This window comes from Acomys russatus, chromosome X, assembly GCF_903995435.1.
Source record: "Acomys russatus chromosome X, mAcoRus1.1, whole genome shotgun sequence".
Classification (NCBI taxonomy): Eukaryota; Metazoa; Chordata; class Mammalia; order Rodentia; family Muridae; genus Acomys; species Acomys russatus.
Window position 1 is genome coordinate 29,427,981 of NC_067169.1, and position 288,358 is coordinate 29,716,338.

The following is a 288,358-nucleotide window of genomic DNA, read 5'->3' on the forward strand; positions in this document are numbered from 1 at the left end:
GACTCTCACTCGTGGCCTGTTTCTCAAGCTGGGCCAGGCATTGCTTGACAATTCCCTCACTTTCTGCTCCCTCATTATCCCCAGTCCTCTTATAGGCAGAAAAATTTATGGATCAAAGGTTTTGGTTACAGGACAAGAAAGTTTCATGTTCCATATACTCCTATTTCTAGAGTCTTAGCTAAGGTCACCCTCATAGATCTCTGAGAGTTTCCATTGTCCTAGATTTCTAACTTGTCTCAGAGACAACTCCCCACACTGATTCCAGTTCTTTCTCTTGCCATCATCCCACACTTGATCCCTCCTGTTCCTCTTCTCACCTCATCTCCTACCGAGTTTCCTCCATCCATTCACCCCAGATGTCTATTTTATTTCCCCTTCTCAGTGAGAGAGTCTCTTGGACCATACTTGTTACTTAACTTCTTTGGGTCTGTTGATTATAGCATGGCTATTCTGTATTTTATGGCTAATATCCACTTCTAAGTGAGTACATTCCATGTGAGTCTTTCTGGGTCTGGGTTACCTCACTTAGGAGGATATTTTTTTTAGCTCCATTCACTTGCCTTCAAATTTGATGATTCCACTGTTTTTAATAGCTGAGTAATATTCCATTCTGTAAACATATCATATAGTTTTTATCCGGTCTTCAGTTGAGAGACATCTAGGTTGTTTCCAGTTTCTGACTATTACGAATAAAACTGCTATGAATATACCTGAGTTTGAGAGATGGCTCAGCCATTAAAGGCTAAGCTCACAAACATAGACATGGTATTGTTTTTAAAAGTAATTTTCTGGCTGTTTTTTTAACAGGGTTTCTCTGTGTAGCTCTGACTGTCCTAGAACTTGTTCTGGGGACCAAGCTGGCCTCTAACTCAGAGGTGCACTTGCCTCTGCCTCCTTAGTGCTTGGATTAAAGGCATGCACCATCACCACCTGACTGATGTCAAGGGTTTTAATGCAACAATATTTCATTGTTCCTGAATCTCACTGAAATCCCTAATTATGATGATTCAAAATTTTCATCACTTCTGAAAAAATTTTCATCATTATGTATTTAGAAATTACCTCTTCTGAATTCTCTTATTTTTATTTATTTTTATTTTTTATGACTTTTTATTGAAAAATAAAATCATTCATATTACATCTCAATTGCTATCCCATCCCGTCATGCTCCCATTCTGCCCTCCCTCCCACTTTCACCCCATTCCCCTTCCCTATGACTGATGGGGACCTCTTCCTTTCTTATTTTTTAAACTCTTATCTAATGTGTGTGAGATAGCCAGTACCACTCTATCTTTGATTTAGCTACATGCATCTTTCATATCTTCAAATGCTTTGTCTTTGTGTCATGTTTTCTTGGTGAGATTTTGTCCATTCCAGTTCAATAACTGTCTCATTTGTCATATCTAATATGACATTCAAATGGCTCACTAGCTTCAAAAAGTTAATTATTACACTTTCACTTATAGATATTATATTTGGTTGTGTTCTGGATCAATTATTTCTTACTAATCATGTCTTTTTGTAATTTCTAAGCAGATTTAATTCATTTCTGACAATTCTAATACCTGATATATTTTAATCTCTTACTCATTGCTTCTTTAGCCCATACTCATGAGTTTCCTGCTATGTGTCCTGTGATTTGTATTGGCAGATCATCTCCACAATAACTTCAGTTAAAAGAAAACCTTTAAATATGTTGAAGATTGTTTTCCCTAAGTAAATTATCATTCCTTATATAAAGATAATTGAGCTTGCCAAATTGGAGGAATTTTAAATAAATTTGTGACTTGGAGTATTTTGATTATGGATTTACTATTAATTAATATCATAAATATTTATGATACTTTCATACTACTACAAATTTTCTAATTTTGTGCTATGTTTAATGTCGTTTTAGCTAACCTTGTTTTCTAGCTATCTGTATGTTTTACCACATTGCATGGCTCATTCATTTTTCTTGGGTTCCAGGCTGCCTCTCTCATTCTCCAATCTCCCTAAAGTGCCACTAAAACTTTAGTCACAGGTCTCTGTAATCAAAAGATACTCCAAGACACTGTGCTTTTAGCACTTGAGTTTTACTATGAATTTGTGCTTTTGTGTTTTAGGGCTCTGAGAATTTCCCCTAGCCCATGGACATTTTATCTTTTCTTTAAAATAAAACATTCATATATTTTATCCATATATTTGGGACATTTTTTAGTGAAAGTCTTTGCAGTCCATCTTATCTTTATTATTCAACTAAAAATCTGGCACACTTATCAAAGACTACTGCCCATTGAATTATGCTTTCTTCTATTTTAATGATGCTCCCGTGTATAATGAAACTTGGTGAGATACACTGAAGTTGTAGAATTCAGAAAAGTGGAGACTGTATGACTCCCAGGGCTAGTTTAGAAGAATTCTTACATCTGCAGTTCTTACTGTGGGGAGACATTGTCTCAAAACTCAACCATAATGGTGTAGGAACCTAAGCTTCAGGGGAAGAACATGCATGTGTTTCCTAGCTAACTGTCCCAGCTGAGCTCCTGCTCAGTACCCTATGACTAGTGTAATATTGCAATCATGTAAGCAAACCATTTTGGAAGTGTAGCTCATTGAACCTTCAGATGACTCAAGCCTTAGCTGGTCCTACTTGTCATACAATTCTGCTCTACCACTCCTGAGTATATACTGAAAGGAATCAAAGTCAGAATATCAGACTATAAAATCAGCACTATCCATACCAGCCAAATTATGCCGTCAGTCTAAATGTCTGTTAGCAAATGAATGCATAAAGAAAATGTGTTATATTCATAGTAGAATAGAATCAACCACAAAGAGGAAAGAAATTGCATTATTTACATACAATGCATCAAATCAAGGATCAACATGTTAAACACAATAATACAGCTACTCTTAAAGACAAGTATCATATGTTTTGTTTCATTTTTGTGATCTTAATAAAGCAGAGAGGAGAGAGAGACCGAGCATTGGGGAAAGGTGAGAACAAGGGATACTAACTGGAGATATGAGCAAAATGTATCATATGCGTTGTAACAATGAAACCAACTACTTTGTAAAATTTATATAGGATTTAGTATACACACACACACACACACACACACACACACACACACACACACAAATAGGTATTCATGAATTCAAGATGAGGTAGTTTGGGAAACAGGAATATTTGGAGGGTGTAAATGATTCAAATGCAGTATATTCATATATACAATCCTCAAATAATACAAAAAATTGTCTTATACTAGTATGTTTAAAGACAGTTTATTATATAGCAATACATTACTAGAACAAATATATACTATATGTCTTTTTAATTAATTTGCTTCTATATATTATAATATGCTGTCCTAATATTATAGATCACCTTGATTTTTCCAACTCTCAGAAGAGGATAACATAAATTTTCTATTTATACACATTTTCACACACATCTGTCTGCCACTATGTGTGTATGGTGGAAACTTTAGATATTAATCCAAATATTAATATCTAAGGAACATTGAGAGAAAATACAGAGACAGGTGATAGAAAATACAGGACATGTAATATTTGAATCATGTGCCTTTATTACCATAAAGTGACAAAAAGAAACCATTGATATATCTCTATTACAAGATTTAAAACAGTTAACTTAGAAAAGATTCATTAAACTTAATAACATTTGATACATAACAATTATTTTCTTAAAATTAAAATATTAAAAATACGTGATATAAAGAAAAAACACCACCAATTAAAAGAAGATATATAAGATAACTGGTGGCCACTATGAAATAACTTGGACATATAAGTCGGTAAAAGAAATAAACAAATTGAAAAGGTTATTTAATCAATACATAGGTATTTGGTAGGCAAAATCCAATCTGTAAATATATTACATTGACATTCAACTACATTAGTAATCAGACAAATGCAAACTAAAATCAGTATGTGATGGTATTTAACAGTCTCCAGGTTGGCAAGAATTAAAAAGTCTGAAAATGCCAAGTATTTGGTAAGGATAAAAGTAATTACACATTTTCTGCATTACGGGAAGACTATACATTGTTATTACATATTAAGATACAATTTGGTAGCATCTGACAAAGCTTGGCTGGTGAATACCCTGAGATTGAGGAATTCTTCCTCCAAATATGTACCCTTGAGAAGCATTGCACATGTACAACAGAAGAAATGCTCAAGAACATTATGCAGCATTATTTATTGTAGCAAAAAAAAAAAAAAAAAAAAAATCCAACTAGAAGCAACCCCAAATCTCACCAGCAGTGGAACAGATAAATAAATTGTGGAATGCTCATTGAATGAAGCAGCAGAGCACAAAAATGAATGAACTCTTGCTAAGTAAAACAACATGACATTGGCTAAATAAAGCAAAACACAGAACACAACTTAGGAACACTATACATTATAAGTAACTCTATAAGATTTCTGTATGTACTAAAATAACAAAGTAGAGAAAGATACTAGAAGATATTTAATATAGAAATCAACACAAAAGAGAGAACAATGGATTAGTACTTGGGTTTACAGAAGTATTGTCAGTTTTCTTTGTCTTATAGATTTTCCTTTTTTGGTGTGTGTGTGTGTGTGTGTGTGTGTGTGTGTGTGTGTGTGTGTGTGTGTGTGTGTACCACAGTGCATGTGTGGATGTTAGAGGACTACTTTGGGAAACTTTTTTACTCTTTGCACCATAAATTCCTGGGATAAAACTCATATAGTCAGGCTTGCATGCAAATACTTTCAGTGGCTGAGTCATTTTGTCAAAGTTGATTATCTTTGTCCTAGTTTATCTGTAGTTACAGAAATATTTGTTTTATCATCCTTGTATACAAGTTACCTATGCTTCAAACATATTTTTAAAGTGTACAATATTCCATAATGTATCATTTTCAAAATGCAGTGAACATACCAGTTAGCAACGGAGTTGACAAGGCATAGAACACAGAAAGAAGTCTGACAGTAAAGCAGGCTCCCATGCAACGAATGAGTCATGGGCACAAACGGCTTAAATATTCACTATTATGAAGCTGGAGATGGGCTGACTCCATAAGTTCATTTGATTTGTGCTTACTCAGTGTTTTCACATTTTAATCATAAAGTCATTGTCATTTTTCTAATGTACTGTTTATCATTAAGCACTTCTGTATACAACCAGGAAGCTTGTATGTTGGATTACCTGATGTATTTTCATTCCAGATGATATGTCATGCTCTGTGGTATTACAGAGCCACTATGTCATTTCCTAATTAGTAACATATTTGGAGGACTAACAAGATTGCTTTTGTGAATTTGTCAAGGTAAGCAAGCACCAGAATTTAGGCTGAAGAATACATAAAAGAATGTTCACTTGTGGTATTTTTTAGATACCAGTAAGTTGCTCTCCCTATGTAACACACTAAAATTCTACTTCCATCACATTATTTTCATCTTTGCATACATAAGTCCTTAAACACCACAAGCAATACTCTGCCTCATTATTTTCAAAACATATATAGCACTTTATTTATTGTAAATACTTAGTCTCTTTTTGTTGGTTGGCTACAAACGGATTAATTAGTTATACAAATATCATCTCTGATTCTACCACCTCTTCAGCTACCATTGATTTCTAATACAAAACAATTGCTATTATTTCCGTTTGAATCATCTACTTGATCTAAGAAAACAGTCCAAAGAATCAACAAAACCAAAAGCTGGTTCTTTGAGAAAATCAACAAGATAGACAGACCATTAGCCAAACTAACTAAAAGGCAGAGAAACAGTATTGAAATCAACAAAATCAGAAATGAAAAGGGAGACATAACAACAGACACTGAAGAAATTCAAAGAATCATAAGATCCTACTTTGAAGGCATATATGCCACAAAATTTGAAAATCTAAGGGAAATGGACGATTTTCTTGATCAATTTCACTTGCCAAAGTTGAATGAAGAACAGATAAACAAGCTAAATAGTCCCATTTCCCCTACAGAAATAGAAGCAATCATCGATGGTCTCCCAACCAAAAAAAGCCCAGGGCCAGATGGTTTCAGTGAAGAATTCTACCAGACCTTCAAGGGCGAGCTAATACCGATACTCTTCAAGCTACTCCAAAAGATAGAAATGGATGGAAAATTACCAAATTCATTCTATGAGGCCATAGTCTCATTGATACCTAAACCTCACAAAGATTCAACAAAGAAAGAGAATTTCACACCAATTTCTCTTATGAACATACATGCAAAAATACTAAATAAAATACTTGCAAAACGAATACAGGAACACATCAAAGATATCATTCACCATGACCAAGTAGGCTTCATTCCAGGCATGCAGGGATGGTTTAATATACGGAAATCCATCAATGTAATCCACCATATAAACAAACTGAAAATAAAAAAACCACATGATCATCTCCTTGGATGCAGAGAAAGCATTTGATAAAATTCAACACCCATTCATGTTTAAAGTTTTAGAGAGATCGGGGATACAAGGCACTTTCCTCAACATAATAAAGGCTATATACAGCAAGCCAATAGCCAAAATCAAAGTAAATGGTGAGATACTCAAGGAAATTCCTCTAAAATCAGGAACAAGGCAAGGCTGCCCACTCTCTCCATATCTCTTCAATATAGTACTCAAAGTTCTAGCCAGAGCAATAAGACAACAAAAGGAGATCAAGGGTATCCAAATGGGAAAGGAGGAAGTCAAATTATCCCTATTTGCAGATGATATGATAGTGTACATAAGTGACCCTCAAAACTCCACCAGAGAACTCCTAAAGCTGATAAACACCTTCAGCAAATTGGCTGGATACAAAATTAACTCAAAAAAGTCTGTAGCCTTCCTATACACAAATGACAAGCTTGCAGAGGAAGAAATTAGGAAAACCACACCCTTCACATTAGCCACAAGCAATATAAAATATCTAGGAGTTACCCTAACTAAGCAAGTGAAGGACTTGTATGAAAAAAATTTCAAAACTCTGAAGAAAGAGATTGAAGATGACCTGAGAAGATGGCATGATCTTCCTTGCTCATGGATCGGGAGAATTAACATAGTAAAAATGGCCATCCTACCAAAAGCAATCTACAGATTTAATGCAATCCCTATCAAAATACCTACACAATTTTTTAAAGACATTGAAAGTTCAATTCTGAACTTCATATGGAAAAACATCTACTTGATCTGAAATCACATTTTTAGAATTTTGTGAATCCAAGCCAAGTCCAGAGTAGACATTTTAGAAAATGAATGTAGATATTAGAGACATCAGCTGTAAGAATGTAAACTCTGAGAAGTCTCCAAAAATTTTTTTCAGTAAGACATTTTAAAGATGAAGGTAACATTAATAGCAGTTTCAAATCAGATCTAGGGCAATATAAGCATGTGACCTTGCAACAACCATTTCTTGTTATTATTTATTTTAATATTTACAATATAGCAGTGGAGGAACATTTCTAACATGGTTAAATGTCATTGCTTTGAATTTATCCTCTAATTTATTTTTTGCCTTTTTATTTGATTTCTCACTTTGGCCAATAGAACAGTAATCACATGCCATGAAACATAGTTGGAAATAGAAATTATTTCAATTTGGGCACATTTGTGGCCTGTGAATACTGAACACTAATAAGTTGATGAGGTTCAGTTCTGAAATGACTTCCAAGTAATTTAATCGAGAAATACTCTGGACGGACATCTAGCAGTCTGCTTGGGAGCCTGGGAGAGCAGTAATTTCACATTTAGGCTTTCTAGCCTTGAAGCTCACAGTTCTGCAAGCTGAGTATCTCTGTGCATTCCACAAAACACAGGGGACAGCTGCAAACTGTATTTATTTCTTTTTTTTTTTTTTTTTTACTAGTGGATTTATTAATTTATTTGGATTTTTATTTTTTATTTTTATTTTTTTATTATTAATTTATTCTTGTTACATCTCAATGGTTATCCCATCCCTTGTATCCTCCCATTCTTCCCTCCATCCCATTTTCCCCTTATTCCCCTCCCCTATGACTGTTCCTGAGGGGGATTACTTCCCCCTGTATATGCTCATAGGGTATCAAGTCTCTTCTTGGTAGTCTGCTGTCCTTCCTCTGAGTGCCACCAGGTCTCCCCCTCCAGGGGACATGGTCAAATATGAGGCACCAGAGTACGTGAGAAAGTCATATCCCACTCTCCACTACTGTATTTCTTAAAAGAAGAGAACCTGGGAGTAGAGTCACAGCAGTTCTTGGCATTTTTCCCAGTGGCAATGCTGACCATTGAAAATTGTCTTAAGTTTGTTAATTTTACTGTTTGCAGTAACCAGTACAAATGAACATGTAGAGGCTATGCTTCCTACTTCAGCATCTTTCCATTCTTATCTTCACAGCAGCTTATCTAATATTAAAGAATAGGGGCTTCAGAATGCCTTTCATTTCCAATATAACTATGTAAAGAAATACAGGACATGTGTGTCAGTTAGCTACCTCATGAGTCATGAGCTGTCATGAACTCTGCATGGGGTATCTGTCTGAGAGACAGACCTACTGATCAATAACACATTTGAGGTGGTTAATTCTTTGTGTCAACTTGACTGACAAGAAACTCATAGGAACTGGTAAAACATTATTTTTGGTGTGTTGTGAGTGTATGTCTGGAGGAGACTGGTGTTATTCAGTGCTATGAGTAGGGGAAATCTCCCCTGGATGTAAGAGAACAGTGTCTACTCTGGTGGATACTGCCATGCTTCAAGATATCAGAACTCCAGAGTCTCAAGTCCTGAACTCCATCAACTTATATTAATGATTGTTGCTCTGGGTTTTCAAACCTTTGGTCTTGAACTAAATGTTAAACCACTGACTTTTCTGGTTCTGCAGCTCTCTTACTTTGACTTACTCACAATACTGGTATCTCAGGACCTCCAACTTTAGATGACCTGTTACCTATTACAAGTCTTTTAGCTGCTGTCATTCTATTAACCAATCTCACTAATAAACCACCTACCTAGCTATCTACATACAAGATTATATATAGTTAAATAAGGGCAATTTCTCATACTTATTTAATGAACTATGTGATTAAAAAAATCATAACAATTCCCTAATCTGATGCCAGATTTTTTTTCCTCTTAAAACCTATTCTAGTTTTGAGCCATGGGATAAAATGAAACTATGTTAAGGCATATGAATCTTTCCCACAATTCAAGAGGATCATTTTATTAACTGAAGTTAGATTTATTATTATTTCTGAAGAAGCAATTCCCATCGATTAAAGATTTTATAAAAACAACTGGGTGATTTATTAGTTCAAAATTTCTACTAATATTCCCTGTGCATCAATTGTAAGTTAATACATGCTTTTATAACCTCAATTTAAACTTTTAAAATGGAAGGAGCAATGCTCATTTTTTAGAAGAGTTTGCTTCGTGACTTGATGAAGGATATTTATGTACAACACATGTCTTTGGCCCTTCTTTCAAGAATTTGTCTCTGAGACTTTTAATGTTAATTTTTTATTAATAATATTTGTGTGTATCAGTGTGCATATGTTAATATAATGGTGATCAAACTGCCACCAAGAAAAGACATTTACTGTAACAACACCAGAATGTGGTTATTAAAAACAATTATAGGCATATAGCGTTTATCCAGTGACTTAAAGAATAGTGTCAGTCACACATGTTGAGAAATGATTCTGTTCATTTTGTTAATTAGCATAGAAAGTATTCCTTTGTCAGTTGATCATAAATACTCTGAAAAAATAATGAAATTACATGAATGTTACACTCTTCTTTGGACAAATGGGGGTATTAATTAGTTTTCTGCCTCAGAATTTATTTTTGAAAACTTTGAAGCATTATTTACCTGCTAGGTGTTTGGGGGGATTCAAGACAGGGTTTCTCTGTATATCCCTGATTGTCCTGGACTCGCTTTGTAGACCAGGCTGGCCTCAAACTCAGAGATTTGCCTGCCTCTGCTTCCTGAGTAATGGGTTTACAGACATGCTCCACCATGCCTGACATTAACTTTTTTTATATATTTCTTAAGACAGTTATTAGTAAAGGATACTGACATTAATCTAAAATGTTTCCTTCATGTATCTATTTAAATGTTTTAGTTATATAAAGATATAAAGATCAATCATTGTATGTTCATTTTATAGCATTATATTGCGGATAAATATTCTCACTTTTCTAACAAGATAAGTACAGATTGAGGGTACTGTAAGCTGCAACCAGTTGTAATTTGGTAAGTTAGACGTGGAGGAGGATTAGACTTTAGGATGTTCATTGCTTCACAAATAAGACTTTTTCAAAGTTCCCGAATCTTACTGTCTTTGAAAGTAGAATTGTCCAAGAAACAAAGTCAAAACATAAATTTGAGCAACCAGTGGATGCCAGGAACTGAAAATAAGAACCTGAAATACCTGCTTAGCTATGATGTCCTGTGACATTCAAGAGTATTCTATTTTGTAATATTTAAAGTGATAATATTATCTACATTTTAGACAATATGAGAATGAGGTTCAGAGGGATTAAATGACTTGTACATGGTAACATCACCAATGAGTTTTATAAATAGAACTTAATTAAGTTATATTCACAACCCTCTACTTTGATATTTATTTCATGTTACAATATTCGGATCCACAGAAGTTGATTTCCTTTCAAATAATCATAATCTTAAATCTTTGATTCATAATAAGTAAATTTGTAGAACCATTTGTGGTCTTATATAATTATTTATATTGCTTCATTTAATCAGCATTTCTGTGTATACATTTAAATTGTACCTTAGGTGCCATCAGTATTATTATTATTATTATTATTATTATTATTATTATTAGTAGTAGTAGTAGTAGTAGTAGTAGTAGTAGTAGTAGTAGTAGTAGTATTGTCATTAGCACTAAATGTATGAGAATGCAATACCAGACTGAATCTGTTATCTCCGTTCATTGTAAAGCTTATCTAAGTCACAGTGAAAAAAATTCCTGAGAGGGTCAACTCAAAAGAAGAAAAGGATATTTTTGCTTCATTGTTTCAGAACCTCCAGCCAGTGGTTGCTTGACTATATCTCTGTGGGGCTTTATTGATGCAAAACATCATGGTGTAGATTATGTGATACAATAAATGTTCTTTTTATGTGATACATCATGGTAGCCTCAACAAAAGCAAACAAAGAACAGGATACAAGATATAGACTTCAAGAACACATTCCCAGTGGAGAAGAATTTGAAGGTATATAGAGATATGAAACAGAAATTATCAAAGATGCAAATGGATGACTAGTGTGTGTGTGTGTGTGTGTGTGTGTGTGTGTGTGTGTGTGTGTGTGATTTACAGAGAAAGATCATGGAAGCTATAAAATCATAATATTTCCTAATAGAGATTCTGTATTTCTAACAAGTTCTTATTACCTAAGGGTGATGTTTCAGGCCCATGATCACACATTGGATAGCAAGGCTTTGAATGACCTTTTGCCAGAATTGTATGCCACTCAGACGGTGACACTTTCTGAGATGCTTCTGAGATAAAACACAATAGTGCCATGCATTCTGTTTACATTAAAAATCAATTGCATACATTTGTTTTCATAGTTCTTAAATCTAGAAAAAAGTGCCTCATTTTAAACAACAGCAAAAGCTATATGGTGTAGTGTCAGACATCCCTGTAATCCAGCTTCAAATCTGTTCCAAATTCATCCACATAGAAACTCGAACCCTGATTGTATCCCTGCTGGCCTGATACTCCAGCCAAATTAAATTCAATCCCAGAAGTGTATCTCTTCAGTCAATTATACATAGAAAAAAATCATATGGGATATGTGTGTGTGCATGCTTAAGAATATGTCCAAAATAAAATAGAGATAACAGTAGAAGAAAATGATTTGTCCCAAAAAATAATACTGTAATGATGCTCAATGTGAAACAATTATTTCACAGCTTCCTTCAAAACATAGAGCTAAAAACCAGGAGGAGCTAAATCAGCCAGAAGAAACTCTATGAGAAGGATGCCCCATTTCATTTAGGGGGGTCTGGTAGGTTTTTGGTTGCTTTCTTGGGCTATAGAGGGTTATTTTCATTGAGAGTTGCTTATAAGTTATTATTGGTCTTATTTAGAGAGAAAACAAGGTTGGAATCAGAGATGTCTTTCTTTTAATTTATCTCCCATTCTTAGGTTTGGAGATAGGGGTTGAAAAAGAAAGAAAGGGGAATATAGAAATATATAGGGAATATAGAACAAAAAAGAAAATAGTGAATCTACTCCTCAACTTAGCCTCAATTGTCACTCACAAGGTTATTTTTAATCTACCTGTATAGAATTTTGTCTATAGATTCATAGTAAGTTGTATTTTAGATACAGTGGTATAGAACTCAAATGTAAGATTATTCATCACACTCATTACATATATACATATATATGTATATATGTATTTCTACTCTAATATGAGATATTGTACCCATATAACTCAATTATAATACAAAATTTACTTCCAATACTTCAAAAGTGCTATTGGTGGCTGTTTAGGATAAATATAAGTTATGCAAGTTTATTGTTAGTTGATCAAATCATGGTCATATAAATTACTAGTCTATTTTTATTACAAGGATATACATCTTAAGTTCAACAGATAGATATGATTCTATATAAAGATAATATAAAATAGATAAGGTCTTCAAAAACCTCAGAGACATACAATATACATCATTTTAAAATGTTTTTATTATTTTAAAGACTCACTGATAATGAGACAGATTAACCCTGGTAACACCCAGCCTCCCTTGAACAGGATGATGAGCAGCAAAGAACCTCCTTATGGAGATGGCTTCAAATGTGGCAAAGAAGTCACTGGGCAAAATGTTCTCATTTCTATCATAGACAGAATTCTGCCTGAAAAAGGACAAACTTGAATACCAGCAGAGTCGACAGCCAAACTCTGCCAAGACAGGGTAGCAAGTCCTCAATAGTTCTGGCTTCACAAATAAATCTGTCAGATATATTGGGCCAGAAGGCTGAAGATGATGCTCCCATGTTATAGAGAGTTTTGGGTGACTATTTAGGTAGCAACCTATCAGTCATCTTCTCTTTTGGAAAGCTACTAACCTGCACTCCCAGTATACCCAGGTAATAAAATTTATTCCTTCTCATGTCTCTGATGGGGTTGAAGACCAGATAGTTTAGTTTTACTATTAAGCTTAGTTGTTTAGGGGTTAAGATGTTTTTAGGCCTAGATAGATGTTTTAAGTTGATAATGATGAGATATGATAGATATAGATTTACATTCAGAATTTTAGATGCACCAAGATAGGAAAGATGTTTTCTTCTAGGCTGTCAAATACAAATAGCCAAAACACTAAGAATGTAACATTTATATAAAAATATAATGAGTTGTATAATACTAGCACAAAGTTGTGACACTATATTATTTTACATCTGGAAGATAATTTATAGAGGATCTAATTAAATCTCTTCATTTTATTTCTCAGTTTTCCTCAATTTGGATTCAACATCCTTTAAGTCACAGAAAGAACTCACGTTCAGTTTGCCAATGAATTTCTTGCAACTGAGGCCAAGAAATATTTATTTATTTTTATCTTACTTGACATTTTTATGGTATGTAATGTCACTGGTCTCTTTTCTCAGAGTTTTTCCCTTTGTGACAGAGTAAACTCCCAATTTTCCTCCTGTTCCATCTTCTTGTCAGGCACACCTTCTTATACATGGCTTACAGACATTTGATTTCCTAAAGGTTGTATTCTAAGACCTCATTTCTTCTCAGGCCTGTAGTATCAGAATTTGTATTTCAGTAGGATCTTCCTGTATTTAAAAAAAAAAACAAGTGAAAAGAAACTTAGATTTTTTTCTCAGAATTTACCATTAAAAAGGTATTAAAAAGTATAGATTTATTTTTTTAATTTGTGCTGATATTTAAGCCAATCCGAGGTTAAGTTTTTCATTTCTGGAATAAATTAAACAATAGTAGTGCATTATCAAATCAAGCCCTGTGGTAGAATGCCAAGATAGCCAAGGTGTTACATTTCATAGACAAATGCAAATTCTTCACCCATTTCATGGTATCACATTTCCAAGGGCTACCAGTTGCTAGTGTTCAATTAGTTTTCCTTTCTCTTTTTATTAATTGTACTGTTAAATTCAATTGGAGATATCAGGTTGCCTGATACGCTTTTGTACTGGACTTAGAAACTTTCATTATTTTCAGTCCCTTTAGCCAACATAGGTGAAGAAAAGCAGCACTTAATTATTCAACCCTTCCTGGAGATTAACACCTGTGCTGGGTAGGTAAAACTAAGCCCCCAGTCTCACGTTTTGCTCCATTTCTATCAGGGAGCCCCGGTCAACCCTTAACCAGGGCAGAAAAAGATTGCTACTGCCCCCTGCTGGCTCACTGTCTTTTCCTTTCTGTAGTTTATGACTCGAGGATGCCCAAAGATTTTGAGCCACTGAACAGTAGAACGAACTTTCTCAAGTAGGGAGAGAGATCCGTTGAGAACAAGAGGTTAAAATCAAAACAAAACACTCAAGAGACGAGAAAGGCAGAATGATGTTCTAAATTAAGTTGCTAGTCTCCGCGAATCGTTTTTTCTTTTTTCTTTCTTCTTTTTTGTACACGAAAGCTTCTCTAAGCTGAGAAAATACACCTTCCACTTCAGTACAGGACTTATCTTTTCCACTGGTTTCCACTGACTAGATGTTGACTTCCCATACCCCTATTGTAATTTAAGTACTGTGGAATTTGATCGGTGTTTTCTTAGTTTACTTTTCTAATGCCTAAACCTCATTCCGGGCTCTTTTGCCTCAAACTCCTGTCCCGCCTACCCACAGGCATTTCTAGGAGCTCAGACCCCAGCCTCTCTCTCCTTTTTCTCTCTATCAGGACCCTTAGCATCGCACCTCTTTCCGTAGCTAGTCACTCTTTGCATTTCAACTGCTAGCGCACCTCCTCTTGAATGCCTCTCTCCGACCCCCGCCCCAAGCTACTGAAAAAGGAAACATGCGCACTTCAGAGCTAGGAGCTGTCCGAGTGCTGAAATTTATAGGCTGGGTAAGATCACGTCTCCGTCTCTTTCTGTAGCCCTCATTCCAGCACAGGATCTCAGCATTTTCCCCCTTTCCTCCAAACACTCCAACGCACAGAATCTTTTCTTCTCCCTCATTTACAACTTATTTTAAAAAGAGAACATTTTCTAAAGAAAGGGGCTGTGCTGAATAGAAAAGATATAAAACAAAAGCCACAGCAGCCCGACTTACAGCATGGCATTGTCACCAGCCCCCTTTGCATGGTAATGCGATTAAGGTAGCAGCATTTTTATTATTCAGGAAAAGCAGCTAGGGGATTCATCAGTTCTGAGGCTTTGTCTCTCCTGGGCTAACTGATGGTCCTGAGCCTCGGTTTGACCTGACCATGATGCCCAAGACTGGCACTTTTTGTTTTTTCTCAGCAAACTGTTCAACCCCAGATCTCTTTTTGATTTTCAAGGAAACTAGATTCCTGCCAGATTTTGAATCTAGACAGTAAATAGATACTTTGTTCTAGTCTTCTTTCTGGAATCATTTTGGGATATTTTCCACAAGCATCACAGAAACAGGAATGAACCGGCAGCTAGTGAACATTTTGACAGCCTTGTTTGCATTTTTCTTAGGGACAAACCACTTCAGGTAGGTGAAATGATTTTGCATGCTGATATTTTCCACATGAAAACTGTTTAAAAGAGAAAGTATGCAATGATCTATTTGTTTGTTCCCTGAATCATACTATTTAATGTTGTAGAGGAGAGTTTGGTCTCTTTTGTTCATTAAAAAGCTTAATTATGGTGGGAGGGAGGTAAATGTTCACAAAAGCAAGTTTTATGTTGTATAGCTGTACTCTATGCATTTCAACAGACATTTTCACAGTCAATGTGATATTAAGATTAAACTAGTGAGTTGTGTACTCTTTACATTTCAGTATAAAGGTGATATCTTTTGCTTTCAAATTCTTCTGGAAGTCATTTAAAGGAATTATTGGGTGTAATGTTCTTTTTTCATATGGTGGAAGTGACTAGATTAATTTCCCAAGAGCATTCTCATTTTATGCAAAATAAATAAGAACCCTGATTCTCAGCCAACTTAGGACTTCTGTTATATTTCACCAACTATAATCATACTATGAAGTTTATGATTTGGGAATTTTTTCAAGTAGTAAATATCTTTATACAACTCCATTCTACTGCTTGGTCTATTTGAGAAATGATTGCATATCAAATTTTACTTTAAATGACATCTTTGTATTTATGCTCATATAAGAAATGGTGTGTGTATAATTAAAACAAGTGAGAAGTCATTATTTGAATGCTTGCATTTTCTACATAATTTACTAATTGTGAAATCAATTGATACTTCAAAATATCAATTTTATTGCCAGTGAGTGAAATAGCCAGTTAATGACATAAAGTCTAAGACAGGCTAGACATTAAAACTGAAATTAATAGAAAATATAGGACATTTAATGTTTTACAAGATTTTATGCTATTTTTTCACAGAACCAAGAGAAATTGAACACATAGAAATAATGCTATGGGTACTGGGAAAACCCACTCTGTTCCTTTCAGTTTTACACCTCTTACTATCATTAAGAAAGATTGTAGGCTGGGTTTTTATTAGAGTCATCACCATCATCATCATCATTACCACCATCATCCTCAGCCTCACTGCAACCACCATCATAATAAAATAATGTTTGATTAATCAGATGAATCTGCATATGGGAATGTGAGTATTTCTGGATGACTATATCAATTTTAACTCTTACCAAATGTTCATATTATCTTTGCACTTAATGCCTCTTATTTGAAAAACTGGTATGAATGTTGTTTTATCTTAATGGCAAAATTAACACATTTTTCAAACACATCCATATATTTGCGTGTGTGTGTGTGTGTGTGTGTGTGTGTGTGTGTGTGTGTGTGTGCATACAAACACTTTAGTGGCATTCAGTCAGCTATTAATGTACTGTGAAAGATTTTTTTGTTACAAAACAAATATGCAATTTTATATGTTCTTTATGTCTTCTAATATGAACATAAAAATCTGAGAAAATTTTCAGTCATACTTTACAAGTTTTGATAATGTAAAAGGTCAAATGATTCAGAAATTATATTCCATTAATGCTTTATTGGAGACTCAGCAATTCATATGTTCATATATGAATAAGAACTAATAAAACAATTGAACTAACATACTCATTATTGATCCATTTTAAAATGGTGGAAAATTTCCAAGTGAATGATCTTCTTTTAGGTAACACTTTGCAAAAGGCTAATGTATGATAGCTGCAATAGAATGGTAGCAAGTGAGAAAATATGTATGTGATAATTACTTGAAGTATTCACCCCATATTATTATATATTTATCACAAAAGATGATAGACTTAAAGATGAAATGTTATAACAATATGAGGAAATGATTTTACATTATCACATGAATTTAAGAAGCTGTTTTGTGTTCTCTGATAATTCTAAAGACAAAAGTCCTTTGTATATCCATAAAATCTAGAATCTGAACCTATACACATTATCCTACTGGAAACAAAACATCATTAAAACTTGGAAACTTGGGAGAATTTGCTCAGGATTTATTCTTCAAGTCAGTTGAAGCTAACTTTAAAGAATGTGCAAGTTAAGAACTTGATCAAGGCTTCAAATTTTTCTATTTTTCTTCTTGCTAGTATATTAAACGTCTTTGCCAGAATGTGGTTCAAATGTTTTGCATTAGTTCTCAGAAGATGAAAGTGTAATTCTTACTAAAAGAGTTAATAAATGTGTTCAGGGAAGCTTTCTGCAAAGACCATGACTCCAGGTCTGGAAAACATCCCTCGCAGACCCTATCTCCTTCAGATTTTTTGGACAAATTAATGGGAAGGACGTCAGGATATGATGCAAGAATCAGACCAAATTTTAAAGGTAGGTTCCAGTGAAAACTAATGTACAGCCTTGTGAAATGTCTCAGGTGTAGGAATATTTTCCACTAAGGAACATTTTTAGGCTTATTGTTAAAGAGAATTGTCAACTATGTCATTTGTTTTATTTTGCCACTCTTTTAAATTATTTCTAGATTTAAACATCTTAAATTTTACCTAGCACTTGTCATGTTCAAAAATATCCCTTTATTAAAGATGGACATGAAGGAAAAAAACTCTCCTTTATTTTACTCTAATCAACAAGTAACCCTAGTGGCAGAGATTGTTGTCATAATTCCTACTTTTTCTTAAGCAAGACTGTGGCAGAAAATGAGTACAAGAGCAAATGAGTTTTGCTTGCATGAACACCTATGAGAACACACATCAAGTCCAATGGTTACACCAAAATATTCAGTTGTTTTAAATATCTATATCAATGTAAAGTTTACATTTTAATATGATTCATGCTATTTTCATTATTTCAGGCTTCTTTAACTTTTAGACTCTATTGGAAAAGACTTTAATTTAGTAGTTGTTAGTCTGTAGAAGTGATTAATTTATCCATTTGTTTCTTTTTACTCTAAATCAGAGAAAGAAACTTATTAAAGAAAAATAACTGTTTCTAGAACTGAATTGTTCTGATGCTTTTGTTTTTAATACATATTTTAAAAGGCAAATATCCTTTCTAAATATTGAGTATAACATAATGCACTGTGAAGTGTTTATGATATTTTATAAAGGGGAGACTTTGAATCTATTACATAGCAATTCATACATCTCTTTGATTTTGCTCATCAATAATTTAATTATATTACTTTCCTTGAGTTTTGATTTTTATTATTGGTAAATATGAACATGAAAACTAAATTCTAAGTTTATTCCTTCTTTAAAAGCAATGCCTCTGAATATACTTTCTTTTGAGCATTTTCCATAAGTTGTATATCATAGTTCAGACAAAACAAATACTCTTTTAATTGAAAATGTTGCTAAACAGACAGCTAAGTTCAGTTTTCCTGAAGAAAATCTTTAAATTCATTTGATTTTCTACAAATTTGAGGCTACTACTCAGGAACTAGATATTTGAAATGAAGTTATATGACTAGCAAGCCTAGAATCAACTTTCAATAGGATTGCTCACTCACATATTTAGAATCTAAAGCATATTTGCAATACTAAATGCTGTGTGCTTTGGAAAACAAAAATGAAACAGGTGTATGGCAAAAAAAACATTCAATGAGGGAAAGAAGTTGTTATATTAATAAGTATAGTAGTTGAAATAAATTAAGTACCATGAGAGAGTATGGATAAAATAATAGAAGGTCCCTCAAAGTTGAGAGATAATTTCCTACTAAGCCATTCATAGAAAGCCTTCTTTCATCTAGATAGTAAAACTGCTCAAGTTCATAAGTATTTTTGCCTGATAAGAGCAATTGCTTATTGCCATAAAATGGTAGTAAAACAAGCATTTGTGTGACCACTTACTATTTGAATGTGCACATGAAATGAACTATGATTTTCACAAGTTCTTTTTCCTCTACTATTTTTCTCTCTGGATGTCTCTTAGAACTTATGGTTCTAAAAGATAAATGAATAAAGAAGTTGAGGTTGTCCGTGCAAAGTCACCTCTTTGTGATCTAGTCAAGGCAAAGGAAAAAGTACTGGATTTTTAAAGGACTTATAAAAGATAAATGAAAAGAATATCCCTTTCAATTCCAAAAGGCATGAATGTCACTGGGTTTGTCTTCTCCCTTTAACTCTTCATTACAACAAACACTATTATTCCTTCACAACCTTATTTAGATAGCCCATTTATATTTGACCATGCCAATTACTTGACATCTTTCCAAGGTACTCTTTACTTTAGGGAGTTTGTTATTTCAATGTACATGACTTTCTAGTATTTTAAAGTGAAATAATTCCTCATCCTTGGTACTCTAATAAAACATTATATGTCTAATAAGATGAGTACGCATATTTATGTTTTATTAATCTACCCTACAGTGTGCTTAACAGGGCAAGATAGCATCCTATTTAACATATAAACACCTGAGTGTTTAGCAGTATAAGGCAAAGAATTCCTCCTTTTTAATATAATGAGAAAATAAGAAGTGAAAGAAAGAAATGCAGATTAAATTGTGAAAATTATTGCTTCTAATTAACTTAGTAGATGTTGAGAATGGAACTTTGGACAGCAGTAGACACAGTGGCAGATAAAATTTATCTTAAATTAACAGTGAGAAAGAAACTAAAATAGAGGAGACTGACTTTCACACGAACTCTGGTACCCCATCTTTGACCACATCCCCTGGATGGGGAGGCCTGGTGGCACTCAGAGGAAGGATAGCAGGCTACCAAGAAGACACTTGATACCCTATGAGCATATACAGGGGGAGAAGGTCCCCCTCAGTCACAGTCATAGGGGAGGGGAGTAAGGGGAAAGCAGGAGGGAGGGAGGAATGGGAGGATACAAGGGATGGGATAACCATTGAGATGTAACAAGAATAAATTAATAAAATATATTTTAAAAAGAAATTAAAATAGAGAAATAATTAGGAATTTGAAGCATCAAGAACCTAGGAAGAAAGCTACATACTTATTTGATAATGTACAAGTGAGAAATTTTATATAATGTGCAGAAATGAGGAGCAATTAAGAGATGTAATTGCATCTAGAATAGGGAGAGACTCCTAAAGCAAATTGGTCATGATAATAATAAACATGATGACGATGCTGACACTGATAACAACAGTGATTAGAAAAAAGAGAGAAAAACAAATATTTACCACAAAAAGAAAAGTCTAAGCCAAATATTGGCTACTAAAGTAAAGAGGATGGCTACTCTATGAGCCATAGGATATCTTAGGAGTTTTCTCTATTTTCCTTGCTTGTCTGTTTTGGAAAGAGAAAAATCAAATACAAATGTATAACTTTTTCCTACTGGAAAGGTTTTTTTGCAGTGTACTTTCAAGTCAGTAAAATATTGCTTGTCTATTCCCTGTTCCTGATGGACTTTGAAAGATGTCATAATAGTCCTACATATGTGAAGGGAGATAGATGCACACTATGAAAAGAAACCAGAAATGCTCCAGTCTTAGCCTCTGTAATTGAGAGACAGTCTTAGAAACTGTAGGGAAAAACAGCTTTCTGATGTGCTAAGGCACAAGTGTATAAACAAAATCATGAGTCAGAGTTGCCAATTGAATTCTATCTGTAATATTCATAGAGACGTGAATCAGATCCCATCAAAACTTGAATGTTCAAATTTCCCTGTACAGGTAAAAATACAGATATGCCCATTCACAATTACCTTGTCCAAGACCATGGCAAATGTTGATTCTGTATCAATAGAGTTGCCTCTTTCCTTCACTTGGGTTGTTTGTGTCATTTTAGTTGATTTATCATGGTGTTGTTCCATCATCCTATCACATTTGCCTTTGTCACTATTATTGTACCTTGAAAATGTAACTTTCAATACTAAGCTTTTAATGAAATGGTCAAATGTGGATAAAATGCATTAGTTCTGTTTCTCTCATTTTGAAACAAAACCTTTATCTATTTTAATACAATTTTCTTTGAAAATAAAATTAACCTCAATTTAAATCCTGAATCTCATCTCACCATGAACAAACATATTCCACTGTAACAATCTTGGGGACAGGATTTGTAATAGATAATATTAGGGTATAATATTATTCCACATCTTTGTGCTTACCATGTAAGATATTTTTTTTCTCATGTCTAGAGATCTGTGTTTGAAAATGGGATCTGTGACATGAAAACCAATATTTGCATTCAATATAGCCTTCTTAAATTGCCAAAGACTTAGGAGATAAAAGAATGTTTCATATGTAGTTAGAGCTAGATTGGTCCTCTTCATGAAAACAAAGACCTTCAGACTTTGTCTTTTGGAGACTCTGTAGATCAATGCAGTTGAAGTACAGATATGAATATCAATTCCTGTCCAGCTGGCACACAGTTGTAAATGATACCTCTCTCAGTTAGGGATAATGTAGCCAACCATGACCATATCTTGATCACATGGACATTGGATATTACTGTTGACTCTAAGAAAAGGGGATATGATGCTTCTAAGTATGAGGTATGAGTCTGCAGAAAGTAGGAAAAGGCCTCAAGCACCCTATAGGGCACCAAAAACCTTGGTTATTTTGAGATCTTCATTTATTAGAAATTGCAAAAATCATTGGCTCAGCTACCTTGATAGAAATTATGGAATCATATGAGTTATCCATTGAATAAGTACTTTCTTCACAGAATTCCTATTCTGTTTTATCTTGGGATTTCCAAAATTAGTCAACAGGCTTGAGATAAATCCAGGTTTTAAATTCCTGGGATGGGAAAAAAGCCCAATGGAATAATGCCAATGTTGAAACATATCCAAGTAATTCTTAGAAAATAAAAATGCTTGCTTTAGCCTTATTCATAATAGCCAGAACATGGAAACAACCTAAATGTCCCTCAGTAGAAGAGTGGATAAAGAAACTGTGGTACATATACACTATGGAATACTACTCAGCTATTAAAAACAAGGAATTCCCGAAATTTGTGGTTAAATAGATTGAGCTAGAAATGATCATAATGAGTGAGTTAACCCAGAAGCAGAAAGACTCAAATGGTATATATTCACTTATATCTGCATACTAGCCCAAGGGGCATGTCCCACGAAAGCCTTCACTTACCAGGAAACTGGGACAGAAGGGAAGGCATCCTATTGGGACTCTAAATGAGAGACGCATGGGAGAACAGCAAAATAAAAGGATACAGAGGGTCCTAGAAATCTACAAGTAGAACAATATGATAGGCAGATTTGGGCCCAGGGGTCCCGCTCAAACTAAGGCACCAGCCAAGGACAATACAGGAGGTAAACTTTAAACCCCTTCCCAGATCTAGCCAATGGTCAGAATATTCTCCACAGTTGAGTGGAGAGTGTGATAGGACTTTCTCACATATTCTGGTGCCTCACATTTGACCATGTCCCCTGGAGGGGGAGACCTGGTGGCACTCAGAGGAAGGACAGCAAGTAGCCAAGAAGAGACTTGATACCCTATGAGAATATATAGGGGGACGTAATCCCCCTCAGGAACAGTCATAGGGGAGGGGAATAATGGGAAAATGGGGGGGGGGGAGGAATGGGAGGATACATGGGATGGGATAAACATTGAGATGTAAGAAAAATAAATTAATAAAAAAATGCTTGCTTTTCAGATATCAATAACTTTAAGTGTAAAAATATAAAGTATATAAATATAGCATATAAATTTGAGATGTCATTTTTTTTTAAATTATGGCAATAGCACTCAGTTCAAGTGGACTAGAACTAAGTCTAACTACAAGAAGATATCATTCCTATTAAGATAAAATGTTTGTCCTTGACTATATACTGAAAATGGAACTAAGGGGGGGAAAAGAAAGAAAGAAAATTAGATTACTCAAAACAATAATGCTGTAATTTTAGGACAAAGTATAAAACCAAGTCACAAAGTGTTTTCAGTATTTTAAACATCCCCTTCCAATGTACATAAAACATTGATTATAGATCTGTATATATGTCAGGTTTTTATATGCATTAAAGGATTTGAAAGATGCACAGGAAAACAGTAGTTACCTATTTGAAGTGGGACTAGTTACCAGGGTACTTAGGACAGAAAGAATTTTCCTTTTTTCAACATGTCTTCTGAATTGGTCATTACACACATGTCTATTTCTAAAGGAAAACTAATTAGTAAATATTTATTGAAAGGTAGAATTCAAGGATTAGTCTCTCTCAAATTTCTCAGGTGTTGATTACAGATTAAACTAGTGCCTCTTTAGATAGAGTAACAGAAATGTGGCCTCATTTCAATAATATTCAAAACTGCCTGAAATTCCTTGACTAATGTATTTCTTAAGTTACCTTGTTACTATGATGGCTCAAATTATATTACTGATGCTTCTTGTTTTGCATTAATTGTTCAACTCAATAAAGCACATGATGGATCTAACAGTAAGGCTTATTAGTTACTTTCTCTGAAACTTATTTGAGAGTATTTTTTCTAGTCTGGAAAATGTAGACCATAGATTTGGAGGTTTGTTTTAATTATTTCAATTTTTTTCTTTGATGCTTTTATCCATGCATAAAAAGCATTCTTATTACTCTCATCTCTCGCTCTGTCAAGCTCTCAAGCTGCTGAAAAATTCATTTCCCACATTTATGTCTTATTTTGTTTTGTTTTGTGACCCACTGAGTGAGGTTTTGTTTTGTTCTCCTTTGGTTGGCTGGTTGCTTGGCTTTTGGAACAGGGTTTCTCTGTGTAACAGAGACCTGGCTGTCCTGGAACTCCATTTGTAGACCAGGCTGGTCTCTAACTCACAGCGATCCACCTGTCTCTGCCTCAGGATTCTTGGGATTAATGGCATGCACCAGAACACCCAGCTCACTAAGGGAGTTTTTAAATAACAAGACAATTGCAGGTAAACACATGGGTCACCATGTCCCCTGGAGGGGAAGACCTGGTGGCACTCAGAGGAAGGACAGCAGGTTACCAAGAAGAGACTTGACACCCTATGAGCATATACAGGGGGAGGTAATCCCCCACAGGAACAGTCATAGGGGAGGGGAATAATGGGAAAATGGGGGGGGAGGAATGGGAGGATACAAGGGATGGGATAAACATTGAGATGTAACAAGAATAAATTAATTTAAAAAAAATAAGTAGAAAAAAAACACATGGGTCACAAAATTTGCATGTAGCTGTTTTGTTCGAGAATGGCGTTAATGAAGATTTGAACATCTGAAGTCCACTGATTATATTACAATTTACTTTAGCTTTTGTGTGATGTATGAACATTAATTGGTATATCTATATATACACCAGCCCCCAGTATTTGCCCACAGTATACTTCTCAGAAATTTTAGTTAGTATCAAAATGAAAGCACACATGCTATCATAATGATTCAGGACAAAGCACAAGCCAAAAAGTTTAGCAGCATATCATCTCCCATTGCATAAAGACAGAAAGCATTATAGAAAGAGTCCTGGACTTGATTCTAGACAATTCACTTTTATGTTGTGGTTCTGCCACTCTTTAGAAAAGATATCTTCACACTAATATATGTCTTGAATATTCTTGTGTCTTTAACTGCCTCTTCTGGGTTAGTCTGAGAGTCAAATGAGCCAAATAGAGTCATACGTTTTAATTGTTTTCATCTGTTAAAATTTTTGCAAGTAAGTAGTTGTAATTACTTGCAAAGGCTTATGCAAGATTGGGACTTAAAACATTCCATCACATGGTCAATAAGAGCCTCCCAAAACAATGGTAAGAATATAACAAACTTCCAAAAGTGATTCTTTGATCTCCACAGATGTATTGTGCCATGTACATGCTCAGAAATCCACATCATAACGAGAGACATGCACATATACATACACATTGATAATAAAAAATAAGTTCAGTAATGGCGGAATGAGGGCTTTTTGAGACCATGAGCTCCTTACTCCACCTCACCCCACACTTATTGGTAAATAATGGATGGTGGGCCAGAAAGAAACATTTTCTTCAATGGCATAGCCAATGTTAAGGTGCCCATGTCCTATAAATGATCTCTTACATGATATAAATCAGCAAAAACCACAAAAATAGGCATGCAATTAGAAGGGAGACTAGTTGTGAAAAAGAAATGGATCAGCACCTATGAGAGGGTAAAGAGAGGTGCATGGGATCAAAATACATTATATACATGTATGGAAATGTCATAATAAAACTTGTTATATTATATCATTAATATATGCTAATAAAAGTAATAAATCCAAGTTGAACTTGTTTTAAAATGAGTATTATCAATAATGTTAGTTATTATTATGATTTTTGCATTATTTTAAACAACATTTACTGTGAATGTCAGGGCTTGTCCTTTATGGTTATATCCTCACAGATGTATGATTTGTTTTAATTGCAAGAAACCATTTAGACATATTCTAGCAATTAGATCTACTGATAGTGATTGTAAAGTAGATGGTATATATGTATCACCTAGTTTTCCTTTTATTAGTTTAGAGGGTGCATTTTTTAAGGCAAAAGGGTTCTTTGAACTACTTAAATATAAAGCCAAGAGGGATCTATTTGTATGAAGGCATTAATTTTTTCCTTTAAAATATCACACAGGAATATTATGTTGGATTTATCTAAAAGAATAAAACAAGTAAAAACTGCAGAATAAATTTTACCCAGTCCATGAAAGGGAGATCCCGAATTTAACTGGAGTTGCTATGAGTTTTATTTTTGATATATCCTTATACCTGGTTACTATCATTGCAAGGTTCATTACACAAACACATAAAATTGGTTTCTAATTTTACAGTAAGTATTTTAAAGAGAGCATTTGATCTCTACAACAGGGGGCTTTAAGAGAGGCTTATCATTTACTCTTGAGAAAGTATTGCATAACTCCATATATATTTTCTTTACTGAAAAAGCATGAACATCTTGTGCTGAGTTCAAGAGAGCTTTCTGTCCCTTCCTATATTTAGGGACAAGTTTATTCATTTTGTTAACAAATAGTAATTTAATTTTAAGAAAAAAAGGCAAAAATAATGACATAAATATTAAGGTGTATGATCAGTTGATAATTGTGGAGTATAATACGTCTAGCTGGAGTTATTGGGTTTAGAGTAAGAAAAGCCATCAGTTTATTCTTAATAATGCTATAATAGATATTTTGTGGTGTTGGATTAGACAATTATTTGAATGAGGCATTAGAAAGGGAAACATATTTATTTATCAAGCCTCTTAACATGACTTTGGAAGTATTATTTATTATATACTTTCATTCACTGAAAACATCTTTTCATATAATATATTCTTATCAAAGATACTTAAGCACCATGACATTCAGTATTTGTTCACTGACTTCTCTCTTGAGAGTATTGTTCTGGATATTTATGATTGATTATAGATTCTTGTAACATGTAAAAGCTACTCAAGGATTGATATGAAGAAAAGATTTATGTATCTGAGTGTTATTCAGAAGTGTGGATGTCATTTAAGAATAAAGTTAATAGTTTGTGCAGATGGAACCTAATCTGGATCAGCAACTCAGACAACAACTAGGCAAATTCAAGTGGGAATATGAGGTCTCTTTAAATATTGTCCTGAGGTGTACACCCATCTTTCCATTATGAACACAAATGTATCAAACTGTGGTTCTGTTTTATGTGCACTTCCATACAGGAGGCTAAAACAACATCATGCAGTGTGGAATTTATGTGTCCAGCAAATGTAGGTTTGTGTTATATGTGAGAGAGATAAAAAAGGCTGAAACACGGAGAGATAGAATGACCAAGTGAGATGTGGGATTGAAAGAGAAAGGTGTTCTTATTGGTAATAGAATAGTTTCCTTTCTGTTGGATTTAGTAAGCCTGCTAATATTAGTAAGACTGCCCTGTGGCAATTCCATGACGAAATGCACTGTGAGCTTACATTTGGATACAAGATGTGATGCCAAATCTATGTGGGGCAGTATTTCCAAGACACAATCTTCTGTCCATACTCTTCACTTCTACATATATCTGATGCATAATTAAAAGGAAAGAATAGTTGGGTGAGGGATTCAAAGAACATAGAGTAAGGAGTATGCATCTCCAGGAAATGATGAGAGCTGGAAAGTATTGTTTGTTTACTATTCCCTGTCTGATCTGGAGCTATTTAGTGTTACAGTTCTGCCTCTCTAGGAAACTTCATCTACTTTAGTACAGAAATTTTCTTCCATTTTTAAAACTCAAGTGTATGGGGGATTTAATATAATCTCTGATCTTCTAATTTGCTTCTATTTAAATATCTCAGTGTTGATTCCTAGGAACCACTTCATGTCCAACAAGAGAGTCAAAAATATTTTTGTCTTCAATCTCACAAATGTGCTGAGAAGCAGAAACTTATTTATTTAGCTTGGAGCCTCAAAGTCCCTGTAAAGTAAGAGCCTCAAGTATTTGGCAAACTTCATTGTGGCCACTCAAATTAGATAATATGATCCAGGTGTACTTATAGCTGTCCCATATTATAGTCACAATGGTTTCTTGTACTCAACTTTTTCTGTTTAGCTGACTAATTTTACTACAGGGGCTTTATATGCAGTATTCTGGATAAGCAAATTTAGGATTTAATATTAAAACAAATTCACAACAGAACAGATGTTTCAAATACAAAGAAATGATCAAAATTCAAGGAAACAGGTTTGTTTACCCTGATTTGAACATTATACAGTGTATCCACACACTGAAATGCCACATGAAATTTTACAAATGTGTACAATTTTAATGTGTAAGGTAAAGGTTGAAACACATATTTTGTGCCATACTTCTCAAGCTTTGCTTCTGCTGAATCTTTGGATGGAGAGATCTGAAATATTCAACAGATCTACTAGTTTCTGAAGTTTAACAACTGTAGGGCTAGAATATTTAAAGCATGATGTTTTCTTTATGGTGCTTTGCCTAAGATATTGTATGCCCATAAGACCTTTACCAAACCAAGAGCTGAAACACCACAAAGAAAAAACATAACTTAAACTGACTCTCATATGTCATACTACAGTTCTGACAGCTGTGGCCAGTCCTCTGATTCACTGGTATCATTTATAAATAGTTTCCTTCCAATATTTGTAGTACCTGGTCTTGATAGGCTAAGTTAATAGATTTCAGTGTGCTCTTTTGTGAATTATTGATTCATCCACAGAAGATCTTTAGGTATATCCAATCTTGATAGAGAATTGGTCTCTTCTCTGGGAAATAATTAATTCTGTCCAGAAATTTTGTAGTAGTCCATATTTCATTTCATCATTCAATACTGTTAAGAGAATTATTTTTCCCTAGGAGCACCTGGAAATGTACAGTTGAGTTACTGAACAAATAAGCCAAGTCATGCCTTGGTTTTGGCTTAGGAGTCATAAATTCATGTATAAGACAATATCTGGAAAAATAGCTAGTACATATATGCTTACATTTTTTATTTTTGAGAATTTCATACAGGTATGTAATGAAATATGATTGTATCTATCCCACTTTTCCCCTCCAATTCTCTTCTTTTCTACACAATATGCCCTGCCAACATTATGACACTTTTATAACTCACTGAGTCTAGTTAGTATTGCGACTGTTTACATCGTTGTGGGGCCATGCACTGGAACATGGGAAACCTACTAGTGGCCACACCCTCAAAAAGAAGAGTTCTCTTACTCTAGCAACTCCCTACTACCAAAAAGCTTCTTGGTAATGGGGAAGACCTGAAGATTACTGGCTGTTTTGATCTTGTGTAGCTAACCAGAGTTGAAGTGAGCTCATGATTCCATTAGTCATGTCATATACAGAAGACAGAATTTTAGAATACTCTTCTCCATCCTTTGGTTCTTTCATTCTTTCTGCCTCTTCTACTGCAATGTTCCATGAACATTAGGGGTGGTGGGTCCCTTTTAGAAATCGGAAGGTAAAATTGAGGACTAAGTAAAAGAAGTGGGACATAAAAAGCCATATGGAATTCTATGATTTCTATTGCTGTGATAAGGACCATGACCAAAATCAATTTGAAGATGAATGAGTTTATTTCATCTTACTGCTTGTAGTTCACCATCTTGGGAGTCAGAACAGGAACTCAAGGCAGGAACCTGGAGGAAGGAACTGGTATAGAGGCCATGTAGGAATGTTATTTACTGTCTTGCTCCTCGTGGTGTGCTCAGCCTGCATTCTTATATACCCTCAGGGCTATCATACCAGAGGTGACATCACTTACAGTGAGTAGTGTCCTCCCATATAAGTCATTAATTAAGAAAATTTAAATACAAATAAATGTATTCTAAGTTTGTTTGCTTAAAATTATCATGATTTGACCTAGGGAGACACCTTAGTCATTAAGGTGCTTGCCATGTAAACATGTGCACCTGAGTTCAGTTCTAAGAACCCATGTTTTAAAAAGCCAGACATGGTGGTGTATGCTTGTACTCTCCACCCTGGGGAACAGTAAGTATGTGGATACTAAGGCTTGCTGTCCGGATAGCCCATCTGACTTGGAAGGACCAGACCAAAAAGAAAGCATGTGTCAAGTTAAAGGTTGATAGCATATGTGGAATGGCATCAAAGGCTGACCTTTGGCTTCTATACACATGCATATACATGTACATACATACCCACACATATATGGCACTGATATGAGTACTTATCTTTTGTCCATATATATTACACATATAAAATAATCTTTCATATATTTAGATAATTCATAAAAATTATAGAAAATGTTTTCAATGAGATGGATGCAGGAGAAATGCCTTGGAAATGTCACTAAATATCTTGGGAATGGACATCAAACATGCATATATAGTATAATTCTTTAGTATTCCATAAATTAAGCAGATTGTGTTATCAAATATAATAGGATTTTATATTTTTCTTTAAAATTTTTTTATTATTTAATTAATTTATTCAGATTACATCTCAATTGTTTTCCCCTCACTTGTATACACCCGTTCCTCCCTCCCACCCTCTTTCACCCTATTCACCTTCCCTATGTCAATGAATGAGGTGGACCTCCTTTCCCACTATATGATCATAAGCTATCTTCTGAAATTATCTGCTAAGTAAAGAAACATGAGGTTTTTTTTTTCTTTCCTCAGCCTCTTAGAATTATATAGGGAGTGGAAAGATAATGAAGCCACCTCAATTTAATCAATGACTCTCGATCTGTGCCATTTATTTCATACAGTAGATAAAGGCCCGTTGGTGATGAAGCTTCTGCACATTTTGAAGGAAAATAACCATTTATTTAAAGCATTGCCTCAAAATGTCCACGGTGACATCATTAACATTGCTATTTTTATGGTGTACAATTAACATTAATTTTTTTGGTGATTGTGGATTGGAAGTGAATGAGGATTGGTCATGTATTTTTAAATTATTTTTATTTGTTTATTATTACAATTTATTCATATTATATATCCCTGCTCTTGATATCTTCCCATTCATACACTCCCTTCCTCTTCTGCCCTATTCCCTTCCTCTAGACCTCTGACAGGGGGAGGGTCCTCCTCTCCCACCATCTGAACACAGCCTATCATGTCTCATCAGGATAGCCTGCATCCCCTTTCTCTGTGGGCCCACAAGGTCACCCAGCCAAGGGGAAGTGATCAAATCACAGGCACCAACAGTCCCTGCTCCCCATCTCCCAGGTAGAGAATGAGTTATCCATTGGCTACATCTGAACAGGGGTCTAGGTTCTCTGCATGCATTTTCCTTGGTTGGTGTGTCAATTTGTGCAAGACCCAGGGGTCCAGATCTATAGGCCTTGATGGTCTCCCTGTAGAATTCCTGACCCTTCCAGGTTCTTCCATCCCTCCAGTCTTCTATACAATTTTGAGTGCTCTGCAGAGTTCAGAAGCCCTTACTGGGTGGAGTCTCTCAGAGGACATCTTTGTTGGGCTAATATCCACTTATAAAACAGTATGTACCATGCCTGTCTGGGTTACCTCACTCAGGATGATCATTTCTAGTTTCATTCGTTTGCCTGCAAATATAAAGATTTCCTTGTTTTTAATAGCTGAGTAGTATTCCATTATGTAAATGTACTACCGTTTCTTTATCCATTGTTCTGTTGAGAGACTAGCACATCATTTTTTTAAAACCCTGTCTTCAGCTTTTGTTTTGATTAGCCTGGGTATCTGACTCAGACTCCTTGTTATCACTTCCTTCCAATATCAAAGCTGCATGCCCATTTCTAATGGGGCATTGGATACTGGGTGGTTTGGTAAATCCTTAGTTTTAGTTATCATGGATATATTTTTCTTTCCAACTGAAGCAAACAAAGTCTTTTCAAAATACTTCTAAAAGAAGATGCTGTGCATGCCGGTGCTATACCTAGTGATGGAGCAGCCCTGCGACCACAGTTGTAATTTTCTTTTTCAGATTTAGTGGTTAAATGCTTTTCTAAAGGTTGAGGTCACAGCTTATCGTTGCCATGGTTGCTATGATATTCCATATTCTCCCCTCAGAAATATCTTCATTCTTTTCCTTGATACCAGTGTTCACTCTGATAAGTTACACAGATACAATCGATCTGATTCTTAGCAAACTAATCCCACACTATAATAAGATATATTCTCTATAGCTCTCCAAATATAGGAAGAATGTTTCATTGTCTCGGACACCTATCCCTTTTCTTTCCCCTAGAATCTACATTTCTAAGATTTAGGTTTATTTCTCATGCACATCTGCCTCATTTATTCACAACTTCATTCACTTTTTCATCAGTAAATATTCCCATTGAAAACACAGCAGTGACTTTTGTTCCATAGTTCTCCTGAATGACAATGGAGTTTACAACATACAGGGCTCACAGAAATCTATGAATCTGACACTTTGGACAAATATTCTGAAGCTTATTAAATAAAAATTTCCTAAACAAGAGAATATATTTACCCAAGAGAGAAAATTCTAAACTTCTGTCTACTGCATTTTTAAGTAGCATGAATATACACATGATTTGTTTCCTCTGTCCTTTTGGATCTGGGCTTACAAAGGCCTTCCAGGTAAACAGTATTACACACCACCACGTCCTTCCATTGAATTCGTTTAAGAGATAGCAATGTTTAGTTAAAAGCACTGTAGCATGGGTGAAGAAATATCAGTGGTGCTTTATGGAAGTATATTGGTATGTTGAGGCTTCCATGATTAAATTTTTCCTTTACCGTGAGGCCTTTCTTCTTTCCCCAAATGTTCAAAAATATAGTTATTATGTAGAAATTTGGCGCCATGTGCTAACAATATGTGCCAAAATAAATAGTGCATACATAAAATCTCAAGTGAGCAGGTACACTGTCAGTGTCCAACTTTTCATATAAATGCCAGAGGAAATTATCTGCTTCAGTGATAAGGCAGAATACTTGAGGGTATTAACTAAAAGTGTCCAACAGTGACATTATGTAATATGCCATATAAATTGCAGAATGACACCTTTGGAAAGAGTTATTGACTCCTGAGGGGTGATGTGGCAGGTGCAAGACGACATAGAAATATAGAATGGATAATAAATAGCTCCTACAGGAAAGCTAAGATCAGAAATAGCTCCTGCACTCTTTTTAGAAATCCATAGTGCAGCTGCTCTGGAGGGACTGATTGGCTGTATCTTTATCTGAATGCATGAGAAAGGAAACAGAACTGTCAGCCAGGGATGCACAGAGCTTCAAAATCTTAGGCTCCTTGCAGTTCTTGGGCCTCTAATAAGTCTTGAAATTCTTCTAGGACTTCTGCCCACATTCTGATCAACTTGATACATGTGCACATGGGCTTACAATGGCCTTCATAGTTAGGTTCATGACTCTACTGCCTAAGCCTGGCTTTCCCCAAAGTAGAGATTATATGCAAATAACTTTATTATGGAATAAGAGCCAGGAACAATGGGTAAGAGAGTAAAAACCGGACAAGAATGAAAACTAAGAAGGTGAATCATCTCAGACAAGGTCCAACAGACAATAGCCTCTGCTAGACCCTTTAAAAATCTAGAATGGGAGATACACCCCATAGTTGTCCTGGTTGGAAACAAAAAGTGAACACTTATATTTACTTGTAAACGTTATTAATTAAATACTAATCTCAGCTGCACATAAATGCATAAATGGAATATATCATTATAAGCCTTTTTCTTCCCATGTGGTCCAAATGAGTTCTAGAAGCCTCCAGTTTTTCCATGCCCTCAAATGTTTGTTTCACTCTCTTTCAATCATAAACTAGCTATAGAAGGGTAGGATTGGACTTATTTCATTCTCCATACTACCTCTAACATTAGCAGCCAGCAAGCAGCCAGTAAACACTCATTAAATAAATAAATAGGTAGATAATAATATTCTTTAATCCCTAAATCTAGAATGATCAAACCTGGATATGAGCTACTCAACTAACATATTCAATTCACCAATATTTGTTTCATTTAAAATTCATGAAGTCCATTCTTATGTGCTAGTTCATTTGGCTCTTTATAGCATTTCCTTGAACAGAAAACAGGCAGAATTTCATTTGCCATTCTTGTTGTTTAGATGGAGAAAGAGGTTATTTTTATGGGTCATAAACTGACATTATCTTTCCATATTTATAAACCCTAGGATGGAGAGGAATATGTGTCATTAAAAACAATGACAGAGTCATTTAGTCTCTATCTGAAGCACTGTATTGAATATATTTCTAAAATAGTTGTTCATCTTTCAATTAGAGGTTTAATCTAATTTGTCTTTGAAGCCCCAGTTTCTGTCTATTTCCTGCCTTTTGAGGAACTAAAGAAATAACTGTGTTGAATGAGTGAATTCTTGTATATGTGGACAATTATTAAGTATACACCACACATTTGAGACTATGCTGTCATTATAGTGTATATGGTATTATATAATTATAGTGTATGTGGCATTACAGCCTGAGACCTTGCTTTCCCTCCTGTGTTTGAAGATAAACAGGTTTTATTTCCTGCACACAATGCTGTGTAAGCATGTACTACATTGATATGGCATTTTACTTAACCAACTACAATTTACACATTCTGCCAACTCCTTTCCTAAGCATCCTAAGTATTAAGTAAATAAAGCCAATGGTGCCTGAATAATAGTAACTGTTAACATTTAATATGTCTGAACTGTCAAGAAGTCATGCTGAAGATATATCGTCTACCTATTGGTGACTGCCCTTACCTTCTTCTAACCAGTGAGCTTATAAGGCTGAATATAGAATGGGGAGATTTAAAGTAACAGCACAAAATAGAGAACAGCCAATAGAAAAGGAGTCTCAAAGGACCCAAAAAACTGAATCTTAGAGTCCTTCTTGTACTGGGGAGGAAAGAAGCTTTCTTTACTCTGATAATGGTTGGGAGTAGAGGGGAAGGTATTCAGTAAACTTAATGTCCAGTGGCTTCTATATCCTTTGTGAAGTTGTACCCTGCCATTTGCCACAGAGACATCATTTTTACTAGCACAAGCTTCTCTTTGATGCAGACATTGTGCAGTCAACAAAGCATATGAGACCTTTCATGTGTTGATATTTGTCTGCCTATTTTCAGAAAGTGTTTAAAAGTTCAGATACACCATAAGTGGTTTCTAATACTACATTACACCCAGGTTGTCATGCTGACCAGGAAGATAATTTATATATTTTTAATGGGTTAAGTATGAATACCACGAAAATGCAGCCTAAAAGTATAATGCAAAAGTCTCAAACAAAAAAGGAAGAGACAAGAAGGGACTCAGTATTCAAGCTATTCATTAACTGGATTTTTTTAAAAGATTTGTTTATTTATTATGTATACAGTGCATATCAGATCACATTATAGATGGTTGTGAGCCACCATGTGGTTGCTGGGAATCGAACTCTTGAACTCAGGACCTCTGGAAGAGTAGTCAGTGATCTTAACCTCTGAGCCATCTCTCTAGCCCATTAACTGGATTTTTTTTATCTTTCTCATTTCACATCATTCTCATTGAAGAGTCTAAAATATTTAATAAGAACATCTTTAGCTTATAGTAACTGGGTTGTTACTATGTGTTAGGTTTATACTGCATTGCATATTAATTCATTTAGTTCTCCCAACAACCTTGTAGAAAGTTCATGCATGTTATAATTATCGATGCAGGTTAAGAACCAGAATGTAAAGCTCATAGGGTAGCTCATTGTGTTAGTTGTTTTTTCTCATTGCCATGAAAACATACCTAACAAAAGCATCTTAAGAAAGAAACTGTTTAATTTGGCTTGAAGGGTCGGGGATGCAATATGGTCCATTATGGCAGCTGTGATAGTTTTTAAAATGGCTTTGAGGTGTAAAAGCCCATATCATGCCAGTTGGCTCTCTACTTCGCGGTTGTTGTTGCTAATCTGTGAGCTCTCAGCTACTGTTCCAGTGTCATTCCTACCTATATGCTACCATGTTTCTGAAACTATAAGCAGTCTGCAAACAAACTCTTTATTCTATAAGTTGTGCTGGTCTCAGCAATAGAAAAGACATCAGGAAAGGTATGGCAGCTAGAGAGAGGTAACTGGTCACATTCCATCTCTGGTCAAAAAGCAAAGAAACATGAAGGCTGGTGTGCAGCTTATTTTCTAACTTTGTATTCAGTCTAGAACCCCATCCCATGTCATGGTTTTCTTATATTTAGGTTGGGTCTTCCCATCTCACTTAACCTTGTCTGGACAATCATTCCCAACCACACACAGAGTGATTATAAAACTAGAAAGCTGGCAATGGAGATTAACTGCCAGACTCATTGACACAGAGTAAATAAGAGGAAAACAGAGTAAAGGAATGGCTTTTGATTTCAAGCCATCACCTTCATTACCATTAGTGGATTTGTGGTGCTGTACATTGACTTTATGAGTGAGCCTTGTATTTATTACTTAATTACACAGCCATGTTAGGGGCCTGTGAGCCTGCAGGCCTGAAAAGGACTTTGGAGTGTCTTGCCTCAGGATCTGTTTATTCTTCAACATTATATCCTGAGATTTGAGCATATTATTAATTCTTTGTAAATATTTGATGAATAATTAAATGAACAAGCAACACTGATTTATCTCCAAATACCCAACAGCTTTTTACATGGGAGGTATTGAAACTAGTTTGTATGTTGAGAGGTAGCTACAGCATGGAGCAGTATATGGTTGAGGAAAGGAGACTGAGCACAGATGCTGCTGCTTTCCTCCAGTACATATAAATAATGTATATATATATACCGTGTACATATATACAGCAAAAATTCTGAGAATGGCATTTGTAATCTTTTTTTCCAGAGCAAATTATGTTTGGACATTCCAGGAAAATTCTGGCAATGCATGAAGCATGCTTTCAAATCTGGCATTATTATCCACTCGCATAGTTTATGTCACAGTAGAATTAATTATATGGGCCATGGGAATATTTTTACATTTATTTATTTACTTAATCACTTTACAGCCTGATTATAGAGCCCTCCCTCCTTTCCTCTCAGTCCAGCCCTTACCTCATCCAGACATTCCTCCCTCTACTTCTTCTCAGAGAAAGGGAGCCCCACCCCTAGGACCAACCCATCCTGGCACATCAAGCCACAGAAGGGCTAAGCGCATCCTTTCCCACTGAGGCCAGACAAGGCAGGCAAGCTAGTAGAAATGAATCCAAAAGCAGACAACAAGCCTTGCTCCCATTGTTAGGGGAGCACATGATGACCAATCTGCACATCTGCTACATATGTGTAGGGGGCCTAGGTCTAGCTCATGCTTTTTTTGTTGTTTTGGTTGGTAGCTCAGTCTCTGTGAGCCCCTGTGTGCCCAGGTTAGTTGACTTTATAGATGTGGTGTCCTTGATCCCACCTGTTTACTCATTCCTTCTTCCTGCTCTTTCACAAAACTCCCCAAGCTTGGACTACAGTTTGGCTGTGGGTTTCTGCATCTGTTTCCATTGGTTGCTGGATGAAGCCTCTCAGAGGACAGTTATGCTAGGCTCCTGTCTGAAAACATAGCAAAGTATCATTGATAACGAAAAGGGTTGGCTCTCTCCCATGGGGTAGGTCCCAAGTTTGACCAGGCATTGGTTTGCCATTCCCACAGTCTCTGCTTCATTTTTATCTCTTCACTTCTTGTAGGCAAGACAAATTTGAGGTTGAAGGTTTTATAGGTGGGGTGGTATCCCTCTCCCTCCACTGGGAGTTCTGCCTGGCTAAAGGGGATGGCCACTTCAGTCTTTATATCCTCCTAAGCCAGAAGTCAGAGCTGGAGTCACCCCTATAGACTCTTAGGAGGCTCCCCTGTCCCAGAGATGGCCCCTCCACCAATACCTCCAAAGATTGATTTCCAAAGTGGTTGGTACAAATTTGCACTTGAGTTTCTTAAGTTCTTTATATATTTTGGATATTAGCCCTTTGTCAGATGTAGGATTAGTGAAGATCCTTTCACTAATTGAGAGTGTCCTTTGTCTTACAGAAGCTTTTCAGTTTCAAGAGGTCACACTTACTAATTGTTGGTCTTAGTCTCTGAACTGTTGGTATTCTATTCAGGAAGTTGTCTCCTGTGCCAATGAGTTCAAGGCTATTCCCCACTTTCTCTTCTGTTACATTAGTGTATCTGGTTTTATGTTGAGGTATTTGATCCACTTGGACTTGAGTTTTGTTCAGGGTGATAGATATAGATCTATTTGAATTCTTCTATATGCAGACATCCAGTTAAACAAGCACCATTTGTTGAAGACGCTTTATTTATTTCCATTGTATGGTTTTGGTTTCTTTGTCAAAAATCAAGTGTCTGTACCTATGTGGGGTTTTTTCCTGCATCTTTGATTCAATTCCATTGATCAACCTGCCTGTTTTGGTGCCAATACCGTGAAGTCTTTATTACTATTGCTCTGTAGAACAGTTTGAAATAAGGGATGGTGATACTTCCAGAAGTTCACTTGGTCTTCTGTTAAGCAGAGGGATATTTTCCTGCTTGTATAAAATGTTAAGTAAACCTTGTAGCAAGGTGCACATTGACTACAAAATTTTTAGGAGAGACATTGAAATGATTGAAAATTTCTAGAAGTAGTGACAGAAACGCTGGGTCCTTATAGAAATGTATAGCTTTCCCTAGCCTTCCTGTGACAACAAAGGAACAGATATAAAGCAACTCTGAGCAAAAAGCCCTTGTCTATAGACTTGTGCGACTACTTATCAAATTATATCATGAATATTAGGCATTCTGAGTAAGTGGAAATGGCACTGAGTGAAGAATAAGTAATAGGTAGAACATTATTTGGCTATGAGTAAAGTTACAGATGCCAGACATGATAGCTCTTGTCTTAGTTACTTTTCTATTCCTGTGATAAAAAAATACCTTGAACAAAAACAACTTGAGGCAAGAAAGGTTTACTTTGTCCCACAATTCAAGATGGTAGTCCACCCTGGTAGGGAAGCCACACCAGTGGCAGCTTGAGAGAGCTGGTCATGTTGTATCTAAAAATCAAGAAACCCATGCTCAGCTTGCTTTCTCTTTACTCAACTCAGAATCCTGCATTAAGAAATGATGCTATCCACCATGCATGTGTTTTCCCACATCAATATCCTAACCAAACTAATACCTCAAAGGCATGCCTAGAGCACCACCTCACAGGACATTCTAAATCTCATCAAGTTGACAATTGAGTTAACAAACTCAGCTGCATTCCCTGTGTACTTGCATTTATTCTTGGTAAATTTGGTAAGTTCAGTTAGTAAGCCCTGCTTTCTAGGTCCAGAAATTAATATTAAATATTTTTAGGACTAGCACATTAGAGCATCTAGTGGACCCCAGACAGTCTGATGCTGGAAACCCCATATTCAGCCATTATACATTTCTTTAGGGTGGCCTAGAAAAGCAAATAATGAATGGTATTTGCAAGTACATGAGCACATATGACTAAAGATGAATAGCTGATGACATGTGTTCCAGCCCAGGCTCATCTGCCAGGAGAAGACTCTATTAGGAGATTTCTTTCCTTAGGACATGGTGGCCATCCCACCCTTATCACTTGAGTGGCTGGGGAATTGGCCATGTATTATCAAAGGACATTAACATATTTTTTCTATTAGTATTTTTTCTTTTTAATTTATTCACTTTATATCATGATTGTTGTGCCCTCCCTCATTCCTTCCATCCTCACCCTCATCCCCTCTCCCTTCCCCTAGTCCTCAGAAAGAGAGAGCCCTGCTCCCCTAAGATCTGACCTCAGTCTATCAAGTCTCATCTGGACTGTCTGTATCATCTTCCTCTGTGGCCTGGCAAGGCTGACCCACCACAGGAAAGTGATCAACAAGTGGGCACAAGAGTCCATGTCAGAAGTAGACCCCAACTTCCCATATTGTGGGACCCACAAGGAGACTGTGCTGCCTATCTACTACATCTGAGTGGAGGGTCTTGATCCTTACCAGGCCATGGTCCTTGGTTGGTGCATCAGTCTCTGTACCCGAACTGTTCCATAAGACTACTTGTGCTTGACCCTGAAGTTTGGCTGTGTGTCTCAACATCTGCTTGTATCCCACACTGGGTGGAGTCTCTCAAAGGATCTCTATGGTAGGCCTACCTCCGATTCCTTCTCTCTTCAACCACTTCCAGTGTCTATTCTATTTGCCATTCTGAATGAGAACTAAACATTCTACTTAGGTTCCTCCTTGTTATTTAGCTGCCTTATATCTGTGCATTGTAGTGTAATTAACTGGTATTATGTAGCTAATATCGGCTTTCTGGGTCTGGGTTACCTCACTCGGGATGATTCTTTCTACTTTCATCCACTTGTCTGCAAGTTAAAAGATTTCTTTGTTTTAAATAGCTGAGTAGTATTTCATCTTGTAAATGTACCACAGTTTTTTTTAAATCCATTCTTTGGTTGAAGGGCACCTAGATTGTTTCCAGATTATGGATATTACAAATAAAGCTGCTATGAGCATAGTTGAGCAAATGCCCTTGTTGTATGGTCGAGTATCTTTTGTGGGTATAACCAGGTATGGTATAGCTGGGTCTTGATGGAGGGCTATTCCCAATTTTCTGAGAAAACTCCAGATTGATTTCCAAAGTGGTTGTACAAGTTTGCACTCCCACCAGCAATGAGAGAGTGTTCCCCTTTCTTCATCCTTGACAGCATGTGCTGTCACTTAAGTTTTTTATCTTAGCTATTCTGTTGAGTGTAAGGTCAAATTTCAGAGTCGTCTTGAGTTGCATTTCACTGATAACTAAGGGCATTGAGCATTTCTTTAACTGTTTCTCAGCCATTCAATATTCCTCTGTTGAGAATTCTGTTTAGTTCTGTACCCCATTTTTAATTGGGTTATTTGGTTTGGTGGTGTTTAATTTCTTGAGTTCTTTATATATTTTGGATATTAGCTCTTTGTCAGATGTAGGATTGGTGAAGATCTTTTCCCTGTCTGTAGGCTGTCGCTTTGTTCTGCTGACCATGTCCTTTGCCTTATAGAACCTTTTCAGTTTCATGAGGTCCCATTTAATAATTGCTGACCTTAGAGACTGAGCTGTTGATGTTCTGTTTAGGAAGTTATCTGTTGAGATTTGCTTTGTGACCAAGTATATGGTCAATTTTGGAGAAGGTTCCATGAGGTGCTGAGAAGAAGGCATATTCTTTTGTGTTTGGGTAAAAATGCTCTGTAGATATCTGTTAGGTCAATTTTATTCATAATGTCTATTAGTTTTAATATTTCATCATTTAGTCTTTGTCTTCATGATCTGTTTATTGTGGAGAGTGGTGTGTTGAAGTCTCCCACTATTAATATGTGAGGTTTGATCTGTGATTTAAGCTTTAGTAATGTTTCTTTTATGGATGTATGTGCTCCTGCATTTGGGGCATATATGTTCAAGATTGAGAAGTCATCTTTCTGTATTTTTCCTTTGGATTAGTATGAAGTGGCCTTCCCTATTTCTTTTGATTAGTTTTGGTTGAAAGTTTATTTTACTTGATACTAGAATGGCTACTTCAGCTTGCTTCTTGGTTCTGTTTGCTTGGAATACCTTTTTCCAGCCCCAAGGTCATGTCTACCTTTATTGCTGAGGTATGTTTCTTGCATTCATCAGAATGATGAGTCCTGTTTTCACATCCATCTTGTTAGTTTGTGTCTTTTTGTTGCAGAGTTGAAGCCATTGATGTTGAGAGATAGTAATTACCAGTTGTTGTTAGTTCCTGTTTTTTGTTTTTTGTTTTTTGTTTTTTTTTTGATGTTGGTGGTGGTAGAGTATGTGTGAATGTTTCCTTTTGTTTGGTTTTGTGGATGTGGGGTTATTTTTTCCTGTGTTTTCTTTGGGGTAGTTAGCCTCATTGGGTTGGAGTTTTCCTTCTAGCATCTTCTATAGGGCTGGATTTGTGGCTAGGTACTGTTTAAACTTGGTTTTGCCAAGTTTATCTTGTTTTCTCTATCTATGTTGATTGTAAGTTTTGCTTGGTATAGTAGTCTGTGTTGGTGTCTGTGGTCTCTTAGTGTCTGCATGATAGCTGTCCAGCTCCTTTTGGCTTTCATAGTCTCTGCTGATAAGTCAGGGTAATTCTGTGTGCCTTTATATGTGACTTGGCCTTTTTTCTCTTGCAACTTTTAGTATTCTTTCTTTGTTCTGTACATTTAGTGTTTTGATTATTATGTGGCAGGAAGATTTTCTTTTCTGATCCAATCCATTTGGAACTCTATAGGCTCCTTGTATATTTATGGGCATTTCTTTCTTTAGGTAGGGGAGTTTTATTCTATGATTTTATTGAAAATGTTTTCTGGGCTGTGGAGCTTGGAATATTCTCCTTTGTCTATTCCTATTATTCTTAGGTATGGTCTTTTTTTGTGTCCCAGATGTCATGGATGTTTTGTGTCAGGAGCTTTTTGGTTTTAATATTTTTTGACTGATGTAGCAATAAGTTCACCTGTAACTTCAACACTTGAGATTCTCTCTTTTATCTCCTGTCTTGTTGGTGTTGCTTGTGTCTGCAATTCCTGTTTTCTTCCCTAGGTTTTCCAACTCCAGAATTGCCTCAGATTGTGTTTTCTTTGTTGCTTCTAATTCTCATTTTAGGTCTTGAATAGTTTTATTCATTCTATTCTTCCTTTGGATTACATTTTCCTGTAAATTTTATAGGTTTTATTCAATTCCTTCATCTATTTACATGTATTTTCATGTATTTGTTTCAGAGATTTATTTTCCTCCTCCATGGAATCTATCATTTTCATCACCTCATATTTAAAATCTTCTTGTGCTTCAGAGGTGTTAGTATCCCCAAGGATTGCTGTGGTAGTATCACTGATTTCTCGTGATGCTATATGGCTCTCAGTTTTGTTGCTTGTGTCCTTTTGCTGGCCTCTAGCCATCTGGTTGTCTCTGGTGTTAGCAGGCCTGGAGGTTCCTCTTATGGGGTCACTGTCTGTGGCCCAGGTGGGCCAGACAAGTCAAGAGCAGGCAAAGAGAGTTCCTAGCCAAAGGCTGATTGCTAGGGCTCCCCAGAGACCTCTTCAGGATGGCAGCAATAGGTGTTATAGCAGGCACCCAGCTCAGCACTGCTAGGTTCACTGTCTGTGTTCCAGTTGGGTCAGGCAGGAGAGGAGCAGGCATGGAGAGCTCCAAGCCAAAGGCTTTTTGCATGCCCCTCAGGCCTCCTTAATATGGTGGTCAATGTGTTTTGTGGCCAGTGCCCAAGTCACTTCTGTGGTTTCACTCTCTGTGTCCCAGATGGGCCAGGCCTGAGAGGACTTGGTGGAGAGAGATTCAAGCCCCAAATTTCTCTTGTACCTCAAGAGCCTCCTCTGCTCCTTTGCTGGCTATGTCCTAGATGGTCCCAGCCAGGTGGGGAGCAGGGAGAGAGAGAGAGAGAGAGAGAGAGAGAGAGAGAGAGAGAGAGAGAGAGAGAGAGATCCAACCCCAAAATTGCTTGGATGTACCAAGGGCCTCTTCTGCTATTTCCCTGGCTGTGTCACTATTGGGCCTAACCAGTGGGGAGTGGGTGGAGATTGATCCAATTCCAAAACTGCTGGAGTGTCCCACAGTCCTTCTTAGGATAGCAGCTAATGTGGACTGTGGTGAAGGAGAGATAAACCTGTTTTTTAAGATTGCAAGTGTGGGATTGGAACGGTCTTGTGAGAGAACAGGTGAGGTTAATTCAATAGAAGATCAACCACCTCATGCAGGAGCTTAATTGTTGCCAGCTGAAAAGATCCCGTGAACAGACTCTGGGAGGAGATATATCAGAACAGTCTCCACACTTGCGTGGAGAGTGGTATATGACTTTCTCACGTACTCTGGTGCCTCACATTTGACCATGTCTCCTGGAGGGGGAGACCTGGTGGCACTCAGAGGAAGGACAGCAAGTTACTGAGAAGAGACTTGATACCCTATGAGCATATACAGGGGGAGGTAATCCCCCTCAGGAACAGTCATAGGGGAGGGGAATAAGGGGAAAAGGGGAGGGAGGGAAGAATGGGAGGACACAAGGGATGGAATAACCATTGAGATGTAACAAGAATAAATTAATAATAAATTTTTTTTTAAATGAGCCCAGATTGGAGGCAGGGCTATTTGGAGACTTGGATAGTTTTGGCTGTTCATTGCTGCACTTCGAAACACTACTAGAGAGAACTGCTTGTGGGAAGGCTTCAGGGCTCCGGCTCCTGCTGAGGTTCTGGGTTCTGGTTACTCTAGGTTCCAGCAGAAGAATCCTGCTGATTGTGCCAGGAGAATCACTCCTTGGAACTGATATCCTTACGGTTTTGTTATTGTGCCCATTAGTCTTCATTTCCTATTGTTTCGGTTAGTCTGCTTATAAGTGACATATGCTTGGTGACTAAGTTGTTAATAAAATACATTGGTTAAGAAAATTGAGCCTAGACTGTGGTCGGTGCCCAACTCCCCTCTGCTGGTTTGCTCTTTGTGTCCCAAATGGGCAGACATTCATTTCTTTACAATGAAGTTTTATATCATCTGATACAATATGCAAAATAGAGTCTTTTGGTTTCAACAAATTTGGTCTTTATTATGAAAGAATTATATATATATATATATATATATATATATATATATATATATATATATATTCCAAATTGTTCATTTGGCAAAATATCCAAGCTTTCATGCTTTCTAACTATAGACTTCTTCTTGACTTCAAAGATGATGTCTCTAGTTATTATCATGAGCCCACAATAGTAATATGTCTAGTGAGAGAATAACTTCCTGCACTTCAAGTGTAAATCATATCTGGTGAATGAGAAGTAACTTGGCTTCTTTACATTTGATGGGAAAGTTCTTTTTGGCTTAATGCCAAAGAACACATCATATTGTGTTGGAGGTACAAGTATATCATATCAGGACTTAGATTCTTTGTCACTTTAAATATCTCTAATTATGCAAATTTGGGATGTTTCAAATTTGACAGAGAATATGAGATAGAGAAAAATAATGCAGATCCAGACTTCAATTAATGGTTATACAATTATATCTTTTTCCTTTTCCCCTACATATAAAGAGCTATGCTAATCTCCTGGAAGGAATATATCCTCTCCTTTCCCTTTTTCACTACAAATTCACTGATTCCTTTCATCTATTCCATTCAAAGAACATTCTTATTATCATATTACATTTTAGTCTGATTCATGCCGTTATATGACAAATTATGAGTTAACTAAATGCAGGTGTTGTGTCTATTTTGGTATTCTCAGAGCCTTATAGGATACAGTTTTAATATTTTATTCACGCCTTCAAGCTCTTACTACATTAGTGTATAACGTGACTTCTGAAAGGTAGTGGCTACATTCCCAACTTCCCTAGTTCTACAACCCTTTAATACAGTTCCTCATGTTGTGGTGTCCCTTAACCATAGAATTCCTTTCACTCCTTTCATAACTGTAATTCTGCTGCTGTTATGCATCTTAATGTAAATATTTTGAGAGATAACAGTTTGCCAAATGGGTTGTGACTCACTGATTGAGAACCACTTTTATAAGGCTTTCTCTTACATGAACCATATTGTCCATCCTTGTATTACACAAGAAGTGAAAATGAATTTAATGACTTTGGAGAGACCTTTTATTTACATCAATGAGAATCAATGTAAAATAGCCAAACTCTCTTTTCCTTGGGAAGAATAGTTCAGCGATATGTCTATAATGGTTTCTATGGTTGCTCACAAAAAATGGCTTCATTTTTTATCAGATAAAAATTAACACATTAACCCATCTTTTTTTATCTGCCTGCCTTCTGTACTTAGTCTTGAATATTCATTTCCTATCCATGTTATTATTTACATTAATAATAAAGTATTTTCACCTCAGTCTTTGGCATAAGGAAAAATAAACATCCTTTACATATGACTCCATTAAATACCCTTTTAATTAAACCAAATTACAGAGAAACATAGTGTAACATGAGCTAAGACCTAAAAGTGCTATGCTCCCTAAGTGCTAGTGACCCATTAGTCAAATGTGAGCACTTGTAAAAATGAAGAACACTGTTGTGATTCCAAGGCAGAAGCCCTAGTTGTTAGGAGAGAAGAGTACATATCAGAAACTCTGGCTTCTATTTTTAGATCCCCACTGACACAGAAAACCTGTTTCCCAACAGTTCAGCGGTGACCTTCTCACAGTCAGAGAAATGGTGCATGATGCCTAAGGAGAAAACAGGTTTCCATTTGTAGAAGCCACAGAGGAATAGATGAAGGAAATCAGAGCTTAGATCCTGTTCCTTGGCAGACATGGTGCATTATGATTTCTTTTGACAGCTAAATAGAAAGTGGTGTATTGCGTCGCAGTGCAATGGTCATGCAGAGTATTTAGGTCTTCAAACTTGCCATGCCATGCTCTAAGCTTCAGCCCCACAGAGTGCTGATCTCTGTTTTGAAATCTTCACATTAAAAGACAAATTTCCAGTCTTATTGTAACTTGTTATGTCATGTTCATTTTATATCCTTAGGAGGCCTCCTCTTTTCTAAAGGGAAACAAAGGAAGACTGGATCTTGGGGAGAGGGAAGGTCAAGTGAGGAATAACTGGGAGGAGTGGAAGGAAGGGAAACTGAAGTCGGGATGTAATGTATGAGAAAAAAATTTAAAAATGTAAAAGTATGACTCTCCTACAGATATAAAATCAATACATGTTAAAAATTATTTAAATTCCAATCAATCAGGAAAACAAAGAGATGGCACAGTCAGTTCAAAACAAATGCCAAAAAAACATACATAGAGTGAGAATAGTAAAATCACTGTGGAAAAGAATGTAAGACTTACCTCTTTCACAGTAGGAGAAAGAAGTTGTTTGAGATTTTACAGAACAGAATTTGCATGTCCGAAAGATAGTTTACCTTACCGCCAGTTATATAATTACACAGTTGTACAGTAGCTCCTATACAATCAAATAATAACAAAGGATATATTGTACAGAAAATGCATAGGTGTTCATGGAAGGGAATTTTTTCCTTAGATTGAGTAATATAAAACCCACAAAGAGTAATCAGTTATTTTCTCTGTGCAATAGCCCTGGCTATCCTGAAATTCTCTTTGTAGACTAGGCTGGCCCCGAACTCAGAGATCTGCCTGCCTCTGCCTCCCGAGTGCTGAGATTAAAGGTTTGTGCCACCACGCCTAGCCTACTTCGTACTCTTTTAAACTCCAGGTTTTTCCCTGAGTAGAGGTGAGGGAGATAAAAATGCAGAATAGAGAAAACAACTGATTCTCAAAGGGAAAGACTCATCCTAGATCAGGCACATTGAGGGTGGTATGACTACTTCAAGAGAAAAATCTGGAAGTTTATAAAGAAGATCTTTCTCTGATAGGAAAAGGGGAAAGAACAGAAATAGCTACCATTTCTTGCACAGGATCTTTTTTATAAGGTAGTGTGTGGGTGGATGAAGACAAGGTTTCTCTGTATAGTTCTGGTTATCCTGCTCTCTAAACCAGGCTAGCCTTGAATTCAAAGATGCGCCTGCCTCTGCCTTTCAGGTGCTGGGATTAAAAGCCTGCACCACCACCACCAAGCTCAGGCACATGGTCATCTCTCCCAGCAAAACTGAGAATTCAGTAAACAATTTCATCTTTTAAAAATGAGGAAACTGGAACCTAGAGAATGAAGTAGCCTCCAATTAAGTAGTCAAACAAATAGTGTATAGCAGAGTCAGAGTATTAAAACCAGATTTTATGACTGCAATGGTTTTTTAATGCTATTTCATGGTGTACTGGTGGAGAGGACAAGAGTCATGAAGCTCAATAAACCCCACCTCAAACAGAAGCTCAACAGAGGCTTCAAAGGAGCACATATCCATGTTTCCCATTGGTAATTCTCATGCTTTGCCATAATTCCTTCATTCTATTGAGTGCTTTGGAGAGACAACATAGAGTTCCCCTGTGACCTCCTAGGCTAAAATAACAGACTTGATTTAAGTGAATTATTTGTGTGGAGAAAGACTAGACACTGGACTTAAGAAACTTCACATATGCACTCACTACACCACTAAGCTACTGGGATTTTATTTCCAGTGTATTACTCTTTGAATGTGAAGAGACAAATACAGCTCCTATTTTGTCATACAAAGGCTCATATTTTGGTCAATAATATACATTATTGAGTGCCTACTATATGACCAAAACTATACTGAATACTCAGTGAATCAGACACAAGCCATGGCCTGTACACAGCATACTACAAAAACCTAGACAAATATTTTAAAATATGAGAATAATACAGCATGGGAAAGAGTATAGGATTTGGGAAATGCCAAGAAAGATGCCTTTCAGATTGAATAATTAAAAAAAAAAAAACACTAGTAAAATGTCATTGGATTGGAAAGAATAAGAGCAGCAAAGATGGAAGTGAATGTGTATGTGTGCATGAACCATATCCATGAATTATTATGATAACCCAAAGGATGGCATAATTTTTTCGTTACAAATAATTAATACCAAACATCTATTTTTAATTTGTTAAGAACTGACAAGTTGATGAACTTGATATTCATTTTGAAAGTAATAGAGGATTCAATTAACAAGAGAAAGTCATGTTTAATTCTATTTGTGCAACTTCCTAAAATGAAAGGAAATGCCATTTGTGTTCATGAGACATTCTCAGGTCCCCTTATTTTTACACTAATTTCAAATGGCATTTAAATTTTTCTTCTTCTAAGGGCAAATGTATCCTTATTTATTATCTAAAGCAATCCCAAGACAGAAGGAACCTTATGTTTTTTCAGCACTTCTCTGTCAGCTGGCATTTTATTATGACATAAATAGAAATATATGTAGATCTACAAATTACTTTAAGCCTAAAGGTTCCATTTTTCTTCAAACATCTTAAAAAAAAAGAGATGGATCTCATACAACAATGTACCCTAAATCTCCACTAACATTAAAACCCACGTTATGCTCACTATGATTATGCAATAAACAAAAAGGCAAGAGTTTACTTGTATGAGAAACATCCCTTGGAGCTGCTTGTTTTAGAGCATGGCTTTTTGTTTCAGCTGACATTTCTTAGGGAATGATTCAAGATATTTTCTGCAAATTGTTTTTGAGTCATCATTAATGCTTGGATTGCTCATATTTAGCACTACAATTCACCAACTGATTATAAATGAGAACTAGATGATCAAATGTGATGACATATAATGGGCATTCAGTAACTACTTGATGTTATGAGGGACTAGAGGTGTCTAAAAACAAAATACATCAATCTCAAAAAATGTCTGCCAATTTAATTTACAATTTGCTTTCATAATGAACAAACACAAGGTGTGAGGTTTATATCACTGCCTTGTTTAAGTATTTATTTATTTATTCATTCATTTATTTATTATTCTCTTTACATCTTGGCCATAGCCCCATACCTCTTCACCTTCTGGTCCCACCCTCCTTCCCCTCTTCCTTTCTCCCTCCCCTATGCCCCTGCTGGCAGTTTCTCTTTTCTCTACAGGCCTTTTGTCCTACTGCACTCCTCTCTCCCCAGGTCTGATCTCCACCCTCATATCTCTCTGTACTTCCTCTCCTACTTTGTTCCCTCTCTTCAACCACTAACTCTGTCTATTCTTTTTACCCTTCTGAGTAAGGTTTAAGTATCCTCTCTTGGATCCTGCTTGTTACTCATTTTCTTTGGGTCTATGCAATGAAGTATGTTTATCCTGTACTTTTTTACTAAAATCTACTTATAAGTGAGTATATACCATGTGTGTCTTCCTGGGTCTGGGTTAACTCACCCAGGATGTTCTTTCTTAGTTACATCCATTTCTATGCAAATTTCATGTTTTCCTTGCTTTTAATAGCTGAATATGTACCACGGTTTATTTATCCATTCTTCGGTTGAGGGGCATCTAGGTTGTTTCTAGATTCTGGCTACTAAGAATAAAGCTGCTATGAACATAGTTGGGCAAATGTCCTTGTACAGTGAGAATCTTCCAGGTACATGCCCAGGAGTGGCATAGCTAGGTCTTGAGGGAGGGTTATTTCCAATTTTCTGAAAAAGTGCCAGATTGATTTCCAAAGTGGTTGTGCAAGTTTGCACCCACCACCCCTTTCTCCGCATTCTCACCAGCATGTACTGTCACTTGAACTTTTGATCTTAGCCATTCTGACAGGTGTAAGATGGACTCTCAGCATCAATTTGATTTGCATTTTCCTGATGACTAAGGTCATCGAGCATTTCTTTAAGTGCTTTTTGGCCATTTGAGATGTCTCTGTAGATAATTCTGTTTAGCTCTGTACCCCATTTTTTAATTGGGTTATTTTGTTTGTTGGTGTTTAATTTCTTAAGTTCTTTATATGTTTTGGATATTAGCCCTTTTTTGGATGTAGGATTGGTAAAGATCTTTTCCCAGTCTGTAGGATGTTGTTTTGTTCTATTGACAGTGTCCTTTGCCTTACAGAAGCTTTCCATTTCATGAGGTCCTATTTATTAATTGTTGTTCTTAGAGCCTGAGCTGTTGGCATTCTGTTCAGGAAGTAGTCTCCTGTGCCAATAAGTTCAAGGCTCTTCCCCACTTTCTTTTCTAATAGATGTAGTGTATCTGCTCTTATGTTGAGGTCTTTGATTCACTTGGATTTGAGTTTTGTAAAAGGTGATAAATATGGATCTATTTGCATTTTTCTACATGTAGACATCCATTTAGACTAGCATCATCTGTTGAAGATGTTGCCTCTTTCCATTGTATGGTTTTAGTTCCTTGGTTAAAAATCAGGTGTGCATAGTTGTGTAGGTTTACTTCTGGGTCTTCAGTATGATTCCATTGATCAACCAGTCTATTTGTATACCAGTATCATGCAGTTATTAAATTAATGTTGCTCTATAATATAGCTTGAAGTTAGGCATGGAGATACCTCCAGAAGTTCTTTTATTGTACGAGATTGTTTTGGCAATTCAGTTTTTTTTTCCATATGAAGTTTAGAATTGTTCTTTCAAAGTCTGTAAAGAATTGTGTTGGTGTTTTGATGGGGATTTCATGGAATCTGTAGATTGCCTCTTGTACGATGGCAATTTTTACTATGTTAATCCTATCAATCCAAGAGCATGAGACATCTTTCTACCTTCTGAAATCTTCGATTTCTTCCTTTAGAGACTTGAAGTTTTTGTCATATAAGTCTTTGACTTGATTGGGTAGAGTTACCAAGACACTTTATATTATTTTCGGCTATTGAGAAGAGTGTAGTTCCCCTAATATCTTCCTCAGCCTGTTTGTCATTTGTATACAGGAGGGCTACTGTTCACTGCCTTGTTTTTTCAATAGTTCCTTTTATTGAAAATAGTTTTTCTCATACAGTATATTTGGATCATCTTTCCACATTCTTCCGAGATCCTATGCACTTCCGCATCCACCCAATTCACCCATTTCCCCTTCTCCTTGTCTCTGTCTATCTGTCTGACTGTCTGTCTGTCTGTCTGTCTGTCTGTCTCTCTCTCTCTCTCTGTCACACACACACACACACACACACACACACACGCAAAGAAATACTAAAAAAGAAAAGCCACAAAACACACATGCATGCATGCACGTACATATACCATAAAAATACAAGACCAGAAACTGTAATATACAAGCAAATGACTATCAAGACAAAAATTGTGCAAAAAAGCAAATAAGTCAAAAATTTGCAAAAATTACCATTGAGTTCATTTTGATTTGGCCATCTATGCTAGACATGGAGCTTGTCTTTTCCTTGACAAGTAGATATCAATTGAAGATAGCTTCTTGGTTAGGCATTAGAATTTGTGTCTACTTTCCTCTTTCAGCACAAGGACCCTGTCTGGCTTGATGGTCTCTGTGAGTTCATGTGCATGTCAGTCATGTTGTGTCTGGAAGATGTTGTTTTCTTGGTGTCATTTTGCTCTTACAATATTTCTATTTCCTTTTCTCCATAGCTCCCTGAGCCCCAAGGAGTACTATGCTAACTTTTTTTTTTAACCACGTATCAATAGGCATTCTCTAATTCACAAATTTTGCTAAAGTAGGTTAAACATTGTCATGAGAAAGTAATATGGCTGAGAAATGTTTTAATTATAGCAATAGCATATGGTGAAGTAGAAGAATATTCTATAGCTCATTTTATTACCATATAGCACATGATCCTTGAATACACCTTTCTCTCAGCTTGCTACATTAAACGTATTTTTTTTTATAATTTAGTTTTCCTCAACTAGGAGAGAATTTGTTCAGGGAGAACATTTGTAAATTCTGGGGTTTATTTCTACAAGGAACAAGGAGCTTCTTTTGCCTAGTTGTTAGGGACTAGGGATGCTGCTAGACATTTTATAATGATCCAGAAAACTCCCCACAAGGATCTGCACCCACATGCCAATATCACCAATGTTGACACATACTATTTAAAAATATATCAGTAGCAATCCTTTCAAAACCATGTTGACTACATGAGTTCTCCAGGCACAATGTTGTGACACAATTCTAGGAGCAAGAAAGTTATAGAGAGTGGTACATAATTTTTTTTATTAATTTATTCTTGTTACATCTCAATGGTTATCCCATCCCTTGTATCCTCCCATTCTTCCCTCCCCCTCCCATTTTCCCATTATTCCCCTCCCCTATGACTGTTCCTGAGGGGGATTACCTCCCCCTGTATATGCTCATAGGGTATCAAGTCTCTTCTTGGTAACCTGCTGTCCTTCCTCTGAGTGCCACCAGGTCTCCCCCTCCAGGGAACATGGTCAAATGTGAGGCACCAGAGTGCGTGGGAAAGTCATATCCCACTCTCCACTCAACTGTGGAGAATGCACTAACCATTGGCTAGATCTGGGTAGGGGCTCAAAGTTTACCGCCTGTATTGTCCTTGGCTGGTGCCTTAGTTTGAACGGGACCCCTGGGCCCAAATGTGCCTATCCTAATGTTCTACTTGTAGGTTTCTAGGACCCTCTGGATCCTTCTACTTTGCTATTCTCCCATGCTTCTCTCATTTAGAGTCCCAATAGGATGTCCTCCCCTCTGTCCCAGTTTCCTGGTAAGTGAAGGCCTTTGTGGGACATGCCCTTGGGCTAGTACACAGATATAAGTGAGTATGTACCATTTGATTCTTTCTGCTTCTGGGTTAACTCACTCATTATGACAACGAAAGCCTTCACTTACCAGGAAACTGGGACAAGGGGAAGGCATCCTATTGGGACTCTAAATGAGAGACGCATGGGAGAATAGCAAAATAAAAGGATACAGAGGGTCCTAGAAATCTACAAGTAGAACAATATGATTGGCAGATATGACCATTTCTAGCTCAATCCATTTGCCCACAAATTTTGGGAATTCCTTGTTTTTAATAGCTGAGTAGTATTCCATAGTGTATATGTAGCACGGTTTCTTCATCCATTCTTCTACTGAGGGATACATAGGCTGTTTCCAGGTTCTGGCTATTATGAATAAGGCTGCTATGAACATGGTTGAGTAAATTTTCTTGTTGTGTGCTGGAGTATCTTCTGGGTATATTCCAAGGAGTGGAATAGCTGGGTCTTGAGGAAGCCCTATTCCCAGTTTTCTGAGAAAGCACCAGATAGATTTCCAAATTGGCTGTACTACTTTGCATTCCCACCAGCAATGAAGAAGTGTTCCTCTCTCTCCACATCCTCGCCAGCATGTGGTGTCGCTTGAATTTTTTATCTTAGCCATTCTGATGGGTGTAAGATGGAATCTCAGAGTTGTTTTGATTGCATTTCCCTGATGACTAAGGAGGTTGAGCATTTCTTTAAGTGTTTCTCAGCAATTTGATATTTCTCTGTTGAGAATTCTGTTTCATTCCAAGCCCCATTTCTCAATTGGGTTATTTGATTTGGTGGTGTTTAATTTCTTGAGTTCTTTATATATTTTGGATATTAGACCTTTGTCAGATGTAGGGTTCGTGAAGATCTTTTCCCAGTTTGTAGGCTGTCGCTTTGTTCTCTTGACAGTGTCTCCTGCCTTACAGAAACTTCTCAGCCTCATGAGGTCCCATTTCTTAATGGTTGACATTAAGGCCTGGGCCATTGGTGTTCTGTTCAGGAAGTTGTCTCCTGTGCCAATATGTTCCAGGCTCTTCCACACTTTTTCCTCTAAATGACTTAGTGTCTCTGGATTTATGTTGAGGTCTTTAATCCACTTGGATTTGAACTTTGTGCAAGGTGACAAATATGGATCCAGTTGCATTTTTTTACACATAGACCTCCAGTTAGACCAGCACCATTTTTTGAAGATGCTATCCTTTTTCCATTGAATGGATTCAGCTTCTTTGTCAAAAATCAAGTGACCATATGTGTGTGAATTCATATCTGGGTCTTCGATTCGATTCCACTGATCAACCAGCCTGTTGCTGTGCCAGTACCATGCTGTTTTAATTACTATTGCTTTATAGCACAGTTTGAGATCAGGTATGGAGATTCCTCCGGAGCACCTTTTATTGTACAAGATTGTTTTAGCTATTCTGGGTTTTTTGTTTTTCCATATGAAGTTCAGAATTGAACTTTCAATGTCTTTAAAAAATTGTGTAGGTGTTTTGATAGGGATTGCATTGAATCTGTAGATTGCTTTTGGTAGGATGGCCATTTTTACTATGTTAATTCTCCCGATCCATGAGCAAGGAAGATCATGCCATCTTCTCAGGTCATCTTCAATCTCTTTCTTCAGAGTTTTGAAATTTTTTTCAAACAAGTCCTTCACTTGCTTAGTTAGGGTAACTCCTAGATATTTTATATTGCTTGTGACTAATGTGAAGGGTGTGGTTTTCTAATTTCTTCCTCTGCAAGCTTGTCATTTGTGTATAGGAAGGCTACAGACTTTTTTGAGTTAATTTTGTATCCAGCCAATTTGCTGAAGGTGTTTATCAGCTTTATGAATTTTAGGTGGAATTTTGAGGGTCACTTATGTACACTATCATATCATCTGCAAAGAGGGATAATTTGACTTCTTCCTTTCCCATTTGGATACCCTTGGTCTCCTTTTGTTGTCTTATTGCTCTGGCTAGAACTTCGAGTACTATATTGAAGAGATATGGAGAGAGTGGGCAGCCTTGCCTTGTTCCCGATTTGAGAGGAATTTCCTTGAGTATCTCACCATTTACTTTGATTTTGGCTATTGGCTTGCTGTATATAGCCTTTATTATGTTGAGGAAAGTGCCTTGTATCCCCGATCTCTCTAAAACTTTAAACATGAATGGGTTTTGGATTTTATCAAATGCTTTCTCTGCATCTAAAGAGATGATCATGTGGTTTTTTATTTTCAGTTTGTTTATATGGTGGATTACATTGATGGATTTCCATATATTAAACCATCCCTGCATGCCTGGAATGAAGCCTACATGGTCATGATGAATGATATCTTTGGTGTGTTCTTGTATTCGTTTTGCAAGTATTTTATTTAGTATTTTTGCATCGATGTTCATAAGAGAAATTGGTCTGAAATTCTCTTTCTTTGTTGAGTCTTTGTGAGGTTTAGGTATTAATGAGACTATGGCCTCATAGAATGAATTTGGTAATTTTCCATCCATTTCTATCTCTTGGAGTAGCTTGAATAGTATCGGTATTAACTCGCCCTTGAAGGTCTGGTAGAATTCGGCACTGAAACCATCTGGCCCTCGGCTTTTTTTGGTTGGGAGGCTATCAATGATTGTTTCTATTTCTGTAGGGGAAATGGGACTATTTAGCTTGTTTATCTCTTCTTCACTCAACTTTGGCAAGTGAACTTGATCAAGAAAATCGTCCATTTCCCTTAGATTTTCAAATTTTGTCGCGTATATGCCTTCAAAGTAGGATCTTATGATTCTTTGTATTTCTTCAGTGTCTGTTGTTATGTCTCCCTTTTTGTTTCTGATTTTGTTGATTTCAATACTGTCTCTTTTCCTTTTAGTTAGTTTGGCTAACAGTCTGTCTATCTTGTTGATTTTCTCAAAGAACCAGCTCTTGGTTTTGTTGATTCTTTGGACTGTTTTCTTAGTTTCTAATTCGTTAATTTCAGCCCTGAGTTTGATTACTTCCAGACGTCTACTCCTCTTCGGTGTTTCTGCTTCTTTTTTTCCTAGGGCTTCCAGTTGTGTAGTTAAGATGCTTATGTGCAATGTTTCCAATTTCTTTTTAAAGGCACTTAGTGCTATGAATTTTCCTCTTAGCACTGCTTTCAATGTATCCCACAAATTTGGGTATGTTGTTTCTTCATTTTCATTGAATTTCAGAAACTCCTTGATTTCTTTCTTTATTTCTTCCCTGACCCAGGTGTCATTTAGCAGAGAGTTGTTTAGTTTCCACGTACGTGTAGGCTTTTTGTTATTTCTGTTGTTGTTGAATTGCAGCCTAAGAGCATGGTGATCTGATAGGATACAAGGTATTATTTCAATCCTCTTGTATTTATTGAGGCTTGCTTTGTGACCTACGATGTGATCGATTTTGGAGAAGGTTCCATGGGGTGCAGAGAAGAAGGTATATTCGTTCTTGTTTGGGTAAAAGGTTCTATAGATATCTGTTAGATCCATTTGACCCATGGCATTGGTTAATGATGTTATTTCTCGGCTTAGTTTCTGTTTCAATGACTTATCCTTCAGTGAGAGTGGGGTGTTGAAGTCTCCCACTATTATTGTGTGGGGATCGATGTGTGGTTTAAGCTTTTTTAGCAGATATTTTACAAATATGGGTGCCCTTGTATTGGGAGCATAGATGTTCAGAATTGTGATGTCATCATGGTTGACTTTACCTTTGATGAGTATGAAGTGTCCTTCCTCATCCCTTTTGATTAATTTTGTTTGAAAGTCTATTTTGTTCGATACTAAAATGGCTACCCCTGCTTGCTTCTTGTGACCATTTGCTTGGAATATTTTTTCCAACCTTTTACCCTGAGGTAATGCCTATCATTGTGGGTGAGATGTGTTTATTGAATGCAGAAGAATGTTGGATCTTGTTTATGCACCCATTCAGTTAGTCTTTGTCTTTTTATTGGAGAATTGAGACCATTTATGTTGAGAGATATTAATGACCAGTAACTGTTCAGAGTCTTAATTTTGATGTTGCTCCCAGTCAAGCAGTTGTGTAGTTGTGTTTTTGCCATGGTATAGTTATCTATTTCCTGAGTAGTTTTGGTTGTAACTTGACCCTTTGGGATGGAGTTTTTCTTCTAGTTCCTTCTGTAAAGCTGGATTTGTGAATAGGTACTATTTGAATTTGTTTTTGTCATGGAATATTTTGTTTTCTCCATCAATGGTTATTGATAGTTTTGCTGGGTAAAGTAGTCTGGCCTGGCATCTGTGGTCTCTTAGGGTTTGCAGGATCTCTGTCCAGGCCCTTCTGGCTTTTATGGTCTCTGCTGAGAAGTCGGGTGCAATTCTGATAGGTTTGCCATTAAATGTTATTTGGCCCTTTTCCCTTGCAGCTTTTAACATTTTTTCTTTGTTCTGTATGTTTTGTGTTTTGATTATTATGTGACGGGCAGTTTTTCTTTTCTGGTCAATTCTATTTGGTGTTCTGTAGGCCTCTTGTATGTTTATATGAATCTCTTTCTTTAGATTGGGGAAATTTTCTTCTATGATTTTGTTGAGAAAAGTTTCTGGGCCTTGGAGTCTGATATCTTCTCTTTTTTCAATGCCTATTATCCTCAGATTTCTTCTTTTCATGGTGTCCTTAATCTCTTGGATGTTTTGTGTCAGGAGTTTTCCAGATTTGGCATTTTCTTTAGTGGTTGCTTCAAGATCTGTGATTGTATCTTCTAGACCTGAAATTCATTCTTCCATCTCTTGGATTCTGTTAGAAAAGCTCACCTTTGTGTTGCTCGCCTTCTTCTCTGAGGTCTCCCGTTCTTGTTTTTCTTCTGTCTGTGTGTTTATCATTGAATCCATTTTCATTTTCAGATCTTGAACTGATTTTTTGATTTCTTTCATCTGATTTTTTGTGTATTCCTGAGTTTCTTCCATTGCCTCTTTATAGGTCTTCAGAGCTTGAACCATTTTATTTATTTCTGTCATCTGGTTGTTTGCATTTTCCTGCAATTTTTCCAGTTCCACTCTATGTGCTTCTTTTATGTCTCTCACCTGTTTGTCTGCGTCTTCCTGCATTTGATTATGAATTTTATTTGTTTCCTCCATTATCATCCTCATTACTAAGGATTTGAGGTCATTTTCTTGTATTTCCATTGTATTTGAGTTCTCTGGGTTGTTTTCTTTGGGATAGCTGGAAACTGGAGACGCCATGTTGTTTTGGGTTTTTTGCGTATGCTTTTTCGCTGTCCTTTAGACATCTTGCCATCTTTGTTTTTGTTGAGTAGCTTCCAGAGTTGGATGGAGGGAGTCTAATGATAGATTCACTTGTTTTCTCATGATTTCCCTAGGCTGGGAGCTCTAATGCTTCACTGGTGTTGATGGCAGTAGGCTATCCCTGTTGTTTTGGACTCTCACAGCCAGTGATCTTCAGCTCCTCTGTGCTGTGTTCCCTGCAATCATTCTGGGTCTCTGAATGAGCGTTGTGTCAGGCCAAGGTATCCACAGCCTTCTGTGTCCCCTGCCAAGTCCAGCCAGGAACACTGGGTCGGAACCACAGGCTGAACTCAACTAGATTCTCAGGGCCTGAACTGTCTGCTGAGCTCAGCTAGGGATTCTGGGCCCAAAAATGCACACAGGGTCCAGCCAGAATTTTTGGGCTGGGACTACGCACCAAGCTCAACTAGGGGCTTTTGGCCCAAAGTGCGTGCTGTGGTCAGTTATTGACTCAGGGCTCAAACTGTCCACCAATCTCAGCCAGGAATTCTGGATTCAAACTGCACACTGTGTCCAACCAGAGTCTTAGAGCTGGTGGAACTGAGCACTCTGCCCACCCTGCGTCACAGCAAGAGAACTGCGGTTGTGCTGAGGTAGGGCTTTTGGTGGAATTGAGCACTCCACCCAGCCTGCGTCACAGCAGGAGAACTGCGGCTGAGCTGAGCCAGTGCTGCTGGTGGAACGAAGCGCTCCGCCCAGACTGAGTCACCACAGGGGAGTTGCCGCCGAGTTGAGGTGGTGCCTAGGGTGGAACTGAGCACTCCGCCAAGCCTGCACCACAGCAGGGGAGGTGTGGCCACACTGAGTCAGTGTCTCGGGCAGAATTGCTTGCTGGGCTGGGCCAGAACCAGGGACTCTGGGGCCGAACTGTCCGCCGAGTCCAGTCTGGATCCCAAGGCACCACGCAACCCAAATCCTGCCCAGAGTCCCCTCTCCCGCAGCAACTCCCACCGGCCACCACACCAATTGCCTCCACCAGAAGGCTATGAGCTGTAAACCTCAGCCACCGCCGCTGGTGCTGCTGTTGCCGCTGTTGCCGCTGTTGCTGCTGCCTCTGCCCCTGCCACTCCGATCCGAGAAAACCAAAACAACACAACCATGATCACCCAACATGAAATGATGTAGCTCATTCTATTCTTCCCCTTTATGCCATGGAGAAAGCACAATACAATGATAACAATTTGCCAATATTTTCAAATTCTCTGAGATTAAGCAAAGATGTTTGCCTATCTGTCCATGCACTATAACTTTGCACAGGATCAATTAGTAACTGGTAGAGATGTCACCATTTCATTTGTGGTATAAAAAGATAATTTATGTGGTCATTTATTATACTGCATGGGAATTTTCTCATTTCTATCAATATAGCTGGCCTAAAACTAGTGGTTTACCAATTAATCAAGATATAAGAATCAATATTTTACTAGCCCTTTACCTCTGAATAATTTGTCCTTTATGAAAGTACAGATAGACTAACCAACAGTATGTAGTTAATTCATGGTGAATTTTCAACTAAGTTGCTTATTATAATTGCTTAGATTATATCTAAAGTATGATGATGACATTTGCAATTTTACTTTCTTTCAAATTACGTTCTTTAATTCTCTTCTCACCACGTGATTGCTACTATGATAAGCTGTTCCTCTTTGCAATCTTATTATCTTCCAAAACTTTCTCTTGACCATCACCACACTGTATAATGTAAAAGAAATTCATAAGAAACAGTGCTTACTTGTGCCATATATCAAAGTTCTAACTATATTTTTTTAATTCACCTGTGATCTAGTTTTTCTTTATCTCTTGAGGCAACAACAATGGTTAGACAAAAATCTGATTTCAAAAAAAATTTAACTTCTTTATGCAGCAGCCACAAATATTTAATATTCCATTTACATACAAAGGACTTCCGAAGCAACTCTGGTACTTGAAGACATGTTAAATTATTTACAAGAAATAAAATGCAAAATGAAATGTCATACTTGACTATTTGTGACAAAAAAGAAAATATGACATTTTCATCTTGAAATTCAAAGACTCTTCTATTCCTGCAAGTAATCATTCACCTAAAATTGATGTTGGAAAATATCTGGGACAAAAGTAACTACTAATGACTAATTGTCTTGGTGTCATACAAGATTTTCTTCTTGATGCTTACTTTTAAATAAAAAACATCATAAAGATTTTAAATTACGGAATGTTTCTTCTTAGCATAGAAAGCTCTGGCAAATATGAAAATACATTATATTATACATATAAATTTGTGTAAATAAGATTACTTAAACTAATGATGAAAATAGAGGTATATTTAAAGAGAACATGGCATATGTTCATAAAAAGGTCATTTCACCAAGAATATTGAACAATTCCAAACCTTTGCAACTATATATCTGAAGATCAATCTTTCAACACATATTCTTATTCTTTAATTTTTATTCACTTCTATTCATGTATATGTGTTTGTGTGCATTGTGCACGTGAGTGCAGTGCTCACATAAGTCAGAAGAGAGTGTTGTATCTCCTGGAGCTGAAATTACAGGTAGCTGTGAGCTGCTTGATGCGGTGGCTGCGACACAAATTCAGGTCCTCTGCAAGAGCATACAGTTCTTTTAACTCATTAGCTATCTCTCTAACCTCTCTACAGATATTCTTAATCATGACATTTACCACCATTGAACTGATTCTATTCAGCACTCTCTTTTAAATAACATTAATCTCAAACCTATCATTACCCCAAAGTAAACAAAGCAGAATGGTTAAATGTAGGTCTTTAGTTCATCTTTTACATATTGACTGGCTCATTTCCTCTATTGTTAGCATTAATTTATGTTTAAAAACACATAATACTGTTTGTAATAGCATGCATATGAATTCCAAAATATATGAAAAACACATCTATATATTGATGGAAGAAACAAACATCTATCTAACATAACAACAATGAATTATTTCAATGCATAATTTTTAATATACAAAACAGCATACACAGAGAGATCATTAAGGAAATAGAGAACATGAATAGGATTTAAAACCAACTCAATATAGCAGACATACACAAAACAAGTTACCTTATGAGCAGATTATATTTCCAAGTACACTTGGAATATTTTTCAGAGATTTAAATCATGTCTAAATACATTTTTAAAGCTTGAAATTATTAAAAGCATCTTTTCTGAGCCAGGCACAGTGGAGCATGCCTGAAATCCCAGCACTCGGGAGGCAGAGGCAGGTGGATCTCTGTGAATTTAGGTCCCAGCCACCACATCACACAGATCACAGCTACCTGTAATTTCAGCTCCAGGAGATACAACACTCTTTTCTGACTTATGTGGGCACTACACTCACATGCACAACCCACACAGACACATACACATGAATAGCCAATTATGGTGGGTAGGACTACTGGGGATCAGTAATACACAGAAAACTGCAAATTTCACAGGGTTTTGAAAATGAGAACATTCTTAAAGAGCCCATGACTCTAAAGAAATCGAGATTAACCAAGAAAAACTCGCACAATACATCAAATTTCAAGGTACAAGGAAAACAGTGCTTAGAGAACAAGTTATAATGTAAATGTTATACTTCAATGATTGTGTGTGTGTGCGTGTGTGTGTGTGTGTGTGTGTGTGTAGAGAGAGAGAGAGAGAGAGAGAGACAGAAAGAGAGACAAAGAGAGAGGAGAGAGAGAGAGAGAGAGAGAGAGAGAGAGAGAGAGAGAGAGAGAAACCCAAACTCTGTAGAGGAAAATAGAGAGTAGAAAAGCAGTTATAGTATAACAAAACCAAAAATTGGGTCTTTCAAAGTTCCACAGAAGTAACAAAGTATCAAACATTTAGCTAGTCTGACAAAGAAAAATAAAACTGAGATGGTTCAGACTTTGAGAATCAGAACTTGTAATTGCAATACTGAAATGGGAAGCAGAAATAGGTGAATCCCTAGTAGCTGTTTGCCCAATTAGTCTAGCCTACCTTGTGAAGTTCCAGGCCAAGGAGAGAATGTGAATCCAAAATAAATAAATAAGTAAATAAATAAATAAAAATTTTAAAAGGGAGAAAAGTGCATAAGGAATGAAACCCAGTGGTGTTCTCTGACCTACAGACACACAGAAGCACACAGGCATGCACACATATGCTTGCACCCCACACACATTTACATACCACCAACAAAAGTCCATTTTCAATAAAATTTAAGAAAGTAAAGTATATATATATTGTAAATCTAGAGAATGTATGTTTGTACACAGGAAAACACAAAACACTGTTGGAATAAGTTAATGAAGTCATAAATTAGAAAATTGTATACCATGTATATGTGAGCCATAGAGACAAGGCAGCCCCTTTCAAGAGAGTTTGGGGCTAGTTAATGAAAAGATTAAGGGAAAAAATTAAAGGAAGAATGAATGAGAGGAAAAGGCGGAAAGGAGGGATTTAAGAAGAGAAAATAGGAACAAGAAAGGTAAGACTTTTGGGGAGGAGACTGATCAGAATGGAATGCTATCATTATGCTAATAAATCAATCAGAGATGTTAATGGTTTCTCTCTACTTGTTACAGAGCACAGCTATTTCACTGGTGATCGCATGTAAGAGCATGCTACTGACAATCAAAATGTCTAATCGGATTATTGGACTAAAATACAAATATGTTGGCACACAGTAGCATAACACTTTAAAGCAAATTTTAAAAAATCCTTCAAGCCAAAAAAATTGATTCTTAGTATTTCAGCACCTTCTTATCATTAGGGTCATAGCCAATTAGGACAGAAGCCTATTGGTTATAGAAATTTTACCCAAGGACCATGCATGGAGAGGACTGAGGCCCCCTGCTCAGATGCAGCCAATGGGCAGCTCAGTCTTCATAGTGTCCCCTAGTAAGAGGAGCAAATACTTTCTGTCATGGACTCTGTTGCTTCCTCTTCCCCCTGGTGGGGTGCCTTACCAGGCCACAGAGGAAGAGGATGAGGTAGTCCTCATGAGACTTGGCAGTTGGTAGGGGAGAAGGACTCTACCTCTCTGAGGACTAGGGCAGGGGGATAGGGAGGGGTGAAAGGGATGGTGGCCTGGGAGGAGACAAAGGAGGGGGATGCAATTAGGATGTAAAGTGAATAATTTTTTTAAAAATGAAATTGAATTATAAAAAGAAACTTTGCCCTTGTAGTTAAGAATCCTTAAGGTTAGGCAGTTTCTGCTAGTTATAAATGTTATGACCTTGAGAAAATCAATTTAAGTGTCAGGGTTCTGTAGAGGAACAGAAATAATAAAATCAATATATAATCAGAGAGAATATATCAGATTTCCCATACAATACAGTTGGAGTGATCCAGCATTTCTTATCTCATACCAGAGTGGCTGAAAATCCAGTAGTTTTTCAGTTCATGAGGCTTGGTGCCTCAGTTCTCCCAATCTGGTACTGAAGGCCTGGAGTATATCTGGAGAGGCACAGGTCCATCTTGGGAGCTTGAGGAAGCTGGTCTTCATAGCAATGAAGGAATTAGCAGAAGTATAGATCAACATTGCTCAACCTGTGGGTTGCGAGCTTTTTGAGGTAACATATTAGATCACCTGCATTCAGACATTTACATTATGATTCATAGTAATAGAAAAAGTACAGCTATAGAGTAGCCATGAAAATAATTTTATGGTTGGGGGTCAGCACAATACTAGGGTCGCTGCATTAAGAAGGTTGAGAACCACTGATATAGATAAATTTGTAAGCAAGAATGAAAGCCAAGTGAGCAGAAAGCATTCCTTCTTCCATATCTTTTGTATCAGGGTTGGTATCAGAAGGTATCACATACATGTAGGGTTGGTATTCCCACATTACTTACTGCAGTCAAGACAATTCATCTAGACATGTTCCCAGGTCCACCTCAATACTTCACTGAGACTCTCTTCCTAAGTCATCAGAGGTTGTATCAAATTGATATTTAAAAATCAACCACCACAGTTAACTACTTTTATGCCTCATTTTTTCCCATCGATAAATGCAAGACAGAATAGTACCTAGTCACTGAGGCATGACATACATTACTGACTGGCACACAATGAGGTTTTAATGTTTTAGTTCTTACAACACCTTGCTTTAAAAATAGCTCTTTTTACCCAGGGGTTTCTTTCCAAATTTTTAATTTTTTATTATAATTTATTCAGATTACATCCCAATTGTTTTTCCCTCACTTGTATATTCCTATTCTCGCCCTCCCTTTCTCTTTTGTTCTATTCCCCTCCCCTATCCCTATGACAGAAGGGGACCTCCTCCCTCACCATATGACCACAGCCTATCAGCCTTCATGCCTTTCTTCTGTGTGCATGCAGGGCCTCCCCACCAAAGGGAAGTGATCAAATTGCGGGCACCAGAGTTCATGTCAGAGGCAGCTCCATCTTTTTTCAAGTTTTTACGTGCAAATATGAATTCACTTCAAATGAAATGCTCAGGACTGAAGAGGTCAGATGCTAATGATCAAGAAATATCAAGTATTTATTAGATCAGTTTTTGTTTTGTTTTGTTTTTTGAGACAGGGTTTTTCTGTGTAGCCTTGGCTGTCCTGGACTCGCTCTGTAGACCAGGCTGGCCTCAGACTCACAGTGATCCACCTGCCTCTGCTTCCTGAGTGTGGGATTAAAGGCATACAATACCACGCCTGGCTACTAGAGCAGTTTTTAAAAGCCTCTTGTGAGAATTAAAGCAATATGTGTATGTGTGTGTGCATGCTCATTAATGTAGGCACACATCCATGTGTGTGTATGAATCTTGAGGACAAAGGACAAGCTGTTGAGGGAGTTGTTCCTCAAGCGACATCCCCTTTTGTTGAGATAGGGCTTCTCTCACTGGCGTGTAACTAACGAAGTAGGCAGAGCTAGATGGTCAGAGGTTTCCAGGGTTTTGCCTATCTCCATTCCCATGGTGCTAGGGTTACAAGCATGTGCCAATACAACTGGCTTGTTAAAAAAGTGTGGTTTCTGTGGATTGAACTTATAAGACTTAGAGAAAAGCACTTTACCTAATTAGCTATCTCCCAAACCCTCTAAACTTGATGGTGCTAATGTGCTTAGGATATGATAGCTTAAAAGGTATTTTAGGTTCACACCCACACTGTTAGTTAGCAGGAAGAATAAATCAAATAATAACACGACCAAAGCTTCTGATGTTTCCAAGCCAATTGGGTAGACCAGACAAATAGATAATTTGTAATAGTTTGACATCAAAGGTTTAAAATTTCAATTTTCTTCTTTAAAATATTATAATAGTGCAAAGTGGATTTAATGAGCATTTGGAAATGGCTTTATCCTTTTTAAAACATTCCTATCCTCTTATCATTCATTTTTTATTTTGATTTATAAAAACTCATAAAATTTATCCAATATAATCTAAAATGAAGTACTTCTTTGTGGAGAGAAAAAAAAATCAAACATAAAAATTCTCATGACTTGTTTCTATGTGGTCTAATTTATTTCTTACTAGTAGAAAATACATTTGTGACAGAATTGTACAGCCAAGAAAGAGAAAACTCAACTTTTTCTACCAGGCTTTGAGGCTTTGTGCCAAACTTCTCCATTCAGAGCTTGCCAGCTGCCTAGGTACAGAGCCAAATAGGGTGTTGCTTGTACTCAGCTGATGAGAATTTGTCAAGTAAAAAGGAATGCATTTCTGTAGAGGAAAATTGTGAGTGCATAGAGGGTTTGCAACAGGGTTTTCCTATATCAGAAAGCATAGGTGTAAATTTCCAAGGAGGCAATAAACATATTCCCTAGAAAACATCAAACAGGGAATCATCTGACAGTGATTTACCTTTTGACAAGCGGCAAAAAGAAAAGAAGACTACTGTCATTCTAGTTCTGCATCTTTGGAAAGAAGAGTAGATCTTATTTTGGTCAAAGTACACTGAAAATGTGGCAATAGTAGAAATGTTAAGTGACATTCCTGCCTGTGTTTATATGTTAACATAAGTTGGGTTAGTTTGTTTATCTTCTTGTACTCTGTTTTCTTCACGGAGAGTTAAGAGTATACCTAGAAGAAAAGGAGTAAATTCAGAGGCATTATTAGAAACAAAGTAACATGTCGATTTAAAGAGAGATGATTCAGATCCATCTGGAACTCCCAGTTCAGCACTATGTTGATTCCATGGTCCAGATTATTTCATTACCATTGGTAATGCCTAAAACACTGATGATCTAAAGATTTGAGAAAAGCAGCCAACCAGATGGCTATTGTCGCATAAATTTATGCTAATGAATTCAGCTAAACAATCTTAGCATGTATTTTCCAAACTCAAAACTCTTTGGAGGTAAGTTATCATTGCTTACTTGCCATTTTTTTTTAAATGCAAGTGGGAAGTTACCATGCACTGCTGGGTAATTTTTTTCTTTGCAGTCTCATCATCATTTTCATTTTGTGTACATCTCTAACCACAGATGTTGATGGAGCTGTAATGTTGCTTCAATGTCTATTGCAATATTTTTATTGCATTCTGCAGGTCCTCCAGTAAACGTTACTTGCAATATTTTTATCAACAGTTTTGGATCAGTCACAGAAACCACCATGGTAAGTGCTACAGTGCCACTGGCAAGAGAAAAACGTGACTCAATTATGCCATGAACACAACCTGTCAAATTTTCTATTGTTCAACTTACAGGGCCTCCTGTAAATGTTACCTGCAACATATTTATCAACAGCTTTGGGTCAATAGCAGAAACTACAATGGTGAGTGGGCCTGAGCATTGAAGCCATCGTGTGAAGGAATGTGATGTGGGATCACAGCACTCTTGCATATTTACCTGACATTTACTGAGTGCCAATCTCTAACATAACCATCCTCTAAAAACAGACATTTATACACCTTCATTTCAGAAAGTCCTTTGTCAAGGAGCTACAGCTTAAAACCAGGTGATCTTTTACCCATTACCCCATAACAATTTTGTAAACATATAATTTTCATGGAGGCTGCCAGAATGAGCAGAAATAAATGTCAATTTGAGAGTATGAAAATATGTTCATTTCCAATGTATCATGACTATAAATTTTTAAAGTTTGACACATGATCATCATTGCCATTCTTTTACTTATTATAAAGGCTAGACCATCATCAAGGTGTTCTGTTGTACACTTATGATATCACAAAGAAAGATTCAGAAGAGCACAAATGTACACACCTATATTCATATATGCACATATAATTTTCTTAGCAACAGAAAATAATATCAAGCTCACAGCAATTACACAACATTTTCACATCCTTGAAAACATACACCTAATAAAATACTCATTGACAATATGTAGTGCAAACATCTTTCATGTATTTGAAATAGACTCAGGATCTATACAATGTGCTAAAATAGCTTATCAATAAAATGGCCATGTTTTCAGTGATCCAGACCATTAGATCATTATCCAAGCCCCACAAAGCTCTAGATTACAGTATGGAGATTACATCTGGGGAGAAATATTTTCTTGGTATTCACATGGTTTATTTAAAATTCTTAGACAGTTACTTGCTTCTAATTTGTATGGTTATTAAATCATATAGCCATACTAGTGGATGATATCAAAGTGAAATAGGAGTTGACTTTGACCAAGTATTATCGTAGCTGAATCCTACAAAATCTCAAGAGGTAAAAAATGAACATATGCAGGGAAATGCAAATCAAAACAACTCTGAGATTCCATCTTACACCCATCAGAATGGCTAAGATAAAAAATTCAAGCGACACCACATGATGGCGAGGATGTGGAGAGAGAGGAACACTCCTTCATTGCTGGTGGGAATGCAAACTAGTACAGCCACTTTGGAAATCTATCTGGTGCTATCTCAGAAAAATGGGAATAGGGCTTCCTCAAGACCCAGCTATTAAACTCCTTGGAATATACCCAGAAGATGCTCCAGCACACAACAAGAAATTTGCTCAACCATGTTCATAGCAGCCTTATTCATAATAGCCAGAACATAAAAACAGCCTAAGTGTCCATCAGTAGAAGAATGGATAAAGAAACTGTGGTACATATACACTGTGGAATACTACTCAGCTATTAAAAACAAGGAATTCCCGAAATTTGTGGATAAATGGATTGAGCTAGAAATGATCATAATGAGTGAGTTAACCCAGAAGCAGAAAGAATCAAATGGTATATACTCACTTATATCTGTGTACTAGCCCAAGGGGCATGTTCCACGAAAGCCTTCACTTACCAGGAAACTGGGACAGAGGGGAGGACATCCTATTGGGACTCTAAATGAGAGAAGCATGGGAGAATAGCAAAGTAGAAGGATCCAGAGGGTCCTAGAAACCTACAAGTAGAACATTATGATAGGCAGATTTGGGCCCAGGGGTCCCGCTCAAACTAAGGCACCAGCCAAGGACAATACAGGCTGTAAACTTTAAACCCCTTCCCAGATCTAGCCAATGGACAGAACATTCTCCACAGTTGAGTGGAGAGTGGGGTATGACTTTGTCACATACTCTGGTGCCCCATATTTGACCATGTCCCCTGGAGGGGGAGACCTAGTGGCACTCAGAGGAAGGATAGGAGGTTACCAAGAAGAGACTTGATACCCTATGAGCATATACAGGGGGAGGAAATCCCCCTCAGGAACAGTCATAGAGGAGGGGAATAATGGGAAAATGGGAGGGAGGGAAGAATGGGAGGATACAAGGGATGAGATAACCATTGAGATGTAACAAGAATAAATTAATTAAAAACTAAAAAAGAAAAAAGAATAATGAACATATGATGTCATCTAAAAATGAAAAAAAAAAGTTTCAGTAGATTTTCTCCTTTAGGCTTCTAAGATCATGTTTAATGAATTGCAATACTTTGTGGTGTCTTTTGATGGAAGGAAAAATAAATTTACCTTTACTAGTCAGTTTTATTTGCAAAACATAAAATATAATTGCATCTAGTGCCTATTTTAACATTACTCTGAAGCAGCAGAAAAAAGATTTAGTAGGATGTGTAGTACATTAAGAACTTACCTAAATAAGTTAGTTTTGATCAACTCATGGGAAACACTAAGCAAGAAAAGAATAACCCAACTCTGGGCTTGACACTCAGTCTATGTCTCTTCTTATTTTCCTTATACCTTTAAAAGAGGGACAACGTTTCCAGTAGCCCATTGTCACCAGCTTTACACGATGGCATTCAATGACCATATTTGCACGACCTAATGCTGATTGCATTAATTAGACTCCTAAGTTGCCTTGATTAAATCTTCCCATTGCATTTTACTCTCAATAAAAAATGTAAATGTGCACCCTTTTCGTGTTCATTAATACAAAAAGATAAACGTTTAAGGAGATGAAAACTGAAGTAATAGATACCCAATTTTCCTCAGTCTTTAAGAATTACAGAGCTCTTAAGTACATGGGCTGCTTAGCTGCTTCCTGGACACTAAGTAAGTGTCCTTTGTCATGTCTCCTATGAAAAATGGAAAGTGTTGCTCAAAGGTAATGTCAACAGCCTGTCTATCTGCTGGGCAAGATAGATCAAATTGCATGTTTAGAATACTGTTGCATAGTGTGCTTCTTTTATTTCACTTATTAGCTTTTGATGTAATGACAAGCTTCTTTTAGTTTTGAAGAGCATACACATATATACTGTTTTCTTATGGCTTTGATATGAAACTTTAAAAAATCATCATGTTTATATTCAAGAAGAAATTCTCATGTCATATAGGGTATGGACTAGCAAATGCTTCCTAAAGGGAAAAACAGGAAATATTTTAGACCTTGGGAACCAGATGCTCCTTTCTCTCTCTCTCTCTCTCTCTCTCTCTCTCTCTCTCTCTCTCTCTCTCTCTCTCTCTCTCTCTTTCTCTCTCAAAAACAACAGACTGTGTCAAATTTGCCAACCACAAATTTAAGACATTAGTATTTAAGTAGATATATTTCAATATGAGTGTGACTATTGCTGTATTATAAAAGAGGTCTGGCTTCCCATACGATTGAAGCTTTGCCTGGTGTCTACCAGCTTGTCTAAATTGGGTTAGGCTACAAAGTAGCACAAACTGGGTGGTTTATAAAGACTAGAATTTATTTATCTACTCTTGGAGGCTGGAAGCCCAAGAAGAAGATGCTCATGCACTCTGGTAGTGACGAAGGAACAGTTAAGGTTATAGACTGCTAACTTCTTGCATCCTCTCATTCTAGAAAGTTCTTTTGCTCTGCCCTCATAATACAATACTATCTTGTTGGGAGTTAGAATTTTAAAAGTGATGTTTGAGAGGTTATAAATATTTAGCCTAATACATGTTCACATACTGTCACAGCCCAACCGTACTTTATCAAAACTCTAGGGTTCTATAATCCATAAATTTGCTGACACATCCCCAAAGCTGAACTCAAAATATTGGTCAAAATTAAACAGAACCTCAACTAATTTTAGTTGCAGTCATAAACTTGAACTTCTATGCATGTCAATTTGTGTTTTCTGTGGGTGATAGTTTTGCTTTCTCTGACATTTCAGCAACTATTTTTTTTCCAAAAATGCTTCCAAACTGAGTTTCTGATTATGTTTATTTTCTTCTGTTTCTTTACACCTCATTCTCCTACACGGACAGAAGTAGCATTATTGTTGGTTTAGTTTTAGTTGGTTGTTTCTAAAGAAGACATGATTTTCTGTTTCAAGAACTCAAGTCTCCTATGGTACCATACAATCAGCCTCAATCCATGGTTAATGAAATCACACTATGTTATTGTTAATGCTGCCTGTTAACAAAGTATTGGCTTACTTACAGAACCATTTCTTTGATACAAGTGTTGAAAATATGCACTGACAGGATAGTATATTGTTACTTTAAGGAACAAATCAGTTTTATGGAGCATCAAAATGATATGTTACTCAATAATAAATATTGAGAGAAGCCCATGGATTTGGCCCTGTACTATGATGATTCAGCAGATATAATTTTTTTATTTATTCACTTTAAATCCTGGTCATAGTCCCACCTCTCCTCACCTCTCAATCCTACCCTTCCTTCCTCTTCCCCATCCCCTCCCCCTATTCCTCAGAAAAGGAGAGTGCCTCTTCTAATCCACCCCACCTCATAAAGCTACATCAGGATTGAGTGTGCCCTTTTCCCTTGTGACTTGACAAGACAGTCCTACCAAGGGGAAATAATCGAAAAGCTGGCAAGAGAGTCCATGTCAGAGAAAGCCCCTCCCTCCTTCCCCTTACTAGAGACCCATATGAAGACTGAGCTGCCCATCAGCTGCATCTGTGTAGGTCTATGCAAGGTCCTTAGCTGGTATTTCAGGATCAGCAGGCCTCTCTGGGCCTTGGCTAGTTGGATTCTTGTGATGCTCCTAGCAGGAGATATAATTTTGAATAGTCTTCAAAACTTAGGAGACCAGGAAGGAACATATCCTGAGACAGGTTATATTCTGTTTTTGATAGGTACTTTATCCTTTCCTTTTTTTCTCTCCTCCTTTTCTTTAGTTGCTAACAATTATTGAATTTACAGGTTAAGAAATATATTTACCACCTTGTCTTTCTTAAGGTTGAGGCAGAACTAGAAAATATTAACAACATAAATAACAGCTAAGGGTGTTTCATTCCACTATATTCCAAAGACTGAGGCATCAGAAATGGAGATGAGATGCTTTCTTCCAAGCTTCAAATGGCTATCTGGAGCAATGTCAGTGAATTCTGTGTGATTTGGGCTTGTAGGTGCCTCTGTATTACCCATGCCCCAACAGTAGATTCTGAGTCTTGGCATATTTAGTGGATGTGAAGAATAGATAAAAGTACATAAATGTATTTGCCAGTTCCTGCTACACTCCATGGAGTTATTTTGCCATTGATCTGAAATTGAATTTCTGAGGAACGCAGATGAGAAGGTGGACAGAAGCTGACATGAATGCCTGTTGTGCTATAACCACTGAAAGAGCATAACGGTTTCCTTTAATTCAATAGCTGAATGTACACACCACAGAAAGGTACTAACCAACAAGATATAGTATATTATTCTGTTTATTATTTCTGACATCTTAAAGAATAATCAATATATTTCCATAAACTTGATATTCTGTTAAGATGATACATGAAATGAACTTACTCCCTAAATTTGTAGTGAAATATGAAAGGCCACATTCATCACAAAGCACCTACCTACCAACATAATTTAAAATGCAAGTTCTCTGATTATAATTAATACAGTCAGTTTTGGGATCATGAAAGTGTTTTTGTAGTGTAGGTAGGTTTAAAAACCAAAGTATGACATAAGCATTTTGGAGAATCAAGGAAACATACTGTCATCTGTTATATATTCATAACTAGGTTGAAAACTGTACACACAACCAAGCAATAAGAGGTAATGATGAAGTTCGGTGTGCATATTTATTAAATAATGTTCCCAACTTTATGTACAAATTCAAAGCTATGTATAGTAGTGCAAAATAATTCACCTAAAGGAAACAAGGTTTATGGAGTAGGCATTGCTTTAGAAGGTATCAGGAAAAGAAACTTGAAAAATTCTAAATTTGACATAAAGGACTATTATGGAATGTAGGTATTCATATTGCTAGTGTTAAGACCACAATAAAGATTATGAAATTTATATTTGTATTTTGTTTTTAAAATGAAATATATGCACATATATAATATAAATGTTTCTATTACCTTTTCCAATGCCCAGAAAGCCAATAATATAGAAACAATTTTTAGTACAAGAAAATATATCATTTATTTGAAGTAGAATTTGTCCTTAGAGAGTGCTGGCAATGTAAAAGAGAATATACTCTGCATTTAAACGTCTTTCTCAGTGTTTACTTTCCCTTTAATATTTTATTGAGCCTGGAAGCAGGAGAAAAGTCAAAGACTACAAAATTATATAAGTACTCTCCTATGATTTGTATTATTAAGTCGTGAATTTATTTGTAAGTAAACAGAAACTATGCATTAATGTATTACACGTTCCAATGCATTTATCATATACTGAAAACTATAGTAAACCTGAAGAATTACACAGACATTGCGGAAAAATCATTTCTTTGGCAATCTACTTTCTCTATATTCTTGTCTGTCTCTATCTAATTTTAAGTACTTTTAAGGATTGTTATCTATATCTCATCATTAACAAAATTATGGATAAACCTTAAAGACTGCACATCCAAAAGAATATCTACTTATAATTAAAAGGTGTGGTATATATTTTATTTCATATATTGTTGGATTAAAATATATTTCTTTCTACATATTCTTGTTTATAAATAATGAAGAATTTATTTTAAATGAACTTTATACATTTAATGGTTGAAATAAAATATAATTGTCTTGGTGCTCTTTAAAAAATTCTAACATAAGAAAGAAATGCTTAAAATTTTTATTTTTTATTAAATATTTTTACATATACTTTTATATTACTACACATATATACAATAAACTACCTATAGCAAGAAGAACCATGACACAATCAGGACACACAATTCTTAGTATTTTGGCTATTTGTATTTGACAGCCTTGAAGAAAACATCTTTTCTATCTTGGTGTATTTAAAATTCTGAACATAAATCAATATCTATCATATCTCATCCGTATGAACTTAAGACATGTATCTAGACCTAAAAACATCTTAACCCCTAAACAATTAAGCCTAGTTGTAAAACTAAGCTACCTGGTCTTCAACCCCATCAGAGACTTGAGAAGGAATAAAATTGATTACCTGAGTATACAGGGGGTGCAGGTTAGTAGCTTTTCAAATGAGAAAATTTTCTTGATATAAAATTCAAAATATAAACCCAGGAAATATTGAGTAACACTATTAGAGATCTGGTATAATGATTTATTTTGAGATATTTTTTTTTTAAAGTCATCACTTTAATATATCATGTCACTAATTTAACATCCCCTGGGGTAGGTCAATAGGCAAGTGTAAATTATTCTCAAGGGCAGAGGAGGATGACAAGGATATTATGTTTGTGATTTTTATTTCTCACTGATTTCTAGCTGGCTTCCCATGGCCTTTTGCACGCTAAAGTACTTCCTAGTGAAGGGGCTGTTGTGTTCTGAATAGTCCGATATTTAGCCCTTTTGCTTTTGTTATGTACAGCTGCACTCATTTCCTGGAATTTGAGTATCTCTAGATTTATCTAGGGAAAGAGAGCTTCTTCTTTCCTATTCCTAATTGAAACAAGCATGCAAACACTCTCCACCCCCAAGACTTCCGTTAAGAATTGATTCTCATTCCAAGAAACAGAGAGGAAGGAGCAGCATAAATCAGAGAGTCCTCATTTCCTTCCTTCAAAAATCTTAAGAGCATCTCACATATACCAACACAAATACAAACACCATATTGTTGCCTTTTTATTTGTCCCTTCTTTAATTTTCACAGATCAGGCTTTCTTATTCACTATTCACACAAATATCTAATGATTAAATAAACATCCATTCGCAAAGAGATACTGAACCCCTAATAATCTCTTTCTGACTACAGTTCTCTGGTCTCTTTGGACAACTCCAAAAATGAATGATGAGAAAATTGAAACCCTGCCATTCACTCCATCGCTCACTGGGACAGCCAGTGAGCTAACAGGTTGGGGGTACGTTTGAAGTACATCCACTCTGATTTGAAGATTTGGGGTATAAAAAATATTGGTGGCTAATAAATGTCACCTCTTAAACCCTTTCAAGTTAGAATGTTCATGATGTATAATGGATAAACTTAGTTAATTACTTTTAATAATGCAGGCTTTCCAAAAGATCTGGGGTTTGGTCTTGATTTGCAATGGTTAAAAGCTATATGATTTGTAGCTGTTCCAGGCTACATTAGGAACCCTTCCCAAGAACTATAGCATTCAAATTTTTCTGTAGATTGATTATCAGAAGTCTGTATTTTTAAAAAGTCATAAAATTTTAATAGGTTACTATATCCTCATCTCTAAAACTTTTTCTTTTGACCATGAAAGAATTAATGAAAATATTCTATCCTTTAGTGATTTCCATGGTATCTGGCAGATTGAACAATATGGTATTGTGAGATTTTAGGAGCCTAAAGTTAGAAAGTTTTCAATTAAACCAAGACAGACTAATCACCATTTAAGAAACATAATGATCAAAAAACAATTACATGCCAAAGATGCGAAAATGAAGCCAATAGGGCTTAATTGAAAGGTGAGAGAAGAAACACAAACAAATAAATATGTCTACCACCTTTAATAACTACAAGTGACAAGAATGATTAGATCTGACATCACAGTCCTGGTAGACTAGGGACTCCCAATGATGCCTCAGTCAGTCTAGATCAAGTTAACTAGTGCTTCCATGAATCTAGAAGTCTGAATACAAGCCCCTAGAAAAGTACTCACAGTCACATGCTGATTCATTAGCACAGAAGGAAATGCTCCCATCAAGTGAGAATGGCAAGGCTTTTAACCCAAGGCTCCCACTAGGGTGAAAACCTTTGTCAGAAAGTTTTCATATTGGAAAAACATGAACAATTTCTACCAGAATGAAGCATCAAGCAGTCTACTTTATACTTAACACATTGAAAGAATTCAATGAAATATTCAAGAGTTTTGAAAGTAATTAATTGTGAAGGAAATCATTTTGTCAATGTGAAGCATCTTAATATTTTTATGATTTTAACAATATTGGTCTATCATTACATGATTTTATAAGATATTCATTCCCACTTTTCAGGAGGTTGTGTTTCTTCTATATAGAGCATCTAAGCAAAAAATGAGTTTAAAAATAATTTCATTTCTGATTTAGAAAATGAATCTGATTTATTTGGTAATCTGCCATGACAGACTGACTTCTGTACTCATCATTACCTTTTTATATAGAAAGATCATCTTAAATTAATATTATTTCAATCAAGAATTAATAATTCAATAAACAATCAAGAAAATCAACTTGCTTAATTGGTGTTCTGACTCGGTCGAATCTTTTTTCTTCCTCCCCTCCACCCCAAATCTTACTGGAACTGGATGTTTTATTTTGACCAATGAGTACAGAGACATGTTTGATCAGACAAAAAGACTTTATCAAAACAGAAAGAAGGGGAGAGGGAAAATAAATAGATTTCTTAAGCCTAGTGGGCAATAAGTGGTTCTTGTATATAAAATTTCTGTAGGACTATCGAGTGAACATTTTTCTGAGACAACAGTGGAATGATTCACGACTGGCATACAGTGAGTACCCGGATGATTCCCTGGATTTGGATCCATCTATGTTGGATTCTATTTGGAAACCAGATTTGTTCTTTGCCAATGAGAAAGGGGCCAATTTCCATGATGTCACCACTGACAACAAGTTGCTGCGTATTTCCAAGAATGGCAAAGTACTCTACAGTATCAGGTAAGCCATTGTTGGTTATATCTCTTCATTTCTTGGGTCCTAGAGATGCTTGACTCTTCAGGACAGGATGTGTATGAATATATGACTTTGTGGTTTCTTCTTTATTATTTTAATCTTAAAGTAAGTGGAACATTTCACAAGGTTCCATGGTCTTACAAGTGTGATTCACAACAAACGTATATCAAGTAGGTTTATGGACAGGTGATGGTATTGTATAAACCTATAACCAAATGTATTAAATAAAGAAATTGCAAGATCTTCAGTCTAATTGGCATGGACCGTAACATAGTATATGAATTCCCATTTCAATAATTCTTTCATTAAACCATAGACAGAATATTCAATGCATCAGCTTCATCATCAACAGCGTACTCTGGGCTGAGAGGAGATTTTATCCTAACCTCATTCGTGCTTCTCAAGAAATATACAAACTTAAGCCCTTTATCTCTTAATTTTTATTGGGCTTGAATTTGTGATAGAAAATTTCTGAGCTTCCTTTTTTTTCTGAGACAAGATCTCTGGTCTGGGCTGGTCTACAACTCCATATGTAGCAGAACATGATACTGAACTTCTGAGCCTCTTGCCTCTAACATCTGGACACTGTAGTTACAGGAAGGAGCTACCACTCTCAGTGGGGGTGGTACTGGAGATGAAAGCCAAGGCTTCATCAATACCAGGCAAATACACTACTGACAGAGCTACATCCCTAGGCTCTCATTTTAAACCATTATATTCAAATGTGTCCTCTAGAGTCTTTGCATCTCTAAGCTTAGAAAAATGTCCTGTTATTCTCAATATTGATAACCATTTCTCTGTGGTTGTGCCAGGTTCTTATTTTTTTCTGCCTTGTATCTCAATTATTGCCATACATGAGTTAAGCATAAGAACACAGATTTTTTATTTTTTAGGTGTACATTTATGTTATTACACAAATACATAACAAACTACCTATAGCAAGAAGAGCCATGACACAATCAGGAGTTATATAAATTTTACATTCTTAATGTTTTGGCAATTTGTATTTGACAGCCTAGAAGAAAACATCTTTCCTATCTTGGTGCATCTAAAATTCTGATTGTAAATCTGTATCTATCATATCTCATCATTATCAACTTAAAACATCTATCTAGACCTAAAAATATCTTAACCTCTAACCAACTAAGCTTAATATTAAAGCTAAACTATCTGGTCTTTAACCCCATTAGAGACTTGAGAAGTAATAAAATTGATTACCTGGGTATACTGGGAGTACAGATTAGTAGCTTTCCAAATGAGATGACTGACTGTTTGCTACCTAAATAGTCACCCAAAACTCTCTATAATGTTGGAGCATCATCTTCAGCCTTCTGGCACAATATACCTGATAGACATATTTGTGATGCAGGAACTATTGAGGACTTGCTTACCCTGTCTTGGCAGATTTGGGCCATCAACTCTGCCTGCATCCAAGTTTGCCCTTTTTTAGGCAGAATTCTGTCTGTGGTAGAAATGAGGACAGTTTGGCCAGTGGTTTGACACAGATTTTTTTAAATCACAGATTTAGCCAAAAAGCCTTGGCTCTTATCATGTTCCATGTACCAAGTTTCATGATCTACAAAATTATAAGACACAGATCACGATATCCATCTGTGGATATTCTTATGTAAAATAAAGATGTAGATATCAGAGAATATTTTCTTTAAAGGGCCACATTTCAGTCATTTCAATTGTGCAGACTCTTATGCCTCTATAACAAGTACCAATGGATATCATGTGAGAAAAACATGTGAAAAAATTCAATAGTGCAGGGTGATGCTGGCACACTACACCCCATTCTTTGGCCATGGTCATTCAGGTTAAGAAACTGTTATATAACTTGGTTCTTTACTGTTTATTTCATTCACAGACCTGGTAATTCCTTAGCTTGTTCCAGGTTAGCTGTCTACTATGGAATGCAGCAAGGTGCTCATTTGGGATATGTGGCAGTATCACTGTTTTCCTAAAGAATCAGACACATTCCTTCAATGTCAATTTCATTGTTAAGGAAACAATATTCTGCATAATATTCCATTTGTCTGATGTGCGATGCAGTGTTGGACATGACCTAAGTTGATGTGACCTGATAGAATGGGACATATGTAGAGCATGATGCTGGAAAGGAGAGTTATAAAAAGTAACACAGTGTATCAGCTGCTTCAGCTAGTCTTTTGGGCCCCGAGTGGTGTTTGTTCTAGTAAATACCTAGCATTGTACACTGCAGAAATAAAGTCAGGTTGTTGCCATTTCTTTTTGTTTTGCAAAGGTTTCTCTGCTCTATATTGGAGAAGGATATATATTCTTTGGACATAGGTCCAGAGGCAACTGTGATATCTCTGGTTCTGAAATGTGGCACAATTCTCTTTACTTTGATTCTGAGGAGTTTAAGTTGTGGATAGTTGCTGAAATCTGAGGGAAAAAATTCTTGGCCATGAAGAACTAGAGGTGCCACATTTAAGAAACACAAATTTTATGTTTTTGGCTTTTGTTGTTTGTGTGGTTTTTTTGTTGTTGTTGTTTTGTTTTTCCTTTTTTTTATTAATTTATTCTTGTTACATCTCAATGTTTATCCTATCCCTTGTATCCTCCCATTCCTCCCCCCCCCCATTTTCCCATTATTCCCCTCCCCTATGACTGTTCTTGAGGGGGATTACCTCCCCCTGTATATTCTCATAGGGTATCAAGTCTCTTCTTGGCTACCTGCTGTCCTTCCTCTGAGTGCCACCAGGCCTCCCCCTCCAGGGGACATGGTCAAATGTGAGGCACCAGAGTACGTGAGAAAGTCATATAATGCTGGCTTGCAGTCATCTTGCAGTCTCTTGACCGAGGGGGACCTGCACAAACTGCTGCACCAACCAAGGACAATACATGCAGGGAACCTAGACCCCCTGTTCAAATGTAGACAATGGACATCTCATTCTCCTAGGTTGTTGGGGAGCAGGGAGTGCCTCTGCCATGAACTCTGGTGCCCCTGATTTGATCACTTCCCCTTGGTGGGGAGTCCTGCCCCCCCACACACACAGAGAAAGGTGAAGCAGGCTATCCAGATGAGACCTGATAGGCTGTGGTCATATGATGGGGGAGGATGTCCTTTTCTGTCAGGATCTAGGAGATGGGAATAGGGCGGAAGAGGGAGGGACTGTGGAAAGGACAAGATATAAGCAAGGGGATAACATTCAGGATGTATTTGAATACATTATAATAAACTAAAATTAAAAAATAAAATATTATCCAATATAGAAAAAAGAAAGAAAGAAACACAAGTCATTGGCAAATTGAACTGCAGAAGTGTAATGATTTTTCTAAGAGTTTTCAATGAGCCAGACAATACCTTGAGCATTAAATATCCAGGATGAATGAGATAAGACCCTTGCCCTAAAAAGCCTCCATTTTACTGAGGCATAACCAATTAAGAAATAATAATAAATAGTAAAAAAAAAAAGGAATAGAGAAGTAATCATAGCTTTATCATTTGTTTTCTCAAAATGCTGTTAAAATCTGAGTTAGTGCTTACAGTTTTGAGGGGCATTAGACTCAATTACTTAATGGACATGTCTGTTGTCTTGTTATTGGTAGTTGTTTTCTTCCTTTAAATTAGATCACTTCTGAGAGTTCAGCAGTCCTTGTTTCATTCAGTTTCTATGGTAAGAAACTGGGACCTAAAGCAACTTGCACAGGAAAGGATGTGCTTGGGCGTATGCTTTCATATTGCAAGCCGTCATAGAGAAGTCAGGGCAGGGACCCCAGCTAAGAAGCATGGAGGGAACAATGCTGCTTTCTGGCTAGCTGTCTGACTCTGACTTCCTCCTGAAAGGATGAGAACTGTATTATTGTCTGGGCCTTATGGCTGTGTACCTCCGCCATCAGAGTCATCTAACAGCAGCTATCTAATACCAGAGAGACCTAGAAGTTGGTCTTTTTTCTGTCTAGAATGCTGGGTGCCTTATCAATCCCAATCTGGTGTCAAAGGCTTAGAGGGTTCCTGGAGAGCCATTGGTTCTTCACCTATGTTGGTAGCCCAAAAAGCTTTCTCTAACATCAGTGAAGGACTCAGCAGCAACAACAACAGCAGCATAAATTAACTCTGTGGCAAGAGGAAAGCCCAAGTGAGCAAAGATTTAATAATCTTCCTTCTGTTGTGACGTTGTAAGCATCTGAGATACTACCAGAATGGGGTCACCCACATTTTCAGTGGGTCTTTCCATGTCAGTTAAGGAAATTAAGACAATTCATCCATTAAGTCTCCTTGCTCAGGTTATTTTAAAATTTGTGGCAAGTTGACATTTAAAACCAACTGTCACACTCTCTCAAACCATCAATAATTATAGAATTGTTTCTGCACAAAACAACCTCTATCTCCAAAGCCTTTGCTTGCCTCATCCTTAACCTTTGTATGAGCTGAAACCTACTTGTTTACAGCACTGGAGGCAAAATGTCTGTAAATACTTTTGGTTCAGTTCCCAGTTATAGGTGTTGATGATTCAGTCTCCTACCTTCCTATAGTGCTGGAGTTGTAATAGAAAACCCATGGGGACTGACATTCTTGTCCCTCTACTAATACATTGCAGACACCATTGAGAGTAGGTAGAGTGTAGGTTTCTAGACAGACACCCAACTGTGCCCCCTAAACAATCCTGTCTGATGACCAATTCTATCCACACATAAAAGGCTAACATTTCCCACATTGCCTTCCATCCTTGACTCATACTGGGGCCCGATGCAAGAGCTTCAAAGGATTCAGATTCTAGTTATGGAATGATTTTTCATAGAATGAGATAAAGAACATTCCTTATTTAGATGCCAGAACTGAAAATAAAATGTACACTGAAATGAGACTTACCTAAATGCTACCATGATGATGCTGTGGTTATTTTACTCAGTGCTAATGAGCCCCAGAAACACATATTTGTTAGTTATGAAAAGCTGTGATCCTTTCTCTATATGCACAGCTAGACCATGTTTATCTTTATATCTTATAACCCAGGAAAACTATACCATCATTTTGTAATTCTGTCTCCAAATATCCATTAGTTTTGTGACTTAACCTAATGCAGGAAGTGATGACTATAACATAAGCACCCACACCAGAATTAAGCACTAAATCAAGGAAGTGCTGTTAAATGCCATGGAAACCACATGATTCCATTATTCTTAGAGAAAAGTAAGATTGTGAGAGTTGGAAGAGCTGACATGCACTATGCTGGTGGTTTGAGCAGGAGCTGAGTTAAGTGATACGGAGAGGATAGTTTTGGAGAAGGGCCTTCAAAAATGTAGCATCTGGGAATAAATTTATGAAGGCATTGAAAATGTACTGTGTACATAACAAATTCTCATAATCTCTGGAAAGCTCTGTTGAGTTCGATAGAGTTCATAAAAAAATATACAATGGATTGGCTCACATGAAACTCAGTTAAGACCCTCCTATGCACACTTGAAGGAAAAGAAGAAATTGTTCATCAAAATATATGGAAGCTTAATAACTACTTGTATTTGAGTTCATCTGACAGTCTAGCAATAGATAGATTTTTCTGCATTTGGAAGTAACTTACCCCTGCATTAACATCCATCCATTTGCTCTTCAAGTGATGACATAGAGACAGAATAACAAGACGGTATCTTGGGACAACATGAGAGCCATACTTCCTTCCCTTATTTAAGTTGTCCTCTAAGATCACAAAACAGCTCTCTCCAACCTCACCAGCTCATCATCCCGACTCAGTTTCCTCACCAAAAGGAAACTTAACCAGGAGAGCACACAAAATCCAGTGTTCCTTCTGACACTATATCAACTTTTCTTTTTTTTTTTTTTTTTTTTTGAGTTTTTTTTTTTTTTAACAATGTTGTTCAAAGGAAAAATGTTTCAACTAGACAGAGGGAATAAATTTTCAAGACTTAAAGTCCATACAGTATAACCCAGTAAAAATACATCAAAAAGCTTAGCCATTCTAAATATGTATAAGACAATAGACATATTATTTTAATACAATCTTTCTTTTTTTTCCGAGTTAATTTTTATTATTAATTTATTCTTGTTACATCTCAATGGTTATCCCATCCCTTGTATCCTCCCATTCCTCCCTCCCCCTCCCATTTTCCCATTATTCCCCTCCCCTATGACTGTTCCTGAGGGGGATTACCTCCCCCTATATATTCTCATAGGGTATCAAGTCTCTTCTTGGCTACTTACTGTCCTTCCTCTGAGTGCCACCAGGTCTCCCCCTCCAGGGGACATGGTCAAATGTGAGGCACCAGAGTACGTGAGAAAGTCGTATCACACTCTCCACTCAACTGTGGAGAATATTCTGACCATTGGCTAGATCTGGGAAGGGGTTTAAAGTTTACCTCCTGTATTGTCCTTGGCTGGTGCCTTAGTTTGAGCGGGACCCCTGGGCCAAAATCTGCCTATCATATTGTTCTACTTGTAGATTTCTAGGACCCTCTGGATCCTTTTATTTTGCTATTCTCCTATGCATCCCTCATTTAGAGTCCCAATAGGATGCCTTCCCCTCTGTCCCAGTTTCCTGGTAAGTGAAGGCTTTCGTGGGACATGCCCCTTGGGCTAGTATGCAGATATAAGTGAGTATATACCATTTGAGTCTTTCTGCTTCTGGGTTAACTCACTCATTATGATCATTTCTAGCTCAATCCATTTATCCACAAATTTCGGGAATTCCTTGTTTTTAATAGCTGAGTAACAGCCTAAGTGTCCCTCAGTAGAAGAGTGGATAAAGAAACTGTGGTACATATACACTATGGAGTACTACTCAGGTATCAACTTTTCTTTTCTTCCCAAACTTCAAAACTCCTTCCTGATTAATTAAAATGTTTTCTCATGTTCTGGACAGCTTGAGAACAAGAGGAAATTCTTCCTTTCAAGGTGCCTAGTTCAAACTGCTTTTAGACCTTGGAACCCTTCTCTCCCAAAGTAAATATCCAATTCTAGAAGAAAAGTGAGAAACCTGATTAGGAAGCATAACAGGGAAGATTGAAATACCTGTGGCCTTAAAACCTTCAGTGAGAGTCTGAACTGTCAGAAATTTTGAGCAATTTCACAAGCACAATCTCAACCATTAGCCTCTGCTTCCATGAGCAGAAGAAACTGTAGGGCATTTTCAGAATGCTAAGACCTATATAGTTTTAGGCAATTCCACAGAGATGATTGACTGGTTCAACAATTGGCTAGATATGTAGGTGAATCTTATTCACAATGTAGGTTTGAACCAACAGAGTGTAAAAGCCAGTCTATTATTACTCATTACTTAAATTTTCTTATGTCAGGAAGCCAAAGGGAAAGCCACAGGTTTTAGTAAAGCTGACCTCTGTTGACAAGGACTTCTGATGCTTTTGGAAAATCCATGCATGGCATTAATCCCCAGAGAAACATGCATAATGTCACCATGGTCCTTTCAAGACATATAAATTATTTTGGTACATTCTCCCAGACTATATTCTAGAACGGTGATTCTCACTCTTTCTCATACTGTGGTGACCCCCAAACCATGTTTGAAGCATTTAAAACTACAAGCAAACATATGTACTATAAAAGGTGTGATGGTGATCTCTGGGCAGTAATTAAAAGATGGATAATTAGGTACATAGATAATTATGTAAGTTTCTACAATCCTGGAACAAAGCCATTGATAACTGATTTACTTCAAAGAATAATAAAACAACAACAAAAAGATATCTCATTTCAGTAAGGTTATTGAACAGTCAGATGAAAGATATACATCAGGAGGGAAGCTAAGCCATTAATGATAAAATGCTATGGAGATAAATATCAATTCTGAGGGCCAGGAAGACTTAGATTTAGACCCAATATTACTAAGTGATTATAAGAAGTTATTTAACATTTGTTAGAACTGTAGTAGTTTTTTCTCCATTCATACTAAATTTCAGTGAATCTCTTAGAGGATAAAAGAAAGTGGAAAGGCAATTCTCCCTACCACCCACCCTAATTTATACGCATATATAGATTCTATTTAGTACCTAAGCCATCCAGATACAACATATTTTCCCCACTTAGTACAAATCAGATACTCTCCCGGTCTTGTGTTTTCTCCTTTGGGGAAGGCAATGCCTAATAATGGAAGTGATAATTGCATCTTTTTTCAGATAATAATTAGGCTGGTTCTGGATCTCCCGTTTTAGATCTTTGTTAAAAGTAAACTTACTGACTGTGCGTGATTTAAAATTGCTATCTCCTGTGTGACTTTTCCTGGGGAGAGATGCACAAACATCTATCTATTCACCTCAAACTTGCCATTGGTGACAGACCATTGAACAAAGAGAGAATTCTACTCAAGGGTATCTTGGCAAATCAATGAATTCATCAGGTTCGCTTACAGGCACATGGGTATAGAAGCTACTTGCAGGAACATTGGTTCTCAAAGACAGCTGTATCACTGAAAAGTCCCATTCAAAATTTGTGTAATGATTTATAATGGCTGAATTACTGAATTTTCTTGCTCAATGTGGGAGCCACTCCAGGAAAGAGTTTTCTCTTCCCCGGAAACTTTTCATTTTTTTCCTATAATCTTAGAGAGGGGCCTCAGGAGCCTAACAACTTTTCTGAGTAACAAATGCCTCTCTTCTCCCTCCAGGACAGTGTTTCAAGTTACAGAAAGCACCTATACATCACTGTCTCATCAAAGATAAACCCTCATTCCTGGTGTGGTGATACAGGCCTTTAATGCCCACACTCAAGAGGCAGAGGCAGGTAGATCTATGTGATTTTAAGGCCTGCCTAGTCTACAGAGCAAGCTCTAGGCCAGTCAAATCTACATAGTGAAACTTCATTTCAAGAAAAGGTAATCAAAACCCTGCCTCAAAAAAAGGTAACCATCTTACCATCTACCCCAAACATCCTTCCTACTGATCTTTGCCACCCAAAGAACATTTAGCAATCCTCCTCAAGTTACCATACTAGAAGTTTCTTTCTTTATCTTTTTTTCATTTTGTTTTGTTTTGAGACAGAGTTTCTCTGTGTAACAGTTCTGGCTGTCCTGGACCTTAGTTGTAGACCAGGTTGGCCTTGAACTCACAGCGATTCGCCTGCTTCTGCCTTCCTAGTGTGGGACTAAAGGTGTGTGCCACCACGCCAGGCACCATACTAAAAGTTTCAATGTCTCAATGCTGCAACATGCTAGTGGATGAACAAACACACATTATGGTCCCATGTGTCAGTAGGTATAACGTTACTTTGGTTTACTCAAAACCATATCTGCATTTCACAAAATACTGTCACTTGTTCTGGACTCTGCTTTGTCAAAAGTACCATGATCCAAAACAAAATGCTAAAGTCATTGCCATATAGGTCTTTTCTTATCTCTTTCTTCACCTCACTACTGCTGTTAACAGCTATAGCATTGGATACATAGTGACAAGGATCAAGTCATTTCCTATTGTTTTAATGTACAGGCTAGTAACAGTTTATCTTAAAAAATATTTGGGTGTATAATTAAACACTAGTTATTAAACAAATTTAAAATTTATTTAAATCTGCTACTTGGAGCTCTTTTTTTTTCTGGTGTTCAATTTAGCCCTCTCCTTATTCAGCACCTTCGCAACATTTTTATTCAGAAAATGTGAAATCATTTGAAGTTGTAGCTGCAGATACACCCATTTTTCTCCAAGTGGAATCTAGTACAGATTTGGACTTAATATGAGCCAAACATATGTGTGCACTACACACAGATGGAAAGAGTTATTATATTTTTGTCCTTCCTGGCTGGTATTGCTCAATGCAGATGGGCATTTCCTATGATGCCTTCTTAATGTTTGGTAAACATGGACTTTCCTACTCAGCCACTGAGATTTTAGGCAGAAAGAGGAATAGAACAGCTGATGATCCAGACAATGTTGCCGTTGATCTCCTCCATATCCCAGCTTCAGACTGAAGAAACAGGACACTGGGCTTGCTTATTTGGAATCAACTGAGAGCAGAGTGTGTAATCTTGCAGCTTAGGACCATCCAGTAGATTTGGGCCAATTTAAGACAGTAGTAAAAACATGATGTGCCACTGCTGTCCAGCCACACCTCCTTATAAGATTTTCAGTATCAAAGACTGTCCTTGGAAATGTGGGTAGCAGAACTAGGACTCTATCAGCTGGTTTACACAAGGATGAACATGACTACTAATACCTCAGACATTCTCTTCCTAGCTTTGTATTTTAATAGCCATGGGGCCCTGTAGTTAAATGTTTATTAGTTGATTTATGTGTAACAGCCAAGAAATGGTAGGATTTGCACAAGGGTAAATTGAAATTATTCTAGAGCACTTAACTCCTAACAATTTACACAATGTTTACATGAAGATCCATGTCAAATAAAGCCATGCCTGTGCTTGTCCATGGGTCAGGAGATCAGGAGTCCAGATGTGGCATGGAGTGTGCAGTATGTTCTCCATAGGGTATATATGACTAGACTCAAAGTAGTAATTTCATTGTACTGTTTCCATAAGAACAAGTTTAATTTTTTTACTCTTTCCCCTGGTCTGGCCAAATTTGGACTGGTAATTATTTTGTTGTGTTTTAAAGGAGAGCTCCTTATGTGTGTACCTTTGTTTCCAACTATGATGCATCAATTAATACATTCAAGACACCCTTCTCTGGATTTAGGATGTTACTCAGTGTGTGTGCTTATCTAGGTCCACAAAGTAGGCCCCTACCTCCACTCAGTTTATAGGTATGATTTATATTACCAAAAAAGATCATTTAGGTCAAGAAAAATAAGGCTCTTTAAATGGAGACTTGGGAAAAAAACTTTTATTTATTTTTTAATTTTATTTTGTTAATTTATTCTTGTTACATCTCAATGGTTATCCCATCCCTTGTATCCTCCTATTCCTCCCTCCCTCCCATTTTCCCCTTACTCCCCTCCCCTATGACTGTGACTAAGGGTGACTTACTCCCCCTTTATATGCTCATAGGGTATCAAGTTTCTTCTTGGTAGCCTGCTGTCCTTCCTCTGAGTGCCATCAGGTCTCCCCATTCAGGGGACGTGGTCAAATACGAGGCACCAGAACACATGTGAAAGTCAGTCCCCACTCTCCACTCAACTGTGGAGAATGTCCTGTCCATTGGCTAGATCTGGATAAGGGTTTAAAGTTTACGGCCTGTATTGTCCTTGGCTGGTGCCATAGTTTGAGCGGGACCCCTGGGCCCAAATCTGCCTATCATAATGTTCTTCTTGTAGGTTTCTAGGACCCTCTGGATCCTTCTACTTTGCTATTCTCCCATGCTTAAAGTCGGAGAATACTGGATACAGTGTGAATGTCTTTAATCTCAGTACTTCGAGGCAGAGGTAGGCAGATCTCTGTGAGTTTAAGACCAGCTTGAACTGCATGGTGAGTTCTAGGCCAGTCAGAACTACACAGTGATACCCTGACCCCAAAAAGTTGGAGAATAAATTCACAACTATTAAATATCCCCATGTAAAAGTGTGAACTCTTTGAAGAATTTTTAGTTTATTTTTATCCTTTATATACATTACATCCCTACCTCAGTTTCCCCTACCTTCAACCCCCAGTCACCTCCCACACACAAGTATCACTCTTCCTCTGTTTCATTTAAAAAAAAAGAGCAGGCCTCCCAGGGATAACAAATGAACATGGTGTATCAAATTACCATACCGAAGGCACAACCCCTCCTATCAAGGCTGGACAAGGCAATCCAGTAGGAGGAAAAGGGTCCCACTCACAATAAAAGGAGTCAGACATACCTCAATCCCAGTTAGGAGTCCCACAAGAACAACAAGCTACACAACCATAACTTATATGCAGAAGACCTACCTCAGACCTATATAGGGTCCAGGATTGCTGCTTCATTCTCTGTGAGCCCATATGAGTCCTGTTTGGTTGGTTCTGTGGGTTGTGCTCTCATGGTATCCTCAACCTCTCTGGCTCCTAGAATCTTGCTCTCATCTTTTTTGGTGTTCTTCTGGCTTCATCTTTTATTTGTAGGTTTCTGCATCTGCTCCTATTAGTTGCTCAACTGATGCCTCTCTGTGCTAGGCACCAATCTATGAGTATAGCAAAGTATCATTAGGAATCATTTCCTTGACTTTTTACTAGTCATATTTGGTTCTATCTTGGGTCTCACTGGGTTATCCAGCCTCTGGTTTCTACCCAGCCACACACTGTTAAGTGTGGGCTCCCTCTCCTGGTATGGGTCTCAAGTTGGACCAGTCATTGTTGGCCACTCTCACAAGTTGCCCACCACCATTACTCCAGCATAATTTGCAGGCAGGGCATATTGTAGGCTGACGGTTTTATGGCTGAATTTATGTCCCTTATGTAGTTATAGAAGATGGACAGTTAAGGCTCAATATCACCCATTACTAAGAGAGTTCACTATGGGAGTTTCTACTGCACTAGGTTTCTACATTGCCTCCTCCCAAATGACTCCCAGTTTCAGTCATCTCTCTTAGTACTCTTCTCACTGTCTGCACCCATCTGTTCTCATCCACACATACCCCCATTCCACCCTCGAGATCTATTCTACTTCCTTTTCCCAGGGAGATCTAGGTGTCCCTTTTGAGCCTTCTCTGTTACTTAGTTTCTCTGGCTCTGTGGATTATATCATAATTTTCCTTTACTTTCCAGCTAATGTCCACTTATAAGTGAGTACATACCATGAATATCTTTTTGAGTCTGGGTTATCTCACTCAGGATGAATGTTTCTAGTTCCCTCATTTGCCTGCAATGGCAAGTAGATGTAATTTTGTAAACAGCTAAGTAATACTCCAATGTATAAATAGTATCACATTTTCTTTATATATTCTTCAGTTGAGGGGCTTCTCAGTTGTTTTCAGTTTCTGGATATTATGAGTAAAGATACAAACATAGTTGAGCAAGTGTCTTATTTCAAATGTTTGACATAAGGTTTCTCAAAATATTGCCAAACTATTGCTATAATCAGTTATAGCCTAGGCGGCGTGTTATTTAATACCAGCTCATCTTCCTAGCTGGTAGCTAACCTAGCTCCTGATCTTCTTGCTGTCCTCACAAGATTGTTTGTTGCCAGTAAACTATTCTTGGTTTTGTTGCTCCAGCTCTAACAACATGCTCCCTAGGACGACCTCAATTATCTCACTCTTGTGCCTTGTCCTAATACAATCACAAAGCAGCCTACCTTCAATATGTGCCCTGCTCTGGTGTATAAAAGAAAGAAATATTTCCCAAAGATAAAGGTAATGCTCTTGAAAACTTGCAGGTTCCATTTTCAAACTTTCTCTTATTTACTTTACAAAAAACTCCATGTTTTTCAAGTTTATTATTTGACAGTGAAGTCACTCCTTGGGCCATGTAAAGTAGTGTCTCTTAAAGAAGCCTCTGGGATGCCATCAGCCCTACCTGGACTTCTCATTAAAAGTGCCTAAGAATGTGAATTCTTAAAAAAAATCCCTCAGATGATGTTCATATCCACCAAAGATTAAAACTCAAAATGCTAAAGACAATCAAATTAGCAGAAGGTTTTAATACACCAATTATCTCTCAATTTTTCACTTTTTTCCAATGTGTGAGTCTTATTAATGATGTACCTTAAATGGGATTCATTTATTTTATGTTTGTAAATGTTTTGCCTATATGCATTTTGAGTTGTGAGCTGACATGTGGGTTCTGGGAATCAAAGCTTGGGCCTCTGGAAGAAAAATTATTCTTAACTTCTAAGCCATCTGCTCAGCTCCTAATGATGCACTTTTGACTTCTAAGTTAGTCCCAGGATACCTCCACTTTTAGGGTCTCAATGGGTTATGATGACAGTCCTGTTTAACACTCATTGTATCCTATCAAATCATTCCAAAACTAGATTCTCATATGTTTCAGAAATGTTAAGATAAACAAATAAACTGTTTAGAAGATCTAAACCTTACAGTAAAAGCCATTCTTATTTTCTCAAGAAAAGAATGGATTATATTCTAGAATGTTGGACTACAATGCTAGTTTACTTAGTGTTTCTATAACTGTGATAAAACAACATGACTAAAATCAGCTTTGGGAGGAAAACAGTATATCTGGTGTACAGCTTGTAGCCCATCATCCAGAGGTGTAAGAGCAGGAAGTCAAGGCAGAAACCTTGAGACAGAAACTGATGCAGAAGTGATGGAGGAGTGCTGCCTTCTGACCTACTCCTTATGGCTTCATCAACCTCTTTCTCATAGGACCACCACCCCAAGTTGTCCCCACCACAGTAATATGAGCCTTTCTACATAAATCATCAATCAAAATAATGTCCTACAGACTTACCAACAGGCCAATCTGATGGAGACATTTCTTCTGTTGATATTCTTCCATCCCAGTTGACCCTAGCTTGAATCAAGTTGACATAAGAACTAGCCAGTGCATACCCTAGTAGGGGTGTGTGTGTGTGTGTGTGTGTGTGTGTGTGTGTGTGTGTGTGTGTGTGTGTGCGCAATAATTATATCATCTTTATACACTATTTTCTAGGAAGTCTCTAATTTTTTTTAAAAAATGCTATTACTTGTTCTTAGGTTTTCATCAGATTCAAGAAGGTAAATTTGACTACAAAAGGAAAACTTTGACTTTTAATTACAGTTCAGAATCACAGAAATATCAAACAACATGCATATAAGGGTAAACAAGGAAGCAGGAGATTCAGTGAACAGCTCTTCATATGCTGCAGCTACCACCAGATCTCCAAAGTCATAATAGTTCTGATGCCAGAGAAAATATAAAGCTAGTACACTTTATAAGGAGATAGAAGACAAGCAAAAATGTGACCAATTCTCCTGGCTTAACAAAGGAGGATACTAGCTTGGTAACAGGTTCCTTTCTGAAAGAGGAAATATGGCGTATCAAACGTCATTAGTCTTTGGTATCAGTTTTAGTGGGGTTTCTGTAAGCTTAAATTTGGTTATCTCTAAACCAGAGACAATTCTGTTTGCCTTGACTGTATGGGAATGGGAGTGTTTGGCCTCCAGCAGGCAACCAGAGATATTATGAATCTTCTTATTGTCATCATGATCCACTTTTAAAAATACTTTGGTACTGAAAGAACACCACATGTTGTGCACTCTCCAAAGTATCCATATGCCATTGTTAGCTGTGTGCAAAATATGGTCCCCAACAAAGGGAAAACAACAATATTCAGGAAGCACCTTTTCCCTCCTGAAAACAGGAAGATCCTCTGCCCTCTCTTTCTAAATAAGACAAATTATTGTATCCACTAGAACTAACTCTTCCAGAACAGCACATTGCAAATATTTGCTTTAGGCAAAGTAGACAATACATTAAAATGTGTGTTTTTACCTGAAAGTCTACTTTCTCTTCAAATGGTATTTTTTCCCTTCAAAACTCTCACTGGAATAGATCCCCAGTCTTAACGCTTAGCTTCTTATGAGTCATAATTGCTTTAAGACTCAAGAAACCTTCTGTCGCCATCATGTTGTTGTTTTAAATTATTGATTTTCATTGTTCTCACAGTGCATGACCAGCCTTGGTTATGAACCTAGGTACCTAACTGCGGCTCAAGGACAGACAGCACATTTTAGCACTTTGCTTTGGGTTTATTCATTTTGTTTCTAATGAAACATCTAATGACTAACAAAAGGACTCAGGCAAGCTTTCCTGGATTCCTTTGATAGTCCTGTAATTTAGTTACACTCTGTGGGCTCTGATAACCAGCCTTCACCCTTTTAAAGCCATTGTCATTTCCTGGTCCCATAGAATGAAAGTCTGAAAATTTCCCACAGGGTTCCAGGATACTGATGGATTTATTTGTTCAACAAATATTTTTTGAATGTGTATTTGTCCAAAGAATAGTTTTCAGACTGTATAAGAGAAGTCCAGCCTTTATGAACTTGAATAGTATTAAAAGAGAAAGGTCACATGAATTTTAAAAGTACAAAATCATATTTGATTTAAAATAGGAAAAAGATGATAAGCTATTTGTAACACCAGTATATACCAATAATTTAAGCTTTTAGAAAAATATAACTCCAAGAGTTGGTTTTATGAGCAAGGTGGATTGAATAGGGAAGGAAAAGTAAACATATAGAAAGTGGGGAAATGGGGTTTCTGTATTTTGCTTGATTCTTTACCTGTAAAGTCTAAATGCTTGCTCAGCCTTATTGCTTTCAGTAAAGATCTATGGCCTATGGGACTTTAGTTCCTTTTTTTTGTGGAAAAAAAAGGAATGAGGGGAATATGTATGTGTTTATATATATATATATGTGCATTGGCAGTAGGAAAATGAATGATTATGCTTTAGGAAATGAGTTCATTAACAAAAAGCAAAAGAAAGCAGGGTATCCTCAGATTATTGGAGTTAGGCTCAGTGGTCTTAATCTTTCAGGATATGGGTAAGAGAACAAATTTTGCATGACTGTTAATGTGAAGTCTGAGTTTCAGAAAATTTTGGAAGAATACTTGACTTTTAAATAAAGTACTTACGTCTGTGAAATTCACCAAAATTTATCACGTTTTATTATTTAGGTTTTTTTTTTTTTACAATGAACTTACTTAGTGCAATTTCTGAATCTCAGTAGAAAATAGTATGAAGATTTTTTAAAATTCAAATCACATTTAATCTTTCCATAAAAATGAGGTTATAGAGAGGTTCTGGTCTGGAAGAAAAGAATGTTATAAATCTGAATCAGAATGTTTATCACTAAGGTAGATATAATAAGAAATAAGAAGAAACCAATTTTAGGCCTCCAGATGCATGTTAAACCAGACATCATAAATTTGGGACTCTGCAATTCATGCAGGACCAATTAGATTTTTCAGTTCCTTCCCATTTGCTCGCCCAACAACATGATTTAACAAAGTGTGCAGCTGCAAACCCTCTGTTTGACTATTGGTGTTCATTGTGTTCCAAATGTAAAACCTGTTTTAAAAGAAGTGTAGGTAAGCAAAAGGGAAAAAAAAATCACTCAGTGAGCACTCATCTAAGAGAGGATTCAGGGAGTTTCATGTTTGTGGAGAATTTTTCTCAGTGTGTTCAGGCATCTGTGCTGTTAATAAAATTCAGTGTCCCTGTGGGATTGTTAAATCTGACACAAAGGCAGAAGTAATTACTGGAGAGTTTCTCTGCTCCCTGAACAAATGTGGACAGTTCATTTTGCAAAAGACCACTGAAGACAGGCTATGATGATGAATAGCAGAGTTGAGTTGTCACAATTGCAACTGTATAGTCTTTAAACTACACCCATTTCCATTATTATTATATTTTAATTTCTCAAAGATAAAGCTTTCTAGATTATAATGAACTTTCCATATTTTCTGGTGTTGACTCACTTTAATTATCAACACCATCTGATTATTATTATCTGGAAAACATTTTATTTTTTCCTTTGTAAGTTGAAAAATACAGCTATGTATATATTTGTGGGGCAAAAATGATAATATGATTTATGAATACAATACGGAGTAATTAAATGAAGTTCGTTAATTTATTCATCATCTAAAGCTTATTTTTGTGTTGAGAACATTTGGAATTTACTCTCAGCAATTTTGAAATGTATAACACATTATTTATTAAATTCAAAATAATGTGCAATAAATCTCATCGAAAAGCACTCCTTTCTGACTAATTAAGGCTTCATACGTGTTTATAGCAATATTTAGAAGAAAAAAGTCAGAGAAGAACATATTATTGTGTGATGAAAATATTACCCATTTGAAAATGGAGGGGGGGGAGAAATTAATTTTAAGGCTGTGAATCCTTTCGTTTGTTTGTTCGTTTGAGACAAGGTTTCTCTGTGTAGCTTTGGCTGTCCTGGACTTACTTTATAGACCAGGCTGGCCTCGAACTCACAGGGAAGCACCTATTTCTGCCTCCTCGAGTGTTGGGATTGCAAGGCATGCACCACCATGCCCACCTGCCTGTGGATCTTTTTGAGTCACCACTATTCTATGTTTTAAAATCCAGCTATTTATTTATTTATTTATTAACAAAGATTTTCTTTGTGCTTTTTTTCCATTGTCCTTATTTTGAAGGGTTCAAGATAATAATAGTAAGAAAACTTTTCAAAAGAAGTCTTCACACAGGGGAAATGTGTATTAACTCCAAAACTGATACATATTTTATGTCCAAAGATGATATTTTAAGCCAGATGTTTACTACTTAAAGCCACATTTCCTTTGTAACCATGGAGTCTAGAATCTTAGTATGCCCTCCAAAAGACAGCTTATTCATTTAGTAATGAGGTGCAACACTGGCTTTGATAATAAGATTATAATGAAAAATACTGAATAAAATAGAATTTTCTAATTTTACCTTTCAGCTATTATTTTGAAAAGACACTTTTTTCATTTCCAAAAGATAACAAAACTGATAATGCATTTTATGAGTATTTTTAAACAGCCTATACTTGTCAACGCAGACACTACAGAATAAATAAAGGCAAAAAACAAAATAAAAAACCCAAAAATATTTGCAACAATAAAAAAATCTACTTTTAACAGTGGGATGTATTTGTTTTCAAGACTGAAAACATTTTTCATAATTATCTTTGCATGCCATGCTTGTCTCAATCACTGCTGTATTTTAATGCATTTGACAACCATCAATGTGGATTCCTTATTCTCACTTCAGATACCTAATCTTTCTTTTCTTTAAAAATCTGTGCTACAATTTCTTTGTGTTTGAATATAATACAAAATGTATCATAGGAAATAAATATAAGCAAATTAGGATGGGGTTGAGGATTCCCATAATGTCAGCAAGTTTGGGGTGATGTGACAGTCACACGAATTTTTGGATATGAAAGATGATTGAGAAACAATGAACAAAACTTGAAGTTATTTACTACTAGAATTGAAGTCAAATAGGAATGAACATCATATCTTTTGCTTCCTAACTTGATAGGAGAGGAACAAATGTTTAGCAAGTTTTAATACCTTGCTTTAGGTACAGTGTAGTTTGAGCCAGTAAAGCAACAGTCTATAGACTGGGAAAAGATATTCACCAGCTCTATATCTAGCAAAGGACTAATATCCAAAATATAGAAAAACTCAAGAAATTAAACATCACCAAACCAAATAATCCAATTAAGAAATGTGGCTCAGAATTAAACAGAGAATTCTCAAAAGAGGAATATCAAATGGATGAGAAAGAAATGCTCAACATCTTTAGTCATCAAAGAAACACAAATCAAAATGACTCTGAGATTCCATCTTACACACAGCAGAATGGCTAAGATAAAAAACTGAAGTGACAGCACATGCTGTCGAGGATGGGGAGAAAGGGGAACACTCCTTCATTGCTGGTGGGAATGCAAACTCGTACAACCACGTTGTTAATCAATCTGGCACTTTCTCAGAAAACTGGGAATAGGGCTACCTCAATACCCAACTATCTCAATCTTTGGAATATATTCAAAATATGTTTCAGACAACAAAGGAAATATGCTCAACCATGTTCATAGCAGCTTTATTCATAATAGCCAGAACATGGAAACAGCCTAAGTGTCCCTCAGTCGAAGAATGGATAAAGAAACTGTGGTACACTTATACTCACTTATACTATGGAATACTACTCAGCTATTTAAAACAAGTAAATCCTGAAATTTGCAGGCAAATGGAACTAGAAATGATCATCCTGAGTGAGTTAACTCAGACCCAGAAAGATACTCATTGTATATACTCACAATTGGATACTAGCCCAACAGGGATGTCCCCTGAAAGTCTTCACTTAGCAGGAGATTGGGATAGGTACTGAGACTTCCTATTTGGACTCCATGTGAGAGAGGTAAGGGAGAATGGGAAAATAGAAGGATCCATTGGGTCCTAGAAACTACAAGTAGACCATCAAGGCTGGCAGATCTGGACCCAGGGGTGTCTGCTCAAACTACTGTACCAACCAAGGACAATGCATGCAATAAACCTAGAACCCCTATCCAGATCTAGCCAATGGGCAGCACATTCTCCACAGTGGTGTGGATAGCAGGGACTGACTCTAATAGGAACTCTGGTACCCTCTTTTTGACCACTTCCCCTTGGTGGGGAGGCCTGGTGGCACTTAGAGGAAAGGTAAGCAGGCTACCAGGATGAGACCTGATAGGCTGTGATCATATGGTGAGGGAAGAGGTCCCCTTCTGTCACAGACCTAGGGGAGGGGAATAGGGTGAAAGAGGGAGGGGGGATTGGGAAGATACAAGTGAGGGGATAACAATTGAGATGTAATCTAAATTAATTACTTAAATAAAAAGTATATAAATCTAAAAAAAGAAGAAACTGGTAAAGAAGGAGAAGAAGAAGAAGAAGAAGAAAAGAAAGAAGAAGAAGAAGAAGAAGAAGAAGAAGAAAGAAGAAGAAGAAGAAGAAGAAGAAGAAGAAGAAGAAGAAGAAGAAGAAGAAGAAGAAGAAGAAGAAGAAGAAGAAGAAGAAGGGAACCCAGCTCTGTTGATTATCAATTCTAATTGGTTTCCTGTGGAGGAGGGAGAGCAAGGACTGCCTCTGACATGAATTCTTGTGCCCATCCCTGATTTGATCACTTGTCCTTGGTGGATTTCCCTTGTGGGCACACAAAGGAAGGGGAAGCAGGCTATCCTGATAACACCTGATAGGCTGTCGTTAGATGGTGAGGGAGGAGAGCTTCTCCTGTCAGAGGTCTAGGAGAGGGTAAAATAGGGAAGAAGAGAGAAGGAGGGTGGGGACAGGAAGATAAGAGTGAGGGGATAACAATAAGGATGTAATATGAATAAATTGTAATAAATAAAAAAATAAAGTACAAAGAATTTCAGAGCAAGAGGTATACACCATTCATGTGAGAAATCAAATGGAAAAATGATGGAAAAGAGTTGGTAGGTCAATGAATACATTGATTTAAGTCCCAGGCAAGGTTGGCTGTAACTCAGGAAAACTCAGTGAATGAGATCAGAGTCTCCTCCACTGGATGCAGAGAGAAAAAGACTGTACAAGGCTGTTTTGTTTTGTTTTCGTTTTGTTTTCACTCAAGGATGACTTGTTCTATAACTGTGGAGATCCTAGAATGTGTGCCACAATATGTTGTTAATTCATTCATGTGGGTTGTTAAACAAAAATTCTATGAAGCCATGCACTTGCCCATTTGATGGAAGGAGAACTATTATTTATTCCTTCACACCATGGTACATATAACTGGGATATAATTCTTCAACATCATAAACCTTATGTGTTTTGCTCTTCATTGTGAGCAAGAGCCCATTGTTCATTCATATTACTTTTTAACTTGAGACTGGCAGGCTTATTGGAAGGTGTCAGAATTAGGAAGGGGGAAAACACTCAGAATCTAGGTTGAAAATAAAGAGTAAATGCTTATAATGAAATCTTAAAAATATGGTTTAAAGTAACCAGTGGCTACCCTTCATTAAAACATAGTATTGACCAGAGAGCTTAGATTTCAATATATGAATTAAAATATTTTACTAAAGATAAATGGATTTTTGTCTCTTAAGGAATATACTTCACAGATTTTAAAGTAGTTTTCGCTTTATTTTTGTTCAGACTCACCTTGACTTTATCCTGTCCCATGGACCTGAAGAACTTTCCAATGGATGTCCAGACCTGTACAATGCAGCTAGAAAGCTGTAAGTTATTAAGATTAAATGACCACTTGCTAGTTGTAACCACTGACTTGCCTGTTTTATTGTGTCAGCAAGGAAGAAATACTTGTAAGAGTCATTCTCTTCCAACTTACCAACACCAAAAGTCTTAGCGAAAGCTGAGCTTTTAATAGTAGAAGCTCATTATCAACACAGGATGACAACGTTTTAGTTCAAAATGTTAAACAATTGTCCCTTCCTCAAAAAAACCCACCCAATTCTGACTTAGCAAGATTTTCTATGAAATAAAAATTTTCCCTTGCATAATTTTAATTATTAGCCATCTCACTTTTATAAAGAATCACTATCTAATCAGAAAATTATATTTCTTTCTGTCTTACACTCATGGAGACCAAAGTCTCCAAATGGATTCTAGTAAGAAGAAATGATTGCTTTGAGAATGAGACTCAAAGCCCTTCATCGTAGGATGCTTCAGATGGGAAGAACATTAGGATGGAAGCTCAGCAGGAGTGTGCTAGCCTAAAATGCTAAAGGCCTTGGGTTTGATCCTCAGCAGTACTAAATGAATAAATAAAAGATTGAATGGTATAGGTTGACATGGAGTGAGATTCGGCATTTTCCTTAGATAAGCACTGAATACACTAGAACATGATGAAGGAAATAGGAAAATGTCATCTACTCTGTCCCCTTTATGCTCTGACTCTGTTGCCAATGAAATCTTTGACATGTGCCATGAGTTGCTCATGCCTCCAAGGTAGTGGGACTTTCAGTTAAGAGACATGGCATTTCCTCTGACTTGTTCTTGTCAGTTTCTCTGTTTACAGAGTTTAAAAATTATAATAGTAAGTGCTGCTTACAGGGATATTAGGAGATTTAATGAGTCAGGGGCAAGAAAATACTTTTAACTGTGGTTTAGAAATACCATAAATGTAAAAAGACTGATAAAAAAGAAATAGTGACTTCTTTGTGATCATTTAAAACTACTACAGACTTCTTTGAAATGTCTTATAAAAATAAACAAAATAACAAAACATCTTTTATTTTTAAATATTGTCAGAGATAAAATGATAATTTTTATTCGTGTGTTACATGCATTTATTTATTCCATATTGTCTATCTCCTGAGAGGAAAGTTGAAAAATATTGCTATACATAATGAGTCTCTCTTCTACTATTCCATATTTCCCAAGCCTTGGCCCAGTCATTTCATTTTCTCTATAAAACGGCCTAGATCTATCAACTGAGACTCATCTGAGGCATACAAAGCTTCACATGGCTTTTTTTGTCCCTATAAGTATTTGTTGGAGGCAGTTAGGATATATTCATACAAATGGGCAGTGGAAGAGATAGGTTAGTCATTCTTTTGTGGACAATCAATATTTGGACAGGATCCACATTCCAGTTTGCTGCTTTCTATAATTTCATTTTTTCTTGTAAGATGTTCCAAAGAATCTAGACATCAAATAAATTTGCCATTGATTTCTTGGTAGATTTGGTGAATCACTATCCTGTAGTAAGCAAGAACGGGAATTTATAAACTTAATAAACATGCTGCAGTTATTAGCCATCTCACTTTTCACAGACTATTCTTTCTTCTTACCAGTCTACTTTCCACAGTTCAAATACCAAGAGAAACAAAAAAAAAATCCCACAAAAACAAGAATGGTAAATAAATAATGAGTGAAAAAAGATTAGCTGTCTTTTCTGGAATGAAGAAATATGCAGAAACATTGACAAATAATGACCCTATTAGGCAAACTCTGGGAGACAAAGAGTTAACTTTGATTTACTGAGCCATTAACATTCTATGATTGTAGTCAATTAACAATAGGAACCTGTCTTACTTTATGTGAAGAATGAATGGGGCAATTTAGCAATGCACAGCACTGTTCTTGTAGGGTTTGCTTTTGTTTTGAAGTAGGGTCTCATGTAGCCTAGTCTGGTCTTGGACTCACTTTGTAATCAAAATTCTGATCTTCTAGCCTTTCCACCTCTCAAGTTGAGTCTACAGGCATATGCCACCACTTACTAGTTTATGTGGTGCTGGAGATTGAAAGTAGGACCTTGTCCATGTTAGGCAAAAACTCTACCAACTAGGCTCCACCACTAGCTCCTGTATAGGGTACACATATTGTACAAGGTCCTCTTAAGTTATTTGCCTTTAGCCCCTCACACTTGCTAAAATGAGTGAGAATTTACTGTCAGTAATTAACATAAGTCTCCTACAAGTAAAGCTAACACTCCAGAAGGGGCCAAATGTGCAATGGTAATACTTGCAGACAGGCTTATAATGAATTCTTACTCATTAAACATTTCAAAAGGAGTGGTTTCATTTGAAATACTAAGACCAGCACCATGAATTGGATTGTCTTCTTGAGCTGCCACAGACACAGCTGTTTCAAACGAAGAAAATCTTCAAAGGTTTTTTTGTGTTTGTATATTTGTTTGTTCTTCAGAAAGAGAGAAAGTTAGTGATTAAAGAGGCTGGGGATAAAAGATTCTATAGATTCCTTTCTCTCGTTATACACACACACACACACACACACACACACACACACACAAATCAGAAATACCTTGCTGTGTTCACTTTCTTTGCATCTGATGACACACACTTGTGATGACTGCAGCAGCTCTCATTAAGACAGTACCTGAAATGCTTCCCCTGCTTGTCCACTTCTGTTGTAGATTGTGCCCTTTCCTAGAAAAGATACATTTTTTGTTACTACTTCTTTCCTCCAGTTGGGTACACCATGAATGACCTGATATTTGAGTGGTTAAGTGATGGTCCTGTACAAGTTGCGGAAGGACTCACCCTGCCCCAGTTTATTCTGAAGGAAGAGAAGGAGCTCGGCTACTGCACAAAGCATTACAACACTGGTAAGGTTTTCTTTCACTTGCTAAACCCAAATGGTCTCCATTTGCATATTAGATAAGTTATCGTATTATCTTAATAGCTGCCCAATCATGAAGCATGAGCTTAAGAGAATCCTCAACACGTAGGGTTCTTGTACCCTGTGGAATAGACTTGTGGTGTAAGAGATCACCTTCTAGAAACACAGAAAAGGGAATTAGGAATCTTTTGTTTTTTTCTTACTGAAAGTCGGCCGTTGAATGATTCAGAGGAAAGGTGTAGAAGACCTCATTAACTGTGCAGAAAACATAAATCTTGGCTGTTTCTTGCATCCACTCTTCATATTTCATCCTCAGGTCAATTTGCACTCCTGGCCTTAGTGGAAGAAAGTGATAGTGGCATAGTTCTGTGAAAACCCAGAAATAGAAATGTTGTGCTTTGCCATGCTGGAGAGCAATGTGAGTTTCAATGAGCATCATCTGGAGAGAATTCAGCAGGCTCTAAAATCAGGTGCTCTCTTTAGCACGGCAAGACATATGGTGTGAGCAAGACTGAGGTAGTGGAAACAAGTTGTTATATCTGTGGTTACCTGGAAGATTATACTGAGATAGGACAGCTGATAACTTTTATCCCAGATGTTCTAGTCTGTTGATAACATAGGTCGGATGGTAGGGAGGCAGTCACCACTAACTGCCTTGGGACTGTTGTGAGTAGAACATCTCACAGAAACCAACAGGGACTTTTTTAGGAAGCACCTCAAAGCTGATTCCGAGGTATTCTTTTTTTTAATTTTTTTATTAATTTATTCTTGTTACATCTCAATGGTTATCCATCCCTTTTATCCTCCCATTCTTCCCTTCCCCCCATTTTTCCATTATTCCCCTCCCCTATGACTGTTCCTGAGGGGGATTACCTCCCCCTGTATATGCTCATAGGGTATCAAGTCTCTTCTTGGTAACCTGCTGTCCTTCCTGTGAGTGCCACCAGGTCTCCCCCTCCAGGGGACATGGTCAAATGTGAGGCACCAGATTATGTGAGAAAGTCATACCCCACTCTCCACTCAACTGTGGAGAATGTTCTGACCATTGGCTGTATCTGGGTAGGGGTTTAAAGTTTACTGCCTGTATTGTCTTTGGCTGGTGCCTTAGTTTGAGCGGGACCCCTGGGCCCAAATCTGCCTATCATAATGTTCTACTTGTAGGTTTCTAGGACCCTCTGGATCAAAGACATTGAAAGTTCAATTCTGAACTTCATATGGAAAACCAAAAAACCCAGAATAGCTAAAACAATCTTGTACAATAAAAGGTGCTCTGGAGGAATCTCCATACCTGATTTCAAACTGTACTATAAAGCAATAGTAGTTAAAACAGCATGGTACTGGCACAGCAACAGGCTGGTTGATCAGTGGAATCGAATTGAAGACCCAGATATGAATCCACACACATATGGTCACTTGATTTTTGACAAAGAAGCCAAATGCATTCAATGGAAAAAGGATAGCATCTTCAACAAATGGTGCTGGTCTAACTGGAGGTCTATGTGTAAAAAAATGCAACTGGACCCATATTTGTCACCTTGCAAGGTATTCTTTCTAAGAAAAATTCAACCCAATCTTTTGTCTTTGTGGGTAATAATCCAAATGACTTTTCAGGGTCTAACACAAAGCCAATAAAGGAAAAGAAAAAGAACATGTGAAGAGACAAGAACACTACTTCCTAGTAATAATGGGAAACATTGCAGCATCTTCCTATGCACTCTATTTTATAGAATGAATAACAGTACAAACAATTTCTATAAATGAATACTCTAAGATTCTTCAAGAAATTCCCCAAAAGTCTAGAAAGTTTTCACAGTGAAAGGAGCATACACATACTCTACAAATGTACTCTGTGGTTTTACCATTGAGAATACAAAGATATACAGCTAATTCAAACACTCAGGATGTTCTTCTTGCTACCTAGACGATGTTGAGGAGCTGTGGAGATGCTTCAATCAGTAAAATGCTTGTCATGCAAACATGTGGACCTAAGTTCAATCCTCAGCATCCAGGGAATGGTAGCACATGCTTCTAACTCCAGCACTCAGGAGGGAGACACAGGTAGCCAACCTATTCTAATCTGACAGGCCCAGGAGCTAATGAGAGACTGTCACAAAAAACAAGGTGGAAGGCACTTGAAAAATGATGCCTGATTTGGACCTCTGGCTAACACATGCGTGAACACACACACACACACACACACACACACACACACACATGCGAGAGAGGATTGGTTCCAATTGTTCCTTATCACTTGATATATGTTATATATTACACAGTAATAGTGTATATCAATGGTTGCACATTATGTGATATATATCACATACAACACAAATATTCTTGAACTTTTTGTCAGTGACAGATCCAGATCATATGAATTCAGTTGGAAGGCTCTTTAGCTCCTTCATGTTTACATTATTATTTCCATTATTAGAAGAATTCTAAAAGTTAAATTGATTGTGCAGGGTAAGCATTTGCCTGTAATCTTTCCAATCAGCTTGAAATTTTCTTTAGTTTTTCAAATAAAATAGGAGAGTACAATATGAAAAATAAATTCAAATCATCTTTTTCTGCTTCCAGGCAAATTTACCTGCATAGAGGTCAAGTTTCACCTGGAGCGCCAGATGGGCTATTATTTGATCCAGATGTACATTCCCAGCCTGTTGATAGTCATTTTGTCCTGGGTCTCTTTTTGGATAAACATGGATGCAGCCCCTGCCAGGGTTGCCCTTGGCATCACAACAGTCCTAACAATGACTACCCAGAGTTCAGGTTCCAGAGCATCTCTGCCAAAGGTAAGAAATAACCTCACTTGGCAACAAGTGACCTTAGAGACTCTCCAAAGGTCTTGTGGACCAGGAAATTCGGTGAGGACAGAATTTGTGCTATTCCATTATTATGCTGGACAGGCAAGTGCATTAGGAAAATGGAATGTTGAGCTTGAGAGTATCAAGGCTCTGATAATATGAGAGATCCTCAAAATCATATCTATTTTTATGTAAGAATGGCTTTCTGCTGTAATAAATACTGCTTAAATAAGGAAAAACGTCTTTCTTATGAAATGCTCCAGCTCCCTAGAACTGTCCATATATTTGCTTTCTCATTTTGAAGAGTACTTTGAACCATTGGCTTTGGTTTTATGAGAATGTGAGTTCAATTTAGTATCCAGCATACTCAGCATACTCAGCCCCATGCTGGTTGAATGGTCTTTCTAAAATCCAGCTCCAGAAACTAATTGAGATGTAATCCTTTATGTTTAGTTGTATTGCATTTGATGTGATGAAAAGTGCTAGAGCACGTTCAACGTTATCTCTGGTGTTTGCAACGTAAGATCATGATATAGTGGAGGCTTGTGACTATAATATAGGTGGAATAAATACCAGAAAAAAATTTAGCCAACTTAATTTAGTCTCATACTTCCCAGGATAAATATGATATTTTCTAAATTCAAATGGAAGCAAGGGACCTATCTCTGACATGTTTTAAAACATTTTGTGAAATAACAAATAGAATAAAATACTTGTGTCATATGCCTACAAAAACACAGATGTCAGAAATACCCATAGTTTTTTCAACTACAGAATCACTGATCCATTTTAGTTAATAGAAATTCTAATCTACTCAATGCCTTTATGCCAAATAGGTTCATTTGCTTATTTCTCTCTAGCTGTTACATATCACCATCATTACACGCTATTAAGCTGCAGGATGCACAAATACATGTTTTACAATTTAATAGACAGCTAAAATATTGGTGACAATTTGTGAGCAGATAATGTCAAAACATAAGACTTTTAAATTCCAACCTCCCATTGCTATGAAAAAACTCATCCATGTATTTGCAAATCAGATTTTTGATTTTCAGCTTTGTAAATGTGTTATTCATTCTGTGGAGCTATTATGATTCTGGATCAACAGGCAAAACTATTACAAGTAATGGTCACTGATCAGTGATATTTTCTGTAGAGATAATCAGCAACTCAGATAAAAACAAAAGGGTATAATTTAAAACGATTTTATACTTGTCTTTGTACACATAGTGGTTAACCTTTTGCCATTAGCAGACTTCTCTTGCTAAATGTATTTTAAGCTATTATTAAACATAGTTGACTCTCAACTGACCATCAAGAGATGTGACTCATATGTAAGATGGAGAGAAGCTAAAGTAGAATTAAAGCATGAGTCTTGGAAAATGAAAAATCTTGAATATATATATATTAATTAATGTTTATATATGTGTATATATAAACATTCATTAATTTATAAACACTACAGGTCCAGACCAGATGAGCCATTGTGTTACTAGTCCATGTATTCCAGGGCCTACTGTGACACTTTGTAAAGAATATATATGTACATTTTACATGTTTATGGAAAGAGGGTATCATTAATGTTAACTTTCCAGTACAAAACAGTTGTTAAGAAATTAATGTATGTTCTTCACCTTTATTTCTGTTTCTATAAGCCCCCCTTATTTGTATCAATAGAGAATTTAGATGCAAGTTTTCTGTCACTATAAGCTATGTCATTTCCCATGGCCTTAAAAAGCTATTATATCTTTTTTTGCAGTGGTGGAGACTGAGCCTAGTCTTTCTTACAAACATTAGGCAAGCACTCTACCACTTCATGAGGAATCTCTGATGACTTAGTAATAGTCAATCTGATGTATCTATCAGTATTTATTTTATCATCTTATCTATTGAAGGGCATCTTTCTTGCTTCTATAAAGATGATGATTATAAATACATTCACACGTGACTGTATTGAATGCTTTGAGTAGAGTGAATTGGGAAAGATGTATGGGAGGGTATCAATAGCGTGTGCATAGCCTGTGTGCAAGAACTTTGTCATCCTCATTGTGTTAACCTCAGGCCCTAAACTGCATGTAGCTGAAACTAGATGATTAATGAGTCCTCACTGCTGATTAACAAATTAATGAACAGTCATGGCCCTGTGACATGAAACTATGTATGACCTAAAACATACCTAGAATGGATTCTAAGAATGACACTTCACATAAAACATTAGAAAATGTTCTGCTTTAACTTGTTAACAACATTGTCACTACCCCAGTATCACATTCCTCTCTCCTCCCAAAACTAGTTTAGTTTTTCCCCAGTGAGCCTAATTCCTAATTTGATGTCTTTATTTCTCATGTGAGCCACTGAGTTTAATTAGGATTGCTTGCATTAGCATGGGTTGGGAGTATTTCATGGAACTTGGGGAGCAGTGAGTTCAAGGTTGCCATGGCTAGAGTTTTAATATAAGGCAAGTGTTGTAATAATATGGCATGTACCATCAAGAAATGTACTTTCTCTAATATCATAGATCCTCCTTTCCTAAAGTAGTTCATCAGACTCTGGAGAGTTTAGAACACATGTATAAAGATACACTGTGAGATTCAAGCATCTCAGTAAGCACTCAGTTCTAGTACAGTGAGTGTGAGTAGAAAAAATAACAACTAGAAAGAGTTCTGTGCCTACCATGTAGAAACTGGGATGAACAATTTACACAGGTAGTGCTTTATCTTGTCCCATTTAATATTTGAAAAGGGTAACTAAAGATGTTCTTATTTTAGAAAGGAGTAAACAGGCTTAGAGAGGTAGGGTAGAATTAAAGGCCCAAGACCGAAATCCAGGCCTGCTTACATCTCATGAAGAGCCTTATGAAAAGAAGGTGCCAAAGTTTTAGATGACAGATTAATTAGGTCTAGTTATGTTGCCAATAAGACAAAACAAAGATGACAGTATTTAATACATGAAAATCATATGCCTGCATATATATGCACATTCCTTCATTTGTAATAGGTAATCTTATGAAGAAGTTAAGATCCAGAGAGTACGAATAAGCAATGACCAGGCTGTTCTGCAATCGCTACCATTGAACATATTAATTTGTCTCTGTCTTCTCTGCCCTTGGAGGACTCATGAGGTTGTTAGTAACAATGTGTGACACGTAACACATGTTATGTGAGCCAGAAACACACACACACAAACACACACACACATGCCTTATAATAATAAGACAGCTAAAGCAAAATACATTGAAATAGTGCATTAACAAATTTTTAAATGATCAGTATGTGACAAAACCAGGTGTCTTAAACATGTGCAGCAATGTAGTGCACATAGTTTTTCCACACTTCATCCACTTGTGTCTTGACTTCCTCCCAATCCTATGGTTGATTTGACCATCAGTGAATGCTGAGGGTCTGCCTAAATGTTGTATTTTGACTATAAGCACTTTTAATAGCTAAGCTGTAAGCACTGCTTGCCTGACTTGAACTGAAGTTCCTTAGAGATTCTAAGTGGTTCCACATACCACATCATTTCAGGTGAACAGTGAATTCTTATGCAATGTCTTGCCATCTTCTCTTAGCCACCATCTCCATATTCCTAGGATTCATGAGATTAGATATAATAGATATTGATTTCAGTTCAGAATGTTAGACTCACCAAGATAGGAAAGAAGTTTTCTTCAAGGCTGCCAAATACAAATAGCCAAAATACTGTGGAAGAAATGTTAATAGAATTCCTGATTGTTTCATGGTTCTTCTCGCTGTATGTAGTTTATTTTATATATGTGTAATAATATAAATGTATAAGTAAAAAATAAAAACTATCTTAAAATGAAGACATCCCTACCGTCTTACATGCTGCAGTTGATTCATATTTACCTATCTTCCTCACCATTTTTTGGCTCATAAAGAACTCAGGCATGCTTTGCTTGCTAAATACAAGATAGCCAACTGTGAACATTTCTGCTTTCACCCCACTCTGTTGGGTATTCTATCTAACCTACTGTCTTCATATAAATCCCAAACTACTGAGGACACATGAGAGGTTCTCAGAGGAGTTCTTCCTTTCTGAATCTTAGAAATTTGTAATTTCAGCAGCTCAGCAAATATTTGACATTTGGAAAAGATTTCAGTCTCTTCTATCCCAAGAGTCAGAGTTGAGGATACCATCTCCAAATTCCATTATTTCAATTAATTACCTAAGCGTTCTTGTTTTCTTTCAAATCCATGGGCTCTTTTTTGTTTAATTGTAGTTACATTAGTATATGTACATGCATACACATTTATTTCTAAATGTAATATGCTCAATATGTATGATGTTACTTGTTTGTATATTTTCAGAGCTGACCATTTGATATAAGAAAACCAGTTGGTGTTCTTTTCCCCAGAGAAGTTGATTTTCCCACTACCAACTTTTCTTAGTTGCCTGTAGTTCTTTGTGTAGGGTTAAGAGCTCTTAGGCTTTTCACCACCTACTTTGGCATATCTATTTGTGTTATCCTTGATATAGACCAGAAGGCATAATTTTCTATACACAGCATTTGTTCTTCATAGAAAAACCCTTCCCTTCACCAAATATGAGCAGTAATCCAGCAATATAACACCTTAGGAAAAATTATGAGGCAACATAAGTTTCTGTTGCTATACAATCATACCTAGTAATAAGCATTCTTAATTTTAGACTTTATTCTTAGGAGGACAAGAACTTCATTAAGTTGACTCATGTCCTTATATATACAACTTGGCATAATACCTGATTTCTCGTAGGGAATTGGTAAAGAATCAGTTAGTGAATTAATGAACAGTATTAAAAATATCCAAGTGGTATTCTTAGCATAATGTAAGTAGTGATTTATTCATCAGTTCCCTTGTTTGCTTAATGCTTGTTAAGTATTTTCTTTTGGCCATACATTATGCTAGGTAGGTATCAAAGGAAGCAAAACACAGTCTTTAAACTCAGGGTGCTTATAATCTGGTAGGGCAGAAACAGCCATTTGGAATGCTGATGATTAAACAATGTGGAATACAATAACATATCATGGAGGATGTCTAAGATATTAACTGTGATGGAGAGAGAAGGAAAGGAAGGCAATAAAGGGGAAAAGACCAGTATTAGAAAAATAGCCTGAGGCAGAGAAGGATCCTGAGTTGAGTCTATGAAGCACATTAAGTAGGTGAGGGGGGAGGAGGTAAAAGTCATTCCAGGCAACGAGGTCCTTTTACTGATAGTATTTGGGTGACACATATAAAATAGGATAATTTTTTGGGGGTAGAGAGACAGTCTGGGAAGGTTTCCAGCATGTTTCACAAATTTCAAACACATTTCAAGTAAGAAAATTGTGTTTATTGATTTCAAGTTAGTTTCCTGACTTCCTGCCAACAAAAGGGTTTGTGGTTGTTTGGTTTCTTTTCTTTTTATTTTTTTCCTTTCTTGTATTTAGTTTTGTTTGCTTGTTTGTTTGTTTTAATTTTTCAGAAGGTCCGCCCCTCCCCCTAAATACAAATAACATAGGAACCTTCCCATTTGAAGCTATCCTGTTGGTTTTAAAATATACATCTCTGCTACCTTCTAAGAAATACATCTACTGACAATGTTCTAACTACTTTAAGCATGAAAGTCCTGCAGGCTGACTACAGTCTGGATGAATTATTTCTTTTCCAACCCACAGGAAAATAGCCGGGTGAATAGATTGGAATGCTGTGAGCTATCAGGCAGACTTGATATCCACACAGGTTAAACAATTATTTTCCTTTATCTCATGTTTGTTATTATAGCAGAGCTATTTGAAGCTACTCCCAACATAGTCTTGAGTTATCATTTGTGACTATAGTCCAGAGACTATAGAGGTAAAAGCACACACTTCAGTAGAAAACAGGTGTGGCCACCCAGGTGTTTGGGTACCTTTGACAGGTCTGTAACTACCTCTTTGGAGCAAGGATGCAAAGGAATTGTCTTTAGCTTATTAGCTAATGTGCTTCATTTTCTACAGAAGTACTTTTCCCCCTTAGTTTTCAGCCATCTGGGCCAACTAAGGCCAGATGGACCATTTTAAGCAGCTGCCAAACTCAGGACAAGTTTAGAATTTAAAACAAAAGACACCATAGTCCTGCCATGCTTGGTTTTGCTTTGTCCCCCATCAGAATGCTTCTAACTAGAAACTTCAGTTAGAGAAGCTGAAGGCATGAAGGATGATACGATAGTTTTAAATAAGATTTGGTTGCGTATCTATATTAGAGTCAGGCATACCCTGAACTTCTTGGAATAATTGGTGTTAGATCATACTAGTATATTTTAGAGGGATCGGAAACTGTTCTGTTTTCTAAGTCATCAGTACTTTTGAAGTTCTTGGTTAAAATATTAAACAGGGAGAAAGCTAAGCTTTGGCAAAGTGATCTGCGGGTCTTTCCTGATTTAGTCAGATGTTGGCATATGTGAGAGAGTTCATAAACTTTCCGTTCTGCTATTTCTCAAGCCATAGCAAACTGAAGAATCATTGATGTAGGAATATGTGATAAAAATATGCAAGGAGATGACGTTTGTGAATTCTCAGTGGACAGAGCTGGAGTGCCATTGGCACTTTAGTTTAAGAATGTTGCTGACAGCCCTTACAGGGAAGCTGACAGTGGGAGAAGTTACCTAGGCTGTGCTTCTTATCAAATTTCTGCCAAGACTCAAATGGTTGGGCTTCTTTTTGAGGGAGTTAGTATACCAAGGCTCAGGATTCTTTTGAAATCTTCCTCACACTACTCTTCTATAATGAGTAACTCTGGTTCATACATTATAAATGGTGTTAGTTCCTCATTAACGCACATAGAAAATGGACTATTGTGGTGCATACAATATAATGTGAGACCCTGTCTTGAACGCTCAGGGTATAGGAAAGAAGTAGGAACCCTGTCTTTAACAATAGTATAAAACACAATGAAGCAGACATTTTACAAAAATGGCATGGTAGTGTACACCTTAAATCCCAGCACTGGGAGGCAGAGACAGGTGAATTTTCATGAGTTTGAGGCCAACCTGGTCTACATACTTAGCTACAGGACAACCAAGGCTACACAAAGAAGCCCTGTCTCAAAAACAAAACAAAACGGCAAACTTGGTTGTTGTAATTTCCTCCCCATATACTAGTCCTTGGCTGATCAGCTCTCCTTAAATTGATTGAAGCTTTGGCCATGTAACTTGACTTGGAAAATGGACAGTGCTCAATGAAGACTGGAAGTATGGTTTCACATTGGGGCTGGCTTTCTCCTGACCATTTAAAGATTCCCATGGCCATTTCTCGATGAAGAAAGCCAAGTTACCTATTTGAAAGAGAAGGCACTCACCAATGATTTTAGCCACTAAGATGACAGCACCAGAGAGTTGATACCATTTGTCAATACACTGTAAATAAGTAAATGATTCAACCCATTACTCTCTGACATCCAGCCCAGCTGACCCTAGACGACATTATCATACATGCATGCAAGTAGACAGATAGTTGTTGTCTAAAGCCACTAAATCTTTAGGGTGCTTATTTCAGAGCCAGAGTTAACTCACACAGCTATTGATGAAGTTAGATACAGAGGGCTCTAGCTGCTTAAAGAAGGATCCTTGACCTAGTTGGTAACTTCTTAGAAGAAAGGGTAGGAAAAAAGAAACACTTGAACTAAATTTCCTTGAAAATCAATGAAGATTTTCTTTGTAAACACATTCCTTACCACCATTCTGTTTTCAAGGAAATAACCCATACTAACTTCAATGTTTACAGAACAGTCTGGAATAGTTTATATTTAGTCTTTTTTTTCCTAATTTTCAAACCACTCTTAGTGATCAAAAATAGATTTTTCTCTCATAGAATACATCCTGATCACAGTTTCCCTTCCATACACTACTCCCAGCTCCCTGTTAACTCTCCTCTCACCCAGATCCATTTTCTTCTCATTTCCCCTCCAAACCACTCTTAAAATTCTACTTCTTCCTGATAACTTAGTGAGGAACTTTGGGAAAGTTTCTTGATAGTTTTCGAAACAAAGTTCCCATTAGGCATGCCTATCTCTTCTTATGAAATGTCTGTCACTACCCAAAAAACAACAGGGTGCTGCTAATAAGCATAGCACTTTGAGCCCTCACTAACAACTGGGTAGGCTTTCCTTTTTAGTACATCTCTTTGTAATAAATTTACATCTTTCATAGAGAGAATCATGTCCTGATATATAGGCACTGTAACATATTCATTTATCTAAAGGACATTATCATTATATATCATTATAAAAAAAGAGATGTTGGCAATATACAATATGACAGAAAACATGAGCAAGCCATCAACTGATGCATAAATTTTCTATGGCTGTGTAACAAAACTTCAGAAGTTGAAATACTTATTTATCAGGCCATAGTTCTGTAGGTCGGATGTTTGGTATTGCATGATTGGGCTGTCTTTTCATGATTTTACAAGGCTAAAACACAAACCAGAAAAAAATTATGATTAGCATTTCTCTGTTGAATGTCCTTTTAAAGATCCCCATCTCATGCAGAGAAAACCAGTGTCCTTGTGATGGTGAGCAAGGGCATCCATAATTTTTCCCTTATTGTCTCTTGCTCTGACCTCTCATTAACCTATCCCCTTGCTCACTGCTCCAGCCACACTGGCCTGCTTGTTATTTCCTGGCGATGATACTTCCTGCAATCTCTGAGCCATTACAATAGCCACATGTGCTTTTAATAATGTACCCCCAGATCTTCACATAACTCAACTTTGCTGGGTATACTTTTTTCTCCATGGCACAGATCTCCTAATGGAAGTATTGGGATTCATATCAAACAGTCTCCTGGATTATATTTATTCTACATGATACAGTCCCCTTACTATTAACTATAATCTCTGTGAAAAGGATTTTATCTCACTCCTTATATCAGAACTTATCTCATAGTGTACATTCCATAAATGTTGGTTAAACACACAAACAGGCATATATTTCTTTATGATCTAACCTTTGAACACTTTCCATATAAGCTTTTCTAGGACACAGAGCAAGTAAAAGAGAATGCATATGGCCAGGGCAACATCTTTAACTGGTTATTTTTTATCACAGACAATTATGTTTGTGCATATTATTCTAGTATAACAATACCTTTTAAAAGCTTTTGCTTCCCTGATAGCAAGGAATAGTTTAATATTCAGTTTTCCTTTGGTAGATAGTCCTTATACAGCTTTCTAACCAAGGAGATAATTAAATAATGGTTTAGATAAGAAAGCATCCAGACAGACTATTTTTACCTCAGCTTTGCTTCCTCAGCACTGTCACAAACAGTTTGGAGGTCTTGTAGTCTGCTGACTCAAGCACCCATTATCCTTTCTCACTTGTCCAGTTTGTTTTGATACAAGCTAATACTTTATACTCTGATAACGTATCCAGAAGCTTTTTATATTGACTTTCTATGGTAGCTCTGTTACAAAAGTATAGATGCATACTCTTTCAAAGGAATTCAAATACCAGAAAAGTATACATATCATTAGTTTTCTCTCTCTCTCTCTCTCTCTCTCTCTCTCTCTTTCTCCCCCCCCCCCCTCTCTCTGTGTGTGTGTAGATATTCACAAAACTTGAATCTATATAGGTAAAAGTACCTAAACTATTTTAAAAATGTAAGCAGTTTGCTGTGCTCATGTTTCTACCAAATGAAAACCCATGATTGAAACCACTTGTCAAGACTAAAGACTGTAAAAAGGAAGGTCTAGAATTTTCCATCACATCCCAGTGTACGCACTGTACTAACTACAAATGGAAATTCTTGGCTACAAAATAAGTCCTTTGCCTTGTTCCAATATTCCTAAACCTTTGGGGCTGTGCACATTACCTTTACTGTATATTGTGTGCAGCCCAAAATTTTTATTAATCATTTTGATGAAGAGACAATGTTAATCAGTTTGCCATTTCTCATTCATATTAAGAATACCTTATAAGGTTCATGAGATGCCCAATACAAGTTCTCATTTGTTAACAAAAATGTTCATCATTAGCAGGGCTCCTAACTAAACCCTGTTGCTATTTATTTCCTACAAAATTTTCATCAGTTCATAGCATGTGATTCTGTTACATCCAAGCAAGTATAAAGTATTATTTCTTACTTAAAGATAACTAAAATGTTGAAGGGAAGGAAACTGGTAAATACTCAACAAGAAAATGGTTAAACAGACTGTGTCCTATTCAAACAATGAAATGTGAGATGGGATGAACTTCCATCAAAAATAACAAAAATTAATCTCTCATAACTAGTAAAGTTACCAAGAATCAAAGAATACCATTATGTAACTTTGTGGTCTTAAACATTTTTAAACAGGAAAACTAAACTATATTGCTCAAAACATAATTATTCTGACCTCAGAATGGCTAGGCTAGTTTATATTCCTACAATCAATACATAAGAATTCTTTTTCCCTACTCATCCTACCCAAAGTTTTTCATTTATGATTTCTTGGTGATGGCCATTCAGCTTAGGATAAGGGAACCTTAATTTTAATTTCCCAATAAAGCAGATATTTAAAACTTTATATAAATTTATCAATCATTTTTACTTCTTCTTTTGAAAAACAATGTTGAGTTTACTTATCTGGATTGTTACTTCAGATTTTGAACTCAGGGCTTTTGATATTTCCATCATTTGTATTTCTGCTGCTAAGAATGGCTTGAGATATTGTCAGCTCTTTTGCTTGGATGTGAAATTCAAGGTTGTTTTTATAGCTATTTGAAAAATGTTACTGGCATCTTCATGTGGGTTATATTAATTTTTGGTATTAATTTTCATAATATACACATTTTCTCCCTGTTAATTCTGAAAATTCTTAAGTGTGAGAGGTATTTCTATCTTTTAGTGTCTTCAAATTCATTCCTCAGTACTTGCATTGTAGCATTCTTTCATATGCTTGTTTAGGTTTATTTCAAGCCATTTGTTCCTGGGGGTAAGGCATCATGAGATTTTGCCCCATCCACTTTGTTATGTCTATTGTTGTCTTGTCAGTTCATATTTGGACAATAATGTTGATGAGAATTTATGGGTATAGTTTCTGACATTCCTAAGAAACAACCTCACACAAAACCCCCTGATCTTCTGGCTCTTACAATGTGTCTTCCCCATTTTAGGCAATGATCCATGAGCTGTAGGTGCAGAAGTTGTTTTGTAGATATATCACTTGGGACAACTCTTTATTAGAATTCTTATACCTTTCTGTAATAGTCTCCATCAATTGCAAGAGATGTTCCCTTGATGTAGGCTGAAGACTACACTTCTCTGTGGGCATCAGTAATTAAGTAGTTTTAATAAAGTGATGGCTGTTGGTTTTCTTCTGAGATCTGCGACTTCACTAGCCCTAGGTAGTTGCCTGGGTTTTCAGTTTGATGATGCATGGTTTCATTCCTATTGAGTGCGCCTGAGTATAGATAGAGGACATACATAGAAGTAGCCAACACAAAAGCCTTTCTTATTATGAAGATATCATTTGATATTTTATCCTCTTATCTGATCAAAATTTTTATCATAAGTAAGACTATTTGGAGTTCTCTATTTAACACTTTATGAGTAATCAAATTGTCCTACTCCTTATTGTTGTTTTCCCCTCACCTGTAGTTATTTTTCTCACTACTATGTTCTTTGTTAGTGGAATAGACTATAGAAATATATCAGAAATATACAGAGCGAATTTTCCATTTTAGTATCCTGATATATAACTACAGTTTCTGTCAATCCCCAAGCCATTCCCTCAGTTCTCAGATTTGGTATGATTTTGTTTAAACCCTCCCTCAGTATATAATGACTTGAAAGTTTTCTCAAGGAAGTAAAACTGGAGCAACAGTAGGACTAACCTCAGTGTTTTCCGTAGTTCAAAGATCATTATCTTTTTTTCTGATCTCTAAGATCTTAAAATAATTTTTAGTATATTTTAAGATTTGTTTCATTCAGGATAGAGGATAATAACTACATTGGCAGTATAGTGGTGAGCCTAGCTGCCTTCTAGGATAAAAAGAAAATGTGACCCTTCTTATTCTACTTTGAGAAGAGGCAGAACTGACTGCCATCACTTTGAATGTTTGATTTGGTTATAAAATTTGAAACATTAATAGAATGTAAGTAAATGAAATATGACAATTTAGATAATTGAAATAATTATCAGAAATGGCATGAACTTGTAATGCTGATAACATGGTTGTTTTAACCATGAAGATTAAATTGATTAAATATATAGTCTTTGAACTCAAAGTCTGAGGATAAATTTTTATGAAAGAATTTATAATTGGCATGCATAGACATGAATATTTATATCCTCAAAAAGAAATCAATTTTGTTCTAAAATATTTCATCAAAGATGTTTCAAAGTAACATATCTTAATGTGTTTAGACTTATAATCGCTTCAGATTCTTTTTTAAATTGTATGTTAACTGCTTTGAGGAAAGGAACTGTGTCTCCTGTTTAGCAACTTCACTTCACATCTGTTCTTCTGGATGCTGTCATATACTCAGTTATTTACTTTAATAAAGCTCAGTTTACTCAGTGAATAGCCAAGGTGCATATACCAAGCTAGGCAGTAATGTTCAAAAAGTAGGATAGTTCTTTCATCAGGGTTGATTTATGACCAAGTACATGAGTCAGCAAACATCAACTGAAAATGGGCCAGAAAGCACATAGTTTAAGTTTATAAGCCATAAGGTTCCTGCTGCAACTACTTATCTCTGTAATGGTTTCTCAAAGGCAGTCATAGACAATATGTAAGCAAATGTACATGGATGTTGTCCAGAAAACCTTATAAGAAAAAATATAAACAGACCAATAAAAGCATCAGAAAGGTAAGAAAAAATGTTATGAGATATCAAAGAAAACAGACTTGTATGCCAACTCCTGGTTTGTAAATACTATGAATGACAATGTAGCCAGCAATATTTGAGTAGGTGTATTAGTACTAGAGTTTCAGTAAGCAGGAATGAAGGGAGAAAAGCTGAAACAACTAGGAGATGATGAGAGAAGATGGTCATTTGTTTAGCTACAGGTTGATTGTATTACATTGTGAAACAGAAAAATAAAGAAATGTTAATCACTCACATCGGCCCAGATGGAGGTAATGACATCTCATGGATCTGCTAACCTCTTCTTTGGTCCTATGTCCCATTCCCTTTTCTCTTCTACTTGTCTTTGTACTTGTCTTACTCCTCTACTAGACAACTCCTACATTTTAGACAGATATTACATACTAATTACATCTGGGTCCTCACTGTTCCATAGAAGGAATTTCATAGCAGAAGAAAACTGATTATAGGGTTAATAAGAAAATTATTTACTTTAGCCCAAACCATTGGAAATTTCCAGGTAAACATTTAAAACTTAAGATAGTTTGAAGACCAGGCTACTGGCAAGGAGTAGAAGACATGTTCACTACTTAAAAGATTAACAACTTTGTTTTTCAGCAAGACTTTGGTAAAAGATCTTGCAATTATGTATAGGTTAATTCCTTTAATTCTGTCATCATTTAGATTTATCATAATTACTCGCCACTTCAAATACAACTTCTAAGTTGCAATTCTCCACAGTCTATCTCAAGGAAAAAATCCATATAGGTAAGTACTGGGGTCTTATTTTTAATCAAAAGGTTAATTAAGTGAATTAATCTTTGTGTTTGAATATATTCTGCATGGAATTTGGAATAAATAATTTAAATGAGCTCAAATCAAATCAGCACAATATTAAATGAAAAATAAAGCTTAGGAAGTAAGTTAAAAATTGTATTCAATTAATTATGTAGCAAATTTTACCTGTGAAGACGGGAAAGTTGAGAATGATTCTAAAAGCCAGGCAGTGGTGATTACATGCCTTTAATTCCAGCACTCTGGAAGCAGAGACGGGTAGATTTCTGAGTTCAAGGTCAGCCTGGTCTACAGTGTGAGTTCCAGGAGAGCCAGGACTACACAAGAGAAGTCCTGGCTTGAAGAAAAAGCAAAAAGGAAAAAAAGAGAAAGATTCTAAAATCCTCCTAGAATTACTAGTACCCTCTTATAAATTATCTTGTAACATGTGTAATGTTCACTGTGACAGCTTCTGAAAAACATCGCAATGGCTAACATTTCAATAAACTTTTGAAATGGCAGGAAGAGGATACAACTGCAGAACTCTAAGCCAACATTCTCACATCCACTGATAAAATGAAGAAAGGCAGCCAGACATGGACTCGGACTGTGTACATGTGGCAGATAAGATGACCAAATTCCTTAAATGAAGAGCTTAGAGAAGCAGCAAAACGTGACATTATACATCATCAGGGATTGTTTACATAAGCCCTGTGTGTCTGTGACATTGCATGGGTAGTAGCTTATGAGTAGTATTGTTCTTTTGTTACTAAATGTCAGCAAATAAGTTAAAGAAAACATAAGAGCCAAACGAGTACATTACTGTTCAAAATTAAATGTACTGTATGAGGATACAATGTAGACTTAAAAATATTAGAAAACAAGAAAGTGTACATAAAAATGTTCTTTTTTTCCCTTTATGTGAATTAGTTAAATCATGAAATATGTCTCTCTTGTTATGTCTATTGGAAATATTCTAGAGGATTGTTTTAAGAAATGTCTCTGACTCACAAACCAGAGGGACCAAGCACTTAAGTTTGTATTGAGAATAAAAAAAAGTCCCCACCAGACACACACACACACACACACACACCACACACACACCACACACACACCACACACACACACACACACACACACACCACACACACACCACACACACACACCACACACACACACCACACACACACACACCACACACACACACACACACACACCACACACACACACACACCACACACACACCACACACACACACACCACACACACACACACACACACCACACACACACACACACACCAAACACTGTTCATAGTCCATTTTGGCCCATCTGAGATTGACTCAAACTGAAGCAAAAAACAAACGACAATAGTGATGCATTATGCCAGAGGGTCATAGGACTCGAATGAACTCTCATTGACCAAAACTGGAAATATTCAAGAAGTAAAATAAAGTAGTATTGGACAATAAACTATATAGTAAATTATATATTGATGGGCCTATGCAGTTCATATAGTACATGTTACATGTTTCATATTATATCTTACATGTTACATAAAATGACTGAGTTTCAAAATAAGTGTTTTAAGAAGATGAATGTTAAATAATTTATAGAAGCCTTCTTGCCAGAAAGGAGTAAGGGAATCTTATCTACTCATTAAATTAGGGCTTCCCATAACAATTTCATTACAGCCAGGAACTGTGAGTACATACATGTTCAACCCCAGCATGCAGGAGGCAGAGGCAGGCCTCCCTCTGTGATTGGGGGACCAGCCTGGCCTTCTTAGTGAGCTCAAGGCTAATCAGTGCTACTTAGTGAGATTCTGCCTTAAAAAAATTGTTATAAAAGTCAAATATATGTAAAGGAGAGGGGAAGGTACAGAATGGAAAGACTTGGAAAATAGTGCTTTTGCTAGTGGTAAGACATGTTGATGAGGAATGGTATGTTATATGTACAGTGAGATGAGAGTGGCACTTACCTCTAGTCTTCCCAGAATTCTATAATCTTGATTTAAACATGAGAAAAAACCATTTGATAAGTCTAAGTTGAGAGATATTCTAAACTTTTTCTGGGCAACATGCCTCAAAACTGTCAAAATCATAAAAAAGGGAATATTTAGAGAAAAGAAAAATCTAAGAAACTCATATAAAGGCAGCCTAAAAAACAGATAATAATGAAACATCATGTAGTATCCTAGAAGGAACACTTAAATAATTAAACCATAAGCTAACCTTAAGTCCTGCATTTACTGGAAAGTTGTTCTCAAGGGAACAGAGTCTCTCTCTCTCTCTCTCTCTCTCTCTCTCTCTCTCTCTCTCTCTCTCTCTCTCTCACACACACACACACACACACACACACACACACACACACACACATACATGAAATAGAGAGATACTTGGTTGCCCAGAACTCCACCATGTATATAAAAGCTTTTTTTTTCTCCATAATAAAGCATAATGAACAAGGTAGATCAGCACCTATCCACTAGAGGTGTAGGAATATTATCATGAAGTATCTAAAATTGAGATGGAATATAGACTTAATTTGAAGCACCAATAATTAGTACTTCTGAGAACGTACAAGTCCAAATTCCCTTATTCACACTTATAAAATCCCCCAAACTCTGAAATCCAAAAGGTTTTCTGCAGCTCATTTGGCAGCAAAACCTACTGGAAACTTATGGGAGACTAATTATAGCCTTTACATATCCCATTTAGTGTGAATATTCATACCCCTTTCCAAAGAAATATTAATGTGTTTGATTACAGGGTCTTCCCCAAGCCCTCAAGGAGTAAGTAATGTGTAATACATTTTATATGTTACAGTATTACCATAATAAAAGTTGAAAAACCCTGAATTGCAGTGCATAATTGCTCCCATGAGGTTCATAAGAGATAAGTTTATAACAGTAAACATATTGAAGTACATTAATATCAATTTCTACATAGCCCTGAAATCAAGAACTTCAAAAATAAAAGAAGGAGAAAAAAACAACAAGAAAACCTTTGAAACATTGGGAGTGATATATGCTGACCTCAGTAATAATACTTTATTTTTATGTCTATATTATTTAAATATTCTTTGTATTCCTTATTATTATTTTAACCATAAAATAAATCTTGGAAATAAGGATGGCAAACACTCTTATAAGTATTTTAAAGAAAACAAGAGTAACTAGAGAACGTTCACCAAATAAAGAATAGGGTCTCACCACCAGAGTTGCTAACCACTACTGCCCTTGACCTGTGCCTGCAGGATCTCTGATGGTAGCGGATTTATTCAGTTGGCATTTTCAATATTTAGGCAAAAAAAAAACAACAAAATTGCTTCAGCTCTGGTTTCTTTGGTGTTTGGAGAACTGTGTGAAATCCACTCCATCATAAATCTTTGTGAGGGTTGTGGTGAGGGTAGAGAAAATGTCCAATGCAACAATATTCTACTTTTAGCCAGATCTTCAAAGTAAGAGAATATTTCCATGATTTGTTTTACCTCGGCAACTTACATCTTCCATGAGACAGATTTCTATCTTCCCTTGTTATGTACATAAAAGCCAGGTTTCAATGTGTTAGATGGCATTCAAGTAAACATGTAGGCATTGCCTGATAAAGAATGTATTTCATTCTTTTATTGTATAATTGAAATGTTTTGTATCCTATTTAACATAAAGATATTCCCTTTAATGCCAAATGTGCCCATTCTCCAAGGTGAAAGTAATTGTTTATTTAGTAACAATTTACAGAAAATATAATTTCAAACTTAAATTTTATATGTATTTTATAATTACAACACAAAATAGAAAGCACATTATTTATTCATTCAACCCACAATACTTGATACCAAAAAAGATTCCATAAGTATGTAAGGTATTCCCTTCTGCTGTAATACTCTTTTTTGTTTTGACCAACAAAATGAATTACTATTAATAGTCCAATTTTATAGATACATTTTATACATAATTGGAAGGCCATGATCACCATATGCTTACAAGAGTGGTTCCCAATTTTCCTAATGCTGAGACCCTTTAATACAGATCTTCATGTTGTGATGACCCCTAACCATAAAATTATTTTTGTTGCTATTTAATAACTGTAATGTTGCTACTGTTATATATTATAATGTAAATATCTGTGTTTTCCAATGGTCTTAGGTGACTCCTGTGAAAGGGTCATTTGACTCCAAAGGCATCTCAACTCACAGATTGAGAGCTGCTGTCTTAGGATAATGCCCCTTTGCAACATAGGTACTCATTAAGCATTTACAGAGTGAATAAATTGATCTTAAAATTTTTGGTGAGGCCATCTTTTGCAACTTCTAAAAAGTCCAAGGTTAAAGCTATCCTTGAATCTGAGTCTCTTATTGGCCACATACGCCCTTGGCCTCGCCAGTTATAACTATCTCTAATGTTACTATGTAAACTTTACTGATATATTTTATACATAAAGTCTTTTATGGAACATATTATAAGGATAATTTCCTTCTTTCTTCCTTTCATCTTCTGCCAATTTTCTTCAGAGAATCACCCAATTTTTCTTTCTGGTGGGGGTAGGGAGGCTAATTGTAACTATGACCCTGAAGCTGAAAAATATGAAACTAAAAACTGCATATCCTACAGAGGCAAGGAGCCATTGTGTTCTTGTATAGCACAGAGCTTGGCATGAAACAAAAGCTCAATGCCTTTTTATCAAATGAATAACTAGAGAAACTAGAGGAAAATGGGTAAATTTCCCCCTGAGGGAAATCTCACATCAGAGGAAAGGACATCTTCAACATTTGATCATTTAAATTGATCCCTGTGTACCTTATAACTTACTTTTTCATGTAATGTAAATGATTGTGTTCTTCTGTACCCAGTAACAATGTTTTTCATTTTTAGGTTTTAGTGTGGGAGACCTAATCAAAGTTAACACTTCAGTTCCAGCCCCATATGTCTCTGTGCCTTCTATCTCTTAAATGCTATCCACACTTAGAAATTCCAAGTTTTCTATTGCTTCGTGTCTTAGTTAGGGTTTCTATGTGAAGAGACATTATGACCACAGCAACTCTTACAAAGGAAGAGGTTCACAGGTTTAAGTTCATTATTATCCATAGTGGGAAGCATGGCAGGGTATAGGCAGACATGGTGATGGAGGAGCTGAGAGCTCCACATCTTGCTCTGTGGGGAGTAGAAGGAGATTGTGTGCCATCCTGGGCATAGCTTGAGCATAGGACATCTCAAACCCACCCCCACACTTACACGCTTCCTCCAACAAGGTCACACTTCCTTTAGTACCACTCCCTATGGGCCGAACATTAAAGCAAATGAGTCAGGAGTGGGTGGCATTTTTATTTAAAGTATCACACATGCTAGGATTGCAAAGTCTTAAAATGCTTGGGAAATCCAACCATAAAGAATATTTTGACCACGTCTCCTGAATGGGGAGACCTGGTGGCACTCAGAGCAAGAAAATCAGGGTACCGAGAAGAGACTTGATACCCTATGAACATATACAGGGGGAGGAAGTCCCCCTCAGTCACAGTCATAGGGGAGGGGAGTAAGGGGAAAATGGGAAGGAGAGAGGAATGGGAGGATACAAGGGAGGGGATAACCATTGAGATGTAATATGAATAAATTAATAAAATAAAATTTAAAAATGAAATAAAATAAAATAAAAAATATTTTATATGAACAGAAGAGAAGCTTGATGATTTTTAAGTGAATTTCTGTTTATTGAGTTCATATTTATTTACCTTTAATCTGAATGTAACTCTTTCTTTTATGTTATAGTACTTGACATAACTGTTGGAATAATAAAAAGAAATCTTATGAAATATATGAAAATATTCACAGTGAAAACAGTTGTCAAATGGTGACTTGTCCAGAGCAAATGTGTCATAGGGAAACTTCACATATTTAGTGATCCAGTCTCCTTAGTAGGAAAACTACTTTTTATCTGCTTCCTGGCCAAAGCACAGCTTTCTCTTTGCACCATCGTGACATAGTAACAACCAACCCATAGGAGGCAGAGACACATTTTAAGTTACTATAAATTTTATTCTCTTTCAACTTAAAATTTAGCTTCCAGAGTATCAACTTTCTCTGTCCTATTTTCACATATAGTTTCTCTTGACATCTCCACACCCTCCTCCCAGTATTTGCTTTCCTTCAACATGGCTGTGGGAAGTAAGAAAAGAAAGCCTTTCTTGAATTTTCTGTTGCTTACTGCGATATAAAGGATACATAGCAGATAGGCTTAGAGAAGGAAATGGACAATGCTTTGCCATGTTTCTCTGAACGTTATTTAACATTATGTGATAATCTTATAAGGCAAATACTCACTGAGGAAATGTATTGCTTACACCTTGTGGAAGGGATATTGCAAGCATGAAAAGAGCCAACATGTCTGTTCTATCACATAGAATACATTTTCCAGAGAATTTTCCTCTTTTTCTTTTTATTGGAGAAATATATTAAGGTATAAATTAAAATGCGTGAATACCTTAAACATTGCATACAATCCATATGTTCACTTCCAAGGCACTTCCAGCACCCTCCAAAAGTTCTATTTCCCATTCAAATCCTTACCTTGGAGGTACTGACATTTCTTATTTGACATTTGATTTGTTTTTCTCTTCTTCAATTAGCTTAAGTAGCATTTTATAGCATGTGTTCTTTTATGATGGGCTATTTTCAGGAAACCTCTTCTTCTGAGATAGAGTATGTATATTTATATACTTCTATTTTTTATTTCTTTGTCAATTTGCCTCTTCTTGATCCACATCGCTTCCCAGGTGTAGGCTATTCTGTCTTGTATCCTCTATCAAAAGTTCATATGTAATTTTAATGGGAAGATGCACTTATTCACCTTGAGCATATATCTATAAACCAAGTTGTCAGGCCATAGACCATGAATATGCTAAATTTCAGTATACGTTTAAAGTATTATCTAGTAGTCCTGGCAATTTGCTCTCTATCAGCGATATACTAGAATTCCTAATACTCTACATGTATGCCAACACTCATTATTGTCAGTTTTGACTTTCTGTTCAACTACTCAGACTTTTTTTGTAGCTCATCATGGTTTTATTTAGCATATCTCTGCCTCCTAATCATGCTGAGAAAGCAACTTTGTGTGTATAGTCTCCATTTAGATTGCTTTTATGAAGTGCTTGTACTGTGTTTGTGTCCATTATTTTATTATGAAAGCACAACACCATTTGAACTCTTATATTCAAGTACTCTATTGAGTTCTACAAGATTTGCGTAAAACAGTCTAATGATCTTTGTCATGGGTAATGGTTTGTGCCTTTTTAGAAGTTATTTGTGGTAACTCTAAAGCAGTGATTTTAAAAGGACCATTCTCTTCCCAATTAAAACTCTATATCATAAGGTTTTCTTTCCTGAAGATTTCATCATGGGTAAGATAAAATTCTATACCATTTAATGACTCAACTACAGTACATTAGATACGTGTATGAAAGTGTCGTAATGAAACCTATTATTTTGTATGTTAATTTACCTGTGTTTGAGCATTGTGGCATTACAATGAAGATCTGCTGGTGCTTTGTCTCTATAGACAAGGATCATAACAGGATTTGTTTAGCAATTTTGTACTGATCATGGGAACTACAGAAAGTACTTTAAGTGATGCCCCATTTAGAGCAAAGCACCAGTGAATATTGGCTATTGATATCATTCTTGAGGTATGATATCAGATTCTTATTATGCCTGTTTTATCAAGTTTAGAACATTACCCAACAAATGTGAAAATTACTGACCTATTGATGTATTGATTAGCCTATTGACTGAACAATTACAGTGAGCTGGAATCTAAATATTTAGGCCTGGCTGTGAGAAATGAAGGCTGAAATAATTGCTGAAGCCCATTGTAAATGTTCTTTCAGGCCCATTTGGTTTTAAAGATCTAGAATACACCTAATGATTCCATTAGTGTATGAGTTAGGAGGTTTCAGACTCATTATACATATTCATGACTATCAGATTTCCAGTCTGGTTTTAAGTAGGGACTAAAATAATAGGAGAAAGAGAGTAATTTCTTTTCCAAACAGCCCTGAAAACAGGAAGATTTTAATAGTATAAAAAATAGGTTCTATAAGAATCATTTTGTGAAATCTACAGAATATTCCATAAAAGTTACAGATTGAGGGGCAGCATAATGGCTAGAAAAAGCAAGTCCAAAGTGGTAGGCAAGAAAATCACCTGAAAGAACTCCTCTCTGCCAGGAACTTATAAGAAGCCATGGGCTTTTTCTCTCATTAGTCCCATCTTCCTGGGCCAGGTGCCTGGCAGTTCTTGTGCTAATGAGTATCTGCTCTTCCTAATATGGAAAGAAATAAGTCTTCATCTCTATCCCTTTGCTTGTGTCAGTTGCATGTCAGAAACAATTTTTCAGGAAAAGCTCACTTTAAGTCCCAGCCAGGAAGGATCAGTGTTCCAGGTTTTTGGTCCAGAGGATACAAGGAGGCCAGGGAAGAGTCTCAACTGCCTGCCCTTCTTCTGCTGAGTTACTAGATTGAGAATGGACTCACACATATCCTTTATCACAAAATATCATTAAGATATTGGCTTCCCATAAATGTTCATGTAAGGATGTATGGTTTGCATTTAGCCATAATTTTTTCACAATACATCTGGTCATGGATATGTGGATTTCTTGCTATTAGGTATCTATACAGCAAGTGACTTTGTTTAAACATTGCTTAAGATTTTTTAAACAAAAAAGCTTACTGCTACATGGTTTTAAGAAAATGATCTGCTATCCTTCCTCTGAGTGCCACCAGGTCTCCCTCTCCAGGGGCCATGGTCAAATATGAGGCACCAGAGTTCGTGTGAAAGTCATACCCCACTCTCCACTCAACTGTGGAGAATGTTCTGCCCATTGGCTAGATCCAGGTAAGGGTTTAAAGTTTACCGCCTGTATTGTCCTTGGCTGGTGCCTTAGTTTGAACGGGACCCCTGGGCCCAAATCTGCCTATCCTAATGTTCTACTTGTAGGTTTCTAGGACCCTCTGGATCCTTCTACTTTGCTATTCTCCCATGCTTCTCTCATCTAGGGTCCCAGTAGGATGTCCTCCCCTCTGTCCCAGTTTCCTGGAAGGATAGCAGGTTACCAAGAAGAGACTTGACACCCTATGAGCATATACAGGGGGAGGAAATCCCCCTCAGGAACAGTCATAGGGGAGGGGAATAAGGGGAAAATGGGAGGGAGGGAAGAATGGGAGGATACAAGGGATGGGATAACCATTGAGATGTAACAAGAATAATAAAAATTTAAAAAAATAAAATAAAATATCAAACCACAAAAAAAAGAGAGAAAATTATCATTGGGAGTTATTTGGCTATTAAAACAAACAATCTTAGGGTTTTGTTTTACATATTCTTATTTGGGTTGTATAGCCAATTAAAAAATACTGATTACATCTCTGTGACATTTTCCTCTAGATCTTATGTTCTGATGAGTTAACATGTTTATTGTTATGTGTCAGTATACGTGATACAATTGACTCTAGAAGAAGGATATTACCTAGAGGTAGGCCAAATCTAATCAACAAAGACACTAGAAAAAAGTAGATCTCTCTAACTGGTTTGGAGAGCAATCAGAAAGATACAGGAACTAGAGATATATCTTAGTTGGTAGATTGATTACCTAACATGTATGAGACCATGGGATGGATTCCAGACCCACATAAAATCTTTGTATGGTGGTATGCTCCAGCGATGGAAGCAGAAGGAATTAGAAGTTCAAGATCATCTTTCACTACATAGTCAGCTTGCCCTGAGATAAATGAAAGCCCACCAAAAGGACCTCAGAGAATTTCAAAGCAGAAGGACGATGAAGATTTTGCTTATAGATGGAGAAAGCCATGAAAGAACTATGCCTATAGTTAATCATAAGGAACTGAAAGAAGCTTTCAGAATACAATGATCAACAAAAAAGGTACCTCTCTCCTACAAGAAATTGTATTCTGCCAATAATTGGAATGAGGTTGGAAGAAGACTCCAAGATCCTATTGTGAACACAGCTTGCTTATACGTTGATTTCAACATTATGAGACTATAAATACAACACTAGAGCATGCTATTTATGCTTTGGCCTACAGAAATGAGCTGATAAATGTGTGTTGTTTAAGCCACCAGATTTATGGTACAGTACACATATGTCACATTAATATCCTAGATTTCACTAACTGTGTTCTCTTAGATGGCAATGAATAGGACTGGGTAGAGAAATTTAAATCTTCTGATAAATTCTCAAAGATTAGCTCAGGTTATTCACGGTCATCTCACTAGGAAGAAGCTCCACTTATCATCTTAATAGCAATTGTCATAATATATTTAGGGCAAGAAACAATGAATACTGAGGATTCACCCTCTGAGACTGTAAGTCTCCAATAAACCATTTCCCTTATAACTTGCTGTCAGCCTTCTGTCTTACCATAGCAAAAGAAAAGTAACTAAGACACTTTAAGTAAATGATGTACCATTGACTAAATCCCCAAACCTTTGGTGTGGTTTTAATTTGTATTTCTTTAATGGCTAGTGAAATGGAATATTCTTTCATATTTTTATAAACTATTTGTAGCTAATTTCTTGTTGACTGGTTCTCACTCCATTTATTGATTTGGTTGTTTGATTTCTTGATTTATTTTAGTTTTCTGTGTATTCTAAATGTAAACCTTCTATCACATGGGCAGTTAGTAAAGATTTTCTCCATACTATAGGCTGTCTCTGCACCTGGTTATTTCTTTTGCTGTGAAAAGCTTTTTAGTTTGATTAAATAACATTTGAATAATATGCATATTTATGGGGGAAAGTGTAGTTGTAATAACTTGGTAAATCAGGCAAGGTAAAGAACTGTGCCACTCTCTTCATAAAACCTGAAAGAAAAAATGCCTAGAACCTCAAAACAGTCTAATTCATTTTATTATCCTAACTTAGCAGTATTTCTTCTGCTAAGATTTCAGATGATGGGTTTTCTTTTTTTTTTAATTAGCATGCTTTAAAAAATTACAACACTTGTCTTACCCAGCAGTTAATTTTATTTCCTACTTGAGTGATTCTAAATAGTATAAAGTATTGTTCTAGCCTTAAATATTCTTGCTAGTCAAATTATAATGGCAATTTTAAGAAAAGGAATGAGCAGAGGATAATTCAATTTATTTAGACTTTTGGATTTACATTTTGAAATAAGCAATTTATTTTTACTTTCTACCTTTATAGTATTAAACTGTAGAACCAATAGAAGTAATTAGAGGTATGTCATAAATAACATTCAATGTTAATTTCTAAAAGTACACTTAGGCCTTCACTTAAATGTGAAGAATTTTGATAATAGTATGAGTAAAATTGTGGCTGGCCCATTTTTATTATAAAGACTTTCATTAGACATATTGGTATTTTTAAACCACTGATGCTACTTTATGAACAACAGTGAATGGCACAGATGGGTAAAGGTAAGTAACAAAGCCTTTCACTTCTTCTATTTGTTATGCCTATTGCTCAATAAGTCTATTTGAATAGAAAAAAATCGACAACTGTGGAATAAATAGCATACCATAATTTGAGCCTCAGACTCTCAATATATGTCAAATTACCTTATAAGTATCTCCCTTATCTGGTAAAGGTGAACATTTGCTTGCTGTTTTAATGGTCCCTGGTTCTCCCCCTAATGACTATTTATGCTTCACATTCTTATTGGAAATATATTTCTCATTCTCTTTCTCTGAGAAAAAGAGCACACAATTACAGTAAACTCTCTTTTTGGTATTTTCTTCTTTGATTTCACAACTGGATACTGTACACAAATATGCATGAAAATGGAAAATACATTTCCAAAAGTAAAGTACTTTGAAGATAGGAACCAACAGAACATAGCTCTCAGTACATTATCTTATATCTTTGTAATTAACTCAAAGAAAAACTAGAACAAGAAGACAGTGCTTTTGGAACAGTCTACCTGGGGCTTGTTAGGCTTGGAGCACTATTATGTAGCTGGTTTCCCCACAAAGTGATAGGGGTTAAGTTAATTAAAACTATTCATTCATTTCTGTGGTTCTCAAAATTTGTCATCTTTTTTCACAATACCACCATTGATCCTTTGTTAATTGATAAGTACCACAAATCTAGTGTATGCAAAAATAGTTCAGCCATCCAACCTGGGCTTTTTTGTGGTACCATTAAAGCTTTTCATCTCAAATAGATGAAAACAGTTGGACCCAACTATGGAAGGCCAAGATGAAATCATTGGGAAAATGATTTTCAAAAACCTAAAAAAGAAAACTTGCCAATTTACTTGTGTACTTAATATTCAGCAAAGCCTTGTTAAATGTTATATATACACATATATCACATTAAATATATATTTAATATAAATAATCTAAATCTAAACATAGAAGTATATATCATATTAACACATAGATATTTACATATAATTTTACTTAATATTTAATACAGCAGTCTATATTAAAGATACTATGTATAGATGATGGCATTCAAATATATATATATACTTATATATATATACTTATATAGAATTAGGCTACATTGATAGCCTGTAAGTGCCATACACAAAACAAAAATTTAGAATTTTCAGATTCCAAAACCATGCACATATGGCTCCAATTTAGGTTCCATTAATTTTTTTAATTGGCACAAAGTATTATATTGACTAGCTTACCTGTTTCTTAAGTACAATTTCTGAATTCCCTGGGCAATTAATTAAACCATTTGATTTAATTAGGCCATTCCATTAATGGATAAAAATAGAGGCTGTGACTCACCTTGTTAGCCCATTGTATAGTTTTATAAACTGAGGCAAGAAAAGTTCTGTAACTTGCAATCTCTGGAATGGGAATATGACAAAAATGGATTTTGAATTCTTCAGAAACTCTTTCCTCAAAGACTCTGCTTTTAATTGCAGCCTTTCCTTGTATACCAAATAGTTTGTTTGAAATCTTTGCAATAAGAAGTATAGAAGGTTAATTTAATATAGAGGGATAGACTGAATCTTAGACTAGAATAAAAGGCTTAAGAGGTGATAACTGGAATGTGTAGAAGGATGTATGGCATGAAAAGTGAAATTGGTATAACACAGAAGGAGGCTTGGCAAAGATAGAGAGGGTTCAATATCAGGAGAGAGTGGGCATCCTAGTTGTTATAACTACACAGCTTTGCCTATGTGGGCATGATCCTCTAACAATGTTAAAGATATCCATATGTGGTGGTGCACACCTTTAATCCCAGCACTTGGGAGGCAGAGGCAGGTGGATCTCTGTGAGTACAAGGCTAGCCTGGTCTAAAAAGACAGTCCAGGCCAGCCAGGACTACAAGAGAAACCCTGTCTTGAAAACAACAACAACAGAAACAATGTTGAAGATACTAAGTGACTGTTTACCCTTGGTTTTTCCTTTCCTTTCCTGCCATCTGTGTCCCAGGATTTTGTAAAAGACATAACAAGCACCTATAGGTCATGGTTTTACATGTGCAAAAACCTGAGTAAATCAACCAAAATAGGTCATTGTTCACTTTTGAATTAGCTGAACAGAACTTGACATGGTGAAGCATGAACAGATGTTGGACACCGTACAATGGGATTCAAGAGCAACTAATTAAACTGTAAGAAAAAGGCAAAAAGGAGGAGAAATAACAAGGAGGAGAAAGGGGTAACTACTTCAGAAATTGTTTGGCGTACAGGCAGACGTGGGAGTTAAAGATTATTTTATAGAATGTCTAAAATACACCTGATGCAGAAAGTGCTGCTCAAAAATATTTGTCTTCCTTTGTGGAATGTAGATGGATGGATTCCACGTAACACTGACTAGAATACTTTATATTTGCGCAGCACGTTATATTTGCTAATACCTTTACTATCCATTGTATTATGAAATTTACAGAGCTTTCAAAGGCAAGCAAAATTAGATCTCCTTTTTTAAATAAATTAATATATTTATTCACTTTACATCCTGATCATAGTCCCTTCTTCTCCCAGTTCTCCCTTCCTCTATCTTCCCCCCTCCCCCTCCCCTATTACTCATAAAAGGGGAGGCTCCCACCCACCCACTCCAGCTCATCAAGTCACATTAGGACTGAGCACATCCTTTTTTCTACTATGCTCATAGCAGTTTTATTCATAATAACCAGATTCTGGAAGCAATCTAGATGTCCCTCAACCACAGAATGGATAAAGAAAGTGTGGCACATTTACACAGTGGAATACTACCCAGCTATTAGATCTCCCTTTCAAAGGAATCAGTAAAGGGCCAAGTAATACTTGTGGTACCTGCTAGTGCCACAGCTGAGATTTCTTAAAACTCTCAGCCTGATTATTTAGAAGGAAGGGAAACAGAAGTAGTGAAAAAAATCTGCTAATAAAAAAAAACAGACCATAAGTCAGGAAATAGAAGTGAAAAGAAAAATGCTGGGAAACTAAGAAAAGATGTCATTTCATTTGTGGCAAAGGAAAGGAAGTTTGTTGTTTTCTGTGTGAAGGAGTATTCACATTTATAATATCTTTTTAAATTGAAAATAGATTCTTCTCTCATACAATACATCCTGACTAGTTTCCTTTCCTTCCACACCTCCTGGTTGCTCTGAACTTCTCTTCTTCCCCAGATCCACTTCCCCTCAAATTCCTTCCAAAATGAGCAGTCATCCATGAGACAAAATCCAACACAATAAAACAACATACAATAAGACAAAGCAAAAGCCTTTACACAGAAGCTGGAAAAGGCAAGCCAATAGGAGGAAATGAGTTTCAAGAGCAGTCAAAGAGTCAGAGATACATCTCATCCCACTGTTAGGAGTCCTACAAAACACCAAGCAAACAGCCGTGAAATAAAGACAGAGCACCTGGTGTAGACCCCTGCAGACCCCGTAATTGCTGCTTCAGTCTGTGTGAGCCCATATGGATCCTGATCAGTTCATTCAATGGGCCATGTTCCCCTGTTGGCCTCCATCCCCTCAAATGCCTACAATCTTTACTCCCCCTTTTTCATTTTGTTCCCTCCAAGGGGAGAGACCTTGTGGAGACCTCCAAGTTAGAGTCTTTCTCCATGAATAATGTCTGGCTGTGATCTTTGTACCAGCTCTCATCTGCTACCAGAGGAAGCCTCTCTAATGACAACTAGATGAACTACCAATCTATGAATATAGCAGAATATCATTAGGAATCATTTCATTGAATTTTTTTGACCAATCATGTTTATTTCTATCTTAGGTCTCTGGGCTATCAAGTCTCCGGTTCCTGGCCATCCAGGCAGTGATTTGGCTACCTCTCATGGCCTGGGCCTCAAATTAAACCTCATGTTAGTTGGCCACTCCCATGAGTTCTGTGCCACCATTGCCTCAGCACATCTTCCAGACAGCACAGATTGTAGATGGAGGGTTTTATGGCTGGGTTGTTGTCCAGGTTTCTCTTTCCATAGCCTGCAGAATATCTTCTCACTCCAAAGAGACTAGAACATAAGGGTGCCAATAGGATGTCCTCCCCTGTGTCCCACTTTCCTGGTAAGTTAAGACTTTCATGGTACGTATCCCTTGGACTAGTGTTTTGATATAAGTGAGTATATACCGTTTGACTCTTTTTGCTTCCGGGTTAACTCACTCATTATGATAATTTCTAGATCAATCCATTTGTCCACAAATTTCGGGAATTCCTTGTTTTTAATAGCTGAGTAGTATTCCATAGTGTAAATGTACCACAGCTTCTTTATCCATTCTTCTACTGATGGACACTTAGGCTGTTTCCAGGTTCTGGCTATTATGAATAAGGCAGCTATGAACATGGTTGAGCATATGTCCCTGTTGTGTGGTGGAGCATCTTCTGGTTATATTCCAAGGAGTGGAATAGCTTGGTCTTGAGGAAGCCTTATTCCCAGTTTTCTGAGAAAGCGCCAGATAGATTTCCAAAGTGGCTGTACTAGTTTGCATTCCCACCAGCAATGAAGGAATGTTCCTCTCTCTCCACATCCTCGCCAGCATGTGTTCTCAAGATAAGCATAGGAGAATGGGGAAATAGAAGGATACAGAGGGTCCTAGAAACCTACAAGTAGAACATTATGATGGACAGATTTGGGCCCAGGGATCCTACTCAAACTATGGCACCAGCTAAGGACAATACGTGCAGTAAACTTCCAACCCCTACCCAGATCTAGCCAATAGACAGGACACTCCACAGTTGAATGGAGAGTGGGATCTGACTTTCACACGAAGTCTAGTGCCCCATATTTGACCACATCCCCTCAATGGGGAGGCTTGGTGGTACTCAGAGGAAAGATAGCAAGCTACCAAGAAGAGACTTGATACCCTATGAGCATATACAGGGGGAGGAAGTCCCCCTCAGTCACAGTCATAGGGGAGGGGAGTAAGGGGAAAATGGGAGGGAGGGAGGAATGGGAGGATACAGGGATGGGATAACAATTGAGATGTAATATGAATAAATTAATAAAATATATTCTTAAAAAGGAATATAAGAGTGATAGGTCTATGCAGATACCACCTCAACCTCTTTACATTCAATGAGTTGAGTGGGTAAGATTATGGGAATGTACATAAAAATAGTGATTTATAGATAAGTAGTATGTGTTTAGAAAGAAATGAGGTGGGAGAATGAGAAGATTGATGAAAGAAGTTAAATGAATGTGAACAGGAAAAATTAGGGTCACAGATGAAGAGTAATGAAAATTTTAGATTAACTATTATATTATACATGAAAGGTAATAGAAAATAAAGATGGAGAGTTCGGGATGTAACACCAGAGACACCTTTGGATGGCAAACTAAGTGGTTGAATCTTAATTTATCAAGCTTTGAAGCACCAATGAGAGTTTGTAAATACAGAAATATCACAATAGCTACTTCAAGGGTTTCTTGTGAGCTTTTAATGAAATATTAGTATAAATGCTTCATAACAATTATTTAAGGAGTTAATATAATTGTTTTCAATTATTCATTCACATGAAACAATTTCAATGAAGGTCTAATATATATTAGACACAGTGTTGGCACTTGGCATTCATAAAAAAAGTTTATCACTATGAATTATAGCTCACCTCCTAGTGGGAACATGAACATTAAAACAATTATAATTAAATACTCATAGGAAAATGTGCATATAGTGTTTTGAAAGTATGCAGGGAGGTCTGAATGAATTTTTCCTTGAAGAATCACAGGAGAAATTATACTTGAACAGGCTACTGAATCATCAATGATCTACATAGAGGGGCTAGAATTATTAATCTCTTAAAAAGAAAACGAGGTTGTGGGCATAGCTCCAATGGTATAGCATATTCTCAGCATGTATGAAGTCCTGTATTCAACCTCCAAAAATACCACACACACACACACACACACACACACAATCACAAACTGATAAAAGGAAACACTGTGGTTAGACAAAGTTTATTGACTGCTCATAATAATTACAACTCAGAAAATAAAAACCGAGGAAAGTAGTGATTGTCAAAAGTAAATTGATATTTAAGAAGAAAGTCTTGGGGAACATAATTATAAGACACATAACTGAACAAAAGTAAAAATAACTGTTACAATTAAATAATAACAAAACACTCTATAAAATATGTGGACAAATGTTTACAACAGGCATTACAAAAGAAGATATATAAGTGGTCAATATACATAAGAAAAAATGTGTGACATTCTTTGGAAGATAATTTTATAGACCAACTAGAATGACTAAAGTGAAAAAGATTGTTGATATCGTACCATGTTGTGGAAAGATACATAGACAGTTAATGGCTGATGAGGAAGGAGAGACATCTTCTTCAGAGAAGTAAATAGTGATAAGGTGCATATGCTCCTATAAGCAGATTATCTCCCATCCTCCTGTAATCAACTCAGAAAAGCTTACTGGGTCACACAAAAAGAAAATAGAAATGAATGTAGAAAAGCACGGTGGTTAGTTGGAAGTGGGAGATGGACAAGAGAGAAGGGCAAGGTAGAACGAATATGGTTCACTACATTGTGTACATATATGGGAATATGATAATGAAGTCTTTATCATGCGTAGTAATGTATGCCAATAAAAAATTTGTTGTTACCTAATGAGGAAATGTGGAGCCCCTGGAAGAATGTGGCAACTAGTTTTCCAACACAAATTAAGGTATTCTGAGAGTAGGAGAAATAGTGTTCTTAGTTCTCTGGTTTTTTGTAATAGTCTCTGTGTTGTAAAGAGAAGTTTCTTTGGTGAGGTTGTGAAACCTTTATCTATTTGTGGATATAAGGATAAATGTTAAAATGTTGGTTTAGTATAATGTTTGTAGATTCTCCTCTATACCTTCACTGGCCCTGGCTGTTTCCAGTTGCAGGCAATATTTTTCTCTTGTTAAGCACTCCATAAGTACAACTAGAGAGAACAATTGCTAACACACATGTGCCAGCAATTCACCATTAGGGATATTATGTCATGATGGTTATTGTTGTAGTTCATAGATAGATGGTTATCTAGTAGGATTATTGGTTGCTTTTGTTGGAACCTTGTATGGCAACTTTTGGTACCATGAAAAATAGTCTTCAAGAAGGAGAATTTCATATCAGATCCAGCTCAAGTCCTTCATCCTCTTGGTCTGGTCCTTGAGGAGCATGCTGTTTTCATAAGAAAAGGGTTTTACCTTCAGCCTTTGAGAGGCATCCAAGGGCAACCACAATCAACCACTCAAAAGGGAGCTTCTCAAGCTTAGTGTTGTGGTTTTGTTAGACTAAATGGCTCTTAGGAGAGCATTATCAGCCCAGATGGAAATTTTTCATTTAAACTATCTTATGTATATGTATGAACATATTTATATTTAATATATGTAATTTTAGCTAAGTTCATAATGGCTCCTTAAGAGTTTTTCAAACATTCTTACTGTTACCTTACTCCCTCCTTCTGCATTTAGCTCCCCCTTCTCTATGAAAGCATCACCTTGTTGCTCTTTGAATCACTTGTACCCTGATACTACCTCTCTATTGTCACTCTCTGTCTCATGGTCCCTTTTTAATTTGCTGGTTTCTGTGGTTACTATAGGTTATATAATCAAATTTGAGGATGTAGAGCTAGGATGTTAATATGAGAAAGAATATGTGATACTTGTTGTTCCAGGTCTGGCTTACCTTACTCAATATGGTCATTTCTAGTTCCATCCATTTACCTGCGGATTTCATGATTTTACTTTTCTGTACACCTGAGTAGTATTCCATTGTGTATATGTACCACATTTTTTATTATCCATTCACTAATTGAAGAACACTTAGGTTGTTTCTATTTTCAAGCTATTGTGAACATACCAGCAATGAATATGGCTGAGTAACTATCTAGGGAATGGGATGTTGAATGCTTTTGCCAAATACCTACAAGTATAGCTGGATCATATGATAGATTTGTTTTTAGCTTTTTGAGGATCTTCACACTGACTTCTAGAGTGGCTAAACCATCTTGTTATTACACTAACAGGGAGTGGGAGTTTCCTTTTCATCTTTCTAGCATTTGTTGTCAGTTGTTTTGGGTCAGTCTAACTGAAGTTTTTTGTTTTTTTTTTTTTTTTAATCTCAAATTTGTTTTTATTTGTGTTTCCCTAATTGCTAAGGATGATAAAATTTTTTGGAGATATTTCTACTTTTCTTTATAGAACTCAGTTCAAATCTCAGTCATATTTTTAAATGGGCCATTTTTGACTCTGTTCTTTGAACATATAAGTTTAGATATTAATTCTTTGTCACATGGATAGCTAAAAAAGATTATCTCCCATTTGGTGGGCTTCTTCTTTACCTTATAGATGGTGTTTTTAGCTGTATAGAAATGTTTTGTTCTTCTGAAATCCCATCTGTCATTTGTTGACCTCAATTCCTGAGAAAATGGGGCTCCACTACTAAGGACATTTCCTACATATATATCATATAGAGCACTGCCTGTTTTCTTCTAACAGTTTCAATGTTTCAAGTTCCCATCTAGGTCTCTGATCTATTTGGAGTTAGTTTTTGTGCTTGGTGCTATATACAATTCTGATTTCATTATTTTTCTTCATGTGGACATCCAGGTTTCCCAGCATCATTTGGTGAAGATGCCTTCCTTTCTCCAACTTACATTTTTGGCACCTTTGTCATATATTAGATTACTGTACTTATGTGTACTCATGTTTCAGTCTTTAATTTTGTTCCATCAGTCTACATGCCTATTTTGTACTAGTTCCATATTTTTTTACTATGTCTCTGTAGTTTATCTTAAGATCTAAAATTGTAATTCCCCCAGCTTTGCTCTTTGAATCAGAATTGTTTTGGCTATCCAAGTTCTTTGTAGTTCCATATGAATTTTGTGATAGTTTTTTATATTTCTGTGAAGAATGAGATGGAGATTTTGATTGGAATTGCATCAAATTTATAAATAGCTTATTGCTAGAATGATCATTTTCATAATGTTAATTCTATCAATCCATATGCATAGAGTGTCTTTTAATTTTCAGTGTCTTTTTTAAATCTCTTTCTTCAGAGGTTTCAAGTTTTCATTGTAGAGGTTCTTCGCTTTCTTGGTTAAATTTGTTCCTAAATACTTTAATTTTTGAAGCTATTGTGAATGGGAGTATGTCCACAATCTCTTTCTCTGTGTAATTCTTGATGGTGTATATTGACATGTGTACACTGATTCTGTAGTTTTCCACAGTGCTGAAACTGCTGATTATTTCTAGGTGTTCTAGGGTAATATTTTAAGATCTCTTATGTACACTAGCATGTCATCTGAAAATAGAGATAGTTTGACTTAGTCTTTTCCAATTTGTTTCCCTTTAATTGCCTTTTCTTGTTTATTTTTATTGTAGCTAGTGCCTCAAGAACAATATCGAAAAGAAGTGGGCATAGGTCATTCCTGATTTCAATGTGATTACTTCAGCTTTCTCCACTTAGGATGAGGTTGACTGTAGGTTTCTTATATATGGCTTTTATTATGTTGAGGTATGTTCCATCTACTCCTATACTCTCCACAGCTCTCATCATGAAGGCATGATGGAGTTTTACCAAAGACCTTTTCTGCTTCTACAGAGATGATCACATGATTTTTATCTTTAAGTCCATATGTGTGTGTTGTTGTTGTTATTGTTGTTGTTTACATTTATTGACTTTTTTATGTTGGACCATGCCTGCATCTCCAAAATGAATCCCGTTTCGTCATGGTGGATAAACTTTATGATCTATGTGTGTATTTTGTTTGCAAGTATTTTATCACAGAAATTTGAATGTATGATCATCAGTGATATTCACCAGTAGTTTTTGTTGTTACGGTTGTTGTGGTTGTTGTCATATCTTTACCTGGTTTTCGTATTACAGAGATTGTGGCTTCATAAAAGGGGTGTGGGAGTGCTCTTTCTCTTTCTCTTTCTGTTTTAAAAGTAGTTTAAAAAAATTTGTTGTAGATCTTGTTTGAAAGTCTGGTCGAATTCTGGTCCGAATTCATCTGGTTTTGGGCATTTTTAAGTTGAAAGGGTTTTCTGTTTCAATATCTTCATTTGTTATTGGTCTGGATAGATTATTGGCATTTTAGTTTAATTTTGGTCTTTTGGCTAAATATTTTAAAAGTTGTTCATTTCTTTTAGATTTTCCAACTTCGTGGAATACAGGTTGTTAAATTATTCCTTTATAATACTCTCAATTCTTTGGTCTCTATTGAATTATTCCCCTATTAATTTCTGAGTCTCTTCATTTGAGCCTTCTCTTTCTTTGGGATAGTTTGTTCAATAGCCTCATGTTTATCTTCCCAAAGACAAAGATAAACATGATAAGATGAACTGAATCTTTCTTTGTATATTTTCTTTGTTTCTCTTTCATTAATTTCTGCTGTTTTTTTTTTTTTCTTTCATCTAATGGGTTTGGTTTGGTTTTATCCTGTTTTTCCAAATGTTTTAATTGCATCACTAATTCATTTATTTGAGTTCCTTCTGGTTTTTAATGTACTCATTTACAATTATAACTTTATCTCATAAGACTCCTTGTAATGTCTCCCACAGGTTTTTGTGATACATTTTCATTCTCATTTAGTTAGTTTCAGGAATTTTTAAAATTCTTTCCTGGTTTATCCTTAACATAGTCATCTCTCAGTAATGAGTTGTTTAATGTCCATGAGTTTGTGTATTGGCTAGAGATTTGATTGTTGTCTGTCTTCATTCTATTGCATTGTGATCAGGTAGTATACAATACGTGACTCCAATCATTAAGAATTTGTAAAGATTTGTTTTGTGCTTTACTTTAGAAAATCTTCCGTGTGCTTCTAATTACAATGTATATTCTTTGCTGTTTGGATAGAATATTCTATAGATATCTGTTAAATTCATGTCACATATGATGTCATTTAAATCTGATGTTTCTCTATTTTTTGTAGGTGACCTGTTTACTGGAGTAAGTGGGGTATTGAAATCACCTACTATTACTGCATTGATGTTAATTGGTGTCTGTAATTTCAGTAGTAGAAATTTTAGCCTCACATGGTATATACGCACTTATATTTGAGCACTATCCCAAAAGGCATGTCCTATGAAAGTCTGTACTTACCAGGAGATTGGGATAGATGTGAGAACATCCTATTGGGACTCTAGGTGAGAGAAGTATGGGAGAATGGGGACATAGAAGGATCCAGAGGGTCCTAGAAACCTACAAGAAGAACACTGTGACAAGTAGATCAGGGCCCAGGGTGGGTCTGCTCAAACTATTACACTAACCAAGGACAATACAAGTAGTAAACATCCAACCCCTACTCTGATCTACCCAATGGACAGCACATACTCCACAGTTATGTAGCGAGTGGGGACTGACTTTGACATGAACTCTGGTGCTCCATATTTGACCACCTCCCCTTGGTGGGGAGGCCTGATGGCACTCAAAGAAAGAATAAGCAGGCTACCAAGATGAGACTTGATAGCTTATGACCATATAGTGGGGGAGGAGGCCCCCCTCAGTCATAGACTTGGGGGAGGGAAAGAGGGTGAGAGAGGCAGGGAGGGAGGAACAGGAGGATACAAGTGATGGGATAACAAATGAGTTGTAATCTGAATAAATTAATTAAATTTAAAAAATAAAATTTGGTGTTCCAGAGTTTGATCCACACATGTTTAGGATAACACTGTGTTCCTGGTCAATTGATCCCTTGATTAGAATGAAGTATCCCTCTTTATCTCTTTTCGTAAGCTTTAGCTTTAAGTCTATTTTGTTCAGATATTAACATAGCTATACCTGCTTGCTACCCATTCCTATTTAAAAGGAGTACTTTTTATCTTTAAAGCTAGGATTTTTGTAGACAACACAGAGACAGATTGCTTTTCTTAATACACTCAGCCAACCTCTGCATTTGACAATGCATCAAGACAATTGATGTTTAAAGTTATTACTGAAAGGTGTGTGTTGATTCAAGCCATTGTGTTCTTCATTTCTGTTATTACTTGTATGTTCAGTGGTACTTCATGTTTTAATAATTATAGCATCTTTTTATACTTTCTGGAGACATTTCACACTACTTATTCATCTCTTCAGCTCAACATATTGCTTTCTATATTTTTATTCTTAATCTGTTGGATATAAAAATTTTAGGCTGTTTATATAATGTAAATTTTTGCTTTCTTCTTCAACTACTGCAGATAGTTTTTCTGTTTACACTACTCTAGATTGCCCATTGTGGTCTTTTAAGAAGTGAAATGCACAGGTCCAAACTCATCTGACTTTCAAATATGTCATTGAGAAACCAGCTGTTATTTTGATAGTTTACATTATATTTGACTTGTGTTTTTCCTTTTGCAGCTTTCGTTACATTTAAGTGTTTTAAACTATGGTATATCACGGAAATTTTCTTTTCTGGCCTTATCTATTTGGTGTTCTGTGTGCTTATTATATCTGTATGGGTATGTCTGTTCTTAATTTGTGATCATTTTCTTCTCTAATCTTGTTGCATATCTGGTCTATGCTATTGAATTGGATTTGTCTTGCTCATCTATGCCTATACTTCAAATGTTTGATCCTTTTGTGACACCCTTCATTTCCAACATGTTTCTTTCCTGTGCTATGTAAATTTTTCCACATTCTTTGTTTAATTTGTCTACATCCTCCACTCTATCTTTGAGCCTTGTCATTCTACCTTTTGCTCAATTCATTCTACTTATAAGACCTTTCATTGAGTTTTCTAGAAAGATTACTGGGTTTCTCAATTCCATCTTCATTGGAGCTTGAGTACTCTTCATTGTTTCTATCTCCTTATTGAATCCTATCTTCAAATCCTGGATTGTCTTTGTCATTTCCATTATCCTTATGTTTGTGTTTTCTTGAACACCACTCATGAGTTTGTTGTCTTTAAATTCATTCTCTTTAAGTACATTTAGCTATTTCTTTGTGTCTTCTTTAAAGTCCTTTAAGTTGGTGATAAGGTTTATGTTTTTCTTGTAAATTCTGTCATCTGGTATTTATCTATCAAGTCTCAGAGGCAAACATTTCTAAGGGACTGGCAGGTTTTATGGATGCTATACTGCCTTGATGCTTTAAATTATTTTTATTTTTGTGAATAGATCAGTGTATGTGGACTTCTTTTGTTAGTTCAGTGTCTGATATGGATAAAACAAGTTGAGGCAGAATACAGGACACTTGGTTGGTCCTACAGGTTGTATATATGGCTTAGGTGTAATGAAGTCAAGTGGACAAAGCAGGCTTTCTGGAACGGAAAATGCACAGTCTGGTTCAAGTCTGGAGTTTGAGAGTGAATCTGGATGTTGGGGAGTGTGTATGAAATGGGATAATCAGTCCAACTCACTCAGCTACCCCCTAACAAAGGATGTCCAAGGTATAGCTGCGCAGACAGATTAGAATATAATACATGAGAGGCCTGTATATTGCGGGTGGGAAGGTTTGCTTTATCCAGAGCCTGAATTTTGGGAGATGTACAAGCATGAATAGTCAGAATAGGCTGTTCCCTGGATGTGGTACCTGACCTAGATTTGAAGAAGTTAAGGAAAGTGCAAACGAGTGGGGGGGTGGGGAATAATCCAGCGGGCCCTGGTGAAAGATATGCAGAATCTGGCTGGGCATGAAGACTATAATCCTTAATATTATTTTCTTCTCCTACCTACCTAATTTAATGACAAATATATTCTTGAGAAAATCTTTGATTTTTCTCATCGGGGATATATATATTTCTAATGAATCCTCTAAAATATGAAAGGACTAAAATGTTTAGCAGCTATAAAAAGTATATTTTTGAAAGCTGACCTTTAATTTCATTGACAACTGTGGAATTATTTTTAAATGCAAGAAATAAACCAATGAAACCTAGAAACTTATAGATTCCAATCAAATATTATATTCTAGTTTAGGTGAAATTATGTTGCATTTTTAAAACATAATAAGAGTGTTTTAATTTCTAATTTTTATAAGACCACTGTGCTAATCACCTTTAAGAATTAATAAAACATTGGAATAAAGAAACCAAAAATCTCTTCACATCATAATTACTATGGGGAAATCTTTGATGAAATATTATTGTATATAATAGATGATAATTTGGAAAGCATTCTCAAATTGCTTTAATCACCTTTGTCTCCATTAAGCTGCTAAGTTAATTAAATAGGCAAACCAACTTAAGACAAGAAAATTGATTTTTTACATAGGATACTCTCAACATAGTAGCAGACATAAGAAAAAGTTTGGTTTTTCTTCACCATGTGAAAATTAAGCTGTATTCAGAAAAAATTAATAAATCCCTGTTCCCTTGTTTCCTGCTGTTTCTTTGTTCTTTGATGACAAGTTAATCAAGTTCATATGGCACAAAAAGGAGAATGCATCAGAACATTCCTTGTACCTTTCGCCTCAGGAAAGCTTCTGTCTCATTAGGGTGACTCTGAGACTAGTGTTTTCAGTGTTTTTCCCTAATGAAACCTGTGAGTTGAATCATAGTGAGTGGATCCCAGCTACTTCCTACCTACCAATGAATTCCTATAGCAAGCTATTTAACATAGACTCAAAGTAGAAGATGTAATCTGTATGTTGTTTATCAACATTACCACCACCACCTCCATTATATTTTCGTTATACAGACACCATTTCTGTTTTTTAAAATTTGGTCACTTTACATCCCGACTGTAGCCCCAACCTTTGTCGCCTCTCAGTACTACCCTCCCTCTCTTATCCTCCTCTCCCCGCCCTTAGTCCTCAGAAAGGGAGAGCCCTCCTCCCCAAACATCTGACCTCAGCCTATCAAATCTAATTTGCACTGCCTATATCTGCCAGGAGGAAGTGATCAACAAGTGGGCACCATTGTCCATGTCAGAAGTAGTTTCTACTCCCCATATTATGGGACCCACAAGGAGACTGTGCTTCCTGTCTACTACAGCTAAGCAGAGACTCTAGGTCCTCAACATATATGGTCCTTGGTTGGTACATCAGTCTCTGCAGCACGCCCCTCCTCTGCCCGGATGTGTTGGTTCCATTGGTGTTCTTGTGGAGTTTCTGTCCCCTCTAGGACCTTCTATCCCCCAACTCTTCCTTCCGTAAGACTCCCTGTACTCCACCCCGAAGTTGGGATAGGGAGATTATGATTTAAAAAAAAAAGGAAGATAAAGAAATGGTATCTGGCAGACCTAAAGAAACTAAATAATAAGGAGGACCATAGGGAGGATGCTTAGTTCTCATTCAGAAGAGCAAATAGAGTAGACACTGGAAGCAATTGAAGAGAAGGAGCAAGAAGGGAGGCTACCATAGAGATCCTCTGAAAGACTCCATCTAGCAGGGGATCAAAGCAGATGCTGAGACTCACAGGCGAACTTCAGCTAGGATCTGGCGTTCAGCAGGGTTCCTCTAACTACTTGGGTTCCTCAGAGGGATCAGCAGCACAGTAGAACAGTGGCTTGGAAGTCAGAATGTTGTATTGGTTCCTCTGTGGTGATCCTCTGTCCCCAGGGGTCCTGCACGCGATCCAGTATTCAGGAGGAGGGCACAGTGCGGGAGGTTTGTGACTCCTGAACCCCACGGATGTCCAGCTGCAATGAGGTGGAGGAGGCTACTTCTGATCCTCCCCAACTGTTCAGTCTTGGAAGTTCCTAAGCCTGTGTTTTGGATCAGGAGCTGTTTTGCTGATCCTCTGTTCTCCAGGGGGCCTGTACTTGTACCAGTATTTGGAAGAGTGCAGGGTACTCAAAGTTTGTGACTTCTAAACCTGGGGTTGTCTGGCTGTGATGCGCTGGGAAGGGGGCTCGGGGGATGGCGGGGCTGGTGTTCCTGGGTTATTCACTTCAGTTTCCCAGGCTCTGCTCCTCTGCTCTCTGGACAGAGTACATATTGGGTACCACTATCTTGGAATCCCTCTTCTACTTATCATCTTAAATGAATAAAAGATAAAATCTTACAATGGCTCCTTAACTGACACTCAAACACACATCTTTCTGTGGATTTTGACACTCAGAATTGTGTTCATGGATGGAAATTTAAAAGAGAAATTATTTTTTCCTATCATTGTTTGCTTTTATCTATATGATGATATTTGTAAAGATCTATTCATGTCAAACATGCAATCCCTGAGATAATTTTGTACAAACATCATTATATTCCTTATTAGTCTGTTGAATCTGAATAACATGAAGGCCTCTACAACTTACAAAAATAGGATTTATTTACTAATAAAGTTCAATCCAGACCATTGACATAATTTCAGAAGAGCAATTTTCACCTAAACTGAATAAAGACAAATGTACTTTCATTTGTACATAATGGATTGACTTACTATAGCATATATACAAACATAGATAAGAATACATATATAATAAAACAATGTATTTTAATCTTAATACCACCAAAGAATTAATTATTTTATATTGGATATTTTTAACCTTTCAATTTTTCTATATATTATGTTATATAAAACCCTAATATGATGACATTTAGGGAATGAGAACTTTATTTTTTTAATTATATAGAAGTTTATTAAATGAGCATGGGGAGAGAAGAAAAGGGGGAAGGGGTACCACAGAGAGAGAGACAGAGACAGAGGAAGAGAGAGGAGGGAGAGAGGGGAGAGAGTGAGATGAGGACTTTATTTATTTATTTATTTATTTTTTTCTGTACTTGGTTTGTTCTTTATTAGCTGTTTTGTAACTTCTATCCCAGAGAATGAACACTGATGTAAGGTAAGGGGTTATTTAATTTTGGGGGTACATTTTCTATCTTCGTTGTTTGTATTTAAAACTGAAAACCTGAAACCACGAGGTATTAAACTCCCAAGGCCACTTAGCTCTTCTGACTGGATCTCTTTTTTTTTTAATTAATTTATTCATATTACATCTCGATTGTTAGCCCTTCCCCTGTTTCCTCCCATTCTTCCCTCCCTCCCATTTCTCCCCGGAGATGAGGACTTTAAAATGTGATTACATTGAACGAAAGGTATAAAGGGTAGAACCCTGTGATGAAATGACTTCAGTGCTCTTACAAGAGATAACAGGAAAGAGCTTATGTTGTTTTTCTCCAGCCTCGGGTAAGCCTTTTCAGAACAGAGCCCTCACCACACTTCTCCAATAACTATACATTTACATAATTACCCACCAATGACCTAAGTACAATGGACACTATAATGTCTGGGGCTGAAATAAAGGGACCTTGGAATTCTATAGTATTCAAGATGAAACAAAGTGAAAGACTTAGCTAAAAACAAATAATACAAGTTATAATAGCTGTACTTAGTAGGGCTATAAACTCATGGCAAATTTTCTAAAGATAGAAATGGAAATTTACTTGAGTAAAAACCTAGAATATTGAAGATTTATTATATACGTATGAAGAATTTACATTGAAATAAATGACTATAAATATAAACATTTGAAGGCAATTTGACACGATAATGTAGCAAAATAACAACAGGCTTAGAGCGCACTGGTTCTTAACCTTTCTAATGCTGTGGCCCTTTACTACAGTTCTTCATGTTGTAGTGACCCTCCCCCCAGCCATAAAATTATCATTGCTACTTCATTTTGCACTCTAATTTTGCTGCTGTTATGATTCATAATGTAAATATCTGTGTTTTCCAATGGTCTTTGGAGATCTCTCTGAAAGGATCAACTCCCAAAGGATAGCAAACCACAGGTTAAGAACCACTGTTCTCAGGCCAATGACCTCATAACCATGGGCTTTTTACCAAGATTACTGGACAAAGCATAAAATTTCTCTCTGTGAAGCAGATCATAAATCCAATCAGAGAGCAATTAGTTACCCAGCAAGCTATTAAAAAAACATATAGTTGGAGGAGCTTGCTGGAGAAGACACTGGAGAGTTGGGGGTGTATGGGATAGGTATGATTGTATATCATTGTATACTTGTATGAAGTTCTTAAGAACACACAAAATAACATAATACAAATCAGTGAAGATCAGAGCCAAGCTGAATTTTATCTGTGTATCATGGAACTAGGTACTCTCTGTAAGTCTCCATTAACACTATTGAGTGAGTTTCTGTTCTCCATCCAGCACAAGGATATCCAGACAAGGATGTCTTCATTTTGTTCATCTACTCCTGGTTTCCTTCCTGCTGTAAATTAGGAAATTTGCTGGTGACATTACATTTTTGTGTAACCTCTGTGCTATTCTTGATGTCAGTAAACCCAACTGAGGATATCGATAGTCCCTGGAGGAACTTGCACTCATATTCTACAGTTGTCCTTTGGAATTTGTTCCAGTCACAGAGTTGGACCATAAGGGTTTAATAGCTTGTTTCTGATAGTCAGCTCTTTGAATGTGTTACTACTTGCCTCTTCACCCCTATATCCTACTGGTACTTGTTACTTTTGTTTCTTCTGTGCTCAGTTGATTGCATGTGTATATTGTCATGTCAACTGTTTTCCTGTACATGAAGATCTGATGTGCATAATCCCAAAATTTCCTCTGCTGTGCTTCATTGTTGTAGACCATAATAGTGAGGGCTTCGCCCATACAAAAAACATATTAAAATAAAAATGTCATAAAGAATAAAAAGTATACTAAGATGAAAAATACCAAAGTTAAATCATATTCATAAAGACTGAGAGACCTAGTTTGAGGCAGGTCCCTAATGTGAGTGTTATTTTTAAGTTCCATCTTTTCTTATTTCTATGTGTTTTTTATTTTACAATAGATATACAATTCTGTAGAATAATCATAATTGGTAATTATGTGTGTCCTTTCATCTGCAATGTATATTCTACTTTATATTAGAAGATCCTTGAGATTCAACTCACAATATCTATTTTCATGTGTTTCTCAAATTGTCCTTGGTATAGTTTTTAAGGTACAGTGATTGTCCAAAAATATATTCATAGCTGATACAGTACTAGAGTTTTCATGGTCTGTCTCTGTAAACAATGATCTTTTCATGCTTGGATATACTACTGTATCGCTTGATAAGTTGATTCTTTTTGTCTGTTAAATATAAATGAATTTCTACTCTATGTGCATGTTTTCTGCTTTGGGAGTGAGGCTCTAATGGTCAATAAAAGAGAATAAACCTTGCCTTCATGAACTTATAATAAAGTATGAGTAATAAAATATAAAGCAGAATAGAGGCATAGGTATTAATAAATACTAAAAATAAAAATAAACCATAGCAATGTGTCATAAAGTGAGTGGTAGGCAGGAGTGATCTGATTTTAATCAGCTGTGTGGTCAAAAAAGAACTCTCTGAAGAGAGGGCAGGTTAACAGACTTGTATGATGTAAAAACCAGTCTAGACCTTAGGATCCAAAGAACTTTTAACAATAAAATCCCAAAGAAAAAGGCCAGCCAGAGGCCAAGTGTGCTTGCAGCAGTACTCAGGGAACTTGTTTTAAGTACTGAATGCATCCAAGGTTTAGAGTTCTTAAGTGAAATATAAATTGTCTAGAGTAAAAAAATATCCAGTATTTGGAACAATAGAAGAGTAACCAATATTCAAAGTGACATCACTATTGGCTCAACTTTTGTACTTATCAGAATAGTAATACTGTGAGATCTGTCTGTATGACTGTGCCATCAAATAGAGAGATAGCATGTCTGGCCTCAGGTAATACCTGGATTGTAGCATAATTACTACTGGTCTCATAGTAAGAAAATATCCATGTAGACATATCCCTCTGCTTCTCTCTTTTTCCTTTGAACTTGTCTATCTAGAATATTGCATGTGAATTTTTCAGAAAACAACAAGCAAGAAAGAAGCAACATTTTGGGTACTGGGGAAATTACTCTAATTCCAAATTATGTGCTAAAACTAAATGTTGTTGATTTTGTTGCTGCTTTGCTTCTAGAGATACTAGTTTTTAAAAAGATGTCATCATTTTATTTCTACAGCCCAGTTACTGAGGTCCATCTAAGGCTAATAGATTTGTTTCCCCATTATAGAAATCTTAATTGTAAGGGCTATAGAGATGGCTTAGCAGTTAAGAGCACATGGATGCTCTTCCAGAGGACCCAGGTGTTGTAGTTAAATTATCAGTATTGCCGAATAATTGTCCCATGTCAAGCGCACTTGTTGTTGTTAATTTATCAGTATTACCTAGTAATTGTTTATTATTAGGCCTAATAATTGCTATTACAACAGTATTTTCTAACCCTCTAGCAATCAATCAAAACACAGATACCTGTTTATTTCAAAATAGCCTTAGTTAACCGAGGGTAGGGCAGATATCAATCCTCTAAACTACTTTCCATAGTGGGGCAGGTATGTCATACCTGCCCCAATCCCATGCCATCTGTTTCTAATAATTTCTATCAAGCTATTACCCGTACATAATCCCAAATACTTGCTAACGTTATTCATCTGGGCCAAATCCTCCATCTGCGCTGGCCATGTGCTTCTCCTCCACGTAACCCATGATGGCGCAACCTTCTTCTCCCTTCTCCTCCGGTCTCTCTTCTTCCTAAGATTCTCTATGTCTCTCCAAGCCCAGGAACGTTAGCTATACCTATCTCATTTGCCCTCCTCAGGTGTGATGGCTTTTTATTAATTAGCATCAAAATACATCAGACCAACCTCTAACACCGGGTTCAATTCCTAGCACCCACATGACAGCTCACAAGTGTCTGTAACTGAAGGTCCAGTGCTTCTGACTCCCTTACACAGACATCCATGCAGGACAAACATCAATGCATATGAAATAAAAATAAATCTTTATATAAAAGGAAAAAGGAAATCTTAATTATAAAACCTTAGTTAGAATATTAGCTCTTAAAGGAGTTTAAAATTATGACTAATGTTCTTAATATTAATAAGTGTGTTCCGATAGGTCTTCTGTTTTTCATGTGTTATTTGGTTAATAGATACACTATAAATAACATTGACTAATACAAAAGAACATTCATTTCATTTCATATCTATCTTTAAGTGTTTTCTATCTTGTCAAATTTGGTGTCCCTTATAAACTAAGTATTGTATTCCTTAATAGCAAGAAACTTTCACACAGAGTTTGGGCAATTTGTCCAAAGTCATGTGAAAGCAACTGCACTAGCCTTTAAACTCTGCTCTTCTGAATCTACCATGTAAGTTCAGTCATGTTGTTTCTGTGTCTAATGAAAATCCTTATCCTACAAAATTCTGCTTAAGAGCCTACTTTCTATGAACCTTTTTCTTATACACCTCTCATCAAGTTTAAATACTACAATAAAGACTATGTAGTTACTATTTTGAGCTCCTATTCTGTATCAAGCTCTGTTCTCATTGACCTTATATAACTCCTACAAAATTAGACTGCCTACTGGCCAAGCAATAAAGTGGTTTTATTCAAAGTCCTACACTGTGAAATTAAATTGTAGCTTCAGTCTCTCCAAAAGTTCCAGGAGAATTGCACTCATAACACAGAGAAGTGTTCCTTGGGATCCTGCCTCATCCTCCTATGTGGCTCTTCACATCTCTCCAGCCATCCTCCCAAAGAAAAGTTTCAGAGTTACCTCCAATCTCAGGTCTTGCAAACTTTGAACATTTCTTCTTAGAACTTACTCAAGACTGGAGTTTCTCCTCTTTTTGTTATCTGCTTTAACTCTTCTCCTCCTTTCCAAATCCCCTTCTTTCACTTTAGAGTAACTATGTATCATTTCCGATAAGTCATTCTATGTTTTGAACTTAGCAATTCTCCAAAAGCATCAGGGCAAAATCTCAATTCACTGACTGCATCAGAGAGGCTGGATACACTAGCAGCACAGAAATCTTAGTAGAATGCGGGAGGCATTGGTATGTTCACATTAGACATGCTGTCTACACTTTCTCAGTCCACCACCACCAAGTCTGAAATGCAGTTAAATTTTTGCCATTTTATGATGAGAGAGTATTCAAAGACAGGAAATGATTAGCTCCTTTACTCAGTGGGATAGAGTGAATGAATACAGACACAGAATTTGAGTCCAGTATGAGTGAATAAAATCTCCACACAGTCAAGCCAGTTATTTAATGGATTACCTATTCCTGTGACTGTCCCTTAAGAGTCTACACATTTTGTACAGCATGGATCAGAAAACTATGGCCCAAAGACCAAATCCATTATATGATTTTTGAACATAATTTTTGGAATATAATCATATTTATTTATATACATATGTCTATGACTATTTTTATTTCAAAGATATGATTGTGTAGCTATGAAAAAGGCTGTATGGCTCACAAAGCCTAAAATATTTACTGTGTAGCCCTTAACTGAAGATGTTTACTGCCTCCTACTCTAGAAGATCTTCATTGTATTTGTAACAGTTAAGCATAAACAAGACAATTTACTGCCAACTGATGTTCAGAGTATGTTCAGTACTTATGTTATATTAATCCACTGAACATATATTCTTTCAGTGACTTTATATGATTCAAAAATGTCATATAATATAGTTTCAACAACTTTTGGATCATTTTGCAAAGGTTTAAATTGTTAGTTTCTTAGTTAATCTTCTAACTAATATATCATTCAGGTTTTCATTGACCTTTTGTCCCTACTGAGGTACCTGGAAGGTCTGTGGCAGAGAAAGGGCATAGTGATTCTGAGGAACAATATTGAAGACACTTAACTTAAGCATAGCCTGAGATGCCATCTCTTGATGATAAGTATGTGGGAATAAAAAGACAAAGGGCAGGGGAAAAGGTTACCCCAAAATTAGGGGAGCGGATGACAGCCCAGATTGCTGGATTTCTAGAGCTTGGCAGCTCTAATGAGTCCTACTGTATCACTGAATGCTAATTATTGTCAACTTACAAAAAGCTCTTAAATGGCTGATACTTTTTATGTATGAATGTTTTGCCTAAATATGTTTGTACCCCACAAGGGTGCATATCCATGGAGACCAGAAAGGGGCCTAGAACTAAAGTTAGACAGTTATGAGGCACTGTGTGGGTGCTGGGAATCAAACCCAGTGTTCTGGAAGGCAAACCAATGCTCTTAATTGCTGAACCATCACTTCATTCTGAGGATAAATACTTATGATCATATTTTATATGATAAATTAAACATTTGATAAAATTACTTGTAAACTAGGTTCTAGAAATATAGTTTCAGCCAGCAAATTTCTCATGAAATATTTATGAAATACCTACTATATAGCATGTACCTTTGAGGTTTATCAGTAATAGGAAGGAAAAGAAGATCTCTAAATCATTTTAGGATACATCCAAGTAGAATGGAACAGATAATAAATAATATACACAATAAATTAACCCAACTAAGGTATTTTAGTAAAAAATAAATGGAATGGAAAAAAGAGTTGGCAAAGTGAGGGAACTTGAGGAGTCAAACATTGGTACAGTTTAAACAGCATGATCAGGGAAGTCCTCATTAAGAAGATATTTGAGCAAAAAATAGATAAAATAATGACAAATGTTCATATACAAATCTTGGATAGGATAGTCCAGGCAGAAGGAACAGTCGGTGGGAAATTCCTAGGATGAAAACAACAAAGGCGATAATGTGTCTCAGGAATAGGGTAAAAGCGATTTTGGTAGATGGTATCAAAATAATGTTGCTATATGGACCATGTTGATCTTTCTTGATCATTGGAAGGATTACAGCTAATATGCTAAATGAAATGATAAATGTGGAAGATTGAACAGAGAACACATACGATGTAATTTATGACATTAAAAGACTTCTGGTGTTGCTTTCTGGATGACAGACTTGGGAAGCAAAGGAGGGTAGACAGATACCCAATAGTAGATAGTAGAGTATTGAAGTTATCAAAGTGAAGAATTCTGGATGCTGACACCAGCGGCTGACCTTGAAGAGATAAACAAGGATTGGATTCTGCTGCATATCTACAAAAGTAGAGTCATCATGTCTTGTAGACTGACCACAGATAGGATTTTTTAAAAAAAAAAATAGTTTTCTTGTTGTAGCAACTACAGTGCTGCTATTACTAGCCAACACGACAATCAGGAATAGTATAGGAGAATAAGGTAGTGTAACAATTCATGAGACAGTGGAGTTTTCAGGAAAGTAAATATATGAATATGGCATTAATACAAGTTCTTTGATGTACATCCTAACTTCACTGACTGAAATATAGCCCTTATCATTACAGCAAGGCACAACTGGCTAAAATACAGAGAACAACTGACTGTGGAATGTCCATCCATATCTGACACATCTACAATACAACCTTTACAACTAAGATTCAGGATACACCATGAAATGGCGAGCAGAAAATTGTAAAAGCCCGAGGACCAGGAAAACTAATGTGGCATTGTGTCATCTATATATAACAAGGAAGCTGCTTCCATGAAATGTAAACAATAGGGCTACCTTTAAAAGACCTAAATAATAACAACACCAATTGACATGGCTAAATGTATGTGGAAAATTTCACAAAGCCCCACCTATAGATGAAGAGCTAGTCAATTAAATGGTTGATAAGAAAAAAAAAGCCAGGTTTTTTTTTATAGGGCTAAACACCCTAATATGTTATCCAGTCTTGGGAAGTTAGTTCCAAATATATACATATGTGCAACACTAAATAAACACAGCAGGTTACATATGCATACATATATGAATATATATATGTTTGTATAATAGCTACAGATTAAAAATCCATGAATAAAAAATGCAGGTACTCTTTTATTTTCTAGACTATGGATGCTTTAAAGGCAAGACTCCATCTTATTTATGGTTTTACCCCTACTCCCAATATCAGGATACAGTAGAAACACTATTTTACTAATCATCAGTGCTGCTACATGAACGAATGATCACAAGATTTCACAAGGCCAATTTTTCCATTTTGATTGGGGAGTATTTTGTGATTATAGTAAAAAGGCCTCAAGCTGTTCAACTTTAATGGTGTTTAAAAGTGTTCAGAAAGCTTGCATGTTCGAACAGGGCTATCTACCCACTTAAAGGATCAACTATGGCCTTGAACTCTTGGCACTGTTCCTTCCTTTTCCATGATTTTAGCTCTACACTCCAGTTAAACTTGCTTTAAGAGAATGACTCCAGGAAGACTTACCAGTTTCTAAATAAGCTAGCTAATCAGATAAACTGAATTTGAAAGAAAAAAGATAAGTGTATTCTTCCACCTGGAAAGAAGTCTACAATTGTCAGACAGAGCTAACATAAATTAATAAAGTCTAAGGATTAGATAACTTTATTAAAATGTAATTGAAAAGTGGAAAAGAATTGTCAATATCATGCACAGTCTAATTCCATATTTTTTCAGAGATTACTAATAATTCCTAAGATAGTTGCCCTAAGATTATGGCTCATTAAAACTAGTTGCTCTGTCCAAATAAAACTAATACTAATATAAATATTTTATCATTTTTAATTTTCAGAACATGTTTAAGTGAGTGGAATAATTAGCAAGTAGAAATAAACTGTAGGAACACCTGGCTATTCCCTAGTTTGTTACTATAATTCCTTCTGTTAGTTCATGATGAATTAAAATGAATTATACATTCCAAGGTCTCTCTTTCTCAAATTCATTAATTAAAACAAAACACATACACTCACGCAGGTACACATACAAGAAAGATCTACTAATGACAATTCACCATCAATGAGGTGTTCTTATTTCAAGGTGGAAGTCCTTTGTTTTCAGAATCCAGAAAGCTTAGTTACTATTTTTTCCTTCACTTCAGATTGTATATTATTGCACAGAAAGATGTGCAACACAATTCACTTAAGCTAATCCATTTTTAATGCTGCATTTCAAATGTGAATAGAGACAGGAAGCAAATTTGCTCTGGAAAGAATGTCAGCCCCTACTCCCACAAACACAAATGTGCAGATTTTAGAACTTTAGGTACATGTGATTTACAAAAATGTTTATTTACTTTTCTAAATGGGCAATGCATTAGCATTACTAATATTATAAAGTACTTTTAACTTTCCCCAACTACATATTTTAGAGATCAAGTGCTTAAGTTCATAACTCTCAGCAAGTAAATATTTATTTATTGATTACAAACGCATTAGAGCAATGCTAACCTACAAAAGGATCAATACTTCTGATAATAGACTGAACCATTTTTTGTTCAATAAAATCAACTGTTATGGCCGGGCGTGGTGGCGCACGCCTTTAATCCCAGCACTCGGGAGGCAGAGGCAGGTGGATCGCTGTGAGTTCGAGGCCAGCCTGGTCTGCAAAGTGAGTCCAGGATGGCCAAGGCTACACAAAGAAACCCTGTCTCAGAAAAAAAAATCAACTTTTATGTGCTAGTAGATTTTGTTAATTCAATTTGTTCTATTTTTATATTTGTATTATTACTAATTTGTTATTCATTATATTTTACATAGACAAATGTTATTGATTCCTCTATATTAATTTGGTACTTCACCTTGCTAAATTATCTTAATAATTGAAGTAAATGTTTCAATTGGGTCTCTTTTTTTCTGGACAGATTGACATAATGATTATAATATTGTTTTTTTCTAAATTCTATGCTTCTAGTAAAGTTGGATTGTCTAATTGACTTAATATATACCTCAGTTACAACATAGGCATTCCAGTCTTATTCCTGATATTAGTTATAATTGTATGAGTCTCCATTAAACAAAAATCCAAACTCTGAGGACATTATAAATTTACCTCAAATTAATATTGTTGAACTTTTATCAAGTATATAGGTTAAATTTGATAAGCAAGAATCTATCATATTAGAATATTATAATGTAATGTTTTTCATTAGATTGCAGACCAAGATTAATTCATAGCAGACTTCTACTTTTAAAAAGGAGATCCAGATCCTGCCATATCAAAGAAAAACTTGATCACAAAGCAAATGTAAAAATAACATCAAAATTCTCCCCTAAGATTATACATACAAATATAATTGCAGGCAGGCATGGTGGCACACATTTTTAATCCCAGCACTCAGGAGGCAGAGACAAGAGGATCTCTGAGTTTGAGACCAGCCTCGTGTACAAAGTAAGTCCAGGACAGCAAAGGCTGTTACACAGAGAAACCCTGTCTCGAAAAACCAAAAGAAAAAAAATTTATAATTGCACACGAGTCTCACTTAAGAAAATGAACACAAAACACTATGTAACAAACCATGATTTTCTGCTTGAGAATTTATATAGTCCAGAGCTATGAAAACAAAACAGGACCCATAGCTAGGAGTTTACTTCAAATCTCAAGAGAGACTTGGACCTTTAAGGACTCTTAAAAGATGAACTGAACGTGTTTTGAAGGAGCTTTGGGGTGTAGTGGGGGTTATGGATAGAATGTTGTGGTTAAATATAAAATGTTCTCCACAGTCCCCTGTATTGGACACTTGGTGCCAGTGGCCAGTTCTATTTGGGTTCTATGGCCTCGCTGCTTATTGCGAGGTAATGAGAATTTTAAGACATATGATCCAATGGGCCAAAACAGGTCACTGGTCACATGCTTTTGAAGATACCCTTGGTCACCAGTCTCTTCTTCAACATGCTTCTACTACTCTGATACTCTACCTCACTCCAGGACCCAGAAGCAACAGAGCCAAGGACTATGGACTAAAATATCTGAAACATCTGTGTTTAGTCCTCATGTTTTAACATAATACTATACTGTGAGCCATATGAGGGAAAGAGCTTTCTAGTGATGATGGTGTCTTCTCAAAATTTTCATGTTCAACAGATTTCTTTATCTACTTAATATTTAACACTGTCAAAAGATCCAATGATCTTATAAGAACATCAGGAGACACCAAAGGTCACTTTCTCTCTAGATGCACAAATAGGTCACATGAAGCCAAAGTGAATAGGAAGACATGAAAAGAAGAAAGACCTTCATAGAAAATGAATCCTGCCATCATATTGCCCTATACTTCAAACCTCTAAACCCCTGAGAAGATAAACGTCTATTGCTTAAGTCACTTAACTAGGACATTTTTTTACATTTTCTTAATTTATTCATATTACATCTCAATGGTTATCCCATCCCTTGTATCCTCCCATTCCTCCCTCCCTCCCATTTTCCCCTTACTCCCCTCCCCTACGACTGTGCCTGAGGGGGACTTCTTTCTCCTGTATATGCTCATAGGGTATCAAGTCTCTTCTTATCTAGGATATTTTGATATGGTACCACAAGTTGGCTATTATAGAGACCTACCGTTCTTCTTTAAATCTCTCACAGCATCTAAAAGAATGTCTGGCATACAGGAAATCTTCAGAAAATGTTGTCTTGAATTTTAATACTCAATTGAAGAGCTTGCTTGGGCACTGGACGTATAATTCCCAACATACCCCAAGACCAGTGTAACTTCATACACAGTATAGAATAACATTCTAGGCCAAACAATGCCTCACATACAGCTTCAAAATCAAACTGTTTCAGAGACAAGAAATTGAGCTGAGCAGGGGAAAGGTATTTAAAATTACATCACCAGAAAAAAAAGTTATGTCACCAGATTTTTCTTCGGATTGTGTTTATATATATATATATATAAATATATATATATATATATATATATATATATATATATATATATATATATATATATATATATATAACTAGGTATTTGCTGCCGCAGCTCTACTTAGTATCCATCATATAAAATCTGTAGCTTAGGAATCATGCTACCTTGTGTATGATCCAGAAAATTCAGAATTCTGAAATAAGTCTGGGCTCAAGAGATATAAACAGAAAATAATGAGATATTTAAGAGATCAATACCAACTTTACAGCTATCCACTAAAGGAAGATCATGGGAAGCTCCAACTATCTAGTTGGTAAGCAAATTGAAAATGCTGCTTGACAAAATGGGAAATAAACATGGGAGGTTCATGATTAGAAATGATATGAATTTTAGCAAACAATTCAACAAAGAATTAAAAATAAGTCATGAAGAAGTAGAATTTAATTAGTTGTGCTAGGATAATTTGTTTTAAGAAAATATATTATAATATTTAATATTAGTTTATCTAAGGAAATAATCATGCAATTATAGTCTGAAAAAAATAAGCTTTGAAGAAATGTCATTGTTTCTTTTAACATATTATATCTGGTTTTTATTCAATTGTTCATCTTTATGCTTATCCTACTGAGATTTTTATATTAGTGTATATTAATTATAGAAAGGAATGGATTTCATTATGCTGTTGCTATACATGAATATAATATACCTTACTACATTCACCCTTTCTATTATCCTTTTATCCTTTTTATTTTCATCTAGTTCCATCTATTTTTCTGTACATGACATAAATTTATTATTCTTAATGACTGAATAAAACTTCATATATATATACATATATATATGAGAGAGATACATATGTGTGTGTGTCACATGAAGTAAAGTGTATCTTATATATATTATAATTTCTTTATGCATTCACCTGTTGAATGACACCTAAGGTGATTGCATAAATTCTTATTGTGGATAGGGCTGGAACATTCATAGATATTCAACTTTTCACAGTAACCAGAGTTTGATTCTTTTGGATATGTACTCACAAGTGTGTAGCTGGATCACAAGCAAGTTCCATTTTCAACTTTTTGAAGAACTTCCATATTGATTCCCATAATGTCTGAAAATTTTTTACATTTAAAAATCTTCTCTGAGATTAGTTTCTATTAAGTTATGGGCTTTTTTAACTGAGAATTCCATCCATGTTCACAAATGTCTATGTATAAATGAACCAAAATAATATGTCTTGATTTTCTTTTTTGGTATTCCTTGCCATTATCATTTTAGTGTTTTTATAACTTAATAGAGTTTGTCTTTTGATAATTTTATATATCTACAATATGCCTTTTGATTATTATAACCCTCAATTCCTCTCTGATTTCTATTACTTGCCTCCCTACAAGAACATTTTCCATATTAGTGACTTTTTTTGTTGTTATTTTGCTTTGTGGATGTTTTTGAGACAAGATCACACTTTGTAGGCAGATCTACATCAAATTGGCTTCCAATCACAATCCTTTGTCATAGATTTCTTAGTACTGGAATTATAGGCACGTGTCACTCTACCTAGATTACTTATTCTAAATAATTATATTACCCCCTTTCTCTTGGATTAATCTTAAAAGCTACCTTTTATTGCATTTATTTTAAAACTGATTTTTTTCTAACATATCCATTCTTGATTTTGTATTTATTAATTCCTTCTCTTTTTCTATAGTGAACCGTACTGTATACTAGTAAATATATTAAATATAAATCTCATTCTGAGTACAGTTCTATGTAAGTCCTATGATACAAACCTTTTTATTACTTCTAGATACTACACAACTTTCCTTTACATTTCACAATTAAGTATTGAAAACTAATTCATTATTCCCTAGAAAGTAAGAACTTTCATTTCTGACGATTTGTTGCTCTTGTTTATTTATAGCTTTTTCATATCACAATAAGAAAATTTTTACATGTTATTTCCCATTTTTGAAATGTTTGGAGTTACCTTTACTATATAAGTACATGGCTGACTTTTGTAACTAGACCCTAGGTACTTGCAAACAAAGCCTCATTTTTGTTTACAGAGTTCAGAAAATATCGGCTGCATCTCCTTAACTAATTGTGTTATACAGCTCTTCTATTTTCTCTCAATTTACATTTACTTAGTTTACTAGATATTCTCTGAAAATACTTTCTCAAATCTTGCATAGCCTAAGGCCAGTCAGGCTCCCTTTCTCTCTGCTTCTCTAACACCTGTACTTCCTGCTGCTTTCAACTGTTGCACTGGATGGATTATAATTGCATATTTACTTGTCATTTCATACAAGCCCTTAAGAACAGGCCCTGTGTCTTATGTGCTGTTGCTTCCTCTTAATGTGTCAGCTTCCAGCCCATTGAAGGACCTTCGAATCATTTGTTGAATAGCTAGATGAATATTTCCTTTGCTTGTCCTACTTTAGAATTTTCCACAGAAAAGAAAACTGGTCAAATGGAGAAAATGGAAGGAAATATTAAGGATAGATTGGAGAGATCTACCACACTGGTAGCCAGATGTGAGTCAGTAGCACAGTATCTGCAAGTGCAATAGGAAAAATGGTGGCGTGGACAGTGTTCATTACCACCATTGCTGATCTGCCCATCACCTCTCATTTCAGTGTGCTGACGCTGAAGACACCAGTGATTTTATATTAGATCTCTGGCTCCAATATGAAGAAACTTCCTTATCTTTTTGCCTCTCCACAGTGAAAATTCCAATTGATTAGGCATATCCCAATTAAATAAATATTGGTTTTGTTAAAGTATTTATTTAGCAGTGAGCTGTCACTGTCAATATAATTTTTCAGAACAGAGGCCGCAAAGGGAGCCTATTGATCTTAATAAGTCTTTCAAGTGGCTCCTCCACTTCCGTGCCTAGTTGTGCTTTGGGAATACATGCAATGTATAGCAAGCACCCAAACTCAGTCATGAACTTTCCTTATTTTTCCTTCATCTGAAGGAATGAGAGCATTCCATTAGCTGATCAAGATGTGCCTCAGCTCTGGAGTTGGGTGATTGCTGTTTTATTAGCCAGCTTCAAAAACCACAGATCACCATAGGAGAATTAGTAGAAATGAGCACAGTACATATCAAACCTCATGTAAATCCTTGGGTTATAAGGTGCTGAGAGAAATGGAAAAGATTCCAACTTTTAGGACAAGAGTGGGTACATGCCATCACAGTATGAATAAGGCTGAGTCCCGTTCCACAGTTAGCATTACTTTTACTAGTTTCTTTGATGCTGGGGAAATTGCTCAACATCACTGGTTCAGCATATGCATAATCATATGTAGAAGTTGCATGAGAAATATATTAAAATTTTTGTGAAATCAATGTGCCCTATGCAACATATATGGCAACAATTATTAGTGGTGGCAATGTGCTTCATAATGTTAGGGTGAATTGGTTAAAATTATACAAACTTAATATTTCCATTCTATTTACTATTAGTTGCATACCTTCCATTTTACCCACATCATTTATATGTAGAGAAATCTTCAGTTTTTAGCAAAGACAAACATTAATTATGGATTGTAAATGCATAAATTTAATGCTAATGACACTCAAGAGAATACAATGTTGAATTTATACCAGGTTTATTGAAAATTTTAGAGGCAGAATGTCATTCAGTTGTTTTGATAATTAATAGTTTGAGATTTAAAGGTAAAAATCTACTATTTCAGGCCAAAGGGTAATTTTAAAATAAGACTCTTTGGAGGAAAATTATTCCCCTGCCCCCAACACTGACAGCATTGACTTCAGGACAGAGCAGTTGCTCCTAAATCTCCTAAGTGCTTCTATTCAGGGAAAAGTCACAGGAGACTGACTCTCACATTTAACTTTAATGAAGATCTTAAATTGGATGAAACTATTAATTAATCTTACTAATTTGCAGTACTCAAGGCATTGGCTCTAATGATATTATAGAAACATAAGAGGCTAATTTCACCATGATGAGAATTAACATGTGTGAGCACTTAGAAGATACCAGGCCCATTTCTAAGTTCTGCCTACTTGTTATTTCATGTGGACTTGAGTCTTTACAGCAAATCTATTAGGTGGGCTCCATTTATTATCCTTACTTTTCATTTGAAATGTCTGAGGCACAGAGTCATTTCATGTCTTGCCAAATTATTCAGCTAGGAAGAAGCAAGGCAGGAATAGGACACCCAAAGTGCAACCCTTAGAATCCATTTTATCTCTCTGCCTCTTCATCATTTAAAGATTTATCATGGTATTACATGAGTATTTTTTTAATCAGTATCATTTGCTTCTAAGTGAGTAAGTCTCCACTGTAGAGAAGTTCTACCGTGCTGTGTATTGATGTTCAATGGCCATATATTATCAGATGACACTGGAAGTGTTAAGAAGTCATAGAAGAGGGCCTGGAGGCTATTTCTAGGACTGTCAGGCCTCATTATCTTGGTATTGGAACTCCACACTACTATTGACTTAGTTCTTTCCCCCCCCCCACTTTTTTTCCCCTTGAGTCACAAAGGAGAAGCTCAGAAAGAGGGCAGATGGGCCAGGGGTTGAGCAAGGCTATGTGCCAAGTTTGCAAACTCCACCAGTGGCTCTTCAAAGAGCCATGTCCCTGGCGTCTTCTCACTGCTGCTTCCATTATGACTCTGCTGCTTGCTCTTAGTTTCTATCGTCATACGTGATTGAGTCCTCCCAAGAGTCTCAAATTGATCTGCAGTCTCTGAAGCAGATGTATGCAACTGCTTTATATGTGCTCAGTGAGCCCAACAAAAACCTTTTCACACTTCCAATTTATCTTTCAGCTATATAGTATGCTCCCATAATGAAAAAAATAATAATAATGCTATCTGATGGCACGGCCTTTTTTATTTCTTCAAAAAGCTTACATATTTATTCATGTCATTTTACTGAAGAAGCTGCAGGATTGTTTTTAATTACTGACAGACTCCCCGAGGCTAGTGTCTATTGCAAATATGCATCTAATTATTAGTGAGTGATTTGTGCTTCTGTTTTTTGGGGTAAGCAGGGAAGTAGGGAGCTGAGTTGCATCAAAATGCTTCTTAGCTACAAGAAATGGACCCAGCTGAAACATGGTATGTAGTAATTTATACTAACAAAAAGTAAGATCAGCAGCACAGCCAGAGGCTTTTGTCCCACATTAATTTCCCCCCCCCCCCACACCCCTGCCTCTGATTGACCTGTAACTCTTTTTGGTTGCTTTTTTTCCCCTCTCTCCACATGGAACCTGGAGCATGGCGGGGTTCTGGAATCTTTCCATTTCAGTTTCACTTAGGAAGGCATGAAACAGCAAGTAGGTGACTAGCGTCAAGAGCTTTAGGTTAGAAGACACTAGGCTTGAGTGCCCAGAGTCCAAAGCCAGGAAAACAATGTTTCTATCAAGTTGGCTCCTGTGGAGATATCCTTGCTGACCTCAAGCCTCCACTATGAGTTCACATTTAAGTATAATGCTGATGGTAAACTAGACCATGGGAGAGACTACGGGAGAGAGGAAAGCCACCAACTCTGTCATCCAGTTGAAATAATATTTTATATGTGAAATACTCTTCAACACTTCCCTGTAAGAGACTCTGTCTTTATCTCCAGGCTGCCATGTTCCAATGGCAAAAAGATTTAAGTTTATATACTGGGAATCTTATTACAAAGAGAAGGTATATTGTTCCCTAAAATTAATACGAGATTCAAGGCATTCTTCATGAAATGGCTGGGTTTTTAATGCTATAAGTTAAACTGGGCTTCTAATATAGCCCCCGGATTATAGCTCACAATCACCAACTGTCTACATAGCTTACCCATCAGTCATCTCTAAAATCAGCCTGCATTGTGTCTTATTTTTCTATTGTTGTGTCAAAACACCAAGACCAAGACAATTTATAAAGGAAAGCATTTAATTGAGTATATGATTTCAGAGGGTTAGAGTCCATAATGGTAGAGCAATGGCATGACAGCAGAACAGCTGAGTGTGTACATCTTGATCTGCAAGAAGGGAGCAGAGGAAGGCCTACTAGAAATGTGTGAATCTTTTAAAATCTCAAACCCTGAGCCTAGCAACACACCTCTTAACCTCTGCCCAAACAATCATCAACTGAGGATCAAAAACTCAAATATATAAGCCTACAGGGCCTATTCTTATTCAAATCACCAAACGCTGTGAGCACACTGTCACTATAGGATGACGAAAAGCTTATATGTGTTCACTTAACACTTGTCAATCTCCTCACTCTGATAAGGTTCTGAGATTCAGAAATTATCAAGAATGAGAAGTGTAACCAGCGATGCCTTCCTCTTATGGCTTCTTCATCTCATTCTAGAGTCACGCAACTAGTTTATGTATTCTGAATCAATAAAGACATTTCCCCAGGAAATGGAGACCTCTCAACTCTTTAATGCTTTTCTTTCCATCAATCCCCCAATCTAGAGGCTGTAAGATGGAAAACATTTGTTATCACCATAAATCTATTGTACTGCTCTAAAACATATCATTTAGTATAATCTAAAGAACAAGACTGAATTTTTTTGGAGACAGGATCTCTTGAACTTCTGAATCTCCTAATGTGGACTGTTACTAGGATGTGCTACCACATCTGGCTTGGGAGATGAAAGCAGGACTCATGATTATACCTGTGGCCTTGTGTATAGTAGGCAAGCATCCTACCAACTGAGCTATAGTGTCAGGACCAAGAGTGTGGATTGATCTCTCTCTCTCTCTCTCTCTCTCTCTCTCTCTCTCTCTCTCTCTCTCTCTCTCTCTCTCTCATTAATGTTCTTTATTCCCTTGCTTTTTTTTTAAATATTTTTATTTTGTTTCTTTTTTAACATACACATATATATTATTACACATGAGTAAAATAAACTACATAAAACAGGAATAACCATGAGACAATCAGGAAATATATAAATGTTACATTCACAATGATTTGGCCATTTGCATTTGCCAAACTTGAAAGAAACATCTTTCCTATTTTGTTGGGTCTAAATTTCTGAGTGGAGATTAATATCTATCATATCTCATCTCTATTAACTTAAAACATCTATCTTGACCTAAAAACATCTTAACCCCTAACCTACTAAGCTTAATTGAAAGACTAAACTATCTTGTCTTCAAACACATCAGAGACTTAAGGCATAGAACTTAAATACCTGAGTGAACCGGGAGTACTGGTTGGCAGCTTCCAAAATGAAAAAAAAAAATGGCTGAGACAGTTTATTGCTTGAACAGTCACCCAAAACTCTCTATAATGCTGGAGCATCATCTTCAGCCTTCTGGACCAATATATCTGACAGACATATTTGCGAGGCAGGAACTTGCTCACCCTGTCTTGGCAGAGTTTGGCTGTTGACTCTGCCTGCATCTAAACTTGCCCATTTTTAGGCAGAATTCTGTCTGTGACAGAAATGAGGACATTTTGCCCAGTGGCTGGTTTGCCACATTTGAAGCCAATTCCATATAAGGTTCTTTGATGCTCATCTTATATTCCTTTGCTTGTAAGTGTAAAATCAGACCCTAGATTAGGGTAGAGTTTGTAAATAAATGAATAAATAAATAAATAGAAATGGCAACCTAAGGACATGAGGCATGAACTGCTGAGAAACCAAGTGAACACTGTGCTCACCTTTGAATATTTATGCTCTTCTGTGGGTGTGGGTTAACAATTCTGCTTCTTACATGCCCATACCATTGCATGTACTTTCTTAGCTTTTCTTGAATGCAGATTGGGTCATTGAGTGAAACCACAGCCTATGAGTAATTCCAGACTTACCCTCAGAGATACAGAGGTTCCCCCAGAGGTCAATAAAACTAGTTTGAGGTCAATCCAGGTTAATTGTGAGTTGCAGCTCAAACAGTGGCTGCACGATTTTGGTAAATTTAAAGAGAAAACTCACTTATTATTCTGGTAAGAGATAACTTAATCAGAGCTGAGTGATGAATGCTCTTTATTGATGATGATGGTTTTCTTATTTCTTTCTAACAGTATATCAGGCTTTATGACATACAAGATGTCACTACAATGAGATTCCCCTCTATGTGAACTTGGATTATGTGAATTTTAAATAGGACAAGAGAAAAATACTAATAAAGTCTTAATGGATACATGAAATGCAAGAGATTCAAGTTTACATTTATTCCCCTGGGGAACATTGCCTTGAATTATGCTAGTTTTAAATTATGCAATGTTGTCAGAAGGTCATCCCTTGCAAATCAATGAGTGAGCATCTACAAACTGCTGAAAGAGTGTTAAAATTTACAGAAAGCATCCTACTCACCTTTACTGACCCTATTAGACTGAAATCCATGGACCCCCACCTCAGTATGAAGAAACTAAGAGTCCAAAAAAATTAAGCCATTTCCACAAGTTCATTGATCGTTGATCGTTCAACTAGGACTAAAACAAAAGCTAGCCAAACCTCAATATGCTTATCCCCCAACATACAAACAAACACTGGCTGTATTAATATCTATTTAAGAAAGCATCATCTTGTCATTCCACAATGTGATCTTTTAAATATTGACACTACATAGCTAGCTCTTTTCTTCAATTTCTCCCTGATTTTCTAATAGCGGCCAATTAGCTACCAACCTCCCACTTATTTCTTATTCCTGCCCAACTAGAGAAGAAACATATGTCACATTTTATATCCGAAGATGCAGTCTTAGGAAGTAAGCAGTGGTAGTGTTCCTGTTAGCTGAGAATGGAATGGAAAGTTGGCAGGCACAAACACAGGAAAGATGTTTTTCTTTAGTCCCGCTTCTCCCCCTTTCTTGAGATGCTTTGGCTTCCTCAGATGCCTTATTTTCAGAAAACTTGAGGGAGCATTTCTTCAGGGTGCAATTATAGTACAGTGAATGTTGCCTGGTATTGCTTATATATTTTGGTGGTAGACAGTTGTACTTTTCTAGTACCCCTTCTCTCTTCAAAACTCACATGGGATATATGGCTTTGTTGGGCAATTTTGAACAGTTTTCTGGATTCTATAATGAAGAAAAATGTGCCCATCATATAAAAAAAATCAGCTAGCTAGACTTGGATAGCACCACATGCCGAACAAAACCAACTGATTCCCAAAAGTTTAGAACCATCTGTAACCAGTTGGTTCATTCAAGTGCCAGGCTTGAAGGTACTGCCACCCAATGGCTATTTATGCAAACAGCACTTTCGTGAGAGCTCTATTGTAAATTTCTTTGCCCATGTTCCAAGAGTATCAGCTATGAAGAGAAAGTGCATGAAGGTTGGGACACTGACATAGGCCAGATAGTCAGCTGTGCCACTATAAGTCTTTGCCAAGGAAATCTGATTTCCCAGCATTAAAGAACAGGTGTAAGCTGTTTTAATTAAGCAATAAAAATCACTTCTTGGCCCTGAAACTATAAAGACAAAATCGTATACCTTCATTAATCTTTGGCACCACAGTTAATTTAACTGTCTATTTTTGGATGATGTAATAAGTGAATACAGATAAGAAACAAAAGAAAAAAACAAAGCCAGAATTCTTCTTTCCATACTTGTTGATTTTTAGTGTTATATGATTTTACAGTGCATTTAATAAACTCATCTTCCATTCTTGAACTTGGGGTGGAGATAGGGCTGGTATACTTCATAACATCCAGCAAAACATAAGTTGATTAGAGATGCGAGAAGCTTCTACTCCATATAGTGGAAGTTGTTCAAGCTACTCTGGCCAACGGGTAGCCTTAATTTCAACAAACATTAACAAAAGTTCATTTCAAAACTCTCTCTTCTAAGTTTTATAAAATGAAATTGCTCTGTACAGAACCAAAGAGCTTTTTTTCTGTCTTACCAATTTGTGCATAGTTTGAGGAAAACTAAACAATGATGCAAGCAGGAGGCTTTGAAAGATAATTGCTCTTAAAAGAAAAAAATAGGGCTGGGAGATGGCTCAGCAAGTGAGTGTTCTTGCTGTGAAAACAGGAATTCCAGAGTTTAAATCACTAGTACCTACATAAAAGATCTATTTGGCTATGCAGGTCTGTATTCCAAATGTCAGATAACAGAGACACTGGGATCTTGCTGACCAGCCAATCATCCTAGTTGAAATAGTGATCTTTAGGTTCAGTGAGAGACTCCTCAAGAAAATAAGATGGAGAGTGATAGAAAAAGACTCCTGACTTCTTTCTCTAGCCTCCACATGTGTGCACATAGGCATGCATATCCCTGCCACATACATACACATACACCTTCTATCTTCCAACACAAAGGAAAGATAGCTGGGGACATTACGATTGTCCAATGAATATCACTTTGCTTCTTTTCTATTCATGAATGCTTAGTTGATCATAGTCATTTGGGAATCCTCTCTACTACAGGAAACTTCTCTCTGTACATGTTCATAAACAATCACTTTTATTGGCTTCTAAAGGAATGTCACAGCTCTCTGAGGTCAGCCTACTGGCTAGGAATGTACTTTACCTGACACACTGTCCTAGGGAAATGCTTGCTTGAGGAACGAAGAGAATAGTTGTAAAATGATAACCCATAATTCTGTCCTGGGGAATCAATGTGGAATAGAAAATACTCCAACTCATAAACAAATGGGCCTCTTGTCTTGGGAAATGCTGTAGCGTCTGAATACAGAAAATAGGATACAAGTAAATAAACTCATGACTTTGAAATTGAGTTGAGTGTGTAATCGATGAAACACTGGCTTGAGAAAACATTCTCAAGTTTTCAAAAACATGAGGAACATTGAAAAAGCATCAGTGAGAATTGCATCTAAGGAATGTTGACATGATCCAAAGCAACAGTAACTACAACATCTAGGTGCTTAACTAGCACCAAGAAAACCAAAACAACCCGCTTGGCTCTAGTTTTCCACCAGATAGGTCATAAGCTCTTTGATCTGTAAAGCTATAAAAATATAATAAATCTTCTTTCCCTTAGTGAAAACAGACCCAGAGTCACATGAACACCATTATCTAACAGCTCTAAAATCCATGACTATTGAGCAGCACAAGAGGTCTGACCTGCACCTTTCCATCCTGGGCTGTTGCAGACCTTAGGCTACCTGGTGGTTCCCCACTCCAGGTATCTGACAAGTGGTGGGCATAGGACACTATAGCCCAGAACTTCTGCACTCAAGTGCTCTTTCTGCCTCAGCCTCATAAGTAACTGGGGGCAGCATCATTCTAAAATAGTAATAAATATTATTATTAATCAATAATTAATAATTATTTAAATGACCTAAATTTATCCTTCATTTAGTTATATTCTTCCTAGTTCACTCTTCATATGAAATGGTGATTGTGAAAGAAATTTGAATTTCTGTGTTCTTGGAGAATTTGTCAGTCAAAAGCAGATCATGGGCACTTACTAACAGCTGAAAGCCTGGTCCTCAGTGGCATAGATAGAAAGGTACTGAATTTTTATCCTGAAAATATTCTTTACTTCAGTTTTGTAGATAAAACACACATGCATGAACACTAAACTGGGTCAAGTAACTATAAATACATTATAAAACCCAAAGATGAGTGAGACCACAGTGGGCAGAGAAAGCATCATAGTGAAGATAGAATTTGAGCTACTTCTTTAGTAATTATCTGGAAATAAATACAGAGAAATGTGAGAATTACATAGTGGTCAAACAATTCTAAGCAGGATTTCTGAATCCAATAAGAGCATTCACATTTGGCACTAGATATTTCTATACCCTGTGCTCCTCATTTCAGCTTCAGATATTGCCTAGTGTTCTTGAGAGGAGCATCACCATGAATTAGGATTCACTGGACTGGACACAGGTTCTAGGGGGTTGGAAGCATTTATTCTATTTCTTAACCTTGGGGTTTTTCAACTCAAAAATTGCTAGCATTTGGACTGAAGAACTTGTGGCTGGGGAAATCCTGGGCTTTATAGGATATGTATTAGCATCCCTGACCCATACTAGTAGCACCTCCCAGTGGTTGTGACAAGTAAAAGTATCTGCAGATATTACTAGGTTTCCCCTGAGGTGCAAAATCACTCCCTTGCTTTGGAAACTGTTGATGTAAACTATGAGTCATAGCGGGAATGGAGTTGTCTTCCTGGGGGTGAGTAGAATTGCTTAAAGAAAGTGCAAAGTTTGTGATATGGAAGAGTAGGATAAAGTTAAATAACTAGGGCAGACACATACTGTACAATATCTTGAATCCCAGAACCCAGAAGAGGCAGCCATAGTAACACTTAAGCACATGTGTTTCTAATTAAAATTGGTGTTTTGAAATTTATCCCACAGAAGACAAAGGGCAAAGTGACACTAGGAGGTACTGAATGCAAAGGGACCTATCGTTACAATAGCCAGATCAACGAGTTAAGAGCTGAGACTGTAAAGACATTTTTGGAATGAGAAATAAGGAGAAAACATGGGGGTGCTTTGCAGATAGAAAAGTGAAGATTCTACGTCAGACTGAATACTAGAGGTGAAGGCAAGGAAAGAACCAATGGTAAGAGTTGCTAGTGAGAGGACTCTAATAAAATAAATGGATGAGGGTACATTTACTTAGGCTCTACAAATAACTGTAGGCATTTTAGAACAAGCACAAGAGCAAAGGAGATGTCATGGCTGGGAGATGACTTTGGAATTACAAAAAGCTGAAATCAATGGATGAGTGCAAGGAAAGATTCTTTCTCATTTATATTACACCCTACTTGGGAGGAGATGGCCCTGGGTTTTTGACAGACCTGACTTCTTCTATCGTATGGAACTGCTCTCTTAAATGAAAGACATGGCCTAAGGGTTAAGAAGTATTATGTCCCATGCTTCTCTCATCTAGAGTCCCAATAGGATGTCCTCCCATCTGTCCCAGTTTCCTGGTAAGTGAAGGCTTTGGTGGGACATGCCCCCTGGGCTAGTATGCAGACATAAGTGAGTATATACCATTTAAGTCTTTCTGCTTCTGGGTTAACTCACTCATTATGATCATTTCTAGCTCAATCCATTTATCCACAAATTTTGGGAAATCCTTGGTTTTAATAGCTGAGTAGTATTCCATAGTGTATATGTACCACAGTTTCTTTATCCATTCTTCTACTGAGGGACACTTAGGCTGTTTCCGTGATCTGGCTATTATGAATAAGGCTGCTATGAACATGGTTGAGCAAATTTTTTTGTTGTGCACTGGAGCATCTTCTGGAGAATGGCAAAGTAGAAGGATCCAGAGGGTCCTAGAAACCTACAAGTAGAACAATATGATAGGCAGATTTGGGCCCAGGAGTCCCGCTCAAACTAAGGCACCAGCCAAGGACAATACAGGAGGTAAACTTTAAACCCCTACCCAGATCTAGCCAATGGTCAGAACATTCTCCACACTTGAGTGGAGAGTGGGATATGACTTTCTCACATACTCTGGTGCCTCACATTTGACCATGTCCCCTGGAGGGGGAGACCTGGTGGCACTCAGAGGAAGGACAGCAGGTTACCTAGAAGAGACTTGATACCCTATGAGCATATACAGGGGGAGGTAATCCCCGTCAGGAACAGTCATAGGGGAGGGGAATAAGGGGAAGGGGGAGGGAGGGAAGAATGGGTGGACACAAGGGATGGGATAACCATTGAGATGTAACAAGAATAAAGTAATAATAAAAAAATTTTTAAAAAGAAGTATTATGTCCTAAGGAATGTTTTAGAGGGCCTTAAATAGCATGCATACTTTCCTCCACATTCCATTGTGTATTGAACTGGACTAGAAAATCGAGTTTTACTGATGTAGGAAATGAGGCGCACAAGAAGTTAGCCAGTCTTTGTTGTAGGATATACACCATCACCACCAATAACAACACTTTCTGCCACCCTCAAATACACAGAAATAAGAAATTTATAGAAGTGGGTGGATTTGTTGACAGAATGAATATAGGGCATAAAATTAAAGGAGAAAGAGTTACTAGCCCAAGAGGCATGTCCCATGAAAGTCTTCACTTACCAGTAGATTGGGACACATGTGAGGGCATCCTATTGGGACTCTAGGTGAGAGAAGTATAGGAGAATGGGGAAATAGGAGGACCCAGTGGGCCCTAGAAATCTACAAAAAAGAACATCTTGATGGGCAGATCTGAACCCAGAGGGGTCTGCTCAAACTACTGCACCAACCAAGGACAATACATGCAGTAAACATCGAACACCTACTCAGATCTAGCCAATGGAGAGGACATTTTCCACAGTTGAGTGGAGAGTGGGGACTGACTCTGATATGAATTCTGGTGCCCCATATTTGACCACTTCCCCTTGGTGTGGAGGTCTGGTGGCACTCAGAGAAAGGATAAGCAGGCTACCAAGATGAGAATTGATAGCCTATGACCATATAGTGGGGGAGGAGGTCCCCCTCAGTCACAGAGAGGGAGGAGAATAAGGTGATAGCGGGAGGGAGGGAAGAACGGAAGGATACAAGGGATGGGATAACAATTAAGATGTAATCTGAATAAATTAATTAAATAATAATTTAAAAAGAGTTAAAAAGACACAAGACATGGAAGAAGATGTTCCCTAGAGGAGTCACAGATATGGCCAAAGTGTCTGAAAGATAACCAGGTGCACGTGAAAGTAGAAAATGTCAACAGAAAGAGAGATACGGAAGGAAGGAAAATATTGCCTTTTAATAAGATCTTTGATTTTGGGCACAAAGAACTGTATGGAAATTATGAAAAGATTTATATGCCTATATTTCATTTGAAAACAGTATGGAAACCATGACTCTGTCTGCCTGGAACCTACACCTATCTACCTGTCATCAAACCCGGACCCCTAAAATGCACCACATATGCAAATCAATGGAGTATCACCATCTTCTATCTTCAGAATTCTGTCTTTACAGCTTCTTCTAACCATTAAACTCCTGTAGGCTAAGAACTGGTAAAAAATTTTACATAAATAATCACATAGTGTTTTAGGCTCTGCAGGCCATTTTGGTTTTTGTCACAGCTACTCAACTGTGCCACTTTAATATAAGTGTCGCCACAAGCAATATGTAACTAAACAACTATGGCTGTGTTTCAATAAATATTTGGAAGCTATTCAGTGAGTCAGATCCGACCCTTGGGCCTTGATTTACTGTTCCCTGGTCTACTGTGAACAAAGTCCCCAGAAGTGTAATCAGAGAACTTCTGGGAAGAATCAATAAGTATCTTAGTCATCTCGCCTCTTCTGATTTACTTTTCACAGCACCTAGTACAGTGCTTTTCATATGGCACTAGGCTATGAATGTCTGTTGGTTTTCGTTTCGTAATATCGATTTAGAAATGGCTTTCTTCAAAATTATTATTGTCATCTTTACTCTATGTGTGTGTGTGTGTGTGTGTGTGTGTGTGTGTGTGTGTGTGTGTGTGTGTTTGAGAGTTTGTGTACTACAATTGACATGAGGAGGTCAGAGAACGACTTGGGAGTTGATTTTCTCATTTTACTGTGGAGCTGGAGTGTCAAAGTGAAGTCATGGGGCACAGTAGACAGCTTTACTTGCTGAGCCTTCTTGCTGGTATAATTAATCTTAAAAGGAGACCTGCCATGATGGCCAAGGTAGGAGGATGATAAGTTCTAGGTAAGCCTGGCCTATGTATTAAGTCTCTGACTCAAAAGAAAAAACTAAACATAAAAATAAATTAAAATAAAAAATAAAGATGCTTTTAAAGAAGCCAAGCCTCTGACACATAGCAGCATTTTGAGAGCTTAATTACCGTTGAAAAACTATCTTGCAAGTTTGTAGTAAAGTAGTTCACTATGGGATAATGTAAGCCCAAGAATCATAAAAAGACTGTGACAGGAAAAGATGTGAGCTATAAACTTCTAAGGATTAGCCACCAAAGGGAGAAAATCTGACACTAGAACTGGTTAAAAGCAACAAAAAGGAATTGCAATCCTGAGAGAGCAACACCAAGGAACATCACATCGTGTGTAAAAGACATTGCCCAACACCCTCTAACCCCATGTGAATAATGCATTCAACGCTAGCACTGAATACTGAATACTGGAAAGAGGTCCACAATTTGAAGGAAACTGAGAGACCAATGAAAATCATTAAGATAGGGAAAGAATTCATTTATGAGCAGCTGTAAAAGAAGCCAAATACGTGCTGAGCCTACTGATGATCAGAGGACAATAGGAAACGTCTGGTACTATGTCTGGTAGTAATTAGAAATTACTGAATGCTGTAAACACCAGGAATAGGAAGAATGATGGTCAGTTCTACTGGCCTTCACTCTGTGAGTATATCTCAGGGACTGACAAATTCTTCTCATTATGAGATCTAAAACATTTACAGGCAGTTGAATAATATATAACCAGGAATATTGTGACTAGTGATGTTCTGTTATCATAGAATATGCTTGCTTCAGATGAGCAAGTGCAAGACAAAGGATTGCTTACTAAGGAAGAACATTCTCAAATTCTTGGTGTGCTAAGAGAGCTTAAAATTTGTTATATTACACTTTTTTTTTTTTGAGACAGGGTCTCTCTGTGTTAGTCCTAGATGTCCTGGACTCGATTTATAGACCTGACTGGCCTCGAACTTGCAGAGATCCACCTGCCTCTGCCTCTCTTAAAGGACTCAAATATATGAAGTTTTGGAGATTAGGTGATAATTTATAATTATTTGATTTAATGTAAAGCATGCAAAGTGGCTAGATTATTACTTCTTTTTTTCCACTTATTCATTTATCCATCTATCCATCCACCCTACATAACTTGTTCTTTCTTGATTGCTTTTATTTTTAAGATTATAATACAGTTATATTTCTCCCTTCCCTTCCTCCCTCCATACACCTCCCATATAACCCTCCCAGCTCTTCCTGAAATTCATGGACTCTTTTTATTTTCACTCATTTTGGACACATATATGTATAGACATAGTTCATTCTTACCCTCAACTTGTCAGGTTCTGTGTTGGTAATACATAGAGTAATTCTGCACAGGGTCATTCCTACAAAAATAACCAAATTAACCCAGACACACATACAAAACAAGCTTACAGTCTATTGATAGGACTAGGAAACAGGTGGCTAAGGGACGATAAATTCAGTAGAGTGCAATAAGAGAATAAAGAAAGTGTCCCCTAACCCAGATGAGAGAAAGAAGGAAGGTTTAAGAAAACTTACTAGGACAGCTGGCGTTTCTGGTTGGTTTTCTGAGGGACTCAGAACTGGTCTCAATCAGACAAACTATGAATAATCATTCCAGGTAAAAATAGTAGTACATTCCAGGGGAAGAAGATGGCAAAGTACAAAGCCAATTTGGAGCAATATGCATGGGACTGGCAAGTAGTTCCAATTGTCTAAGATAAATAGTGTAAAGCAGATGACAGTCTTAAAAATAATAAATCACTACCAGGATGCCTGCTGTAAGAGAGTGTCTTCTTGACATGAAAAAGGACCAAATTTATGAAATCTCAACAATACAGCTGGCCTAAACAATACCTGCATTTATGTCAACATCAGCTGACATACCAACATAGATGAGGGAAATTTCTCAAGGCCCAAACATGAGATGAAGAGCTACAGGGAATCAATGACTGCTGAGAGACAGAGAATCCGTCTTCTCTAGGGACTCATCTGCCTGATAGGTTATTCAGTCCCAAGTGTTCAGCCCTAAACATGCATACATGAGCAACATTAAATGGATTCAGTAGAGGTGTGTGTGTGTGTATGTGTTCATGTGCATGAGTGTTTGCATGTGTGTGTGTGTGTGTGTGTGTGTGTGTGTGTGTGTGTGTGTGTAACAATACAGATTAAAGAAAAAGAGGTCATGAAATTGAGAAAGAGGAGTCATCGGAGGAGTTGGAGGGAAAAGAAAAGGGTGAAAATGATGCAAAACCTGTACATATATATGAAATTTCTGGCCAAATAACAATGTTATTAATAACTACAATCTAGTAAGATTGTAGGTATTTTCCTTGTTAATTTCTTTCTTGTAAAACTCTTTCCATTAACAAAATCACACCTATATGTAGTCAAATGATTACAAGATTTTTTTTTGGTAGTTATTCTATCGTTGACATGATTCTAAACTCCTTAAGTGATTTTCTTCAAACAACTCTGCAAGATACTATAATACTATGGTACTATGACTGTTCGTATTTGACAGCTGAATAATGGAGTCAGTGAGATGAAGGAACTTGGAGATGTTAACAACATTCTGTAATGATATATTTCTTCCTCACGCTAAACCAGTGGTTCTCAACCTTTCTAATTTATGTGCCCCCCCTTAATGTGGTTCCTCATGTTGTGGTGACCCCAACCATAAAATTATGTCATTGCTATGTTTTAACTGCAATTTTCTACTGTTAAGACTCATAATGTAAATATCTGATACATAGGATATTTGATATTTGACCCCCTAAAGGGTCATGACCCACAGGTTGAGAACTGTCACTCTAGACTTTATGCTCATGTCCTCTGTGCTGCTGCTAACTTTCTAACCAAATCAAAGGACGCTCTATACCATGCTCTGCTGTAATTCATCCCAGACCTGATGTAACAAGTAAGTACATAGACAGTCAGCTATTTGGGGAGAAGGATGCTCACAACAGCAAAATTTGTAGTCAGAGAAGTGAAATTGAAAATAACCTAAGTCTTATGTGTGCATGCATTGGAAATGATGAATTAGAAGAAAGTTAAAGGGCATGATAAATACTATAAAAGTCAAAGGGAAATGGGCCATAAGCCATGCAATGCTAGGAACCATACTGTATGCGATTAGAAAAGAAACACACTAGTGCACACTGTATTTCAGTTTGAATATTGGCTTTCAAGGTTTAGTTTTTTGCCTTTAGGTAATAGTTTAATCCTTCTTTACTGCGATTTTCATTTCAGGAAATGGGGTAACACAATTGTTATATGTTTTAACACGTATATACATATAAAATACTTAAAAGTGTGGCTAGCAAGTACTTAGAAAAGTAAATGAAGAAAAACATAATAAGTAAGGCCATACAAATTAGAACTGAACAGTACATGCTCACCTGGCATTTTGACAAGTGTCTTTGGCAGCCTGGAATCTGCAATGTCAAAACACCCATTCTTGTTTTCTCCCTGCACTGTGTGAAAATGTGGATAGAGATGTTGATCTTAGCAAAGCAGTAACAGTCACAAGGATCCTCTACTCCTGGCCATTTTCTCATCTTTCTCACAATCTTCTGAGTGGTTCTAGCACATGACTTTTATACTTTTTTATTTTAATGTTATAGCACTTTTTCTTGGTATATTTGTATGTGGTATCCTGTGATGTTTGGCAGTGTATTCTTTTTTACCGCTGAAACTTGAACCCAAAGCCCCACAGCTGCTGAATATGACTGCTATTACTGACCTGCAGAGCAGAACCTGATGTAATATTCTGATTCATGTATATGTTAAGTGACAGGCAACTCATGGTAATTAGCATATCCACCATCTTAAACTTTTACTATTTCTTTCTGGCAAGTTGATTCAAAATCATCTTTTCTAACTACTTTGAGATATATGATTTATTATTGCTAATTATGTTCATCATTCTGGGTCACATAAAATTAGAGTTTTTCCTCAAATTATAGCATTATCCACCTCTTCTCCAGAGGGTTCTATGAGATAAAAGTTTTAGTCTCTTAACTTCCATGAGGCAAACATCTTCAGAGTGAGATCGTTGTTTCACTTAAAATAATGTATTTCTGTTCCAATCACATAATTTCTGTGTCCAGCCCTCTATTGGTGGACATTTGCTTCTTCATGAGCTGCAGTAGCTTTCTAAAGTAAAGGGTTAAAAAAAATCCTTGACCATTACTTGTGCCATTCACATAACTATTGAATTAGGGTTTCTAGAAAGCCTTCATAGCTTTTTTTTTTCTCTCACCCTACCCTGTTCCTCAGGTCTCCTATGTGAAAGCGATTGACATCTGGATGGCTGTGTGCCTACTGTTTGTGTTTGCTGCCTTACTAGAGTATGCAGCAGTGAACTTTGTCTCCAGGCAACATAAGGAGTTCCTTCGTCTACGGAGACGACAGAAGAGGCAGAATAAGGTAGAGTTGTCTCTCAGTACAGAATCATGTGGAGCTTGAGGTGGCCAAGCAAGCAATGTAACTCAAGAAATGAAACACACAATGAATAAGAGGATGAACTTAATTCTTCCCCTAATAAATTACTCCACAAGCATGTCCTTTAAAGTGTTGGGTAAGATTAGCAGGTTTAGTAGATAAAATTATAAGGCACACAGTTAAACTTGAATTCCAGGTAAATACATTTTAATATAAACATATCCCAAATAATGCATGGAATATTCATACACTAAAATGATTTGTTGTTTATATGAAGTTCAGACCTTCTTGGGCTCTCTGATTTTTATCTGACAACTCTAATTGGGCATATAGGTTCAAACTGACAACGTTATTTTTAAATCCTGGCTGACCAGTGATAGCTTTCATGTGTATGACTATGCATACATAACTGATGTGATGTTTTTCACCAGTTGATCTGTATTTATGTCAATGGCTCTCAACCTGCCTAGTGCCTTGACCCTATAATGCAGTTTTTCATGATGTGGTGACCCTCAACCATAAAATTGTTTTCGTTGGTACTTCATAACTGTAATTTTGTTACTGTTGTGAACCATAATGTAAATATTCAATCTGCAGGATATCTGACATGCAGCCCTGTGAAAGGGTTATTTGACCATGAAAGGGGCATGGCCCACAGATTGAGAACCACTGCTTTATGTGAACAATGCCCCACAGGTGCATGCTGCATGTTGATAAATTCAGTTAGACTGATCTCATTGTTTGTCTTGAACTTTGGTACAGAAAGCTTAAGTTTTGACTCATTCACAGATTCACATTTGAACTTTGCAGTTCAATATATTCAGTTTAGTAGGTCCCAAACTTGCCTATACATTAGAATCACCTAGATACTCTTAAAAAAAATTACTCTGACTCCCTGTGCGCCACCCCAGAATTTGGCTGTGAGTCGCAGCATCTTCTTGGATCTCCTGTTGGGTGGAGTCTTTCAGAGAACCTCAATGGTGGTGGCACACCACCACCAATTAAATTCATATTTCAGAATGGGGCTCAGTATTTCCACAGCTCTCAAGGAATTCCAATGTATGGACATGCTCGGAAAGCAAGCTTTGGTTTATATCCCAACCCCATGAAGGCACAGAAGGTTCAGTACAGAAGCACTGTACCCATTTTGTGCTTCTGACTCAACAAGAGACATGGCTGTTGATATAGAGTGTTACTTTCTATAATAATACCACTTTTTAAAAAGTCAGAATTGAATGTAGACCACATGAGCTATGTTTCTAAATCCACCTTCTAAGACCTCGTAAGTTAAACCTGCTAATGAAGGTAAATCAAATCCTGATTCATATGCTTTTATGCTGGAGGTTTTTTTAAGTGTTTCAATCTTATTTCTTATAAATACCTAGATATAAAACTGAGACATTAATAAATGCTGTTTACTTTAAGAAGTCTGTATGTATCTGAGCAACCTGAGTCCTGGCTTCATCCATCAAATGTTTTAGAAAGTCCTCCAAAAACATATACTGTTGGCCTACCTGTCTCTTACACTTAGCTACATTTCAGTAATATTTTATCTGTCTGACCTAGAAACACACACACACACACACACACACACACACACACACACACACACACACACATGCATCCCTTTTCTCATATGTTGCCTTTTTACATTGAGCTCCCTGGAAAAGCTACATATTATACAGAGGAGTCTAGTCTAGTGGTACAAATTCAGGGTCACTTGTTTTGTACAGGAACTGCTGAACTGTGTTTCAGCTCATAAGCAGCTCAGACATTGTACCACATGTGTTATAAGCCTGTATTTGTCTTTCGGTGGCTTAAATCACTCAGCAAGCTCTTTAAAAACTAATATTTCCCAGGATCCCCAGAATTTGCCTTATTATAATGGACTTACCTAGGATTTTTATGGGAAACGATAATTCTCAGTGAACTCCTCTAAAGATACTGACTTGTAAGGTTTGGAAGGGAACACAAGAATGTGCAGAGTTCACTAGCATTCCAGGTGATTCTGGTAATGAGAGAAAGTTAAAAAATATTGTATTGGCTCACTGATTGTGACCACAGATGGAAAATAGCTTTTATTTTCTTTCCAAAATCTGAATAATTGGTAACGTATATTGGAAGGCAATGTAGAAGGGAAATGAAATACAAAGATTATAGAGGACAAAATAGTGTAGCAGTTTAAAGATTAACTGGTGAGTGAGAATGTTGAGAAATCAAGAATAGATTACTTGATAATTTAGCATTTAAGGGAAAAGATAGAGTAAAACAAACTTTTGTGTGTTCTTGACAGCATCAGACCACTGCCTGCCATCTATTCTTTTATCAATTTGTTGATCATCTATTAGACTAAGCCACAAAATGAGGGGTTGCAGTGGAGAATGAGACAAAGAAGTGGCAAATGAAATTGTAGAAACAGATAGATACTTTTTAGAGTGGTATATAAGGTTATATTTTATGCTAATGAACTGGAATTCAACGGATCATCTTAAATTTGCAAATAGGCTAGTGAGTTACGGAATGAAAATGAAGACTGGCAGCAACAATCAGTTAGAAAAAAACCGTATACAATAGATGATGGTGAACTTAGACTATGGAGTTGGTTCTGAGAATGAAGGAAAGTGGTCAGATTTAAGACTAAAGCAACCATTCACAAATATTTATTTGCTACCTATTGTGCACAAAACACTAGATATTTAGACCACATTGTAAATCAGGACAGAAAAAAAAATAATTCTTTGGCAAATTTCACAGTGGTTATGACTTGGAGGTAAAATCAACGGATCAAAATGCTTTTATCTGGGTATGTGAGCAAAAGAAACAAACCGAATATGACATAAATTTTTGGCTTAAGCACCTTGGAAGTTATTAGATTAGGATGAATAATATTGTAATAGAAGCAAATTTAGAGCTGCCTTCCAGAGTCACATTTGATATGATCAGGTTTAGATGCCTATAAAACAGCTCAGTAGAGTTGGCAGCAATTAGATAAATGCATGTGTTCATGAAAGGGATAAATTCAGTGACCAGGAAGCAGATAATCTTTGAACTCTGCAGAGGTGAGTGAAATCACCTTACAAAGGAATGGAAATAAAGATTTTCTGAAAAGAAAGGACTTCATCTGTTGGAAAACATGTCTAGACTAGGTTGACTAGAAAAATGAACAAAGGAAACAGTGGCAGATTTTTAGCTAATATTTGCAATTGCCTTTGTCATGTTGGGAAGATAGAAGATAGAATTGAAAAAAATGTGTTCACGAAAAAATTTTTCCCTACCTAAAATAGAAGACAAAGAATACACTTGACTCTGAGGACTAGGGAGGGAGAAGGGGGATGAGGGAGGAAGAGTGGGACCAAAAGGAGAGGAGGGAGCAGGCTAAAATCAGAGTGTAAAGCAAACAAATTAAAAATAAAAAATTTTAAAATGAGTATACTTGACAAAGGGAATACTCAAATGAAAAGGAAGATATTAACACCATGTAGATAAGAAAGCAGGAATTCAAGAATAAATGTCTTAAGTAAGTTTTAAAGAAAATAGAAGATGCAGCCTGCCCATATTCATGGATTGGAAGTATCAATATTGCTAAAATGACTATATTAACAAAAGCAGTCTACAGATCCAATGCAATCCCTATCAAAATTCTAGACAAAAGTGTAAAATCCAATGTTAATCTCACAGCTTCAGCATGGCTATTCTAACTGTATAAGAGTTCATTGAGATGTGTATTGGGTTTGAGGAGTTTGGTGTGTAATGTTTTATTTGCAAGTTCTTAAATAATAAAGCTTATAAAGATAAGAAATAACCATAGAATCCAGAGCAAAGGGGTTGGATTCATATAGAAGTATATATTTTATTTTATCTCTGATTTCATTCATTACCAACTCACTGTAGAAATACTAAAGCATGGAGAAATTAATTACTTCATGTTTGTGCCCCATGAAATGACCCAGCAGGATCTCTCCTAAATCCCCATGTGTCTCACCATTATGCAGAGGAAATGGAACAATCACTATGATTTCTAATCAGTTGGTAGGTTCATTGGTAGTAAGGAGAAAACTCCTAATTCTTCCCATGAATTCTGGTGTTCATTATAGCCTCAAAGTGTGATGGAAAGAAGAAATGTAGACACTTTGAGAAAGAAGGTAGAAGCCCTCATAAGCACTTTGGGAGAGGGGTAAGACGAGTAATTTGAAGGAAAGAGATGGAAGTAGAATGCTGAGGCAGAGACAGTATGCACCCAAACAAGACATGTCATTCTGTATCTGAAGTAGCATCAGTAAGTGTATGCTTTCATACAGGAAACTAGCAGGCTCAGGTTTAGGCAATGAGACGACAGATGCTTGAGTATATATACAACTATAGTTTTTCTAGATGAATACTAGCACGTGGAAGATGAGAAGAGCATGACAGGGAGTTGGAGGAAGAGAGGAAGCAAAAAAAGGAAGGGCATAAAGAAAATGTGGCGCCAGAGCTAAGACAGATAAAGTAGGGAGGAAATGAAAGAGACACTAGCTCCTTGTGTAGATCATGTACTGGGAAGCAATAAGAATACTTGAGTTTAAAGAGAGACATCTTTTAAATATTTGTAAATTTTTGTATTACTTCTTTGAAATTTTCTTGCATGTATACAGTGTGTTTTAATGATATTCAACCTACACTTCTCTACCTAGTACCTCCCAGATCTGTTTCCCATAGCCCACTCTATATACTGGATTTTTTATAACCTATCTAGTCCAATTTGCAATGCCCATATACTCATGGTTGTGATGTCATCCACTGGATCATGTTCAACCTACCAGAGACCTCACCTTAAAAACTGATACTTGCTGGGCGGTGTTGGCGCACGCCTTTAATCCCAGCATTTGGGAGGCAAAGGCAGGCAGATCGCTGTGAGTTCTAGGTGAGCATGGTCTACAAAATGAGTCTAGAACAGCCAAGGCTACACAGAGAAACCCTGTCTCGAAAAAAATAAACTGATACTTTCCCTTTTCCAGAAGTTATCAACTGTCAATGAGCCCTAGATAGGGGCCAATGTTTGTGATCTTGCCCCTCTATGCTAGAAAGTTGACTGGCTTGATTCCATGTAGGTCTTGTCCTGGTAGCCAGAGCTCCTGTGAGGTCATGAGTGCAGCATTTATGGCATAAGCAGAAGATGCTGTTTCAGCCTGTCATGTCTGGCCTCTCAATCTTACAATCTTTCCACCCAGGCTTCTATGATGGCTCCTGATCTTTGGCGGGGGGAGCGTGAATTATATCAAGTGAGAGTTACAATTACTGCTTTACAAAATGCACTACTTACTTAAAAATAGAATCTTCACGTCTTCCATGAAGATATTCTGAAGTCTGTGTATCTCAAAATGGGTATTTAAATGACCAAATGTATGGCTTGAGTGAGAATGTATAATGAATAAAAAAAAATTCTTTGTCCCTTAAGAAAAGCAGACTAAAAAAATTCCTCAGTACTATTTTGGATTTTTTTTTTCTTATTTTTCTCTTCCCATATCTCCCCTTTCCCATCCAACTTTACTTTTTTCTCACTCTTCCTCCCTCTTCCACCTTATTCCCCTTCCCTAGACCCTGGCAGAATTCTTCTCCCCCTCTTTTTCAAATAACAAACAAACAAAAAACAAGATGGAACTAGAAAAGATCTTCCTGAGTGAGGTAACCCAGACCCAGAAAGACAAGCATGGTATATTGGTATATGCTCACTTATAAGTGGATATTACTCAACATAGTTGTCCTCTGAGAGACTCCAAGACTCCACCCAGTGAGGGAAGGACCCAAGAGGGTTCAGAATCTCCACAGGGAAACCATCAAGGCCAGCAGGTCTGGACACAGGGAGTGTGTGGGCGGGGGTGGGGTGGGAAGGGGACCTGCACAAACTTTTGTATCAACCAAGGACAATGCAAGCAGTAAACCTAGACCCCCTGTTAGAATCTAGCCAATGGAAGCTCATTCTCCATGGTTGTGGTGGGAGTAGGGATTCTCTCTGACACAAAATATGGTGCCCCCGATTTGATCACTTCCCCTTGGTCCGGAGGCCTGGGGGCACACAGAGGAAGGGGAATCAGGCTATCTGGATGAGACCTGATAGGCTGTGGCCATATGGTGGGAGAGGAGGTCTAGGGGAGGGAAATAGGGTAAAAGAGGAACAGAGGGCGGGAATTAGAAGATACAAGTGAGGAGGTAACTATTGGGGTGTAATGAGAATAAATTATGAGCATATACAGGGGGAGGAGGTCCCCCTCAGTCACAGTCATAGGGGAGGGGAATAAGGAGAAAATGGAATGGAGGGAGGAATGGGAGGATACAAGGGATGGGATAACAATTAAGACGTAATATGAATAAATTAATAAAATATATTTTTAAAAGTAAAAGTAAAAGTAAATAAAGCAGAAAAAAATCAAACAGGTAAAAGTTTGGGCATTTTCATTTTTTAAAGTCTGATTTGAAAAAAGTTTCATCAGACATTAACATTAATTGAGGGCTTGCTATATGCCAGGCATCATTATTAACTTTTTGTGTATAATAATTCGTTCCTTCACCACTATAACTGTGAAAAAGTGTAGTCACATAGTTAAACTTATTTTGAAAAGTCATGATTTAGGCCTATCATCCCAGTGCCTTGTGTGATTTAGCATTTCTTCTAAATTAATAATTAAAAAAAATAGTTTATTAATATCTGAATTAAAATAAACTGAAATGTTTTATCCTCCATTTTGTGCATGTAATTTGAACAAATTATAGATTTAACACATAACAAAAGCTTTAAAATGAGAAAAATGCTATCCCAGGCCTCTTTTATGACATTTTTCAATTACGTTGTCGTAACCAACACTCCCCTGCTAGGAAAGCTTGCATGGAGCTGGGTCATCAAATGAAGTGCACTCAGACACAAGAGGCTGGCAAGAAGCCAACCTCTTGGTGTCTGAAAGGAGTAGGGCACTGCTGCCCCTATTGGCCACTTGTAGTCCAAGTGTGCAAGATTTGTAAAGCCACTGTGCAGACACTTGGCAGCAGAAATGGTAAACAAGGAAAATCAAAGATTCCATGAACAGAAAACATACATAAAAGAGGCTGAGCAGTCCTGTCGCTGAGACTTTGAATGCTTAGGATTGAGCAGTTTGATCATTTTTGTATGTTACAAATATTTAATTGTCTCATTTAACTGCAACATCCAATGTACAATGTTCAATATATATTCAATATACAGTGGCACTGTAATATGTTAGTGCCACTTTCTATTATCAAGAGTGCTGCTATCCGAATAAACTATTGTTCTAGCAGTATAGTGAAGGTAGTTCTTTATCCAGCTTTATAGATGAGAAGTCAAACCAAGGTAGTTTAAATAGTATCCCCAAAGTCACAATGCAGACACTGTCTGCCATTCCTAGCCTATTGTTTTGAGTTTAAACACCTTAGTTTATTATCTATTGCAACACACACTTAAATATTTTTAATGTGCTATATGATTTTTTTTTTGTGCTTTTAAGAGGTAGTTAGAATCAAGGCTACAATAAGGTAAGTAAGATGAATCACACAACTGTGAAATCAGATCTTGATTATTTTATTCTAAATTTTACTTTTTCACTGTGTATTTTTGCATCAATAAGGACTTTAAATACTGCATGAAAATCTAACTTATCTTAAATTCCTGAGTTCTGCCCACCTCGTTTCTCAATTTTGTACCTAGAATGTCCTTTGCTTTTTCACTCCTCAGCCTAAGCTAGTCAAGTGTTAACAAACTAATTTCCAGAGGCCCTGATCAATTATAATCCAATTAAAGCAAGCAAACAAACAAAAATTCACCATTTTCAAATGTTCAACATTCTACATTCAAGGACACCTCTTTAATTTCCCACTGAGAACCTGCCCTCCGAAGAATAAAACTGATTGAGTCCTTTGAAGGTCTTAGAATAAAACAAGAACATCATTGCACAGAGACACAAAGGTATTGAGATTCATTCCTGATCAGTGGAGACAGTCCCTGAGATTGCATTGGCATGTGTGGGAAGAGTTGCTTGGTGTTGAGTCACAGACAGGGTATGAAATAGGGTCACTCTCAAGAAGGGGTCAGACAGTTTACAGCTATGTATATTTACTTTAATTTTCTTTTCTGTGTTTTGCGAAGCACCTACTGTCTTTTTTTTTTTATCAAAGTAAAGTGTCTCAGAGTCCAACATAACCAGATTTTCACTGACACAACTGGCAGAACTCGGTATGTTAGAAGTTTAGACCAAATATGTGTGTGACAACCCCATCTTTATATTATCTGATCTTTGTCAATAAGAAGTGTTCACAGAGTGTGAGGGTCATAACAACTGTACTATGTGAACTTTAAAGCTTTAGCTTCATTTACCTGCTTTTGTCCCTGATGTCAGATACCTCCAGTCATTCACATAGTCCTTATTTCTTTAATCTCTGTGACCAAACAGAAATAATGGCTATTTGACATATGGTTATGGCTTTAAGAACATGTAATGAAAGGCTGACTAGACATTTATTCTCCCCAACCAGCCCTGTCAAAATAATGTACCAGCAGGATGGCACAGTGAACAAAATCACTTGCCACACAGACCTGACAAACATAAGCTCAATTCCCAAAACCCACAGTGGGAGAACCAGATCCTCTGCCACTGCCAAAGTCCTGACCCCTCCACCTGCACACTATGAGACATGAACCTGTACTCATCTATACACAGAGAGAGAGAGAGGAGGAGGGGCAGGGGTAATGATGATGATGATAAACAAATAATTACAAAATTTAAAAGGAAAACACAAGGCCTCTTTATTTGACTAGAGCACGGTCAGGAAGTTGGCCCCTAATCAGAATGTCTCAAATTCTAGTATTTCAGAAAAGGAAGATTTCAGTACAAAGTTTTTGAGGCTTTTCTCCTTTTCTGACCTATCTTTCAGTATTAGCTACATTACTAACTCCTCAAAAAATTTCCTGATTCTATAAGAATGTAACAGTTTCACTCTTTTAAACAGTAGATTTGTTCCTTTTAATAACTATCACTTTTGACGCATTTATTGTACATATTTTATTTAAGAAAATATAAAACTGAAATGATACTAAGGCATAGCCTTTGGACATTTTACCTAAAAATACTTTAATTATTCTCTCAACCAAACATCTAATAAATGCATTAGAGAGAAATAAGCATACAAATGAAATGAACTAAATAGATTTTTAAAATAAGGCTTTAGCCACAAATCCTTCAGTGCTCCAGGCTGGTAAACAGTTTAAGAAGTCCTTGGCCTTTCAAATGCATAAACCAAGAAGCCTTATATTGCCTGTTATTTAATCACTGTTCCAAGGATCTTCAGTCTTCCAGTTCTGCTAGGGCACCAGGCATTACTGATAAAGGCCAGAACAGAATGACCCAGCATCCATGATCACCTAGAAGTGGCTTTTAAATTGATGAGATTCACTTCAAAAAGTATGACTCAATGTCTCAGAATCTCCACAAATAGATCAGACTCCTCCTTAGATTTAACTAACATGGTGTCAAGAAACTAACCAAATTCATCAGCATATGACAGTCAACATGCACAGGCTAGTGTAACCCAGTTCCTCAAATGAACTTTCTCAGTTTCTAGCTGATTCTTTGAGGAATCTCATTTTGACTGGTTAAAAATCCATCTTGTTACTTTCCAATCTCCCAAAAGAAGGTTAAATATGATTCATAAAGTAGAAAAAATACAGTTATGAAGTATCAATGAAATTATTTTATGGCTGAGGGTCACCACAACATGAGTAATTATATTAAAGAGGGGAAGCAATGAGATGGTAAGATAGAAAGTCTTCTGGAATATTCTGTGCTAACTTGGCCTAGTCCCTTCTGTGATATGACTGACAGCCACTTGCCATGCCTTCTTCTTTTTTCATTTACTAATGAACATCACAGAAATATAGTGCAGATATGATCAACACGTAACATATCAGTAGTAGCATGCCATCTCTTTGCCTGACATTTTGGTTCTTTTAAATAGAACACCAGATTGTAGAACATTAAGTACTTATATTTCATGATTGCCTCATTTTAATATTGTTAATGCTTATTAAATTCAAGGTGTTTTTACATTTATTAAGAGAAATAGTTATCAAGTTATCTCTTTTTTATTAGAGCAGTGTTTTATTTAAAAATCTGTAGTTCTGTTGTTCATAAGCAATTATAAAACTGAATTATTTTGGGTTTTCTACTTTTATTTTTTATTAGTTCATTCATCTCAATAGTTATCCCATCCCTTGTATCCTCCCATTCCTCCCTCCCTCCTGCTTTACCACTACTCCCCCCCCCCCTATGACTGAAGCAGAAAGACTCAAATGGTATACAATCACTTATATCTGGACACTAGCCCAAGGGGTATGTCTCATGAAAATCTTTACTTATCAGGAAAGTGGGATAGAGGGGAGGACATCCTAAAGTTATCTTTCAATTATATGGATAATATGCTCTATAAAAACCTGATTTTATATATAATCCTGTAAGTTTTCATCTCATTAAATGTGGACCAGTTCTCCAGTCCTCTCCCTCCTCCCCTCTCTCCATCCTTCTCTTTTTTTCATTCCTTTATCTCCTGTGTGTTTGTTTATGTGTGCAGGTGTGTGTGTATGTTTGTGGTGGTAGAACCCAGGTCCTCATGAATACTAGCCAAGAACTCTACCATTGAACAGCATTCTCAGCTATGTTAAACTTTCTTTACATGAATTCAATCATCTCAAAAATTAGCAACAGCATCTAGCTTCGCATTTCTTTGTAAGAAAATAAACATCAATTTCCTATTGTCCAAAATGAACAGGAACAAGTATATGGTCTAACAAGTATATAGTCTTAGTGTTGTCTAGCATGAACAGTCAGGTATGGAAAAAATGGGCATAGTTTCCACATGTTGAGTAATATGAGGGGCATTACATCTAAGGAAATGGGGATTTACTTTAGATGGTGTCAAGAAAAAGCAGGGGCTATTCTCTGATTGCATTTTAATAAATTCTATCTATAAGACGACAAACTAACAGTAAAGATCTTGGTCTAATTGGTAAAGAAGTGGTGATCACTGTTTCAACAAATACCAGGGGGTGTTAAGTGTTTAATCTGTGTTTAGACAAATTTAGAAGAAGCCTTGCTTCTTTCCCTCATTTTACATGAATGCTCTGAGACTAACTTTATGTAAGGTTGGTATTTTGTGAGATGGCTTGATGTTTTAGAGATGTACTTTTGTTTCTCCTAAAATGAAAGATTTAAGTTGTCAACATCAACTATGATTGACAGGGTACTTAAAAACAAATCCCCAAATACCTAAAATCCTTTGCCCCTTTTTCTCACCTTTAACGCAAGATTCAAATTATTCACACCATAGGATTATGATAAATATGATAAATATGCGTTTTCTTGAGTAAAATTCATGAAACAGAGTCAAGGGAGATGGCTCCACAGGTAAAGGGCTTGAGGCACAAGCATGAATACCTGAGTTTAGATCCCTAGAAACCATGTAAAACCAGACACAGTAGTGCAACATCTATAATCCCAGGACACTCCCAGAGATGGTGAGTAGAGAGAAGAGACTCCCCAGAAGCTCCTGGGCTACTAGCCTGTTCTATGCAATAGTGAACCAGAAGAGGCCATGTTTCAAATAAGGTGGAAAGCTAAGACTGACAGTCAAGGTTGCCCCCTGAAGTAGACAGACTGTAGGATGAATGTGCCTGTGCTCATATGTACATACACAAATAAATACATGTCCATGCAAATGATAGAAATGACTCGTGACCAGGCCCTAACGTGTGGAAAGCAGTATACTCTTTCTTTCACAGAAGGAGGTAACAGACTCTGGGTGACAAAATTTTGATCAGCTTGTTGGGAGAACTTGTGACACTAACCCATATTAAACAGCATAGCTGCAATTGCCTCCCCCACACCATTCCACTTGTGTTATTCTATCAGAATGAACTACATGGAAAAATGTGTTCTGCATACATCATAGGAGTGAGATAATGAGTTTGTACTTTGTATCTAAACAAGGGCAGTGGAAAGAATCATGAGGAAACTCAATTTTTGGCTTTACTTTCCATTGACACTTGCTGTAGCTAACTAAACTAGACTTAATAGATGAGAATTTTCCCCACATTAACACCCTTCAACCCCAATTGGAAAGCTAACTGGCTTTTAAAGAAGGTTGCTGGAATGCAAATGTCACTATCACTAAGTCTAACCTGCCAACAAACCTCAGCAAATTAAGAGCTCGTTAAACTATAATCAGAATAGGTTCCGTCTTAGAGATCCCTGCTTAAATTCTCTCACCATTTTCTATTCCATTCAAAAGGTTTAGTCAGAGCAATATTTCTCATGCTGGGGTGACTTTGTTCCTCAGCAGACATTGGGCAATGTCTGGAAACTTGTTTGATGGTCCCTCATAGGAGACAAGGTTCTTGTGTCATCTAGTATGCAGTGATTAGGGGTATTGTTAATCTTCCCATAGTGTACAGGGCAGCTTTCCACAGCAAAGAATTGCCCAGCCTTAAATGTTGCCAGTATTTATATCTCCTGGGCTTGCTGTGGTAGGAGGTATAGATAGATGTTTTGAGTTGATAATGACAAGATATGATAGATATTGATTTACATTCAGAATTTTAGACTCACCAGGATAGGAAGATGTTTTTTTCAAGGCTGCCAAATACAAATAGCCAAAATGCTATGAATGTAGCATATATATAATTCCTGATTGTTTCATGGTTTTTCTTGCTGTAAGGAGTTTATTGTATATATGTGCAATAATAAATGTATATGTAAAATATTTAATATAATTGTTAAAAAAGAAAAAGAAAAAGAAAAATGTTACCAGTGCTTACAGTAGGAAAACCCATGCTTACAGCATTTGGGGGATACATTTCTCTATGTGTAACAACACAATTTGTTTTCTGTATCTCCCCTAAACAGAGCACATCATCTACCTATCAAGAGGGTATTTTCAACACTGTTAAACCAAAAGTAAATTTCTGAAAAAATTGCACATACAAGGGCATTCCTTAGGCAATGGCTAGCTGTCTTTTCCTCATATCTGTGAAAGGCATAGCCAGAATAAAGTATCTGTATCAAGAGAGTGTTTTCAGTACTGTTCAACTGAAAATAATTTTCTGAAAAAAAAATCACACATATGGGGGTATTCCTCAGACAATGGCTAGCTTTCCTCACATCAGCAAAAGGCAAATTGTCCAATGGCCTATATTGGAAAATGGATTTATCTTAATGTACACTCAATTGAGTTCATTAATTTTTAAGGTTTTCATGCATCTCAATATTATGTGTTGAGATTAAGATGAACATCTGAAGAATTTCTGTAGATCAATAGATACAGTGATGTTTAATATAAAAATGAAAGGAATACAATGGCTTATTATTAGTCTGCAATTGTTTCATCTATTCTACAAATCCAGTGGGAACTTTAATGAAACGCTCATGCTTATAATAACAATTAGAATAATGATTAGCAATAAACTGTCATAAGCATACTTGCCCAGTTGCTGGTGTTAGCAAAGCCTTCATAGACAGTTGTTGACATGCAGACCAGGCCTCGATCAACCTACTCTAGGCCATGATTCTCAAACTTACATACATATGAGGATCACTGGAAGGCCAAGGGAGAACACAAATATCTGCCCTTCAGTGTAAGAATTTTTACTTTAGTGTGTCAGGATAGAATTCACGATCACACTTTCTCATGAATATACAGTGAGTAGTAGCAACCCATAGTATGCCAAGATGCCTTTTTAATAAGAGCAGTGCTACAATTAACATCCAACTTGGCTACTATTGTGATCATGTCAAAGCCATTAAACCCCAGGAAGTGGTTGGGAAACAAATCACTGAAAAGTTAACAAACAGGAAATTTGTAAGATATGTTTAGATTTGAAATCCCTGTAGATTTCTTTTACATTGTCTTTGAAAAGTAAACATCTTAACGGTGATGCTTACTTTTATTTTCTTTCAGAAAGATATAGTGAAATAGTGTATCTTCTTCTTTATCGTTGTTATTATTTTCACATTCTTCCACATGATTTTAAATATGTTTAAAAATGACTTCATAAATTCTTAATTAAGTTAACAACTACTTCTTTAGTAAGTGTGATGTTGAAACCTTGTAAGTGTTCCCCAGAGTAGAAAGTCTTTTTTTTTTTTTTTTTAACCTGAAAAACTGAAGAGTTTAGACGAGGCTTCAACAGACCTGCATCGATTAGAAATTTAGATGTAATTGCAGAAGACATCAGAATAACTGTCACAGTACTTTGTAATTCTCTGTATTATCACGGTACAGAGCTGGTACTTGTCAGGAACATGGTGACCTTTTACATTAAAGGGTATTTTCTTCTGAGCTTTCTCTGTTTTGTTAGCTGTGGTGACAGACTTATGATACTGCAAGGCTTATAATAAGGAACTCCTTTATACAAGATTCAAGTGATTTGCAGAATCAGCCTTGCAGAAGATATTCCTGTCCTTTTCATGTATCTTTCCAATTATTTCTTGCATACCAGGGTGCGATTCACTATCTCTATTTTTGTCCCTACTTTTCTTCCTACTTAAGCTTAGTTGGGTTTTTTTGTCTAGTTTTATATTCTTCAAAATTCCCCCATTCCTTTACCTTCCATTTTTAATTTATTCATATACTCTGTATAAATGTATCATATAAAGTCTAACACCTTTTTCTTTGCGATGCTCACAGTCCATGGAAAGCTAGATTAATAAGCCCAAACATTTCCTATGCAGATATAACATATTCGTGATAGCAGCTATAGAAGTACAATAGGAATGCACTGGAGAGTCCATAATGCTGTAAATTGTTGATATATCGCCCATTATCACTGTGATGTTTCTGCACTCTAATGGCTTCTTACTACATCCTATATCTTGATTTGATTTAAGAAGCGAAAGTGTGCCTTACTCAGTCAGGTTCTAGCAGCATGCTCACATTTTCAAGGCCAGCTGAAAATGCGGAGGACATACACTTGAATGACCTTCCACCAATAACTGTCTGGCTGAGGAAAAGTGTTATAGTTTACTTGTTCCTTTTAGGCATTATCCATACTGGTTTATAGTAATTCCAATGAGACTGAGCTTTAGGAACCAATAATAATTTTGTTTACCAGTGCACCAAGAATTGGTGCCTTGTCTCTCTTGAGTAAAGGGGTGGGTCTTGCATCATCCCTCTAATAGTTCCTCATCTCATCTCTCAGACCCCTTGCATTTGTATCCTTATTTCAGATACTCTAGATAAAACTAACTGAAACAACCACAAAGACAATTGAGTGACAAAAGAGGAGGCTGAAGAGGTGAGCACTTACTGTGCAAGGAAGGGTTTGCGTCATGTCAAAGAGATTTAGCTTCCTACTGAAAATGATAGGGAGGCATGAAGAGCATTTAAACAGGGCATGGTAAGATTTGCATTATAGAAAACTTAAATTCATCTGGCTACTTAGGAGGATTCTTCCAAAAGAGAAGGGTTGGATATAGGAGAACAACAAAAAGTTCTCTTTATAATCAAAACTAAGATGAAAAGTGGCAAAAAATTTTAAGTGCAGATGAAAAAATCTAAGAAAGCAAAATTAACATGTCTTGGATTATCTGAATATAAAAATGTCAAGAAAAAGTTTAAGCTGACTTTGAGAAGTATGACTTTATCAAGAGAAGGATTGTGAAACTACAAGATAAAGAGTTCAGATATGAGTTTGGTGTATAACAAGGCAAAATTCGAGACACCATGATAGAATGGTCCATAAAGCAATAGTCCATTATGAAGATGAGAGGACAGGGCTGGATGGACATGTTAGAAAAGCAGAAGAATATAGATGCATCAAAGCTATAGACATGAATGAGAACTGAAGAGGAATGTAAAAAAAAATGAGAAGAGAAGAGAAGAAGCTGGAGAAAAACAGAAGGTACAAAAAATGAAGAATTAGGGAAAGAAATGGCAGGAAAGGATCAGGAAGGGGTAGGAAAGGAAAGGGAAGGGAGAAAGAGAAGCTGGAGGGCAATGCCCTGTGGGCAGCAGCACGTCAAAGACAGACAGAGGGGCAGGAGCCTACAAGACAGTCACAAACAACGTGGTGCTTTCACCATATCACAAAGACCTAGGTCCAGAAGAGTGCTGAAAACACACGTGAGGGGCTGGAAGATTATAATTTCTCTTGAAGTAGATTCTTTTGAAAGGCTTTAGAGATTATTCAATGTGATTTATATATTAGAACTATAAAACTATCCTTCTATATGGCAAGGGTCAGACTGGGATGCAGTGCAAAATCAGGAAAATTCTGCAGTATTTTTATTTAAACACACTCTTAGTTGCACAGTTAGTTTGGAATTACCTGTAAGCCCCTCTCTAAAAGCACTGATCTTTATTTATTCACATTAGTTTGCCTTTTTGTAATGTTTCTGGAACTAGCTTTCCAAATCTGGGACATGTACTAGAAGCTTAGCAAAGCTTGTCTTCAGCAGGTGTAAATATGAAAATAAATTACTAGAAGAACAAGTATTTTCCATCATTGTCATAACAAATCACCAGAAACTTGGTGGAGTACAACCAGACAAACAGTTTCTATAACTCTGGGAGTCTGACACCTAACACAGATCTCACTGGGCTCCCAGACACCTGTCAGAAGGGCTGTATTGCTTCTGGAAGTCTGTAAAGGGGACTGACAGATGTGATTGCTCATCAAAGGAAAAGAGAGGGCTACGGAGGCAGTCATGTACAGTGACCTAAATTTGGCAGTATTTGTCTGACATTACCTTGGAGACCAGACCTTTCAGGAAATGAAATCATCTTTTAAAAAGGGGGCCATTATGCAGAGGGATAGAATACAAGAATATTTCCTGGGAAGGGAGAGGTCAGAAGCAGGGGAACTCAGTTATGTAGTTGATGGTGAGGAGTCTTTGGCCTTCAAAAGGCAGCAACAACTTGGGACACTGAAGCCACAAAGCTGATAGTAATGACCAAAGGATGCTATGTAGACTTTCATGGGCTATATGAAGAAATTAACTCCCTGTGGTCAAAAACCTGTTTAAGTTATTTTTTAAATGACTGGAATTTGTTGGTGGTGGATTTTAAGCTAACACATATCAGTCTAGAGTGGGGGAAAAAAAACAATGTATGAGGCCAACGTACAGAAGCTGTTTTTGTTACTTTTGTGTCTGTGTAACTGTAAACAAAACTCATGACAGAGCAACTTAAATGATAGGTGTATTTATTTTTTTTTTTTTTTTTTTTTTTTTTTTTCTGTTTTTTTTTTTTTTATTAATTTATTCTTGTTACATCTCAATGTTTATCCCATCCCTTGTATCCTCCCATTCCTCCCCCCCCCCATTTTCCCATTATTCCCCTCCCCTATGACTGTTCCTGAGGGGGATTACGTCCCCCTATATATTCTCATAGGGTATCAAGTCTCTTCTTGGCTACTTGCTGTCCTTCCTCTGAGTGCCACCAGGTCTCCCCCTCCAGGGGACATGGTCAAATGTGAGGCACCAGAGTATGTGAGAAAGTCGTATCACACTCTCCACTCAACTGTGGAGAATATTCTGACCATTGGCTAGATCTGGGAAGGGGTTTAAAGTTTACCTCCTGTATTGTCCTTGGCTGGTGCCTTAGTTTGAGCGGGACCCCTGGGCCCAAATCTGCCTATCATATTGTTCTACTTGTAGATTTCTAGGACCCTCTGGATCCTTTTATTTTGCTGTTCTCCCATGCGTCTCTCATTTAGAGTCCCAATAGGATGCCTTCCCCTCTGTCCCAGTTTCCTGGTAAGTGAAGGCTTTCGTGGGACATGCCCCTTGGGCTAGTATGCAGATATAAGTGAGTATATACCATTTGATTCTTTCTGCTTCTGGGTTAACTCACTCATTATGATCATTTCTAGCTCAATCCATTTATCCACAAATTTCGGGAATTCCTTGTTTTTAATAGCTGAGTAGTATTCCATAGTGTATATGTACCACAGTTTCTTTATCCACTCTTCTACTGAGGGACACTTAGGCTGTTTCCATGTTCTGGCTATTATGAATAAGGCTGCTATGAACATGGTTGAGCAAATTTTCTTGTTGTGTGCTGGAGCATCTTCTGGGTATATTCCAAGGAGTGGAATAGCTGGGTCTTGAGGAAGCCCTATTCCCATTTTTCTGAGATAGCACCAGATAGATTTCCAAAGTGGCTGTACTAGTTTGCATTCCCACCAGCAATGAAGGAGTGTTCCTCTCTCCCCACATCCTCGCCAGCATGTGGTGTCGCTTGAATTTTTGATCTTAGCCATTCTGATGGGTGTAAGATGGAATCTCAGAGTTGTTTTGATTTGCATTTCCCTGATGACTAAGGAGGTTGAGCATTTCTTTAAGTGTTTCTCAGCCATTTGATACTCCTCTGTTGAGAATTCTCTGTTTAGTTCCAAGCCCCATTTCTCAATTGGGTTATTCGGTTTGGTGGTGTTTAATTTCTTGAGTTCTTTATATATTTTGTATATTAGACCTTTGTCAGATGTAGGGTTGGTGAAGATTTTTTCCCAGTCTGTAGGCTGTCGCTTTGTTCTCTTGACAGTGTCTCCTGCCTTACAGAAGCTTCTCAGCCTCATGAGGTCCCATTTATTAATGGTTGACATTAAGGCCTGGGCCGTTGGTGTTCTGTTCAGGAAGTTGTCTCCTGTGCCAATATGTTCCAGGCTCTTTCCCACTTTTTCTTCTAAGTGGCTTAGTGTCTCTGGTTTTATGTTGAGGTCTTTAATCCACTTGGATTTGAGTTTTGTGCAAGGTGACAAATATGGGTCCAGTTTCATTTTTTTACACATAGACCTCCAGTTAGACCAGCACCATTTGTTGAAGATGCTATCCTTTTTCCATTGAATGGATTTGGCTTCTTTGTCAAAAATCAAGTGACCATATGTGTGTGGATTCATATCTGGGTCTTCGATTCGATTCCACTGATCAACCAGCCTGTTGCTGTGCCAGTACCATGCTGTTTTAAGTACTATTGCTTTATAGTACAGTTTGAGATCAGGTATGGAGATTCCTCCGGAGCATCTTTTATTGTACAAGATTGTTTTAGCTATTCTGGGTTTTTTGTTTTTCCATATGAAGTTCAGAATTGAACTTTCAATGTCTTTAAAAAATTGTGTAGTTATTTTGATAGGGATTGCATTGAATCTGTAGATTGCTTTTGGTAGGATGGCCATTTTTACTATGTTAATTCTCCCGATCCATGAGCAAGGAAGATCACACCATCTTCTCAGGTCATCTTCAATCTCTTTCTTCAGAGTTTTGAAATTTTTTTCATACAAGTCCTTCACTTGCTTAGTTAGGGTAACTCCTAGATATTTTATATTGCTTGTGGCTAATGTGAAGGGTGTGGTTTTCCTAATTTCTTCCTCTGTAAGCTTGTCATTTGTGTATAGGAAGGCTACAGACTTTTTTGAGTTAATTTTGTATCCAGCCAATTTGCTGAAGGTGTTTATCAGCTTTAGGAGTTCTCTGGTGGAGTTTTGAGGGTCACTTATGTACACTATCATATCATCTGCAAAGAGGGATAATTTGACTTCCTCCTTTCCCATTTGGATACCCTTGATCTCCTTTTGTTGTCTTATTGCTCTGGCTAGAACTTCGAGTACTATATTGAAGAGATATGGAGAGAGTGGGCAGCCTTGCCTTGTTCCCGATTTGAGAGGAATTTCCTTGAGTATCTCACCATTTACTTTGATTTTGGCTATTGGCTTGCTGTATATAGCCTTTATTATGTTGAGGAAAGTGCCTTGTATCCCCGATCTCTCTAAAACTTTAAACATGAATGGGTGTTGAATTTTATCAAATGCTTTCTCTGCATCCAAGGAGATAATCATGTGGTTTTTTATTTTCAGTTTGTTTATATGATGGATTACATTGATGGATTTCCGTATATTAAACCATCCCTGCATGCCTGGAATGAAGCCTACTTGGTCATGATGAATGATATCTTTGATGTGCTCCTGTATTCGTTTTGCAAGTATTTTATTTAGTATTTTTGCATCTATGTTCATAAGAGAAATTGGTCTGAAATTCTCTTTCTTTGTTGAGTCTTTGTGAGGTTTAGGTATCAATGAGACTATGGCCTCATAGAATGAATTTGGTAATTTTCCATCCATTTCTATCTTTTGGAGTAGCTTGAAGAGTATCGGTATTAGCTCGCCCTTAAAGGTCTGGTAGAATTCTGCACTGAAACCATCTGGCCCTGGGCTTTTTTTGGTTGGGAGACCATCGATGATTGCTTCTATTTCTGTAGGGGAAATGGGACTATTTAACTTGTTTATCTGTTCTTCACTCAACTTTGGCAAGTGAACTTGATCAAGAAAATCGTCCATTTCCCTTAGATTTTCAAATTTTGTGGCGTATATGCCTTCAAAGTAGGATCTTATGATTCTTTGAATTTCTTCAGTGTCTGTTGTTATGTCTCCCTTTTCATTTCTGATTTTGTTCATTTCAATACTGTCTCTCTGCCTTTTAGTTAGTTTGGCTAATGGTCTGTCTATCTTGTTGATTTTCTCAAAGAACCAGCTTTTGGTTTTGTTGATTCTTTGGACTGTTTTCTTAGTTTCTAATTTGTTAATTTCAGCCCTGAGTTTGATAATTTCCAGGCGTCTACTCCTCTTGGGTGTTTCTGCTTCTTTTTTTTCTAGGGCTTCCAGTTGTGTTGTTAAGATGCTTATGTGCGATGTTTCCAATTTCTTTTTAAAGGCACTTAGTGCTATGAATTTTCCTCTTAGCACTGCTTTCAATGTATCCCACAAATTTGGGTATGTTGTTTCATCATTTTCATTGAATTTCAGAAACTCCTTGATTTCTTTCTTTATTTCTTCCCTGACCCAGGTGTCATTTAGCAGAGAGTTGTTTAGTTTCCACAAACGTGTAGGCTTTTTGTTATTTCTGTTGTTGTTGAATTGCAGCCTAAGAGCATGGTGATCTGATAGGATACAAGGTATTATTTCAATCCTCTTGTATCTGTTGAGGCTTGCTTTGTGACCTACGATGTGATCAATTTTGGAGAAGGTTCCATGGGGTGCAGAGAAGAAGGTGTATTCTTTCTTGTTTGGGTGAAAGGTTCTATAGATATCTGTTAGATCCATTTGACCCATGGCATTGGTTAATGATGTTATTTCTCGGCTTAGTTTCTGTTTCAATGACTTATCCTTCAGTGAGAGTGGGGTGTTGAAGTCTCCCACTATTATTGTGTGGGGATCGATGTGTGGTTTAAGCTTTTTTAGGAGATCTTTTACATATGTGGGTGCCCTTGTATTGGGAGCATAGATGTTCAGAATTGTGATGTCATCTTGGTTGACTTTACCTTTGATGAGTATGAAGTGTCCTTCCTCATCCCTTTTGATTAATTTTGGTTGAAAGTCTATTTTGTTCGATACTAAAATGGCTACCCCTGCTTGCTTCTTGTGACCATTTGCTTGGAATATTTTTTTCCAACCTTTTACCCTGAGGTAATGCCTTTCATTATGGGTGAGATGTGTTTCTTGGATGCAGAAGAATGTTGGGTCTTGTTTATGTACCCATTCGGTTAGTCTGTGTCTTTTTATTGGAGAATTGAGGCCATTGATGTTGAGAGATATTAATGACCAGTGACTGTTAAGAGTCTTAATTTTGATGTTGTTTCCAGTCGAGCGTTTGTGTAGTTGTGTTTTTGCCATGGGATAGTTATCTATTTCCTGGGTAGTTTTGGTTGTAGCTTGACCCTTTGGGATGGAGTTTTCCTTCTAGTACCTTCTGTAAAGCTGGGTTTGTGGATAGGTACTGTTTGAATTTGTTTTTGTCATGGAATATTTTGTTTTCTCCATCAATGGTTATTGATAATTTTGCTGGGTAAAGTAGTCTGGCCTGGCATCTGTGTTCTCTTAGGGTTTGCAGGATCTCTGTCCAGGCCCTTCTGGCTTTTATGGTCTCTGCTGAGAAGTCAGGTGTAATTCTGATAGGTTTACCATTAAATGTTATTTGGCCCTTTTCCCTTGCAGCTTTTAATATTTTTTCTTTGTTCTGCATGTTTTGTGTTTTGATTATTATGTGGCGGGCAGTTTTTCTTTTCTGGTCAATTCTATTTGGTGTTCTGTAGGCCTCTTGTATGTTTATAGGCATCTCTTTCTTTAGATTGGGGAAATTTTCTTCTATGATTTTGTTGAGAATAGTTTCTGGGCCCTGGAGTCTGATGTCTTCTCTTTCTTCAATGCCTATTATCCGCAAATTTCTTCTTTCATGGTGTCCTTAATTTCTTGGATGTTTTGTGTCAGGAGTTTTCCAGATTTGGCATTTTTCTTTAATGGTTGATTCAATATCTGTGATTGTATCTTCTAGCCCTGAGATTCGTTCTTCCATCTCTTGGATTCTGTTAGAAAAGCTCACCTCTGTGTTGCTCGCCTTCTTCTCTGAGGTCTCACGTTCTCGTTTTTCTTCTGTCTGTGTGTTTATCATTGAATCCATTTCATTTTCAGATCTTGAACTGATTTTTTGATTTCTTTCATCTGATTTTTTGTATATTCCTGAGTTTCTTCCATTGCCTCTTTATAGGTCTTCAGAGCTTGAACCGTTTTAGTTATTTCTTTCATCTGGTTGTTTGCATTTTCCTGCAATTTTTCCAGTTCCACTCTATGTGCTTCTTTTATGTCTCTCACCTGTTTGTCTGCGTCTTCCTGCATTTGATTACGAATTTTATTTGTTTCCTCCATTATCATCCTCATTACTAAAGATTTGAGGTCATTTTCTTGTATTTCCGTTGTATTTGAGTTCTCTGGGTGGTTTTTCTTTGGGATAGCTGGAAACTGGAGACGCCATGTTGTTTTGGGGTTTTTTGCGTATGCTTTTTCGTTGTCCTTTAGACATCTTGCCGTCTTTGTTTTTGTTGGGTAGCTTCCAGAGTTGAATGGAGGGTGTCTGATGATAGATTCACTTGTTTTTCTTACGATTTCCCTAGGCTGCGAGCTCAAAGCTTCACTGGTGTGGATGTTAGGAGGTTAGCCCTGTTGTTCTGGTCTCTCACAGCCAGTGATCCTCAGTCCCTCTCTGCTGTGGATCCTGCAATTGTTCTGGGTCTCTGAATGAGCGTTGGGTCAGGCCAAGGTATCCACAGCCTTCTGTGTTCCCTGCCAAGTCCAGCCAGGAGCACTGGGACCGAACCACGGGCAGAACTCAGCTAGATTCTCAGGGCCAGAACCGTCTGCCAAGCTCAGCTAGGGATTTTGGGCCCAAAATGCACACAGGGCCCAGCCAGAATTTTTGGGCTGGACTACGCACCAAGCTCCACTAGGGCCTTTTGGCCCAAAGTGCGTGCTGTGGTCAGTTATTGACTCAGGGCCCAAACTGACCACCAATCTCAGCCAGGAATTCTGGATTCAAACTGTACACTGTGTCCAACCAGAGTCTTAGAGCTGGTGAAACCGAGAGCTCTGTCCAGCCTGTGCCACAGCAGGAGAACTGCGGCTGCTCTGAGTTAGCGCCAGTGGTGGAACAAGTGCTCCGCCCGCACTGTGTCCCCGCAGGGGAGCTGCCGCTGAGCTGAGGTGGTGCCTAGGATGGAACCGAGCACGTCACCAAGCCTGCGCCACAGCAGGAGAACTGTGGCTGCTCTGAGTTAGCGCCAGTGGTGGAACAAGTGCTCCGCCCGGACTGTGTCCCCGCAGGGGAGCTGCCGCTGAGCTGAGGTGGTGCCTAGGATGGAACCGAGCACGTCACCAAGCCTGCGCCACAGCAGGAGAACTGCGGCTGCTCTGAGTTAGCGCCTGTGGTGAAACCAAGTGCTCAGCCCAGACTGTGTCCCCGCAGGGGAGCTGCCGCTGAGCTGAGGTGGTGCCTAGTGTGGAGCAGCGTGCTCAACTGAGCCTGCGCCACAGCAGGGGAGCTATGGCCACGCTGAGTTAGTGCCTCAGGCAGAATTGTTTGCTGGGCCCGGCCAATACCCGGGACTCTGGGGCCGAACTGTCCGCCGAGTCCAATCTGGGTCCAAAGGCTCCACGCGACCCAAATCCTGCCCCGAGTCCCCTCTCCCGCAGCAATTCCCACCAGCCACCACACCAATCGCCTCCACCGGAAGGCTATGAGCTGCAAACCTCAGCCGCCGCTGCTGGTGCCGCTGGTGCTGCCGCCTCTACCGCTGCCGCTCCGATCAGAGAAAAACCACGCTCCTCCCGTGTGCAGGGGCACGCAGGTCCTCCGCACCCTGGTCCCTCCGAACCGTGGAGCACTCCTGCTGCCGTGATGTTCGGACCTCGGTGTTCCTGGCTCAGAAATCTGTGCAATTCCCTGAATTGTTCACTGGAGCCTCCAAACGCGGTCCACACTGCTCGCCGCCATCTTGGATCCTCCGATAGGTGTATTTATTTTGGTTCATGGTTTCAGAGGGTCTAGTCCATCATGTCAAGAAGGAAATGGCAGAGCAGAGTACTTCACGTCCTGGTGAACCAAGATGCAGAGAAAAGGTGGTGACAGGAATGTAGCCCAGGACAAGACACATTAAAGAACTGGTCTCCAGTGACCCCCAAACAACTCTGGTTAGGTCCTGTCTCCCCTCAAATTTCCAAAATACCCTCCAAAGTAGTACCAAGCATCTAAAGCAAGAACATATAGGAAACATTCAGATTCAAGCCATAATGCCATCTTTGGTCCATTTATATAACAACAATCTAGGGGAGAATCTGATTTTTATCTTTTCCAATGTGTAGAGTCCACTCATACTGCTTGACTCATGACTTGCTTTATCGGTTTTTAAAGTAACCACATTGCATCTCTCTGATATTTCTCCTGTGGTCATGTCCACTTCTGGCCACATTTGAGAAAGAAAAAAGAGTCCATTTTAAAGTTCATTTGATGACATTGGGTCTATCTGTATACTAACTCAACTTCTCTAACTTAATCACAACTGTAAAACCCCTTATTTTACTCTTTAAGGTCAGACATTCACAGGTTTCAAATTATTCTACCTTTCACAAATATTGACGTTTTTTTCTGAAACTATGAGGGTATATTCCATGCATACCAGTGCAGGATAGAGGTGCTATGGAGAAAACGCTGGAGGAATCTTCAACTAAAAAAGACTATTGGGTGGTGGCTAAACTTGCAGCATTGTCAAACATTGTTAGGTCAAGTCCAAGTCTCAGGGGTTTTAAACTTAGCTTATGGACCCTGGTAGCCCTCTGAACACTGATACATCCTTTATTGATGTTCTACCACTTTCCCTCACCAAATCTCTAACATTGTCTTCTAAAGAAATCTCTTCCATAACCGGGCATGGGGATGCATGCCTTTAATCTCAGCACTCAGAGAGGCAGAGGCAGATGGATCACTGTGACTTTGAGGCCAAGCTGGTCTACAAAGCAAGTCCAGGACAGACAGCCAATGCTACACAAGAAAACTCATGTCAAAAAGTATAAAAAAAAAAAAGAACGAAAAGAAAAAAAAAAAGAAAACTCATGTCAAAAAGTCAAAAAAAAAAAAAAAAGAACAAAAAGAAAAGAAAAAAGAAAAAGAAAGAAAGAAAAGAAAAGAAACCTCTTTCATCCAAATGCTCATCTTGAAATTACATTGTAAAAAAGAACTGAAGCAAACCAAGATACACTCTCCCCTGGTCCAGGGGCCTAATGAGAATCACAGTATACTGAACACTACTCTCTGTTTACCAAATACTAAACAGCTCCAGAGGTCCATCTTCTGTCCAAGCTTCGGGTTAAAATCTAGAAGTGCTGAGCACTAAGCCGGAGGGCAGAAGAAACAATCAAATTCTTGCCACCTCTTAGAGGTGACATTCAGAGCTCACCAGCAAAGGGCCTCATCCTGCTTTGCTTTTAGACCTCACATCTACATCACAGGAACCTAGAGATCACTGCATACCTCAAACTTCAGACGAATGTGAAAATTGGTATCACAGACACTTTCTTTGATCTAAGGCAATGATTCTCAGATAGGGTCTACGTTTTGCCTGACCCAGGGAATATTCAGCATCATCTGGAGGCATTTTAGTTTACATCTTTGGAAGTAGGAACTGTGTGTGTCTCATGAATTGAGTAGCTTGAAGCCCAGACACCTGCTAAAGCATCTTGTTGTGAAAAATTATCCACTTGTCATGAATACATGGGTTAAGAAAGGTCTAGTGCAAGGAACAAATATCCTGCACACACAGAGGACTGAGGGTTCTGAGAAAAAGGTTATATTCTGTGAGCACAATGCGGTTGCAAACAAAGAAGTCACTTCGGTCAACAAGTAACTACAACAAATGGCCAAAGAGACAACCAAAAAGGTCTTGAAATTAAAACACTCTCTATAAGAGAGAGATTTCACTCTCTACTAGGCTCTTTTATTTACACCAGTTGGCAAATTGGGGGTCCACATGCTGGTTCTTAGTACCCCTGCACTACTCGTCATCTATTTCTGTGCTCTTTCCTTCTCCTGGCTTTCAAAAAGGCATTAGGAAAAAGGGTATTATTTGAGTTGTTTCAAACAGCAGGGCCTCTTTACGCTTTGTTCTGAAGTGCCTGTCATGATGTATGGCACATACTCAGTACTTCTGTGTAATATATTTGCTTTTTATGCAGTCCCTCACAGCTCAGAGATCTGAAAGTAGAAATCCAGCCCTGCCACTTCTTAGGTGGGACATTTTAAATGTGCATACCTAAGTGTATTTAAGAGTTCAGACTACTGGAGTCTTAGGCCAAACTCCAGGTGAGTAGGGAGAAAATAGACAGCTACCTAGAATATTATAATTGAGTTCATTATGTAAACTTGTTTCCTCATGCTCATGCAAAATGTCCTCTGGCTCTTTAATTAAAACTATGTTACATATTATTTTGATGAATGTAGTTGCTGTTTAGTGCATAAGAGAATCACAACTATATTATTAAAAATATAATATAATAAATACAAGCACTTAGAAAAGAATACAACACTATACTGATGGCTACTGCTTAACCGAGTTGGGAACCTCCTCGAGGAACCTCTAGTTTGACTGAGGATGGACAACAAAAGACAAGCAGAATCAATGAACAGAAAGAAAAACACATGGAACTGTTTGGATACCTGGGAAAATTTAAGCCATGGAAGAAATAGACAATTAGTGGAAACATAGCCCATGCGATTAAAACTGCAAAATGAAGCTTGGATAATTCAATAAGGTCAATCATAAAAGTTATTCCCATATTGTGTGCTTGTGCGGTCTATACTTTTTATCATGGAGGCATGTTACTAGTCAAAATTAAGTCAAAAAACTATGTCAAAAAATTAAGTCAGCAACTTTGAATACTAGATGTTAAGAAGAAGATTCTTCTTCTGGAATCTCTCAAAAACATAGAATTATCTCTGGCTATGTCATCACAAAAATCTACAAGAAGCAAGGTACAAATAGTACATTGGTCTCAGCAACAAGTGGTCGGGTCTAGTACAAGGCCTCAAACATAGTGAGGAGACTCACAGACTCTTGTGCAATCCCAGCGCTTTGTGGAGCATGGTAGATAACAGTTGCAATGAATTTAAGCAGTATTTAATTGGCCTTTCAATCTAAACCAGGACTCTGACAGGCACTTGGAAGCTTCTCTTTCAAATTTCCCTATGAATAGTACATTCATATTATATAGCAGATGCTCAGAAAATATTAAATGAATGAATACTAACAGCAAAGAAAAGGAAACCATTTAATGCAATAATTTTTGAACTGTGAGATGTGGTTGAAGTCAATATAGTGGTTTGCCAGCAATGGAAAAAAAATGAAAATTAGGACATAGACTTGAAAACTGTTAGTTTGAAAAAGTAAATACTGCTTGTTCAATGTTATGTTAGATTTATTAATGAGTGCCAGAGTATGTGCTAGGCCACAGATAAAAGATTTTTATACACATGTGTTTTGCATATAATATTGGATTATTTACCTTATAACTCTTTCAATTTTATTCAGGTATAACTTATAAAACTGCATTAATGAAGTATAACTTGGTGATATAATATACATATTCAATATAATAATCACCCCAATTAACATAGCCCTTTTTTCTTTTTGTAAAAATACTTAATCTCTATCTTCTTAGGAAATCTCAAGTATATGTATGGTGTGATATTTTAACATGTACTATACATAGGATCCCTACAATTTATGTCTGGCCATGACCAGCAGCCCTCACTTTCATTCCTCCAAGCCCTCTCAGCATTTACCACTTTTTTCTGTTATGATGAGCTTGATTATTTCGGATATCACAAACGTGTGATAATGAGGTATCACACAACAAATATGTTTTGAAAACCACGTAAACAAATTCACAGAGGTTTCTCCATTTTAAACCTCCTCAGATGCCTTTAAGAGGCTGGCCTAGGTCCAGAAGCAAGGGTCCTGAGCTTCTGTTGCTATGATGGCAGGTATAGAAGCTGTTTCTTGTGCTATTACACCTCACTCAACTCATTAAGCCCCTTCATCTTACATAGGCCACCTGAAAGGACTTTGATGCTCACACCCCAGTGGGCTCATCACTTGGTGACCTGTGCCTTAGGTGTTGAAGCTCTGTCAGACACAACTGAGTACAGTGTTTGCTTTATTAGAAGGCACACAGCTGGGGAGGGAGAAAGCAACCTCAGCCTAGCCCGTTTGGAGCATTTTCTGCGAAAATAGGTCTTCCCAGACCCACAGGAGCCATTCTCGCTGCTCCTCATAAATCTATTGCACTACGGTGTGGGAGAGAAAGAGTGGCAATGCCTAAGTTCTTTGCTACATGCCTTCATGCACATCTGCTTATACAGGAATGCTGTTGGCCAGAAATTAAATCAACAAATACTGGAGTTATTTTCACCTTGTGATCAATCTCTGTCTTCTGTGGTTGACTGCAATCAATCTTCCCTGTGGGCCTAGAGACAGGTTATGTTTCTGAAGTCTTAAATCTGGTAACCATAGTAATGAGCCCGAAAGAAAGGGAGATCTTCGAAACGCACTGCAGATACTCTATTTAAAAATTAAGTTTATCTATTATTTCCCATTTTTCATTTTTATGAAAGAAGTTCTTATGGATAGTTAGAGCTCAGGCACTAATAAAAAAGGTTGCAAGGAAGGTGTAGGAGAGCTAGGGCACAAAGAATCTACAAAACCAAATAATAAGTGAGAATAATGCAATGTAGATTGTTTTTAGTTCATTCTGCCACTTCGAGTGTCCTTGGGAGAAGCCACAGGAAAGTACCTCCTGATGGTTTACAGTGTTCACCTGCATCAGTAACTGCTGATTTAAAAAACAGAACCGCTAGCCCCTACTCATTTGAAAAAAACTGTTGTAAGAGGATTATGCAAATTCAGAGGGCTATAAGATTGGCTAGGGTTGGTGGGATACTGTTTTTGCACCTGGATTCCTGTGTTTATTTTACAGGTGTGGAAAGCAGGGAAAGCTCATAGGTGTCCTACTGCTCAAAACCCCTTAGGTCTTTTCCAAGCCACATGTGGGTGACTGCAGCCTTAACTTAACCTACCTCTTCCAAGTTAGTACAAAGGCATCCAGGGCAAGACAAAACATAGACTTGATCTTATTGACTGAGTTCTCAGTTCTTTAGTTTATTGACTCCCTGCAGAAACAAACAAAAGTACCAAACAGACTTTGACCACCAACAGCATTGATTTCTCTCCCTCTGTGCAACTTGTATCAGAAACTGAGCAGCAGAAGGAGGAAAGAAGTGACTTTTAGGAAGGTCATATTTTTGTTTCTAGATTTCCATATATTTGATTTGTTAGACTATTGGAGTAGATCCACTTTAATACCTAATTTTCTTCATTTAATGCAAGATTTACGCTGCTGTTTAGAAATATTTAAAATTTTATGCCCTATATCTTATATATTTGTTATTAGACACTTCACAAAAATTATAGCACAACTGAACTATTTTTGTGGGGTTGACTATATTGGAGAGGTTTATTGAACCTCTATCAGAATGATTAGAAAATTCTGGGAGTTAACACATGTATATAGCTTAGTGAGTATGTCTTTCCTAAACTTCAGTCATTACCTTCAATATGGCTTGTTATTTTAGACTTTTTATTTTCATAATTTTTACATACAGTCAACTTTCCACAAATGAAAGATACCTAGTTATATAATCCACGACCACCTGATGTTTCCAGCAAATGGTTAAACACTTGCCTATGTCTAGCATCCGGGAACTCATGAGCTTTCCACATGATGTGTTCCATAGTCAGTTGTAAAGTTGCTGTTGTGACAGAGTTTCTCTGTGTTTTCTTATCTATCCTGAACTCACTTTGTAGTACAGGCTGACTAGGAACTCACAGAGATCTTCCTGTTTCTGTTTCCCTGATTGCACCACAGCGCCCAGTTCCCATATTCAACTGTAAAATTTTAATGGTTCATTCTCATTTTGGGTTTAATTCTGTCTCCTCCTAATATCAATGAATCATTATTGATTAGCTCCCTTGAAACAGTTAGGATATTTCTAAATTCATAAAGGCCCTCTGCTCTTTAGAAAATAGCTCTCATATGATCTAGTTTTATCTCTTCTCAAGGCCAGATATTTTGGCCCTTCTACAGTTCCTCCTAGGGAATGCATTCAGGAATATTCAGCACCCTGTAAACATTCTTTCACCATTCACCCTATTCTCAATATGTTCCTTATCTTGTGGACCTGTCCTTTTGCCTATCATCCGACTTACAGACAGTGTAATATGGAGATCACCCAGATCATGAGACCCCCCCCCAAATGACCACCAGGACTCGATACCAATGCAATATACACAGGGTCCTATATTATGGGCTCAGAGCTTCGGATCACAGTCCTTCCTGATGCAGCAGGATAAGAGAGTGATACTGGAGCTTCAAGGGTAATGAGTTTATAAGGAAAAAACTGTAATTGGGGGTTGGGGTCAAAGGGTAGTTAGGAAAAAACCATAAGTGGGGGTTGTGGGTCTCAGGAATGTCGACCTTCAGGCAGATTGGGTGGAGGCTGGGTCTCAAGAGAAAGTTGTAGGTGTCAGGAATGTAGAACTTAAGGCAGGTTGGGTGGTGACTGAGTCTGGAGGGGAAGTTTTGTTTGTTTGTTTGTTTGTTTTATCTCAGAGGAACATTGGAAATTAACTGCATCTAATGGCTCCAGTGGAGTTTCTGGAGATTGCTGGTAGGTCTAGTTTACGCCAGTGCATAAACTTTCCCGGAACACAGGAAGTGAAATCACCTGGAAGACAAGTTCTCATATAGAACATCATTAATTGTAGAATATACATTACATATAGAATATAGCATTATGTTTGTTCTTACAACAGTAGTCTACGAACTGGCCTATCAATGAGTCTTTTGAGAAGTTAAACAAAAATGTCCTGATACACCAACTCAATAATAGAACAACTCAGTTCTGATAGGAATGAAGCTGATGTGAGCAGTTTAATACACATGTAAGTAAAAAAGAATCAAATAAGACAAAAGCAGAAATAATAAAGAATGATATTTGGTCTCATTTGATAAGTAGCTCATTGGAGTTATTTACTGAGTTGGGTAATTTTTCATATTCTAAACAATATTAACATCACACTAGCATCTTTTGAACATACTTTACAAACAAAGAGCTGTTATATGCCCTTTTAAAGAATGAGTCATTCTTTCCATTTTACTACATAGGAGACTGAGCCACATAAAGTGACTTATCTAGCTCCCATATTGGTTAGTAACAGAAGCAAGATTTAAAGAATTCCATCTTCTTGACATATATATATAAATCATTAGTTTCATATCCTGGAGACTTGGGACACAAACTCAACATTAATTTTCCTAAAACCATTCCTTAAAAACACTTTCCTATTTATTTAAACTAGCAAGACTGGATTTCTGTGCTTTTCAACAAATCCTCCCTGATTAAAATGTATGATGATAAGCATATATCTATACATATATGCATGCAATAACAATTAGTTTTAAAACACTCAATGAATTTGAAGGGAGCAGGGAGAGACATATGGAAGGAAGAAGAAGAAAGGGAGAAATGTAATTATATTATAATCTCAAAAGCAAAGTTTAAAAATTACATGGTTAAAAGACACAAGCTCCTAGATGCATGGCACAAACAGTACATTTGAGCTGCTCTGTACTTGCACCAAAAAGAGGGTCAAGTTTAAATGAGGCTGAATTTACATGAGTTTACTTTTTGCAGACTGAGGCACATTCTGTGGTATAATTATAGATATTATGGTACTGAAGTTTCATTAGTTATTGTACTATAGACTACGTCTTCCATAGCTCTTGATAGCCACTGGATGCCTTAAGCACTGCAGATATTATATTACATTGTAGCAGTGTGTGTGTGTGTGTGTGTGTGTGTGTGTGTGTGTGTGTGTGTGTGTGTGTTTCAGAATTTAACAACCTCAACAACGCATGTTTTGTGCTGGGAATGTATCTATGCACTGAAGGATGGGTAGCCATATAAGGGGCTCTACCCACTAGACACCAATAGAACACGCACCATGGCAAACTAAAAATATGTCTCTAGACATTTCCAAATATTCTCTAAGGAGAAACATTGACCCTAGCTACAAACTATTGTTCTACACACATTCCGTCAAACCTATAGTGTATTCAAGAAAATATCTCTGTCTTCTTCATCATTGTTTGTCTCCAATTCTTGCTACATTATAATGTTCAATACTTATTAATTGAAGAAAGCTATATTACTTTTCAGTAAAACATAGTTTTGTAGTTAATATACTGGAATATTAGAATACCTATCTCCATTTCTGTTTGGTCAGGAGAATACACTAAAAATTTACCAAAACAAGAAGTTTAATCTATTAATTAGGACTTAAATAAATGTGCACATGACCAAGAGAAAAAAGTCCTAAGAAGCCCAGAGAAAAGAGGAGGCTTCATCTGAAGTTAGATGGTAAACCAAATGCTCACAGAAAAATCTTCAGAAGCCTACATTTCTAGCTACTAATGCAGCATGGGAATGTGGGAATCCACAAAATTCTACAGTACCACATGTACAATATTTAAGGACTGCCAACAATAGTAGCCTCTGCTTCCCTTCCATCTTCTAAATCACCAAAGATTCCTGACTGGCAAATCTCACCCCCAAACCAATACAAAGGTGAATTCTTTGATAAAGAGTTTTTCATGACCTTCAACAGGAGCTTTTACAGGTGTGGCACCAGTTAAGCAGTTCATAATCCTGAGAAATAAGCACTATGACACCATGTGCTCTGTGTGTGTGTGTGTATGTGTGTGTGTGTGTGTGTGTGTGTGTGTATGTGTGTGTGATACATACCATAGTAATAGTCTGTAGAAATTAACCAACAGGATCATCCAACTTAGACATCAACAAGTTCTTAGTGTAGTTTGCCATTGGTGTGATTGCTATCACTCTTTTGCCTTTAGTAGAAGAAGCATCCCCTGAATATCTGTCTCCTCCAATCTCAATGTTCACACTGTACCCAGCACAGATGGCAAATGATGTTAATAATTGAATAGCTCATAGACCAGATGGAAGATGTTCACCTTCATGCTTATTTGAATTCAGTGTGTCTTTTGAGTATTCTAGAGCAAAATCGACAGGAACTACCAGGAAGGCATTTCCATATACGAGGCATAGCTACTCTCTAAAGGAATTGAAACACCACAACTATGTTATCGATTTTTCCCATTACTAAGACTAAAGACAACATTAAGTGAAAACAGTTTTTACTTTATAGACTTTTGACCAGAAAGCCAAATGACTGAACAATCACACTCAGTTCATTAAAAATATGATGCTTTAGGTGAGGTGTGCTTCAAAGAAGAGTGAAATATGTTTATTACAGAAAAGTGGAATAAAAACATATACACTCAAAATGTGTGGTCTTCAGAGACTGAATGGCTCATGAAATCTAAAAAAAAATCTCTATTTGCCATGTTATCATAACATTTACAGTAGGTATTTGCTGGTCTCTTGGCTAGCAGGAGAGCAGTACGAGTTGAGCTCTGAAGCTAAAGGGAAAATTACAAGATCGATGAGCAATGAAGTGAGTCATTGGAGAATTTTTAGCTAAAGAAGACCTGAGTTGACCAACATTCTAAGAATTTCCTTCTAGTTTCAATATTGTTGGAAGCAGAGGTCTTGGAGCCACCTGACCATGTTAGAAAACTATATGACATAATACTCAGAGTTGGAATACTTTTTGTGAGCCATAATGGGGAGGGGGATCAGACCAGCATGCAGTGTTAGAGGAGAAATAAGAGACTGAATTCTACCTTTAATCTTAATTTGAATTTTCATACCTGATATGTTTCATAGTCTCACAGAGGTGCAAAGGAGACTAGAAAATGTTGTTTTTCTTTGTGCACATACATGAAAAGGTAGCCAAAATTATTTTGGAGCCTTGTTTTACTATTTTTTTTTTGGTTGACAGGCATTTCCCAATATTTTTCCATATGAACTTTATTTATAATAGACTACAGACAGAGTGAACAATTATGAAACAATCAGGCAAGCCATATGTAAAAGTTACATTCAAAATGATTAGCTCATTTGTATTTGGAAACCTTGAAGAAAATACTATCTATCTTATCTATATCAGTCTAAAATTTTATACCTAGGCCATTCTCTTTTATATCTTGTATTTATCAATCTAAAAAACAACTTTTTAGACCTTAAAACCTTTTCTTAAATCCTAAACAATGTAAGACTAACTCTGAAACTATAACTACCTAGTCTTCAATCCTATCAGAGTCTTGAGAAGGAATAAAATTATTACTTAAGTAGGAAGTCAGGCAAGCAGTTTCCAAAACTAAGAGATGACAGAGAGAGTTTACTGCCTGGTCAGTCACTCATTCTTTCTATATAATGTTGGAGAATCATCTTCAGCCTTATGACCTGGTGTATCTGGCAGACATAATTGTGAAGCAAAAAATATGAAGGACATGCTTACTCTGTCATGGCAGTCAACTCAGCCTGAGTCCATGTTTTGTCTATTTTGGAGAGCATATTGTCTGTAGAAATGGCTGAGGCATTTTTGCCCAGTGGCTAGCTTTACATTTATGAAGCTATCTCCAAAAGGAAATATTATGATGACTGTTATTTTCATTAAGGTAGGCTGGAGGTGTTGCCAGGAACTGACATGTCTCAAGTCAAAAAATGCTTTAAATTAATAAAAATATATTTAAATGCCTTATTTGGTATATATCTGAAGATTTGAGGACCATCAAGCTATCTCTTTACATTTATAGTTACATAGTATATAATCATATGTATCTATCTATCATAAATCTGAATAGGCAAATGTTGATTTTACTATCTATTAAACCTAGAATGTATATTTCTATGATCAACTAGACTAGTATCTGACATGACCATGAGTCTGATTGATTAACCATTAACTTGTATAAATTAATTATCTTATACCATTGTAATAGCAGCTTTGAAGAGGACAGGGAGTAAACTTTACATTTGTAAATGTGTTGTATAGATCCAATATCAAATACCAGAGTAGAAACATGCTTATGTGTATCAAAAATAACCTTAAGGCCGGTCATGGTGGTGGATGCCTTTAATCTCAGCACTGGGGAGGCAGACACAGGCAGATCGCTGTGAATTCAAGGCCAGCCTGGTCCACAAACCTAATCCAGTACAGCCAATGTTCCATAGGGAAACTCTGTCTCAAAAACCAACCAACCAAACAAACAAACAAAACCCCAAAACCAAAAATAACAAAAATAACCTTAACTTTGAATCATTATATAAAATTTTATACCAATGTATCAAAAATAACTTTCTGTACTAATATACAGAATTCTATACTAATAAATTAAGAATATTTGAAAATTAAAATAGTTTTATAGTTGAGAGCATATTTAATATCTATTTTAGCATACTATTTATATAATTTTCTATATATTTCTATATTTATCTTTTTCTCCTTTTTTAGTTATATTGATGCTTTTATTTTTTACTTTACATACTGATCCCAGCCCCTCCTCCTCCCTGTCCTGTTCTTTCATGCTCTTCCCTATTTTCCACTTCTTCTTCTCTTCATAAAAACCCTCTCCCCTTCCCAACCCACCCTAGCAGGTCAAATTCTACCTAAGCAGGCAATACAGTCCATGTCAGAGACAGTGCACACTCTACTTGCTAGGGGACATACATACACACCAAGCTGCCCATAAGCTAAATGTGCGTCGAGGGCCTAGATTCAGTCCATGTGTGTTCTTTGGCTGGGGCTTCATTTTCTCTAAGCCACTGTAGGCCTAGGTTATTTGCCTCTGTTGGTCTTCTTTTGGAGTTTTTGTCCCTTCTGGGTACTTCTGTCCTACTCCTACTCTTCCACAGGCCTCCCCGAATTCATCCTGATGTTCAGCTGTGGGTCTTTGCTTCTGTTTGAATCTGCTGCTGGGTGGAGCCACTCAAGACACAGTTGTGCTAGGCTCCTGTCTATAAACATAGCAGAGTATTATTAATAGTGTTAGGGAATGGCTCTCTCCCATGGATATGCAAGTTGTGCCAATCATTAGTTGGCCATTCCCTCAATCTCTGTTCCATCTTTAGCCCTGCACTTCTTGTGGGCAGGGTAAATTTTGGGTTGAAGGTTTTATGGATGGGTTGGTGTCCCCATCCCTCCACTGGAAATCCGGCCTGGCTAGGAGATGGTCACTTCAGTCTCCGTGTCCCCTGCTGCTTGAAGTCTCAGCTAGCATTACCCCCATATTCTCTCAGAAAGCTATCCTGTTGCAGGTCTCCGGCTTGTCCCAGAGATGCCTCCCCTCAGTTTCCCTTCTCTCTCTCTCTCTCAGCTCTCTTGCCTCCTGCCCCAACTCTCTCCATATCTGATCCTCACCTTCATTTCCCTCCATACACTCTTGCCCACACTGTTCCCCTCTTCATTCACTCCCTATGTCTATTCTATTTCCTCTTTTGAGTGGGAGTCAAGCAACCTCCCCTGGATCCTCATTGTTACTTAGCTTCTTTAGGTCTGTGAATTGTCCCATCATCATTCTGTACTATATGGCTAGTATCCACTTATAATTGAGTACATACCACATGTGTCTTTCTGGGTCTGGGTAACCTCACTCAGGATGATGTTTCCTAGTTCCATCTATTTTCCTGCAAATTTCATGATCTCCTTGTTTTTAATAGCTGAGTAGTATTCCATTGTGTAAATGTACCTTTTTAAATACCTGTTCTTTGATTTATGGACAACTAGGTTGTTTCCAGTTTCTGGCTTTTATGAATAAAGCTGCTATGAACATAGTTGAGCAAATGCCCTTGTGGTATGGAGGAGCATCTTTTGGATGTATGTCCAATTTTCTGAGAAAGCACCAGATTGATCTCCAAAGTGGTTGTACAATTTTGTGCTCCCACCAGCAATGGAAGAGGGTTCCCCTTTCTCCACATCTTGGCCAGCATGTGCTGTCACTTGAGTTTTTGATCCTAGCAATTCTGATGGGTATAAAATGGAATCTCATAATCATTTTAATTTGCATTTCCTTGATGACTAATGTCATTGAGCATTTCTTTATGTGTTTCTCAGCCATTTGATATTCCTCTCTTGAGAACTCTTTTTAGCTCTGTACCCCACTTTAGTCGGATTATTTGGTTGATTGGTTGGTGTTCAATTTCTTGAGTTCTTTATATATTTTCGGATATTAGCCTTTTGTCGGATGAAGAGTTGGTGAAAATCTTTTCCCAGTCTGTAGGCTGTCATCTTGTTCTATTGACAATGTCCTTTGCCTTACAGAAGATTTTCAATTTCATGAGGTCCCATTTATTAATTACTGATATCAGAGCCTGAACTGTTGGTGTTCTGTTCAGAAAGTTACCTCCTGTGCTAACGAGTTCAAGGTTGATCCCCAGTTTCTCTTCTAGCAGAGTTAGTGTATCTCATTGAGTTTTGGGCAGGGTGATAACTATGGATCTATTTGCATCTTTCTACATGTAGCCATCCAGTTAGACCAGCACCATTTGTTGAAGATGCTTTTCTTTTTTCTGTTGTATAGTTTTGGCTAAAAAATTGTGCCACTCAGTTTTAGTACAGGTTTTCCCACCTCGATTATCTTACTAATACAACTCTTCACATGAATACACATAGGCTAAATAATCCTTCAATGGTGTGCCAAGAAATGTATCTCCTACATGATTCCAGATCCTGTAAAGTTGCCAATTAATACTAATTACCATAATAACTCTACAGATTGCTGCTTGTGATGGTTATTTCTTCATTGCATACTAGAATGGGCTTATAATCACCTGGAAGATGGTGAAACACACCCTTGGAGATTAACTGGAAGATATGCCCACACTGAATGTGAAGAGTACTTTCCCATGGGCTGGGAGGTCCCAGATTGAATCAAAGGAGGAAAACAAGAGATCCAAAAGAGTGGGAGGAAGTCCCCCTCAGTCATAGTCATAAGGGAGGGGAGTAAAGGGAAAATGGGAGGGAGGGAGGGAGGAATGCGAGGATAGAAGGGATGGGATAATAATTGAGATGAAATATGAATAAATTAATAACATATTTTTTTAAAAATTAAAAAAAGAGTATTGCCATCCCTTTCCCTCTCTCCCTCCATCCTCCTCTCTCTGCTTCTTATTTGCCACAATGTGATCTGTTTTCACACCTTCTTCACCATGATGAATTGTATCCTCTGAAACCATGAGCCAAAGTCAATCCTTCCTCCATTAAAGTGTCTTCAGGCAACTTTGTCAAAATGACTCAAAAGTAATAAATATAGTACTGATATTTATAAATGAGTTTTCTTTGTAGCCCCCCCCCTTACCACATATTTGACCTTGTTATTGACAATGAAGAAGATACCCTGGTGAATTTTTTTCTTACCAAACCTCATAGAAATAGCATGTCTAATGTAGGCAATTGAATATATTTTGCATAATGACATGTAAATAATACACAGCTTTACCACAAAGGTATTAATTTGTTGAAAGATATTTTTGAGAGATAAAGTTCTTTTGAACCACAATTGTAAGATATACAGAGATGTTTGGGAATTATTATAGGTTTACAGGGGTTTCCGTTTCTTTACCAAACTCAAATAGATGGCATATGAGTTCAGCTACTCTAGTATTATACAAATATTCTCTAGTTTTTGCCATGAGTAGTAATGGATAAAGTCTAATCTATTTAGTGAATATTTTCATATCTAGCACATATCAACTTTCATTGGCCTAGCTCTAATATTTTGGTTTAAAATGTTCATATGCAAAAATATTTCTTTATATTCTGGAATACCTATCTCATGCATTTTGTCTTTACAAAATGTAGTCTTTCTTCTGATGTTTTTAATAGAGAAGATCAAATTTTCATATAACATAGGTGCTCACTAGCTTAATATTGTGCCAACTAAATACTGACCAAAAGTAACTTGGTTCTTGAATGACAGTTATGAGTTTAATCAAGTTTTCCCTAATTTCACATAAATCAAATAAGCCGCATGAAAAAAACAGGTAAGGTCATGGTTTCTCATACTGATGACACCTTTTTTTCTACAACTCATTTAAGAAACACTAGCTTTATATGTATTTAGTGTAGAAAGGCTCAGTTAAGTATTATTCTGAGTAATAGAGACATCAGGATATATAAAACTAAGTCCTCTCACTTAAAAGTCACATGGAAAAGCCTGACAGCTGGTGTGTGAATATTTGGTTTCAATAAGAGGCAGTGGGTACTATTGTGGACACTGGTAACAGTTGCTAAGGAGAAACCTATGGCTTAGGCTCAGGGGTTAAGAAAAAGCACCGAGAATGAAACAATGGCAGAGTGAAGTCTAGAAAGGCAACGAGTAGCTCAAAGCTATGAAGTAGAAAAGATTTCAGCTTTACACAAGCCATTTGTCTTGCAGACTGAGGTATTATTCTACTTTTTGCAATGTCCAGGAGACTGGATCTAGTGTTAGTGAGGAGGAAATGGAAGTTCTTTGAGAGAATGATTGAACCTAGAGCATTGGATGAAGAGAAAATTGTCAAGCAGAAGGCAATTTCTGTCTCCATCTCCTCCTTCACAAAAGACTACTTTTTCTGAGCATTTAGTCAGAATCAAAATTTCATTATTACAAAATAACTAAATATTTTGGATTCAGGAAATGTACCAGGAAGTACTGCTACAGACTTTGATACAATCCCAGAAAGCCACCTTCTGCTGAGTGAAGACAATAGTATAAATCAGCTATCAAAATATAGAGCTCTTGGCCTGTTCTTTAATACGAATGATAAAAATTTAAATAATAAAGAGAAAACTAGAAATAAGTATTAAAATCCAAACTGGCAGCTACATTATACTAGAGACAACTGTGTATCACTGATGATTTACACATGGCCTTGTGTATCTCAGTGCTACTACCGTAAATATCCTCATAAACTTTGCATAAATAATGCTCACTAGAATGCCCTATATACTTATCTCTGTGTATGTGTATATTGATAATCTCTCATCCCCTATTTAGATATCTATAAATCTTCATATTTTAAGAAGACAACTAATACTTAAGAGTAGTTATTATTCATCACTGTGTTTCTAGTGCTTGCTCACTCTATTATAGGACTTTATTTATTAAACATCAATGTTGATTGATAAATAGAATGGATCACTGAAGGGTTGTGGTGTCCTCCCAGTGGAAGACCATTTCTCTCTTTTTTGTCCCCTTGACAATTTCGATTTTAACTAAATAATAACTAATTAATTTATACATTTACATCTCAATTGTAGTGCCCTCTCTCCTTCCAGTCCCACCTTCCCTCCCTCTTCCTCCTATCTGTCGTCCCTTACCACTCAGAAAAGTGTACTCCTCATCCATCCCAGTGCATCAAATCACATCAGGACTGAGCACATCCTCTACCACAGTGGCCTGCCAAATAAGCCCCACCAAGGGGAAGTGATTGAAAAACCATGCAAGAAAGTCCTTGTCAGAGACAACCCCCACTCCCCTTTTTAGAGGACAGACATGAAGACCAATCTGCCTGTCGGGTACATATGTGTAAGAGGCCTAGGTCCAGTCCATACATGGTGTTTGGTTGATGGTTCAGTCTCAGCAAACCCTGTGGGCCCTGGTTGGTTGGCTCTGTTGGTCTCCTTGTGGAGCTCCTGCTCCTCTGGGTCCTTCTGTCCTTGCTCCCACTCTTCCACAAGGCTCTCTACATTTCACCCAATGTTTAGATGTGAGTCTCAGCAACTGTTTTGATCCATTTCTGACTGTGACCTCTTAGAGGACAACTCTTCTAGGCTGCAAGTACAGCACAGTGCCGATAATAATGTCAAGGGTTATTAGTTGGACATTCCCTAGATCTTTGCTCTTTCTTTATCCCTGCATATCTTGTAGGCAGGGCAAAATTTTGGGTTGACAATTTTTTACTGAATAAAGTAAACAAAAAATAAATTTTAAGTCTACTACCTGGTCTTAATTCTTGTAGATATTGCCATACCAAGTTTTACCTGTCAGTAATTATTTTATATTGATATAACTAAAGTAGTTAAAGAGCATAGACAGTCACTTCTATTTATATTCTTTTGCAATCTTTACTTAACTATGTCTTCCTTAATAGTTATGTTTACATATTTTTCTTTATAGTTTAGACTATTTCCTACTAGGAATTTTAAATTTTGATCCCATTTGATTATAGGAACATAGACATTGTAGAAAGGGTTGAGTATACATCATTTTATGTGGGTCAAACCCAGAATTAAATGAGCTATGGTTTAGTAGCTAATGTCTATGCATAAAGTGAAAAAATAAACCTCACCAGACAATCAACAAGGATTTATCAAGGATTTATTAAGCATGTATTAGAAATCCAGTACTGAATCTAATATCAAAAAGATTACATACCAATTTCTATCTTTTGTGTAGCTCACATATGTATTTTATAAAGAAAGACACTTGTCCTTGATTTTATAACAGCGATTGACTGATAAGTAAATGTGATTCTTGGACATTGTTACTTTGAGAATGTCATCAGGTTATGACATTAGTGTTCTTCTGTGGCATTACTATTGACGTGAAGCAAGAAGTTTATTTTTTGAGCAGTAAAAACATCCCCTATTAACAAAGCGTTACAGTACTGGCAGTTCTTCAGTAATATAATCTCTGTAACAGGGTGAATATTGGAGTCCTAGGCAATGATGCTGCATCTCTGGTAGCTAAAAAAGATACAGTTAGCTAATTTCAGAGAGGCCAGATTACCTGGCCTGGCTTAAAGAACAACATTCACCAATGCTATGTTTAGACTGATATTTCAAAACAGATTTGTTTATGGTTCTTATGAGAGGGAGGGAGGGAAGGAGGGAGGGAGGGAGAGAAGGAGTTTATAGGCACCACCTGCATGCAAGTGACCAAAGAGGCTACAGGGCATTAAGTTTCCTGGAGCTGGAGTTACAGGCAGTTGTGAGGCACCTGATATGGATGTTACTGGGAACTGATACTAGATCATCTACAAGATCAGTAAGCACTCTTAACTGCTGCTCTGTCTATACAGCCCCCAAGACTGCCATTTTATGTCTATTTTAGGTGTTTTTAAATTTTTAATTTAAAATTTGAAATTATAATATAATTATATTTCTCACTTCTTTTTCCTCCTTCGTAACCCTCCCATATACTACTGCCTACTCTCCTTTAAATTCATGCCCTCTTTTCTCACTAATTATTACTGCATACATAATATATATATATATGCATATACAAATATATTCCTAAATATAACTTTCTCGATCTGTATAATATTACTTGTATGTTTTTAGGGCTGACCATTTGGCACTGGAAAACTAATTTTTAAATATTAAGAAAACATCATTTACTCAGGAACATACTCAAGCCTATGTTTTCATAATATTTCTCTTTTTAAAAAATATTTATTTATTATGTATACAGTGCTTTGCCTGCATGTACATCTGCATACTAGAAGAGAGCATTATATCACATTATAGGTGGTTGTGAGCCACCATGACAGTTCTGGGAATTGAACTCAGGGCCTCTGAAAGAGTAAACAGTGCTCTTAACTGCAATTTATCTTATGCCAAGACTTCCAGTTTTAAGTACTAGCTATTAAAACTAAAAAACTTGCCACACCAATGACTCAAACAGCCTGTTACAGTAACTTGGTGTTATCACTTCAAACACAAAGGCACAAAAACTAGCATAGTGCTGTACTTGGGAATTTGGAAATAGCAGGAGAAGGATGACTTTTCATGGTTGCATGACTTCTGAAAACTCGGCAGGAAGACTCAAAGGTTGTCTCTTACTTGACAGGTGGGAGTTAGGCATCTGTAAACTTATTCACTCACATGTCGAGTGTCTAGATTGAGAGCTCTTAAGACTAGCTTGCTAATTAGAGCACCTATATATGACCTTTCCATATGGCTTAGCTTCCTTTGTACATGGCAGCTGCAGGGTAGCAGGGATTTTTATATGGTAGCACTTGAGTCCAAGCACAAATAAGGCATGGAACAGGGCAGAAACTCTTTATCCTTTTGCACATTATCTTAGGAATTTATAAAATGTCATTCTACTGCATTCTGTCAGCTACCAGCAAGTCATGGGTTTTCCAATTCAGTATGTGGGAATGTAGATCCTGAACTCTCGGTAGGAAGAGTTGCAGTCTCATCAAAGAAAATATGTTGATAGAAGCTATGAGAGAAGTTATTTTTGATAAATAAATTCTGCCCCAGTACCCTTCCCTTGGTAAAATCTACTTCTATCATGCACACATATCATACTTGTATTTACGCTCAACGACCAACAAGATACACATCTACATGAATAATAAACTAGAAAGCAGTTTTTCTTTCTTTTTTGCTAGCGTTGTTATTTTCTACATAAAGAAAACTAGTTGGTGATGTATAAAAGCCTCCATAAATGACAGTGAGTACAGTTATTGGTTTTTAAACACATTTCAAAACTCAGGATTGCATCATTTACCTCAGAGAAGACACCTCATAGTAAGCCCTGGGCTCAGAGCTTACGATAAAGCTTTGTTGAGCTTAGAAATAATGCCCAGAATATCCAGGAGACAATATGGAGGTACATGTGCTGCTACAGACATTTCTCTCCAAAACCAGGGGAAATAAGTGATGCATAGCAATCGTTGCTTAATGAGAAGTCTAGAAGGTGGGCTCGCTGGGGTTACCAGGTCCCGGGCTAGGGATACACCCTTGAGAGTTGTTTTCTCTCTGTTCTGTAGTGCTTATTCTGTTATCTGAATAGTGCTTCCTCCTAAGCCATGGCATTTGTTTGTAACTAAGTAACTCTTTTTTAAACTATTTTCCCCACCAACAGAAGATTAAGGTCTCTAAAAACCTCTTTTCATTCTGTACTGTCTTTGTTGCTTTCAAGCCGAAAAGATACAATTCCCTTACCTGTTGGAGCTTTGAGGATATAAATTTATAATTCATGTCATTACACAGAAGTCATAGCCACAAATCTCTTCAGGATAAGCTCAGTATCCGTTTGACAAGTGCAGATTTTAGAGATCTACTGCACAGCATGCTTAAATTAAAAATCATCTGTTATATATTTCAAAATTGCTAACAGAACCATGTAGATGCTGCTGGCCAAAAGTGACAAATATGTTACTTGATGGAAACCTTACAAGTGATACATTTATCAAAACCTTACCTTATTCTCCATAAATGTTTACGGTTCTTATTCATCAATTAAAGATCAGCCTTTCTTGAGCCGGGGATAGTGGTGCCCTTTGTATTCCCTGCATAAAGGAGACTCCGGGAAGAGGAATGGGAGGTTGTGGAGAGTCTGGACTACTCAAAAACAGAAAGAAAGCTACCTTGCATGACCCAAGGCTCCTTCTTTATAAGGCTTCTGGGGCAACACAGAGTCTCAGTGCTCTTAGGAGTTTGCTGTTCAGAGATATCTTCCAGGCATGCTCTTAGAATTCTAGCAAGACTTGCTGTCCGCAGAAATCATGAGCTCACAAGGCACTTGTTTAGATATTTCTTGAGTTGTAACAAAGAAAGTTTACAGACCCTCTCTGGATCTGATTTTTCTCTTAAGGCTTGGTCTTATCTAACGGCTCTTTGAAAGCTGGAAGAAATTGTCTCTGGAGCCTTTATATTTCTTCTAACTTCTAGTTGTACATTTGATACCCACAGTATTCTGTCTGGAAATCTCTTTAGCTGGATCAACAGATGTATAATATGTATTTTCTATTTTCACATTACCACAGAAATTTCCACCTTCTCCTAGACTTCAACAAGTGCTTTGTTCCCCTTCCAGTTTTGCAACCATTTCCTTGTGACCTTTCCAGCTTCTGCCTGGTGCCTGGTCCCAGTGGCGATGCTACGATATTTAGGTGTTGAAGATACTATTGATTATGAATATAGTTATATATTACTGTATGATAAATCACCCCCAAATCTCAATGACTTAAAATAACAGTATTAAGTTCTTTGTTTCTCCTAGTTGCCATGTGTCAAGAATCGGGGAAGGTCTCAGCTGAGTCATTTCAGCTTAGGATGTGACCTTGGATGCAGGAAGACAGTAGAAGGAGCTGGCCAGATAGCCTTCTCTTCTCATCTACTTTCAGAGCTTATTTATTCGATCTCTCCACATGGGCCCATTATTTTTCTTTTACACTTTAGTTGTCTCAAAGCAGCCAGACAACTGAAAGAGAGACTCGGAGGTCTAAGTATATGGTCTAGCAAGCCGGAATAAAACGCCAACGCCTACTCTGACCAAGCTTTTAAAGTTACTTAGCATCCATTCTCTTGATTAGAAACAAGTCAGAGGCCCATTCAAGGAGAACAGATACATACTTCCATGACCAGTTTGAGAGATATTTCCAGGATAAGTTTATAGGGCTCCACTCAAAGAGCCAAAGGACAGCAACTCTATAAAGCTTTGGAATGTTCAGCTGACCATCCGTTGATCTTCAGCAGCATAAGGAATTTATTCTGAATCCATGATCACTTGGCAAAACTTATCTGTCCAAACAAACACTAAAAACAAAAACTGAAGGACTATTTAAAAACTGAACTTTAAGTGTTTTGATTAAAAGTTGACTTTTACTATAAGTTGTCTTTTAGATTTCTATCTTGAAGATATTTTTAGGTAGAAAGGCAGCCACTCATGAGTTAACATGTAACCAAGTATATGTCTCTGAGTGAGTTGGCCCTAAGCATTTCTATCTCAGTCATATTTTTCCAAAGCCAAAATGATTTTCCTTAGCCAGACACAGTGGCACATGCCTGTAATCCCAGCACTTGGGAGGCAGAGGCAGGCAGATCTGGTCTATAAAGTGAGTCCAGGACAGTAAAGGCTACACAGAGAAACTCTGTCTCGAAAAACAAAATCCTCCTTTACTGTCTTCTCATTTACTAGCACAATCATCCATCTAGTGATTTACACTGGAAGTTGACCATTTTAGAAATATGCAGCATGCATGCGTGTGTGTGTGTGTGTGTGTGTGTGTGTGTGTGTGTGTGTGTAGGTGTGTGTTATATGCATCTGTGTATATAGTTTCAGTTAACTACAGTTTTCCCAACAGAATGCATAGAATGCAATCATTAAAAAATCAGATTTTTTGTCTTTTTACTTACTGTCATCTTCCTACCATTTGCCTTGAACATAGTAAAAATTCAATAACTACTGATTAAATTATAAATAAATGGCAGGTAGTTAATAAATTAAACTCAGAAATCCCTTCTTCATAAACCAACAATATGTGGACAGGTTGGAGCAGATATATAATCTTAATATTTGGTAGACTGAGTCAGGAAATTCTGAAGACAAGACCAGCATGGATTACATAGGAAGACTGTTTTTAAAAAACCAAAAAGAATTGTATTAATATTCTCTCTTGAAAAAAGTAAATGACTCATGAGTATGAATTTCCTATAGAGAAATTATCTTTCAGCTCAAAAGGCTGAAAATATTGATTTATTTTACCATCTGTCATTAAATAGCAATGAATTACAGTTACTTTTGCTAATTTCTACTTTATTCTGAAAATCTTAGTCAGACTTATAATCCATAATTCTTAAAGGAAACCATTTGGGCCTTGATATAGACAAAAGTTCACAAAATCAAAGACTTTTAGTGTCTTCCAAATCATGTAGTTTGTGTTCAGATCAACTTGGTCTTGAACCTCAGCTTTACCATTTATTAATAATATATCATTATAAAATCATGTAGCCTCAGTTTGTCTTGTGATTTACAAGGGTGCCTCATATTTGACCAAGTCCCCTGAATGGAAGACCTGGTGGCACTCAGAGGAAGGATAGCAGGCTACCAAGAAGAGACTGGATACCCTATGAGCATACACAGGGGGAGGAAGTCCTCCTCAGTCACAGTCATAGGGGAGGGGAGTAAGGGGAAAATGGGAGGGAGGGAGGAATGGGAGGATACAAGGGAGGGGATAACCATTGAGATGTAATATGAATAAATTAATAAAATTTAAAAAAAAATAAAATAAAAATATAATACAAAAAATAAATAAATTATGGACACATTTTAAAAAAGAAATTATATATATATATATATCTATTTATGTTTATTCATATCTGTCAATCCATAGGAACTTGCATTATGGAGGAAGGAATTGAGGTCCTCCAAAATTGAGGAAAATCTATTAAGCCAATAAATGTATCCAGGCTTATATTAAGCACCACCTAGCCATCGCTTTTTGGTTGATTTTTCACAGAAAATTCATTGTATTTGGACTCATACTGTTTTCTAAGGAGGGACAGAGACTCCACTGTGTTCTTTTGTTGATTGAAGCACACTAGCCTTGAGTTCCAACTGAACAATTTCCAGTTACAGTAGAAAGGACACTAGATCCAATCAAATAATCTGGGTATGGAATGTGATAGAAAGATACTTCCCGTTCCCCAGCATTTAGAAATCCTCTATTTCTTACTTCCTAGGGCATAAAAGTCTGAGACATGGAGTTCACTAAAGTATTTTATTTTTTAAGTGCCATGTTTTTAAGTTATATTGAAATCATTTTCTTATAACATGTTCACTGTGTTGCAATTCTGGACAGCTTTTGATTCATTTTATTGCAAATAAAAATGGGCATATTTAATGGCAGGTAAAATAGATGCACAAAATGAATAAAAATCAAAATAAATCTCTAATGATTTTCAATGCCAAAGCTGTACTTTGTACAGCAGAAAAAATTGAGATACCGTCAATGGAGGATATAAAAAATGAATGCATTGAACCTTCAACCACATGAGTCATTTTCTATAGAAATTTTACTAATCGGCACATGACAAAACAGGGTAGCTAGAGGTGTTTGCTGTTTGAAGCTCAGCAATTGAAGATGGTGTATTGGCAGCAATAGTTAACAGTTCCCAGCTAATAAGAAAAAAAAATGGAGCTAAGCTGAAAACTCCTTCCTAACTAGGATGATCAGACTTATATTAGTTGGCATATTTATGAGCCATGCATACAAATTGTTCTTTATTTTAACTTCAGTATAACCTTGACTCAGTTTCATTTCCATTTTGCCCCCTCATAGCAATCTTGCCATAATGCTATAACATTTTATTTTGAACCTACTAGAAACTAAATTAGCCATTCAGTGTAACAACAACAACAAGAAATCCAAATTGGTTGCAGTTGTGTTTTTCAAAATCAAAACCATATCTCTTGATGCGGATAATTTAGACTTCTATATTTAATTTAGAAAGCACTGAACCAATCATAAAAGTAAATAAGAAGACCCTTAACCTAATATTCAACCCACCTGTATATCAGGAATTAAGTAAATAACACTCACTACTACAGCAAATTTTAAAGGATTGATTTAATTAACCATTGCTATGCTCAAAAGAATATCTGAAATACTGTTGGATGAATGAGGAAATAGTTTTCAAGCACAGTGGAACCCTCTTAAAATTCCACCTCACTCATTTTCACCAAGCTTCTATTAAACACCCACAGTTTGCATGACAATGAATAAAATAATGATATTCAAACCTGGCATCCTTCTATTGTACCTCTGGTACTTAATTGAATGAGTTAATCTCTTTAACTGTCCATTCACAGGGTTTGCAGAATGGCTATAGAAATGGTATGAATGAGGCAGTCTGAAAAGAAACATGGATGTGCATATTTAAAGCGCTTTTGTTTTATATGCTAAAAACAGGTTACTAGCTATTTTTTTCAGAATTTGCGAATGTAAGTGACTATTATCTCACTCAAGCAGTAATATATGCTTAATCATAAATTTTTAAATGGTTCTTCAAAGGGAGAATAGGAATTTGTGAGATTCTAAAGTCAAGGAAAGAAGAAAAGCACAATAAGCTTGGGCAGATAAAGAGAAACATATGGTGAAGGATTGCTTCCACCTGAGAATTAATTTTAGACTTAATAATATAGAGTTCATTCTACATTTCAGAGACAGACACTGGAACTCAAGGAAACCAGTGGTTTCAAACCTTTTACATTAGAATCACTGGGTGTTAAAACCTGCAAATTCTAAATTCTCACTCCCAGAGTGTCCCATCCAACTGGTCTTGAAGGGAATGTGATGACACAAGCATATCTGCAAATTTCTCCAGAAACCACAGCAGGGATCCACAGCTCTAGTTGAATCTTCACTTTTTTTTTTTTTTTTTGGCATGAGGCATCTGTGATCTGAGAAGACAGATGTGCATGCCTGAGATAAACACAGTTTATAAACCTCAGAGCTAAATCTAAGACCTAAGCATCCACATTCTCAGTCTGGATCTCTATAGCACTTTACATCACTTCCATGATTGTAATTGGTAGTTAGACACATTTGAGTGGATACCTTTTCCATGTTGACTAGCCCACTCTTATCCTAGGGAGTGCTTTCCCTGCCTTAACAAACTGTCACTATTTTTCCCTACCTTAAAAAATAGATGCCAAAATACCTGAGGTTGCCTATAACCAATATGAGGAGTAAGTCTCTCCTCCTAATTACCTATATGGTCCCTTTCTTGCATGAAATAAGTCTTCAGACAGTTATGAAGGCATTGTCATGGTTAAGAATCCATTTACTCCATATTTTGGAACACTTATTTGAACCTTTGAACCGATTAAATTATTCATTTATTTTTTGATTTAACATTTTCTTTGAATGAGCTATCCATTTTATGAACCTTATTTTAAACATCTGAGAATCTCTCTTCTATGTACTATAATCTGTTTGGTGAGGCTTACCTCTGAAGTTTTTATTTGGTATCCTAAATTTTTCATGTTTAGCTGTATTTTACTCTGGGTTTTCTTTAGTGATTCTATTTCTTTGTTAATTTTGATTTCATGTCTTGAATTGTTTTCATGATTTCTTTAAACTGTGTTTTCATAGACTCATATCCTCTAACATCCTTGAACATTTTCATGGTTGTTATTTTGAAACCTTTTTTTTCTGTACTTCATCTATTTTACATTTTTCAGGACTTACGGCAATAGAGACACAGATTTTTGGTGGAGTATTTGCAGCTCACGTTTGGTTTTTGGACTGGGGTCGATGCATTTGTAGTTATGATGTTTGAGGTGTTTCTTGGTGTTGATATTTAGTCATGTCTTTTGAAGGTGGATGTTCCATTCTTTGGTTGCTGCTGTTTACTCTGGATCTCAGCCAAATGTGAAGGCTATGGAGTCCCTGGTAGGGAGTGCTTCTTTAGGTCAGGGAGTGACAGAAAGGAAAGGAGATGGGCTAGGATGAAAGTCTGAGAGGGGCTTCGGGAAAGAACTAAGGGAACCTGGGGTTGACACTCATCAAGAGGTGTAGTCCTCCGGGAATGAAGGTGGAGTGGAAGGAAGCCCTCCTGCAGGCCGGCTGCTATGGGACTAAGTCTGGAGAGATCATAGTTGAGGACACTAAGCTGTTTTGAAAATCCCCTACCTGAGTCCCTTGTGTGGCTATTTGGAGGAGGGGTTCCTGGTAAAAGGTGTTTCTGAGGATCTGTGACCAAAGAAGGAATGGAGATGGACTAGCAGAGAAGGCTGAGTGGTAGAGCGGAAGTGGGTCGTCATCAAGAGGCAGAGACTCCAGGGAATGGAGATAGGATAGGAATGGCTCCTGCCGGTAGGCTGCTACAGGAATAAGTCTAAATCATCCTCATTTTGAGGAAAAGAAATATCTACTATTTCAATATTATCCCAGTTTAACCATTTATTACTGAGTTCATGCAATTGTGCACAAGGGACTACTCAGATATCAGGCTAAATATTCTCTATATGATAATACTTTTAGGTTATCTTTCCCACTGCATTCTGAAACTCTATACAAGTAGAGCTCCTCCTGCCAACAAATACATTCACTGTCTCATGAAATTTAAACCAATGCTTGACACAAAATCAACACCCAATAGTTTTTGAATGAAATCTTCTCCATTAGCTTTTAGTAAGCAATGGAACATTGATCATTTGGTGCCCCATATTTGACCATGCCCCCTGGATGGGGAGAACTGGTGGCACTCAGAGGAAGGATAGCAGGTTACCAAGAAGAGACTTGATACCCTATGAGCATATACAGGAGGAGGAGGTCCCCCTCAGTCACAGTCATAGGGGAGGGGAATAAGGGGAAAATGGGAGGGAGGGAAGAATGGGAGGATACAAGGGATGGGATAACCATTAAGATGTAACAAGAATAAATTAATAAAAAAAATAAATAAATTTAAAAAAACCAACTTTTAAAGGGTAATCTAACACAAATCACAGCTTGGATGGATTGCTGTATAAAGTAGCAGTTTCACAACTACTTTGTACAAGAACTTAGGTCTGGTTCACTGTGATTATAAATCAGATGACTGAAGGTTATAATTAATGTTCTTATTGATTGCACTAGAGTCATGTGTTAATGAGAACAATGAGGAACTCACCTCTGGTACTGTTAATACAGGCAACTATGCATGGCCAGTAAGGTCATGGACTCTAGAACAGAACCTATTACTCTCACTTCCATAAGCCAGTATAATTCCCAGCAACATTCTAAATGTGTATTCTTATACACACAGATGAATGTAACTTTCATCCCTCATCAAAGAAGCTTTATTTGGTAGCAAATGGAGACCATTTGACACAACTGGCCAAAATGCAGAGAACAAATGAATGGGGGGGGAGGCCTATCCCAAACTGATACAACCCTCACACCTAAGGCTCAGAGAACATCATGTGAGAGGTGGTAGAAAGATTCAATGAGCCGGAGGACCAGGACATCTACTGTGAGGTACTATCTTCCATATATGCCAAGGAGCTGCAGCCATGACAATCTTAAAACTGTGGTCACCTAAACAAAACTACACAGTGAAAATGCTAGCTGATATCCCAAAATGAATAGGGGAAATCTCCCAAGGCCCCACCCCCAGATGAAGAACTACAGGCAGTTAGTGCTGCCAAGAAAGGGAGAAACAATCTTCTCCATGATTGGCAGCCTGATAAGTTATCCAATCCCAAATGGTCAGCTCAATGTACATATGTAAAATGTACATATGCTCATACGTACATATGAGCAACACTAGAAGAAATCATACATAAACACACACACACACGCACATACACACACCAATAGTAATTGAAGAAAAGGTCATGAATTTGAGAGGGGCATATGAGAGAAATTGGAGTTGAGAATTGTGGGGTGAAAATGCAGCACTTATGTATGAAATTTTAAAATAATAATAAAATAAACATAAATATCCATCAAACAATGAATAATTAATGTTTGAAATGAAATGAGCCCTCTGTTTCCTGGTCTGATTTTCCAAGAGATCATATATGGCAAATGGCGGCAGCATGAAGTGACTAACAATTATTCACACCTACTATCTCTTTAGCTCAAATTCCAAGTCATTACCAGGTTGTAATGCAATATTCAGCCATCTTTAGGGCTGTCCTCACCAAAGGCACTTTATCACAATAGGTGATATTGATAAACTAAAGCTGTAAAGACTTTATTAAACTCTATTATTCATTTTCAAGCAGCATGTATTACTCACAGAGGGAAGTAGCATATGGGTATTGATCTGGCTAAGTAAGCCACATGGAAGTCAATCTATTCTTCCTGATTTCTGCAATGGCTCATCTGAGCACACGAACTATAATCTACCCTAACCATTCTGGAGTGCTTGTATGTCTCTGTAATCTGCACTGCTGTCTCTCTCCTCATTTGCTCTCAATGAAGTAGACTAAAATACCTGCTTGCACCTTTACCTATCCAGGTCCTCCTGTGAATTTAAAACCTCATTTGAATACACTAGGTACAATCTGTCCTCCTCCTCACTCTATTTTGGATGCAGTTGAGCTTATATTCATATTACGTTCAAATTTATCTATTTGACATACTTTTTATATGTTACTGAAGGTACTACAGACATGTAGTTAACAACGATGAATTAATACTAATACCAAGGGGTTTTGTTGTTGTTGTTTTCTTTTTTTCTCTCCTTTTTTTTTTTTATTTTGGGAAATATGCCATGAGCATTATCAGGCAAGCTAAAAAAGGGCAATAGCAGATTATAAAGCATCATAAGAAGCAGTAAAGCTAGCTAAAAGAGAAGATAATTTAATCTGTGGCTATTTGAAGATAGTTGGTATCAAATAAGTCATTAAATCCCACCAGTTGATTCCCTATTTTGACTCTGACTCCATTTGTCTCTAAGGTGATTTTCCTTTCAGACCAAGTGATAAAAATCATTTTCTGCCTTGCATCTAACTTATGTAGAAATAATCAGCATAAAACATCACTGGCCTTGACTAATATGCTATGTTTAAATATGGTAAAGAGTCTTACTAGCCAAAGAATCAATATTAAAAAATCAATATTGGAAATACTGTCTTTGACACAGATATACATGCCAAATGATGAATACTTAATCTCCATTATATAGCTGAAACAAACTAGAGGGCCAGAGTGGAAAACAATATATAATTAAGGGGTTCATCTTAAATGAAATATTAATGAAATAAGTAAAACGTAAATGACTCATGATACTAAAATTTCTTAATTCTGGCACAAGTATGTAACAGAAATTAAGTAAAAGTGTGTCAAGAGAAAGAATAAATGAATGAAGAAATTAATGAATGATACTCTTGATATATTTATAGTATAATATGAGAATTTTGGAAACTGGTTTTAAACCAGTCTAACCAGATCTATTGATTGGTAAACAAGATTTGGAAAAGTCAAGACTGAAGATGGCATACATGTTTCTGTTTGTTGATTAATTAAGATGCTCACAAGGACATTGTTTTTATATTAAAATTTTCGAACTGAAAAGTTAACGAATATCTGTGCTATAAATAATTGAATTGAACTCAAAAGGACACTCCCTATTCCAAGAACCTCCTACACTAACAGTTAACTATAATTCATCCTTATAATTCTAAAGAAATTTAAGAACCTTTCATCAAATTTGACTGACAGTGTGTGCTTCCTGTCTCCATTCTGCCAGGAAGAAGACGTTACTCGTGAAAGTCGTTTTAACTTCAGTGGTTATGGGATGGGTCACTGCCTCCAAGTGAAAGATGGCACAGCTGTCAAGGCTGCACCTGCCAACCCACTCCCACAACCCCCAAAAGATGCAGATGCTATCAAAAAGAAGTTTGTGGATCGGGCAAAAAGGATTGACACCATATCTCGAGCTGCCTTCCCACTGGCCTTCCTAATTTTCAACATCTTTTACTGGATCACATACAAGATCATTCGGCATGAAGATGTCCACAAGAAATAGATGTACCCTATTGACCCTGGGACCTTCTTGCCTACATGTTGTGCTTGTAAATACACAGTAATATTGTCTTTATATCACTTTGTCAGAGAAGAACATTGAGGGAGGGGGGAGGGAGATCATGAGGGTGGGGTTTCTGGCACCTACATGAAAAAAGACAAGTTCTATGGGCAATGAAGAAAACTGCACAAAATTAAGGTGTTGCAGAATCACATGAGTATAACTATCATCCATAGTCTTTAGCATTGTTCTTTAAGATGACACATCACTCAGACATGATGTGCAAGGTCAAGTTCTTGAGGGCTTATGGTTTGATTTGATGAATTCTGGTTCTAAAATGTTAGTTTAATGCACGCACACATACACACCGTAAAAATGCTTACAATCTGAAAACAGTGACTAGTCAATAGTAAATCGAGGACCAAACTTTTTCAAGAAAATGCTGCCTCGTTTTTAAAACAAGCCTCCTGAGCTATGATCTTTACAATATCTGTAATTAGTGTTTCACCCAAGAAATCCTTTTATGGGTTGTAAATTCTTTCTACGTATCCAGAAAACAACAACAAAATAAACACAAATGACAAAGAACAGATGTCTACTCACTGTCTGTGTAGGTGTGTACTTTGCTATTATTTTTTTTCCTGGATGTAAATTGGGGGTTTCATTGTGTATTGTCTAATTGAGTTATTAGTATACCCTCTTAAAACAAATATTCATTTTTTAGATCAAGTTAGCATACTGTGTATATTTTTTCACTTTGGCTATATTTATGTGCTACTTTAAGTGCCCAAGTGTGACTTAGCTATTGCAGCCACTCAGCCACAGTGTTAATGGAGATGGTGTGTTCTGAATGGTCTAACTCACATTAGCTTGACCTTCCCATTTCTGCCCTCATTGTAGCTGTAACGACTAGTCCTAATGTTGATTGACCTGTAATTTCTACTTTCAATCCAAGTGCATATCGTTTTAAATATCCTTGATTAACTTAACAAATTTAAAACTGTACTGTGATTTTCATAACCCGTTGCCTTTTTGGTACTAGAGCTACGTGGTTTGAATCCTGGCTACATGTTTTAAGTAAGAAAAAAAAGATGTATTTTTGCTTACTCAAAAGACAACCTGTAAAATTATATGGAAATAATTACATTTTACATGTGCTGTAAAAGGGATTATTTTAAAAAAAGCATTTGTTCAATTTCAATAAAGATTAAGTGTGCCACTAAGGTGACCAGAGTCTTTCAATTTTTGTAAAATGTGGTAATAATAACTAGTATGCTCATATGTGATCTTCCACATAAACTTGAATCATTTATATAGCTATTAAATTATTTTTTCTTTTTATTACAACATCCATTTCCTTCCTCACTCTTTTTAACACTCTATCACCAAGGCTCAAAGAATATTATGGAAGAAGAATCAGAAAGGGCATAAGAATTGGAGGATGAAAGGGATGCTGTGTACTGCTGTCCACTGAGCATGATAGAGTGATGGCTTTTATTTTATTGATTATAGTATTCAAGATAGTTTTCTCACTGAAGGAATAGAGAAATGGGTCGGGTGAGGTGACATGCACCTGTAATCTTAGCACTCAAGAGAAAAAGTCAGAGAAACAATTATCATGTGTCCAATACCAGCATGGCAAATTCCAGGAAAGCTATGTGGTAAAGCTCTACCACAAAATAAAAAGGAGAGAGCGCGAGAGAGAGAGAGAGAGAGAGAGAGAGAGAGAGAGAGAGAGAGAGAGAGAGAGAGAGAGAGAGAGAGAGAGAGAGAGAGAGAGAGAGAGAGAGAGAGAGAGATTAACCAATTTGAAGAAAATTTAAAGCATGGAAATTTTCCAAGCCACTGAAGAATGATAAACTCTTGACAGTGAAATGAAACTTAAAAGATAAACTGTTGGCATTACCCATCCCCATTTTCATCAGGAATTCTGAGAGAAATTCTAAGAACCTAAAGAAAATAGAGTTAACTCATTGTAACTTTTGCAGATTTTCTATAACTAAAGAGATATGCTGTAATGTTCTCAAGAAGATGTTCACTCATAAGCTAATGTATATGGCCTTGAAACCTATTTAAATACTGAATCATTTCTATAAAAAAGTATATGGCAAAGTGCTGTGAAATATGAATTTCACAGCAGAGATTAGCTCAATATCTATCAAAGTTGTGATCTTAGATTAAGTACTTTAAATTCAAATGGGTCATAATTTTTTAAAAAAGCTGACTGGAGAAAATGAAGTTGACACCATTATTACCATGCTTAACCCATAAATTCTCAAAAGCCAATAGATAGAAGGATAGTTGTTAAGAATAATATTGGTTTTCTTCTGTACAAGGCACTTTAGAAGACCTAGCCCTGGAAAGTCAACTGCCATGCTTTTTTGCATCATTACTAAAACATGGTTTGTGTCTTTCTTTCTTTCTTTTTTCTTTTTTCTATGCTCCTTGATAAACAAGTAGGGTGAAGTCTTTGTTTTCCATTCTTTTCAAGCATTGATAGAACAGTAAAATTGATACTAATATTCCTATCCAAATGTACCTGACTCTAGAAGTGTCATAGAAGCACTACTTTCCTTTCTTTTGCTGTGATAAAACCCTCTGATCACAAGCAACTTGGGGAGGAAAGGGTTCATTTGGCTAGAAGAAAGAAGCTAGATTGTCATGAGTTTTTCACATGCCTACTAATCCTAAACTTCCCAGTATGTAATCATAATAATACTAGAAAAATAATGCTTTGCCAATTGACATAGTCATGTGAGGCTTCCCCAACACAGAAATCCCATGAGGTAGCCATCTCCTGCTACAGTTTTCGAATGTCTTCAAAACATGTCTCCCATTTTTACTATTTATCTTCTAAAACCTCATAAAAATGGCTTGAACGTTTTTCTGGCATACTTAAATACCTCAGCCCTGAACAGACACTACGAAACAGACTAGTTGGAGGTTTCCAAAAGCCCTTCCAAACCATGTTAGCATTAAGTTCTTCATCTTTGCCACTGCCCAAAAGGACCAAATTCAGAAAATAAAATTGCCAATAAAGATAAAATGAATATCATTTTACATTTCACTCACTCCATTAATATGAAATAAAAAACGTCTATCCAAAAAACAGCACAACGTTCCATGTCCCAACTTTGGGAAGAAAAATATATATATATAGATTTATTCATTTCCCACTTTAAGCCTTAAACCAGTTTGCCAGATAAATCTAAATCTTATATCTGTCAGACATTCCTTTTAATTATTTCAACCTGTACCTCATACATTTTCTTGTTGTTACCATTTTTAATATGTAATTTGAATGAGCCAAACACTTGTTCTCATCAATCATAAAATAAGGTAACAGCACAAGCACATATACATTATAGTACACTGAAAAATATCAACACAATTTAATGTGTTCAATTTTATTTGAACCTATCCACACCTTCTAGGTTGGCCAGGACACAAACAGGAAGTATAAACCCTTTGATCAGTACAACGACAAAAGCCTTACTGATTAACACCTTTGCATCAAATTATTTATCATATTAGATGTTGAATATCAACTACAATTTGTCTCTTAATTCTTCTACCTGCATAATTTCACAATAACCAAACTACTTAAGAAAAGAAAGTCCTGGAAAATAAACTCAGAGTCAATGCCCCTCCCTCATGAATGATAAGATAAATTGGTAAAGGGGGCATACAATAGAGTATTCACAATGAAAATGCCTAAGAGAAAAAGCTCAAAATTGTACAAGCAGCATGAATAACATCTTCAAAGTGACTACAATATCTTGTGTGACTGAACGGCCCCAAAGATGATCAACCTGAAATCAAGACCAGAAGAATGCAATTTAAGAGGTGTATATTTCCATTTTGATGGAATGAAAATGACCATCACTTTGACACACGTATTCCCACATGAGAAAAGACACATGCTTCCCACTTTGGTGGAAATGTATTTTTAAAGTCACAAGCAAGTCATTTCCTTCAAACTAAAAGCCGGGTGCATTGGATGTTTGTATCTTAACAAGCCAGCATTTGGCATAGATAATTCCAAAATTAGGGAATGTGCACTTAAGCAGAGAAGCAAAACTTTGGGATGCCCTTTGTGTGGTGTGCTGAATACTCACCTTCTTATGGTAGATCTCAGAGTTATTTCTGTTATGGCCCTCCCTCTTCTCCCTCTGGTCCCAACCTCCCACCCTTTTTCCCTCTTCCCCCTCTCCTTCTTCTCAGAAAAAGGGAGCACCCCCTAGCTATCAAGACACCCCAGATCATCAAGCCACGCCAGGACTAAGCACATCCTCTTCCACTGAGGCTAGGCAAGGCAGCTCTGCTAGGGGGAAGTGATCCACAAAGCAGGCAGCAGAATCCATGTCAGAGACAACCTCTGATGCACGTGCTAGGGGACCCAAATGAAATCCAATCTGCCCATCAGTTACATATGTGTAAGGGGCCTAAGCTCCAGTCTTTGGTTGGTGATTCAGGCTATGTAAGCGCCCATGAGCCTAGGTTAGTTGGCTCTGTAGGTGTTCTTGTGGCGTCCTTGACCCCTCCTTCCTCCCACTCTTCTACAGTGCTCCTTGAGCTCCACCTATTGTTTGGTGGTGGGTCTCAGCATCTGTTTTGATCTTCTGCTGGGTGGAACCTCTCAGAGGACTGTTATGCTAGGGTCTCTCTTATGTGGTTTGTCTCAGGTTGGGTCAGCCACTGGTTGGCCATTCCTTCAATCTCTACTCCATCTCTATTCCTGCACATCTTGTAGGAAGGATAAAAACAATTTTAGATCCAAGGTTTTTGGGTGGGTTGGTGTTCCCTTCTCTCCACTAGGAGTCCTGCCTGGCTAGAAGACAGCCACTTCAGTCTCCATGTTCTCCCTCTGCTAGGAGTCTCAGCTAGAATCACCCCCAGATTTTGTTAAGCCCTTGGTCAGACTGCAGCTTCACTGTGGTCTCAGGTCCTCAGAATTCATGGAACCCAGGGCCATTCATATGCACAGACCAGAAGTAACCCTGAGTTGAATTCAGTACCTACTCTTTCTTGAGGAGAAAGATTGAGGATTGCAAGGAAGGAAGATGAACTAAGGGGAGGATAGTAAACTGAAATTCCCCTTTAAGGCAAAAATAAAATCACAAAATCACATCACTCAGATTCAGCCTCTGTTGGCTTTCTCTCTTATGCAGAGAACAAGCCAGTGGTCTCACTGTGATGATAAGATTGCACCCACTTTCCTCCCATGCCTTCTTGTTTACTTCCCTTCAAGAATAAGCACCTTACCAGTTCTTAAACAGAGGGCTCTCCACAGGATATTTGCCTTCACTATGGCATGCTATTTTTCTAGCGCAAAGGCAGGCAAACTTTTTCTGTATGGGCTTGGCAGTAAAGAGGGTAAGGCTTCAAAGTCTTACAGTCTTTTGTGCAAGTACTCTTCTCTGTTACTGTAACAAAGGACAGCCACAAACAATGAAGAAATAAGCACAAAGGACTGTGCTCTACGAATACTTTACTCTAAAAAGAAAGTAGCAAACAAGTTTGGCCTACAGGCAGTGTGTTCTCAATGACCCTCTCTGTCACACACACCACTGCCACCACCACCACCACTCCCACAGCCACCGCCACCACCACCAAGGGCAGCTCCAGATTATGAAGCAAAACTTTGTGATATTTTCAAGCTCTATATCTGTGCCTTATACTTGGTAGGTGTTTAATTGATACAGCATTTGTTCAGTGATTCATAGTTCACATTTATTAAGAAGCTAATTTAGTGTTTGCACAGGAGCTTTAGAGAAAGAACTAGGGAAGCTTTTTTTTGCCTCATTAGATAAAAATTGGAAGTAAAAATTTCACTAGATGTTAAGTCTATTTTTAAAAGGACAGATCTGAGCTAGATACACATTTGCCAGAATTCACTCTGAAAATTCCTCGAGTCCAAAGCATTAGCCTGCCCACCTGGATAGCGCTCATAGAGTTCCCCCATTGACTGTTAGCAGAAGCCATGGCCATTCTAACATGGGAGGGTGCTAAAAGGTACCCCAGGGGCTCTCTTGCATTTTTGACACATTTCTTCTTATCTCTCCACAGCAAGTAGTGACTTAGTCTTCTATTAATGACAAGGTCATTCACCCATAGCAGTTCAGTGGCCCTCTTCTTTGTCTGCTGACTACATGGCACTTCAAGAAGCCCAAATGCTAAGAAACTAGGCTCAACTTCCGGTTCAATTAAGTCACTGTTGTGATTTACATATGAAAACTAAAATAATCCTATATATATGGAATATATTTTTTAAAACTCAGTGATGGTATTAAAAAAGTAAAATTGTCTTAACTCAGGAAAACACAAAATCAATGCATGTCAAAACACATTTAATTGGTTAGTTGATGAAAAACTAGCAAAATGTTAAAAGGAGTCCAAAGAACATTTGAAAAAGTTTGTATTTAGAATGAATTTTAGGGGTTTTCCTAGATTACACACAAAATTCTCTGCTATCCAGAAATGCAATAGCACATTTAGGAGAACACTGAAACAGAATCTGTGAGATGTTACTGCCTAGTTTCAGGGCTCAGATAAATGTTTCCTTTTCAGTGTTCTTGTGGACCAGGGATGACATTGCTTTTCTGTACTGAGCGTGACCTTACGGCCACACTTTTATAGGCAAGTTCCAGCTGTATCTCCAGATGGATACATTTTTCTGACAAAAACTCAGTGCCATTTAGTACATGACCAAAACCCAGAGCTTTAATGTGACATGGGCTTAGAATCAAAATCCCCTGATTTCTATCTTGTCTTCCCTCCATATTCCAGGAGGAGAAGGTTATAGGTGGGTACTACTTTTCAATTACTCGAATTGCACATGATTATTTGTCCATGCTGCTGGAAGGCAAGTGGCATGGTCATAAAGACATAGTTTGTGGAGTCACATCTGAGTTCAAAGTCTCTTTCTTTTATTTGCGGTATTCTGATGTAATGCTTTAGTGTTCCAGGACTTAAGAAAGCACCAAATACAACATCTACCTCATCCAATTGCACATGAGATTAGCCTGATAAGTACCTGCCACTTAATGGCCACTGAGTAAGTAGTTATGATTTACTCCCTGCTTATCTTTAGTTAATGATATTTTCTTTCATGAATTTACTTTTCCACTATTTAAGTCTATAATAATTATATAAAATAATCAGCTTCATTGTGATATTTTCCTTTAAGTATACCATGTACTTTGATTGTGCTCATGCTCCATTACACTTTCTTATTCTCATCCCATCCCTTCTACATATGAGAGAAAATATGTAATATTTATATTTCTGCAACTACCTTATTTCACTTAACACAGTTATGTCCAATTCCATCTAGTTCCTGAAAACAGTAGAATTTGTTGTTATTTATAGATGAATAAAACCTCAGTATGTATACATACAAAAATTTATTTCTTTACCCATTTATCTGTTGATGAACACTTAGTCTGATTCCATAACTTGTTTTTGTGGCACAGTGACATGGGTATGCAGCTATCCTTGTCCTATCCTGACTCCCTTATAGTCAGAAAAATGAAAACTCTTATCTTTCAATAGAGTCTGGCGTTATTTTATTTCATGGAACTACCATCATTTCAAATCATAATTTAAACATTATAAAGGGTTGTCAGTCTTGTTCAGCTCATGTTCAGTCAATCATGTTAGTGAGACTGGAAAATCCATCAGCCCTCAACCCTACATAAGTAACTACAGACAACTAAGGTGTGCTAAGAAAGAGAGAGAAAAGTAATCTCCCTGCTTCCTGTGAAGTGAGCACACCAATGGGTAGTCTAATACTAAATGGTCAGCTCTGAAAATATACACATACATGTAGCATTATACAGACTAAGCAGGGTTTATATATGTATTTATAAATGTATATGTGTATACACACACACACATACACACACACACACACACACACACACATATATATATATATAAAACATCAATGAAATAAGAGCCATGGATTGAAAGAGACTCTGGAGGGAGGAAAGAGCACGGATAAATGATGTAAATTTAATATCAAAATATAAAAGCAATAATTTTTAAAGACTTGCTTCAAGTAAAAGTATCATATGTTGAAAAAATATTAACAAACTTGTTTAGTAACAGTTTTACTTTCATGTAACTCAGAAAGAAAAACTATATCTGTATATAGTGTATTTTTTGTGGGTTTTTTTTTTTTTTTTTTTTTTTTTTTTTTTTGGTTTTGGTTATTCGAGACAGGGTTTCTCTGTGTAGCCTTGACTGTCCGGGAATTGCTTTGTAGACCAGGATGGCCTCGAACTCACAGGGATCCACCTGCCTGTGACTCTCAAGGGCTGGGATTAAAGGGGTGCACCATCACTGCCCTGCTTATTTTTATTTTTCATGGCTCTTTTCTAGGCCTAGCTTACATAGAACCAGAAAGTACCATGTAACTTTCCAAATGAAGAAAGCAACCAGTAGTCCTACCCTGATATGACACATAAACAACAATCAGAATGGCATAATGTACAGTGATGGTACAGATAGATACCTTGATGTTAACCAACAGCTCTCTAACCTGACTTCAATTCCACTCAATAAGAGAAAAACCATGAATGGTATGGGGAAGCCTATTCAGAACTAGTGACAAAAAAATTTAAAGGCTTAAGTTGGCATGACTAGGACAGTGGGAAAAGTTACTAAAAGGATATATATGTGTGTGTGTGTGTGTGTGTGTGTGTGTGTGCAAATATATAATTATATAGATTATACAAACATAATATTTTTATTTCAATATCCATGTATGTTGATATATTATATAATTATATGCATATGATTATATACAGCAAAATTTTGCAGAACTTATGTAAATGCTATTGATGAAGTTCATTGGACTATATATATTATATTATATTATATTATATATATTAATAAATTCCACGAAATCATACTATGACCCAAGTGATACCAGCCATAGGCCAATTTCTCTTAATGCCTCATTTTACTCTCTTATAAAATGGAGAAGCAAAATAGTTTTGCATCAAAGGGTCTATCATGGAGTAGGTCTTCAGTACGTGATATCTACCATAATCTCAGTGCCAACATTATTCTTAGCAGTATCAGTAGCACCATCATCATTTTATACATAAGAAAACTGAGCATACCTTGGCTAACAGATGGCTGACTGTCCTAAGGCAGATCCTACCGTCAGGTACTAGCCATTATGACTATTCACAATGCTTGTAAAATGTAAACAATGATATCTGCTCCATCTCTTTACCTTTCATGGAAGCTATGAGAATTTTTAAAAATGTGAATGTCAAAAGACTCTGAAAATTGCTTCAAGGGTAAGGAAACTAGGGAAACAACAGCACTCATAAATGGAACAATCGAGATTAAAGCCCAGATTGTATTTCTGCATAATTGCTTTCACTAAAAAGAATTATTTTGGAAGAGATGCCATCCTTCCCTATATGATTTCTAGGTAACGTTTTGGATCTTTTAGTGGATCTTATCATTTCTGTCTTGTAACTGTTTCTTCTGGACACAAGTCCATTGCTGTCTGAACAAGGGGAATTGTGATTTCCCTGCATAAAGAGACTCTGAAGAAGTCAAGATTATTAACAACCCTTCATGAAGGGTGGCGGAGGGTCATGAGGTTTATGAGGAACACAAGAGCTCATGTGGCTCCTGTGGTTTAAGCAGCCTGCAGGGCTTGTGAGCCTTTGTGTGAGGTGCACTGTAGGTCTTTCTCTTCACTGAGGCATTATTAAAAAGTCAATGATTCTGTGAGTGAGACTCATCAGTGGTGCAGCTTTCTCTTGAGTCATCCATAATGTGGCTAGAACTCTCCATTGATGTTTCTACCTCTAAGTTGCTTAGGGGACTTCCCAGCAGTATATCTGCTTTGAGTCAGGAGCCCCAGTAAACTCATTGCTTCAGAGGCTAGATTTAGAATCCTTTCTTTGGTCTATTTGAACCTTCCTTGTCTGCAGCAATATAAATAAACATTTCCTTCGGCCTCTCAGGAAAAATCATATGACAATATCGTCTCAAATTAGATGGCTTCTGTATTTCTCTGTTATCATCTTATGAAGTTTCAGAGGCTGATATACAAATCGAATGAAATAAATAACAGAAATTTATTATCTTACAATTTTGGATCTTAGATATATAAATCAAGGCATGAATGTAGTCACATTTTCTCTAAAATGTCTAGAAAGGTTCTTTTTTTACTTCTTGCTTCCTTTCAATGCCTGCTGGTAGGTAATCCCTTGCTTCGTAGATCCACTATCCCAACTTTTGCCTCTGTCTTTGCATAGCCATTTTCACTTACTATGTGAAATCTCCTGTTTCTTTGTTTCTTTTAGTGTGTGTGTGTGTGTGTGTGTGTGTGTGTGTGTGTGTGTGTGTTCTCAGGTACATGTGGAGGCTACATGACTGGGTGTGCACGTGTACAGAGGCCAGAACATTAGGTGTTATTATTCAGGCACCATCCACCTTTTTTTCTTTCTTCTTGTCTTTCTTTCTTTCTCTCTTTTTTTCTTCTTGTCTTTTATTTCCCTTTTTAAGACAGTTTTAACTGGCCTAGAACTTTCAAAATAGGCTAGAATGGACAGCTGTGAGACCCAAGAATCTGCCTGAATCCACTAGCCCAGTTTTGGGATTACAAGCATATGCTGCCACACCCAACATGTCTTTTAGCATGTACTCTGGGGCTCAAACTCAGGTCTTCATTTTGCCTTGCAAATACTTTTCTGACTGAGCCATATACCCAGCTTTCTCTTCCCTGACAAGAATGCCATTAAGTATCAATCTTAATCCAGTGTGATGCCATCTTAATTTGTTATAGCTGCAGAGATCCCATTTCCAAATCAAGATACATTCTGAGGTTCTGAGTGAACATTAATTTCAATAGAGATACTATTCAATCTAGTATCAGTATAGACATCAACTGTTTCTTTCTGGTACCTAGCCCAGTGTGTGATACATACATCTTCTGCTATATATAGCTTAGTGGATAAACACGCAGGCATTGGAATAAGATTGCTTGGAAGCAAATGGTCCTTCTGCTTCCAACAGCTGTGAGCTTTTGGGCAATGGTCCTCAAAGCTCTATGCCTCAGAGTCTCGATGTTTAAAATGATCCTAATTTCTCAGGGTTCTAATGAGATTTAAATTAGTTCATTCAAGTCAAGTGTTTAGAACAGTAACTAGCCCATAACAATAATAATCAACAAAGATTAGTAACATTATTTTTAGATGACAGATACAAATTTGCTAAATAAACTAATGAAAGCAAAGAGTGCCAGAAAGTACTAAACAGGGCCAATATTCATGCTGTTAATATTATAAAATATTTTCACATCAGCTCTTTCTCTGTGCATCAATGAACATTTAATTTAAAAGAGGGAAGGGCAATAAGAGCAAGAAAGGTGAAAGGAAAAGGCTTGCCTTCCCTTCCCCCTTGAGGCAAAAAAGAAAAAAGAGCAGTGGAGAAGCAGTATTATTTCTAAGAGACCATGCTAGGAAAATGGAATTGCTTTTTGGAAAGTAGAAGATTAATACCTGGAGGGTCTAAAATGTAATTATGGTATTGATCTCAGAAAAACCTTGGGTGGGTCTAGCTATTTTTTTTCTTCTTTGCTCTCTGGTATCATTAAAATGGGCTCACATGTCAGGTTCTGCAGACTGCAACGTGTCGCAACGTGTCTGAACCCCATACATCAAGACAGGCAAAAGGGTCCTTCTGATCAGCTCCAAAAGGAATCTCTCAAGGTAACACTCATAGCATGTCAGCATGGCTCTTTCTTATCAGGCAATTTTCCTAATGGCTTTAGGGACTGATTTAACAAGCTACTAAGTGGCAAGGCAACCTTAGGTTGCAAATCAACCGAAAGGTCCTGTGTTCTACCTTCATCGATCCTGTGTGAAGACTGTAGGAAGAGGATGGAAAATTAATTAAAGACCATTTTACATCTTTCTTCCAGCCCCTCTGAGGAGATGACTTTTTTTCCAAGTTCAAACTGTACCTCCTGTGAAAAGATGACCGAGGTAATTGAAGTTTTAAATGCTCTTTGAGTGGTCAGTGTTTAGGAATAGGCCATAGGTGACCACAAGCAGTTTGGATTCTGTTGAAGGAGAGGAAGGCGAAGAAGGTTGCTTTCCCCTTGCTTATGTCCAGGGTGTTGGAGCCACCAAAATGTCATGGGCACTTAGTAACTGTAACTCCTTTGCTTCAGCCCCTTCCAATCAGTTGAGATTCTGATACTCATTACCTTTCTAGTTTGGCTGGGCAAATCCACAGTCCAGTGCTTTAGGATTTCTGATTGCCTTTAAATCCAATGTGTGCATGTGTGTGTGTGTGTGTGTGAGTGAGAGAGAGAGAGAGAGAGAGAGAGAGAGAGAGACAGACAGACAGACAGACAGACAGACAGACAGACAGACTAATGGCTTGGAGATGCTGGATGTTATGGAAATGTTCTAACTGTAGCTCATCCAGAATGCATTAGCAGTCCTTTGTGCGTGGGTGCTGGGGGACAAGTTGAAGCTTTGTTTTTGTTTTTCGTTCATTGAAAGTACATTCTTTTCTTCTTCTCTGGCCTCAGTGTGAAAGGATTTGCTTACTCCTGCTGTGACTTGATGGGCCAGGATGGGTTGGGGCTGAGGCTCCCCTTCTCTGAGGAGTAGGGGGGGAGAAATGGGAGAAAGGGAATGGAAGGGTGGGGGTGGAGGGGAGAAGGGAGGGGGCTGCTATCAGGCTGTAAATGGATTAAATAAATAAATGATGAAAAATTAAATAAGAAAAATAGATGTTTTTTCTCACACAATATACCTAATTATGGATTCCCCTCCCTCTGCTTCTCTCAGTTTCATTGGAACTCCACTTCTACCCTGATCCACACTTTCTGTCTCTCATTAGAAAACCAACAGCTTTATAAGATAAAGCAAAAACTAACACAACAGAATTGGACAAAACAAACTGAAGAAAAGAACCCAAGAGAAGGCATAAAAACACTAAATTGGAAAACATAATATAGTACTCTATATTCTTCCTGTGCTGCAGACGCTGGAACATAGGAGTAAAGGCTCTATGGAGACAGCAGCTTCACTTTTCCATGTTCAATGAATTATGTAAGTGTTGAGTTCAGCAATGGGGCCTATTGCCAGTCTCTGAAGGGCAACCTTTAGCCTTGGCAACAGCCTGGGTTGTTTGGGGATTCCCTTGGGATTCCTTTGGATAAGAGCTCAATTAGATGTAATCCAATCTCAGGACTGGAAACTTCATTTGGGGACAAGAGATGGCCAGTTGGGGCACTGTCTCTCCCATTATTTGGCAATTTCATTTAGATCACCTTCAGACATGTATTAGAAAGCTTCTACTGTATAAGGTTTCCATACTACCCCTCAAATGGCCTGTTATTTTAGGCGTCTCTCCCCATATTATTTCCCTTGTTCCCCTTCACCTCTTTCTTCCCCATTTCTACTTGACCTACCCATTGCACTCCTTATCCATCTATAACTATCCATTTCCCTTTCCTAGGGAGATATATCTGCCCCTTGTAGTACCTTACTCTATGTCTACCTTCTGTGGATCTACAGACTGTGGTTTGGTTAGTAATGACTTAAGAGCTATTATGCACATATCAGCAAACACACACTATATTTATCTTTCTGTGTCTGGGCCACCTTGCTCAAGTTGATTTTTTTAGTTCCATCCATTTACCTATGAATTTCATGATTTCATTTTTTAAATGTATGGGTAATACTCTGTTTTATTTTCTTTATCCTTTCTTCTGTTGAAGGACATCTAGGTTGTTCCATTTTTTTACTATTATGAATGTAACAGCAATGCATATTATTCAACTAGTTTCTCTGTAGTAGGCTGAAGCATCCTTTGGGTATATGCCCAAAGCATAGCAGGATGTTCTTTTAAAGGTCTTTGGGGAACCTCTTATAGTAGATTTGTATTAAATTATTAAGTCAAAGTACTTAGTATTTTGTGATCTTTTTTAGAGAAACTACAACAGCTATGGATAATCTAAAATGGTTAGACTTTATCATTCTGAAATAGGAATGAGAAACAATATTGGAGAGAAAAGCAGAGATGGAAACATGAAGCCATGTGTTTGCTTAAGGATCTTGGGTTTATTTTTTTTTAAATCAAAGAATGCTGTTATAAGATTCTACGCAGGGAAATATGATTGTTTTTTGTTTCTGCATATATATATGTATGTGTAAGTGTAGGTGTATGTGTATATGTATACGTGTTTATATACAGTGTAGCGATTATAAGAGTGGAATAAAAGAGGGGTGATCTCTAAAGTTTTAATGTAAATATTCCTTTTGAAATGTGACATAATCTGTCTACTGCTGAACATCAATCATTTGAGCAAAGGAGAATGTCTTGTCTAGATAAAGATATAAATAAAATGCATTCTAGAAAGTTGGATAAAACATCCCAACACTTGAAAAATCTATGACGATTCACCATGCTACATGTTAGAAATTTAGTAATATTATCCTTTAGCTTCATATGAGAATCAAAATGCAGTTAAATATTCAGGGTTTGACATCAGTTTAACCTGGGTTCCATCTACAATTGTGGCTCACTCTTTTCAGTCTTGGTCCTATTCTTTTTAGATGTTGCTTAACACCTCAGATTTTTAATTCCTCCATCTCTAATGAGAAAAAAAGAAAGCAGCACTCAATTTACACAGCTACTGCGGCGTCCACATATACCCAGTGTTGAAATCTGCGTAGTAGGATATGTAGTTGGAATCAGTTCCTCTTGGCCTTTCCCAGACTCTCTCCAAAAACACTGAATGAACCTAAAGAATTTAAAGGTTTTTTTTTCTGTCCTCTGTTTTCTACTTTTGAGGGAAACATCCTTTAAAATAGTGTGCTGTGCCTTGTCTTACATAGCAATCCACATAAATGGGAGTGTTTGCTATGGAGAAAAGAGAAAGCTTAAATTTCTTAAGTGTGTTTTATGACTGAACAGAAAGGCCTTGCTAACTCTAGAGCACAGAATTTTATAATCCATTTGCCTGCAGATATGGATTATATTTTATAACACTTATGCAAAGAAACACAGATTAAGCCATGCAGAATGCTTTCTTGCTTATTTCATGGCATAATGCCTCTTGCTTTTAACACGCAAGCTTCACCTAAGTACTTTTCAGTGTATTTGATGCTGTAGTTAAAAAAATACATTTATGCCTGAAAGTCAACATAATCTTTTCAACCAATGAATGTGCGTGAAACTTCTCAAGTGTACCTGAAATCCAGTTGGCAGTTAGAATAAATTAGTTTAGATGGATAAGATATATATATATATATATCATATATATATATATATATATATATATATATGATATATATATAGGCATTTTAAAGTCAGAAAGGGTCTTCAGCTATGGGTTGCTGGCACTTAGAAAGCTCTTTCTACCTGCTAAAACCTGTATTGTCTGATGTTAATGAAACAGCATTTTAAGTATTTATATGATGATATGACTGCTTTTTCTTTGCATACAGACTTTTTAATGTTATATTGTCTCTCATGATACAATGGAAATGGGAAATGTAGTTCCATGTTGTCAGTCAACAATTCAATATTGAAAGAGGAAGCCACATATCTGGAGGATAGGCAGCCATTTCTGCCTCACTGGAGACAGAGCAAATGTACCTGTACCTTTGTACACTTTCCTTAGGCTGGCATTTCTAAGGAATACACATAGCTGAGGATTTATAGCTAGAAACATTGCCAATAAAAGAGACAGGACTGCTTAGCAAGCCACTGACATCACCTTAAATCATTTGGAAACAGTTCTGCAACAGAGTTTAGAAGCTAGTCAGAAAGTATAAATAAAACAAAACATGGCTTATGCAGGTATGCTGGTAAATGCCTGAGATCCGTGCACTTGGTTGAAGCAAGAGGATTGTGGGTTCAATACCAGCATGGCCCACATAGACAGACTATTTCCTGAACAGAGAAAGAAACAAATAAATATAGACTTTGAAGTCACGACAAATAAAGTTCCCTGCTCCAACATAAACAAGAAAAGACTTTGCATCATTTATTTCCAAAGTTTAATGTGTTAAGCAGTAGCACATGTTTAATAAGAAGATCACTGTAATGGCATACCAAATGAATGGCAAATAAAATTCTTGTAAAACAATGTCCTCATGGCATCTACTGAAGTTTAAAACACTTGTCTTATGGTTCAGCAACTTTTCACTTATGTGTATACACAATGCATACATATATTTGCCAAAAATTAAGATCAGAAAGTTGGGAGTAACACTATTCATAATGCCTGTCTTGGTGTTCTATTGCTGTGGAGAGACATCATGGCCAAGGCTCACGCTCATAAATGAAAGCATTTAATCAGGGTTTACATATAGTTTCAGAAGTTTAGTTAATTTACATTATAGTGAAGTGGCAGGATAGCATGCAGATGATGCTGGAGGTGCAGCTGAAAGTTCTACATCTGGATCACCAGGAAGCAGAAGGGGAGAGACACTGGGTCTGGCTTGAACATTTGAAACTCCAAAGGCCACCCCCAGGGACATATTTCCTCCAACAAGGCCATGCCTACTACAAAAAGGCCACACCTAATCCCTCTCAAGAAGTGCCACCACTCCCTGATGACTAAACATTCAAATATATAAGCCAGTGGGGGCCATTCTTATTCAAACCACTACAATTGCTAAAAATCAGAAACTATACTAATGCCCACTAAGGTAAGTACTTTATGGTTTGTTTTGTACACATTACTAAAGAGACGTGAAAAATAAGAATTATGCCCTTGTTTTCCAGAATGGGTAGATCTGACAAGTCTGTACTTAGCAGAACTATAATGGAACACCTACATTGCCATTCCCTTTATTTAAAGGATCAAATGGATAAAATAAGCAGGTGCTGTTAGAAGTTAAAAGTATCATTACTTTTGGAAGGAACTAGTAAATGGGAATAGATGGGAGACTAGTAGGTGGGGTGTAGGACAATAGCATCTATTTAGATGGGGGTGCTACTTACAAGGTGCAACCGGATTATAATAATTCATTATACTGTAAATTTACATCAATAAAAAGCTTTCTAAAATGGTGAGCCCTAAAAGAGCCCCAAAGTGCTTAGTCTCACAAAGAATACTACACTTTAGAAGGAAAAGGAAGGGCAGGAAAAAGGAGGAAGAAACAGAAAAAAAAGTAAACCATAAAAAGAGAGATGGTAGAAAACACATTGAGAAATTTATTAGGTACTAAGAGCCCAAGATATCTACCACTCTTCTATATCATGCCTCTGCTAGACACTTTAAAATCCTGGCAATTACAGAAGGATCCAGAACACTTTTTCTACAGTGACAATGGCATTTATATTTGGGCTAAGTTTTAGTACTACTTAACACATAAGTCTTCCCTATGGGCAATCCACTACACGTCTTCCAGATTATAGTGTGTCTTCTGTTCCAAATGCCATCCTGTTATTTCTGCCAGTTATTCTTCTTTCTTTGGTCCCTCTGGTATGCTGGAGAAGCGTGTGCACGCATGTGTGTGTGTGTGTGTGTGTGTGTGTGTGTGTGTGTGTATGTGAGTATGTGTGCCCTCACACACTGGTAAGCATTATCCTTGCTAATCCCAATCCTTGTAATTTTATATCATTTGCTTTGATAAGGAATAAGGCTTCCAAAATTATGATAATGTAAAAATTAATTCTCTACTAATATACTTCCCAGATCATTCAGCTTCTTCCGGAACTGTCACATAATAACTTAAGTCTATACTCACCATGCTTCCTCTTATTAAACAAAACACTCATAAATACCTCATTTGCAGTTATTACATATGAACAAATGTTCAATATTATTAAAACTATAAAATTATTAATCACCACATTTGTTTCATTTTTAGTGATTTTATGAATATTACATAAGTGGGAACTGTAAGAGATTACCTTCTCATTTAACCTTACAATAAAATTGAGGCCAAGAAAAATTGAATAATTTGCTTTATGATATAAAGATAGCTGTGTCAAATACAAATGAAGCTTCAGGTTTTTCTGACTCCAACTCTAGCATCTTTTCAAATGTCTCACACTTTTGAAGGGCTTTGATTTCTCATCACATGTAGTCAGCATGAAATGAACATGATTCAAACATTGTTCACTTGCTATTGTAACCAAAAGCCTTCAGTTCTAATGTCTCAGGAACAGGTCATGTGGCTTTTACTTAAAACAAATAAGTTAAAAAATATTATTAAGCAATATGTTTCTTACTCCTTTGGTTACTAAAGTATCTTCACTTTATTTTGAAATATCTTAAAACTTGAATGATAAAGAATAGTGCAAAGAACTATGCAACTTTATCCAAACTCCTTCGGAGTTTCAAATGTTCAAGCCAGACCCAGTATCTCTCCCCTTCTGCTTCCTGGTGATCCAGATGTAGAACTTTCAGCTGCATCTCCAGCATCATCTGCATGCTATCCTGCCACTTCACTATAATGTAAATTAACTAAATCCAAGCATTTATCCAAAATGCTTTTAGCATTTTGCCATAAATATGTTTGCTCTTGGGCTCTCTTTCCCCTGCCCCCCTCTTTATCTCTTTTTCTCTTACACCCACAAGTTTTCTCAATAATATAACTGCATTTGTTGTTGTTTCTCAAGTTACTTTGGTGTGTATTTTCTTTATTTTTGTGTGTGTAGTATGTATACATATATGTTTGCTTGTTCAAATGCATATTGGCATGTGCGTCTAGAGTCCCAAGGCTAATATCAAGAATCTTCCTCTATTGCAGTTGTTTCCAAACTCCTTAATGCTGGGCACTTCTAGTACACTTCCTCATGTAATGACTTCCAACCATAAAATCACTTTCATTGATGTTTCATAAGTATAATTTTGCTACTGTTATGAATCATAATGTAAATATCTGTGTTTTCTGATGATCTCAGGCAACCATTGTGAAAGGGTCATTTGACTCCCAAAACGGTAATGACTCACAAGTTAAAAAATGCTTCTTAGTGCCTCAACCTTGTTCACTAAAGCAGGATGTCTAACACGAACCCAGATTTCACTAGTATGCTACTTTAGTGAGGTACCTTAGTCTGGTGATTCTGCCTCTATCGTCAAAGCATTGAGACTTACGACCTGCCACTATGCCATCTAACAGGTTCTGGTGATCCAAACTCTGGTCCTCACATTTGCACAGTGAACATTTGACTATGAGCATCTCCCCAGCCCTCAATGTGTATTTTCTAAGAACAGAATATTTTCCTTTATAACAAATTCTCATAATACAATTCTCAAATCCAAGGAAATTGATGTTGCCATAATAATTTCACCTACCATAAGATTCATACTCTAATTTTTTCAATTTTTTGAACAATGCCCTTTGAAAATATTCCCCATTCAGTCTGAGATCCAATCCAGCACAACATTTATACTTCATTTTCATCTGTCTTTAATCTCCTACAACATGAAGCAATTCTTTGGTCTTTCTTTTTGCTCATGGCATTGATATTCTTGAAAGACAAAGCATTTTCTACAATGCAGCTCTTAAATGTAGGTTCTATTGGTTGGCTTTTGATATATAATGCATCACTTCCAAAGTGAGTAACTTAAAACAACAAAAACATTAGAATAAAACTTTCCATTATTATTATTCAGTTAGCCAGCTTGATGGTTGTTTTATTCAGAAAGCAATGTCCAGCCTGTAGCCTGAAGACTTATACATTCTAGGATACCTGGGAATGCAGCTCAACATGTTTGTAGATGAAAATCTCATATTGGTGTGTTAGAAGGTTGGACGTCCATGGCAGGTAAACTTATTCTCATGATTGGTAGTTGGCTGAGTAACAGCTGCAGTGCTAAAGATGGCTTGGCTCTGTGTCTCTTGTCAAGCACCAGACTAGCTGGGAACAATAACATAGTGTTATTTACAGAGTTCCTGTCCTCAGCCCCAGTACACAAACATGTTTTACATCTTTGATTTGTGTTAATGATGTCTGATTAGCCATAGAAAAGCACAAGGCCAGCCCAGAGTCTTAAAAAAAACCAATGAGGGAAAATATAGATGACAATTGAATTATTTGCAGAATTTTATACTTTCCAATAGCAGTAAAAACCTGTGATAAAATATTTTTATAGGTAAATAAGTGCTAGTAGTAAAAGGACCAAAAGGAGAGCTTTCCTCCAAATGAGGTCACTAAAACCTGAATCTATAACCATGGAAGAATCTAAATTCAAGATAACACACCAATGAAAGAAAATAGACTTCTTCTCATATTAGATAATTAGTGAAGGTTTTTTCCAATATATTGTTTCTTTGTTGATAAAGGGTTTAAATTTAAGAACCAAAAATTAGCTCTAATATTCTTCTATACTATAATCCTTATAACAATAATTATCTTATAATTAACATAAGCAACTAGATGACAGATAATTAATTGTGTAAAAATTACTATTATAAGAAAAACAACAGGGAAAGTGTGTTTCTAGAGGAAACTAGAAGACCTGTCTCTGTGTTGGGAAATTAAAGGAAATCTTGAGACTATGCTAATGAAGAGAGCCTGAACTGTCTTTAAAGACAGTGATAACAACGCTTTCATTACTGTTCAGTGCAGTGATACAGCAAGGAAATTCCACGATGCTGTTTTATCAAAATACATGGCCACCTAGACTTAAACATAAAACTTGTAGACTTCTAAATGTTGGTTTAAGTACTTTGAAGGCAACACTGACTGTTGGGATAATCTTTTTGTTCACCGCAGAAAGATTTTACTGTTCAAATGTTGATTTCTGTACAGAGAATTGATTACTGTGTGGACTTTGGTATTATTATATTTATGATTCATAACCTGGCTTAGTATTTTGTAAACATACACTCCCATCACCTTCTGCTTGGTTTAATAAGGATCTGATGGCCAGTATCTGAGGCAGGAGAGGAAATGCAGGACTTAAAGGCAGAGCTAGGAACTGTGGGAAGAATTGAGAGCCTCAAGATTCCCCAGCCAGACAAAGAAGTGGGACACACTGGGACTGAGTATGGGCTATAAGCAAACATGGACTAGAATAAACAGGTTTATTTAGGTTATATGAGCTAGTTAGGAGGTAGCCATCTAAAGTCTAAGCTATAACTAAAAAATAATGTCTATGTGTCATTATTCAGGAGCTGGTAGGTTGAGACAGTCCAACAATAACTATTAAGCTGAATTGAGCCTAAGGAGCATGAATTTCAAGTTTCAACTCTTTAAATCTAAAATTCAAATCAGATTACAATTACAAAAAGCATTTAAAAGCTAAGTAATTGAAATGTTCATTCAAATTCATTTTGAGACACCATAGTCTCCCATCTTGTGATTATTTGAAATACACCTTTAAATTTAACATCATGTATATCATATATTATACAGAATTAAAATTCATAATGTTGGCATATGCAGATTTTCACAAGGTGATGAAAAATAACAAAATATAAGAATGTTATGCCTTTTGTATATTATACACTCTCTACCACTGAGCTATATTCTCAGGCCCAACACCACACAATTTCAGAAATCAAAAATCTCCATTTTTTCATTTAATTTAGTCAAAAGGGTGTCATTTGACCCGCCTAACAACACAGGCTGTTGCTAAGACTATATAAGTTGCTCTCCACAGTCAGCAAGACCCCACTGGTGAAGAAAACACCTATACAACTTATTGGACATGGAGAAATTGCGCTGGTGCCTACATGGAGCCTTGACCCCTATGTTCTAGTGTCTTTGGTACAGGTAGGTACCCTACATGCTATCAAAATAAAACCATAAATACCAAGCGTGATACAAAACCTTTGATATACAAGCCTATCCTGCTTGCAAAATATTCTCGGGCAGTTGTGGCACAAACTTTGGCTATAATCAACCAATATCTCAAGGCCTACCCCATGAGATGGAACCCATACTAAACACTACTTGGATAACCAAGAACATGAGACTGGATAACCCAGGGACTTATGGTAAAACCAAATACCTCTGTTCTGAAAAAGCAAATGAACAAAAATAGCAATAAAATCACTCTTAATGATATTCTACTATACTCATAAATCAGTGCCTCTTCCAGACTCTTCCTTTTTCTACAGCCCCATAAAAGAATTCTTGACTCCTGAGACTAACCTCCACCATTAGTAGTACCTCCTTAGCTTTAAATAAAATAAGATGTAAAACATTTCTCCAGAAATATGAATAACATGTCAGACTGTGTGTGAAATTCCTCTCTCTTGATATATGTAAAAAGATCTAGATAGTCTAGAGAAAACTGGAAGATCTCCAAAAAATGACTCAGAGGGAGTAGGTAAAGATGAGACTTGTTCTTGGTGTTCAATGCCAAAGGACAGAGCCATGCATTTCAATTGATTTTCCATTTATCTTACTCTTGGATTGGGAAATCCTCTTCCCACAAAACTTATAGGATGCAAGGAAAGGCTTTTAAGCTATCTGATAAGAGAATGTGTTGTTTCTCATAATTGCTCATTCATATATTGACTTCACAAACATACTGAGCATTTAGTAAAGAAATAGGTTTCAGAGGAAAACAAAATACTTCTGTGTGCTCAATCACCACAATTTTAAAAGGACAAAATATACAAAATAAATGTGCCCATCAAGTAGTTAAAGACATAAGATTTTTCCTGACAGAGGAGATATTTGAATAAGCAACAATTTCCTATGTTTTGTTTTTATTAGCATATATTAATTATATATAATAATGCATTTCACTATGTCCTTTCTGTACACATACAAAACATGTTTTTCATCATATTCACCCTGTTTTTAGCCTTTCTTATTGTCTTTCCACTTTGAATGACTCTCTTCCTTGTCCCAATTCTTCCTCTTTCTACTTTCATGCCCTTTTTTCTTTTTGATAACCCAATGAGTTTAATTGGAATTGCCTAAAAGAGCATGAGTAAAGGATCATTTACAAAATCATGGGCATCTTACTAGTGACTACACCACTGAAGACAGTGACTCCCTCTGCAACCATTAACTTCATAAAGATTGTTAGGAGAGATCGGACCCTCTGAATCCCCATCTCCAGCAACTGTTAACTGTCTACAAATTCTTAGAGAAGGGTGGGGCTTCATTAGCCCCTCCACTTTCCATAACAGAACAACAGAATGTGGATAAGCTTATCTAGTGCAGGTCTCGTGGAGGTAAAAATAGCTGCTATGAGGTCATAAGTTTACTGGCCACTTGATACCAAGAATACAGCATTCAAAATTCTAGGGGTCCTGAAAGATAGATGGAAGTGATAGTTGAAAGAGATTAAGAAAGAAGGGAAAAGGTTCCTCACATAAAGAAAGTTCATTAGATGTTTACTTCAAGTAAACCACAAAATGAAGGTTCATGGTGGGGTACCAAAATTAAAAAGTAGATCTAGCCCGGCACAGTGGCACACACCTGTAATCTCAGCACTTGGGGAGGCAGAGGCAGGCAGATCACTGTGTATTTGAGGCCAGCCTATTCTACAGAGTGAGTCCAATACAGCCAAGGCTACACAGAGAAACCCTTTCTCAAAAAACCAAAAAAAAAGTAGGTCTAATATTAGATTTCACAATTGATTCTTAGGTATGTCACTTATAAATTGCAAAACTAAAAATTCATAAACTAAAATTCTTCAAAATAAAATAGTACACCAAACAGTACAGAATGTAAAAGCAAAACTTATAAGAAAGGAGAATAGACAAATTTAGGAAACTTGCCCAGTACAACAACATAGAATAAAAATGTTCTAATTAAAGAATGACTAAAGGGCTTAATATGCATTTCTCCAAAAATACTTATGTGAATAGCCAACAAGTACATAAAAAGATATTCAGCATCACTTACTACTAGAGAAATGCATGTTAAAGTCACAGGGGGATATTTCTTCATGTCTTAGGATGCTATATTAGTTACTTGTCCTGTAACTTATACTGTGCTGAAATATCAAATAAGAGCAATACAAGGAAGTGTTTATGTTGCCTCACAGTGGAAAGGTACAATCCATAATGGTAAGTCTGGCCTTGTTTCATGTACTGTTAAGAAGCTAAGAGAAATGTTTGTAAAACTCAAGTGGATTCCTCCTTTTTATGTAGTGGGTTGGAAGCCTGTGGTAAGGGAAGGGTCAGATAGACTGAGGCTTTCCCTGCGGCCCTGATATAGAGAAGAAATGAACCTCTTTCTATAAAACTAGGAATATACTTGGCAAAGCCAGTAATGTCCCAAGGCTATAGCCTTTGGGGAACAGTGGCTTTCAGATCTGAAAAATCCAACTCTTCCCACCATAGGGGTTATGGTTATCAGACCATAAATTTAAGGGAAAAAAAATACAAAAGTCTCCAAAGTTCTAAGAATGAGATATAATCTTGGAGTAAGAATGAATGAAAATGGAAAAGGGGGGATTAATAGTGTGTTCTCACATGATGAAAGAAGTGGAAAGGGATGAACACATGCCCCTAGTCTCTTTTAGAAGGGCCGACATAACACCCATGAGGGCTCTTCTATCATCATTTTATTTCCTTTTCAATGTCCTCAATTTTTAATACACTAGTGATTATATTTCAACATATGAATTCAGGAAGATAGATAGAGACCATATTAAGGTCATTTACTTACAATTCAAGAGATGTATAGAACCTAAAATGTAACCATAGCAAGTCAATGGCAAGTATGCAAAGGATATGCTGGCCATGAGATGATTTCTCAGAATATTTCAGATTTAGCTGATAGCCATTAATGGGTAAGGAGTTGAACAGGCTGGGAAAAATGAGTGGAGGATTGAAGATGCATGATAGATTCATTGAGAAAGATGAGAAAATAGTTTCAGACAGAATCTGTTGTATTTGGTATCATATATAATCTAGAGATATGATTAAGTATACAAGAAGATGTACATGGTTTATATGAAAATACTATGCTATCTTATAGAGGAAATGAGAATCTATAGATTTTGGTATCCATAAGGTATACTGGAATTAATTTCCTGTGGATATCAAGAGTTGACTATACCGTTTTAGAAATCTAGATTTCTCTAACTAGAATGGAGACCTTGTGTAGCATGATGGGTGAACTGACAGAGATGAACAACAAAGGCACGATGAGACAGGTTTGGAATCAGGGACCCATGGGGGAAAGCTTTATCAGAACATGGGGAGAAGGTCACTGTGCATGGAACTATCTCAGTGTATGGAATAGGGTATATTAACCATGTGTCTAACCAAACAGAATCAAGAGTGCCCTCTTTATGAAATTGAATCTCCACTTACTATTTTAAATTGAACTGTTGAGATCAAGCTCTCTACAGCCTAGACAGCTACTATGGTCTAAGGCTGCCATTTGAAGAACAGGTATCATTTTTATATTTTTTTTACAATGGTATCTGTAGATGAGACAACTACAACAGCTATTTAGGGCAGCCAACAAATGAAAAACAGCAAGCCGGCCAAAAGCCACAATTCTGTGAAAACTCAAAAGTAAATCCTGTAATTACTCCTGGAGGATATAATTTAACAATGAAGAGTCCTTAATTCAAAATTCAATGTCAACACCCCTCTAAATAAACTCTTAAGCCAAGCCTTGGCCAGGAGTGGTGACTAATGTCAAAAATCTTAGCACTGGGGAGGCTGGAACAGAATTGCTAAGAGTCTGAGGCTGGCTCGGCCTATAGTGGGACCCTATTGGGACAGGTGCTGGGACTTCCTACTGGGACTCTAGATGAGAGAAGTAAGGAAGAATGGGGAAATAGAAGGATCCATGTGGTCCTAGAAACCTACAAGAAGACCATTAAGGCTGGCAGATCTAGACCTAGGTGGGTCAGCTCAAACTACTGTACCAACCAAGGACAATGTATGCAGTAAACCTAGACCCCTATTCAGATCTATCCAATGGACAGCGCACTCACCACAGTTGTGTGGAGAGCAGGGACTGACTCTGACATGAACTCTGATGCCCCCTATCTGACCAGTTCCCCTTGGTGGGGAGGCCTGATGGCACTTAAGGAAGGAGAAGCAGACTACCTAGATGAGACCTGATGGGCTGTGGTCATATAGTGGGGGAGGAGTTCCCCTTAAGTCACAAGCCAGGGGAGGGAAATAGGGTGAAAGAAGGAGGGGGGAATGGGAAGATACAAGTATGGGGACAACAATCAAGACGTAATCTGAATAAATTAATTTTTAAAATGTTCAAAAAATCAAGTTTTTTCATTCTTTATTATTCTAATAGTTTCTGTGTATCAAGCTTGCTTCAATTCAGTTCAATCTGTAAAATCTAGACAGAAAGATGTAAATGAAATTTGATCTCTCATTTCACTTACATTAACTCTTTAATAGATCTAAAAGATACCATCAGAATATTAATGTGGCATACATTATAGTGAGAAATCTAGCAGCATTGTATCTTTCTCTGTGTAGACCACTGTCTCATCTGTACCTCAGAGAGTGATCTAAATTGATCTTATGCAAGAAGGACAGTGCAAATTGTTGAGCTCTCTATAAACTATTTCAGGGGATTCTTTATTTAGAAACCAGTGCCTTTAACTTATGATCCAATTCTATTCTTGGATATCTACTTAAAATATATTATAACTACAAAAATCCTACACAAGGAGTTGGTTCATTGCTGCCATGTGATATATGACAGTCAGAACCCAAGCCAGATTATCCAAAAGAGTATGAATAAATTCGAATCTAAAAAAAGTTAGCACTGGACAACCACAAGACAAGAAACCCTATATTACAACATGAATGAATCCAACAAACACTGGGAATGTTGGTACATAAGACTACTTGCTTACTACATTACAGAATTTAAAAACCTAAAACTATGGTGTTTCAAGTCATGACAAGATTATCCTTGCTAAGACTGAAGGTAGTTCTGCTTGAAATGTGATAGAGAGGGCCTGTAGGAATCAATTTCTCTTTTGCTTCCATGCGTGTGTGTGTGTGTATGTATGTATAATGATGATTCGTGTCTGTAATCTCAGCACTTGAGAGGCTGAAGCAGAATTGATACAAGTTTGAGGATAGCCTGGGCTACATAGTGGGAACCTCTTAAAAAAAAAACCAATGAAATATTTGTGTGATCATTATTTAAATAGTTTCTCTTTTTCAGGGAGAAAATAAATATGTAATTTTTAGATTTTATTAAATAAGTAGCAGGACATACTCGTTGGCTATCAGAGCTTTGGTGTTGCTTTTCCATTGATTTGGAAATGCAGTGTCTCTTGATTAGATTAATTTTTGTTGTTTCTGACTTCCTGCACGTATATATAGTGTTTTGATCATATTCACTCCCCTTTATCTTTCTGTATGCCCTTATCACTCCATCTAACCCCTTCTTCTCAAGAAGTTCCTTTCCTACTCTTATATCTTTATTTTTAATTACCCACTGAGATTAATTAGGGCTGCTTGCATAAGCATGAATGGGTTACTTACTGACACATAGGCCACTTAGCAGTGAAGAAAAGTAATTCCCTCTTCTCCTGCAGCTCTCAACTACCTGCAGCTTCTCAGGAGTGGGGCCTCATGAGCCCCTACACCATCCATTCTGGAATTTTAATACGCCCAGTCTTTTGTAGATGTTGTGCAGGAGACCTCAGTTGCTGTAATTTCATGAACAATGCAATAGCAATGTCTTGTCTCTAAGACAGCGTTTCACATCATCCCAATCCTCTAGCACTTGAGTTCTTTCTACCTCCTCTTCCAAACTGTTACTATGTCTTGGAGGATGAGGGATGGGAAGATCAATACAGTTGTTAGGGCTAAACAATGAATAGTCAGTTATTCTCAGTGCTTTGAACATGAACCATTGTCCACTGCAGAAGAAGCTCCTCTGACCAAGGATAACAAAATTAATCTATGGATATAAACATAAACATTTAGAAGGCATTTTAGCAAAACTATGGTAGTAGATTTCCTTCACTGAAGCCCATGACATCTCCAGCCATGAATTTTTGTAAACTAGGTTTATGATACTATTCTTTCTTATGAAGTGAGCCTTGAATCCATTTAGAAGGCCCAAATACAGTCATGTTACTACTGTACTAGTGGGCATATCCTGTGTGGATGATTAGCATTAGAAAGTTACAGCTGGTAATACTGTTGATGTCTTTTGCTCCCCAGTAGCCTGCATAGCACCTTCAGTGGTTATGTAAACTAGCAGATAAGAAGACAGTTCCCAGCTCAGTTCCACCTTCATGTCTCTATACCATTCAAATAAGCTGTATGGTGTCTTTAGGAATATACTCTTGTTAATCCAGTTCTGTGGGCAACCAAGAGCAATGCAAAAACCTGTTTTGTTTGGGGGACCTCTGAAGCTTCATGTATAACAACTCACAGAGATGTATCCCATGTCTGGCACTGGGAATTTCATTAATACTGTATGGCTTCTGGACCCAGCACTATCCCTCCATATAGGTCCCTCCATTCAAAGCATTTTTAAAACTCTATTTTAATTAGCTTGCAAAGTAGTGTTTCTATAAGATATTTTACTTTTTAATTATTCCTAATGATTTATTTATTTGTGATTTTATATCTATGAATGGTTACCTGAATGTATGCATACGCACTACATGTGTTCCTAGTGCATGTAGATGGCAGAAAATGGCATAAAATTCTCTGGAACTAGAATTACTGGCTGCCATAAACTACCTTGTGCTTGATGGGAACCAAACCCAGGTCCTTTGCAAATGCAGTAAGTCCTCTTAACCACTGAGGCATCTCCCCAGCCCTAACACTGTTTGATAGAGTTTTAGTTTGTGTGAACTCTATCGTCCACCCATTCTGCTCCCCTACTCCACATCTTTGCCCCCATTTTGACCTTTTCTACCTTAATTATCCCCCCAACTTATCACCTCTGTTTTACTCTACCCTCTCCACCTTAAGGCATTTTCTTGTCCCTTATTCCATAGGCCCTTTCTAGATTCCTGGCCTCTACAGACACTACAAATTAACCATACAAATATAAAAATTTGGCTGGGCATGGTGGCACATGCCTTTAATCCCAGCACTCAGGAGGCAGAGGCAGGCAGATCTCTGTGAGTTGGAGGCCTGCCTGGTCTAACAAGTGAGTCCAGGACAGCCAAGGTTACCTAGAGAAACCCTGACTCAAAAAATGAAAAGACAAACACACACCACACACGCACATACACACACTCACACACACATATATATGTATGCACACACACATATGTATATCTGTGTATTTATGTGTATTTATGTATATATATTCTGAAGCTATGATATACATAGTAGAAAAACATGTGGTGTGTGATTTTCTGGATTTGAGATACCCCATTCACAAAATTTCCAGATCCATTCATTTTCCTGAAAACTTCAGTTTCATTTTTCTTTACAGGTGAATAAAACTCCATTTCATATATTATATCATATTTTTGTTATACATTTCAGTATACATGCATACATTATATATTGATGGTCATCTAGGCTGACTTGGTCTGAGAAGATAAATATGGTGTTTACTTTGTGAAAATTTGTCAAACTTAGGAGTTATACACTTTCCTGGGGCCTAAACCACCATAGCTCACACTTTTAAAATGATTTCTGCCTTTATGTTCTCACCTTTGCCTAGCTAATTATTATTATTTCATTTTTAATAACATTTGTTCAAGAGTGTGCACCTGGATTCTTAGACTACGTTAGTTCATTATGCTGGCTTCAAGGTCCCCTGTTGCTCACCTATCTTAACAACTCTTTGTATTTAATTATATCTACTTGTTAAATCAAGTAGATCTTGAAAAGTATACATTTTAATAGAGAGCATGTGAAGGAAGACTTAGTAATATTCCATATCAACCCTGATATTTTGTTGTGCCAAAGAAAGCATAAATTAATCAACTACTATATAACAAACCACTGCAAACTTAAGAATGTAAAGCAGTTTTCATTTATCTTTTCACAGTCTCTGTTCATCAAAAGTCCAGGTCAGCACAGATCAGCTGGATCTTTCAACTTCAGGGTCTCTCAAGGTATCATTAGGGCTATATTCAACTCCCAAAACACCCTCTAAATCTGGCATGGTTGCGACTATGGATCAAATTTAATTCTTTGTCACTGTTAGATTGACTATCCTACTTTCTTGCCACCTGTGATCTGACAGCTATTCTGTTCCTAGAATGTGAGCACATTCCTTAAAGCAGGATACCCTCATGAGCCTTTCAGCATGACAATTTCTTTAAAGTCAGAAAGCAAGAGTCTCTTGCCATTGTCACCAAAGGGAAACTCACATAAAGTAACATCATTAAGAAAATGATACCTTATTACCTTTCTTTTATAACATAAACCAATCAAAGCTTTTAAGTATTTAGGTTTATTTTAAATGTATCTCATTACCTTTGTCATATTCTACTGAATAGAAGCAAGTCCCAGGCCTTTCTAACACAGAGGGAATTGTGTTGTGTGTAAAGACAAAATATTAGTGAATATCTTTGAGTTCTGTCTACCACAAATTGGAACTATTTGGAGACCAGGTAAAATTTCACAGAAACACTTGCGTATCATGACACAGATGAAGGAGCCAGGCTTTAAGATAGAATCCAATACTCTTGTATAAATCTATTCTTATTGGGCCTTTTCTGTGTAACCGATGGAATATGGCAGAAGTGGTGCTGTTACTTCTGAGGCTATATTATGTTTTTAAAAATCAATGCAGCTCTCATTTATCTGTTACTCATTCTCAATCAAGCTGCTTCCATGCCATAAGGACATTCAAACAGTCCTTTAGAGAGGTTCATGAGCCAAGTAACCCTGAGATTACTGCCAATTAGACTGCCAGACAAAACCCATAACACTAGCAGAGAGTTCACATTTCAGATAAACAATGAAGAATGTAAGTATGAGATATCCTGACAAATTATTATTTATCTAAAAATCAAATAAAACTTGACATCTTGAATTCTGTTTCTGCGAGTTTTTTTTTTTTCTTAAATAGAGTAACCTTATCTGTCACCAGCCACAAGACTGACCCAGATTCCTCAGATTAGCTTCAGTTTGATCAGCTCACCAAGGCTTCAACTGACATATTAACTGTAACTTCGTAAGAGACCCCAAGTTATAAATTCCTGGGAAAACTGTTCCCAGACATCAGTCTCCTAGAAACTCACACAACTTATGCTTGTTACCTAAAGATAATCAATTTGAGGAGCACAATAATCCAGTACACAGCAATATGTGATTGGAGGGATTAATACAAACGGTAACTGTCGCCCATTAGCTTGGCTGGTCAGCTTGATTCTTCTATGAGATGCAATTATCAAGGATGGTTCTATAATTTGAGAAGCAAATTCTCTTCTCTGGTTGAAGAGTATGAAGATAATTGAAAAATATCAGGTAAAGAAAAATATTTCAAATTTATTTAGTGAACATGCTGTTTAGTATAGTGGTGGTTGTGGATTCTCCTCCAAGATCCATTATCTTACTAGCCATGGGTATCTGGCTACATTTCCAGTAGCAGGCATGATTTCGCCATTGTTGTGCGGGCCTTAACTCTAACTAGAGAACTGATGGTTATTGTCAAGGTATGTGTGCCACTACAAATAATGAATAAAGAGGCCATGAATTTAGAATAGAGCAAGGAGGGATATATGGGAGGCTTTGAAGAGGGAAAAAGAGGGAATGGAAAATGATGTAATTATATTAAAATTTCAAAAGATAAAAGATGTAATAAAATCAACTTTCTAAAATATATACAGTTCAAATGGAGATGTCATAAATTAGAGGACAATACCCCTAACTAGGCACCTTATACTACAAAATACACTGAGTACTTGGAATGTTGACAATGGGTCTCGAAGTCCCACAAACACTGCTGACTATTGTCACTGCTATTGGTTGTCTTCCAGAACTCATAGTAAATCCCGGTTGCTGAATATACTACATACTAAAAAGTAGGACATGGAGTATTCTGGCTGGTACTAAAACAAAAGGTTCATTCTTATGTTTATAGTGTTGAAAGATGCGATGCATGCTACCAGAGAAGGTGGAAAGATTGTAAGAGATGAAGGTTGTAAATGTCTCAAAGAAACTGTATCCCAGCCACAATAGGACACTGTGAACTCAGAGTGATTGTGACAGCATGCACAAGCTTAAGCCAGACAAAATCCAGCATGGAGAAGGGGACAAAGCCTCACCACTACCAAAGTGGCTACTAACATTTGATTGTTGCTAGGAGAAGGAAAGTCAGTTTTCTTCAATGGCATGTTACTTGCTATATCAAGCATATCCCAGGACAAGTCACATGCCCAGGTATAGTTGGGCAACAGAAACTAGACAGGGTAGTTTTAGAGAGTATTAAAGAGACACAGAGAAAGACATGAAGATGGGTGGACAGAGAGGATCTGGGAGGAGTGGTGAATTTGATCAAAATACATTTTATGAAATTCTCAAAGAATTAATAAAAATTTTATTTTTTAAAGACCAGTTAAGTTCATCCTTTAGTAATGAAATGCTGCAGTATTTATTTTATTGAATTAAAGCCAAACAGGACTTCTTGTTAGAGAACTCAAAAGGCATATTTTGTGGTTCTTGCTTACTGAAGTTGGCAACAGCAGCTTCCACATAATGAAGCCTGACAGATTGATTAAGTCTAAAAATGCTGCTGGCAGGCAAGTGATGTATATTGTAATTATAAGGTCTCACAGAAATGGCAAATGCACACTACAAAACTAAAAGATTGGGTAGTGTCCATTCTTCTCTTGGGGGGATAGAAAGATGTTTAAAATTATTTATGAGGTGGTAAGTTAGCTCAGGGATTTAAAGCAGTTTCCTCCACGTCTGATGACCTGAGTTCAGGCCCAGGAACCCACATGCTGGGAGGAGAGAAGTGACACTCACAAAGTATCCTGACTTCCACATATGTACCATTGTATGTGTGCACATTCATGCATGCACATATGAATAAAGAAAATGAAACGAAATTTTAAAATGGTTTATATGTTATTAAACATAGAGCTAGAAAAAAGAGAGGAAGCATGAAACCCTGGAATTTACAGAGTTGTGTCTCCACAAAGGGCTTTTCTACTCCCACTTAGGATATTTGTGAACATCTAGAAAACTTATGGTTGTCATTGATCTAGGCTACACTAATATATTCATTTAAATAACCGTACAATTAGTTTTCAATTGAATAAAATTTTATTGAGATCATCAATGTGACAGATGTTTTGGGAAAAGCTAACTTGTATAAGAGATTCATTCTCCTATTAAAGAAATTAGTGTGCACCTGCAACTGATCTGGGAGGTGAGACAAATGTGTGTTATTTCAAAAAACAATATTTGAGATAAAGCTAAATGCACATGGAGGAAAAAGACAAAATGAAGTTAACCTCTTACTTTTTAAGCTTAATAAGTAAAGCTTGGAATAATTTTAACAATTGGTAATTTTCTTAAAGCAAACATTTCAATAACAGTTGTCACAACATTATGGGCTAGACAGTGTGAAAACTAGGTGAACACATGTTTTCATTGATTTGCTTTCATTTATCTTTCGTCTAGTACAACATACAGTAATTTGTGAAAAGAATAAAACAGGTGCTTCTTAAAAACAGCAATTGAGTGATAGGTAAAGCCATAATGATGAGTGAAGAGCTGGGTTTAGGAAGCATGAAAGTCTTGTACGAAAATGAACCTTGGAAGAAAGACTGAAGAAACGTTCGAGTTAGTAATAGCAAGGGTCTGTGAGGGCTCTGAACATACATCATAGGAGTGCTGATGCTGTTGAAACAGAAAATGGTCAGATCTGACAATATCAAGAGAGTTTTCAAAGGCAAGCAAGAAGAAGGTACAATAAACAAACAGTCTGGCTGGTATGCAGGATGTTAGAGGAAAATGGGGGTGGGCAGTGGGAGGGGTGCAGAAACAGAGGGTGGTGGGGAGGGAGGGAGAAAAAGAGTAGAGAATAGGTAGCCACAGATGAAAAGAGCCATGACTGGGAGGCTTGGGGTGTAGATCAGTGATAGAGCACATGCTCAGCATGTTCATGCCTCTGGGTTCAATCCCTGTTACAAGAGAGAAATAAAACTTTTAAAGGAAGGACAATTGAAAGGACACAGCCAGAAAGGAGGAAAAGGAAAGCGCGAGTGCTTAGTGTTCTTTGAATTAAAATTAATTTTGGCACAATGGATTTCTTCACTGCCATAACGAGCAAAAGGATTCTAGCCATTGCCTTAAAACATGTCTGTAGGGCACTCTGTAAATACCTGCTTTCTCTTTTCTGCTGAGTTTCCCAGGAAGTAAGATATTTCTTATGACTTTAATCTCAGAATGTCACAACTTTATACTCAAAGGGATGATCCCAATTCAGAAGCCCCAAACAAGGAAGCTGATTGGCCCTGTCTGTTGGATCAACTGCCAAGATACTGCAAGGTTGTTTTTCATGCCCCCTTCCTTTTTTTAAAAATTAATTTTATTAATTTATTCATATTACATCACAATTGTTAGCCCTTCCCCTGTTTCCTCCCATTCTTCCCTCCCTCCCACTTCCCCCCTTCTCCCCTCCCCTATGTCTGTGATTGAGGGAGACCTCCTCCCCCTATCTATGCTCTTAGAATATCAAGTCTCTTCTTGGTAACTTGCTATCCTTCCTCTGAGTGCCACCAGGCCTCCCCATCCAGGGGACCTGGTCAGAAAAGGGGCACCAGAGTTCCTGTTAGAGTCAGATCTCACTCTCCACTCAACGGTGGAGAATATCCTGTTTGTTGGCTAGGTCTTGGTAGAGGTTCGAAGCTTACTGCCTATATTCTCCCTGGCTGGTGCCTTAGTTTGAGGAGGCCCCCAAGACCCAGATATGCCTGTCCTAAAGTTCTTCTTGTAGGTTTCCAGGACCCTGTGGGTCCTACTATTTCCCCATTCTTCCATGCTACTCTCGCCTAAAGTCTCAATAGGATGTTGTCTTCTCTGACCCACTTTCTTGGTAAGTAAAGTTTTTCATGGTACGTATCCCTTGGACTAGTGTTTTGATATAAGTGAGTATATACCATTTGTCTCTTTTTGCTTCTGGGTGAACTCACTCATTATGATAATTTCTAGATCAATCCATTTGTCCACAAATTTCAGGAATTCCTTGTTTTTAATAGCTGAGTAGTATTCCATAGTGTAACTGTACTGCAGTTTCTTAGTCCATTCTTCTACTGAGGGACACTTAGGCTGTTTCCATGTTCTGGCTATTATGTATAAAGCAGCTCTGAACATGGTTGAGCATGTGTCACTTGGAAGAAATGGGATAGCTGGGTCTTGAGGAAGCACTATTCCCATTTTTCTGAGAAAGCGCCAGATAGCTTTCCAAAGTGGTTGTACTAGTTTGCATTGGTGGCGCTTGAATTTTTGATCTTAGCCATTCTGATGGGTGTAAGATGGAATCTCAGAATTGTTTGGATTTGCATTTCCCTGATGACTAAGGAGGTTGAGCAGTTCTTTAAGTATTTCTCAGCCATTTGATATTCCTCTGTTGAGAATTCTGTTTAGTTCCAAGCCCCATTTCTCAATTGGGTTGTTTGGTTTTGTAGTGTTTAATTTCTTGAGTTCTTTACATATTTTGGATATTAAACCTTTGTCAGATGAAGGGTTGGTGAAGATCTTTTCCCAGTCTGTAGGCTGTCACTTTGTTCTACTGACAGTGTCTCCTGCCTTACAGAAGCTTCTCAGCCTTGAGGTCCCATTTATTAATTGTTGACATTAAGGCCTGGGCTGTTGGTGTACTGTTCAGGAAGTTGTCTCCTGTGCCTATGTGTCCCAGGCTCTTCCCCACTTTTTCCTCTAACTGAATTAATGTCTCTGGTTTTAAGTTGAGGTCTTTAATCCAATTGGACTTGAGTTTTGTGCATGGTGACAAATAAGGGTCTAATTGCATTTTTCTACATGTAGACATCCAGTTAGACCAGCACCATTTGTTGAAGATGCTATCATTTTTTCATTGAATAGATTTGGCTTCTTTGTCAAAAATCAAGTGAGCAAATGTGTGTGGATTCATCTCTGGGTCTTCAATTCGATTCCATTGATCCACCAGCCTATTGCTTTGCCAGTACCATGCTCTTTTAATTACTGTTGCTCTGTAGTACAGCTTGAGATCAGGTATGGAGATTCCTCCGGAGGATATTTTATTGTATAGGATTGTTTTTGCTATTCTGGGTTTTTTATTTCTCCATATGAATTTGAGAATTGATCTTTCAATATCTTCAAAATATTTTGTAGGTATTTTGATAGGGATTACGTTGAATCTGTAAATTGCTTTTGGTAAGATGGCCATTTTTACTATGTTGATTCTCCCGATCCACGAACAAGGTAAATCCCTCCATCTTCTCATGTCATCTTCAATCTCTTTCTTCAGAGGTTTGAAGTTTTTTTCCAATAAGTCCTTCACTTGCTTGGTTAGAGTTACTCCTAGATATTTTATATTGTTTGTGGCTATCATGAAGGGAGTAGTTTTCCTAATTTCTTCCTCTGCCTGTTTGTCATTTGTATACAGGAAAGCTACTGACTTTTTTGAGTTTATTTTGTATCCTGCCAATTTTCTGAAGGTGTTTATCAGCTGTAGGAGTTATCTGGTGGAATTTTGGGGGTCACTTATATACACTATTATATCATCTGCAAATAGGGATAATTTGACTTCTTCCTTTCCCGTTTGGGTCCCCTTGATCTCCTTTTGCTGTCTTATTGCTCTGGCTAGAACTTCAAGAACTATATTGAAGAGATATGGATTAATTGACTTCTTCCTTTCCCGTTTGGGTCCCCTTGATCTCCTTTTGCTGTCTTATTGCTCTGGCTAGAACTTCAAGAACTATATTGAAGAGATATGGGGACAGAGTCATGCCCCCTTCCTAACTCATACTATTACAGAGTAAGAAAGGAACAATTACTTTTTAAAAGGTACAGTAAATAAAAATTTGAAAAAGTAATGTGGTATGAGCTGTCAATAAATAGAATACTGTTCACTAACTTAGGGAAGACCAGTATGTGATAATAATAAGTCACCATTAAAATGTAAATTATCCTGTATAAATTTAACACTATCTTAATAAATGCTAATACGTTTTGTCTGCAACTAGGCAGGCAAACTGTAATGTTAAATAAGAAAATAGATAAGACTAACTCCACAAAACCTAAAAAGTAATAAGAATAACTATGAATGACAAGTGCTACTGTACTGAAACATATTTACAATGACACAATAATTTAGAAATAAAGAACTGGTCCATAACCAGAAGTACAAATGTGATTGGACAATTCCAAGATATGGTGTAAAAACACACATGACAGTTTAGCATATTACAGAACCAGCATCTGAAGCCTGTTGGGTATAACTGAGCCAGTTTTAAATGACATAGAGACAACTGGGTGAAAAGTGAAATTGGGTCTGTACTTCATACTGTGCATTGAAATCGATTCCAACTGGATCAATGATTCAAAACTTTGAATTCATTTTTAAAATTTTTGTCTTCAGTATGTCCTGATTGTAGTTTCCCATTCCACAACTTTTCCCAGTCCTCCCCCACTTCCTCTCTCCCCCAGATCCACACTTCCTCCATTTCCTTTCAGGAAAAAAAAAGACCTCCTAGGGATATCAACCAAAACAGCATAACAAGATGCACTAGGCACAAACCCTCATATCAAGGCTGATAAGACAACCCAGTAAGGGAAAAGGGTCCCAGGAGCAGACAAAGGAGTCGGAGACACGCCACCCCCTCCCACTATTAGGAGACCCACAAAACACCAAGCTACACAACCATAACATATACGCAGAGGACGTTGGTCAGACTGATACAGGCTCTCTGATTGTTGCTTCCGCCTCTGTGAGCCCCACTGAGACCTGCTTCATTGATTCTGTGGTCTGTGTTCTCCTGGTATCCTTGACTCTTCTGGCTCCTATATATCTTTCTCTTCCTCTTCTATGGAGTTCCCCAGGCTCCAAAGGGAGGGACCTAATGTATATCTCCAATTTAGGCTCTCTTTCTGCATAATGCTTGGACGTGGGTCTTTTTATGCACTCCCATCAGCTGCCTGCAAAAAGCCTCAATGACGACAATTGGCTTAAGCACTTTTCTGTGTTTTTTTCTACCCTAGATCTCTGAGCTATCCAGCCTCTGCATTCTGGTCCTCCAGGCAGTGTTACGCATGGGCTTCCTCCTGTGGCACAGGCCTCAAATTAGACCAGGCATTGGTTGGCCACTCCCAGAAAAAAATCAACTTCTTAAATTCATAGAAGACTGAATTGGAATGTAGGCTCAGGCCTAAATTATGATTATTTGGGAGGCTGAGGCAGGAGAACTACCACAACTTTGAGGCCAGCCTGGGCAACAATTGTGAGTTCCAGGCCGGCCTGGGCTACAGTGTAAAACCTTTTCTCAAAACATCTCCAAAAAAATCTAGAGAAAAAAAAGTGAGTAAATGCCTTTATTATCAGGAAATATCTTTCCATGATTTATGGAAAGAAAAGAACAGCTGTTCTAACATATTTTTAACATGTTCAGAAATCTTTCTCCATGTCTCCGTTTTGTTTGTAAATAAAAACATTCTGTTTCAGGCTCTTCTCTCTATTTCCCCTCTCTTCTTCCAGTCATCTAAGCTAATCTTCTCATTTTCATACCTTCTCATTTTGAAACCACAATTGTCTTTCACGTCAGCAGTTGTGCATTTTGCTTCTTAGCTGTTTGCCTCCTTTCTCCTCTGATACATGGTTTCTCTGTTCAGACTTTCAGCTATATGTGGCCAGCTTTTGTTCAAAATGTTTCAATGGTGAGGTCCAACAGTAAACAACTCATAATGTTTCAGTTGCATTTCATTCTGAGCAGCATGATGACATCTAGCACAGTCTAGTTCCATTCCAGCATGTACACTACTCATCCCCTTGTGCAGCATGCTGTGATATGCTGCACACATATTAGTCACTTGGGAGCCTTGGGTATGAAATTAACTGTTGAAGTGTCACAGTGCTTGCTTTCAACTAAGTATTTTAATGGCCCCAAAGCACAGGAGTAGAGAGAGATGCTAAGAACTCAGATATGCTAAAGAGAAGCCAAAAATTCCTTCATTTAAATAGGAAGTAAAATAAGCTCTTAACTAAATAAAGCAAGAAAAAAGATACACGCTAAGGTTGGTAAGGATTATGATAAGAATGAATCTTTAATCCATGAGATTATAGGAAAGAGGAAGGGAAATTAATGCAAATTTCACTTTTACACCTCTAACTCCAAATGTTATACAAGGGTGCATTATAAGTGCCTAGTCAAGAAAGGGAAGACGTTTCATCTGTCCTAGATGTGTGTGGGAAAAATACAGTACATGTGGGGAAAATACAGTAGAATTCAATACTACCGGTGAGGTACATTATTTGCAGATGTTTCTATAGACAATCTTTCCCCCTGCCCTCTTTCCTATATCATTCAAGTCAATCAATGCTTGATCAGATATTGTAGGACAGGAAAAGTCAGAATAGTTAGCTGAATCAAAGGACAATGTTGCAAAGATATCTGGGGTTTCTGGCTCGCTGGGAAGTAGCAGGAAAAAAAAAAGAAAGAAAGAAAAAAAGAGGCTATTTCACAGAACAGAAGAGGCTCCAGGTTGTAGCCAAATCTCTAGATACGGAAATTACTTTTCATAACACAGGACAGTCTCAGTTTGAGCTTACTCTGGGTCACTAAGGAGAAAAACCTGTCTGGTCAGGTCTGTGGGCCCTGGTGAATGCCTCTGCCCATATTTATTTTTATTTGTAAAATTACGTAATCTACTGAGAGAGAACAGAACAAAACAGAACAAAAAAATCTGTACTATAAGCTTGGTCTAGTCTCCCCAGTTAAAACGATTGGAGAGTGGGGTTATTTTGACAACTGTATTGGGTCCGTACTATAGAGCACTCATGATTGGACATGGGCCTGTACCTTCTAGATGATCCCTGGTCATGATCATAGAAACTCCACAAGGCATTAGAACATAATCAGATGTTAGGAAGAGGATGACAGACAAAAGAGTCTTCGCTTTATAATGTGTCTGCAGTTGAGAACAATGGATGTAGTGGATATGACATCAATACCCACAACCACAATGAGAGAAGCCAGAGCCTAACGAGCAGTATCAGAAAGTGAATATTCAAGCTGGATGTTAGAGTCTGGACTGTTCTCACAATCTCTGTTACTTGGAAGGTTTTAGGATTTAGCCTTCAATGCTGGCCTGGGCAACATAGTAAATTCCAGACCACTGTAGTCTATGAGGTGAAACCAAATCTCAAAAAGAGAAAGAAAATAATAGATAAGCTCTGTTTACAGGCACATTATATTTGTCTTGAGAGGACTTCAAAGTCATTGTTGTATGGTTTGAGGGAACAAAGAAAGCCCCAGAACTTGAGAAATGGTAGAAACAAAAGAGGTTTCAACTGAGAAGCTATACTTCAACTTGAAGGGAGTATTTTCGCTGACTGCTCTTTGGTTCATTAGGAAGAACAAAGCAAGTAATTCAGACTGATTTGGGTCACTGATCATAGCGAAAATGCCTATCTGCTTCAGGTTGTCAAAATGCCTGCTGAAAACCTGGCCAGCATATTTAGAATGGCTGTTGGGGGAAAAGCACTGGGCCAACTGAAACCTTGGCCCTGTCACAGATGAACAATGAGACTGGGAACCTGTGTCTGAACTTCTCTGCACCTCTCTTCCTTGTTTGTGAGACAAGAAAAATGTACCAAGTCAGTAATTTTCAAATACAATTGTCACCTTCTAAGATTCCCAGTAGATGTTTGAAACTGCAGGTAATACAAAACCCCCACCTGTGCTTGTTTTTCTTATACATGCATATGTATGATAAAGTATAAAACATAAATTAGACATAGAAAAAAGTTAATAATAAAATTAATAATAAATGGAACAAGTATAAACCTTAATAAAATATATTTGGATGTGATCTCTCTCTTTAAATATCTTTTTTGGAATCACACATTTTATTTATCTATCTTCCTGCACCCTTTTTAATATTCTAAATATTGGAAACTAAGATATATATTCAAAACAAAATATTATCTTTGTTACCTAGAGATGATAGAAAGTGTCATGAAAGAGCAGATCTTTGCTTATTTTTGTATATCTCACCTCTCCAAACCTCTGGCTGTCACTTCTATTCCCCTTCCTTGGTTATTTAATTCCTGTGTAATAGGAACTAAAAGTACCAAGCTCAGAATTCCAAAGAAGGCCCAGGATGAAGTAAACAAAGTTCTCAGAAACACTGAAACTCCAATAGCTCTTTTTCCCTTGACAGAGATCTTTCTCAGGTCATAGGCTGAACAACCAGTGATTCTATAAATCAACACCTGGATTTAAGGACCAAGGAAAGGCCTGAATAGAATAGTAAGGAGCGTGTAAACATCATTAAGCACTTCCAACCCTATAGATAGCCAAGGCCCCTAAGCTCATATTAACTGCAAATGACTCCTTTGTACCTCCATTTTGACTAGGGCCTCAATTTCTCTTGCCACATACTTGGGACTGTATGGGACCTGTAGCAGAGGCCTACAAATGAGTGACTGGTACCAGAGAGGAATACTGACAAAGCAATCACAAAGTTGGTGCCAATGATTCACACAATGACATCATTGTTCATCTGTCCAAAGTGCTGGCAAAAGCCTGATCTATATAGGGAGTTCCAGAATAGCTGGGAGTACAGAGTGAGACCCTTCCTCAAACACAGAAACAAAGTGCTGGCCAAGGATGATATCAACACAGCCTATGGTGGAGACAAAATGTTTCCTTCCTTACAGACTTCATTTATGGTCATCATATCATAGCCCTCCATGGAAGCCCCACTGTAGTGCATTGATAGTCAATCTCATTAATGATGACTTGGGCCTCAAAGCCTTTCAGGACTTTGGCATTGCCCTTGTCCACACAGTACTCTGACATCACCACCCAACTTGCCTCTAATCAACACAGCTTGACACCATCTATGAGTGACCCCAAGCATCCATGGAGATTGTGAGACTTGCCGTTGTTGACAAACTCATTGACACTGAAAGCAGACACTTTCAATATCCCATTGACCATCATCTTGTAGAGACTGTGACCCTGATGGTTGCTTTCTCAGAGACACCTTTGATGCCTAACAGAAGCTGTGGGCAGTTGATTTGACTGAGGTTGGTAAGGTCACCACCATCATGCAGGTTTATGTTGGGGAGTCTGTCCTTTAAAGCAAAGTATCTGTCTGTTCAGTGCACCACAGGCTCTCTTCACCCATTTCACCCTTCTAGTCATACATTGAAGTGTCAGTATTGGCTATAATGATCCTGAGCAGAGAAGATGTTACATCCAAACCACCACAACTCAGAACTCAGGGCCTCTAGAGTCTCAGGACAATAGTGTCCAGAATCACATGCAGGCAGCTAGTAATGCAGCAGTGGCATGGATATTGACTAATCTCCTTTATGCACATCTAATTTGGCATGTCATTCTTGGCAGTGTCTAAAACCTTTTCTCCCAGGCAACCAGAATGAATGTTCTCTGTGACTTTTTAGGGCAGTTTATCAGGCATCCTTGGCAGTGCTCCTATCTGAGTAATAGATGCAGGAGAATGGATCTGGGTGGTGTGGGGCAGGCTCTTCAAATATATTATGTTCTAGATCTCAGCAATATCAATATATATTTTCCTTTACTTATGAAATCAGGAACTGTTTTACCATTTCATTTAAATGAAAGCCTTAATAACTTCCCTTTGCCATATCAGGATTGCTATCATCCCTACACTTGTTCTTCTGGGATATAATTAAGTAAAATAAACGCTACCTGAACACAAGCACTGAGATTCCATGACAGTCGATCTAATAGCCATGATTAATGGGCAAGTAGATTAGATTATAGAGCATGGATATGCTGGGCAAAGAAGAGATACATGTCCTTCATGGAAAAGTGCTAGACTTTCTTCATGTTGCTCAGAATCGTATGGGATTTAAAACATGAACTGTTTCTGAGATTTCTTCCATTTAATATTTTTTAGACCATGGTTAGCAGTAAATCACTGAAACTCCAGAAAGGAACTTTTAAGTAAAAGTGAACTACTGTAGTATTATACAGAACACTACACTCTATGAGGTACCTAAGATGAGACAGATGCCATGGCCTTGGGGCTCCAACTCCCAACTATCCTAGAACAACAAGTATGCTTCACTCTGCTTATGGGAGCTACTTCACTAATTTTATTTGAGGATATTTTCAGCAGCAAAATGATGTTGGACAAATCGCTTAACTAAGCTAAAATATGAATTAACAAGAGAAAACTGCAGTGAAGTTGTGACAGTTGAACAATATCTACAAGAGAAGAGTGTAGTGATCTTTTAGCTGCTCCTCTCTGAACTGAGTGAGAATCTGGGCAAAAGGGAACTTGTAAAAGCAGTGAAGAGTTGCCACATAGCCATAATGTTTGAGGCTGAGAGGTGAAGCTAGGGTGATGGGTAACAAAAAGAGGAGGTAACAAAGACAACCAAAGGAAGAAGACTACTAAATGTCTGAGGTGGGCTGAAGACAAGTGGGAGATACATAACTGGTACAGCATCAGCCTATCACTTTCTCTCTTCCCAGGAAGAATGGGTTGCTTCTGTAACCCTGACAATTATTCCTATGTCTCAAAGCAGACTTAGAAAACTGAAATATATCTTTATAAAGCTGAAATATTTAGACATTTACAAATTCCACTCCTGAAGAGTCAAGGGCCTCTCTTAAACAAAAGCCCAATGGTAACATAACAAACTCATTTTCACAGGGGTCCACATATTAAAGCCTCTGTAGAAAGCTGTCTCTCAGGCGGCAGTCAGCTACCATCATGTGAGGAGAATTTTAAAAGCTGGTAATATATTGTTCTAACATGAGAAAGTAATGTCCATTTATCAATGCAAATTCCTGAGATATTGTTAGCTTTGCTTAGTGTTATTCTATCTGTTCTAATAGAAACATAAATACTCAGTGCTGAAAACTGAATTCAAAGGATAATTACTAGATTAATTTGCAATTATAGTAATTTGACGATTTTAATTACTTTGACTTTCTCTTTGACAAAGATGACTAAAACAAATTGAAATTGTAACTGATAAGTCATGTAGAGGTAAGATTACAGCAATTTAGATGGATATATTCAGTCCCAAATATGCCTCATTAGAGTCATAAACACAAAGTATTCTCTATCTTTCCTTATAAAAAGGAGGTCGGTACATCTTGTCTCGGTCAATAATGTTCATCACATTCTTCTAATTTCCAACAAAATACTGTGTAGGAAAGACTGATTCATCAGCTGCTTCCAAGATGTTAGATTAAATAAAGAAAGCTAATTCAAACCCTGGCTTCTTTGAAGATTCAGGCAAGAAACATGTGTGCTCATTAGGTCTCCAAAACTCATGTCTTGCTCATAGTATGGTGGTCCTCAAATTCTTTTATTTGAAATATGTGAAGCTTCTCCCTCCCATTTTTGTAATGTCCAAAACAAAACAACAAAGCACCCCCTCTGAAAAAAAGAATGTGGAAAAAACACACACAACGCAGAAAAATAATATCAGTTAAAGAAGAGAAAAGGAAGTTATATTTTTAACATTTATAAAATATCTCTTTACAAACCCACATGACTTCCAAGGTTGCAATCCACTCTGATGAGGTCCTGCACATTTCTATAATCCAGTGATTTTCAACTAGGAGTAACTTTGCTCCATAAAGGGCACATTTTCGGATCTTTGGAGTTAGTTTCTGTAGTAGATAGAAGTTAAGGATGCTTTTATTATACAAGATTGTTTTAGCTATTTTGGGTTTTTTGTTTTTCCATATGAAGTTCAGAATTGAACTTTAAATCTCTTTAAAAATTGTGTAGGTATTTTGATAGGGATTGCATTGAATCTGTAGATTGCTTTTGGTAAGATGGCCATTTTTACTGTTAATTCTCCCAATCCATGAGCTAGGAAGATCATTCCATCTTCTCATGTCATCTTCAATCTCTTTCTTCAGAGTTTTGCAATATTTTTCAAACAAGTTCTTCACTTGCTTGGTTAGAGTAATTCCTAAATATTTTATATTGCTTGTGGCTAATGTGAATGGGGAGACCTGGTGGCACTCAAAGGAAGGACAACAGGCTACCAAGAAGAGACTTGATACCCTATGAGCATATACAGGAGGAGGAGGTCCCCCTCAGGAACAGACATAGGGGAGGGGAGTAAGGGAAAAATGGGAGGGAGGGAGAAATGGGAGGATATAAGGGATGGGATAACCATTAAGATGTAACAAGAATAAATTAATTAAATTTAATTTAAAAATTTTAAAAAAGGATGCTGTTACACATGGTGTAGTGTACAGTATGGCCACCCATGGCAAAGAATAATCCAGTTAAAAATGTCATTAGTGTTGAAATTAAGGAGTCCCACCTAACCAAGTTCAGTCCTGATACATCATTTGTCAATGATATTTAATCATGCTAATATAATATAGCTCATAATTCATTTCTCTATGTTACATATTAGTTAACGAAGGTTGGTAAAGTAGGGTGAGTTTAGATTTAACCTAAGTGGAAGAGCTGTCATGTACTAACTTCCCACAAAATATCTTTAATTGTAGAATGATCATATGTTATAACTATGTTCATTTAAAAAGCACAGTCTGAAGCCAAATGAAGTGTAGACATATGACCATGTTTTTCCAGATGAGTAAATAACAATACAGTGTTCATTCCCTGAACTCGTTCCATCTGATGGTATTTCAAAAGCATAAGGTGGTATATAACTCAGGGAATATATATATATATGTGTGTGTGTCTGTGTGTGTGTGTCTGTGTGTGTGTGTGTGTGTGCGCGCGCGCCCATGCGCGTGCTTCATTCAGCTTCTTGAAAGATGGGATTACAGGAATATGCTACCATGCTCAGCTGTGAAGCTAAAGGTTCTTCTCTTGTTAGTAGGCATAAGGGTCTTAGAATAGTGTCACACAGTGTCAACTAGCTTGTCCTTCAACTTTCTGCTATGTGAGAATTAAATACGAAGACCTTTGCCGGGAACAAAATCCTGGTACTTCCCCATCTCCAGGCCTGAGAGAAAATAAATGTCTGTTCTTTATACATTTCCCACTATCAACTCTTTTGTTACAGCAGCACAAAACAAACTAAATCAGTGGATTGGGAAGACTTGGAAAGATTTAGAAGAAAGTAGGGCATGAATGACAGTGGCAGGTAAGGTCAAAGAGATGGGGTATACTCAGCGTGAGTCTAAGTAAGGAATGTGGATATATTCTGTGAGCAATAAGAATTATTAATGATTTTTCAGAAGAGGAGAACATTCTTCATGAAATTGAATCAGCTACATTAATAAACCTTACCTCATATTAAACATAATTTATTGGACATTTTCCAAGTCCATTACTCAGTAATGGGGAACTTGCAAGTATAGCACTGTGTAATAGAAGAAAATGAAAAATTCTTAGGTGTTGATTACTTTTTGAATACAAAGAGGTTTTGTGATTTAGAAATATAAGAATAGATCAAATGACTATGAATTGTGATTATAGCCAAACATGAAAAGGAGTTTTGATTTCTGAGAGTTAGGACCATTTACTTTATAAAGGAAATATTTGCTTCTGTATTAAGTTAATGTTTTAGCATGAAATAAAACTATTTGACATCTCATATATACATATATATGTATATATAATTAAGTATTCCATACTACTTCTTACCATGTGTTTATCACTAAAAAAATTGTTTAAAAGTTGACAGTAAACAGTAACTTAAATGTTGTCCTAAGTTTCCTTTCTAGTTGGTGTGATAAAATACCCTGACAAAAACAAATTAGAGAAGAAAGGGTTTATTTTAGCTCATAATGTCAGGTTATGGTCCATCGTTATAGAAAAGTCAAGCTATTAGGAACTTGAAGCATCTAGTCACATTGACAGTGCAGAGTGGGAACAAATACTTACATGTACCCTTGTTCTTAGCACCCTATCTATACTTTTACAACCAGGGCAGGGTCCCCTACCTAAGTAATGGTACTTCTCACAATGTGCTGGGTCTTCCCACATCAGTGAAGATAATCAAAACAATCTCCCACAGACATGCACACACGCCAACCTGATCTATGCGATCCCTTATTGAAACTCACTTTTCAGGTGATATTAAAAAGTAATCATCAGATGTCCTACCCTCTGTCCCACTTTCCTGGTAAGTGAAGACTTTCATGGGACATGCCCCTTGGGCTAGTATGCAGATTTAAGTGAGTATATACCATTTGAATCTTTCTGCTTCTGGGTTAACTCACTCATTATGATCATTTCTAGTTCAATCCATTTGTCCAAAAATTTTGGGAATTCCTTGTTTTTAATAGCGGAGTAGTATTCCATAGTGTAAATGTATCACAGTTTCTTTATCCATTTGTCTTTATCCACTCTCAGACTTAGGTGAGGGGAATAGGGTAAAAGCAGGAGAAAGGGAGGAACAGGAGGATACAAGGGATGGGATAACAATTGAGATGTAATATGACTAAATTAATTAAATAAAAAAGTAATCATTAGAAGCATCAAAATAGTTTTATGGTTTTTAACTCTCGTGTGTGTGTGTGTGTGTGTGTGTGTGTGTGTGTGTGTGTGTGTGTGTGTGTTTAGAAAGATGTTTCCTATAGCATTAAATTGCAGTCTGAGGTCTAAAAAGCAAGCTATTAATGACAGCCAATTAGAAATTCTGCTGATTTTTTAATTGGTTAAAGTGCTGCAGAAGAAATTACCTTAAAATGAATACCATGGAAGGTTTGGTCTGTGCTTAATAGATAATATTATAATTTAACATCTATTGTCAATAAATTTTTATTTTAAAAAGCTATATAGTAAGTACTTTATACTTTTCAGGTCAGATGATTCATGGCAATCAGTCATCAATATATTGAGTTGCAATGCAAAAGCAACCATAGATAGCATATAAACTAATGGGTATGGCTATGTTTGAATACGACTTCATGGGCACTCATGTCTGATTCTCATTTTATTATCACACAACAGAAATTTTATATTTTTTAAATTGTTTAAATGAGTAATAATATTTTTAGGTTACACATATAACAAACAAAATCAGCAAGAAACATCTGGCTTGAGAACCTGGTGCCCAAATTTTGAATTTCCCCAAAGCAGGGCTGAATTCATAATTTGTGGGTGCAGATAATTTATTTTGAGAAGTGCCTCCAGGAAAAAATAGTAACTAAAGGATCCTGGAGAAGGTGGAAGGCATAGTACATATAAAGGAAGAGGGGGAGAAAAATAAAGAGGGCAAGGAGAAAGACTAAGTGGTATGTTACTTCATTATGAGAAATTAGTAGCACGTGTCTCTGAGATGTTCCTCTGAAAGATAGGAGGCTGGAATAATTATCTGTCAACTTTAGACCCCTTCCTTCAGGGTGCCCTGGAGTTGCTTATAGATCAGAGTATGGCTATTCCAACAATGGCTGTATCCCAATGTAAAGTTCAAGAAGCCAGTAACTGTGCAATCCATGAGGCTATATGTTTCAGCTTGTCTTCAGTATATGGTGGAATCATGAAGAAATGGGCTGTTATACCAATGGGGGAAAATGAACTTTCCAGCCAGTATGAAGGAAAGCAGACAAAGAGCAAAGAGCTTCCATACCCTTTATATAGGCTGCTACCAGAAGGTGTGGCCCAGATTTAAGGTGGGTCTTCCCACCTCAAAAGATCCAGATTTGGGATGGTTATTCCTACTTCAAATTATTCAATCAAGAAAAACATCCCCTACAGATGTTACCAGCTGCTTGGATTTTAGTTAATTCCAAATTCAGTCAAGTTGACAAGCAAGAATAGGCAGCACACCTACCTATGAGGAACTGAAACTATATTGAGAAAACATTGAAGTACAAATTAAAGGGTGGTTGTTATAGTTTGAAATGGACTGGCCCCCATAGGTTCATATATTTGAATGCTGGGTCATTAAGGAGTCATACTACTTGACTGGGATTAGGAGGTCTAGCCTTGTTGGAATATGTGTAGCCTTGTTGGTGGAAGTATGTCACTAGGGGTGGGCATTGGAGTTTCAATTGCTCAGCCCAAGCCCAGTGTCTCTCTCTTCCTGATACCTGCAGATTCAGATGTAGAATTCTCAATTTCTCCAGAACCATGTCTGCCTACATGCTGCCATGTTCCCCACTATGACAATAATGGACTAAACCTCTGAAACTGTAAGCGAGCCCCAATTAAGTGCTTTCTTTTTATAATAGTTGCCATGGTATCAGTGTCTCTTCACAGCAACAGAGCACTGGCTGAGACAGAGGTACAAAAACTCAAGATGAAATGCTGCTGGCTAGCCTGGGAACTTTCCACAAAAACAGCACTTAACCATTACAAATAGGCCAAGGAAATGTAGTACAGGGAACATAAAACTGTTATCATAGGTTACAATAACCTCTATTTTATGATATTCTATTTCTTGTGGGTCTGAACTCAAAAATATGAGGGGATTAGTATCCTCAGTGTTGGTCTGCATCCTGTGTCTGCTTCTTCCCTTCACAGCATCCAGGCACCAATGCATATAGGTGCTGGACTGAGGAATGAAGCTTAGCCTGGTAGGCAGGTCTGAAGGATCCCAGTCCAGCAGTGAATGCCCAGAGGCAGAAAGCCTTCTCTGGTACAGTTCTTCTAGTGTTACAACAGCTCTTTATTGAAGAGAATAAGGGTGATATAAACCTTGGGGAAGTGGGTAGAGGTTTTCAGGTCAGTGAACATCATTGGCTGGGGCTGAGGTGCAGGGAATGCTTCATTTGCATGGAAAAAAATTCTAGGTGCTAGGCTACATGACTACCTCAGAATTGCAAAAGTGGGCATGGCAGGGTTATGTGCACCAGGGCATGCAGGTACAGATCAGGGGAAGGAGCACTCCTTACTCTTGTTGGTGTCAAGATTGAGATTTTTGGAGTTTAGACACATCTCAACCTCTATCTAGCTCCATGCCAGTTTCCCCAGTGGCACAGTTCACATGCCACACTGAAAATTGTCATGCTTACAATTTGTAAAACTAAACATCCAGAAGAAAGCCAATATCCTAAGCGTCTGTAAGCAATTGGCCACATATCAGGAAGAGAATGTTGGTCAGGAATCAAAAAGATAAAAATAAAACCAAAACTTGCAAATGCCAGTCTGAGTGAACCAAGACAGAATGCTCTTGAGAAGTTCCTATAAATGGGTATAAATGTGCATAGTTTAAAAATGAGATCACCAAAAGTAGAGGGGGCATTGCTCATTAAGTGAAGTCTCAAAATTCTTTCTGGGAGGAAGTACAATAAGATGGTATTAGTCTTAGCTTAGTTATTTCCTGAAAAAGTAAATGACTATGGCTAGTACTGTCTCAAATTGAGCTGGGGTGGTACACTTAAAGTTGAGCAAAGAATATGAGAAAATAGAACTCTTCCTCAATAGAAGATATTACAAAAAGCCAGTGAGAAATGAATTGTGAAGTACTGCTAATTTTTGCCCACATATATTAACCTTTCTGGTAAACATGGTTGGATTCTTCACAGCAACATTCCACTCTCTGGTCTCAAGTTTTGTATTGCTAACTTTTCTGTTGCTATGATAAAACATCACAACCCAGGTCAATAAGAGAATAAAGAGCTTATTTTGGTTTGTCATTCCAGAAAGACAAGAGACCATAATGGTGAGGAGGCATAGTGGTTAGCGAACAGTGGACAGCCATATTGACCAAAACAGGAAGCTGAATGATCACATCCTCAACCAGAAACAATATGAAGAGAGTATCTCAGTGATTTCCACCTGCAAGGACAAGCTTAGTAAACCTCCCTAAACATTGCATTATTAACTGGTGACCAAGTGTTGAAACACATGAGACTATGGGGGACAGTCCTCGTTCAAACGACTACACCATTGAACCAGTCAAAACATGTTACATGTAATGACCATAATTAAGAGCCTCCAGTGTTATAACAAGGACTGAAATTCAGTCAGAAATAGCCATTGACTTTTGTCTGAGAGTATATCTATTGGTCCGATGAGTATTGTTTTATCAGAACTGTGGAAGACTTTGGAACTTTGGATTAGAAAAAAAAAACAGTTGCATACTACAAGCAGAACACAAAGGGCTATTATAGTAGGAGCCTGGAAGACAACCATGCTGATAGCCATGTAGAAAGTAGAGATTCAGCTCAAGAGGTTCAGAGGAAAACAATATTAGTAAGAAAGCTATAGTCTATTTTGGAGATACTTTGGCAAAAAATATCTGGCTGCTTCTCATTGGTGCCCAAATGAACTTGCCTGCAGTTTTAAAAAGTAATAAACTAATCTCTTTGGTGGAGGAACTTTCAAGACAGCATAAACTTGAACCTGAGGTGGGGTTCATATTGATAATGCCTAAGCAAGTGTACAAAGAAAAGGATCAGAGACACATAAACTACATGGTTTGGAGGGGGGAAAGAGCACTAGGAAATTTAATGCTGCAGCCAAGGTCTGTGCTTATTAGACTAGGCCAGTTAAGGAGAGGTCTCCTGCTCCACACTGGAAGATGGGAGAAGAGTACCCTCATCAGAAGACCCCACACAGCTGAATAAAAAGTCTGCAGCCAATACGGTTCAAAGGGGTCAGAGTCCATCTCAATCTGGCAGGTGAACTTGGCAGTGTCATCCACATAGTGTTGGCTTTAGAGGCATGGAGGGTACAAGAGTGAAGGGATCTTGGATTATTTCTTCATGATTTCAGAGAGCCACACTGAGGCCAGACAGTGTGGACCTGGGGCGTCCCAGCATAACGGCTTTAAGAAGGCAGGAAGTACTGACAGGCCACTATGGGAAGCAGGGAGAGTGAAGTCTTAGCTGCACATCTAGCATGCTCCTGGGAATTGTCCATATTGCTGCTTTTGGAGACCAAACATTTTAAGTAGTAAGGAAGGAAACTGATGTAAGCCTTCTGTTCGCTGATATAAGCACGCTGTAGTTGGACCTGGCCAGAGATGCAATCACTGTGTTGGACATCTGCTCCTGGTGGCAGTGCAAGACCGGACTTGTGAAGCACAAGAACCTCCTGTGGTTAACTGTGCACCTCGAGGCACAGTTTAAATCAAAGATTTTTCTGTAATTGTGCTTTTAAAAAAATTCCTTCTCTTGTACAGCAGTATGAATGAAGTATCAAAAAAATCTAACCCAGGCTTTGCATCTGAGCAAATCTGAATTTTCTTGCTGAGTTATGATATCAGCTAAATTTATAGCCCTTTCTAGGTGCTTGATGTGAGTGAAGGCAGGTAACCCCAGACAGGGTGCGATCACAATGTTAGAAGCACTCCTGGGGGGTCCCATAAATACCCAGATCCCTGTGAAGTACCTCCAATGGGGTTCCTGTTCTTTGCTTTAAAGAGCAGTTATTTCCTGGTTGAATTGTGCTTCGTTGTAGAACAAAGCTCATGATTCATATTCTACCAATTATTATCACTAGGCTAATTACCATAATCAGAGTCTAGTCTATCTTGAGAAGACACTGAGCATGAAATCAAACAAGGAAACTGAAGGCTCATGTAAAAGAACAACTATCAGAATTTGTTAAATTATGTGGCTAAATATTATGTGTATACTTTTGGGGGTAGGAGGTGAATATGTTAACTCAAAAGAAAGAGTATATAAAGGAAGATGAGAGAAATAAAAAAATAATAATATCATGTACTCTGGGAATGCTTGAGCATAACTACAGGAAAATACATCTTGTAATTCTATGACATGTCTGTATTTCCATGGATTCAATAGCTCTAATGACAAGGGATACAAATATGGGGAGTTAACAAATATGTCTATATTAGTATTAGTTTTCACTGTTACTGTAACAAGTTACACAAACTTCATTAGTCTTTAAACAATGTGACTGTTTGATCTAGCATTGCTGAAAGCCAAGAGCCTGCAATAGGTTTCACTAAGCTGAAATGGAAGCACAGGTCAGAAGGTGATCCTTTCAAGAGATTACTGGGGAGAGTACATTCCCATACTTTATCCAGCTTTCAGAGGCCACCAATTCCTCTGCTCATGCCCCTTCCCCCATCCTTAAAAGCAGCATTCATATCACTGGAGCATGTTTTCTGTCCTCACATCTCTGACTCTCAAGCCTCTTTATTAAGGTTCCTGTGATATCTGTGGTTCCCAACAAATAATCCAAGATAATCTCACAATCCTTAATTTAATTATATTGGTAAAGCCCCTTCTGCCTTATAGGACAACAGCATCATCACAGGTTCTGGAGGTTAGGAACATAATTGACTGTTAAGCTCTCTGACTTTACACAGTCTATCAAGACTAGATTACTCTTCTCTGAAACTTTGACCTCTACTTCAACCATCTGCTATGGAAATGCTGCCATTTGCCTAGACTTGGGGCACATCATTATTTTCTGTAGACTTCTGTAAACTATTTTACCTATATTGGCATGGTCTTCTTGAATCTTTTTCAGGGGTTTCAAATTTCCATCATACAAAAATATTCCTAAATCAATATATTTCTCTTGATGGAATCATTTTGTTTTGTTTTGTTTTGTTTTGTTTTGTTTTGTTTTACTCTCTTGGTCTATCCAGCACCCTAAAACTCCAGAAGAATAGGTCTCTTCTAGATCCTAAAATCATTTCTAGATCCTAAAACCATATCTTGGCTAGATCTAGCAGCAACTTTGAGAAGTGATCCTCTTTGAGATACAGCTTCTTTTTCCCTTGGAAAACCACTGTCTCTCTGGTAGGCTATATCTCCCACAGGAGATAAAAGTGCTGTATCATAGCTTTGACAGTTCATATGACTACAATATATCAGAAGCTATTTGACCTTTACCTTCCTAGTGATGAGTTCCTGGCTGGCAACAAGACAGTGGGTGGTGCTTTGTATGTGAAATGTCATCCACAGGCTCAGGTGTTTGAACATTTGCTCTCCATCTGGTGATATTGTTTTAGGAGGTTGAGGACCCTTTAGGAGTTAGTTTCACTAGAGGAATTTGCTCACTCTGAGTAGGTATCAAAGTTTGTAGTCCAGCCCAACTTCTTGCCCTAATTCTGCCCAAATCTGCACAAGCAGCCTCCTGTTGCTGCTTCTCTAGAAGGGAGATGCTCCTTCCATCATACCTCCTATGCCCTGAGCTAAAATAAACCCTTCATCTCTTAAGTAGTCACTTGTCAATTATTTGGTAACAACAATGAGAAAATTTACAGATGCAGTAGATTAGCCCATTTTAGACCAAGTGTCTTCACACTACTCCTGGCATAAAACCTCTGAGTTGTTGGAGTACTCTTAGGAGAATATATAAGGAACATATGGCTGGAAACACAAATAATTTCATTGTAATATACTTACAATAATGGCCTCAGATGAGCCTAGGTAGAGCTCTGAAATGCACATTGCACTTTAAATTGTCTAATATTGAGCCAAAGGGGCTGGGCCTTTATATGCAACAACTTAAGTGATGTAACTGTAACTGATGTAAGAATGTGATATACTGTATCATGCAAGGGTAGTTTCAAACAAGCAAACAAACAAACAACCTGTTGAGAGCTGCCAGCTGCTAGCAAAGTTGATGGAAAGGCTGGTGTTTTAGTCTGGGAGGGAAACCTTTATGATGCATAGGAGCATTTATAGCCCATGAAAGGGTAAGACTTTGAAAAACTACCGTGCTCCAGCACTTTAGGTGTGTAGTCTTTTCCTGATCTCCAGTTGACTTTATGACATCTTAGATCCTTATCAAAGGTACTGAGGTTTGTCCTTTTTTGTCATCTATGAGTAAGAACAGACCATGACAAATGAAAACAAACATGCTGAAAAGAAAATAAATTATTTTTCCTTTTATTGAAAATAGCACTTTTTTCCTCACATAATATATCTTGATTATGGTTTCCCCTCTCCCTACTCCTCCCAGTTCCTCATCATCACCCCCAACCTCCAACCAGATTTCTCCCCTTTCTGTCCCTTATTAGAAAGCAAAAAGGTTTCTAAGCGCTAAGGATCTGATATGGCATGAAATAACACGGTATGGGTATGATATGATATAACAAAAATTAAGACATTAAAATAGGACAAAACAAATAGGAAGAAAAAGACCTAAGAAAAGTCGCATGAACCAAATATAGATGCAGAGACCTACTCACTGACACACTTAGAATTCCATAAAAACACCAAAATGGAAGCTATAATATATATGCAAAGGGTTGGGCAGAGACAAAGAGAGGGAGAGAGAGAGAGAGAGAGAGAGAGAGAGAGAGAGAGAGAGAGAGAGAGAGAGAGAGAGAGAAACCAACGGAGACAGACAGACACACAGACACATAGAGACAAAGGGTCAGAGTCAGAAACAGAGACAGATACAGACAGATGGAGTAAAATAAAAGAAAAATTAAAAATTGAAAAATAAAAACAAAACCTTGACACGATATTAGGAGACCAGGAACCTGCAAAGATGCCACTGAGTTAATTTTCTGTTGTCCATCTATGATGGGCATGCAGCCTACACTTAAAAATAGTTTGTTTCCCCAGTGAGACTCACTTGAAGGAAACTAAATTTTCATTTGCAAGTGGTTATCTATTAGAGATAGCGTCTGGGTTCTGGGATAGAAGAATGTGTCCACTACTTATAGCTCTAGAAGTACATCTGGTGTAGACCCATGCTATTTTTTAACCCTTAGTTATACTATTGCATATTTTACCTAGTCTTTCTTTTGTCTTGCTGACAGGGAAGTGAGAAAAAAAGTGTACCCACTTAAAAAGGAAGCTTTTTGTGTCCTCCAAACACGGAAATCTTGAATTTTGCAGACAAATGGATAGAACTAGAAAAGATCATCCTGAGTGATGTAACCCAGACCCAGGAAGACACATATGGTATATATTCACCTATAAGTGGATATTAGCCACATAATACAGGATAATCATACTACAATACACAGAACCTAAAGAAGCTAAATAACAAGGAGAACCTTAGGAAGGATGCTTAATTCTCATTGAGAAGGGCAAATAGAATAGACCCTTGAAGTGGTTGAAGAAACAGGAAGGGAGCCTACCATAGAGGTCCTCTGAAAGACTCTAGCCAGCAGGGGATCCAAGCAGAGGCTGAGACACACAGCCAAATTTTCAGGTGGAGTGCAGGAAGTCTTATGGAAGAGTTGGGGAATAGAAGGACCTGGAGAAGACAGGAGCTCCACAAGGAGACCAATGGAGCCAACAAATCTCGGTGGTTGTTGCGGGGCGGGGATGCTGAAGAGACTGATGCACTAACCAAAGACCATGGTGAGAACCTATGCCCTCTGCTCAGATGTAGTTGATAGGCAGCACAGTCCCATAATATGGAGAGTATGAACTACTTCTGTCATGGACTGGACTCTCATGCCCAGTCATTGATCACATCCCCCTGGCAGGGTGGCCTTGCCAGGCCACAGAAGAAGAGAATATAGACAGTCCAGATGAGACTTGATAGGCTGAGGTTAGATGGCAGCGGAGGAAGTCTTCCCCTTTCTAAGGACTAGGGGAGGGGGGAAGGGGAAATGAGGAAGAAAGGGTGGGACTGGAAGGCGATGAGGGAGGGGTTTACAACTGGGATATAAAGTGAACAAATGGGAGTAGTGCTACTGCAAGACCCAGCTATACCACTTCTGGGCATATACCCGGCAGATGCTCCAACATACAACAAGGACATTTGCTCAGCTATGTTCATAGCAACCTTATTCATAATAGCCAGAATCTGGAAACAACCTAGACATCCCTCAACCAAACGATTGATAAAGAAACTCTGGTACATTTACACAATGGAATACTACTCAGCTAGTAAAAACGAGGAAA

At 37.0% G+C, this 288,358-nt stretch overlaps 1 protein-coding gene across 3 annotated transcripts; it reads left to right on the top strand.

Annotated features, from left to right (window-relative positions):
- The first annotated feature begins 14,847 nt into the window (after positions 1–14,847).
- Glra2 (glycine receptor alpha 2) lies at positions 14,848–231,902 on the top strand. Of its 3 annotated transcripts, none has more exons than XM_051141583.1 (9): positions 14,848–15,643; positions 17,792–17,925; positions 66,726–66,793; positions 76,158–76,381; positions 97,849–97,931; positions 100,646–100,783; positions 103,375–103,589; positions 176,815–176,964; positions 231,325–231,902. In XM_051141583.1, exons 1-9 carry the CDS (start codon positions 15,576–15,578, stop codon positions 231,601–231,603), a joined length of 1,359 nt encoding a protein of 452 aa, XP_050997540.1. In that variant the 5' UTR covers positions 14,848–15,575; the 3' UTR covers positions 231,604–231,902. The 3 variants fall into 3 exon arrangements, with proteins under 3 accessions (XP_050997540.1, XP_050997539.1, XP_050997541.1); XM_051141582.1 differs by lacking the exon at positions 66,726–66,793 and adding an exon at positions 66,567–66,634 and having other exon boundaries at positions 14,850–15,643; XM_051141584.1 differs by lacking the exons at positions 14,848–15,643; positions 17,792–17,925 and adding an exon at positions 66,567–66,634.
- Positions 231,903–288,358: the final 56,456 nt, after the last annotated feature.

What these genes read in the sequence shown, in the direction of transcription:
- Glra2 (XM_051141583.1), top strand. Translation starts at nt 15,576, where the DNA reads ATGAACCGGCAGCTAGTGAACATTTTGACAGCCTTGTTTGCATTTTTC. An exon ending in AATCAGACCAAATTTTAAAG is followed by an intron (nt 17,926 to 66,725) that starts GTAGGTTCCAGT and finishes TTCAACTTACAG; the next exon opens with GGCCTCCTGTAAATGTTACC. An exon ending in GACAGAAGAGGCAGAATAAG is followed by an intron (nt 176,965 to 231,324) that starts GTAGAGTTGTCT and finishes CCATTCTGCCAG; the next exon opens with GAAGAAGACGTTACTCGTGA.